We start from the raw sequence: 246977 nt of genomic DNA on the forward strand, positions 1-246977 counted from the left end.
CATAGATTACATAATGAAAACAAGAACTCAGTTGTAATACTTTTAGAAATAGTAAGAGAGTTTATTTTTTAATTCATTTACTTATTTTTTGAGCCAGTCCTAGGACTAGAATTCAGGGTCTGGGCACTGTTTCTTACTTAGTTTTGTTGACTGTGGCTGGTGCTCTATCACTTGGACCATAGCTCCACTTCCAGCTTTTTTTGGTGGTTAATTGGAGATACAAGTTTCAGGGACTTCTCTGACCGAGGTGGCTTTGAACCATGATCCTCAGATCTCAGCCTACTGAGCAGCTAGGAATATAGGCATGAGCTACCAGTGCCTGGCCCAATTTTGAAATTTTGAAAAAACTTCTTAATAAGAAGACAAATTGAAGGCTAAAATACATAGAACTCAATAGCCTTCTTATGCCAAATTTCCATGTAGAAAATATTAGGAGCCATGTCTATAATCCTAGCTTTTCAGGAGGCCTGAGGATCTGAGGATCTGAGGATCATGATGCAAAGCCAGCCAACACAGACAAATCCCTCCAGTTAACTACCAAAAAGCTGGAAGTGGAGCTCAAGTAATAGAGCGCTAACCAAATGGTTGAGTGAGAAAGCCACATGAGAGCTAGAGGCCCCGAGTTCAAGTCTCAGTACTGGCACAAAGAAAAAAAAAGGAAAGTATTAGGAAAGTGGAATTTCATTGTCAGTAGAACCTAGTGTCCAGTGAGTACTAGTGCTAAATTTATTTACTCTTTGTCTCAAGAGTTTCATGTGTTAAGGAGAAAAATGAAGCAAGGTATGGGTTGGAGAGTAACAGCATTAGGGATAGGAAGTAAGAATGTTCCGGAAGTTGTACTCTATTCATAATTTCAGTAAAGAACTTGAAGTAGGTGAGTCATGATATTTCAAGGATACTTAAAGTGATAGCAGTTAAACAAAAGAGATGGGAAAAAATAGAATAGAATATTGTATGCAGGAACTAGCCAACTGTGAATGAAGATTTAGCTTGTCATCAAGTGGCTGGGAAGATGGATTGTCTAAATGGTGGTGTGATGCTTTGTCACCATTTGGGAAAAGCAAGGTAAGCTGAGATCTCACCTAGGCAGACAGAAATTACAAATGAGGAAAAGATTTTCATCTTAATACAAAACATATATTAAACTGCTAGAAGATCATTAGAGTCACTTAAAAAAATCTCCGACTAGAGAATGCTTCTGAAAGTATGATAACAAAGCCAGAAAATGTACAAAGATGCCTACAGAATTGGGTACACTAAAATGTAAGATAAGGTAAGGCTCACATCTGTAATCCTAGTTACTCAGAAGGTTGAGATCTGAGGATCACAGTTTAATGCCATCCTGAGCAAGAAAGTCCATGAGACTCTTCTCTCTAATAAACCAGCAAAAGCCCAAAGCAGAGCTGTGGCTCAAGTGGTAGAACACTAGCCTTGAGTGAAAAAGCTAAGGGAGATCACCCAGGCCCTGAGTTCAAGCCCCAGTACTGGCACACACACACACTCACACACAAATTATGTTGGTGATCGAATCCTCCATGTATGTTTATTCACATATTTTCAAAGTATGCAAAATTCTCTGTTACTGAAGAAATTATTACAGAGAAACCTAAGGTTGAGGACATTCCTTTACAAAAATATTTATTGGTCATTAATGGGGTTTATAACAAGAAATGAATCTTGAGGCAAAGAGGAGAGTGAACCACGGAAAGGACGGGGGTAGAAGAGGAGGGGTTGAGTTCTTGGGAACTTGGGCGCTAGGGCTGCTGGAAGGAGGAAGCTTCCCGGAGGTTCTCTGAGCTTGTCAGGCTCTGTGCTAGTTAATCTGGATGCATTCATTCTTCTCATTATTCTCCCAACAAGCCTACGATGCGGCAGCTATTGTCATCTGTATTTTAAAAATGAAGAAACTGGATGAGAAAGGTGTGCATAAATAGCCTAAGATCACACCAGTAGTCAATACCAAAGTCAAGACTTGCAATCAGAAACTTTGGACCCCAGGCTTGCCGATTCTGGGGCTTATACTCAGGACTTGGGTCCTGTCCACTCAAGACCGGTGTTCTACCTTTTGGAGCCATAGCTCTACTTCCAGCTTTTTGATAGTTAACTGGAGATAAGAGTCTCATGGACTTTCTTACCCATGCTGGCTTTGAAGCATGCTATTCAGATCTCAGCTTCCTCAGTAGCTAGGATTACAAGCATGAGCCACTGGTGCCCAGTTCCAAGTTTGTGTTCTTTTACCATGATACCTATAACCTTTCAACTAAGGCTGACATTACAACAATTCTTCCATCCCCTAATCTGTTTTTGGTTAACTGCCCAGAACTTTTTTTTTTTTTAAAACATAAGTGCCACTTGCTCCAGTTTATTTTTGTTCAGAGATAAGAGTACATGGAGAGATGTGGGTTCTTTTATGGCTTATTAACATTTATTCTGTATTTACTATTTGATATGTATCAAAACTTCCTCCTTAGTTGAAAACAGAGGCATTAATTCCAGTGAAGGATCGGAATAATGTGTGCTGTGTAAATTTCTAGTTTTCCTTTTGGCGTGTGGCTATTTTCATTCAGCTCTTTCCCTGTGTCTTGAATAGTAGCTGTAACCTCCAATATTAAAGTTAATGAGCCATTGCATATGCTTTTCTATCCTGTAAAAGAGGAGATACACAAACCTGGGGGGGGCGGGGCGTTGCGGCAGATCCTCACAATCTGAGATTTCTGTTGTAGACTTGTGTCCCTGTGGGAGGTGGTCCCCAGTGTGGAAGTCTATCAGGAGGACTCTGAGCAGGGAACAGGAAGAATTCTATTGCAGGATTAAGTGGTAACTTAAAAACTTTTAAGAAGGTAACACCGTATCTAATAATCGTTTACTCATCACATATTTTCTGGGTAGTAAATGTGGGAAATATAATGATGTCTCAATCATCATTTCTTCTTAGAAGGAACCTATGAACAGAAGGGAAGACAGTGTATAAATAAGTTTCAGTGAGGAATATCAAGAGCCTTAGTCACAGGGCAATAGAAGAGCATGAATGAGAAGTGCCTGATGTCACCAGAAGTGTCAGGAGAGATGTTCCAGGCGGAGGAAACAGCTGTTCTGAGCCAGACTCACTATTTGATTTGTGGCATCTAGTAGAAAATATGGATTACTTGTTTAAAAAACTATTGTCCATCTGGGCACCAGTGGCTCATACCTGTAATCCTAGCTACTCAGGAAGGTGAGATCTGAGGATCAAGGTTCAAAGCCAGCTCAGACAAGAAAGTCCACAAGACTCTCATCTTCAATGAACTATCAAAAGCTGGAAGTGGAGCTGTAGCTCGAGTGGTAGAGCACTAGCCTGGAGTACAAAAAGGTCAGGTATAGTGCCCAGGCCTTAAGTTCAAGCCCTGGGATGATCACAAAAGGAAACAATAAACAAGATGTCCAAAATGGTGACAACAAGGCATTAGTTCAAGCATGAATTTCTTTGCAGTTAGACTGCAACACCTACAAGGGAAAAATTACAAATCGTTATTTAATAAATCCAACCCAGCCTGGGCAGTGATGCTATTTGTTTCTCTTGAAGTAGTATTATCTAATTAAAATCATGGGTCTAAGAGAATGTATATTTAAAACAATTATGCTACTATGCCCATTACAAGTTTGGGGGATCCATGGGATAGTAGGGTGGTGATGGGAATATTTACTACTTACTGGGTTTCCCCGAGAGTGACATTTTCTGGGAACTTCAGGGAAATATTTAGTACTTTCTCCAGCATCTAATGTCTCTGAAAATAATTGTGTAAATGACACAAAGTAACCATTAGTATATTTTTTGGAAATGAGAAGAGAAACCCCACCTGTGAATGATAAAAAGCAGAGAACAGGGATTTTTGTATTATTATTCACAACCACTCACTGCACACTGTAAGAGTGTTATACATGTTATCTGTAACAATGTGACTTAGGATACCTGTCCATGGAGTCTACTTACCCTTTCCAATCATATCAGGCTTGGTCATGTGGCTTGCTTTGACCAATGGAGTGACAAAAAACCATGTACAGCATGTCTGTGAAGTCGTTCTTAAAAGCTAATTTTAAGGGCATGACAGTTGGCCTCTCTGTCTCTCTGTCTCTGTCTGTCTCTCTCTGGCTTGAATTCAGAGGGCCTGGGTAGTATCCCTGAGCTCTTTTGCTCAAGGCTAGGCTAGCACTCTATCAATTGAGCCACAGCTCTACTTTCAGCTTTTTGGTGGATAATTGGAGATAAGAGTCAGCGAGGGGGGGAGGCATGCTGGGAGGGCAGGGATGGGAAGGGAAAACAAAGGAGAAGGCAACAATACTTGATAAGAAATGTACTCATTTCCTTGCTCATGTAATTGTAACCCCTCTGTATGGTATTTTCACAATAAAAAAAACTTATTAGGAAGAGTCTCATGGACTCTTATTAATGCTGGAGCTGGCTTCAAGATGTGATGGTCAGATCTTAGTCTCCTGAGTAGCTAAGATTACAGGCAGAAAAGCCATTGGCATCTGAAGGCAATGTTTCAGGTCTCCTGCCCCAAGTCTAACACATCCCTACAGAAGAGTGGTCTTTCAGCATGGATGATCCTAGGTGAAGAAGCCACATGTGGCTGCAGACAATGCATGCCTCAGTTGTGGAAAAGCCACTGAGATTTGGGGGTGATTAGTGACTGTAATCTGGTGAAAGCTGGCTAGCACAGTATCTCACTAGGTTTAATCTCTAGCAAATAAAAAGCAATAAAATATTTGCAGACTTGTGTTGAACATCTCATTGTTTTTCTCCAAATACTTATTCCCTTACCTTTCTCCAATGACAACCACAATCATAGATAGTATAACTTTCTTTTGGTATCTCAATATTGTTTATTAAATATTAATATATAATTATATTTGATTATATATTAATATGAAGCATATTAACACCAATTAATATAATTCTTAATCTATAAACAATATAGTTATTATATAACATAAGATGAATAATATAATGAATGCTAATTATAGTATATTATATATACATATGAATTATATTATACTAATATTAATATCCAATACACATGGTATTGGATAATATGCACATACATACATAAAATTTAAAAATTGCCATGTTCTTTTCATAGGCCAAATTTAGGATAAAAAATTAATAAGACATTGTATATTTATTTATATATAGTTATTTATTTTTTGGTGCCAGTTCTAGGGTTTGAACTCAGGGCCTGGGCACTATTCCTGAGCTTTTGTGCTCAAGGCTAGCACTCTACCACAGTTCCACTTCTGGCATTTTGGTAGTTAATTGGAGTTAAGAGTCTCAGGTACTTTCTTGCCCAGGCTGTCTTTGAATTGTGATCCTCAGATCCTATCTCCTGGGTAGTTAGAATTACAGGCATGTGCCATCAGTGCCTGGATAAGACATTGTATTTCTTAAAAAGATAATGATGGGGGGGAGTAATTTTATTTCTCCTTATGATGTTTTAAATTTCTTCATGTAATTTGCCAGTTTTCTTTCTAATTGTGACTATGGCCCATGCCCTGTACTAGGGATTGAGAATCAGGAAAGGGCCTGTCTTCTTTGAGCTTACTTTCTAGAAGGAAGAGGAAGACACTAAGCCAATAAGCACAACAGGCCACAAGAAGCATAAGGTAAGGCCCCTTCCTCACCTTCACCCATTGTGGTGAATGGTATTGGGGCTTGAACTCAAAGCCTCATGCTTTTTCTTAGCCTTTTTGCTCTACCACTTGAACTATAGTTCCACTTCTGATTGTTTTTGCTGCTTAATTGAAGATAGCATCTCGCTAGCATCTGCCAGGGCTGGCTTTGAAGCATGATTCTCAGATCTCAGCTTCCTGAATAGCTAGGCTTAAAGGTTTAAGTCACTGGCACCCAGCTAGGTGTTATTTTCTTGTCCGTTGGGGTCTGGCTAAGTGTAACTAGACAAAACAGAGGCAAAACCAATCTGGAAGAAGCCTTGAGAGTGATTCAGTTTCAAGTCACAAGATCAATTAGGCGAAGCTCTAGAATTATCGATATGATCACAGGAGATCCATGGCAGAAGTTCAGAAGGTGATTCACAATGTCTTTTTCCTTGGATATTAGTGCTCATTACCTGAAAATTACTCCGCCTTGGCCTTTAGGGAAATCTTAAGGGCCTAGCCCAAATGGCATAATACTATTTGAAATGCCAAGATTTCATGATAACCAACAACATTGAAAGAGAAAAGGCTCTTGTTGGGACCAGACTGCATCAATGCAATCATTTCTAGCAGAGAACACATCTCTAGATAATAACTCTGTGTCTGACCTATGAAGAATTGATGGACTTTTGGCTGTGTGGCTGGAATAAATTATCTCAAGAAAACTAGGCAGCAGGTAGAGAAAGGGAAACACATTCTCATGTTTTAATTTTCTGTGGTTCAGAATTGTGCTTGAATTTATGGCCTGGGTGTTGTCACTTAGCCTTTTCACTCAAGACTGGCACTCTACCACTTGAGCCACAGCACCACTGCTGGCTTTTTCTGTTTGTGTGGTACTGAGGAATCGAACCCAGGACTTCATGTATGCTAGGCAAGCACTCAACACTAAGCCACACTCCCAGTCCTACTTCTGGCTTTTTGCTGGTTAATTGGAAACAAGCATCTCACAGGCTTCCTTGCCTGGGATAACTTTGAACCCAAATCCTCTGATCTCAGTCTCCTGAGTAGCTAGGATTACAGGCATGAGCCAACAGTGCCCAGTTTCCCTTAGATTCCACTAGTCCTTTCTGTCAAAACTGAAATGAGATGCCCAAGTTGAGTAGATAAAGAAAAACAAAGTCATAGAAATGACCCTGAAGATATGTTTGCTGCTTCTATTTGATCCTATACATTTATGATCAAAGCTGATGTTTTGAAATATGAATTGGAGGACAGCAGGTTCAGGTGAAGAAGTTAGGCTGTAAATATTAGAGGACTAATGAAGACATGGTGAGCCAATGGGACTGCTTAGGGACCATGACATAATTGTGCTCATAATACCGGATGCTGAGGAAGAATTAGTTAATGTTATACATTTATACATGTTCTTGCCATTCATCATTCATTTGTTCATTCATTCAATTTCTTAGAATTTCTGAAGGAAACACATTAAAAGTAACAGAGGTAAGAAGAGAGTGATTACTCCATTTTCAAAATGTAGCAATGTCTGGAAATTACATAATTATTAATCATTTAGGAAATGGTGGGTAAATTATTGCCTAATGACTTCATTAATTAGAAACTGGTCATTAGAAAGCCTTCAGTAGGAATAGATAAAATGCTTAGGACAGACCAGGTACCAGTGGCTCACACTTGTAATCCCAGCTACTTGGGAGGCTGAAATCTGAAGATCGAGGTTCAAAGTCAGCCCATGCAGGCAAGTCTGCTGGAAGTGGTGCTGTGGCTCAAGTAGTAGAGAGGAAGCCTTGATTAAAAGAAGCTCAGGAACGGCAACCAAGCTCTTTAAGCTCCAGGACTGGCACACATACACAAAACTGCTTGTGTCCAAAAGTCAAATGAAGAAATATGTGTCAAGAAATGACATAAAGTTGTTCACTGATGCACCAAGGCAGCGTGAAGGACGGAGAGGCCTGTGATTGAAGTAGTAGAATTCTGGGTGTATTTTCCCTGTGGGTGTGGAGGATGGATATCTTTCTTTTTCACCGGCTTTCATCCAGTGTGGATCTGAGGGGACCAAAAAAAACCCCATTCACTTGTGCCCAGTGAGCTGGGATACTGTTCGTCTGTATTCATCTGATTGTCTGCCCTTTTCTCCTCTGCCCAAAGGGGGAAATTTGCCTTCAGTAGGGGATAATGAAACTAGAGAAGCCAGGAGATGATGGCTTAAGCCTGTGATCCTTGCTACTCAGAAGGCTGAGAGAGGAGAATTGTGGGTCAAAGCCAGCCTGGGAAGGATACTGCATGAGACTCATCTCTAATTAACCATCTCAAACAGAAAACAAAATGAACAAACAAAAAAATTTTAAGAAAAAACCCAAAGCACCCAAAGAACCCTCCCCAAACAAACAAACAAACCACAAAGAAACAGACTAGTACTGAAGAGAAATGGATGGATAGAGTGGAAAGGAGGTAGACTGTCAGGTTCATCTGAAAACAGTTTTGAAGTACCTGAGACAAACTTGTAAATTTGCCAATTACATGAACTCATAAAATTCCTCTTTATCTCAGTGCTGGTGACTCACACTCAGGAGACTGGGATCCAAGGACTCCAGTTCAAAGACAGTCTGGAAAGGAAAGTACATGAGACTCTTATCTCCAATTAAGCACTGTGGCTCAAGTGGTAGAGCACTAGCCTTGAGCAAAAGAGCTCAGACAGCCCTCAGGCCTGAGTTCAAGCCCTAGCAGCACTGGCATAAAAAAAGAAAAAGAATAAGTAGCCTGTTTTTATACTAGTTAGCCTGGTGCTACATACTCAGAACCGAAAGGATTTTGACAATTAAAAAATTATTTTGTGTTAGAACATGCCAAGGTGGTTATTTGTTTATTTGTTTTAAAAGCTACCTTCTTTACTTTCTGAAGTAGAACATTTTGTACTGTGTGTAGATCCTGCATTTTTGAATCATTTCCTATTAAATTACTGATAGAATTTGGTCCCTATTGAACTGTCATTTCCTTTTATGTCTCTTTTCTTGGCTTTTCCTGCAACATCAACCACATTAACTATTTTCCCACATCCTGCTTCTGGCAATAGCCAGCCTGAGAATGCTTTGAAAGGGCAGTCTGAACCACAATGTGAATTCCAATGTGCACAGGGCGGGAATAGATGGGGCATTCTGAATCAATCAACAGCATTAAGGGAGCACCTAGGATGTGCCCAACCCTGGAGCCATGCTGATAACAGAAGACAGAACCTAACACAATTTCATTAAAGATGCTCTTTAGTTCCTCAGCATGCTTCAATGTGTGTGTGTGTGTGTGTGTGTGTGTGTGCATTCACCACAGGCACAGGGACCTAAACCTAATCCACTCTGGGAGCTTATTTAATTAACCCTGATTACTTATTTACTTACTATCTCAGTACAAGAGAAACAAGACAACAGGCAATATTTCTTGAACTTTTACTGGGTACCACACTGATATGTGTGTGTGTGTGTGTGTGTGTGTGTGTATACACATTCTATTTTATTGGGTAAGGAAATGGAGGCACAATGAAAATATTTAATGCACCCAAGATTCCAGAGCCAATAGATATAAAGAAAGGTAGAGGTGTTTTTGTGGTGGGAAGGAGTCTGGTCCTGGGGCTTGAACACAGGTCCTGGGCATAGTACCTTAGCTTCTTTATTCAAGGCTAGTGCTCTGCTACTTGAATCACCGCTCTTCTTTTTGGTTTCTTGGTGTTTAATTGGAGACTTTCCTTACCCAAGTGGCTTTGAGGCATGATCCTTAGATCTCCACCTCCTGAGTAGCTAGGGTTACAGGCATGAGCCAGGGGTATAGGCTGCAGAGGTAGATTTAATCCAAGGCAGTTTGGTTCCTTGCTTTTGGATTCTGCTCTTTGTATAATCTGATAAGACATCTGCTCAGAATTGCCGAACAGAACTTCAATCACGTTTTAATTTTTTTTTTTTTTGCAAAATATATATTAAATGCAAAAAAAAAAATTTTTTTTTTCTCTGCCAGTCCTAGGGTTTGAACTCTGGGTCTGGGCACTATCCCTGAGCTCCTTTTGCTTAGGGCTAGCTCTCTATCAGTGGACCCACAGCTCCACTTGTGGCTTTTTTTTTCTTTTTTGCTGGTCCTGGGGCTTTAACTCAGAGCCTGGACACTGTCCCTCTTTGTGCTCAAGGCTAGCACTCTACCACTTGAGCTACAGCGCCACTTCTGGATTTTTCTGAGTAATTGTATTGGAGATGAGTCTCACAGACTTTCCTGCCAGGGCTGGTTTGGAACCTCCATCCTCAGATGTCAGCCTCCTGCATAACTAGGATTACAGGCATGAGCCACTGGCGCTTAGCTTTAAATATACCGATCCCTCACCAGCAGGAGAGGAATGAAGAGTCCTTTCTCAACTGGCCACATTTATGTTTAGCCGCTGAGAGAAATGTTTGGAAAGGAATAATTCAGCCATTTGTGCACCTGTTCAACAGAATTTTCAACAGACTATATGCTGCCAAGCAAATTTTTGTAGAAAACCCTCGGTTTAGTAACAGTAAATGGAAAAGAGATGTATCTTAAAACATAACACAGTGTAGTAAGTCCTGTAACAATAGAATTTCAGGAGGTGGAAGGAGAGAGAAGGAATGTTTGACAAATGAGTTCAGCATTGAAACTAAGTAAGGATTCTTCAGTGGACATGAGTCCTGGTGGTAGGCATGGGAAAAGAATTCAAGGGGAGACTGCTAAGCTCACTTAAGGGATTCTGGCTCCAAATGCAGGACTAGAAAGGTAGGCTGTGCTGACCAAAAGAAAATACAACTTAATGGGACTTATTTTCAAGAGTCATGTTCAAGGTCAAGGCTATTTAAACTACCTTCTATTCCTCTTCCTACTCCTATTCCTCCTTCCCCCTTCCCTCCTCCTTCTCCTTTTCCCCCTCCTCTTCTGTAGTAGTACTGTAATTTGAACTCAGGGGCCTCAAGCTCGCTAGGCAGAAAATATGACTGAGCCAGTCCTCTTAACTTTCTATTTTTCAATCTTTTTTTTTTTTTTGGTCAGTCATGAGGCCTGAACTCTGGACCTGGGTGCTGTCCCTCAGCTCTTCAGCTCAAGGCTAGTGCTCTTCCACTTGAGCCACAGTGCCTCTTCCAGCTTTTTCTGATTATGTGGTGCTGAGGAATCGAACCCAGGGCCTCATGCATGCGAGACAAGCACTCTACCACTGAGCCACCTTCCCAGCCCCCGTCTCTTTTTTTTTTGGTGCCTATACTAACTAGGGCTTGAACTCAGGGCCTAGACACTGTCCCTTAGCTTTGTCACTCGAGGCTGGTGCTCTATCACTTGAGTCACACCTCCATTTTCAGATTTTGGTGGTTAATTGGTGGTAAAACTCTCATAAACTTTCTTGCCTAGTAGCTTCAAACTGCCATCCTCAAATTTCAGCCTCCTGAAGAGCTAGGAATAAGGCATCAGGCCATTTGGAAGACATTTAAAAAGAAACATTTTTCAGCAATTGGTTCAAACCTATGAATAATCTGGAGTATTTTAAGATAAATTAGAAATTCTGCCTCTAATTTTTTTTGACATGCACATAGGACATTTTAAAAAAAGATTCATGGTATTTCCTGCCATCATTCCAATAAACATTTTACTAGTTGTATGAGTTATCACTAGCTGTGTAACGAATTATCCTAAAAATTAGACTCTCGAAACATCAGACATTTATTACTCATAGTTTCTGTGAGTCAGGATGCCAGGAATGGATTAGCTGTGTTCTTTTGTTGCAAAGTCTCTCATGAAGCTATAGATGGGAGTGTTGGCTAGGCTTCATTATTCAACTCAAGGTTAGGCTGGAGTAGGAACTATTCCCAAGTTTACACATACATGCTGGTTGACAAGCCTCAGGTTCCCTGTGAGCCATAGTGTAGACCTTTATGCCCGGTTTGGCTTCTAACCTCCACCCTCAAATCTCAGCCTACTGAGTGGCTAGGATTACAGGTGTGAGCTACTGGCGCCAAGCTCCCCACATACTTTCTTATTTTACGAGCTCCCTGGCCATAGTTTAGAATGTGTAGGTCAGCAGAAAAGATCATTTCCATGTCATCGTTGGCTGGGTGGGTTCTGGAGGATCTGGTTGTGGCTTTCTTGGGGTTCAGATAAGGAGAGGAGGGGGTTCAAGAGCAGTGGGTCTCACCCTTGGAGTGATATGGGGAAAGAGAAGCTGTAACTCTGTTTGAACAAGAGTGCCTTTCAGGTCTTGCCTGGCTTCATGTTTCTCCCTGAGGCCCAGACTTGCTCACCCTTCCAGAATCAACACTGTGAGCACATTGGCGTTGCCCTGTTGCTGCTGTGAGCTGATGTTATTATTCCTGTGGCCCAGCCAGAGCCCCATTCTGAGGAACATGGAGCCAAGGTGCTGTGAAAACTGGAGCTGGTGTTGAAGTTGGCTGCTTTCTCTCCAGCCACAGTGGTTCCCATTGGAGGTGAGCCAGGAAAAAGAGGGCGGGAGGGAGGAGCCTGTACCACATCCATCTTTCTGAATGACAGGTGTCCTAGCCAATGTGTTGTGGGAGTTGAAAAGCCCGTGTTGAAGTTGGCTAGTTTCTCTCAGGCCACCATGGTTCCCATTGGAGGCCAGTCAATGCAGGAGGGTGGGCAGGGAGAGCTTGTACCACATGCATCTTTCTGAGTGACAGATGTCTGTAGGACACTGTGGAATGTTCTCTGTGAGATAATCTTAATTAGTGCTATTTAATGTTATTATTTTTTTTTATTTGGGTAGTACTGACGCTTGAACTCAGTTCCTCATGCTTGCTCAGCTTGCTTGCTTGGCTTGTTGCTAACCTGGTGTTCTACTACTTGAGCCATACCTGTAGCCTTGATTTTGTTGCTTATTTCTTTTTTATATTTATTTATTTTTTTGGGTACATTATTAGGGCTTGTACTCAGGATGTGGGTACTTTCTTCAAGGGTTTTTGTTGTTGTTGTTTATTTTGTTTTTTCTTTTTGCAGCCCGCTACCACTTGAGCCACAGCTCCACTTATAGCTTTTTGGTGATTAACTGGAGATAAGAGTCTCATAGAGGTCTGGGAAGTTGGCTCAGTAGGTAGAGTGCTTGCCTCCCATGCATGAAGCCCTGGGTTCGATTCCTCAGTACCATATAAGCAGAAAAAAGCCAGAAGTAGTGCTGTGGCTCAAGTGGTAGAGCGCTCGCCTTGAGCTGAAGAGCTGAGGGACAGTGCCCAGGCCTTGAGTTCAAGCCCCACGACCAAAAAAAAAAAAAAAAAAAAAAGTCTCATGGACTCTCCTGCCTAAGCTGGCTTTGAACTGTGATTCTCAGATCTCAGCCACCTGAGTAGCCAGGATTATAGATGTGAGTTACTGGCACCCAGCTATTTGTTGCTTATTTTGGAGATGGAGTCTTGTGTACTATTTTTTGCCTAGGCTGGTTTTGAAGCATGATTCTCTGGATCTCTGTCTCCTGAGTAGCTAGGATTAGAGGCATTACTGGCACACAACCCAACTAGTATAATTCCTTTGGCTATGAATGATAATGCAATGATACCTCATGTTGTAATTATTTCCAACCTGGTTGCATCTAAATCTTCTGGTACATGGAGGGAGGTGTTTGGGGGAGCCCGAAAACCAACCTTCATTCAATCCTCAATCCTTGAGAAATGAAGAAAATAGGTAAGAAAAAAATGGGGTTTAGTTAGCTTAAAAGTCTAGTTCTAATCTTCTGAGGTGACCATTGGAGCTTAGGGGCTGGGGTGTTTGTTTTTTGCATTTGAAAAACTACAGAAATGGTCTATTTCTCTAAATTTGAGGTGTAGACCTAAGAGATTCTTTGTGTAGTTCCCTCTGCTTCTTAAGCAGGAGCTCATTACCTCAGCGTGGAGTTAGACAGAATTGGAGAACAGTCTCCTCTTAGTGATTTATTAATTGAGTGACTTGAGAAAATTGGGTCTCTAAGCTCTGCTTTCTCAATAGTACTGATGTTGGTTTTTATCATGCAGTGGGATCCATCAAGGGCTGGAAACAGCTAGCCCAATGCTAGAATAATACCTGTCACAATGAACAATCTTGCAGAAGAGAATGATTATTTTACTATATAAATTGTCACCTTTGTGGCCAACAGAGATTTTATAGAAGAATGAATCAAGTATTCTTGAAAGAGATACATGTTGAGTTGTATGACCTGGCCACCTTAGTCAACAAGTATTTATAAAAATATCTACTGTCTGTCCAGTGCTAGTTGGCTCATGCCCTGATCTTAGCTCCAGAGGATTATGGCTTGAAGTCAGCCCAGGCAGATAGACTGTGAGACTCTCATTTCAGTTAACTAGCTTAAAAATAAAGGAGTTGGACTGGAAGTATGACTCGAGTGGTAAAATGCCAGCTATGAGCAAAAACAGTGAAAATTGAAAACCTCAAGTTCAAGCTCTGGTATCAGCACATGCACACGCACACACACACAAATCCATTTCCAACATAGATGTGTTAGACCTCATTGTACATGAAAAAAAGATGTAAACTTTGACAAGTTGATGTTAGGTAAAATGAACCCCAAGATAAGGATTCAAATGTTTTTTTTCTTTCTTGCGATTGTTTCCAACATATTTATAAGATGATTTCTTTGTTACTTTGTATGTACCTCCCCCAGGGTTTAAGCCCTGCTTTCACTGTATTTGATGTTGATATAATTTGTGGAGGGGAAGGGAAAAAACAAACTGTTTAAATAGGGATACAGGTGGATCCATTGCAACAATGAGATATACAAGACATTATGTAGAAAAATGAACTTTACAACTTTGGCAGGGTGGGGAGTGGGGGTGGTGGTGGTGGTGGTGTTAGAGGGTGAAGGTGGTGGGGGTGGAGAGGGGAAGGGATGGGAAGGGGAAACAAAGGAGGAGGCAACAATGCTTGATAAGAAATGTACTCACTATCTTGCCCATGTAATTGTAACCCCTCTGTATGGTATTTTCACAATAATAATAAAAAAAGATGTAAACTTTCTAGTCATTACAAACTTGTTATCATTTGCAGCAAGATATGATAATGAAAACATAAGGAAAAAAATTAAACTTTAAGAATCTAGGTAACACTGGGCGCTGGTGGCTCATTCCCATAATCCTGGCCTCTCAGGAGGCTGAGATCTGAGGATCACAGTTCAAAGCTAGCCTGGGCAGGAAAGTCCATGAGACTCTTATTTCCAATTAACTACTAGGAAACCAGAAGTGGAGCTGTGGTTCAAAGCCCCACAACTCACCAAAATAATAATAATAATAATAATACAGGTAGCCTTATTGGTATCTGTCTATCTATCTATCTAATTCTGGGGCTTGAACTCAGGGCCAGGGCTTCTTTCCCTTACTTAGTTTTTCCCCCTCAAGACTGGTATTCTAGCACAGCCCCATTCCTGGCTTTTTGGTGGTTAATTGGAGATAGTTTCCTATCTGGGCTCTTCTTCCCAAGTAACTTAGGATTACAAGGATGAGCCACCCATGCCTGGAATAAAAATAGTCTTATCTATCATTACCCTTATATGTCTTCCCTTTCAGTTATCTATATGAGGACAAGAATTCACTTCTGGCCTTTGGGGGTCTACATTCCCAACTTCATTGGTGATAAATATGAGCAGGAAGCCCAATTCCATGCCTGATTAATACAGATAAACACCTATGCACATCTGCCTTCTACCCCCAATTTATGTTCTCTCTGTCTGTATAGGGACCATGCTATTTGGGAGAGATTTGCAGGTCTTTTACTTTTGCCCTTGGCTCCCACAAGGTCACTTTTTCTCTGACATCCTGGCAACTCCACTTAGCTTTCTCTTGTCAACTCTGAAATCATCTCTCTTTTCTGACACCCCACCGTCCTTCAGAAGTCTTTCCCCTGAAGCCTGTCCAAGAAGGTGCTGTCTGGTCTCGGTTCCACCTGTCATTCTGCTCACCCCATGTCTTGTAAAAATCCTTCCTCCCCATCACTGACGTGCTTGTCTTAATTTAGCCTTCATGTTTCCATGCATGTCACACGGTGTTTACCAGAATCTACCCTATTTTCCCCTGGGACAGCTTGGAGGAAAGAGAACCCAGGTTGCGTCATAGAATGCCTCATAGGATTATGGATGCAGCAAAGAAGTGACACTGGGGAAGGGGAACTTTGCAGGTGCATCTCCTTCCTTTTGTTTCTTCGTTTAGCTATTCTCATCTTAGTCCGATACTTACCATGAACTAACAATGTATTAGGCAAGAGTTCTGGACTGTATCTTACAAGAATGTGCACAGGTTTGGACTGGTGAATGACTCATTGAGTCTAAGGAATTTAAAAGTGTTGATGGTCTAGGAAAGTCAGCCTGAGAAAGGAGAGAGAGAGAGAGAGAGAGAGAGAGAGAGAGAGAGAGAGAGAGAGAGAGAGAGAGAGAGAGAGAGAGAGAGAGAGAGAGAGAGAGAGAGAGAGAGAGAGAGAGAGAGAGAGGAGAGAGAGAACAGAGAACAGAGAGGTTGGGAGGAGGGAGGGCAAGGGCAAGGGGGGAAAGGGAAAGTCAGAGAGAGACACACACAGACGGAAGTGGGTAAGAAGTCTTGTTACAGAAAAGACTAAGGGAGGCATTCCAAGGCCAGTTACTTTCCCTGATCATGGGGTACAGGTGTAAGAAAGTGAGTCCTTTGAGGCCATCTGATGGCAGAAAGAAGAAGAAAGGACCATCTCCTATGCCCAGCTTCAATTCAGTCCTCAGTAGTGGTAACTGTTCCCATTTATTCAGCCCTTTACTTTAGTCCATTATTATTGCCATTTACTCAGTAATGAATTTGAGCTCCTTATTGTATCTAGACACTCTTACTATTAAGACAGCCAAGCCCCAGTGGCTCATGCCTATAATCCTAGCTACTCAGGAGGCTGAGATCTGAGGATCATGGTTGGTAGCCAACCTGGTCATGAAAGTCTGTGACTCCAATGGTAGAGTGCTAGCTTTGAACACAAAAGCTCAGAGATAGCATCTAAGCCCCGAGTTCAAGACCCAGGACTGGCACAAAACAAACAAAACAATCCAGAATACCACTATTTTTAAATTTAAAATATATTTTATTTTATTGTAAATATGCTGTACAAAGGGGTTACAGTTACATGAGTAAGGTACATTTCTTGTTGAACATTGTTCTCCCACTATCCCCTCCCTCCCTCCACGACTCCCACCTCCTAAAATTGTGAAGTTCATTTCTGACATAGTGTCTTGTGAGTATCATTGTTGTAATGGGTCATCCTTTGTACTTCTTTCAGAATTTTGTTATTTCTCTTCCCTTCCCCAAATCAGATAAATGCATATACAAGATGGAGGGTACCAGAATCAAAGATTGCTAGGGATAAACCAATGGAAAAAGAAATATGAAATAAAATAAGAAGAAAGAACTAGAAAGAGTACATTGGGGACATCAAGGTTGGCAACTGAAAAAAATGGGCCTGTTGTTTCCCTGTCTTGGAGTTTATTTTAATCCACATCATTTTGTATGGTCATATGTATATAGCTCTTGAGCTCTCATGATTCTCTGCCAGGACTATCCTAACCATATACTAATTATTACAAACAAGGGAAACCATAGAGCCTATGAGAAAACCACTATTTTGTTGCGTCCTCACAACCAACTCCTCTTTGAGGATTTTCATGATTTTATACAACAGAATACAGAAGTGCAAGATCACACAGTGAATGGGTGGGTAGAGTTCAAGCAGTCTGTCCGTCTGGATCTGTCCAATCTGAATGACTGGGCTAAGGTTGACCTCACCTAGTTTACCTGTTCATTCTGACTCTTAATCCTTTTCCTTTCCTCTGGGAGGAAGGGTGGAGCCTCACCGTTCTTGGTCAAGAGACTTTGCCTTGTCCTCAGGGCTTAGTGAGCTGGGTAGGTTCTTCGTACATTTTTACTGAATGAATGAGCGAGTCCAGTCCAGTTGCTGCGTGATGGAACGTAGAACTGAGTACCACAGAGTGTGGGAAAAGCCATGTGGAGAAGGCCACGTGCAGGCTTAGGTCCTTGCTCTGTCTTCCTAACCTCGTGCTGTTGGGCTGTCGCTTGAATACTATGGGGCTCAGAGTGTTACTGGTAAAACATCAAGGGGCTGAGGAATGTGATCCAAATAGGTTTCTTTCAAGGCATGGGAAAAAGGCCACTAGATCCCTCTGTGTGTGTGTGTGTGTGTGTGTGTGTGTGTGTGTGTGTGTGTGTGTGTGTGTGTGTGTGTGGTGTATGTTACAACAAAAGAAAAGAGATTCCATGTCTGGAGTTCAGGAATTCTCTCTCTTTGTGTCTCAGATAACTATCTTTGTGATTTGTGATGAACCCTTTTTCTTTTTCCTATTCCATTTTTCTATTTCCTAAGGAGCTATATTGATACTACATCTTTTCTTGTTTTCTAGGAAACAAAAATTTAGTTAAAAAAATAATTATATATCAGTATTGAGGATAGAACCCAAGGCCTCTTGTGTGCTAGGGAAGCACTCTTCTACTTGAGCAATGCCCCCAGCCCTTTTGTGTTTATTTCTTTATTTTTGAGATAGGGTCTCACTAACTTTCTTTGTGGTGAACTTCAACTGATAGAGCCTAGCTCTATCTCCTTGGTAGCAGATTATAGACATGCACCACCATGCCTGGTTGCTTGATTATTAAAAAAATCATGAATATTATCTCATGAACATCCACTATCACATCTTTTTCACCCAAGGTGATATTGAATTGTGATGGCATTTAATGTTTTGCTTACTTACAAACGTCTTCATATCATGTCAACATCAGTGCTTGTAGCAGTTGAAGGAAGGACATAAGAAAATCACAGATTATTCAGACATAGGTTGATATACTACACTATTATCTCAAGCCTACATATAGCTGATTTACAATTTCCAAATTAAAATAATATTCACTGAGGAAATTGTTCTTGCCATATAAAATGAAATCTTCTAGTAAGAGATGAGAGAGAGAGGGAGGGAAGGAAAGAAGGAGGGAGGGAGAGAGAGAGAGAGAGAGAGAGAGAGAGAGAATATTAACATCATATAGGCATTTAAAAAGGTCTAACTTTGACCAAATTGACAATTAAACATAATGGTCTAGACCAACTGACCAACTCGTATGTTTTTGTTCTTCTTGTTGTGCTAGTACTGGGACTTGAACTCAGGGCCTGGGTGCTCTCCTTTAGCTTTTTTTTGCTCACAGCTGGACCCATAACTCCATTTCTGGCTTTTTGCTGGTTAATCAGATACTAACAAGTCTCATGGACTTTGTGCAGGCTGGCTTTGAAGATCATAGTTCACTATGATCCTCAGATCCTCAGATCTGCAAGCTAGGATTGCAGGTGTGAACCACTGGCTCCTTTGCTACAATGTAAATAGATAACTCACCATATGCTGGGCAACCCCAAGAAAGAGCCTTGGCCATCGATACCTATTGGCACAGCCTCTTTTGGCCTCACTGCTTTTATAACCCTTTTGTAGGCCGTCGGTTTTCTTGGGCTCTCCCACAATTCATATGGAAGCCTCTCAGCTGCCCCTGTCATTCAGCTCTCAAGGGTAACTTTTGTCATCCACCAAATATTGGAACAGGTGGAACCTGTTAGCAGTAATATGACCCAGGATGAAAGGACAGGGACTCAATCGCAGTGTCTCATGTCAGGTTTGACAGAGGTGACTGCAGAAATCAAAATTCTTCTTTGTGCTTTCATTTTTTGTTTGTCTGTTTCGAAATTTTCAGCAAAAGGCCTTTGAATGTTTTTATTCCTGAAGGTGTAATTCTAATGTCATAAGTATGACATGGGACATATACTCAAAGCCACTTGTCCCATGCCAGGGAATTCCAACATGTTCTCCTGGAGAAGAACTTTGCCTTCTAACATCCACAAGAACATTCTAGAATCTCAAGGGAGACCACAAGGGAAGTATCAGTCCCAACACTCAGGGCCAGGGAGAAAATCCAGTGAAGAAAGAGGTTTATCATAAAAAACACATGTTTCTCACTTTTTTTTTTAAATACAATTTTATTTGGCTGACCCATTATGGTAACTTACATTTCCACTCACAGAATGTCAAAAATCCTGTCTGCCCTTTCAGCCTGGCTTCTTTTTTTCTCTTCAGTCTCAGAGCTACTTTTGGGTCAGGTTAACATAACCTCAAAAAAGAAACGAGTCTTGGTTCGCCCAAATTGTCAGTCCTTTTACTCAGCTTTTCCACTCACGGTGACATCTTTAATGCACATGAAGGAAGATTAATCTAGTTGGAATGAAGTCTCCTGCATTAATTTAGAACATGCGTTCTAAAGGAGAGTATTATAAATTCACAAGTGGATGATTCCATCTCCTTTTTTAAAAGTCATAGATTATAGCCTCCAGTGCACGCTCTGGCTTTTAGCCCTGTATAGGGAGGGTGAAATGCTATGACATGAAGCAATGAATGCATGAAAAGCTTCAAGAACTCCCTGTAGTCAACAAATTGAGGTTTATTCTTCTAATGACGTAAGTGGATGTAAATGCTCACCAGGGTTTAACTATAATAAACTTAGGGAAGTGGAAGGGAGGTGCTTTTGTGCTAAAAAGAATACCCAGCCAGAAACCCCTCTCCCCTCTATTACCTCCCCCCCCCCATTTTCAGGGATGTGTATGCAATCATGTTTTTTAAGTTTTCAAGTTTTTCTTGTGAGAGTTTTGCTAAGACTTGTAAGTTTAGACTATCTAGAAGAAAATCATATCCTCTTGTTATTGATGTTTTTAAACATTTAAGTATTTTGACCTAAACGCTAAAGAACAAAGTCAATTGTTTAACTCAAAAGGGCAAAATGTAAATATTTAGGTTAGGTATGTGAAGCATCTATTTTCACAATGACAATGCTTCCTTGCAAGTGTTTGAGAAAGAGCTATAATACAGCTCTTTGAAAAGTGTGGGAAATTTAGGATGAAATAAAAACCCAATCATAAACTTCCTTCCTCAAATTTTGAATGCAGTTTCAATGAGATTCTCTTACACTGGATAAGGTCTTCATTAGCTTTTTAAGTGGCTTCATGCTGCATATTTGGGAACTATTAATTTCATTTCAATAAGAGACATGCTTTACAGTGAAATACTTAGATACAGTTATTGGAAAATAAAATTTAAAGAAAACACTATGTGCCTTTCATTTTCTTCCTTTCAGTTCTTTAATTCCCATGTTCTATAGATCAAATTCAACTTTATAATCTGGCTTCCTAGTCATTCACTTTCTTGTTTGAGCTTTTTGATCATTTATTCCTTTGTTTTGGTGCCCAGTCACATATTTATACATTAATCATCAAATATTTGCTCATTTAATAATACATGCCTGTCTCTGGGCTAGGTACAATTACATGGTTTTAAAAGGTAAGAGTTTTTATTTTGCCATATTTCTTTTCAGATTTGGCAAAACAGTTGCTTTCAAGCACGCCCTGAAAGTTATAAAGAAATTGCTGTGTTCTAGCATAGTAGAGAGTGAGTGTGTGCAACTTAGCATTGTGAACATGTTGAGAAAGCAGGTCAGGAGTGACAGCAGTGACAGTGGCATACCGCAACAGACTTCCCCTGTGCAAGGTACTGTTCCAGATGTTTTCCAGCCTTATAATGTAATTCTTGTAGTAACTATGTAACTAAGTAACTCTTCTTCCAATATAAGCCAGCTATACCACTCCTACCTGTATCCAAAGGAAGGGAAATCAGCACACAACAGACGCATCTGTATACTGTGGTTAGAATAGCACTATTCACAGCTTGGCTGTGACATCAGCCCCACAATGGATGAGTGAATGATGAAACTGTGGGTCAGTACCAGTGGCTGGTAGTTATTTGCCAATCCTAGCTACTTGCAAGAATGAAAGTGAAAAGATCAAAGTTTGAGGCAAGCCCAGACAGAAAGTTTATGAGATCCTACCTTGCAAATAACCAGCAAAAATTAGGGTTGGCTGGGCGCTGGTAGCTCACCCCTATAATCCTAGCTGTTCAGGAGACTGAGATCTGAGGACTGCAGTTTGAAGTCAGCCTAGGCAGGAAAGTCCATGAGACTCTTTTCTCCAATTTACCACCAAAAAGCTGGAAGTGGACCTGTAGCTAAAGCGGTAGAGTGCTAGCCTTGAGCAGAAGAGCTCAGGGATAGTGCCCAGGCCCTGAGTTTGAGCCTCAGGACTGACATCCAAAAAAGTAGGGCTTGAAAGTATGGCTCCAACAGTAGAACACCAGCCTAGCAAGCACAAGGTCCTGAGTTCAAACCCTAGTAACACACACACACACACACACACACACACACACACACATGCACACAAAATGAACAAGAGAAAACGTGATGATGTATGTGTAATGGGGTATCAGCCATAAAGAAATTATGTGGTTTGCAAGAAAATGGATGAAACTGGGGAATCTCCTGGTAAGAGAAATGAGCCAAACACAAATTCTGTCTGCTTTCTCTCATATGCAGATTCTAGACATACATATACATATACCCATACATGTTTATGTATATGTGTGTAAATACAGTCAAATATTGAATGTAAATATAAATGTAAATACATATTACATTGTCAACTGTTGTGGGGAGGAGACCAGTAGGAGAATGAGGGAAAAGAGAGGGTGATACAGTGAAGATGATGGAAGCACATCATATCTGTGTATGAAAATAGTATAAAAACATTAAAAACTGGAGCATATACAAAGGGAAGAGAGGAGCAATGGGGAATAAAAAAGGGTAATTGAGGCTATTGAATTTGATGAACATAATGTGTGTAGAGCCTTCTGGAAAGTTCCATGCAGATGATGAGACCACTTTGAGCTGCAGAAAAGTAAGAAGTGACTGAAGGGGTGGATGGGGGTGGAGGTGGGGGGGTAGGGGGGGTGGGAGGGGAAGGCATGCCGAAAGTCATTGGGAGCTGAGACTGTTTAGGAGCTACATTTCACACAGCAAGTCAAGATAGCTAGTTCAATTCTTTAATTTTTTGACTTAGGATTGTGTGTGTGTGTGTGTGTGTGTGTGTGTGTGTGTGTGTGTGTGTGCCCTACAATCTGGAGGTGATGTGTTCATATGTAGTGCTGCCCTTATATACATGAACATTTACTATATCTCATCTTTCCAGGCCTCAGTTTCCTTATCTGTCAAAGGAGTATTTCCCCTCTCTCCTTCCCTCCCTCCCTCCCTTCCTCCCTCCCTCCCTTCCTCCCTTCCTTCCTTCCTTCCTCCCTCCCTCGCTCCCTCCCTCCCTTCCTTCCTTCCTTCCTTCCTTCCTTCCTTCCTTCCTTCCTTCCCTCCTTTTTCTCCCCCCTCTCTCCTCTCTCTCCCTCCCCCAACTCTCTTTCTGCTCTTGTGCTGGTACAGAGCCTGGGCGATGCCCCTTAGCTTTTTTGCTCAATGCTCTTCCTCTTTAGCCACAGCTCCACTAGTAGCTTTTCTGGTGGTTAATTGGAGATAAAAGTTTGACAGACTTTCCTGCCTTGACTGGCTTCAAATGGTGATCTTCAGCCCCCTGAGTAGTTAGGACTATAGGCATGGGTCACTAGCCTGGCTTCAAAGGAGCATATTCTTTTTTTTTTTTTTTTAAATTTTTTTATTGTAAAGATACTATACAGAGGGTTACAGTTACATGAGTGAGGTAATGAGTATACTTCCTCTTGAACATTGTTACCCCCTCCATTGTTTTCCCCTACCATCCCCTCCCTCCCTCCCTTCCCCAAGCTTCTTTTTTTTTTTTATTGTGATTAAGTGATTACATAATTTCCGGAAATTCACAGTATTGTGGAATAATGATGCTCATTTAAAGTCACAAGTTCATTCTAACTTTCCTGGAGCAAATTGTCTATCACAGTCTGTAATATATAACGGTGCTCACATGTTCTATACCATATATGTGATCAGCAGCATGGGGATATTTGGTAGTGGTTCAACCAGATGAGTGGGAGTTCTTTGTTTCTTTTTTTTTTTTTTTGTCGGTCGTGGGGCTTGAACTCTGGGCCTGGGCGCTGTCCCTCAGCTCTTCAGCTCAAGGCTAGCGCTCTACCACTTAAGCTACAGCGCCACTTCCGGTTTTCTGGTGGTTTATTGGAGATAGGAGTCTCACGGTCTTTCCTGCCCGGGCTGGCTTTGAACTGCGATCCTCAGATCTCAGCCTCCTGAGTAGCTAGGATTACAGGCGTGAGCCACCGGCGCCCGGCTAGTTCTTTGTTTCTTAAGTCCTGTTAGTTTTGTCATATCACCTAACATTTTGGATTTAGCATCTACTTATCAGGGAGACCATGTACTGTTTGTCTCTTCGTTCTTGGCTTACCTTGCTCAACATGATTCCTTCTAGCTCCATCCATTTCCCTGCAAATGCCATTATTTTGTCATTTCTAATGGCTGCATAATATTCCATTGTGTATAGATACCACAATTTTTGTATCCATTCATCTGTGGTGGGGCATCTAGGTTGTTTCCATATCCTAGCTATTGCAAACAGTGCTGCAATAAACATGGAGGTGCACGTGTCCTTGTATATTGGTTCCTGTTGTTCAGGGTAGATGCAAAGGAGCATATTCTTGAGCCATCTAAGAAACTACAGTAACTCTGAGGGTCCATGGCATAGTCCCATAGCCCATGCAGAACTCTGAGTAGAGGGATTCTCTAACTGTGGTAGTGTTTATAGAATTTGACTGTAGCTTGTTCCCTTACATACAGCCAAGTAATTTGTATAGGAATCTTCCCCCCCACCCCTTCCCCTGGAGAGGTATTTTTTCTCTCTTTCCCAATAAACACTTCTGGGTTCTTGTTCCCCTTTCTTAGAATACTCTTGCAAGGCACTTCCTTTTGCTGAAATCTTGAATTAGTCTTGATCTGGGGAACTGGCTAGTAGGGGTGACAGTCAATACGTTTATTGAAATGATCTCCTGGTTTTAGGGGAATAATGATCTTTCTTTTTTTTTTTTTTCTTTAAGTTTTATTATCTGAAGTAGCTGTACACAGTAGTGGTCCAAAAAAAATTCAACATGCTAGTTTGAGTATAATGCATCTTGATCGCTGTCACTCTTTCCATTATTCTGCCCCATCTCTCCCGACTGGTGATCTCTTTGGATGCTTTGTCAGGGATTAAAATTCCCTCCTGCCACCCCTCCCCCCAACCCCCCAAACTCATCCTTAAATACTTTTAATTAACTGTGTCTCACTGTTCTGTAATTCTAGCTTGCAAAATAAGCCCTCCTAAATATATCATCTGATGACTACTTCAGCCAGCTATGCTTTCAATTTCTCACATCTTAGGTTATTTGAAGACGTTTATATTTACCTAATCCCCACTTACCCTGCCCCCAGCAGCCCCAGGGGGAAGCAGGAGGCCAGGGCCCCCTCCTCCCCTCCCTCCCCTCCCTCCCCGCCCCCTACATGTTTAGCCTTCATTGGCTGGAAGGGATGAGATTAATTTGCTTGTTTTGACACAACTACTACTTTTTTTTGAGTCAATCACCCATCCCTTCTTTTGATATGCTCTTACTTGAATCAATGCTATTGATAATTTAAGGCTGGTAGTTTTACTTGCCTCTGTTTTTTTCTTTTTCTTCTTCCTTGTCTGTTCCCCATACAGAGTAAAGTAACATAAGACAGATCCGTTAGTAATTGTAACTCCTCTGTATGGTATTTTCACAAAAAAAAAAAAAAAAAAAAAAAAAAAAGACTGATCTTTAGGTTTTGTGACTGTGGATTTCTATAATTAGTATTTCTTCTCATAGTTGGGGGTTAGAGGAAGGAGAAAAACTACTAGCAAACTGTAATATATGTTTCCAAATGCCACTATAATTTTCATTTTGTTTATTCCATTCTTGAAGTTCTATTGCTAGTATTTCAAGGCTGAAATGTACCTCCCTTCTTCTCCTAAAATTTTGGATACAATTCCTTAATGCATAGCTTCATTTAACTTTTCTAAGACATTACTAAACAAATATCAGAGGAGGCCATTGTTCTAGCGTAAGATCCTGCCCTGGGCCTCAACAGACCAAGCTAAACATCAAAATGGCCTTCTCCATGCTCAAGCTCCACATTGCCACACTGAAAATAAGTTATTATCTGACCTTCCTGAGATCAGGTGGGAGAGTTAACAGCTAAATTTCCCTAATAGGCTACTTTCAGTTGTACAATAATGAAGTTCCTCTCCCTTCATCCTTATACAATGTTAACCAGTTAATTGTTTTTCTGTTGGTCTCTCCCTGTCCTCACTTTGCAAGAAAGTTAACTGAAATAAATGACCAATATTTCTATTCCCCCGTCTCCCCAATCTCAGGTATTTGTTCTTGCTAAGAAGATACTTAGATCATGCTTCTAGTCCTTTCTGCTTTAGTTAATTTTTGGATAGAATCTTGAGTTTTTGCTGGGAACTAGCCTCTCATCACAGTTTTCCTACCTAAGCCTTTCTGTGCTAGGCTTACCTCACTGTATGTACCACCATGCTTGGTTTACTAATTGAAATAGGGGTTCTTATTAACTATTTTTCTGAACTGGCTTCAAATCACAATTCTTCCAATCGGCCCCAAGTAGTTGGGATTATAAGTATACACCATTTGTGTGTCACCCATTTTCTGTTTTCTTTGGCCTTCTTCTGTCTATCAAACCACCTTCTTCTACTCAGCACATTGGAATATGTGATAGAATGAAAGGTTCATATTTATTTAGTCCAACAGAAGCCCCAAAGGAATCTAGATTCTAGAATTGAGCCAATTAAGATCATTAAGCCAAATTGTTGCCCTTTTGTCTTGTATAAACACTTGCAGTGCAAAGCAGGCATTAGATGAACAAGAATGGATGAGGCCAAACTTATTGCTTGAAGAAGTTAGAAGGTTTATTTTATTATTTTGCTATTTTTATTATTTTCTTTTTGGGGTCATCCCTGGGGCTTGAACTCAGGGCCTTGGTGCTGTCTCTGAGCTTTTTTTTTTTTTTGCTCAAGGTTAGCTCTCTATCACTTGAGCCACAGTGCCACTTCCAGCATTTTTGGTGGTTAATTGGAGAAAAGAGTCTCATGGACTTTTCTGCCTGGGCTGGGTTTGAACCACAATCCTCAGATTTCTTATCTTGAGTAGTCAGGATTATAGGTGTCAGCCATTGGTTCCCAGCAACAGGATCTAGGTTTTAATCGTAGTGCCTTACCTGGCTCTTCTTCCCCATTTTAATTTGTGATGTTCTTCAAACAGCCTCTATCCAATGATCCCTCAGTCTCTAGGTTGAAAACTCCAATATGATGTCTTTATAGCTAGTAAGATCTTGTCAGCACTCAGATGACAAGATGGTACCTAGCTCTAGTACCTCTTTAGATGGTGTTGTCTGGATCTAGAGGACTTACTCAGAGCAATGGGGCTGGGAAGAACTCCATGTTTTAGTATGTTTGTACTAGCTTCCTGTTGTAGAGTTTGGGATATAAGTCTGGTAAATACAAGAATTGAACTACTTCCCCTTACTCTTGATGTGAGTGTGGAATATTCCAGAGGAAGTGGGACATAGGGTGCTTATCTGTAAGCTGGGAAACTGAGACAGGGCTCCAGAACTCAAACTGAACTAGACTGTCTGGGTGCAAATGTTTCTCTTAGCCAGGTAGGTGATAGTGGAGAGGTTGTATGAATTTAATAATAATAATAATAATCCACAGATCTGTGTAAAAGGCTAGGATAGCACCTTTCTAGAGAACCACTGCTGTTAGGATCTGGGACAACGTGAATACTCCCCAAATACAATATGCAGATAAGTGGACAGTAGAGCCCACAGGACTTCATGCAGAGACCTCAGCGAGAGCTCTACATACTGACAAGAGATAAAGAATTTTGCTCAGGGCTGGGAAGGTGGCTCAGTGGTAGAGCGCTTGCCTTGCATGCTGAGGCTCTGGGTTCGATTCTGCAGCACCACATAAGCAAAAAGAAAAGAGCCGGAAGTGGCGCTGTGGCTCAAGTGGTAGAGCGCTAGCCTTGAGCTGAAGAGCTGAGGGACAGCGCCCAGGCCCAGAGTTCAGGCCCCACGACTGAACCCCCCCCCCAAAGAAAAGAATTTTGCTCATCCCGAAGGGCCCTGGTGACTCACACCTATAATCCTAACTACTTAGGAGGCTAAGAATTGAGGATCAAGGTTCAAAGCCAGCCCAGGCAGGAAAGTCCATGAGACTCTTATCTCTAATTAACTACCAAAAAGCTAGAAGCAGAGCTGAGGCTCAAGTGGTAGAGTCCCAGACTTTGAGTGAAAAGGCCAAGAGAGAGAATGAGGCCCTGAGTTCAAATTCTAGTATTGCCAAGCACACACACACACACACACACACACACACACACACACACACACACACACACACACACACACACACACACAATGATAGAGTTTTAAGTGCAGTAGATTCTTGTTCATGGGGTGACATTCCTCTTTCCCCAGAGCCTCTATTTATGTTTCTACCAGGATCCTCAGCCTTCTCTCCCAGTTGGCACCCTTCAGAGTTCCTGTCCAGATTTATTCTGGCAGTCATTTCTGTGGGGACAGGACTATTTCCAACTTGTTAAATGCTGTATCTGGAACTCCTAACCTCTGGCAGAATAGATACTAAAAGCATGTTTAACAATGGTCTATGGAGCACTAGAAAGTGCTGTTGGACATAAGCAGTTTCTAAGAGATATTATTTTTGCACTTAGTAAGGTCAACCTGTTGGGCAAGTGTGTGTGTGTGTGTGTGTGTGTGTGTGTGTGTTTGTGTGTGTGTACAGGGTCACTAGAGCACACATCTTTAGTGGACACATACAGGAAAAGTTACAGCTGCAGGAAAATAAATGCATGGGCTTGTGATGCCTGATTTAGGAAATGGCCCTATTTGTAGAGTGTGATAACTCACAACCTTGCTGTTTAGTTTAGTCTAGAATTTAGGAAAAGAAATTGATGCAAAACTCAGCACCTTCAAATCACATGACAAAGACTAATTAAATATTGTGTGTATCTGTATGTGTGTGTGTGTGTGTGTGTGTGTATGTGTGTGTGTGTGTGTATGTGTGTGTATTTGCAAAGCAAACTATTATTCTGTTTCTTGTTTCTTGATGGGCTAGAGACTAAAGGAAACTTGGAAAGTCCTCTCCTGTATTTTTAGAAGTACGTGGGTGACCTGGAGCCACTCTGCTGACTCCTTGAGAGTGATGGCAACTTTCAGAACGTGTTGTATTTTTGTGGAGCCTGTGATATATTACTGCCTGCTTGGCCCACTGTCTAATAAGGAATTCAGCAGATCAAGTGTCAGGTCATGGCAGGAGACTTGTTCTAAAACAATCATCAGCCAAGTTGAAACAACATTAAACATCTTTCTAAGTTAGCGGAGAGCACTGTTCACAATGCCTCACTCACCCCAGAGTTCTTACACTTCTTGGAGATGTTTCCAGGGAGGTGAGCCCTCAATATTAGTCTGACACCTGACAGAGGATTTTATGTTAAGTTGAGTAACCTACCTGTCATCCTTTTTAACTTAGCAGTGTATTTGAAAAAGAAGAAGGGTGCTCGGTGGCTCCTGCCTGTAATCCTAGCTATTCAGGAGGCTGAGATCTGAAGATTCAGATACAAAGCCAGCCTGGGCAAGAAAGTCTGTGAGACTTTTATCTCCAATTAACCAATGGAAAAAAGAAAACCAGAAGCCGTAGTGGCTCAAGTGGTAGAGTACCAGCCTTGACTGAAAAAGTTAAGGGACAGTGCCCACTATTGGAAAAAAAGAAAAGAAAAAAGAAAAGAAAACAAATAAATAAAGAAAAAAGGAAAAAAAAAGAGGCAGGAAAATTCTTGTTGATCTTTGACCATATAACTCATAAAACCTTTTATTTTTTCCCCTATTGGATGTAGGGCTTGAACTCAGGGCCTGGGTGCTGTCTCTTCTTTTAAAATCTTTTAAACACTTCTTTTAAAATCCTTTTGTAATTGTCCAATGAGTAGCCTTTTTTTTGGGGGGGGAATTGGACTCAGGGCCTGGACTCTGTTCACTCAAGGGTAATGCTTTACCACTTTGAGCCACAGTGACACTTCTGGTTTTTGAGTGGTTAATTGGACATAAGAATCTCATGGAGACTCACTCACTGGGCTGGCTTCAAACTGTGATCCTCAGATCTCAGCCTCCTGCGTAATTAGGATTATAGGGTAGAGCCACCAGTGCCTGGCATGAGTTGCCATTTAATAAAGCAATCTATGAATACAAGGAATCTTCATCAATGTCTCCCTCTTCAACATTCTTACCCACTCCTCCCAACTTACTCTTTCTTTTGCTTTTCTTAATTTTGTAGTTTATACATTGAATTCTTAATTGCCTTCTTTTCCCCCTTTCCCTCTTCCTTTGTCTACCCCTCTCCCCTTGGCCTTACCCTCTTCCCTTACAAAAGAAATTCCTATCTTATAGATAAAATATGAAGCACTATACAAATGAAGCCATGTTTACCAAGTGTTAAAATCAACTGGGATTTTGAAGCCATTGTATGACTTTCTCCAAAATGTTGATTGTTTGATTTTTAACAACAACAACAAAAAAAACATGATATTTTGATCCCGATAAATGAAAACTCCCAATTCATGTTTTTCTTTCTCAAGTGGAGGAAACTGGAAAGACTATTTTTGGTTTGAGATTAGATTTACTTTAGGCATATTTGTTGATTTTTGGATGAGTTGCCAGCCCCTGGCGTGAGAGGGAAGTTCTAGAGTCCAGAGAATAGAGCTTTTGATCCTGTGTTTTGAGCCATCAAGGCCCACATCCTGGGGTGAGGCTCTGATCTTTTGGGTGGTAGGTTTTCTTACCTGAAAATCAGGGGTAATGTATCTGCCTCACACATGCTGAGCAACAAAAAGTTTAACAGCTGAGTTTGGCTTAATTTTATTGTTACTATTATTGGTCGTACTGGGGTTTGAACTCAGGGCCTCATGCTTGCTAGGTAGACACTCTATCACTTGAGCCACATCTCAGCCCTTTTTATTTTGGTAACTTTTCTAATAGATTTCATATTTATATGCAGGCCAGCCTAGACCACAATTCTTCTATTATGTTCCCTCAGAACTAGGATAGCAGGTGTATAGCACGGAGCTCGGCTCTTTTTGATTGAGATGGTCACATGACATTTTTGCCTGGGTTGGCCTCAAATCTCCATCCTCCTGATTAATCTGTTCCAGCTTGGTTAGGAACAGATTTTAAGTGTGAGCTTCTGCCCCCGCCTGAATTTCAATTGATTTTAACTTACATATCTATGCAAAGAAAACTAGGCTTGCATCACACAACAAGAATCTTGGACCTGCTGTGTGTGTGTGTGTGTGTGTGTGTGTGTGTGTGTGTGTGTGTGTGTGTGTGTGTGTGTGTGTGTGTGTGTGTGTGTGTGTGTGTGTGTGTGTGCGCGCGCGCGCGCACGCGTAACAGTTCTGGGGCTAGAACTCAGAGCCTCTCAGTTTCCTTTGGGTTTTATGCTCAAGGCTGGTGCTCTACCACTTAAGCCATAGCTGCACTTCTGGCCTTTGGTGGTTAATTGGTAATAAGAGTCCCATGGACTTTGCTGCCCAGGCTAGCTTGGAATCTCTATCCTAGATCTCAGCTTCCTGAGTAGTTGGGGTTACATGTGAGAGCCACTAGCACCTATGTCTTGCTTTCTACCACAAGTTGAAATCTCATGTCACTCTCATCAGACTTGGATGCTTAATCTTGGACTACAGTCTCCAGAATTATCTATCTTTATACATTGTCCAGTGTCTGGTATTCTGTAACAGTTCCCAAAATAGAATAAGACACTGCGTTTCTGCCTCATTACTGCTTTCTGTGTTTTCATGTCCCATTTGTGCTAGCCACCTTTTGAGACTCAATTTCCTTCTAGAACCTTTGCTGCAATGGAATATGGGAAATGTAGTTTTTGTTTTTGCAACATCTCCAATGAATAAGAATTAAATGAACCAGGAGCTGGGAAGGTGGCTCAGTGGTAGAGCGCTTGCCTTGCATGCATGAGGCCCTGGGTTCGATTCCTTAGCACCACATAAGCAAGAAGAACAAAAGCCGGAAGTGGCGCTGTGGCTCAAGTGGTAGAGCACTAGCTTTGAGCTGAAGAGCTGAGGGACAACGCCCAGGCCCAGAGTTCAGGCCCCATGACCGGCTCCCCCCACCCCAAAAAAAAAAGAATTAAATGAACCAATCTACAGTTCCAGGACTCATTTAGATTTTTGCTAAAATGGAGCATGTTGAGAGAATTAGATGGAAATTCATAGGTTTGAACTACATTTATGTTTGGCAGACTTTAAGATTTCAAGAATTATAGCCATTATTATGAAGTAGTTACTTAAAATATGCCATTTACCACAGTCTTATCTCTTTCACCAAAATAATTGGATGATAAGGATGGCCTTTTCTGGATAGTAATCTAGAAGCATCAATCATCTGTTATTACAAAACATACTTTTTCTTACTCTTAATTTATAATTATCTTTAAGTAGTTACATAAAAATAATTTCAATCAACATGACAGTTTGTGAGTACAATGTATCACCCCTTCCATCATTCTCTCCCATCTCTCCCAATGCCTCAAGTTACCTGGTTCCAGTTTTACATATGTGTATTGAATATTATGACTGTATTTACCCAGCCTTCCTCTCTTCACTCCTCTGTCCTTCCCCATGACCTCCCCGCTCCTGACCACACATTAGAACATACATTTGCTTGAGTGAATGTTTAAGCAAGTGATCATATAGAATAAGACACAAGGCAAGAGAACACATTAAGGATCCAAGATCTTTTAACCTCCTTTAAAAATCAGCATTCTATGTAAAAGTAGTGATAAGTCCATTGAAGGGTTGTAGATTGTGGACAGGCATGATGAGACTTTCTGTTTCTGAGTTGATGGAGTAAAGGGTAGTAGAGCAGTGTTACAGGCTAAATGTGTAGTTAGAGGCTAAGTGTGTAATTAATAATTTAGGCAAGCAATGGTAAAATCATATGCCACTGGGGTAGAAGCTCTAGAAAACAAGGCAAAATGTGGGAGGGTATCTTCAGAAAGACATGGGGGATACTACCCCAGAGTCCAGTCAGGAGAATTTTTTGAGTAATAAAATAGATGTATGAAGCCAGGAGCCAGTGGCTCACACCTGTAATCCTAGCTACTCAGGAGGCTGAGAGCTGAGGATCATGATTCAAAGCCAGCTCAGTCAAGAAAGTCCACGAGACTCCTATTTTCAACTAGCCACCAAAAAGTAAGACATGGAGGTTTGGCTTAAGAGGTAGAGTGCCAGACTTAAGCAAAAAGGCTCAGTGACAATGTCCAGGCCCTGAGTTCAATACCTAATACTTGTACAAAATAAATAAAAAATACATTTGTGATTCTCAGTTAACATGTACTTAGTGTCTTTAGATGCCTTGGATTGTTACCACCTGGTATGATTTAGAAGCCTGATTCTGAGTCATATAATTGAGAAGAAAGGAAGATGATGTCATATTTTGTTGGTTTACAATGATGAAGGAAGCAAATGTTATATAAGGTTGTGTATGAACTAGATCCAAAGGTATTCAACAGTGATTTAATAGATGAGTATAAAAGACTTTTCAACGTATAATTAGGCTGTTCTGTTATGTATTTGCAACCAAAATGTTAGTAAATTGCTTTGTGTTGCATGACTGGTCATTCTAATGCCTTACACATTTTACTTAGACTATCCTATGTAAGATTTATTGTACAGGGGCCATATGCCCACATGTAGAGCTAGCTGCATCTACAATCTAATTCTACAACCCCAAGGAGGCTGAGATCTGAGGATGGCAGTTCAAAGCTAGCCCAGGCAGGAAAGTCCATGTGACTCTTATCCTAAATTAAGCACATACACAAAAATAAGCCCAAGTAGAACTATGGATCAAGTGGTAGAGCAAAAAAGCACAAGGAGAGCAAGACAGCATCCAGGCCCTGAGTTCAAGTCCCAGACTGGTATCAAAAAAATAAATAATATTGCTATACTCTCATTTAATTCATCTGTATGGATTTTTACTAAAGGATAAGAACCTTATAATAGTATTCTTATGGCTTCTTTCTAGAGGAGTCAATTCTAAATATAACAGATGCTATGCCCTGTTTTATTTATTTATTTTTTAATTTTTTGGTCGGTTGTGGGGCCTGAACTCTGGGCTTGGGCGCTATCCCTCAGCTCTTCAGCTCAAGGCAAGCGCTCTACCACTTGAGCCACAGTGCCACTTCCAGTTTTCTAGTGGCTTTATTGGAGTTAAGAGTCTCATGGACTTTCCTGCCCTGGCTGGCTTTGAACCATGATCCTCAGATCTCAGCCTCCTGAGTAGCTAGGGTTACAGGCATGAGCTACTGGGGCCCGGCTTATGCCCTGTTTTAAAATAAATTACATTGGAAGTAAATTACAGGACACTACAAAACACCTGGCAAGACATCAAATGAAAAGAAGCTGCTCAGTTCTGTGGCAAAGAGCTATCAACTCTGTTATCCACTCACTGGAGACAAATGTTAACATGGTCAGCGTCATTACAGGTAAGAGGTCAGTCATGGTCCAACTTCTTTAGTCATTAGCATTTCCTGTGCAGGCTAAAATTATACCAGGAGAAAGTCAGCTGAGTTCAGAGGGTGGTAGAAGTCAATTTCATCCCTAGGAGGAGGGAAAAGACTTTGTTCATTCAGAGATTAATGGTGGAATATTAAAAAAGAAAAAAAATGAAAAAAGAAAGCATGAAAACAACTTGCTTGATCCAATTAAAAGGCAGCTAGAGATACCCCTCCTCCCCCAATCTCAATCTATTTTTTAAAAATGTAGGTATAGTGATTCATGCCTACCATCCTAGCTACGAGGGAGGCTTTAATAGGAAGAGCACAGGCCAGGCCAGCCTGGTATAAACGCAAATCTCTATTTGAAAAAGAATTAAATCTTAAGGCCTTGAGTTGAAACTTTAGTACCATTTCAACCTAATAGGATTTGATGTTATTAAGATGTTCTTGGTTCTTTTTCTTCTACCCTGGTCAATTAAGTTAATTTCTATCTTTTCAGTCTTTACTGAATCTAGTGAAAAAGCTAAATTCAGAACAATTATGTCTTCTCAAAGAGGATTATGTAATGGTTGTGATGTTCAGAAATGTAATTCCTAATATCGTGTGTCTGTGACTTTGGATAATAATAATTATTACTATTAATCATTCATGGGGTTTGAACTCAGGGCCTAGGTGCTGTCCTTGAGCTCTTTTGCTCCAGGCTAGCACTCTACTACTTTGAGCCACAGTGCTACTTTTGATTTTTCTGGTGGTTATTTTTTGGAGATAAGAGTCTCATGGACGTTGCTGCCTGATCTGGCTTTGAATTGTGATCCTTAGAGCTCAGCCTCCAGAGTAGCTAGGATTACAGGTGCCCGGCTCAATTCATTTTTTTTGTTGTTGTTATTTGGTCAACTCAGATACCCAAGACTGCTCTTCAGGTTGCAATTATGTTTCTTCAGATTTCCAACCCTAGTCTGGACTAAATAGTTTGCTCACAAGATAAATCCACGGAGCTTTGGAATCTCAGTGAAGATTTACCCACAAGCCCTAGCAGCAGAAAGAAAAGGACAGTGAACACAATGGACTCCACAGGAACCAGAAACCAGGCTTGGCAATTTAATGCTTCTGGGAAGTTTTGGAGCTTTGGCTCAGAGCCCATTACAAAGTTCTAGGAACTAGGCACTGGTGGCTTACACCTGTAATCCTAGCTACTCAGGATGCAGAGATCTGAGGATCATGGTTGGACAACAGCCTGGGCAGAAAAGTCCATGAGATGCTTATCTCCACATAACCACCAAAAAGCTGGAAAAGAAACTGTGGCTCAAGTAGTAGAGTGTTAGCCTTGAGCAAAAAAGTGAAGAGATGGTGCCCAGGCCCTGAGTTCAAACAGCACACACACACACACACACACACACACACACACACACACACACACACACACACACACACACACACACACACAACCACACTCCTTAGACCAATTAAATTTAGTAGAGTTTGTTTAAACAAATAAATATAAAACAACAAAAAAGAATTCAGAAACCAGAGAAGATTCTGAAAAATCCAGCCAATTACATGATCAGACAGCATATATAGAAAAATGGAAGTAAAGGATACCAAAAGGTCAGTTGACTGGAGCTTAGTCAGCCAGTCAGTTAATGACAGCTTAACTAGTTATTTGGTAAACTAATTGGCTATGGGACTTGCAGCAAACCAAGCGAAGCTCAGTTACTATGACTAAACTCTATAAATGATTTGATCTGTTGAGAGTGCTGAAGCATTGTCCAAATCAATGGCTCCTTACAATTTTATTTAATAGGAAGTAATCAGGGTGATAGGATTAGAGTCTAGCAATAGAAAGCTACTTCAGAAAAATGTATAAGATGCTTTGTGTGGAGGTTACCACCCAAAGTCATAGCCTAGAATGTGAAATGAGGACAGGAATAAGCAATAGGATGGGAAAGAGCTTGGACTTTTTCACTGGAGGTCAGTGGGTAGTGCTAGGAAATTTTGCTGGGTAGGAGATAGACAAAGCTTGACTGTGAAAGGCTGCATTGAGGAATTCTCTCAACTTCCTGGGAAAGCCATGGAACATTGAATTACAGAGAGATGTCTTAGCTGTTGCTAGAGTATGGCTATGGGGAGGGGCAGTAGAGAATTCCAGAATCAACAGATGCTCAAGTACTTGTATTAAATGCCATAGCTATTTGCATAGGACTCATATACCTCATCACATGTCCTATCTATCTATCTATCTATCTATCTATCTATCTATCTATCTATCTATCTATCTATATCTATCTATCTATCTATCTATCTATCTATCTATCTATCTATCTATCTATCTATCTATCTATCTATCTATCTATCTATCTATCTATCTGTCTGTCTGTCTGTCTGTCTTAGGGCTTGAACTCAGGGCTTGGACACTCTTCTTTAGCTTTTTTGCTCATGGCCAGCACTCTACCACTTGAACCACAGCTCCACTTCTGGCTTTTTGGTAGCTAATTGGAGATAAGAATCTCATGGATTTTCCTGCTTGGGCTGGCTACAAACTGTGATCCTTGTTCTCAGCCTCCTGAATACCTAGGATTACAGGTGTGAGTCACTGGTTTGTTGGTTAATTTCTTGCTTAATGTCCTAAATTGCAGAGTATATTACTTTTGTTCACATTCAGTTTTTCTCCTTAGTCTAATTTTTGTAAAAATTTGATGAAATACAAACATGGGAAACAGCAGAAACAATTATGAGAGTCTATGTAGTATTTATCTGGATTTAGGTTTTGTAGGACTCTACTTATTTATTTTGAAGGAAGCCATTATTTCTTATTTTTATAAACCCTGTTCAATTTCAGAGTCTCTTTGCATATAAATAGAGGCAATCAGATGTGAATGTGACAGACTCCAGGCTCTGGCTTCTCTTTCCTTCTCTTTCCTCCTCCTCCTCCTCCTCCTCCTCCTCCTCCTCATCCTCCTCCTCCTCCTCCTCCTCCTCCTTTCCCAAGTGCTAGGGCTTGAACTCAGGGCCTCACATTCTTGCTTGCTTGGTATTTTTACTCAGGCTGGTGCTTTACCACTCGAGCCATACCTCCACTTCTAGCCTTTTACGGTTAGAGATAAGAATTTCATGGGCATTTCCTTCAGCAGACAGGCTTTGAACCAAGAGCCTCAGATTTCAGCCTCCTGAGTAGCTAAGATTGTAGGGATGAACCACTGACACCTGGACTAGTTTTGCATTTTTAAAAATAAAATTATGGGGGCTGGGAAGGTGGCTCAGTGGTAGAGTGCTTGCCTTGCATGAATGAGGCCCTAGGTTCGATTCCTCAGCACCACATAAGCAGAAAAAGATGCAAGTGGTACTATGACTGAAGTGGTAGAGTGCTAGTCTTGAGCTGAAAAGCTTAGGGACAGCACCCAGGCCCACAGTTCAACCCCCATGACCAACAGAAATAAATAAATAAATAAATATTATGTATACATGATGAACAAGTATATTTTTTAAAAGATGAATGGTTGTTAGAGCCAGAAATGACTTTAAGGATTTTTGTATTTAGGGTTTCCTAACTTTGATATGTATCAGAATCTCTTGGAATTTGTAGAAACAACAACAAAACAGAACGAAACGAAAACCCATATTACATGCTCAGATTCTACTCTAATGATTGAGACAAAGTACATCAAGAGGGGCTGGGAAGGTGGCTCAGTGGTAGAGTTCTTACCTAACATGCATGAGGCCCTGAATTCGATTCCTCAGCACCACATAAGCAGAAAAGGCTGGAAGTGGCGCTGGAGCTCAAGTGTTAGCCTTGAGCTGAAGGACAGTGCCCAGGCCCAGAGTTCAGGCTCCACAACCGGACCCCCCCCCCCAAAAAAAATACACCAAGATCTGAGCACCACTGTTGTTCTAGCACTCTTATTTTACCGAGGAGAAATTAGGCCCTGAAGGGGTTAACACATTTGTCCAAGGTCATATTAATTCCCTCCCTAGTTTAATCTTTATTGGCTGTATGCCCAGGCAGGAAAAAAATGTCTCCACTTTGGAAAGTATCCAGTGATAACTTTTCTTCTTCTATTTTATGATAGAAAAGAAAGGAAATATAGAAGCTAATTAGGAAAAATGCTACATATGTCTTGATCTACATAGCTGGATATGCTTATAGTTATAAAATTTTGTGGTAGATGAAACTGTATACTTTCTCATTTTGCCTGTAATTTGGGGGGCAGGGAGGGGTAGTATTAAGCCTAGCTTTTGGGAAGGAAAGCACTTTAATGAAACCACAACTCTAGCCCTATTTTCTATTGGTAATGTGTGTGTGTGTGTGTGTGTGTGTGTGTGTGTGTGTGTGTGTGTGTGTGTGTGTGTGTACATGGGGGCTGGTATTAGGGCTTGAACTTCAGAGCTGGAGAGCATCCCTTAGCTCTTTTGCTCAAAGATATTGCTCTACTACCTGAGTCACAGCTCCACTTCTGTCTTTTTGCTGGTTAACTGGAGATAAGAGTCTGACAGATTTTTCTGCTCTGGTTGGATGGGAACCTCAATCCTCACATCTCAGTTTCCTGAGTAGCTAGGATTATAGGTGTGAGCCACCGGGACTATTAAATTTTGAGACAGTGTCTCACTTCCTGCCCATGTTCCCAGTGGGTACAATTCCCCTGTTCAGCTTCTTCATATCTGGGATAATAAATGCTTTCCACTTTATACAGCTCTACACTGAGAAGGGAGTTCTTGAACTTTTCTGCCCAAGACAGCCTTGAACCAATATCTCAACAATCTCTACCTTTAAAATAACTAAGATTATAAGTGTGAGCCATTGGCACCCTGCTTTATCTATGATTTTAAAAGCGTATTTATTATTAACTTTTCGTTCTAAGGTTTGTAAGGTGTTAGGCACAATGAAATGGATTTCATCATAATCCCAACAGGTACTTAAATGTTTATTTTTGGTTCTAGTACTTGGGCTTGAACTTTAGAAGCTTTTTTGCATAAGGCTGGTGCTCTACCATTAGAACCATACCTCTGCTTCTGGCTTTTTGGTGGTTAATTGGAGATAAGAGTCTCAGGGACTTTCTGGCCTGGGATGACTTGGAAGCATTATTTTCAGATCTCAGCTTCCTGAGTAGCTAGTTGCTTTTTATTTTTAAGTTGGGGGAGTAGTATCATATGTGGTACAATATGAAAAAATATTACAACTATAATGAAAAAGGAATGTTCTCGATTCTCGGTGTTGAGACTCACAGCCTCATTATTCATGCAGAATATAGGGTCTAAGGTCTCAAAATTTATGTAAGTAAATTTGGCTTTGAGTTCATCAATCCACTGTCTTTCTACTATCTTTCTGGTAATGATTAACCCTTGTGTTAAACGCCTGTTCTGAAGAATGTTCTTCAAACTCTTAGCAAACAGAACTTCCTTCTTTGGAATAAGTCAGCTATAGGTCTTTGTAGCCTGAGGAATGGCTTCTCCAGTGTGGGAGGCTTAGAGACCAGCTGCCAGGGTAAACAGCTACTTCCGAACACTCAGAAACACTGGAAGAGAAAAACCTAAGAAAAGAAATTGCTTCCTTGTCTTATAAACAGTCAACTTTGTTTTACAACTGTGTACCAGCACTCCAAATCATTCATCAATTTGAGTAACTATGGTTGGCTTACAGTGTTAGGTTTGCTTGCAAATCACATTAATCCTTTCTTTTCTATTCCCAGTTAGATTTCTTTGAGGATAAACAGTCTATAAAAGGCCTAGCTTCAGTCTGGGGAGTAAGATTTTGATTGCACTGAAACTCAACTCAGAGGCCATTTTAGTTCCCTCTTCTTGAGTGGAGCCAGAGAAATGCTTTTCTAGTTGGACACAGAAGAATTTAGCGACTTTTTTTTTTGGTGCCTGTATTGAGACTTGAACTCAGAGCCTGAACCACTATCTCTTAGCTTTTTTGTTCAAGACTGGTGTTCTACCATTAGAGCCAAGCTCTATTTCTGGAGTTTTGCTGGTTAATTGGACATAAGGATCTCTCATGCCCTTGCTGGCTTGAACCATGATCCTAAGATCTCAGTCTTTTGAGTAGCTAGGATTATAGGCATGAACTACCAATGCCTGGTCATTTTCTGTTCTTAGTTACTTATTTGTTTCATTCAAAAAGTACCTAAAGTAATTGTACTAAAGGGTTTCAATTCAACATGTGAGTTTATAGGTACAGTTTATAGAACGATGTTACTCCTTCCCATTTCCTTTTTTTTTTTTTTTTTTTTTTAAATCTTGATCCATGGAAGTTTCTGGTTGGTGTGATATGGGGGTAAGGACCTAACTTCCCCACCTAGAAAATTACAAAGGCTTTCCAAATACTGTGTTTTGGGCAGCCCTGGGATAAGCAAAGGGTGGTTGCAGAATGGAAGAAATGACCCTGGGCTCCTCTGGACTCTGGAGAGTATCAGGAGGTAGGGGTTTCAAGGTCAGCATGTCTGCACTAAAGGCAATGGAGGAGTAGGAAAATGCAGACTCGCTGGAGGGAAGTGAGAGTGAGTGGATGGAGGGTGGTGGCATAAATAAAGCAGGGAAGCATTTGAGTTAGAGAGGAACACCAAGCATTGTTTTCACTCTTGGCAATGGAATTCGCTGCAGTATTTTGCATCCCTCTTACATCACTGCACAATGATGGAGAGTATTTAAATGTCTGATGTAAGATAACGCCGAGCAGGTTTTGGAGGGTGTATGTTTATCTAACTGTAGATAAGATTCTTCCGCTGACATCATCTTAGACATCTGTAAATGCAGCACTGGGCACTTGCATCCAGTGCAAAAGTCTCAAAGGAGGGCATCAAAAGGGCAGAACTTTGCTATAAACCTTATGTCCTAGAGGGAGAAAGGGTGAAAAGGCACAGGAATGGAGCTCACTGGACATTGAGGAAAGGGAACTATACAACTGGGGGTACAGACGGGATGGGGAGGGACTGGAAGAGAGAGGGAAAAAATTAAAACAGCAACAACAATAACCCCTTTATGCCATCAAAGGTCTGACAAGACCTACTAAATGTTTTTTTTTTCTTTTTTCTTTCTTGTGCTGGTCCTGGGGATTGAACTCAGGGCCTGGGCACTGTACCTGAACTTTTGCTCAAGGTTAGTGCTCTACCACTTGAGTCACAGCTCCACTTCTGGCTTTAAAATAGTCTAGTGGAGATAAGAGTCTCACAGACTTTCTTGTGCAGGCTAGCTTCAAACTGTGATCTTCAGGTCTCAGTCCTGTGAGTAGCTAGAATTATAGGCATGAAACACAGATGTCCAGCCTTGCCCTAGTTTTATACCTAATATTCTACACTGTAATTGCTTATTCACAAATATGTTGACTGCATGATGTTTGTAACAAGAAGATGCTTGATTGATAATTGCTAAATGATAATTGCTAAATGAATTAAAAAGAAGTAATTGAGCCGGGTGCTGGTAGCTCACACCTGTAATCCTAGTTATTCAGGAGGCTGGGATCTGAGGATCATGGTTCAAAGCCAGGGCAGGAAAGTCTGTGAGACTCTTATCTCCGATTAACCAACAGAAAACTGGAAGTGACGCTGTGGCTCAAGTGATAGAGCACTAGCCTTGAGCTGAAGAGCTGAGGGACAGCGCCCAGGTCCAGAATTCAAGCCCCACAACCTACAAAAAAAAAAAAAAAGAAAAGAAATAACTTGGCTAGGTGCTAGTGGTTTATTCCTGTAATCCTACCTACTCAGGAGGCTGAGATCTGAGGATCACAGTTTGAAGTTAGTCTGGACAGAAAAATCCAGAGACTTTACCTCTAATTAACCAGCATAAAAAAAAAATGCTGAGCTGGAGGTACAGTTCAAGTGAAAGTTCCAACCATGAAGAAAAAACTTAGTATGATGCATAATACCCTGAGTTGAAACCTCTGTACTGCACAGAAAAACAAAACAAAACTTGGATTCATATATTATTAAAATTAATTGTGATTAGTTAGCTATTGATTCCTATTAATGGCTAGTATTCATTGAGGATGCCTAATTTTTACTCTATGTCTTTTATCCTTACCACAACCCTCTAAAAGTAGGTATCCTCATTTTACAAACTGCAATTTGAAGCCCTTTAGAGTTTAGAAGAAGTTGCTCAATGTTAAACAGTTGTCATATTTCACAAAGTTAAGATAACCTGGGCCTAAGTGGAAATCTCTTCATCCCTCCATAAGACATGAACTTTAATTAAAAAATAATAATTTTATTGTCTTTAAGTAGTTGTACGAAGCGTTTAAAATTCAAGATGGCAGTTGAAGAGTGCAATAATGAACTTTAACATTTAATTCTTACAACATAAGAACTATATAATACACACACTGAGGCATTACCATGTATTCATTCCATCAGCTTCCATTTGTTGGTTTGAAATGTGTCTCAAGACTAAGTGAGCCATTTTCTATAGTTTGTCCAAGTGAGGTTTGCTTGAGAGCAGGACTTCTCAAAGAAGGGAACTGAATGCCCCAGGAGTGTTTTTCTGTGTCCCAGAGGGATATTGCCTGATCATGTCTACTGAGAGAGGAAAGCCAGGAGCCTGGGGCTTGAGGTATCTCTTATTCTCTGGCAGAAGGCATGTTGCACCCTTTATGATTCATTCACTTGGCGAGTGGTCTTGTTACCCCCAGTGAACTGTGGACTCTGGGATTTGCATTCTCGTTATGTGTGGTGGAAATTCAGAGACCATTGTTCCAGGACTGCTTGGGGATTCTGGTGGTTCAATGTGGCTTTTGGGATTTTGATTATGCCATTTTGGCCAGTGTCTGTCATCTTTATGATGGGTAGAATTGTTCAATAGAACGTCTTCCTCTTGTGAAAACTCTAGGCCCTTGCCAGATTCCAGCCTACTTATTCTTTACTGCATCCTTTCAGCAAGAAGGTGGTAATTATTGGTTCCATTATGATGGGAAGGACAATGGAGGCCCGAGAGGTTAACTGACTTACCTCAACATAACATACAGGTTATAGTAGTTGTACATTCTGGGACAATGTTTCTGAGTCAGATTGTTTTATCTTACTGGGGAAAGAATGCACACTCTGTATTTAAGGATTCACAATACTTCAATGAATATCCATTCCTTTAATAACTCTTAGATGCCAGGTGGTAGGGAGCAAGATAAATATGTTGTCAAAAACTGGCATTGCAGCTGAAGAGGGAGAATGGATGAAATCACGGAAACAGATGCATGTTAAATATATTTCAAATAATAGTGTTCTTATGGGTAAAATAACAATAGAGTAACAGGATAGAGGATGCCTGTGTGGATGAAGAAAAAATCATCAAAGGCTTCCATAAATGGTGTTAAATGGAGCTAACAGCAGGATTAAAAAAGCCAGCCTTAGCTGGATGCCGGTGGCTCATGTCTGTAATTTTAGCTGCTCAGGAGAATGAGATCTGAGGATGATGGTTCAGAGCTAGCTTGGGCAGGAAACTCTGTGAGACTCTTTCACCCTAAAGTCAAAAGTAGAGCTGTGGTTCAAGATACAGAGTACTAGCCTTGATTGAAAAGGGGACAGTGGCCAGGCGCTGTGTTCAAGTCTCAGTACCGGCACACACACACACACACACACACACACACACACACCACACACACACACACACACACACACACACACACACCACACACACACACACACACACACACACACACACACACACACACACACACGAGGCCAACCTTGGAAAATCTGGGGAAGAGCTCTCCAGGCAGAGGGAACAGAAATAACTAAGGTCCTGTAGCTGAAAGGAGATGGACATGTTCATGGAAAAGGAATGCCAAGCATGGGAACATGGGGAACATGGCTTAGAGAATCTTGAGCAGCTGAGTGTTGGGCTCCCAGTATATCTTAATGATCTACTGTCTGTAGCCACTTTCAAACTGTTCTATTGCAAACCAAATGTATTATTGTCTCTTCCCAATACTAACTATTCCTCTAAGTTCTTCAGTTACACTACTGGATCCCTCAGACCAGTAATCTAGATGAGAAACTTCAGTGTCTTTATATTTTGTGTACAGCAATCTGCATTACATCTGTTACCTTGCTTTATTAATTTCTTTTATGTCTTCTATTTCTGTTCCTACCCTCATTGCCTTGATGCAAGTCAATTTGACTGTCCCAATAGCTTTTGGTTAGTTTCCCGATTCTAGCCAATCTTAACCCTTTACAATCTATATTTACCCAGATTCTAGTATTAGCATTTATTCTAAAACCAGGCTATATCATAACCATCCTTATGTGCATAATATACATTATAACTGTCATTACCATTGGTTCCCAATGCTCCCAGAATGATGTCCATTCATTTTAGTAGAGGAATCAAATTACCAGTAATTCATCATCCCTCAGGAGATTGCTTATTATTGTAGCTCTGGATGTCTTTGTTTTTGCAGCTGATAACCCTTACCAAGTATAACCAGTCACATGAAGAAGAAAGTTAGGAACACAACAACCAGTGGTTCCAGACTGAGCTCTTTAGGGGACTAGCACAAACAATGCTAACCATTGGATGAGACACAGCATTCGAAGGCCAATACAGTGTTTCCACAGCCTCCTTTGCTGACCTATCAGCTCTGGGAAGCCCTCAGCTGGATACATTTGTATTGGATTGAATTGGGAGAATGTACCACAAAGAATCTTGAGCTCTTAAGGCAGATAAAGTCCAAGTCAGCCACAGCCTATCTTAACCTTTTAATGACATACTAGATGGCAAAGGTAGTTACTCCTTGTTGATAAAAAATCATTTTATTTAAAAGGTGAATTTCTAGATGGAAGAAAATGCTCTTTCATGGAGGGGCAAAGGGTGAACTGCAAATGCAGCAATAGTACCCACTGGACACTATGTTGAAAATGAACTGTATAACTTATGAGTGGGGATGGGAGGGAAAAACGGAGAGAGTGAAGGAAGGGGTGATGTTGTCTAACAAGAAATGTACTATATTGGATGCTGGTGGCTCATGCCTGTAATCCTAACTACTCAGGAGGCTGAGATCTGAGGATCATGGTTCAAGCCAGCCCAGGCAGCAAAGTCCATGAAACTGTTATCTCCAATTAACCACTCAAAAACCAGAAGTGGCTCTGTGGTTCAAGTGGCAGAGTGCTATCCTTGAGCAAAAGAGCTCTGGGACAATGCCTAGGCCTTGAGTTCAAGCCCCATGACTGACAAGAAAGAAAGAAAGAAAGAAAGAAAGAAAGAAAGAAAGAAAGAAAGAAAGAAAGAAAGAAAGAAAGAAAGAAAGAAAGAAAGAAAAGAGAAATGTACTCATTACCTGACTTAGGAAGATAACCCCTGTGTACATTACCTTTGTAATATAAGTAAAAAATAAAAATATTAATAACAAAAACCCTCTTTAAGTGTAATATTTATTATAGCTCTTTATACAGTGTTGTTTCCTGGCAGTGGATCTCTAAGGGGCAAAAGGGGGAATGAAGCATTGAATAAACAGAGAACCAAGAAGCAGAACTGTCTGTTTATTTTCTGAGTTGAATTCGCAGACCTGCAATTTGGTGACTCAAATCTGGCTGTTCATACTCAGTCAGCATTCTGTCTTTCTGCACTTGTAGTCATGAACAAACGGGATGAAATATTTTCCAGCCTCTCTCCACTAAGGGTTTCTCAATGTATGGCGATTTTACCCAGGGTGGTTCTCTGATCTATTAGATAAGCAAAAAGGAAATGTAATAAAAATGATTTTAGTTTATCATCTTTCAACGGCTGATGTCAAAGAAGAGGAATGAAATTCATTTCTGCCTATTTAAAGAAGTACACTAGAAATGATTTCCTATTTCATTTTGTAGAGTAATCAGTAGTTTAAAAAGATTAGGTGAGAAAGGTGGTGAAACACCTTTGAAAAATGAACATGTACCTTAACAAAATCGAACATCAAGAAGTTGAAATGTCTTGTCTCGGGTGAGAACCAGATGAACATAGAGAGGGAGAGGGAGAGCGAATATGGTCAGAAAACACTAGGTACATGATTGAAAACAGAACAAGGACACTTGATGAGATTGGTTTGAGAAGGACAGAAGTTGACGGAGTGGGTCATAATCAAGATGCAATGTGTACAAAAAAACAGACATGTCAATATGAAACCCTCTGATACAGTAATTGAATTTAATAGAACATTTCTACTTGGGCACTGGTGGCTCATGCCTGTACACCTAGCTACTCAAGAGGCTGAGATGTGAGGACCAGGGTTCAAAACCAACTAGAGCCTGTAAGACTCTTATCTCCAATTAATACCCCCAAAGCCAGAAGAAGAACTATGACTCAAATGGTAGAGCTGTAACCTTGAGCTAAAAAGAGATTAGATACTGTGCCCAGGACCTGAGTGCAAACCCCAGAACCATAACACACACACACACACACACACACACACACACACACACACACACAAACACAAATACTAATAAAAATTTACTGGTGCCAGGTGCTGGTGGCTTATGCGTGTAATACTAGCCACTCAGGAGGCAGAGATTTAAGAATCATGGTTTGAAGCCAGCCTGGGCATGAAAGGCTGGGAGACTCTTCTCCAATATAAAACTACTCAGAAAAAGCCAGAAGTGGCTCTGTGGCTCAAGTGCTAGCCTTGAGCAAAAGCGGCTCAGGGACAGTGCTCAGCTCTGAGTTCAAGCTCCAGGACTGCCACGTATTTTTTTTTTTAACTAGTATATATATGATATAACCCACTGCTAATTGAGCCCCACTAAAGTAAGGATGAAATAGCCAAATGACAAAGAACTGGATTGTATCAGAGAGGACCCTTCCTTCTTTCCTTCCTTCCTTCCTTCCTCAAATATTGGTTGATTTAATGTCAACTCTGTTAGTCACAGGCACTGTGTCAGAGACTATGCTATCTCAATGTAACAAAGCAGAGTTCTACTCCCAAGAAGCCTTCAACCAGGCAGAGATGGCAGGTATAACCTAAGAGCCTTGTAAATAAATGCAAAATTAAATCTATGAGGTGTTCCACAAACCAGAGTGTAACCAGAAGTGGATGCAGACTAGGAATCTGGTCACGGAAGTGATGACTGGCCCATAGTTATGTAAGAGGTAACTTAGAAGATGCTTCTCTGCATCCTGTGAATTAACTAAAAGTCTCATGACTTTTAAAATATGCACCCTTTGGTCTCAGCTCTTCTCTGCTGTCAATTTTGTAATCATCAAGAAAGACCAGATTCAATGATAACCATCTTGTGTGCAAAACAAACTGTCCCTCAAACAAGCTCTGCCTTCTCATTATTTTTAAAGCAAACAGCCCCAAACTCAAGAGACCACCTTGATCCTGTTCTATTCCATGAATAAAATAATAGTTTCTTCCAGACGCCTCCAGAGGCAAAGACTGAGCTAATGACCAATCAGGCCCTACTTGTAACTTGGGTTGATTCAGCTATGCATACCTTCCTTATGCCTTTCTCCTAATTCACCCTGTTTAACATGAAGCCAATCTCTGTTCCTTTGAAGATGACTGAAGATGAACTGAAGTGCTGTCTTTCCATGGTCATTGTGTAATAAATCTCCTTTTTCTGCCCTTCATCATGTCTATTTATTTGGCATGTGGGGGCAAAAGGCTGGATCTAACTCAGGACTCCTAGACTTTGGGCCTGGGGTCTAAAAACCCAGTTCACTGAAAAAAAAATAACCCCAAATGGAAGATATTTACCATGTGGTTTTCCTGTGTCAAACCTAGATGTGTGCTTTATAGGAATGGTCTCTGTAATGCATGAACTTGAATTACCATATAAGGGAGAAACAGTCCAGCCTGGCACTAGTGACTCACACCTTTAATCCTACTACTCAGGAGGCTGAGGTCTGAAGATCACTGTTCAAAGCCCACCTGGCAGGGAAGTCTGTGAGGCTTGTACCTATAATAAACTACCAAAACAAAAGCCAGAAGGGAAGCTGTGGCTTAAGTGGTAGAATATTAGCTTTGAGCAAAAGAGGGAGAAAGGGGAGGGCAGGGAGGGGGGAGAGAGACAGAGAGAGAGAGAGAGAGAGAGAGAGAGAGAGAGAGAGAGAGAGAGAGAGAGAGAGAGAGAGAGAGAGAGAGAGAGAGAGAGAGAGAGAGAGAGAGAGAGAGAGAGAGAGAGAGAGAGAGAGAGAGAGAGAGAGAGAGAGAGAGAGAGAGAGAGAGAGAGAGAGACTTCTTAAGGAATATCTTCCTGGTAGTAAGAGGAGTGGGGATTGGCACTTCGTTGATTCCAAAGCCCGGGTGTTAAGCATTCATCTATCCTGTCTAGAGTAGAAGTTAACCAGGTGAAAAGATGATGATGGGAGGCAGGAAGAACATATGAAAGAGGAAAGCATGTGAAGAGCTCAGAGGTAGAAGAGAAATAAAAATGCATGAAGAGAAATAGGGAAGGCTTCCAGGGGCCTGAACAGTCATTTCAGACTGTGTCCTGCCCAAGAGGAAGCCACCCTACTCAAGGGTTTCCGGTAGGGGTGGACATGATTGAACCTGAAGTTGGAAAAGCTCACTCCAGCTGTAGAAGGAGGCAAAGGCATATTTTGGAAGAAAATAAAAATCCTTGGTACCATAGGTTATACGAAATAGAAAGGCAGAAGACTTTGACAGCCTGCTGGATGATACCACTGGGTAAGATGGAAAACGGTAAATGATGGTGTGTGTGGGCAAAGCCCATGGGTTTGAACTGGAAAGGCTGAACTTGAGGTATCTTTCAGATGTTCAGGTGATGTTACCTAGCAGGCCTTTGTGTATGCATGCGCGGTGTGTGTGTGTGTGTGTGTGTGTGTGTGTGTGTGTGTGTGTGTGTGTGTGTATGTGTGTGTGTGTGTGTGTGTGTGTGTGTGTGTGTGTGTGTGTGTGTGTGCTGGCCCTAGGACTTGAACTCGGGGCCTGGGCACTATCCCTGAGCACTTTTTTTGGCTCAAAGCTAGTGCTCTACCACTTAAACCATATTGTACTTCAAGCTTTTTGGTAGCTTTTTGGAGATATGAGTCTTTACTGACTTTCCTGCCCTGGCTGGTTTCAAACTGGCTCCTCATACCTCAGCCTCCTGCCTCCTTGGTATTACAGTTGTGAGCTACCTGCACTTGGTCTAGCAAGCAATTTTTGAAATCATAGCTCAGGACCTCTGGAAGAGGTCTAGATGGAAGATAGAAATTTGTGAGTCATCCTAGGAGAGGAGGTAATCGTGCCCAGAGGTGTAGGCCAAGGTCTTGGAAGATAAGTCTTTGTATTTTTGCTACTCTTCCTCTGCTTTCTTCTTTTAAATTTGTCTCTAGGCGGTAATTCTCCTTGCTGAGTTAACCCTTGGAACCGTAAGTTATTTCCCGTCACCTTTCCCACTAATATTCTGTATCTGTTGATTGCCTATTTCTTACTGAACCTTGGCTTTTCTATTCTCAGCCCCACTAAAGTTTCTTGTTCAAAGGCAGCCAGTGACCCCCCTAACTATTAGATTGAAAGGCTCATGTCATCTGTTTACATCTCCATTTCTGCCTTGTGTTGATTTGGCCTCCTTGAAGCCTTTCCTTCCTTCGGATTCCTTGACTTTCTTTCACATTTTTCCTGTCCATGCACACGTGTGTGCACACAGCAACCTCTACTTCTGACTATTTGTTGGTTAATTAGAGGTAAGAGTCTCATGGACTATCTTGACTGGGCTGGTTTTGAACGACAATTCTCAGATCTCCACCTCCCAAGTAGCTAGGATTATTGGCAGGAGCCCCTGGTGCCTGGCAAAACCTTTGAACCGGAACAGAAATGTGAAAAACTTGTTACCTTCCCTATCTTGGTCTCCCATGCTCAGATCCCAGCAATTATTCACTGGCTTGTATCTTAGGAACTAGGGCTGTATCTCCAAGACTCAGTGCCCCCAGAGTGCCTACCGGGAGAGATTTCCCAGTGTTTCAATAGTTTGTAGGCTTGACTTGAAAGAAACAACACCTTGCCTGCTATTATCTTCAATTCTAGATGAAAAAATAAATAATAAAAAATTCAGAGCAGTCAGTCATGCATCACTAGCTCGTGTCTGCAATCCCAGCTATTCAGGAAGTTGAGATCTGAGGATTGAGATTTGAAACCAGCCTAGGCAGGAAAATCTGTGAGATTCTTATCTCCAATTATCCACCACAAAACTGTAAGTGGAGCTGCGGTTCAAGTGGTAGCATGTTAGCCTTGAGCACAAAAGCTCAGGGACAGCACTCAGCCCTGAGTTCAAAGCCCAGGACTGACACAAAGAGAGAGAGAGAGAGAGAGAGAGAGAGAGAGAGAGAGAGAGAGAGAGAGAGAGAGAGAGAGAGAGAGAGAGAGAGAGAGAGAGAGAGAGAGAGAGAGAGAGAGAAAATGCGTCTAGGACCTTGTAGGGCTTTTTATTCCCCTTTTCCTCTAAGACATGATTTCCTCTCTCCTTTTTTTTTTTTTCCAAAATAAACCAAGTGATGACCAAATATTAGAATGAAATAAATAGCTGTGGTGAATGTGTTCTGGATAGATCCTCTAGAGCAGCCACTGAATTATGGGGAAAACATTTATGGTAAAAATAAAACCACAAGGCATGGAAAATAGAGCTAATTCAGTTATCAATAAATCCATTGTTTCTATCTGGGAACTATATTTTTCCATAAAACTCCTTTAAAAGGGCTGAAACTCTTCAGTGTTCTCTCTCTCTCTCTCTCTCTCTCTCTCTCTCTCTCTCTCTCTCTCTCTCTCTCTCTCTCTCTCTCTCCTCTCCCTCTTTCATGTGTATGTGCTGGTACTGGGACTTGAACTCGCTGCCTGAACACTAGCCCTTAGCTTTTTTTTACTCAAGACTGAGGTGTTCCCACTGGAACCAAGCTCCATTTCTGGCCTTTTTTAAGTTTAATTTTTAAAATTACAACGATAAAGGTGATGTACAGAGAGGTTACAGTTGCATAAGTCAGGCAAAGATTACATTTCCTTTTGGACAATGTCACTCCTTCCTTACTCTCTCCCAGTTTTTCCTTCCCATCCCTACCCACAAGATGCATAGTTCATCATTTTCCATATAGTGTCTAGTGAGTCCCTTATCCCTCCATTTCTATGCCTTCCTTTACCCTCCTAAAGACAGATAAATGAACAAACAGAAAAACAACAACAAAACCAAAAACAGATTCCCTCTCCCCCCGCCACTGTCCCCAAACCCTCTTGTTTTAATTTCCTGGAGTTTACTTCTGGCTTTTTGCTGGTTAGTTGGCGATAAGAGTCTCACTACTTTCCTGCCTAGGCTGGCTTTGAACCATGATCCTCAAATCTCAGCCTCTTGAGTAGCTAAGATTACAGACAGGAGCCATTGGCACCCAGTTTGTTTTTGACAGGGAGCCGAACCAGGTGTTGTGCAGGATTGGCCTGTCTTGCTGTGACATGACAAACAGGTGGACAAAGTGTATAGCACTTCAGTGCAGAGCTCACACGAAGATGGAGCCTTGGAGGTTACATTTGAGATCCTTGTATAAGGACCATCAAATCTAAGGAGAAACAATTCATTTCATTTCTTTGTACCCATTTTACAATCATTCCCAGGCCTGGCCTGTTTCACAAAGTTGTTCACCCTGATCAAATCAGAAATGAAGAAGGATGGCTGGGTAGGATGGCTCATGCTTGTAATTTCAACTACTTGAGAGGCAGAGATCAGAAGGATTATAGCTCTAAGCCAACCAGGGAGAAAGAGTAAGATGCCATCTCAACCAATAAACTAGGCCTGGTGGCTTATGCCTGTCATCTCAGCTGTAATGAAAAGCGTAAATCAGAGGATTGCTATCCAGGCTGGGCAGGGCAAAAATACATGACCTTATTTGAAAAATAACTAAAGCAGATGGGCACCAGTGTCTGTAATGTCTGGAATCCTAGCTACTCAGGGGGCAGAGATCTGAGGATCACAGTTTGAAGCCAGGAAAATCAGTGACAATGCTGAGTTCAAGTACCAGTACCAGTACACATGCACACACCCACACACGCACACATACACAAGCAAAAAACATTGAGGATGTGACTCAAGTGGCAGAGTGCCTATCTAAGTTTACATTGAGGCACTGAGGACAAACTACTATGCAAAAAGGAAAGCACTTTGAGAGGCTGAAGGAATTACAGAAATTTATATTTTATTCTATTTTGAAATGGAATACTTTGTTTTTTAGATGGTTGTGGGGCTTGAATGCAGGGCCTGGGTGCTGTCCCTGAATTCATTTGCTCAAGGCGAGCCCTCTACCATTTTGAACCACAGCGCCACTTCTGCTTTTCCAAAGGCTAATTGGAGGTAAGAGTCTCATGGACTTTTGTTTCCCGTCCTGACTTTCAACTGTGATCTTCAGATCTTAGCCTCCTGAGTAGCTACGATTTGAGTTGTGAGTCACTGGCACCTGGCTTGGCTTCTTTCCCTCCCCCAGCTCCTGGTGCTGATATGGGGGCTTGAACTCAAGGCTAACAGTCCACCACCTGAGCCCCAGTTCCATGGACTGGCTTTCTGGTGGTTAATTGGAGATAAGAGTCTTACGGACTTTCCTGTTTCAACCTGATCCTCAGATCTCAGCTCCTGAGTAGTTAGGATTATAGGCATGAGCCACCAGGATCCAGCAATGTTAAGTTCTTAGAACACATCAGGAATGGTTTGGTTTTCCCAGTGATTTCACATAAGAGAAGTTTTTTATAGTTTCATAATTGTTTGTGAGATTCTGTTCTTAGTATTTTATTGTTGTTATTAGTTTTTGTGGTGGTACTGGGGTTTGAATTCAAGGCCCTAATCTGGTGGGCAAGCCCACCACCATCACCCATCTGTGTGTTAGTTTACTTTTCAGATAGGGTCTTGTGATTTGTGCCTGGGTTGGTCTCTCAAGTAGCTGGGACTACAGGTATGCACCACCACCCATGGCTATGCCTTATACTTTTTTTTTTTTTTCGTCCGGTCGTGGGGCCTGAACTCTGGGCCTGGGCGCTGTCCCTCAGCTCTTCAGCTCAAGGCTAGAGCTCTACCACTTGAGCCACAGCGCCACTTCTGGGTTTTTTCTTTTTGCTTATGTGGTGCTGAGGAATCAAACCCAGGGCCTCATGCATGCAAGGCAAGCGCTCTACCACTGAGCCACCTTCCCAGCCCCTATGCCTTATACTTTTAAGGAATGTACAATGATAATGTACAATTATAAAAGAAAATGCTTTCAAGTAATTTTATTTTTATAGCAATTTAGGGGATGATTGTTAGATGTACCAGTATGGAAGTTATCCAATGAGATGGAAAAAGTGACTTGGTCAAGTTTTCTAAAAATTAAATTGGGACTCAATAAAGATTGGGTTTGCTATCTCCTTGGAACATTTTAGTGCAATATGAGAAATGGTACTTGAGTGTTTTTACAAATGAGTGACTGTTGCCATGGAGATGATTCTTTTCCCAGGTCCTCTTGTTTGTCTGTCTATAAGCCCGAGCTCAGCTCTGTCCCAGAGTACCCTTTACATGTGGGCATGCATGTCAGATGTGCCAGGTCACAGTGAATCGAGTTTTCCACCTCATCAGCAATGCCTCATTGGCGGATGAAGACCTCTCTGATTGTCAATAGTAGTGGCAGTAATACTAACACTATTAATAATAGTAAATGGCTGGTTTTTGTTCAACACTTGTTTCCAGGTTCTACATGCTTTGCTAGTATTAAGTGATTTGGTATGCCTAGCAAGTTGGTTACTATCCCATTTTACTCATGAGCATACTGAGGCCCTGAAACAATGTGCTTCAGGTAGCAGGTAGATGGCCAGTAAGTAATCTTTCCTTGTTTATTTTTTCTTATTAAAAATGTTTACAGGGCCAGGAAGGTGGCGCAGTGGTAAAGCGCTTGCCTTGCATGCATGAGGCCCTGGGTTCGATTCCTCAGCACCATATAAGCAAAAAGAAAAAAGCCGGAAGTGGCTCTGTGGCTCAAGTGGTAGAGTACTAGCCTTGAGCTGAAGAGCTGAGGGACAGCGCCCAGGCCCAGAGTTAAGGCCCCATGACCGGACCCAAAAAAAAAAAAATGTTTACAATGATAATTTTCCCCAAATGCCCCCTAGTTGTTCTGTTCTTTGTCTCGGGGCAAAGATCCTCCCCAGATTTGAACCTCAGTTTCTCCAATTCAAAACAAATTGACCCGAATCAATCGATCTTGAATTCTCACTCTAGTTTCTCATGTTTAGCAACCTACCAGGTCTTCCCACCTTATTTTATTGTGTGTGTGTGTGTGTGTGTGTGTGTGTGTGTGTGTGTGTGTGTGTGTGTGTGTGTGTGTGTGTGTGTGTGTGTGTGTGTGTGTGTGTGTGTGTGTGTGTGTGTGCCAGTACTGGGACTTGAACTCAGAGTATGTTCTGTTCGTCTGCTACTCTACGACTTGAACCATAGTGCCACTTCTGGTTTTTTGGTGGTTGATTGAAAATAAGAGTCTTGTGGACTTTGCTGCCTGGGATGGCTTTGAGCTTGGATCCTCAGATCTCAGTCTTCTGAGTAGCTACGATGGTAGGCTGGAGCCATAGGTGTCCAGCTATTAGGTCCCTTTTTCTGTTCCATGGGTCTAGCTGTTCTTTAACACTCTGTTCTACCCCTTCCTGCCACACCTTACTCCAGGAGTAAACAAATTTTTTTTTATTATACTCTGTCATCACTTTTATATGTAAACATAAGATGTGCTAACTCTCCCAAATATTTTAAGTTACTTAGGGGGAAAAAACAGAGACAGGGAATAACTATTCCTGCCTTCTTCTCTCCTCCCTCCCACTTTTAAAAATATTTGCTGTTACAAACCCTTCTGTCAAAGGCAAATACAAATTCCTACTCTCCTTTAACCAGATGAAAGCAGCTTAGAATGAACACGAGGGCAAACTTTGAATGTTGCAAAGGGGAGGGGCGGTCCACAGGGCCTGATTTCAGCACCTGCACAAGAGGCCAGCCTTCCCGTCCAGCTGACGTCATTGAAGTGTTCTGGGTGTGTGGTTTCTATTTGAATTTCAAGCCACTTTCAACATCAGTGATAGCAAGGCCATCTTTCTTACCAATCCAACCCCATCTACCATGCCAGAGGCCTAGCATGCTTTGGAACAATACAGAACAGTCTCACCATAGACCATCACTTCCTAGACTCAAACTCAAGGAGAGTGGCCCAAAACAAAGATGTTAAAATTTATATCTTTGTGTGTGTGTGTGTGTGTGTGTGTGTGCGCGCGCGTGCGCGCACATCCTGGACTTGAACTCAAGGCCTAGGTACTATCCCTGAACTTTTTTGCACAAGGATAGTATTCTGTCACTCAAGCCACAGCTTGTCTGGTTCTGTTTGTGTGTGTGTGTGATTAATTGAGATAAAAGTCTCACAGACTTTCCTGCCCAGGCTGGCTTTGAACTGTGATCCTTAGAACTCAGCCTCCTGAGTAGCTAGGATTATAGGCATGAACCGTCAGCACCTGGCTGAAATTTGTATCTTTATATTTGAAAAGCCTTTTAGGAAAGGCGTTTATTTATGAAGCTGAGATATAAACCCAAGTGTTAGAATGAAGGAAAAAAATCTATCTCTATGGAGTGGATCATACTGAAAAAAACTGCTGTAATTGTTTCTATCCACGTTTGACATCTCAGCCAGAAGGGGTTAAATTCTCTCTTGAGGAGGTATACTTTCCACCTTATGAATTAAGTTCTAAAGTATGTCCATTTCATCATTTTCCTCACACACCTAGCGCGCTCTCTCTGTCTGTCTGTCTCTCTCTGGCTTTGTTTCCACTTGCCTGCAAGATAGAACTCTCCATATTTTACTTCTGACTCTGAATAACTATAATCTCTCATGATGAGCCAGTATTGGCACAGGAGAAGGTAGGCAATGTGGGGAAACTTTTGTTTTGCTACTCAAGCCATGCCTGTCTGTTTTCTAATGTGACTTTTATCTTTGACTTGAGAACACTGATCGCACAACTTCTTTCTTTTATTAATTGTTCTATCTTGAGTTTTTTTTTTTTTTTGGCTCAAGGCTGGCACTCAATAAATTGAGCCACTGCTTCACTTTCAGCTTTTATTTTGATTTTCTAGTAGTTAATTGGAGATAAGAGTCTCTCAGATTTATCTGACTGGGCTGGCTTTGAACTGGGATCCTCAAATCTCAGCCTCCTGAGTTGCTAGGGTTATAGGCATGAGCCACAAGTATGCTTCTCCCCTATATTCATAGAGGGTGACTCAGAACTGGATTCTGCAGATATGAAGGTATGAGTGCCTCTGTGTGTGTGTATGTGTTGTGTGTGTTTTGTGTGTGGGGGGGGGGGGGAGAGAGAGAGAGAGAAAGAGAGAGAGAGAGAGAGTGCAACCTTGGTCTCTCTCCTTTCTGTTAGTGAAAGAAAAACCTGCCAAGTGAGGGTCATGATGACCTTAACCTGGTTCTCTTTTAATCAGTAACCCAGACACAAAGGTAATTATTTCCTGTAAAGAACCCCTTGAAGTTCTGCTCCACTGTATGTACAGTTAGTGGGAAACCCTGCAATAGGTCCTGCTTTCTATCAAGGAGGTAACACGAATGTCAACAAAGTGTCCTTCTAAGTCAATATTTGCTAGGAAAGGCACAGGGTGTTCTTGGGATTATTGTGGAACAGCTTCACAAACCAACAGACACATTGAATTTGTTACATATTTCTACATGAGAACTATGAAGCATAACTGGATTAAAAAACCCCAAACAAACAGATTGACATGTTAACCAAAATCCAATTCACACACGCTCTGATAGGCAAAACAGTTTTGTACTTACTCAGATCATGGCTGGAGTTTTCTGCCCAGTCTCTGGGGTGGGGGGAAAAAAAACCCAAAACAACAGCAGTTTTAAATATTTCATTGGAAGATAAAAGTGCTTCTTTATTGGATTCCCTGCAGATGGAACTGAAAAGATGAATAATGTATATGTCTTCTGCCAATTAAAAAAAAAGGAAAGTCCTGTGCTTTGTACAGTGGTGACTGAGAGGGCTCAGTTGATACTTGAAGGCCAAGAAGGCAGAAAGGGGAAGGATAAATGGGTGGAAAATTCCACAACTCAGAACCCTTAAGTCTCTCTCAAGGACAAGATTGTTACTTGAGAAGGCTCTGTTGAATTTTTGGCATTCTTGCATTATCTCACTGTGACAATGGAATGTAAGCTATGGTTTTTCAGCCAATATTACTGTTCCCCTAAGGAGACGCAATTGTGTTTGCACAAACTTTTTAGAAACACCAATTTCCCTTTCTTTATTGGATGGCGTGGGTTTTGAACTCTGGTCCTCAGATTTGCTAGGCAGGTGCTATACCATTTAAGCCAGGCCAACAGAATTTTTCTTTTGCTTTTATTTTTCAGGTAGATCCTCACTTTACATTTGTTTTCTCAAGTTGACTTCAGACTGTGATTCTCCTATGACTTGCTACTCACACAACACCACCGTGACCACCTGGTTTATTTTTTATTTATTTCTTTTTATTGTCATTTTTTATTGTGAAAATACTGTACAGAGGGGCAAGATAATGAGTACATTTCTTATCAAGCATTGTAGCCTCCTCCTTTGTTTCCCTTTCCCATCCCTTCCCATACCACATGGTTTATTGAGATTAACATGGAGTCTTTGCCAGGGCTAGCCTTGTACCATAATTCTTCTGATCTCCCCCAAAAACTGGGATTAAGAGCATGCACTACCACACCCAGCCTGATTTCTCTCTATTTAAGTGCAGAGTCAAGGTTTCAAGTGTTTTAGGCTCTCATGATTTCCTGTTGTAGAAAGAGCAGTCTAATGGCTGGGGAAGCTCAAGGGAATCCTCAGACTCTTAATCATTAATCTAGGGAGAGATTCACTCCACTGAAAAGGCTTTCATGAGAATTTGGGTGACTTGTAAGCCCCAATGCAAATTCTATGCAATATTGCTGACAGTTTTTGTTTTTGTTTTTGTTTTTTGTTATAGAAGGTCTACCAGCAGGTGGAGTAAGGGACGCTGGACAAGTGTTGGGTGCTGGTGACAGAGTTCTTTTGGTCCTTCACTGGGCAGAACAAATATCAAGTTTAAGTAGGGTGCCACCATGGGTATGAGATCTGAGAATTTGTACTTCCCAGCACAATTTGATAATTTTCTGATTGTGTGTGCACGTGTACCATTACCAAGGCTTGAACTCAGGGCCTGGGCACTGTCCCTTAGCAGTTTTGCTGGCTTTCTACCACTTTAACTATAGCTCTACTTCCAGTTTTTTGGTGGTGAATTGGAGATAACAACCTCATAGACTTTCCTGCCTGGGCTGGCTTTAAACTGTGAGCTTCAGATCTCAGCCTCCTGAGTAGCTAGGATTATAAATTTGACCGCCTGGAGAGTTATTTTTGAACAATACTCGAATTACCAAGCCTAATAGAAGCAAATCTCTTCTTATTTGCATATTTGTTAAAAAGAAATTGAGGGAATTTCTTTTGGGGGAGATTGAAGGCTCTATTTACAATAAAATATTTAAAAAATATTTAGACGTATTTAGATGTTCATCTATCTGGAATTCAAATTTATCTTCTTATGTTTGCATCAGTTCCTAAAGGTATGTAAAGTTATGCTTACACCCTGGCTGTTAGTCATCTCTTTTTAAACTTTTTGGTGGAATTTCTATTCTCTTCAGAGGTGTGCTGTTTCGCATTTCCATGGAATACACAGGGGTTCCAGTTCTTCCACATCCGTACCAGAACTTGCTGTCATGTGCTGCTGCTCTTCTCCCAGTGTCTAGGTGATGCCACACCCATGGGACATCCTCTCATGGCAAGATGGAAGGGGGAATTCCAACAGAGAAATTGGAGTGAGAGATGCAAACTGTTCTCTTCTCTTCCACAGGTGGAGCTATGGGGTCTTTTTCTGGTTGTAGGATGCTGGACTTGAGGCCAGGTCTGTGGCAACAGGGTATTTCAACTCTCTCAACAGCTCTGATCTGTCTAATTTTGTGTCCTCCCGAGAGGGCTGGAGATGTTCAATTCATTTCTGATTTCTCATAAAGACGACCTTTCTATGAATTGTTGCTTAACCATTTGGTGTTTGTTAAGTTGAAGGCCAGTCAAGGTGCTCATTCTTCCTCCTCCTCTTCTTCCTCTTCTTCCTCCTCTTCCTCCTTCTCTTTCTCCTCCTCCCCTTCTTCCTTCTCCTGTTCTGCATCCTCTTCTTCCCTCCCCCCCCTCCTCTTCTTCCTCCTTCTTTCTTTTTCTTCTTCGTGACAGAATCTTGCTTTGCAGCCCTGTAGTCCTGGCTACCCATAAGCTCATATTCTTCCTTCATCAGCCTCTGAGATTTCAGGTGGGTACTACCACACCTGGCTGACTTACCTTTCTTCCGATGTCCTTCTGTGTTAATCATCAGGAACTTAACAAGAAGGAACTCATGGTCTGTCTCTTAAAGCTGTATAGGGTCTACCAGGGGATTTGGCCTACATTCCAAAGCTGGCCTGGGCAAAGATGCAAGATTCTATCTGAAAAATAACTTAAAACAAAAAAATAGCTGCAAGCATGACTCCGCTGATAGAATGCCTGTTGAGCAAGTTGAAGTCTTGAGCTCTAACCCCAGTGTTGCCAAACTAAGTAAGTAAATAATGCTACAGGAGCTTCTTAGGTAAAAGGTATTGGGAAGTTCTGATACTTACAATCAGTGGGGAGACACACTCACATAAAGCACTCAGCGGAAAGCTCTTCTTCATGATGCCATTTCTGATGATGTGAAGGAAGAGAAGAAATTTCTTTTTCCCTTACGGAGTACTGTGTGTGGTCAAAAGAGATACTAAAAGTAAAAAGAGCCAGGTACACATACCTCACACCCATAATGCTAGCTACTCAGAAAGCTGATATCTGAGGATAGAGATTCAAAGCCAGCCTAGATAGGATGGCTGTGAGATTCTTATCTCCAATAAAGCACCAAGAAAACCAAAGTGGAGCTGTGGCTCAAGTGGTAGAACCCCAGCTTTGAATGACAAAGCCAAGGGACAATGCCTGGGCCTTGGGTCCCAGCCCCTAGTACTGGCACACACACACACACACACACACACACACACACACACACACACACACACACACACACACACATGCATGATTTAAAGAAATCTTTAGCATCTACATAACTAGGCACTTGATTTTGTGTAGACATCCTTCTTCTATTTATAACAGCTGGAGCTGCACAGTGCATAGCTGATCAAGTGGTCCATGTTAGGATGGTGTCTGGAGCTCACTCACTGAGTCAGAGTCATTCGTAAGAACCTGACAAATTGCAACTTTAAAAAAAAGTGCTGATCCCATGACTTGAATTCAAGGCCTTATGCTCATTTGGTTTCCTTGCTCATGGCTGATATGCTACCACTTGCGCCATGTCTCCAGTCTGGCTTTAGCTGCCTATTTTTGAGATGGAGTCTTGTGGACTTCTCTGTCTGGGCTGGTTTTGTTTGTTTGTTTGTTTTTTCCCCCAGATCTTCTGTTCTCAGCTTCCTGAGTAGCTAGGAATATAGGTGTCAGCCACCAATGCCCCATACAAATGGCAACTTTTCTGGTAGCCTTCATGGATCACAATGAGATCCTTTGACAGAATGAAAAAGAACCTCAATGATTATTTCTTGGGATAGAGTCAGAACACAGATTGGAAGCATGGTCCTGAAGCTCAGAATTTCTTTAATATGACATGTTTTGAAGTTCTCTGGTACTTGAGAACTAGACATGAGGAAAAGACCTCTGGAATTCTGTCAACCTCAATTTTTGTTTGATGTCTTTTCTTGTAATAACTGACTGTAGAAGTTATCAATTAAGAATTACAGACTGGAGAAAAAAACCCAACATTAATAGCTATATCAGTTAGGATTTCTCTGGATGCAAGCAATAGAATATCTTACTTAATCTACATTATGTAAAGTAAAAAATTGGATTTGATGCCTGATATATATGTATGCATACATATATTTATATATAATATATTTTGTGTAAAGTAAAAAATTGGGTTTTATGCCATGTGCTGGTCCTAAGGCTTGAATTCTGGGCCTGGGCAGTGTCCCTTAGTGGTAGAGCTGAGGTTCTACCACTTGAGTCACAGCTCCATTTCCAGCTTTATTTGTAGCTAACTGGTGATAACAGTCTCTTGGGCTTTCCTGTCCCAGCTAGCTGTGAAACATGATTCTCACCTCTCAGCTTCCTGAGTAGTTTAGGATTAGAGGCACCTAGCTATGCCTGATTTTAAGTAGGGCTAGATGTGACCTGTTACCTAAAAGAATTACTGTCATCAACTTTTGTTTCTCTTTCCTCTGGGTTGATTCAATTTCCAGGTAGAAAGATTTTTTTTTTAATGGTTACATGATCTTACAAACTGTACAATTTTCTGAGTTGAAATGTTGAAAAAAAAATTCAGTTGTCCTGTGACATCTGGACTAAAGTCTCACTGGTTTTGATCAAGTCATTTCATCATCATAAAGTTATGAAGAGAACTAAGAAATACTGATTAGATTAGACTTAATTTCTGCTCTACTCTGAGTTCAAAGTGCAGGGGCTGGCTTTGGAGGAAGTGGGCACTTCTCCCGCTGGAAATCTAGATTCAGTTATCGGGAGAAAGAGAAATGAATGCCACGTGGCAAAACCAAAAGCAATGATGAAACAAACAAACAAAATTAACAGAAGAATAGATGGTATAGGATTTGTTTCCCCTTTGCATTCATGGGGGATATTATTAACCAGCTGTGGTGCTTTTTTGTCATGTACTTGAACAGCAATATAGGTACAGAGAGCTGGCCAGTGTCTAAGAGGCTACCAGGATTGGTCAGCCAGATGAACTTTATTTTTGGTCTGTCATGGGGCTTGAACTCAGGGCCTGGGCACTGTCCCTAAGATCTTTTGCTTCAAGGTTAGCATGCTACCACAGTGCTACTTCCTGTTTTCTGGTGATTGATTGGTGATAAGAGTCTCAAAGACTTTCCTGTCAGGCTGGCTTTGAAATGTGATCCTCAGCTCTCAGCCCCCTAAGTAGCCAGGATTACAGGCAAGAGCCACCAGTGCCTGGCCAAGAAGAACATTTTATACCTTCCCTGACCTTGAAGCTGGAAATCCTTAAATACAGGCATGCTTTTCTTCATCAGTAAATCAACGCAAAAGCAGATGACAAGAATTTTCCAGTGAGGCCCAAAGCTGGTGAACGTCTTGAGTGACTGGCCTTTTTGTATAAGTGTGTTAGTTTATTTAGAAGAAGTATTTTGTTTATAGGTTTTGAGAAACCCGCTGGAGTTGTGGAACAGTAGGAACTTTGTTCTCTTCAGGGTGACCATTCAAAGTCTTGGGAAACTTTCGATGATTTTAGGGGGCACAATGTGGCCGAAATGACTTTTCACTTTCTTACAAGAAAAACGCAAAGCATAAACAAATGAAACCAGACTTTAGGCACATTGGCTTTCTGCAGGGGCTCATGGGTGACGAATTCAGGAATTCTGAGTCTAAGTCCAATGCTTCCTGCACAGGCTCCCAAGACAAGCCCAGAATAACACATCTGCCACTACAGGGGACCCAGCCTTGTCTTCTGATGCCACCCCAATACTTCTAGCACTAGCTCACTTAGGCCAGAAATTCCAGGACTAAATACTCCTTTTATTGGTTTCAAAGTTTAGCCTCTTTAGTCTCCTCTTCAAAGACCCTTGGAAGCACATTGTGAAGAACAGGCCATTAAGTTCTGCTGACCCTTTACGACTGCAAGCAGGAGTGTTAAGCTATCTTTTGAAAGCAAGTTTTATGAGACAGGAAGTGGGAAAATACTGGGGATGGGGTGCCACAAAGGGATAAAAGTGTCTAGAAAGAGGCTGAGAAAGCCAAAGATAAACGTTTCTTCCCACTTTGTTAGGAGGCTTTTGTTGTAGCCTGGGGGTAGCAATTATAGAACCTCTAAGCCTCCTGAGTTTATTTGGATCATCCATCCTACTTTCAGTCCATAGGGATTTATTGGTATTTACAATGTCCAGGGTACTTTGGGGGATACATAGACACAATTTCTGTCTGAGGAATCTCAGTTATCTGATTGCATGGAATGCAAACAAAAGAAATGTCAGCCTATTTTTTTTTTTTGCAGTTCAAGAGTTTTACGAGTTCAAGCCTCCCTCAGTGCTGGCACACAAAAAAGAAAATGTTCTTTAAAATGAATCCATGATTACTTGTTACCTCCTGTCAAGAGAAATGTTTCATTTTCTCAGGCACAAAGTTCTGTATTTTCTCAATATTCTTGTGAGGTTTGGCAAGTAAGTTAACCATGTAAAGGGAAATTGTTTCACTTGGTCAATTCTATTCTATAGGTATACAGTTGTTCTGAGTAATCACAACTCTTCTACTCTCTTTTCCTTTCTCTCCCCAACCCCCTTTCTGCTCTGCTCTCTATTTTTCCTTTCCTCTTTTTTAATCTTATTGATTTATTTATTTTTAGCAAGACATTTTAGGTTACTGACCAAATACCTCATGAGGTTTTGGGTCTTTTTTGAAAAAATTTTTAATTCTTATTTTAAAGGTGATATACAGAGGGGTTACAGTTACATAAGTCAGGTAAAGGGCACATTTCTTTCTTCACCCTTTCCTTTGCTCTCTCCCAGTTTTCCCTTCCTGTTCCATTCACAAGTTGTATAGTTCATTTTCCACACAGTGTCTAGTGAGCACCATTGTCTTCTTTCATCTTTGTTACTCTTTTTTGGCTTCTTTATTTATCTTTATAGTACAATCTCAGGAGGCTGAGATCCGAAGATCTTAATTTTCCCAGGCAAGAAAGTCCGTGAGATTATTTCCACTTAGCCACCAAAAAGCCTGAAATGGAGCTGTGGCTCCAGTCTTGAGCTAAAAAGCTAAGGGACAGCAATCAGGCTATGAAGTCAATCCCTACTACTGGCTCTCTCTCTCTCTTTCTCTCTCTCTCTCTGCCTTCCTTTCTGCCTCTTTTCATGTTTTGGAATTTGATCTCCTTTGATCCCCATTGCCAAGAGACTTCCATGTGAGAACAGGGGATAGCTATAAGGTTCTACAGGCTCTCCGTTGGTCCTGCAGAGGATGAAGAGAGCTCTACTCTTTGAGTATACATCTATACATTTCTCCAGTTGGCTGGCTTGGAGGATGTCTCCATGACTGTCATCTGAGCGGGAGGAATGAGCTCCAGGATGGAGCCCACCTGGGGTATGCCCCTCCCTGAGGCCAGGCCATAATTCCTTCCCCTGGCAGTTCTAGCAGAGATAACTGGAGAGAGGGATGATAGTCTCTCTCCTCCCAAGGGGGAGTGTTAACATCAGAAGAAACTGGGAGAAGGGACACAAGCAGAGGAAAACAAAGCGAAAGGAAACAAAACAAACACAGAAAGGCAGTATCTATCTTCTCCTTCCCAGTGTCTAGAAGACAATTATTTTCAAGACCATGTATCATTAGAACCATTTTAGGATTCCCCCCTCCCCACTTTGTGTAAATTTTATTGCATTTGTTAACAAATTGTCTTTAAGTAATTGGACTAAGGGTTTCAATTCAACATGTCGATTTACTTTAGTTTTGAGGAACTTTTTTTCTTGATAAAACTCACCGAACACAAGCTGATGCCCATCAATGTTTATTTTCATGTTGCCCTAAGTCATTATCTCCCATTAAATGTGTGTCTTTGTATAACTACTTTAATATAATAAAAATATATTTTAAAAAACGGGATAGACTTACAGGAGAAAGAGCAACTTGTGTGTGTGTGTGTGTGTGTGTGTGTGTGTGTGTGTGTGTGTGTGTGTGTGTGTGTGTGTGTGTATACTGGTCCTGGGGCTTGGACACAGGGCCTGGGCACTGTCTCTGAGCTTTTTGGCTCAAGGCTGGTACTCTTCTACTTGACCCATAGTTCTACTTCCAGCATTTTTAGTGATTAATTGGAAATAAGTATCTCACAGATTGGGCTGGCTTTAAACTATGATCTTCAGATCTCAGCCTTCTGAGTATCTGGGATTACAGACAGGAGCTAGAGACAGCTAGGTGCCAGTGAGTCATGAATGTATTATTAGCTAATCAGCAGGCTGAGATTTGAGGTTCAAAACCAGCCATGGCATGAAATTCTGTGAGACTCTTATCTCCCATTAATCACCAAAATTCCAGAAGTAAAGCTGTGGCTTATGTGGTAGAACACCAGCCTTGAGCCAAAAAGCTCAGGGACAGTGCTGAGGTCCTGAATTCAAACCTCAAGATTAGTAAAAAAAAAAAAAAAAAAAAAAAAAAAAAAAAAAAAAACAAAAGAAAAGAAAAAAGAAAAAAAGAAAAAAAGAAAAAGAAAAAAGAAAAAAAAGATAAAGGAAAGAAAAAAAAAAGATATTGTGTCTTTCATTCATTATTACCAAGTTCTCTTTCTCAAAAGAAAGATGTTGGAGAGCCATGTCTCTATTTCCAGTGTAATTCTTTTCCGTGGCTTCCGTGGGACTGGTATTCTTTGGTCTCTCCTTCAATGGTCTCTGATCACCTCTGGCTTTCTAAGCATAAGTCTCATTGAAGATTCATTAACCACCCCAAGTTTGTCCCAGACGTGCTCAACTTCAAGTTTTGGGTCCAACCCTATTTTGACTTCCCATGATATTTTGATGGTGTTGCAGGCTAGGTTCTGAAGCTGGATGCCTATGGCTCATGGCTATAATCCTAATCTGAGGATTGAGGTTCAAAGCCAGCCTAGGCAGGAAAGTCTGTGAGACTCTTATCGCCAATTAACCACCCCAAAAGCTAGAAGTAGAGCTGTGGTTCCAGAAGTAGAGCACTAGTCTTGAACAAAGAAAGCTCAAGGTCATCACCCAGGCTGAGTGCAAACCCCAGGACTAGCATACACACACACACACACACACACACACACACACACACACACACACACACACACACACACACACGTGTGCACTTGTGCGGGGGGGGGAATAGAAAAAGAAAGCAGGCTTGGAGACATAATTAGAATTGCAAAAGGCTTGTTTGGGAGTGGCCATGGTGAAAAGAAAAATAAAAGGACTGAGTTCATGAAGATAGCAAACTACTTATAGATGTATAGAAAGCCTCTGTTAGCTTAATGGAGAATTCTGGAACACAGAAGGCCAGCCAGTGGGACATTCATTGGGTGGACTTGGCCAGCCTGCATTTCCTCTTTGGCCAGTTATTGTCTGGAAGTCTCTTGAGATGGACATGGCTATGGCCTGGAAACTGAGCAGGCAAACAACTAGAGGTTGTCAAGTGACCACAGCCTTCCTTGTAGGCAGGTGTGACCTGCACAGACATCTTTCAGTATGTGGAGTTGAGTTAGTTATTCTATCATTTCATGCTTTTAGGTCTTACCTCAGTAATAAGAACATAACCTTATTTAGAGTTGGGGATCTTTTACGGGTTCTTAAAAAAAGTCTTTCTTCAAAGCAGCCAGGTAGATTCCTATGAGATCACTGCTTGAATTGGGGAACAAAATAACTGGGTGCCTCTGGAATCAAAAGGATGAAATCTTCAAAACATTCATAGGAGAAAGATAACTACGACATCTCTTGGGAGAAACTTGACAAGTTGGGACAAAGAAGAAATGATAAACATGGGTTTTGTTTAAGACTCAATTACACTTCAAACTTTTTGGTCCGTTAAACTGTACATCTTAATGTACCGGTGGAAACAAAATTTCTTCAGTTTGTACATTGAAAGATGAATAACTGTAGGCTGAAGGCTTGGGTTTTGATTTGACTGACTTAATTAAGAGTTACAGCCTCATGAAGGAAGCTGGCTCTCTATCCTGGGGTGAAGAGCTGGACACAATGTATTCACTGGTTCTCAGCCATCTCTGTTTCCATTAAGGCCATCCCCGAACTGCACTCGGGTATTTTCATGAATATATGGACTGCTGAGGGTCATCCGGCATTCGTTGCTGAAGGGGATGCAGGGAGGAATAGTTATAAACTCAGCCAGCTATTTCAACTCATTCCTCAGCAACATTTCCACATGTTAAATCTTCCTCCTTGTTTAGAAGCAACAGCCGAAGCAATCCTTCCTACTCACTTCATTTTGATGGTGCAAAAAGCTTGAAAGTATGTTTCCCCAGTGGCAAAATATGCTTGATAAACTGAGAACTCTTTTTAAAAAAGGAGTTTTAGTGCATCCAAACAGCTGTCTTCCATTTTTGGCATGGAAAGAGAACAAATAAAATGACTAATTTCATTAAGTATTACAATAAAAGTGCTGACGAAACTTTAATTATATGTTTCACATCTTTAGTGACCCTGTAATTACAGCTTTAAGGCATACACATGCACAAATGTGTGTGCACATGTGTGCATGCACACACACACACACACACACACACACACACACACACCCTTATTAGAACATAGTTGATTTCTATCTGCCTTTATCAATGCTTTTCTTCTTATTTCATGTTACTCCTCAGTATCAGGTTTGTTTTTTTGTTTTGTTTTGTTTTGTTTTTGCCGGTCCTGGGGCTTGAACTCACGGCCTAGGTGCTGTCCCTGAGCTTCTTCTGCTCAAGGCTAGTACTCTACCATTTGACCCACAACACCATCTCCGGCCTTTTCTGAGTAGTTAATTGGAGATGAGAGGTTCAAGGCCTTTCTTGCCCAAGCTAGCTTCAAACCACGTTCTTCAGATCTCAACCTCTTGAGTAGCGAGGATTAAAGGTATGAGCCACCAGCGCTGGTTCCAATAGCAGTTATTTAACTGTACTGAAAAGCTAAATGTCTTCTTGAATGAAGTGTCTTTATTTAGTGTCATTTCTATAATAATGAATGGTATTTTGGAACAATGATCACTGATAGAGATTGATCAGAATGGGGACCTGATCATATTATTAAATATATGGTCTATCTGTACTTTTCAAAAGTATCAACCCACATTGAAAAAATCTTTTCCTACATAGGCAAATTTTGTGGGTTTATATCAATGGAACAGGAAGCCAAATAATGAAAACCACCTTCAGAAAATTATTGTAGAAAATGCTCGATTATCCAGGCACTGGTGGCTCATGCCTGTAATCCTAGCTACTTGAGAGGCTGATATCTGAGAATTGCAGTTTTATGCTAGCCTGGCAGAAAAGCCTATAACCAACCAGAGGGGGGGAAAAAAACCAGAAATGAAGCTGTGGCTCAAGTGGTAGAGTGCTAGCCTTGAGCACAAAAGCTCAGGGACAGGGCTCAAGCTCTGAGTTTGAGTTCCAGGACTGCCCACCCCTCAAACAAAGACAAAAGAAAAGAAGGAAGGAAGGAAGGAAGGAAGGAAGGAAGGAAGGAAGGAAGGAAGGAAGGAAGGAAGGAAAGGTAAAGAAAAGTGAAGAAAAGAAATGAAAACGTCCATTTAAAAAGATGTTCATGGTTATAAAGAAGTAAATTAAGGATAACTCTGTGTGTGTGTGTGTGTGTGTGTGTGTGTGTGTGTATGTATGTGTGTGTATGTGTAGGTATGTGTGTGTTGGTACTGGGGTTTGAACTCAGAGCCTGGGCACTGTTCCTTAGCTTTTTCACTCAAAACTGGTGCTCTATCAGTCAAGCCACAGCTTCACTTTCAGCTTGGAGATGAGAGTCTCACAGACTTTCCTGCCCAGGCTGGCTTTGAATCTCAATCCTCAGATCTCAGCCTCCTAAGTAGCTAGGATTACAGGTGTGAACTACTGGTACCCAGCTTCTACTACTCTTAGTCTCCAAGTGATCTTTCCGACCTTTTCTCTTTTTTTCTTTTTATTCTAAACATGATGTACAGAAGGGTTACAGTTACATAAGTCAGATATTGAGTACATTTCTTTTTGAATAGTTTCACCCCTTCCCTCATTTTCCTGTCTATACTTCTGCTGCTTCTTCCTCTGCCCTGACCAAATTCCTTTACTTACTCCTCTTGCGTGGCACTCTATTGGCCTGCAGACACCATGACAGCAACTGGCTGTGTATCTCTTGGATACACAATTTGTGAACCAAAGTCTTACGTGTTTAAACCAGCCACTTGAGTCATTAGCCATTGGTTGACCAATGGATTGTCTCCTTTTTGGTCTGCTGTTGACCATGATCCAATAATCAGGATGTATACACTTAGGGTCACGTGGGAGGTCAAGGTTCTTGTATTTTTGTGTTGGTGCTAGTCCTGGGGTTGGACCCAGAGCCTGGGCACTGTTCCTGTACTTTTTGCTTAAGGCTAACACTCCACCACTTGAGCCATAGTTCCATTTCTAGCTTATTTTGGTGATTAATTGGAGATAAGAGTCTCACGGACTTTCTTGCCCAGGCTGGCTATAATTGTGATCCTCAGATCTCAACCTCCTCTCCTCTCCTCTCCTCTCCTCTCCTCTCCTCTCCTCTCCTCTCCTCTCCTCTCCTCTCCTCTCCTCTCCTCTCCTCTCCTCTCCTCTCCTCTCCTCTCCTCTCCTCTCCTCTCCTCTCCTCTCCTCTCCTCTCCTCTCCTCTCCTCTCCTCTCCTCTCCTCTCCTCTCCTCTCCTCTCCTCTCCTCTCCTCTCCTCTCCTCTCCTCTCCTCTCCTCTCCTCTCCTCTCCTCTCTCCTCTCCTCTCCTCTCCTCTCCTCTCCTCTCCTCTCCTCTCCCCTCCTCCCCTCTCCTCTCCTCCCCTCTCCTCTCCCCTCCTCCCATCTTGTCCCCTCCCCTCTCTTCCCCTCCCCTCCCATCCCCTCCCCTCTTCTCTCTTCTTTTCTTCTTTTCTTTTCTTTTTGTTGGCCTGGACTCTGGGCCTGGGCATTGTCTCTCAGCTCTTCAGCTCAAGGCTAGCACCCTACCATTTGAGCCACAGCACCACTTCCAGCTTTTTCTGCTTATGTGGTGCTGAGGAATGGAACCCAGGGCATCATGCATGTGAGGCAAGCACTCTACCACTGAGCCACCTTCCCAGACCATCTTTCTTTCTTTCTTTTTTTTAATGTTCCACTTCTGGGGGTTGAACTCAGGGCCTAGGTGTTGTCCTGGAGCTGTTGCGCTCAAGACTAGCACTTTACAGCTTTGAGTCACAGCTCCATTTCAGGCTCTTTGGTAGTTAATTGGAGATAAGAGTCTCATTGACTTTCTTGCCAAGGATGGCTTTGAACTACAACCCTCAAATCTCAGCCTTCTGAGTAGCTAGGATTACAGGTGTGTTTCCTATAAAAGAGCAAGACTATCTAGTACAATCTTCCTCAGAGATTTGACAACTATTTTGTCAGCATCTGTGCTGAGTCTTTGTGCAAAAAATCTAGCTACAGAGAAATAAGAATGACCGCCCCCAAACAGCTGGGGTCAGATTATGCTGGATTTTTCCATGTAGAGGGAAAAGAGCAAGTGAAGCTATTAGAGATGGAATAATAAGAATGCTGTTAAGGAAACATGACTTCTCAGGGATCAGAGGAAGGGAGGAAAGAAGGTCCTCTGGGCTCAGGAAAATGGCTGACTCATCAGAGAGCAGGCTTTCTGCATTTCTTGGGCTCAAGGCCATTGGAGCTTGTGTATTCCATCTGTTCTGCAACAGGATATAGTTATTTGTCTAAGTTGTTGCTCAGGTCAGGCTGCAGCTGCGCCTCATCCGTGAATTCTCTAGAGAATGGGACCATGGCTACAGGTTGATAAGGATAACGGATGTGCTGGTGAGCCTGACTAGGAGTTCTTTACATTCTCCCCAAGGGGAAGGTGGGTGGGTCTGGAGTCAGAAGCCATAGTTAAATGTCTGCAATAAGGTCTAGCACTCACATAAATAGATGAACTATCACAAGTCTTCCCCTCCTACTTTGGGCAAAAGTCTCATTGTATTTTGGCAAAACAAACATTTTATTTTGGTCATGAAAAAGAGTACCTTGATTACGTTCAAGCCTTCTGGGCTCATTTTCGTTGTAAATGCCTGTTGGTAAATAATGTGAGCCCTTGGATCAAGTGGACGAGAAGAGAGCTTCTCTTCTTCCCTGGGCAGTAACCACAGGGTCTTGGCCAAGAGCAATAGCATTTTAGGTTATGGCTCAATGTCTTTCAGCCTGGAGCACAGAAAGAAGAGAGTGATGGTCAAGGTCATGGGGAGAAGAAGTGGAAGGTTTGGGGGTTTCCACTAGATAGACATAATAATGATTCAGGTGATAACAATAAAAGACACCTTTCATTTAGTGCTTACTAAGCATCAGGCACTCTGCATTGTAGTTTCCCTCAAATTAGGCAAAGTAGCTATTGAAGTATTCATTGTAGAGATGAAGGGATCACAGCTTAGACAGGTTAAGTCATTTATCCAAATCCATACAGTGGCTGGGTTGGTGCTTGAGTCCAGATCTGTGTGATGTCACAATGCCTTGCCATTGGTCAATTCCCCAAGATGAGATCCTAAAGATACTAGTGGAGACAAACAATAAGAAAGGGAAGAGGCTGGGGCCAGTGGCTCAAGCCTGTAATCCTAGCTATTCAGGAAGGTGAGGTCTGAGGATTATGATTAGAAGCTAGTCTGGGCAAGGAAGTCTGTGAGACTCTTAATCTCCAATTAACCAACCAAAAACAAGAAGTGAAGCTGTGGCTCCAGTGGTAGAGTGCTAGTCCTGAGCAAAAAAGCTAAGGGACAGCACCTAGGCCCTGAGTTCAAGCCCAAAGACTGGCACAACATAAGAAAGAAGGAAAGAAGGAAGGGATAGAGGGAGGGAGGGAAAAAGAAAGGTAATGAAAGAAAGAAAAAAGAAAGATATGAAGTAAGACTTAGAGGTCTGAATGGAGAAAAACAAGAAAGAGACCTAAGTCAGGCAGAATAGGAAGAGAAATGCATAATAGATAGCCATGGTCAAGGATTTGGGCATAACCAATTCATTGAATGAAAAGTTCAGGTTGGAAAGAAGGAAGGGAAGAAGAAGCTTAGTGCTTCTCTGCTGAGGAAAAATATATAGCTTGATTGGAAGGTGCCAAGAAAGGAAGGAGAAAATCCATCTAGTTTTTGGTGTTCATGTTTAAAGGATGATCACAGCTGTCCCTTCTAGAGAGCACAAGAAGAGAAACGAGGATCCTGTGGACATTTTGCTCTTCAGGCTAAGAAGCAATGTACGTGTCTTCACCAACTTTGAAGTAAGTAAAAGTATTCTGAATAGGACTAAGTTTCCCAAGGCTGTGAGCCAGCACACAGGTGCAGCAGCAGGACCGCTGACAGGCCACCTCCCTAAACTGCCTAGGCCCCGCTCCCTGCTGGGACCTTCTTCAAGCAGCAATGCTAACAGCTGACCTACCGAGCGAGACAGGCAAATCTCATGTGACATGCCAGGCATGAATCCTTGTGTGGATGCCTGAAAAGTGGATGCTTCTCTTTATGATATTGTACTAAGAAGAGAAGTCTAGAGAGATCTGTGGGTTCTGATGATTAAGGGGGTAAAATCCCCCTCAATTTCCTATGTCTTCTGTGAGGCTTTCCCCAAGATAGGTGTTTCCTACTAGAAATGCCAGTAAGGCAGAGAAAAGTGTAGGCTGACGTTTTCATCATAAAGAATGATGCTTTAGAAATGCAGTGGGCTCACATTTGTAATCCTAGCTACTCAGGAGGCTGAGATCCGAGTATCATGGTTTGAAACCAGCCCTGGCAGGAAAGTTCGTGAGACTCTTACCTCCAATAAACTACTGCTACAACAACAACAATAACAACAACAGCAGCAGCAGCAGCAGCAGCAAAGAAGCTGGAAGTGAAGTTGTAGCCCAAATGGTAGAGTACTAGACTTGAACAAAAAAGCTCAGGGACAGTGCCCGGGTCCTGGGTTTTAAGCCCCAGGACTGACATACATACAAAAAACAAAAAAAGATTGATGCGTTACCTCAAAGACTACCTGCAAATCCTAAACATTTAAGAATATTTTTAATTTGTTAGTTAATTAATAATTAAATATTATATAGAGTACATAACAAAATATATCATGTATTACATAGCATGTTATATATAATTACATGTAATTATGCAATAGTTCTAGTTATATAATATAGAATGTATAATGATATGTAATATATTATATTATATAGTAAATATAATGATTATATATCATTATATATAATTATATAATCATAATTTTATATATTATTATATATTATTTATATATTGTATATATTATTTATATTATTTATATATTGTAATAGCCACATATATACATATACAAATACACACATACTTGTACATATATTTATACATATATACACATTATATATGTGTATATGTATATATGCATATACACAAATGTGCCAGCCTTTTACATGTGGTGTGTTCCTGAAATCTCCACCTCGCTTCATCATTCCAATAGCTTATTCCTGTGTGACTGTAACAGTGTCTTACTATGGTTTTGCTACAAAAACTCCTCATATTTGGTAGGAAGAGTTCCCTTCTGCTCTAATTTCTTTCTTTAGAACTTTTGACCCATTATTAATCTTCTGCTTTAGCATTGGCCTGTCAAAACTCTACTCACCGTGTACAGTGATTTTAGGGGAAAGTCACATATTCACAATGAACATACGGTGAGTGGTTAGTAAGGGGAAGGAATCTAGCTGCAAACCTCTACATGTTGGGCTCTCATACCAGTTCATTTCCCTCTGCTGAACTTTGTGGAATTGTTCTCCTGACACCGGAGTTCACTCTGCTCGGGGACACCATCTCACATAATACTGGCTGATGACCCCCTACACCCCCTCCATCATCCTCCATCATCTTCCTGCCAAGGGTGGTCAGTCCTGCATTGTCTCAACCTTGTGTGATAACCACTGTTGGTGTAGTCGCCCTGGGGGGAGGGTTTTAACTCACTGTCAGTTACCTTGAGAATAGAGGTGAAAGTTTAAAAGAAGTTCATCACATATGTTCTTTGTTAGCCTAATTTCTCACAAAAGAGGCAAATTTGTGAAAGAAACAGCTTCAAGGAGGAAGGGTTTATTTTGCCTAATGGTTTCAGAGGTTTGATCCATGATGGGTTGGCTCTATTGCTTTGGGCTTACGTCACTGATCGAGCAGAGCTGCTCAGCTCATGGCATCTAGGATGCAAAGAGGAGAATGTTTATTTCTGCATTTTTTTGTTGGTTGTGGGAGAATTTTTGCTTAAGGCAAATTAATGAACATGTGATTTTTTTTCTTTTACTCCACCATGTTTAACCATGGACAGTGTGTGTGTGTGTGCATGCGTGTGTGTGTGTGTGTGTGTGTGTGTGTGTGTGTGTGTGTGTATGTGTGTGTGTGTGTGCTGGTCCTAGGGTTTGAACTTAGGGTCTAGGTGCTGTTCCTGAGCTTTTGTAATCTAGGCTAGCACTCTATCAGCTGAGTCATATAGTATCTCCACTTCTGGCTCTTTGGTGGTTAATTAGAGATAAGAGTCTCAGGACTTTGCTGCCTGAGCTAGCTTTGAATTGCAATCCTCAAATCTCAGTCTCCTGAGCAACTAGGATTACAGATGTGAGCCACTGGCATCCAGCAATATCTGGAATTTTACATGAAGTTCTTTATTCACAATATCATTTGCTTTCTAGTTCTCATTAGCATATCATATTGTTTCAAGTCTGGAAGGCAAGAACATGGAGTCTTACCATTTTTTGTCCATTTAAGAGTAGGCTGTGCCACCAGGCAGTGAATTCAGGGAGGGAAGGGAAGATAACTCACCATCCATCTGTTGTCTTCCTGTAAAGGTCTCTCCCACATCCACTCACAGGGAGGGAGCTTTGAAAAATTCTGGGAAACTAGCATTGAATGTTTCTTGTACTCTGCTCCCTTCTGAGGTCATCTGTCTTACCATTTACTGTCTGGCTTGTTATCTGCTGTGAGATGACTGAGGAAGATTTCGCTACTGAGTTTTGGCGAAGGTTTTAATGAGTCTATTCTCCCTTCCCCCATTAGGAAGTAAAATTACACATTAAGTAGTTCATCAAATGAGGAAGATGAAAGTCATAATTGTTGAAATCAGATCTTCTGAGTTTAAATATTTTTAATAAATGTCTTCCTTTATTTTTTCTTTTTGTTCTGGTTCTGGGACTTGAACTCTCGGCCCTGTCCCTTTACTGAAGGTTGGTGTTCTACCACTTGAGCTATACTTTCATTTCTGGCTTTTTGCTAGTTAATTGGAGATAAGAGTCTCACAGACTTTGTTGCCCAGGATGGTTTTGAGCATCAATACTCAGATTCTCAGCCTGAGTAGCTAGGATACAGGCATGAGCCATAGGTGCCTGCCCTTCATTGGTTGGTTTTTAAGCTATAACACAAAGCCAGGAAGACCTATCAACCTGAAAAAAATGCAACTATCCAAATGTCAAAACAGCAAAAAATTTAATTTTTTTATAAGCACAAGTGCTAATATTTGCATATTCACACCAAAAATTTTCAGGTTATTATTAACTCCCTTGAATTGTCCACTACACAGGGTTAACAATTAGAGTAAAATTGAATCAAACCCAACCCAAATGTCAAAATTCTCCTAATAGTAAGACAAAATGCTGGTAACTAAAAGACATTTTGAATAGGGCTAAAGGAAAGACTAACTTCACTAAAGAACCTATTTTCAACTTAACACATTCTTTTTAGCATGGTGCTGGTAGCTACTTAGGAGGGTGAGATCTGAGAAGTATAGTTCAAAGCCAGCCCAGGCAGGAAATTTCGAGAGACTCTTATCTTCAATTAACCCCTCTCCCCCCACCCCCCAAAAAATCCAGAATTGGAGCAGTGTCTCAAGTGGTAGAGTGCTAGCCTTGAGCAAAAAAACTCAGAGACTCAAGGACTCAGACTGACATAAACAAACCAAAAATCCTCATGCTTTTAGATGCAGTTTCACACAAGTGCATTTATGTCTGAACCCAAAAGACAACATATTTTGATCTGAAGTCCTTTTGTCCACAGGAAGAAAACTTCTATTAAGCCCAGGAACTCTTTCTTTCCTTTCTTGGTCTCACTTGGACTCTTTCTGTGACTCACATTCCGTGAGCCATGAACTTTCAGGCCACAGTGTCTGCATTGGTTGCACAAGGTCAAGAGTAAGAGACTGGTAATGAGAAAAATAAATATTTAGAGGGAACCACCTTGCAAAAATGAAGACAGTGGGGGTGGGGGTGGGAGAGGAAGTAAGCCAGATTTTCGTGCAAGGATAATTTCCAACAGGTGCTTGGGCTTAGGTCAAAATTATTAATAGAATGGAAATTGTAATAAGAGCAGCAGAGTAACACTGGGAGCTGAGTGCTAAGACTTAGTGATGGAGGTCTTCAAATGTCACCTTCTTCACAGGGCCTTACTAGATTCCCAAGGGTGCCTTTCTTTCCAGCTTCATTTATTCTTCACTTCAATCAACAATTTAGTCTGCTTTACATAACATTTATGTATTTGCTTTAGCCTGATGAATCTACCCATGTATTTACTTCTTTCTTCTCTTGTGCAAGTGGGGTTCAAGCTGGTGCTACCTGAAGGGACGCTTTAGGTTGGGGAGGTGTGTACTAATCTTGTTTTCCAGTAGTCTAAGCCTTGCTTGTAGTAGGTGCTTGGCAGAATGGCTGAAGAGTTCTTTTTTATTTTTTTTATTTATTTTATTTTTTTTTAGGTTGAAGAGTTCTTAACCTCTGTCCACGGCAAAGGGTTTAACCCTGACAACCTCAGACTTCCATTAAATGAAGTAATATAAAAACCACTAGTACCTAGTACACAGTATGATTTCTACTATTTACCTTGAATAATTTCCCACTTAGTATTGTAACTGCCCACAGCTTCAAAATGCCAAAACCTGTACATGTTTTATTATTCCACCTGCAAATGAGTTACTTGATTCTTACAAAATAGGATTAAAAAAAAAACTTACAACATGAGCATGAGCAGTTATGCTTATACTCCTAGCTACCGAGGAGGTTGAACCTCTGTTCACATTTTCCTGTGAATCAGTAGCACAAACCAGCAGAAGACTGTACACTGATAGATATGCATCTAACATCTGGCCCAATGCACCACACAGAAATGGTGCCCAGTGAATGTTGAGTAAATCGCAGCAAGGCACACAGTTCCTCACCGCAAGAAACTCAATTCTGAACAGGAGACAGGCAAGCAAACAAAATCGTGTCAGGCAGGAACTTGGGAGCCAGGAATCTTTCTTAGAAATGAACTCCGGGAGCTGAGTCTTCCAGAACACTGGAAAGTCAGTCATGTGAAGGAAACAGAAAAATGAGAGGTGGGGGAAAATAGCAGGTGCAAAGGCACCTTGGCTGTTTGAAGAGGCACAGATGATTCTGGAAGGAAGGAGTGCGTGGAAGTGGGGAGACATGATCCTAGGCCTCAAATGTTACATTGAGGAATGAGTATTACATTCAGAAAGTAATGGTGGAGTCCCTGGAAGATCTTACTCAGATCTGATCCTGAGTTTGTCAAGGGTGTATTTCTATTTTGGAAATTTTTACACTGGTGAGAAATGTGTGGGATGGTTGAGACAGAACGAGGCAGGTATACAGTAGAGTTAGTAAGTTATAATGGCAGTTTAGGGAGGAAAAGATTGAGCCCTGAGCTATTATTAGAGCAGAGATGCGGGAAATGGACTTTGGCTATGTTGAGGGGGTAGAATTCATTGGAGTTAAGATGAAGTTGATCAGAGGGGGGGAAAACAGAATTGAGGGCTGAGGTTCTTGGCTCCTTTGAGCAATGACGTACTTGGCGGCTTCATTAATATTACCTATCATGTACTGAGGTTACATTCTGTTCCTGGCATACCGCTAAGTGTTGTGTGATACCAGTCAGAGAGATGGTGTGATCTCCATTCTTTTTTCTTTATGAGAAAGGTGAGGCTCAGAGCAATCAGGAAGTGTGTCCCATCCTTCATATGGAGCAAGTGGTAAACTTAGGGTTTGGAATCAGGCTCCTGTTGTCAATCACCGCGGCACATCCAGGCATTTTCTGGCCTGAGGGATTGATTACCAGATGTGTACGTTTGGAGGGGAAATGGAAGAGATGGCACTCACACTTGGCGTCCTTGTGTAACTACAATGATTTCAGGTTTTGCGTGTGTGGAAGGGCATGGAAACAATAGTGCTCTTATAGGAGGAAAGGGGTGCTCGAGGGTGATGAATGAAAGAAGGAGTCAAGTTGCCAACTGACATCAGGATTTTTCTCTCCTGCCTCCTGCAAAGTAGCTTGGAAACAGGAGAGATTAAGGAACAACGTTTCTTCAGGCTTTCGTGAGGACGGCCAGATCCAGTCTCTCCGGCCACAGGCAAGGAAGTCCAGGACACCAGGGAGAGAGATGGTGAACTTAAATCACATGATTGAGCACATTACTCCTCTAAGTGTCCAGAAAATCTTTTAACTCAGAGCAAGAAAACATACTTACATAATAACCAATAAATAAACCTTAGCGCCTGGGCACTGTCCCTGAGCTAGAGTTCTACTACTTGAGCCATAGCTCCACTCCTGGCTTTTATTTATTTATTTTTTTTTGAATGGTTATTTGGAAGAGGCTCATGGACTTTCCTGCCTAGGCTGGATTTGAACCATAATTCTCATCTCTCAGCCTTCCGACTAGCTAACATTACAAGTGTGAGCCACCAAAGTCCGGCTTGTGTTGACTTTCATCTATATAGACATACATATATACACACACACATACACGTATCTATACACACACACATGTAGCTACATGTTTGCAGCCTAAAGTTCTGCGATCACAAATTCACTCCTTTCTTTTAAATCTCTAGGTCCTTGTGTTGTGAACTCGTTTTAGTGTAGGTCAGGAAATGAATGAAATGGCTGTCATTAGGCAGAACAAGGAAGTCTGTCTTAGAAATTCAGGAAAAGACAAACTAATTCAGCTTAACCATTAGGCCATTTTTCCTGCAAGTCAGTTCAGGTTGCTTAGTAAATTATTGACAAATAGAAATTTGATTCATAAATGTGTTCATCATTCTTTGTTATACTTTAGGTCAGCCAGAGAAAGACAGAAAAATCTAGATCCAGCAGGGCACTGGTGGCTCACACTTGCAATCTTAGCTTCTCAGAAGTCTTGACATCTGAAGATTACAGTTCGAAGCCAGACAAGTCCCATGAGACTCTTAGACAGTAAGCCAGAAGTGGAGCTGAAGCTCAAATTTAGAGTGCTAGCCTTGAATGAAAGTGCTAAGAGACAGTGTCCAGGCCCTGAGTTCAAGTCCCAGTACACTCTCTCTCTGTTTCTGTCTCTCTCTCTGTCTCTGTCTCTCTGTCTCTCTGTCTGTCTGTCTCTCTTTCTCACATACACACACACACACACACACACGTACAAACAAACAACAAACAAAACCCCTAGAACCAGAGCTGTGTGTCTCCTGTGTCCTTTGGCCTTTGACACACAACACAGTTGCTTTGTTGGGAGATTATTGGTAATTTATACATTGACTATTGGAACTTCAATATGTCTGCAGCCAGGCTAGTGCTAAATCGATGTGTTATTCTTCTCCTGTCTGACTGTTGGCACATTAGCTTGCGCTTGCCTGTGTTGGGCAGAGTAGGAAAAGGAAGAATCTCAAGAATGAAGGGACATGGCCCCCACAAGATAAATTGGACTACTTAACGTACCTGAAAAGTGACATAAACCATGGAGCAGAGAGTGTTCCTTTCACGTATATGGTAATGACACGGTGGGAGGCAGGAAATGGCAGCCGTGCATGTGATCACGTGATACCCACTGAACTATCCTGCCTTCCCTATCCTCCCCAGGAGCCCTTAGAAGCCTTATTCTCTTTGCTTACAAGAGTGCCAATGGTTTCTGCTTCCAGAGTGTTTAGGGGTTCTTGTACCTTTTTGTTTTGCAAATCATCTGCCTCATGTGCCCAATTCAACATCACCATTCTTGCTTTGGTTCTAGGAGAAAGGGGAAAAGTCTCTTGTTAATATTTCCAGGAATAAGAGCATCTGATTATCAATATCAAGTCCAAATCTGTCCGTTCTCCTTCATCCCAAATCCTTTTCAGTTGGGGAACATGCTTATTTATTTTTATTTAATTAATTATTTTGCTGGTTCTGGGGCTTGAACTCAGGGCCTACGTGCTATCCCTTAGCTTTTTCACTAAAGGCTATTGCTTTACTACTTGAGATACCCTTTACTTTCAGCTTTTTGCTGGTTGATTGGAGATAAGAATCTCATGGATTTTCTTGCTTGGACTGTCTTCAACCCATGTCCCTCAGAGCTCAGCTTCCTGAGTAGCTAGGATTACAGGGGTGAGCCACTGGTGCCTAGTATATTATTTTAAAATACAGCAAATATTGCACAATTTAGACATGTAACAGCTTATACTTTCTAAAGGAACCATTAAAACAATCAGTGTCGCTGTTCAGAGTTTACAAATAATAAATGGGACATCTCTTTTTAATAGTCTTTTTTTTCTCCATTAAACCAGGCTGTGGTGTTCTGGGACAAAGCAACAACTGCAGCGGTGACATTAAGTGTTAAGCAACCTTCCCTTGGCCTTGTTTATGTTTTTGTATCCATCAGTGGAGCTTTCCATTTCTTCAAAGGCCTGCAGAAGCGTCTGGCAATTTTCAATCATCAAATCAAAGCCCTTTGTTGGAATTGTTTCTTTGGTGTAATGTAAGATACACTACAAGTAATTTGATCAGTTCAGTCATTTCCATAATTAGAACAAGACCATGTCTTCCTGATATGTGTTTGTGTGTGTGTGTGTGTGTGTGTGTGTGTGTGTGTGTTCATTCCATAATCTGAAGTCACATACATGTGAGAATGCACACTGTTCTTTGGTGGCATGCTCCTGTAAAAAGCAGCTGCTTAAAAAATAGGTAGAGACAAATATCTATGTAGTCAGGACACTTATCTCTCGCAGTCCATTCACCATTCCGACAGCCCTGTGTCTGTTGATGACTAATGAAATACAAGCCAGAACATTTCACTTTAGTTTATTGGTTTTCTGTTTAATGGGTGTGATGTGGATAGCCATTTGCAAGAGACATTGGACACCTTTCTAGATTCCTCAAGGGCAAGAAAAGCCATGTGGGAATATACTGAATATTCTCTATTTGTGTTCTTTATCCATCTGGTGACCTTTATGCCTATGGTGTTATGGCCAGGATTGGAAATACCCTATCTTTGCTTTAAGAAAAGGAAAACATGTACAGTGAGTGCATTCACTAGAGGTGTGTGTGTGTGTGTGTGTGTGTGTGTGTGTGTGTGTGTGTTAGCTTAGATGATAGTGCTCCTTATGTTTGGGGAAGGATGAACACTTACCCCACATCTATATTTTATTGTTTGATACCAGTTCTAGGGCTTGAAACTCAGGGCCTCTTGCTCTCACTTGGCTATTTCACTCAGGCCTGGTGCTCCACCACTTGGGACACACTTCCACTTCCAGCTTTATGCTGATTGTTTCGATACAAGAGTGTCATAGGCTTTTCTACAATGGATGGCTGTGAACAATGATCTTCAGAACTCAGACTCCTGAGTAGCTAGGATTGTAGGCATAAGCGATGGACACTCAGCAGCCCACTGCCACTAGTGATTTTCCTACTCTGTTCTCTTTCTTCTCAGCCATACTCAATGCAGTGTTTACAGTTCCTTGTACATACATTTTCATTATGCCACTTTTAAAAAAAATTTAAGTTTTATTGTACAGGTGATGTATAAAGGGATTACAGTTACATAAGTAAGGTAATGAGTACATTTCTTTTTGAACAGTGTTACCCTCAATCTCATTTTTTCCCACTTGCCCTTCCTACTCCACTCCCCCCTAAGTTATAAGTTTATTTCCAGTATAGTGTCTCATGAGTATCACTGTTGAATTGGTTTGCCGTTTGTCCCACTGTTTCAGTGATTTCCTTGAACTCAGGGCCTTGGTGCTGTCCCTGAGCTCTTTTACTCAAGGCTGGTGCTCTACTACTTGAGCCAGATATCCACTTCTGGCTTTTGGTTGGTTAATTGGAAATAGAAGTCCCATGGATTTTTCTGCCAGGTTCCTGAGTAGCTAGGATTATAGATGTGAGCCACTAGCTCACAACAATATTGAACAGGCTCATTATGCTGCTTCTTATTGTGTAGCTTATAAAATCTAGATATCTTGCTGGGTACCTGTAATCATAGGTACTCAAGGGGTTGAGATCTGAGGATCATGGTTTAAAGCCAGCTTGGGCAGGAAAGTCCATGAGACTCTTATCTCCAATTAACCAGCACAAAGCCAGAAAAGGAGGTGTGATTCAAGTAGTAGAGTACTAGACTTGAGCAAAAGAGCTCCAGGCCTTGAGATCAAGCCCCAGAACTAGCACACAAAAAACTACCCCTCCACCCCCAAACCATTGTTCTTAATATTGTCATCACAATAGCTCTCTTGAAATTATTCCTCTTGTCTAATTGAAATTTCATAATCTTTGACCAACATCTCCTGCACCTCGCCCAACTCCTACCTCATCATGGAACACAGATTCTGTTCTTCACCTCTAAAAGCTGGCCTGTTTTAGATTCCATATATAAGTGAGATCATGAGGCATTTGTCTTTCTGTGTGTGACTTGTGTCATTTAACATAATGCCCTCCAGGTTTCAAGGAGAATCTTCGTACTAGACTGAACACTTTTTATTTTATTATTATTGTTAAGTAGTTATACCAAAATAGACTTTTTTGGTAAACCTATCTCCAAAGTCTTTCCAAAGAAAGTTCTTTTGGGGCTTGCCTTCCTAACTGTGGTTTAAATGTATACCAACAGCTCTTCTGTTTCATCAAATGGAGACTCAGTCTCATCTAGAAATCTTAATCCTAGTCATTATCCAAACAGCCTTAACTGACAAATAACATGTTATGTTCAGAAAGTGTTTGTTTTAAGAAGTACTCATTGATTAAAATGAACTGATATACAAATTACAGAATAAAAAAGAACATTCAATAGAGAAAGCATAGTATTTTCTTAATCATGATAATTATGTGTGATAATTCTAGGTATTACCACTTTGTAATTTTGTGTGATTATTTGACCGGTCCTTGTCTTTATTGTTAGACTTTAAATTATACGATGATAAGGGACTATGTTTTTGTTATAATTAAATTTAATGTCCAGTATCTGACACATAGTATGCATTCAAATGTAGTTGTCATTCATTCATTTGATAATACAAATGATTCTCTGGAAGTCATTGTGTTTATATACCTTTCTGAAGTTTATATGGGCTAGAAGCCAGTGGATCACACCTGTAACCATAGCTACTCAGGAGCCTAAGATCTGAGGCTCAAGGTTTGAAGCCAGCTTGGACAAGAAAGTCTGTGATGCTCCTATCTCCAATTAACTAGCAAAAGGCTGGCAGTGGATCTTTCCTCAAGGAGAAAGCTAGGGACAACTTAGCTTTGAACCTGAGTTCAACACACCAAAAAAGTTCACATGTAGTCAGGGTGTTTTACACCTTTCATATGTCTATTAAGGGTGTAGAAGGCTGACAGAGAAACTGAGGCATAGAGAGGTTCAGTATGATGAATAAGAATCTTCTCCCCTGCGTTTCAGTCCTAGAGATGCAGAACAAAGAAGAGAGAGAGACTCTTTGGCAGTGGGTTGGTGCTGCTCTTCCAGCAGGAAAGCTATTATCACTCATGGGGTTGCTATACACCCATGGCAGAGCCCCCCTTCTTTGTGCTGACAGTACCTGGAGTTCTGAGAAAAGTAGGGTGTGTGGCTAGCCCCGCAGCAGTTGGTGTCTCAAACATCCAAGGGTTAATATCAACAACAATTTGACATGAATGTGACCTCTTGCTGAGAATTTACCATGTAGGCAAAATGAATGGTCTTAAGCACCCGAACCATACCTAAGAAAACAGTCGTTACCATCTGGAAACTATTTTCGGGAAATTGAAGTTTTGAATCTCAATCCTGTCAATAATTTCCTCTTTTTAGTTATTGTTTATTATTACTATTATTAATTATTATTATTGACTCCACTGTTGTCTTGGCTTCAAACCAGATTTTGTAGCTCATTTCCTTTAAAAGAGCCCTCAATAAATTCATACGTCAGACTTCTCGCTCTATGTCCTCTTTAACCTTCAGATATATATACCTCTCGGACTTTTTTCTTTTTCTGAATTATATGGACATCTCACAGGCCTGAAAGTTCTTGATTGTTTTTGCGACTCTCAGAACATGTGGATATGATTTAGTTCCCTAGAGAGGATTCCTCAGATACCTACTTTTCCTTAAAAAACAAAAACAAAAACAAAAACAAAAGCCCCACCCAAATTTCATATAATCAGAAGTCTTTCTGTCTCTGTAAAATCTAGGCCAAGAATATAATCAAGTCAAAGTAAATTTATGAACCAACGTTTCAGTCATTAGAATCAGTTCTCTATCCCTGAGCTGAGAGCTTTATGTTGTAGTGTTTAGAGTCGTTGTTATTATGACCAATGTACCCCGCTGGTTACGTCAAGGTGGAGGTATGTCTGTGGAAGGCATTGTTCTCCAGGTTGTATGAAAGTCCCGTTAGATCTTGAAATGCTTCAGCAATAAGGATTTGCCTTTTATTTAATTTTTTTCTTGTTAGCTGAAGTTTAACCAGAAAATGATTGGCTTTAGTCCTTGATGGAAAACTTTCTTAAAACATTTTATTTTCTTGAATCTAAAGGATAGCACAGTGGAAAAGTTGGTCTTCAGTAGTAAAGAACATTTACAAGGCCTTGGGATAATTTTCTGACTATTATAAAAGGTTACAAGGATTGCAGGGTTGACATGGATAAGGAAACTAGTCAAAAACTAGATTGTTAGGTGAAATAGTCATCTCTGACTCTGTGTGTGTGTGTGTGTGTGTGTGTGTGTGTGTGTGTGTGTGTGTGTGTGTGTGTGTGTGTGTGTGTGTGTGTGTGCTGGTTCTGGGGCTCAAAGTTAGGCACTATCCTTGAGCTTTTCTTGCTTAAGAATAATGCTCTACCACTTGAGCCACAGCTCCACTTCCAGCTTTTTAGTGGTTAATTGGAGATCAGAGTCTTACAGACTTTCTTGCCCAGATCTCAGCCTCCCGAGTAGCTAGGATTACAGGCGTGAGTCACTGGCACCTGGCTTACCTCTTGACTTTAAAAGGTAGGCCATAAATTGTAGTTACACAGTACCTATAACTTTCTAGGACATTCGTAGATGCTTCCCTTAAGGAGCTTATATTCTGGTAGGAGAGAGGAATATGTTTATAAATTAGTACTACACCATATATGAAGCACACAAAAAGGAAGGCAGCAAGTGCTGCTGTGGCTCAGAGCATGACCTGAGGAAGACCAAGGACCATTCATCAGGGAAAAAGATGGCCTGGCTCTTGACACAGGCTTCAGAGTTAAGTGGAGGACCAAAGTGATGAAGGCACCAACTTTGACAGCACACAGGAACCAGTTTGTATGTGTAAGCAGAGGTCCCGGGAATGCTGGAGTTGAATGAGATTAGAACCCACAGGCCTGGGCACCATAAAGAACCATCACACAGAGCCCAAGCCCAAGTGCTACTTCCTAAGTAACATTTAACAATGGAGTTAAGCAAGCTGACTCATGTTTCAGAAATTTTACGGAAAGGAAGCACTGAAGAAGGAACCTTTTTTTTTTTTTTTGTTGGCCCTGGGACTTGAACTAGGGGCCTAGGTACTATACCTGAGCTTTTTCCTCAAAGCTAGCACTTTTTTTTTTTTTTATACCACTTTGAGCTACAGAGCCACTTCTGGTTTTCTGGTGGTTAATTGGAGGTAAGAGTTTCATAGGCTTTCCTGCCCAGGTTGGCTTTGAACCATGATCCTCAGAACTCAGCCTCCTGTGTAGCTGGTATTGCAGGTGTGAGTCACTGGCGCCCAGCTTGGAAGAGACAATTTTGATGAACTATCCAGTTAACATTTCAAAGCAAACTTTTAGTGTTTTATGTATTGACCTGAATTATAGTCATACAATATGTATGATTATATATAGAAATATACTTTATCTGTTAAATAGGAGAGAATTCTTAGTAACTTTATTTGGAGATTATCTTAAAGTGGTTGCACAAAAGGGTTTCAAACCAACATGTCAGCTTATGAATATAATGCATCTTGATCCATGTGACCCCTTCCATGGTTCTCCCATCTTTCCTATCTTCACCCATCCCCTCAAGTTACCGGTTCCATTTTCACATATGTTCATTGAGTATTATGACAATGTATGCACCCACCCTTTCTCTTATCTGCCCTCTTATCTGCCCTCTCTCCCATTGACCTTCAGTTCTCTCCTCCCATTCAGGTGCTGTGTTCTGTTCACTTTAAATATCGAGAATCAGAGGCCCAGTGAGCATGTGACTTCCTAAAGCTTCCAAATCAATCCATTGAGAAATTGACTCAAAGCCAGGTCTTGAAGTTTCTTCCAACCACTGCTAGACCATACCCCCCACTATCCCAGCATATTTATGATATAATTAACTTTCAGAAAACCATATGGCTTTTGTTACAAAGACTAAAGGAATGTGCTTTTCATAACGAATGGCATATGGCCTCCAATAGCTCTTGGCTTGCATGTTTTAACAAAATGAACATGTACGTAAATTAGATGCCTCAGGTCAACTAGCACACTGAAGTTGATTTTCTTTTGCTCTTTCTAATTACAACTGCATTTCTGACAGATATCAGGGATTTTTTTTTTTTTTTGGCAGTCTACAGGTACAAAGATACAGAGTATGGCTCGTAAGATCCTTTTCTCATGGGCCTGGCCACAGAGTTTAAGCTGGGAGCTGGGGGCTCACACCTGTAATCCTACCTTCTCAAGCGGTTGAGACCTCAAAGCCAGCTCAGGCGAAGTTCATGAGACTCTTACCTCCAACTAAACACCAAAAGCCAAAAGTGGAGCTGCAGTTGAAGTGGTAGAGTGCCAGCCTAAAAATAACCCAAACCAAACTCTCCCCCGTCCCCCAAAACTCAGAAAGAGCACCTATGTGCTGAATTCAAGCCCTAAGATCAGCACACACACACACACACACACACACACACACACACACACACACACACACACACACACACACCAGGATTTGTTATTTGCAGTGGTGTCACTTGCACAACTGAGTGTTTGAAAGGGGATTGTGGACTTGTAGGAAGTTGACAATAAGAAAAAAAGAACAAAGTAAAAACAGACGAGCTGAGAGCTGCCATTTGTCTCCAGTCATTTAAATGGTATAAGGCAGGGAGACATGGTAGTTGCTCCTGTGTTGACCTAATTTAACGGCAATTAAGTGAGAGTACTCACACTTAAGCTCTCAGAGTTATTTCGAAGCCTGTCTATTTTAGGTTACAAGCCTTGTGCCCTCATCCTATTGTTGATTTAGGAGGTTTTCTGACAGAGTCTGAGAATGAGCTCTTTGCAGCTTTCACATTATCCTATTACACTATCCACCAATGGTTATTTGTACTCAAGGTCAATGACATGATCGCATTGGAATTCTCTGGACTCGGAGTTCATAAGAGAGTCCAAACTATTTTTTTTTTTTTTTGTCTATGATGGAAAAATACAGCCCAATTACTGTAAGTCAGTTGGTTTATAAAGTGTTTGAGTTTCAAATTTAGCTACTCATCCCATTGGCAGAATGCCTGCTTTAAAAAAATAATTTTAAATGCTTATATTTAAACTACTAATAATTTTCTTTTTGATTCAATTAAGTTGAAATGTAAGAACGGGAAATTTAAAACAGACACGTTTCTGAAGTAAATAAATTTTAAAAAAAGAACATTTAATTAATATTAAAATACCTAAAACCCTTTCTATTCCAAAGCCTAATTTCCTAAGAATAAAAACATATAATTTAGAATAATGTATTCATTAAGAATAAACCAAATGTTTTAAATAATAAACTTTTAGGCTTTTTTTTTCTCCAACCGAGATGACTCACTCAGAGCCTGTTCACACACACACAAAAGCAAGTATTTTGTTAACTTGTACTCTAATTCATCTTGTATTTACTATATTCCTTTTTTTGAACAAGTCATAGCTTCTCCCTTTATAAAAGCCTATCTTCTATTAGCCTATAATTACAAACTTTGGTCCTATAGGATTGGTGAATCATAGGGCTGGTTAGAATAAATTTTCAGTAATCACATTTGACTCCAGGGTATCTGTAAACCATGACTTGAACAAAAGGAGTATAGCATATGCCTTTAGCTAGAGACAAAGTTTTGGCAGTATGGAAAAAGAGATCAACCTGGAAACTCTTCAGAAAAATACTTCTTTCTTCCTTTTTTTTTCTTTTCCCAAATGAATATATTATCAGAATAAAAACCTCATCACAAAACCTGTGTATGATATCAGTTATACTTACTTCATTGCTGAGAATCAGATGCTAATGCCTACCATACATGATATTTGAAAACAGGAGATTCAACTCCCCTTGTATATGAACATAATTTATTATATGACTGCAAAATGTAATACCAGTAGGTAAGAATAAAATTTATAAACAAATTGATGATATATACCTCTGTACAAAGTCAACCAACAATCTGGAAGACAAATGCTGTGTTCTTAACTGTTACTGCTCACTCGTGATAAGATGACTCCCACTTTGCTCACATGCTTTATGGCACACAAAGATGGTTCAGTTTGAAGGGTATGTTTCAAGAAACTGAGCTATTTTGGTGTAGGCCATGGAGAAGCCAGGTCAAAATTTCAAATAATACAAGCCCTTGGCTGTTTAGATGCTAGTACTTTCAGAACCGAACATCAACAGCCACACAGAAAAGAGACTTCACTCACTAAATTACTGAAGTATATGAACTTTATATTCTTAAAACTTTATAAGGCATTTTTAAGTGATGTGTGTTTCTGTATCAAATTGTTGTGAACATACCGATATACTTCCAATTAAATGGGAGAATGGCCTGAGCCAGTCACCAATGGCTTGAAAGAGAGGTGAATCCTATTCATAGAAGTATTTTGTTCTGCTGAGTACCATGTTGGATTTAGTTATCCTGCATTGGTTTTAGAATGGCTTGTGGAGGTTTTACCTGCTAAGAGCCAAACTAGAATGGGGAAGATACAGGGAAGGAAGGATAATGGAAAAGGTAATTATCTTGGAAGGGGAAAGGAGATTAGTCACAGAGGTAAGGCGATGTTTGAGAAAGCACAGAGACAGTGGGTGAAAATTCCAAATATTGGGTGGCTGAAAGATTCTTATGGCAAGAATGTGTACTATTTAATGGAAATGTTTCTGTTTCTGCCAATTGTCAATAATCCCAACATCATCAGTTAGTGAAATCTGTTATGAGCATTCATTCTTTGAAAACTTCCTCTGTGTGTGTGTGTGTGTGTGTGTGTGTGTGTGTGTTGGTATTGGGGCTTAGCTATTTCACTCAAGGCTAGAACTCTACCACACTAGCCACAGTTCCACTTCCAGCTTTCTGGTGGTTAATTGGAAATAAGTCTCACAGACTTTTCTGCCCAGATTGGTTTTACATCATGATCCTCAGATCTCAGCCTCCTGAGTAGCTAGGATGACAAGATGAGCTACAAAAATCCTGGGACAGGCTTATTCTATGCAGGAATTGCATTGAGCACAGAGGAAGAGAATAAGCAAAATAAACAGGCAGAGGCCGACACTGAGAGCCACACATGTAGTTTAGAACACGTAATTCCCTCCTTCTACTAGCTTCCCCTTTCCCTTCTGAAGCATTCACCCATTCTGGTAAAGAGTTGTTTTTTTTTCACAACCCACTGACAGAATGTTTGAATGAACAAAGCAGTGTTTGAATGGAGGAATGTTTGAATGACCCCTGCTGATATCAGCATTATATTTATACAGTCTGAAAAATGTACTGATTTATTAAGGAAAGGATGGAAGGGTAGAAAACGTTGATCTCTAGAGCTCCACTTTCTATCATTATGTTAATTATCTGCAACACATGTTGCTGTTGGCATTTTATAATACAAACATACCAGATGTCTAGCATTTATTTTGAGTTTTTTTTTTTTTTAAATCAAGTCTGAGCTAGTCAATTATGTGTCTGGTAAACCAAAAGATATTGCTGAAATTTGTTGGCAATAGTTTTGAAACTGTTTTATGCATTTGTGTTTATTGGAAACATAATTGTTCGTTGCCTTTCTCCCTAACATTCCCCATGGCACCCAAGAATTTGTGTGCAGAAATCTTTATAGGAGGTAATGTTGTTGCATGAGACTTGGAGACTGGTACCTACATGTTTAAAAATGCCCAGAAGTTTTGGCTTATCATTGCTAATGAATAAAGGCAATGGTATATTGTGAAAGACCTATCAATGACTGATTGCTTGAGCTTCTTTTAAAAGTTCAACATATAAACCAGGTGCCAGTGGCTCATGCCTGTAAGCCTAGCTACTCATGAGGCTGAGAGCTGAGGGTCATAGTTCAAAGCCAGCCCAGGAAGCAACGTAATCTCCAAAATAATCTCCAACAAACCACCCAAAAGGCTAGAAGTAGAGGTATGGTTTGAGTGGTAGAGTATCGGCCTTGAGTAGAAGAAAGCTAAGGAACAGCACTCAGGCTCTGAATTCAAGTCCCAGTAGAGGCACAAAAAATAAATACAAAAACAAAAGTTCCACAAATGTTTGAAATGAAAATGAACCTGAGGCTTAATTTATTCCCATGGCCAACTATCAATCGCTGTCTTGATAGTGGTGAAGTATAAAAAAAAAAGGAAAGGGGAAAAATTGAGGCAGAGACAAAGAGAATTATTTTAAGGTATGGCAGAGGTAGTCTTCATGGTTCCTTTATTTGCAATGTCTTTCTACTGTTTTTATTCTTTAAACCTTACATTTTTGCTGGTGCTCTTTTTTTTATAATTTTATTTGATTATCACTATTTTTTCTTTAAGTAGTTATATTTCAATTCAATTCAATTACAATTCAACAAATCACTTTGTAAGTGCAACGCATCTTGATCAACATCACCTTTTATTATTCTCCCCCATTTTCCCCAACCCCACCCTTCCCCTTGAGCTACTCAGTTCTATTTTCACATAGGTACATTGGATATTATGACTCCCCCCACCCCACCTTCTTCTCTCCATTTATCTACTCTCCTCCCCTTGGCCTCCCCCTCCCAACAACACATGTTTTAGCTTCCTAGTATTCGTTTTGTTAAACTATGAGTTATTTGTTCAGAGGAGTTTTGCATACTTCAATATATCATACTTTAATCAATATGTTTGTTTATATATCTTTACTGTCTTGTACATGTTTCATACATATTTATAATTTAGGTTCTCTATTTTTTTTAACAGATAGGTTTTGCACAGACACAGGTAGATATTCTGAAAGGCCCTTAAGGAAAACTTATTTGGTGGAGCAACTTCTATATGGTATATTTTGACATAGAACCTTCCAGAAAACATTGAAGTGTGTAAATAGAACAAATGCTTTGACTACTTATCTACATTTAGCCACAACTATGCATTCTCACAGTTATGGGAAAGGCTGAAGGCCAAGTTCTTGTCTGGTTTTGAATCTAGTCAAGTCCTTACATGCTTCTGTGAATCTCAGGGCAAGGTTTAATTTTCTCATGACTCAACAGAGCCGATTGTTTGGTGGCATAAAATTACATATTTTTTTTTGTGTAAGAAAAGATGACAGAGTCTAACTGATGTCAGGGAAATCTATAATGGAAGTAAAACATAAAACGATGTAAATCCAAATAACATATAACTCATACAACTGGAAGATTGTTATTAAAATTTGTAAGCATTATCACTTTGTGTTGCTTTTGAAGATGAATCTAGGACCCTAAATCATCTAGGTCTCAGGTTTGGAGGTTGCTGTCCTCTGTGGATCCCAAGGGCTTAAGTTTGTTCCCCAAAGTCTAGCCTTAAGTAAGTTTGTCCCCAAAGTAAAGGTTGTATTCTCCAACCTTCATTGATATAATAGAGGTGTGTGTGTGTGTGTGTGTGTGTGTGTGTGTGTGTGTGTGTGTGTGTGTGTGTGTGTGTATGCACATGTGTACTATTTCAATATTTGTGTACTGAATTTTGCCTTCTTATATCAGGTCTATTTTTTTTTTTTTACAGCTTTTTAGAATTTGAGAGCATGCTCATTTTTGCCATTTGGAAAAGAGCATGTGGACTATGAACAAGTTCATTGAGTCACTGGTGAAATGGAGAGAAGTGTGGAGCATGGAGTTATATGGCTGCCACCCTTCTAGCACCTTCCTTCTGTGGGTAGGGTTGTTCAACCAGCTTAAAAATTATTTATTTAGGAGCCACTTACTGAGTGCTGCCTGAGTCAGGCCTTGTGCTGGGCAATGGGAATAGTCATGTCTCTGAATCTGAGGGGCTCAGAGGAAGAAAGGCATAAAACTCCAGAGTTGCTATAAAGTAGGATAACACAGAGATATAGACTGAGGCTTAACAGCCTGCCTAAGGTTGGGTAGAAGGTGTACTATTAAGCAATAAAAGCTTGTTCATTTGATTGAATTTTTTTTTTCCACTTAAGCTGTAACAACAGCAACAAAAAGAAATAAAAATGTATATAGATTATCTTTAAATTTAATGACCTGTGTGGGGCTCACATGTGAAAAATTACATTTTATCGGCTAAATAAGTAAAACTTGGTAGTCAGACCTTAATATGTTTGTAAAGTTTTTACAAAGGAAGAGATAAACTCCACTGTATTTGGAAAGTAGTAATAAAATATAATTGAAGATGAGTCAGGATAAATTGTAAGGTGTGACAAGTTACAGACCTAGCTAAGTTTTTATTTTGATTTCACAATTTTGGGGGCCCATGTCAGAAGTTAAAATGAACGTTAATTTGGGATAAAATATATGCTTTTGTTTTGGTTTGGTAAAATGTATTTAATTCCATCTTCCAGATAAATTTGGAACAATTCATTATTTTTTAAAAATATCTTGTTTGAATTTTTTAAATTATCCATAAGTACTTGTACAAAGGGATTTCAATTCGACGTGTCTGTGGAGTACAATGCATCTCAATCAATGTCATCCCTTCCATCATTCTCTCCCATCTCTCTGAACCCCCACCCAACCCCTCAATTTACCTAGTTTCATTTCCACATGTTATTAGACTTTTGATTACAATTACATTAAATCTTTAATTTTTGTGATTCAATATTCTTCTCGCATACCATGATATAAATTTTATTTGATTCAAATGTATTTTGGGGGTACTTTTTGGTCAGTCCTGGGGCTTGAATTCAGGGCTTGGGCACTGTCCCTGAGCTTCTTTTGCTCAAGGATAGCACTCTACTACTTGAGCCACAGTGTCCCTTCTGGCTTTTTCTGTTTATGTGGTTCTGAGGAATTGAACCCAGGGCTTCATGCATGGTAGGCAAGTACTCTACCACTAAGCCACATACCCAGCTCCTGAAATGTATTTTTTAAAAGTTATGTTTAAGCTGTGTGCCAGTGGCTCACACCTGTAATCCTGGCTACTCAGGAGGCTGTGATCTGAGGATCATGGTTCAAAGCCAACTTGGGCATGAAGGTCCGTGAGACTCTTATCTCCAATTAGCCACCAGAAAACTGGAAGTGGTTCTGTGGCTCAAGTGGTAGAGCACTAACCTTGAGCTGAAGAGCTCAGGGACAGTGCCCAGGCCCAGAGTTCAAGACCCAGGACCAAAAGTGATGTTTAAGATCTATTTTTAGTATTAGCATTAGTATTTGGTGGTATTGGGGATTGAACCTAGAGCCTTGCGCTTGCTAGGCAGGTCCTCTTACCATTTGAGTCATACCTTGAGCTCTTTTTACGTCAGGTATTTTGGAGATAGAGTCTCATGTCTATTCCCAGCCCAGCACAATTTTTTCCTATTTATGCTTCCAATATTATCAAGGTATAGGTTGAGATGGGGTCTTGGGGACTTTTTACCCGGACTAGTCTCAAATCATGATCTATTCTTGACCTCAGCATCCTAAATAGCTAGGAGTTTAAGTGTGAGCCACAGGGCTCTACGGTTTCTAAGAAGTATATGGATTTATTTTTATGCTTATCTCATGTCCAGCTATTTTTTGACTCATTGTTTCTAATGCTTTTTTGAGTGGACTCATTGAGTCAAGATGAAATAATAGAAAAATAAATAATTATGGGCATTGTTTATTTAATACTCTCTTTTTTTTTAGATCTCCTCTTTGGTTGAGGAGTCATCATAGTTTAGCTCTCTGGGAAGATTGTTTAGGAAAACATTTGGCTTTAGTCACATACTCTTGCATTTGAAACTCATGGTTTGCCATGCCAGCACACCACCAAGTCAGTCACCAGCAGAATTCATGTCAGCAGCTCTGGAAGTATTATTTTTGCTCTTGCTCCAGCAAAGTGAGATGCCTCTTCTTCCAAGCTGCACTCATTGTTTGCTGACAACGTGGATGATGTTTTACTCGTAGCTTGTGAATATGACTGTTTTTCAGTACCTAAAAAACATAGTTGGGAAATTTTAAAAATGCTGAAATGAAGGATGATACGAATGGGGAGAAATGGAATGCACAAACTTGGAGGAACTCTTCTATGACAGAAGTGATTTATTGATGAATGATTTACCAGCAGTATACATCAGAATTACATGGTAATCTTGGTCAACAGGTACAACACGTGGTTCAGTGCCTGGTTTACATTCTTTCCCATCTGTGGCTTTGTTTTCTAGGCTAAGAGTTGCTATAATGGAGTAAGCAGGCATTCTTATTTTCCTCTCTCTGACATGGGAAGAACATACAAGTATTTATGTTCTAAACAAGTCACTCTGATAACATAATGTAGGATGAATGAGAAAAAGACCAAACCAGCATCAAAGACTAGATAAAGGCACCAGCAGGGAACTGGCAAAAATGGAGAGAGGTGCATCTGTGATGAATTAGACAGAGGAGCAAAGGAGAAACCAAGGATAGCTGCCAGGCTTTTGGATTGAATGAATGATGTTGTGATGCTGTCATCTACATAGGGATTAGGAGAGGGAAGAGAGGCTTGAGAGAGAACCACTTGTTGGCAGTTGTGCATACAATTGGCTTTGAGGGGACATGGTAGCTGATACAGAGATTTGGCACCCATGAAAGACCGATCTACCAGACTTTCCATCCAGTCATTATTTTTCCCCCCCCACTCTGGGGCCCAAGGAAATAAAAAGGATTGAGCTCATAATAAAAACACAGAATACAATAAATGACTCAAGGGACTCCATTTTCATTTAAAAGTCTTCTGAAGTAGTCTTGTGTTATGTTGTGCTGTGGTGGTAGTAAAACACACATTAAACTTATCATTGTAAACACATCTAAGGTAGGTGGCATCAGTCCATTCACACAGTTGTATAGCCATGGCTGACTTCTATTTCCTCACAGTTGATTGGTGATGTTGAGTATCTTCTCGTGCTCATTGGCCATTTGTATCTTTTCCTTGGAGAAACTTCTGTCCAAGTCCTCTGCCTATTTTTCCCTCATTGGGTTGTTTGCTTTTTCATTGTTGAGTTGCAACTATTTTTAATCCCTAGAGAGAGGAGTCAAATTCTGATCACTTACCAACTTCTGATTTCCATTATTATTTACAACTAATGATTTTATTGTTTAAGAAAACAGTATGTGGATGGGGGTCAGGTGGCTCATGCCTGTCATCCTAGCTACTCAGGAGGCTGAGATCTGAGGATGACAGTTCAAAGCCAACCAGCCAGCTAGCAAGGTCTGTGAGACTTTTTTCTCCAATTAATCAGCAAAAAGCCAGAAGTGGAGCTGTGGCTCAAGTGGTAGTACACTAGCTTTGAGCAAAAAAGCTCAGGGATAGCACTGAGGTCCTGATTTCAAGCCCCAGAACCTGCACAAAAGAAAAAAGAAATGAAAAGAAAGAAAAGAAAAGAAAAGAAAAGAGCATGTGGCCGAAACATTCATGGTTCACACTTATAATCCTAGCTCCTTATGAACTCACAAGACTGAGATCTGAGGATCACAGTTTGAAGCCAGCCAGTCAGGAAAGTCTATGAAATTCTTATTTCCAATTAATCAGCAAAAAGCTGAAAGTAGAAGTTGGGTCAAGTGGTAGAGGCTAACCTTGAGTGAAAAAGCTAAAGGACAGTACCCAGTCCCTGAATTCAAGCCCTAGCACTGGTGTAAACAATGACAACAAGAACAATACAGTACCTGAAGCACTGAATTCCAACATGATTGAGTGAAAATAATTTCACATACCTTTGACACAGATCTAATATTTCTAGCTCTTTGCTTAGCTGGATGCTGGAGATAACTTGTCCTCATAATGAATCAGTGCACATCTGTTTTTTCTACATTAACAGCTATTTCTATACTTGGTTGGAAGTTTGAAGAACTACAGTCAGACTCCTGTCTTGCTCACAAAAATACCAGATAAATATATACAAATGACGGTGCTTGTCTTTTTAAGGATATATTTGGCCTTAAACGGAGGACAAAAGAAGATACAAACTTTAGCCTGTGGTTTGGTTACCTCAACTCTCACAGTGGTGTGGGCTTTCACCTACAACCTCACAAAGGGACCATTGCTGCATGCACATGGGACTCTGTTTATAATTTGAGAACAGAGGTGAGAAAGAATGTAGACTTTCTATTTTGTGACATTTTTGTGGTGACATGGATATTTTTATGAAATCTAGCCATGAAATTACCCTTCACTGAAAAAGATAACACATGAGGAACTATTTTGAAAGAGTAAACTATTTAACTAGTCTTGTGTGCCCCAAATAAAAGCATACTCAGTTGTTTGTTACTGGCTTAGTTGGCTGATTTGGGGGGCAATAAATTTTAATAGATTTCTGATACCCAAACTATTTCTATATCAACAAAGGAAACTATATTCTTTTAAAATGCCCCAGAGTCAAAAGTTGTGCTTATAGAAACACCCAGTAAAATGAGGCTTGCTTTGTAAATGTCCTAAAATCATTTCCATATGCTTTCATTTATTTACTTCCAAACAGATTGCAAGTAACTGAAAAGGAGCTGTTTCTAATCCCCTTTTATTGCATAATATGATGTTTTATGTCCAGTGTGAGCTACATAAATGGTGCTGACTGATTGATCTGGCACTTGATGGAACTTTTTTATTTGCAAATTCAAGAGTTGTTTTAAATTTGGGGTGGAAGGGAAAAGAGTCTTTAAAATTTATAGTATTTCTGTTAGATAAGCACTTTTAATACATTCCAAAGATTTTAAATGTAGTGGATGAGTATTCCAAAGAGCTCTGAGTTCTAATCATTCATAGTTGCCCGGTGCATATTCTGTTTAATTTGACTTACCACTCAATTAATGACATCAACATCCATCAGTCTATGGTGTTTGTCATCCCCCAAACTTCTTCAATTTTGTCCTGGCCATCAAATTTGTTTAGAAACAAGAACAATTTTAATAGAAGCTTGAAAAATCACTTCTCTGATACCTTATAACTTGGAGATAAGAGTCTCTTTTTGTTTTTGTGCTGGTACTGGGGCTTGAATTCAGGACATAGGTGCTGTTTCTGATTCCAAGAGTAGTACACTACCTCTTTGAGCCATAGACCTACTTCTGCTCATCTGTCTGTCTGCCTGCCTGCCTGCCTGCCTGCCTGCCGTCTGTCTGTCTGTCTGTCTCCCTTTCCCTCTCTCTTTCCCTCTTTTCCCACTCTCTGGTTAACTGAAGATAAAAGTGTTAAAGACTCCTGCCCTGGTTGGCTTTGAACCACAATCCTTCTATCTCAGCCTCTTGAGTAACTAGGATTACAGTTATGAGCTATGAGCACCTGGCAATAAGTGACCCTTTTGATAACAAAATGAAATTCTTCTGTGGTGGTACTAAAGTTTGAGCTGAAGATCTCATATTTGCTCGGCAGGCACTATATCACTCAAACCACAACCTCAGCTCTTTTCTCTTTAGTTATTTTCTTTTAGATGTTTTTGCCTAGTGCTAGATCTCAGACTAACATCCTTCTACCCGTCCCTTTTAGTAGCTGGGATCCAAGATGTGCACAATTGTGCCTTGTTAATTGAAATGGGATCTCCATAACTTTTTATATGGGCCAGCTTTGACCTGTCTCTACCTCCAGAGTAACAAGATTATAGGTGTGAGTCTGAAATATACATTTTTAGTGTTCTAGAATTTCACTTTCTAAAATGGTAGCTACTAACCACATGTGATGATTTAGTACTTGCATGTGGCTAATTCAAACTGACATGTGCCTCATCTAGAAAATAAACAATAGTTTTGCTGACTTCTAGGAAGCAAAGAATGCCTTGATTATTATTATTATTATTATTTTGGTTGGTCGTGGGGCTTGAACTCTGGGCCTTGGCGCTTTCCCTGTGCTCTTCAGCTCAACGCGAGTGCTCTACCACTTGAGCCACAGCGCCACTTCCAGTTTTCTAGTGGTTTATTGGAGATAAGAGTCTCACGGACTTTCCTGCCTGGGCTGGCTTTGAACCATGATCCTCAGATCTCAGCCTCCTGAGTAGCTAGGATTACAGGAGTGAACCACCGGCACCCGGCTGCCATGGTTATTTTTAAATATTGGTTCTATGTTAAAAATATAATATTTTAGAGATCTTAGGTTAAAATAAAATGAATTATTAAACGAACTTCTGATTTCTTTTTCCTTCCTGCTAACATGGCTATTAAAAACTTTAGAATGAGGTTGGACACTGGTAGCTTACACCTGTAATTCTAATTACTCAGGAGGCTGTGATCTGAGGATCACAGTTCAAAGCTAGCCCAGGCAGGAAAGTCCACAAGACTCTTATCTTCAATTAACCATCAAAAAGCTGGAAGTGGAGCTGTGGCTCAAGTTGTAGAGTGCTAGCCTTGAGCCAAAAAGTTAAGGGACAAAGCACAGACCATGAGTGCAAGCCCCAGTACTGGCACACACAAAACAAACAACTTTAGAATAACATGTGTGACCGTTATACTTTGATTACACAGAGCTCTGCTTTTCAACCTCAGCAGTATGTGCATTTGAGACCAAGTCATTAGGCCCTGAGTTCAAGTGCCAGGACTGGAACATATATACAAAAGATTATTTTGCCAGTAGATCAGAGGTAATTTATAGAACCCACTTTTAACTTCACTAAGGTGCATATTGTACTGTGTTCCCTGTTCAGGTGGGAAATAAATAATTGCTGTTTATTCTTTCACCTCTTTTAGCCTGAGTTTTCACCACCTTCACACTTGGTAGGTAGTTAGCTCATAAGGGAGAAAGGTCAAATATTGATCTATTCAAATTGTGTCATGTGACCATCATTGCAAATGGCATTGTTTTCTATATTGGAGGAGGGCTGAATCAATTAATCATAGCAGATTGGTTGCTATCGGACTGTCAGTGAGCTACCTAAATGTCCAGGGAAATACCAAAGAACAGCCGGGACCCTCCCCATGCCAGAGGCCAAAGGCACTAGAAGAGAAGCTCACTCATTTTAGAAGAAATGGTTTTCATTTGGGTCACAGCTGTTGGCATTCCAAGGGCTCTCATTTCTATCCGTGGAACTGAAGAGTTTCTGTTAGAGGTTTAGTCCTATCCAAGGGCTTGGTGACATCATTAAAAAAATTACTGGGTGGTTAGGGAAGATGTTTGATGTATAGTGGATAATTGTTTAAAAATGGTTTGTAGCCGCTGGTGGCTCACGCCTGTAATCCTAGCTACTCAGGAGGCTGAGATCTGAGGATCGCGGTTCAAAGCCAGCCCGGGCAGGAGAGACCATGAGACTCCTATCTCCAATAAACCACCAGAAAACCGGAAGTGGCGCTGTAGCTCAAGTGGTAGAGCGCTCGCCTTGAGCTGAAGAGCTGAGGGACAGCGCCCAGGCCTGGAGTTCAAGCCCCATGACCGACAAAAAAAAAAAAAAAAAAAAAAAGGTTTGTATGGTGGCCAGGCACTGTGATGCATGTCTATAACCCAAGCTACTGGGGAAATATAGATAGGAAGATTAAGGTCTGAGGCTGGCCCTGGGCAAAAATATGATTCTGTCTTAAAAAATAACTGAATAAAAGAAAATAAAAATAAATAACTATATCACAAAGGGCTGAGGGTATGGCTTAAGTGGTAGTTTGTCTAGCAAGCGTACAGCCCTGAAGTTAAAAAACAACCAGTACCAGAAAAATGATTTGTACAGAAAAGGATAGATTTTTAAAAGCTAAACATGGAGTGACTTCTTAGAGAAAAATGCTTTATTCATGGGAACACATTCTTCTTTGTAAAGCATCCACTCTTGCTGGCCACCCATAAACAGGGGTGTACTGAAACCATGGACAATTTGATGACCCTGTGGATATCTTCTCCCTTCTCCTTTCCTCTTCAAATTTCAAGTGCTTGAATAATGTAGCCAATGATTTATATAGCTAATTGTGTTGTCTTTTGAATACCACTGTTGTGATACAGTTGTGATTTAAGAACTGTGCCATGTCAGGCCACAAACCACGCAGACCTCACGTGACTTTGCTTGAAGGTCTTAGCAGTACTGTCTTATGTTGATGTATGGGTCACTTTTTGCCTGGTTTTCTGGCTTACTCCAGATAGATATGTTCAGAAACGACTTTCTCTAATGGAAGTTGAAATCCTTGCCTATTTGTTTATATATCATTGTTTCTATGGGTAACCATGGTGAAACAGTGAAATTGAACCCCTTTTTCTTCCTAGAAAGAGCAATTTGCAGATCCCTCAAAGGCAAAATTCTTTGGCATACTAGGCCATTTATTTTATTTATTTATTTTATCGTGTGTGTGTGTGTGTGTGTGTGTGTGTGTGTGTGTGTGTGTGTGTGTGTGTGTGCTGAATGAGACTTGCACCCTGAGTGTTTTTGCTCAAGGACAGTGTTCTACCACTTGAGCCCCAGCTCCATTTTTCACCTTTTGCTGGTTAATTGTAAATAAAACTCTTGGATTTGTCTGCCTGGGTTGGCTTTGAACCATCATTCTCAGATCTCAACCTCTTGAGTAGTTAGACATGACTACTAGTGCCCAGTCTAGACCTTGCTTTGAAAGGTATTCTAGTTCTCAATGCTTAGTTTGGAAGCTGGGGTTTTAAGGCCAATATTTATTACCAAGGCTTTACGTATAGCTATTTCACGATAGATCGCTGATGTACATTTTATTACCTTGTGGAGAAAATTGTTTAAGAATAGCTCTGCACAGAGTACAACATTTTGGCGTTGAACTTATACATTGGAGAGAGTATCTGACTAAGATCATACCTAATAGTTATTGCTTTGGCTATGATTTTGGATTATTACTATATCTGATTCTATACTATAAGGGAAGGAAATGTGTTCAGGGATGTCCACATACCAAAAAGTATTGAAAAAATATGTATCATAGTTTTTTATGATGTTGGAAAGAGGAAAAATGGATGGAAAGAAGCCAAGCACAGTATAGATTAAAAGATGTTCCATCTCCTATCCTTGTTGCTAACATTCTACAGTTGCCATCATCACTCCTGGCTTTTAAGGACAGAAAGTTACAGTAACAAACCCTCTGTCAAAAGAGATACTTGAAGCTGAGGCTAGTGGCTCATACCTATAATCCTAGCTACTCAGGAGGCTGAGATCTGAAGATCATGGTTGGAAGCCAGCCCAGGCAGGAAAGTCTATAAGACTATTATCTCCAAATAACCACTAGAAAATGGGAGGTTGGGCTATGGCTCAAGGTGGTAGAGTGCTAGCTTTGTGTGAAAAAGCTTAGTGACAAAGCCTAGGTCCTGAGTTCAAGCACTATGACTGATAAAAAAAAATCTTGGAAATGGTGTTTTTTTTCTTAAAAACAATACAGCTCACACCCTTCAAAGAACTCTGTCCTTAATTGCCTCTTGAGCCACATGTGAATATTTTACAAAACCTCATTGAGAAACAGTGCAATTTGAAAATTTAATCAAATAAGTTTAGTGTCAGGCAGACTGCAAATTGGCTATGGTCTAAACTTGGCTGTATATCCAACACATTTAGAAGCCACTTAACTACTTGGCTATCTAAAATACAATTTTGTGCAATTTGAATGTTTTGGCCAATATTAATCTATAACTGCCAAAATGAGTTTAAATGATAGGGTTATACCAAAGTTTCAGGAGCCACAAAGAGCCTATTTTACTCTCATATTTGGTAAATTACAGAGTGTTCTTCTTTAAGCAAGCATATAAGATAAGCAATAGAAATAGCCCATTCTATTATGATTGGGTGGATTAGACCAGGTTTTTTTCTTGGTTCTTCTTAAGTCCCACATAATTATCTATGAAAACCTTTGCTTAATTCAAATAAGAATTTATTTATCAAACATGCATAGTTGGTGCAAAGTATTTTCAGGTTTTGAACTGATTGCCTGAACTACATGTTTGGCTTTGAATTTTGTTTTGCATTGCAACAAGCAAGTCTTATTTTCACTTTGCCTCCATGGCTGAGCTTATAACAACACACCAGGAGATCAATGCCAGTAGCACTTAGGTAGTTCATATTCCTGATGGGGCTGAAAAGGTCATTTTAAGCACAGAGTCTTCCTATGATGCTGAATTGCCAATATTAATTTAATAAAGATAAAAATGGTTGGTTTTGTTCCCTGTTATATAATAGTACCTGGCATACATGTTCAGTAAATATTTTTTAAATAAATAAATGTATTAACCCACAGTGGTAATTTATACTCATTAGATGTTTCTTAAAAACAAAGAAGAGGGTTGATTTTGGCACTATTGTAGAATTTTAGGAATGCTAGAGTTTAGGGAATTATTCACAATAATATGGAGAGGCTTTTAGTCCAATATTTTATAAATCACTTAAGAGACCTTCATGTTTATTTCTGTATCAGTATGGACTTAGTCTTTGAATCATCACCCAGAAAAACATTAAAATGAGGGAAAGAACAAGAAAACACCCACCACAGGAAGCTGTGAGACTGCTCTTCCCCAGGAAAGGAGCTGGGAAAAGAAAGCACCAAAGAAAGCAAAAGGAACCTTGCAAGGGATAATCTATCCTGAGTTCTGTAGGGTGAAGAAAGATGATTTGTATTATCTGTCTGTCTGTCTGTCTGTCTGTCTGTCTGTCTGTCTGTCTGTCTATCTATCTATCTATCTATCTATCTATCTATCTATCTATCTATCTATCCATCTATCACCTTATCTATGTACCTATCATCTATCACATATCATATCTGTCGATCTACATATCATCTGTATATATCTGTCATCTTATTATCTATCTATCACTTCTATCAATCATCTGTATCTATCTACCATTTATCTAGATATTTACTATCTGCCCATCTATTCACCAATCTATTTTCTTTCTATCTATCCTATCTATCTGTCATCTATCATCTATATCTATCATCTATCATTTATATATTTATTATTTACCCACTTATCCATCTACCAATCTATCTTCTGTCTGACCATCCATCCATCCATCTCAATTTTGGTAAATTTCAGAGTATTCCTCTTTAAGGAAGCATTTAAGATAAACAAAAGAAATAACTATGCACTATCTATCTATCTATCTATCTATCTATCTATCTATCTATCTATCTATCTATCTATCTATCTATATTATCTTCCTCTTTCTTTATGTCTCTCTATTTCAGTCTACCACCATCATTATCTAGCTATCATCATTTATCTACAACAGAGCCAAAGATAGGACTGATTCACTGATTGCAGGGCTGCCAAAAGGCAGTTAGTTACTTGATGTCTATGTATGTGTAGGTTATATGTATCAGGTAGGTTTATATACTATATAATTATAGCTAGATGTATTACTATGGTACAAGACATTTTGACATGGAGAAAATTTCATTTAACTCTTGAAATAATTCACAATATTACTACTATCTTTTTTGGGGGGGGGTCCAGTCCTGGGGCCTGAACTCTGGGCCTGGGCGCTGTCCCTCAGCTCTTCAGCTCAAGGCTAGCGCTCTACCACTTGAGCCACAGCACCACTTCTGGCTTTTTTTCTTTTTGCTGAGGAATTGAACCCAGGGCCTCATGCATGCAAGGCAAGCGCTCTACCACTGAGCCTCCTTCCCAGCCCTACTACTATCTTTAATCACCATTATTTACAAAAGAAGAAAGTGGGCTTGACACATTCAATATATTTACCCAAATCTGTAAGTTAATAGATAACAAATGAGGGATTTAAACCTGGGAGACAAGACTCCATCCACATCAGGCAGAAGAAGAGCCTTACTAATTTTCATGTTGTACTGTGTTTGTTGTCTTTGTCTTTCTTACTTGACTGAGATTCCTGAGGTTGTGAGCTGGGTATTGTGTGTTTGTTTCCCATAAATCTCTCACAGATGATAACCTTGAACATCTTGAGTGCCCAGTAAATGATCAGATGGAAGGCAGAGCTTATACAGGTAAAATTTGGAAGCCTATGGGCCATAGTTGCTAGCAAATTATCCCAATGTCCTTTTGGATTTCCGTGGCTTAGATGCACGTGTGTGTGTGTGTGTGTGTGTGTGTGTGTGTGTGTGTGTGTGTGTGTGTGTGTGTGTGTGTGTTGTATTTGCAAAATTTAAAAACCAAAGAAAGTTAATAATAATAATTGGCATGCTCAAAAAAAAACTCATGTTAACCTTCCCTCCCTCCTTCCCTCCCTCCTTCCCTCCCTCCTTCCCTCCCTTCTTCCCTTTCTTCCCTCCTTCCTTCCTTCCTTCCTTCCTTCCTTCCTTCCTTCCTTTCTTTCTTTTCTTTCTTTCTTTCTTTCTTTCTTTCTTTCTTTCTTTCTTTCTTTCTTTCTTTCTTTCTTTCTTTCTTTCTTTCTTTCTTTCTCTCTCTCTCTCTCTCTTTCCTTCCTTCCTTTCTTCCCTTGTAACCCTCCCTCTTCTTTCCTTGTTCTGTTAAAATGTAAAAGACACAGTAAGAAAACTAAGACTCTTATGACTGGAGACAGTACTAGTCTCCACTTTCATGGATGTCAGTTCTCATTTTCTTCCCCTGATGGCTACCAGGACAGTGTCATGGGCTTGTTTATCTTGTCAATCTACTTCTAGTGTTAGGGTCTCCCAAAAAGAAGAGTTAGCAACAACCACCACCACCACAACAACAAAACCAACCTAATTTAAGGTAAAAAAATCCTAGTTTGTTGTCAACAATTTGTCAAACATCTCAGTGTGTTAGGTCTGACCTTGCCTGGTGACAGCACTGAGGACCTGCTTCCCAGGTTCTTGGTGTTGCTTTTAATGACAACATGGACCAAAAATGGTACTTTGTGCTCCATAGGATACCATCCATCCATCGGTGTAGAGGGAAGAGCACATGGCCAACACTAGCTAGGCAAGTGCCTCTGGGGTCAGTGGAAATCTTGGACGCATTGAGAGAAAGCTCTGGACTCTTGACTCCTTCTTTCTCATTTTGTGAGTTAAAACAGCCTGGAGCCTGGACTGTGGTGTCAAGGCCGTCCTCATTTGTCCTTTCTCTCGTCCTATGAGCTTGCTCTGTATAATTTTTATTTTGAGCAGAAAATATTTTATAAACCGGGTACCAAATGAAATTTTATTTTTAAAACACAGCCTGACTATATAGGACTCTGTAACCGCATTCCAATCTGCCCCAGCTGGCTCTCCTCCCTCACCCCCCCCCCCCATGTCAGCAGAGGGGACAACTCACCTTTTGCTAGGTCAGGGGGAAGAATTTCCCAGCATCCTTTCTGGCAGCCGATATACCCACAGATGGTTAACATCTCCAGTGTTGGCCAAGTTGGAACTTCTGCTTTATTTCTTAATTAGAAACAAGCTAATAGCTCAAAACACACATTTCTTGGGTTTGTTTTTGTTTTCTGCATAAGGCAGTGTTGAAAAGAGAGGATCTGTCTTGATTCAATTTTGAAATTGAAGACCTGGTTTCATCCTTATTAGATTTTAACTTCTGCAGAGAAAGCAGGCCTGTGTTTCCCCTTAGTTGAATAGATTGTCAATGGCCAGTGGATAACTCTCAGTCAAGAATGATGTTTTGCTGGGGCCAGTGACTCACTTCACACCTGTAATCCTAGCTACCTCAGGAGGCTGAGATCAGAAGATCATGGTTCAAATCCAGTGAGGACAGGAAAGTCCGTGAGACTCTTATGTCCAAGTAACTACTAAAAAGCCAGAAGTGGAACTGTCGCTCTAGAGGTAGATAGAGCACTAGCCTTGAGCAAAACAGATAACATACAGAACTCAGGCCCTGAGTTCAAGACCCAGGACGGGCACAAAACAAAAACAAACACCAAAAAGAAAATGATATTCTTTACCTGGAGACACAGCAAGTCATCCTGAATAACTCCAGCTTAATGAGTGCGAGTCACATGGAAACACAAGAAAGCAACGGCAAAACCACAATCAACAGTATGCGGAAGGATGAAGAAAGCTAAGATCTAGGTTGAGCTACATTTATCATGTTTCTTTCATGATGCCCCCTGGACTTTACATTGCAAACAACTCAGGTCAGATTTGCTTTTACCTGAGCAAGGGGAGCATTTTTCCTGGTGAGGATCTGTACTTCAGGGAGGGTTTACTGAGCTACCCAACACTGTACGCAGAGCAACAGCAAAGAAGTGTGGAGAGAGCAGGTGCTGGTGGCTCATGCCTGTAGTCCTAGCCACCCAGGGAAGTGAGATCTGAGGATCACATTTCGAAGCCATGCGGGACAGGAAGTTTATGAAACTATTATCTCTAACTGACCACCAGAAAAGCAGAAGTGGAGTTCAAAGTGATAGAGTGCTAGCCTTGAGCAAAAGAGTTCAGAAAAAAAAAAAAGGGAACGTACAAAATTAAATTAATTTTGAGTGTAGATAACTCTCAGTAACCTAACATCTTCACAAGATGTCACACATAGAAAATAATAGAGAATAGAAAATATTTGGGTACATTTTAACATACCTGACAGCCAGGATTTGGTGAAACCAAATAGATATTTTTCTTTTTGTTTTTCTTTCTTTTTTGTGATTGGAACTTAGGGCCTTATGCTTATAGTGCTTGAGTCATGTGTCCAGTACTTTCTGCCTTAGTTACTTTCACATAGGAGCTCACATTTTTGCCTTGAACTGTGATTATCTTATATAAACCTCCCATGTAAGCTGAAATTACAGATATCTATCATTACACCTAACAGGTGCTTTGAGATGGGGGTCTTGCTAACTTTTTTTTGCTGAGAATGATGTTAAACTGCCATCTTCTTACTTCTTCCTTCAGAGCAGCTAAAATTACAGGCATGATCCAGTGTGCCCAGCTCAAATGCACATTTTAATACTGTATAATTTGATAAGAAAAAAGAGTAACAGAGAATATTAGAGGATATAACAAATATTGGCTTTATGGAAAAGTTCCCAAACAAATCTTCTCACATATTTTAAGGAGAAGTTTTCATGAACATAATTTTGTTACATGTGTTTCAAATGATTACATACAATTTCTAATCAAGACAATGTAATAATAACTTTAATGACCAACAACTTGCTATGAATGAGAAATGGTCAAACATGTGTGATATAAAATGTAAAACAAATGTTAACAGGACCAAAACTTTCATAGCTGTAGAAATTATTTAAAAAGGCTCAAACAGCTACTTCCCTTTCCTGGTAAAAGTGACGTCATCTTGCAACTTTGTCAAAAAACAATGTAGCTTGAACTTGTGGTATTTATTTTTCTTCCCAGGTGAAATTCCTGTAATACACAGTCACTGGTTTAAAGTGCACAACTTTGTGGCTGTTACTGCATTCATAACATTGTGTAACTGCTACCTGTCTTTGGCCTCAAAACTTCATCATCTCAGAATAACAGTTTGTACCCATTAGGCAATCATTGTCCTTTCCTATGTCCTCCTGCCCTGTGGTAACAACTAATCTGCTCTCGAATGCCCTATGGATTTGCCTAATCTACGTATTTTATCTATGAGAAAACACATACTTCATGCCCTGTAGTGTCTTGATTCTTTTCTTCAAATATAAATTTTAAGGTCTACCTGAGTTGCAGGATCTATCAACCTTTTCATGGGCAAATAGTACTCCATTGTATGTGTATGGCACATTTTCTCTATTATTGGGCAACAACATTATTTCCACCTTTAGGCTCCAGTGAACATTATGAACACTTATTAATAATCATTGATTAGTTCTCATGTGTGATTTTCAATTCTTTTGGATATAAACATTGGGGCAGAATTTTTGGGTCATATGGCAATTCTATATTGACCTTTAGGAAGGAATTGCCAAACCACATCCCTCAGTTGCTCCACAACTCTCTGTCCCCACCAACAATGGGCATGATTTCTTATTTCCCCACATCTTTACCAACACTTACTTTCTGATTATTTGTTTATTTACTTTATAAATAGCTGTCCTCATGTAGTTTTGATTTGTATTTCCTTAATGACATATGAAGTTGGACAACTTTTCTGTCCTCAAAGTTTCTTATAGTAATTTATTCTAAAAGTTTATTCATCTGGCATTTTTATAGTCACCCAGAGAAATAATAGCAGAAAAATCATCAAATTTCATAGAAAGCATAACTCTATATGCTCTCAAGAAGTTCAATGGGTTGCACACAGGTTGAACTCAAAGAGATGCACATTGAGACATGTTATAATCAAATTGTTAATAAACAAAGGGGAAATCTTGAAAGCAGCCAAAGGAAAAAATACTTTGTCATGTATAAGAGGTCCTCAGTATGATTAACAATGGAATTCTTATCAGAAACAAGAGTGCTTAGAAGGTAGGAAATACTATAATTAAAGCACTGAAATAACAGAAGAACTGTCAATGGTCAAGAATTCTATACCCAGCAAAATTATCCTTCAAAAAGTCAAGAGAGGCTGGGTGCTGGTGACTCACTCATATCTCATTCCAGCCCCTCAAGAGGCTAATAACTGAGGATCACCATTCAAAGTCAGTCTAGGCAGAAAAATCTTCAAGACTCAATTTCCATTTACTGGCTAAGCAAAATGCCTGACTGGAGGCACAGATCTAATGGTAGAGTGCTATGAGCAAAGATGGCAAGGCTCTGAGTTTAAAGTAATTGTACATTAAAAAAGAAGGTTAAGTGAAGACTTTTACAGATAAACAAAGTTTAAGACAATTGTGCTTGCTAGATATTCTCTATATGAAGTGCTACAGAGAGCCTTCAGGTTGAAATGACAGGGCACTAGACAGTAAATTGAAGCCATGCAAAGAAGTCTCACTAAGTACAATTACATAGATAAAAATCTATGCTTTCTTGTTTATTTGGATTCTTAGTAGTTTTTCTTTAGTAAGAACTGAGTGTTCTGATTTGTTATAACATGGTAACTCTAGAAGTTCAATTTTCTTCTTTTTCCAAGGATTGCTGTCATTACTGTGGAGAGATAGTATTGGAATGATATCATTTCCCCCTCCCGACCTACACACATTGTATTATCATCAATCATTAGTAACAATAAAGGGATTGTGTGTGTTCATTTTGACAACTTCCTGTATGCATTTGATGTGCCTCAATCAGATTCACCTTCTCTGTTTTCCAAACTTTTTTCCCTTGGAAACTATATTCCTTATAATGAGTCATCCCTAAATTCTTTGCTCCAATAACTGACAGAAATTTCCTTCAGTGATTAGATCTAATTAAAAAGGGAAAGACTTTTAATTGTCCAAAGTCTTTCTGACAAGCTGTAGACTTTTAAGGTCTTTTGATAGGTGCCCCTAGGGAAGTTGGTGTCAGACCAAGAGGATTGAAATGATGGACATGTTTTATTCTAGTTACTTAGTAAACACTGGGTAGATCAAAACACATAAGCTGCTGATATTTGGAGCTACCACAGATTACACAGCCATATTCTCCATGGCTTCTTCTTATATGGAGATGGTGATAATACCAAAATACACCAGGATTTATTAGCGTCTTCTTTAACCAAAGCCTCTCTTGGCTGCTGTAATGCCTTCCTACCTCTCTGGTTTCTCATGAGAAACCAGGTGTTCATCTCAGTGTTTGACTGAGTCGATTCTGATGGTGCTGTACAGGTAGTAGTTGCTCTGAAGGAAATACTGATTCCTGCAGTTTCCTGTCAATCTTCACATGATGTTTTAAAACACCTGCAGCTAGATTAGACATTATTAAAATGGTAATATTGCCAGGAGCCAGTGGCTTGTGCCTGTCAACTTAGCTACTCGAGTGACTGAGATCTAAGGATCATCTCTGGAAGCCAGCCTGAGCAGGAAACTCAGTGAGACTCTTATCTCCAATTAACCACCAGAAAACTAGAAGTGGAACAGTGGCTCAAGTGGTAGAGCACTAACCTTGAGTGAAAAAGCCCAGGACCTGCCCTCACCTCCAAAAAAAGCAGATTTAAGGAGACAAAAGTATCTAAAATAGATGTAGATGGGAATTAAAATCTGCTACTTGGAGTTGAGCCTGCCACAAGTTCCTGTTTAGCCTGTCCAGATTCCTATCTCCACCCCTTCCACTGATCAACTTGGAATTACTCTTGGCAACTTCAGGCTCCAGGTCTCATCTGTGATGAATGATGGCTTACCTAAAGCTGGCTGCTGACAAAGATGACTTGGCAGTAGAAAGCCTCTTCACTGAGCTCAGCTTGTTGGATTAGACCGAGAGGGCTAGGCTCATTATACCAACACTTGTGGGAACCAAGGAGTCTGAATGGGACATCTCATGGGCAGACAAACTGATAGATTCTGACCACCCCAACTGCCTCAAACTCCTCCAAATGTCAAGAGATTATGACCAATAGGATCCATTATTAAGCCATCAGTGTGTTTGGAAAACTCTCAATTAGACAACAAATGCTATACAAGTTTTGTTTTGGCGAGCTTTACAACGTCAGTGGGGGGGGCGGGGGGGAAGGAGAAGGATTGGGATTGGGGGGGAGGGGGGAGGCTGGAAAGGGATGTGAAGGGTAAACCAAAGGAGGAGGCTGCAATGCTTGGTAAGAAATGTACGCATTATCCTGCCCATGTAATTGTAACCCCTCTGTACAGTATGTTCACAAATAAAATAAAATAAAATTTAAAAAAAACAAAAAACAAAAAACAAGTTTTGTTTTGGTTATATTTATAGATTATAGGAGCACTGTACATATGATCTTCCCTGATGAATAAGTAACAGGCAAAGCCTGAATAGTTCATAAAGGGGAAATTCTGGATCCAAATCCAGATTTGTCTCACTTTATGAAAACCCTCATTTGTTAACTCTTTGTAGTGCTGCCTCTGTTTTGGGTGAAATATATTGAAGAACAGGGTGATGAAGGAAAGCTCTATTGATTTTTGAAAATGAAGTAGAATTTAGAGAGGCAGGGAGAGTTGGCTCGTGCCTATAATCTTAGCTACCCAGAAGGCTGAGATCTGATGATCATGATTCAAAGAAAACATGGGCAGAAAAGTAGATGAGACTTTCAGGGTGCCCAGGCCCTGAGTTCTAGCCCCAGTACCAGCACAGACACACAGACACAGATACACCAACACAAACACCCGCCCCCCACACTAATGCTGTAGAGATTTCCAAAAGTATTACAGTGGTGTTTAAAAATAAAGCTTGAGAAGAGTAGGAAAGATGAAATATTTATCATGTTTAATCCCCAGTTCCCACACCAAAAAGATTTTTATTTTATTTTAAGAGTCTGGCCTGTTAAGTTGTCTCTTCCTCACCAAGAGTGGGGATTCTTTTTGGATGGGGTGGCTTGAAAAATGGTTATTCTGACAATGATTGTTCTGCCCATTCCCCCCCCCTCCCTTTTTTCCCCTGTCATTTTTGCTCTTTATCTCTAAGGACTGCAACCCCGCCTACCCAGGACCAATGTTAAAGGTGATGGCTGAGAGGCCCTAAGCTTTAGAAAAGTTCCTTGCTACAGAAGGAAGTTTAGCTCCTTGTATTGCTTTTTTAAAAAAAAAATTGAAATATGCTTTTGCTTTTTAATTTTTAACTTGTTTTTATTGTTATAATAAAGGTGATGTACGGAGGGTTTACAGTCACATAAGTCAGGTAAAGAGTACATTTCATTTTGGACAATGTCACCCCTTCCCTCATTCTCTTCCAGTTGTATTGCTTGTTTTAAGTGAGTGGTTGTGCTCAGGCAATGAATAGTTTTGGTTGGAGGAGGAAGCCTGTTAGTGTGTTTGAATGAAAATTGTATGACTAACGGCAAGTAAGTACACATTTTTCCCCACCCACTTTCTTTATTGAAGCACAGAGTAGATTATACACATGGAACTACAAACAATTTTAGAAGCTGGATGCTAGTGGCTCATGCCTATAATCCTAGGTACCGGAGACTGAGAGCTGAAGATCACGATTTGAAACCAGCTAGGGTAGGAAAAATCTGTGAGACTGTTACCTCCAACTAACCACCAAAAAGCCAGAAGCAGAGCTGTGACTCAAATAGTATAGTGCCAGCCTTGAACAGCATCAACAATTAAAGCTAAGTGCCCAAGCCCTGATTTCAAACCAGTACTAGCATACAAAAAATATTTATTTGTTTTTTTTAGAAATGGACCAAAGCTCAGTATTTGGGCAGAATCATACAAAAGTTGCTACTCAGAGTGGAAGGCTGTTGCAGTGAATGCTGATACCCTCAGAAGTGAAGAGCTACTTTTCTGGTTTCTGCAGATTACTTTTGCTTCCTTGCCACACACCCTAGAGCAAATGTTGAACTCTTTACCTGTGTTATTACCTTCTGTACCAATGAGGATTGGCAACCAAGTCTGGGGAGGGCCTCTTGGAGTTTTATATCTCACTTTTCAGGCCTGGCAAAGGGTTTGCGGTAAATGAGATGATGCTTATTAACCATCAAATGTGGTTTGGAGGTTACCCATAGGCTTAACTTGTCCAGGTTGCCTTCCTTTCTCCTTCCTCTTGCCATATGCAGTCAGGAATTGGCTGTCCAGCTCCTCTCCTAGGCTCTGGTGGTCCTCTGAGGACCGGTGGGGAGGGAGAGGAGGACCAGTGCCCACTCTGTGGGCCTTATTATTTCAGATGTGTTGAGTTGTCCTCAGAGAGTGAGCACTTTTCCTGTCACAACTACAGTGGAAACAGATGCAGGGAAAACAGATTGTAATTTGGGTAGAGAACTGCTAGTGTTCAGTTGTAAAACGATAGCTGTTTGAGGAGTTAAAGATACTGTTTCTAATATTGCTCAACTTAGACTTCTGGGTTATGAGATGTCTTTGTCCCCGACCAAAGTTGTTTTTTAGCCTCATTTCTGTCTACAGGAACTTTAAAAATAGAACAAGCTGCTGAGCACCAGAGGCTCACGCCTGTAATTCTAGCTACTCAAGAGGCTGAGATCTGAGGATCACTGTTCAAAGCCATCCTGGGCAGGATAGTCTGTGAGACTCTTATCTCCAATGAACCACCAGAAAACTGGAAGTGGCACTGTGGCTCAAGTGGTAGAGCACTCACCTTGAGCTGAAGAGCACAAGGACAGCACCCAAGCCCAGAGTTCAAGCCCCATGACCAACCAAAAAAAAAAAAGAACAAATATTCCTATCTCCCTCTTCTCCCCCTCCACCTCCCCCCGTATCAATGGCTGTTGCCTTAGTTTCTCATTGTCCTGACAAAATTCCTGACATAAACAACTTAAAGGAAGAAAAGATTTATTTTTGCCTCGTGGCTTCAGAAGTTTCAATCTATGAGTCAGCCAACTTGGTTTTTGGGGGGGATATCACCAGGCTCAGCATCATGGTAGATGGGCATGGCAGAAGCACACAAGCAGAGCAAAGCTACGACCTTGTGGTGACCTCTAATTAGACCTCACCTCCCACAGGTCCATCACCTCTCAATATTCTACTCAAATTTGAATCCACCAACTTGGACAAATTCTATCCATGGATGAATTCACCAATAGATGAATTCATTAATGGCTCACGAATTGAATCCATTAATGAATGAATCTTCTAATGGGTGAATCCATTGATGGCAAGGACCTCCTCATGATCCAATAACTCTCCCAAAGTCCCACTTCTGAGCTCTGCAAACTTTCAATAGATGAGCCTTTTTTTTTTTTCTTGTCGGTTGTAGGGGCTGAACTCTGGGCCTGGGCACTGTGCCTCAGCTCTTCAGCTCAAGGCTAGTGCTCTACCACTTGAGCGACAGTGCTACTTACAGCTTTTTCTGCTTATGTGGTGCTAAGGAATTGAGCCCAGGGCCTTGTGCATGCAAGGCAAGCACTCTACCACTGAGCCACCTTCCCAGCCCCGTATATGAGCTTTTTTTGACGTGTTGGGGAGGGACACCCTCCATATCTAAACAATTTCATTTATATCCAGGTAATTTGGGAGCTGTGGGTAGCTTGGTGATCTAGTCACAACTTTGCAGATTATCTTTAAATGGAATAATGATGGTGATCACAATGACTATGACTGCAGAGTTAAACAGTTCAAACTCACCTGTCCTGAGAGTCTCCCATTTAGCTATTGGGTCAAAGGTTGGGGAGGAGGGAGAAATGGTTGGGGAGGGATACAGACAGAGCATGCTCAGAACAGTTAGAGAGCAGGGAAAAGCACAGCTATGGCTGCTCCCTGTTTCTGTAGAACCACAGGACAGAGTGGCCATTGTGTGCTCTAGTCAGGGAAGGTCATGATGAAAGGTGAGAATGGAAGTTGATGATGGACTTTTACTGTTGGGATAAGGTAAGGGCTTATTTTTTTTTAAATATACACTTCATGGTAGAGTAAAGCCAAAGTTAGACATTTACTTGTGGTTTACATGTTTGTTTTTGAGAGGGCATTGGGGTAGAACTCTTAAAAATACTGCAGAAATTATAGGATATGAATTATGATGCTTAAATTAAAAGAATTGAAATCCCTGTTGCAAACTCTTACAGGGTTCTCCTGCTGGTTATTTGTCCTAACAACCTTGTGAATTTGTGCCACATTTCTAGTTTGTTGCAAATAACCTATCATTTAGTGTTTTTGTGCTAGTGTTGGGGCTTGAACTCAAGGCCTCCTACCTCACTTGGCTTTTTCTGCTCAAGGTTCACTTGAGCCATACCTTCAATTATAGCTTTTGTTGCTATTTAATAGGGGATAAGGATATCTCAGAGTTGTCTTCTAGGGCGGACTCTGAATGGAGATCCTCAGATATCAGCCTAATGAGTAGGTAGGATTACAGGAATGAGCCATCAGTGTCTCGTTTCATTTAGTATTTTGTTTGTTTTGTTTTTATAGAATATGTGTCTGTATATATAATAATGATGAGGGGGAAAGCAGGGTAGATTCAGCTGATTTCTATTTGATTAGAAATATTGCTTGGAACCAGTGGTTCATGTCTGTAATTCTAACTAATCAGGAAGCTGATATCTGAGGGCTGATGTTCAAAGCTAGCCTAGGCAGGAAAGTCTGTGAAACTCTTCTTCCTTTTTTTAGGTTCAAGACCAGGACTCCAACTTGGTACCTGATGCTTTTGCTCATTGGCTACGACTCCACCAACTGAATCCTGCCAACAACCCCAAAGAGACTCTTTTATCCAATAAACCAACAAAAAGCCTGAAGTAGGGGTGTGGCTCAAGTAGTAGAACAATAGCCTTGAGCGAAAAAGCTAAGGGACAGCACCTGAGCTCTTAGTTCAATTCCCAGTACTGGCACAGAAAGAAAAGTAAAGAAGGGAGGGAGGAAAGAAGGAAGGAAGGAAGGAAGGAAGGAAGGAAGGAAGGAAGGAAGGAAGGAAGGAAGGAGGGAGGGAGGGAAGGAGGGAGGGAGAGGAAGGAGGGAGGGAGGGAGGGAGGGAAGGAGGGAGGAAGAGAGAGAGAGAGATGGAAGGAGAAAGGAAGGGAGGAAGAGAGGGAGTAAGGAAAGGAGAGTGAGAGGCAGGGAGGGAGAGAGGGAAGAAGAAAAAGAAAAAAAATCCCTCAACAATAACAACAAAAAAACCAATGTATCAAAAGTCAAGTTAAGCTGGGCACCAGAAGCTCAGTGTATAATACTAGCTACTCAGGAGGCTGAGATCTGAGGATCCAGATTTGAAGTTAGCCTGGGCAGGAAAGTCCATGAGAGTTTATCTCTAAATTAACTCTCAGAAAAACAGAAGTGGTGCTGTGGTTTAAAGTGGTATAGCACTAGCCTTGAGTGGAAAAGCAGCTCAGGAGCAGCACCCAGGCCCTGAATTCAAGCACCATAACTGACAAAAAAAATGGAAGAATACTGTTTATTTTGTGTTTAAAGTGTTGTGTATCATATACTGCATATGGTTGTAATTGCTTCTTCCCATTTACCTTGCTTTCTCTTCTCCATTCAAAGATGCTTTAATCTATGAGCATAAGAGAGTTTCTTCTCAGATGGGCCGCTGTGTTGTTTCAGTGATGGTTGTGAAAGGAACCTCCTGGATTTCTGACAGCTGCCTGGCCTAAAGACTGATCCCAGGCTGCAGAGATATGAACTGGTTGTGAAGGTGCTCCCCAAACCTGACATTTCCTCTTGGAGTTGATGGAGGTGGTGACAGATGTTCTGGTTTTAAATCCAGATAATCCCACATCTAGAATTCTTCTCAGGGGAAAATAGTGACATAATTCTAACCTGTCAAAGATGAAGAAAGTTGTTTTGTTCTTACTAGCCAAAGAAGACCATGAGAAGGGGAATCTGAAGCTTGAATCCTCCAGTCTGGCAGAGAGTGCTAAGATCACACCTTGATATTGTACCTGCTTTTGTTGTTTCAGGATGTAATTATTTTCTTCTCTTCCTCCTTTCCTTTCTCTCCGTCTTAATTACTTTTACCTCTAAGAATCTCCTGAATTGGAAACCATACCTAGTTATAAAATAGTTTGTTAATTCTGAACTTTTCAGCAGTATTTCACACTGTCTTTCCATCAGGCCTTCTTTACATATTCTTTTTTGTTTTGGTGGTGGTGGTTATATTGGGCTTGAACTCAGGACCTGAGCACTGTCCCTGAGCTTTTACACCCAAAGCTAGCACTCTACCAACTTGAGCCACAGCTCCACTTCCAGTTTTCTGGTAGTTTACTGGAGATAAGAGTCTCACAGGAAGTGACGCTGTAGCTCAAGTGGTAGAGCGCTCGCCTTGAGTTGAAGAGCTGAGGGACAACGCCCAGGCCCAGAGTTCAAGCCCCACGACCGACAAAAACAAAAACAAAAACAAAAACAAAAACAACTATATAGAGCACTCAGAACCTCGGCGATTTAAAAACATTGGGGCTGAGAAGGTGGCTCAGTGGTAGAGCGCTTGCCTTGCATGCCTGAGGCCCTGGGTTCGATTCCTCAGCACCACATAAGCAAAAAGAAAAAAGCCGGAAGTGGCGCTGTGGCTCAAGTGGTAGCGCGCTAGCCTTGAGCTGAAGAGCTGAGGGACAGCGCCCAGGCCCAGAGTTCAGGCCCCATGACGACCCTCCAAAAAAAAAAAAAAAGAGTCTCACAGACATTCCTGCCTGGGCTGGCTTTGAACCTTGATCCTCAGATCTCAGCCTCCTGAGTAGCTAGGATTACAGGTCTGAACCACCAGCCTACATATTCTTTTTTTAAAATATGTTTTTTATTTTAAAAATAGTGTACAGAGGGGTTACAGTTACATGAGTAAGGTAATGAGTGCATTCCTGTCAAGCATTGTTACCTCCTCCTTTTCCCCCTACCATCCCTTCCCTCTCCATCTCCCCAACTCCTCCCCCCCACAAGTTGTAAAGTTCCTTTTCAACATAGTGTCTTATACATCTCATTTTTACCTGTATCCTTATTTAAGCATTTTGTTTTTTCCCTTCCCCTCCCCAAATTAGAAAAATGTATATACAAGATGTAGGCCGACATCCAATACAGTGAAAACAGGGGTTATACCATGGGGGAGGAACATACCAAAGAAACAAAAAAAAATCACATAGTACAGTATAAGTACATTAAAAACAAAAGTAAGAAGAAAAAAAACCACTTGTGTCCCTGTCTTGGAGCTCATTTCCCTTAACACCATCTTATATGGTCATATGTACATAGCTTTTGACCTTTTCTGCTTGTCCTAGATAGAAACTAGTTATTGCAAATAAAGGAAACCGAGGGACCTATGTTTCTTTGGGCCTGGCTTACTTCACTTAATATAATTTTTTCCAAGTCTTTCCATTTCTTAACAAATGGGGCAATGTCATTCTTTCTGATGGAGGCATAGAATGCCATTGTGTATATATACCACATTTTCTTGATCCATTCATCTACTGAGGGGCATCTGGGATGGTTCCATATCTTAGCTATGATAAATAATACTGTGATAAACATAATTGTGCTGGTAGCTTTAGTGTGGGCTTGTTTGTGATCCTTTAGGTAAATGGCCTAAAATGGGATTGCTGGGTCATAAGGGAGCTCATGTGGAGTCTTTTGAGGAACCTCTATACTGCTTTCCAAAGTGGTTGAACTAGTTTACACTCCCACCAACAATGCAGTAGGGTTCCCTTTTGTCCACATCCCTTCCAGCATCTATTGTTACTAGATTTCTTGATTATCCAGCTTACATATTCTTTTGGCTTCTACTCTCTGCTGGTTTTCCAGCTAACTTTTTCTCTGTACTTCCTTAGTTTTGTATTTCCTTAATTCTCTTCTAGGCATCCATGCTTCTTGCTTTTCTTTTTCTTTGGCAGTAGTAGGTTTGAATTCAGGGTTATGTATTTGCTTGGCAGGCACTGTACCACTTGATCTACTCCTTAGTCCTTTTTACTTGGCTATGTTTGAGATATGGTCTTGCTCTTTGCCTCCTATTTATGCTTCCTGCCATAGCCAGGATGATTAATACATACCACTACACCCAGGTTTCTCTATCAAGATGAGGTTCTCATGAACATTTAGTCTTGACTGGTCTGGAACCTCTCATTCTCCCAATCGGACTCCAAGGTAGCTAGGATTACAGGCATGAGCCACCATACCTAGCTATGCTTCTATGTTAAATAATACAATTCTTAAGGGTCCTGGATCGTATCCTCTTCTCACCAACTCTACATTTCTTCCTTAGGCAAGATTCTGGAACTAAGCTTGAATTCTTATTCACATGACTGTTGATTTAGAAATTTATTTCCTAGCCTGAGTTTTTCCTTTGAATGTTAAGGATGTCCTCCAATTCGTGATCTCAAAACATCTGAAATTCTTTTTTTTTTTTTAATTATTATTTTTCTGGGGTCTGGTCGTGGGGCCTGAACTCTGGGCCTGGGCATTGTCCCTCAGCTCTTCAGCTCAAGGCTAGCGATCTACCACTTGAGCCACAACGCCACTTCCGGCTTTTTCTTTTTGCTTATGTGGTGCTGAGGAATCGAACCCAGGGCCTCAGGCATGCAAGGCAAGCGCTCCACCACTGAGCCACCTACCTTCCCAGCCCCGTCAAAACATCTGAAATTCAACGTAAGAGAAATCTATCATGTTCTCTCCAACAGTCCTAAAATCATTCACTATTTATAAATCTCCCTGAATGCAGCAGCATCCAGTAATCTGGGCAGCATTCTTTCAAACCCCATATCATAATCACATCCTTCATACTCATTATTCTCTCTCCATTTCTAATGCCATTACCAGCCCTGACTTTGTTGCTTTCCATCTGTATAATTCCATCTTACAGAAGCCCCCTCCAGCTCTGTCTATAGTCTTTCAGCTTTCTTCTGTAAACAGGACAGTTGACATGGTGATGATGTTGACAGAAAGAGCTCCCAAGACACAAGGGTCCAGGCACAAAGTAATCACTTAGTTAATCCTTATTGGCTGCTGTTTGCTGCAGAAGGTAGGATGCTGGAAGATTTGACTGATACAGGGTAACCTCAGTCTCCATGTTCTCTGTCTTCAAACTTGGGGCAAAGTCTAGAGAAATCATGCATTTGTAACAGTATCAGGAACCAATTACATTGAAAGAAAAAAACTTTAAAAAAAATTTGGTGCCAGTCCTGAGGCTTGAATGTAGGGTCTGGGGACTATCGCTTAGATTTTTCTTTCAAGGCTAGTGCTCTACTACTTGAGCCACAGCTCCACTTCTGGCTTTCTGCTGCTTAGTTGGAGGCAAATATCTCATGGACTTTCCTGCTACTTAAACTGCTGCTCCCCCTCCCTACTTGGGTAGGCAGAGTTCTTAGCTATTCTTAGGCAAAAAGGTCATGATCATTTTAAGAAGTAACTTTATCAAAATGAAAAAAAAAAAATGGGATGCGTTTTTTTTTTCCTGGATCTCTAGTCAAAGGGAAGAACAAAATACAAAGACCACAAGGTGTCTTTTGGGTCTGGTGGAAACCTTCTGTATCTTGGTTGTGGCAGTAGTTTCAGGAGTGAATACATCTGTTAAAACTCATTAATATCTGTACCTTAAATGGATGATATTATGAACACGAGTAACATCACCATAAAACAGACTTTAAACATGAGTGTAGAAGGTACTAAAAGTCAACCATTTTGTGCTCACAGAGCTCCTGAATGTCCCATCTTTATGTATGTTACCTTGTGGTCTAGTAGAGCGTTGAGGCAATCAGATTTCCAGTGTTCTGGTCTACGGAAATGTGTATATTTTGCAGAGTCACCAAAAGGGAGGAGGAAGATGGAGGATTTACTGTGTTGAATTAGCTGATCTCTGCAATGCCTTCCAGTTGTTGCATAATCCTGTCTCCTGTCTCTGTGTGGACAAGAGCCTAGGCCTCAAAATTCAACTGACTCAGTCTCCATTCTAGCTCTTCTATTGGTAGCAGAATGATCCTGGGCCAGTTTCCCTAGAGATAAAATACAACTAATACACCAACATCAAAATTTGTTTACATAGGATTACAGGCATGAGCCACCATACCTAGCTTCTATGCTTCTATGTTAAATTACAATTCTTAAAGGCTGGATCGTATTCTCTTCTTACTGACTATATTTTTTTCCTTGGAAGGAGTCTGTGACTAGGCTTGAATTTACTCAACACACAATGAAGATATTAGATAAATGTTTATTAATTTCTCTTGCCCCTTCCAGAGAAGTTTTAAACTATCAGTTAATGAGGTCTGGGAAGGTGGCTCAGTGGTAGAGCGCTTGCCTTGCATGCATGAGACCCTGGGTTCAATTCCTCAGCACCACATAAGCAAGAAGAAAAAACCGGAAGTGGCGTTATGGCTCAAGTGGTAGAGTGCTAGCCTTGAGCTGAAGAGCTGAGGGACAGCACTCAGGCTCAGAGTTCAGGCCCCACAGCCAGACCCCCCCAAAAAAATCATTAATGATTTTCAAAAACATGAAAATGCCTACAGAATTTGTATCTTTAGGCAGCTTAGATGGCAAACTGATTAGTAAATAAGAAGAAATGTGAAATCAGTTAAATTTTTCCTTTGTTTTAAACAAATACATCAAATTCCAACAAGACACAAGTCACTTTTCAAAATGCATGATACTTTTTACATATAAAGTAATATAATATATACATATACAATATATACATATAATAAATATATAAATGTAAGAATAATATATACACACATGTATTATTATACATACATATATTACACATACCTAGAATATATAATATATTTTATGTATACAATGTATATTGCATATATATATACAAATGTATACATATATATTATGCAAACATATATATAATCACATTATTGACAAACAAAATGGAAGCTACAGAATAGTTGTTGCTTAGCTACTTGAACCACGAAACTGCATAAAACTCAGAGTACACACCTTTTGCTAGGCTCAATGTAAAACAAACTCTAAGACAGTTAGCTAGTCCATTTTATCTCCATTATTATTTCAAGTTTTGTCCCCTATTTTTTGTGTGACTGGTAAATATTATGTCTTTCCTTTTGTAAAAAAAAGTATGAGCTGTATAATTTTTGTATTAGAAAGGCTAGAATTGCATATAAAGTAAAAATTCATGAGAGTTTTTTTTTTAATTTTATTTTTTGCAGTACTGGGGATTGGGCTCAGAGTCTATGCACTTGCTAGGCAGGTGTTCTAGCATTGAGTCATACCTCCAGCCCCTGTTGGTGTGTGTGTGTGTATGTGTGTGTGTCAGTGTGTGTGTGCATGCTAGCACTCACACAAGTGCGTGTGTACCAATTCTAGGGTTTGAATTCAGGGCCCAAGTGTTGTCCCTGAGCTTTTGTGCTCAAGGTTAGTGTTCTACCACTTGAGCTGCAGCTCCACTTGCATCTTTTTTTGGTGGTTAATTGGAGACAAGTCTCATGGACTTTTCTGCCTGGGTGAGTTTCCAACCATGTTCCTTAGATTTCAGCCTCAAGTAGCAAGGATTACAGGCATGAGCCACCAGTGACTAACTTTGCCTGAGCCCTGTCTCTGGCTTTTTTTCTTCAAGGCTAGTGCACTACCACCTCGAGTCATAGCTCCTCTTCCAGTTTTTGAGTGGCTAATTGGCGCTGAGTCTCATGGGGACTGGCTTCAAATTGTAATCCCCATATCTCAGCCTCCTGAATAGCTAGGATTATAGGTGTGATTCACTGGTACCCAGCTGCCTTAGTTATTTTTGAGACAGGGTTTTGTTTTATGTCCAGGCTGGCCTGGTTTATGAGTCTCCTACTGTGCTTCTCTGTGTCACTGAAAATGACACATCCATTTTACTTTTCCTGTAGCTGAGATGACAGTAGTACTTCACCTGTAGTCATTGACTGAGGTGGAGTTTTGTGAGCTTTTTTGTCCAGGCTGGCTTGAACTGTGATCCTCATTCTCTTTTTCCCAAGTAGTTAGTATTACAGGCTTGAACCACTATGCCCAATAAGAAAAATAATTTTAAATCAAGAAAGTCTTTAAAAAATCTTTATTTATCAGGGAGCTAAAAAAGAAGATATTTTGCTTGAACTTGTTTTCAACTATTTTTCTGTTTTTATATCACAGTGTGTTGACTATTTCACCGGAGAATTTCAAATGCTAATTAAAGAATATTTTTTCATGTCATCAATCAAATTGTACAGGCAGGAGTTTGTTTTTGTCAGTTGGAGCAATAATTTTATTGCCAGTGATATTAGGACATATTTGAACCAACTAATGAGGAGTAAATATTCCTTCCACACAAATTAAACTTTCAGCAAATAATTCCATTCAGGAAGCGGATGGTGAATGGCTAACTTGTCAAACTTGTGGATCATTTGTTGCCCTCCCAGTTTCTTCTTCATCTACCACTTCTTTCTCATGTGATTTTCTCTTGTCCTAGCTTCTATTTTACTTTATTTTTAGATTATAGGTCCTGCTGGTAAGACTTGGGTCTCATGTCTTGCTCATCTCCTTCTCATGTGCAAGCCTGAGGTGCTGGCAATGGATGCAAAGAAGAGTTTTAGGGGTACTGTCTAGGACAACATGGGACTGTGCTCCCAAGCTTCCTAGATGTTTTTGAGGGGCGTGGCAGCGCTGATCTGGGACTTGAACTCAGCATCTAGATGCTGTAACTGAGCTCTTGTGCTCAAGGCTGGCATTCTACCACTTCCCAGCCACCATTCCACGTCCAGCTTTTGAGTGGTTCCTTGGAGATGTTTGCCCAGGCTGGGTTTGAACCATATCCAAAGATCTCAGTGTCCTCAGTAATTAGGATTGTAGGCGTGAGCCACTAGTGCCCCGCTCCAGCTTTTCCGACACAATGAATGGAAGTTGTACACAGAGAGATTGAACGGCTCAGCCCTGCAACGATGTGTGTTTTCCTGTCTCAGGTTGAACATGGAGTTCCTAGTTTTAGCAGCATCAACGTCATGATGTGTGTTCCAGCGTCTAAGGAACATGCATTGAGGTTTTGGTAAGCAGAAGCTGGGGGCTACTTCTGTGTGGGATGGTGTGGGAGTGAGGCTGACCAGACAACCTCTCCTTGGTGGGACATTCCACATTCTCCCTAAATTGTCCCCAAATGATCTTCCCAAATATATAAACCTCCCAACCCATATGAGATTTGTAGTTTTGCCTGAAGCTGATATCTGAGGATCCCAGTTTAAAGCCAGCCCAGGCAGGAAAGTCTGTGAGGCTTTAATCTCTAATTAACTACCAAAGAGCTGAATGTGGAGCTGTGGCTCACGTGGCAGAGAGCTAGCCTTGAGCAAAAAGCTAAGGGACATTGCATAGACACTGAATTCAGGCTTTAGTACTGGCAAACACACACACACACATTTCTATTTTCATCACTTTCACTTTTTAATAATAGATCATTCCTTAAGCCTATTGTAATCCATACAATTTATTTACTCAACCAATATTGACTGAAGACTTTTCCTGTGCATGGCATTGCTCTAGGTCTTGGGAATTCAGTAGAAAACAAAATCCTTCTTGCTTTATGGAGTTGGCATTCTAGTAGAAGACACACACACAAAAAGTATACAATTAAAACCAAGTATATCAGATGATGATAACTGCTGGAGAGACAATCTAAAACATAGTACATAAGCATTTTTTGGGTGGGGATATGGCAGTTGTTTGTGGCTGAATTAAGATGTCAGTCTCTTAAAGAAGTGGGAGGGGAGGACAAAGAAACAAGTTAGTGGAATTGAGGTTTTGGAGACACCTGCTCGGGGTGGGAATGAGTGGAGGATCTGGCTCTCAAACCTGGGGTAGTGGTCAGGGGAGAGAAGGTCTGCTGGGTTCAGACTCCCACATTCTGGTCTTTTATGGGCCTGGGGGGAGGGATGGTGGAGGTCTGGAAACTGACGTCAGGGGAGAAGGCCTGAGCTACCCAATGAGTCCAGGGTCATCGCCCACCGCATTTTGCGCAAATACTGCATTTGTGCCATGAGATTTGAGACCACCTGGGAACTCTCCGACCATCCTGAGGAATGCCTTCACTTCCCCAAACTTCCCTCTGCTCACAAAGCATCCATCACCCCAGAGGCCTGCTGAATAAGTGGCCACAGCCTGGATAACATTTTAAGTAAGGTAGCCTAGTAGTTTTCCAAACCGACCTGAAGAAAGTGACAGGTGGGTCAGATGTGAATCTATAGAGGAGTGTTTCAGGCAGAGGCATGCCATGAGTGGTCTCTGGGGGGTGAGCACATAGGGTTTTGTGTCTGACTTTGCCCTTTCCATATTACCACAGCGTTCTCCTGTCCTGCTTTTATCTCTCCCAAGTTGCTGCAAGTGTTTTCTCTCGGTCTCTTTCTGTCTCTGTCTCTGTGTCTTCCTTTTCCCCCTTTCTCTCTCTCTTTCCTTCCCTCCTTCCCTCCCTCACTCCCTTCTTTCCTTCCTTCCTAGCTTCCTTCCTTCCTTCCTTTCTTCCATCCTTCCTTCCTTCCTTCCTTCCTTCCTTCCTTCCTCCCTCCCTCCCTTCCTTCCTTCCTCCCTCCCTCCCTTCTTTCCTTCCTTCCTTCCTTTGCTCCCTCTTTCTCTCTCCCTCTCCCTCTCTTTCTCCCCTTCTCCTATAGGTCTATTCCATTCTCTACCTCTTCTTTCTCCACATTCTCGAGGACTTTTTGTTTTGTTTTGTACTAGTTCTGGACTGCTTTGGTTGACTCTTTTCTTCCTTCGTTCCTATGTCTGCCTGTATGCAGCCTTGCACATGTCTAAGAAAAGTCTAGTCCCATGAGGGCTGTGGCCGTGTCCCAAAGAGAATGGAGAGCAAAGATTCAATATGTTTCTAGATACTGTCACTGTGTTTAATCTGCAAAGATATAGGGTTTCACCTTACATTTAGAGTTAGGATTGTGCTTCATTTTAATATAGTCTTGGGCTATACAATAACATGTCAGCAACAACACACATGCACATATATATATATATGTATATATATAGTGGTATTAGAATATTTCAATACCTAGTGATGTGGCCATTTGTTTTGTAAGCATGCTTCATGGTGTTTGCACAATGATAGAATTACCTAATGTTGCATCACTCAGAGAGTGTCTCTGTCACTAAGTGACATATGTCTGTAATTAGCCTCTTAGAGTTTCAGGAATGCATCCAAAGGGCCTAGGTCATTCATTCCCTTGGCCATGTTTTTCTTGATTATTACTGGGTGAACAATTATTGGAAGCTAAAAATCTAGAGAATTCCACCCCAGAAACTATTTTGAACTGGCTGTACTTTCCAGAGTGAGCTTTTTGAAAGAATTTGTGAAGTATTTTAATATGGGAAGTTTCTTTAAGACAGTATGCTGTTAGACTTTGGTTCTTATAGTCTAAATGCCATTTTACTTTCCCCTGATATATTGATATCTCTCTCTTTCTCTGTATTTTATATATATACAGGTTAATATATGTATACATTTACATTTACTTGTATAACATGCATTATATGTCATAACAACATATGTTGTTTTCCTAAACAACAAATTTATAACAGTTTAATTATTTGCTTTGATTCTAGACTTAGGCATCATTCATTCGGTGGAAGAGGGAATATGTTCTGGGGAACTGAGCAGAAGTGGCTGATTTTGTAGACAGCGAGAGGCTGACAGAGCAGCGAAGATTACTCATTTCAAAGTTACTTTCCTTGTAAGGTAGAGAGAGAAGAACAGAAAGAGAATTAACACCTGGTCCCTTGAGGTGATCTCATCTGGGCAAGGAATAAATTAATGGAACTGCATTACCACGAGGACTGAGACTGGCCTGTTAGAGAAATTTGGCTGATGTCTCTTTAATCCTGATTTCTTGGAAGGCTGGATGACAGCTTCATTTCAGTGTGAGTGATTTCATTATGACTTCCAGATTGGCCTGTTAAGAGTCTAGTGCAGGAGCTTAGTCCAAAACAATGGTCTTTTAGTATTTTAAAAAATTTAATAATATGATAAGTTAGTTTGGAATATGCAATGATTAGTGGCACACTAATATATAAAAAGCAATGATAGGCGTGGTGCTGGTGGCTCATGCCAGTAATCCTAGCTACTAAGGAGGCTGAAATCTGAGGATCATGGTTTAAAGTCAGGTTGGGTAGGAAAGTTCCTCAGATATTATCTTCAATTAACCACCAAAAAGCTGTAAGTGGAGTTGTGGTTCAAGTGGCAGAGCATACCCTTTGAGGGAAAAAACTAAGGGAAAGTGCCAAGGCCCTGAGTTCAAGACTCAGTATTGCATGAGCAAGTGCACATATGCACTCTTTGTGTCTCTCTGTCTCTCTGTCTCTGTCTCTCTCTCACACACACACACACAATCAATGCCATTGAATTGAATCCAACCATCAGTCAAGTACAGTGCACTATTAAACTATATAAGGTAGCATAATAGAACTTCAAATATGTTTTGGGTAGTTATATTTCATTCTAGGGTAAAAGAATTCTGTCTTTTACTTTGTTAGGACACGGGTGTTGCCAGGTGCCATTGGCTCATGCCTGTAATCCTAGCTACTCAGGAGGCTGAGATCTGATGATAGCAGTTCAAGGCCAGCCCAAGCAGGAAAGTCCATGAGAATCTTATCTCCAATTAACCACCAGAAAACTGGAAGTGGCACTTGACTCAAGCGGTAGAACACTCACTTTGAGCTGAAAAGCTCAGGGACAGAGCCCAGGCCCAGAGTTCAAGACCCATGACTGACAAAAAAAGAGAAAAAAAAAAAAGACAGTGTTTTGATTATTGTATTTTTAAGTTTGGGCCTTTCCGTTTTTGTTTGTTTGTTTTATGCCAGTCCAGGGGCTTGAACTCAGAGCCTGGGTGGTTTCCCTAAGCCACACCTCAACTTCTAGACTTTTGCTGATTAATTGGAGAGAAGAGTCTCACAGACTTTCCTGCTCAGGCTGTCTTTGAACTGTGATCCTCAGATCTCAGAGTAGCTGGGACTACAGGTGTGAACCACCAGTGCCAGGCTGGCTTTTCAGATGTTTTCATCAGTATCAGACCTTTGTTTTCATTCTATCCATCAGCACTTCATCCTCCCTCGATGTGGCTCTTGGGAATGGTCTTCCTCCAGCTGGGTCCTTGTACCCTGCAGCTGTGAGCTTTATCTCTATTAGGAGGATCCCTTCCAACAGCCTTCAGGAGACTAATCTCTTGGGACTTTGAAAAGATCATGTCATAGAGAGTGCTAGAAAGGCTGGAGACATGGTTCAAAAGCAGTCAAGAACCTGCCTATCAAGTGAAAGCCCTGAGAACTGAGTTCAAACCCCCAGTATCACCATAAACAACAATAACAACAACAAAAACAAATTGCAAGAAAATCCTTTCTGATCATGTGACTCCCAGCATCGGATGGCCTCTTGAATGGTGTCATGTCAAGAAATGCAAATTAAGTTCAACCTTGTGCTTCTGTTTCTCTTTCCATTCATGTCTTCACCTCCTCTCACTTTCAAGACACATTTCGGCTTCCTGATCATTCTATTGGACTGTCTGTGAATTGTTCCAAGGAATTACAGCATGTGCTCTCACTCCTGCATGTATAATACTTGAGTCAGTTTGATTGTGTATATATGCATATAGTCTTGTGTGCATTATCATATGTGCTTATATTTTAAGTCTAAATTGTACATGTTAGAAAAAAATGTGTCCTTTGTCTTTCTAAGCCTTCCTTACTTCACTCAATATGATTTTTTCCCATTCATATGAGATAAGATGATAATAATGCAAATGAGACAATAATAATTGCTAGTAGATGAGTAAAATTCCATTATATATTGACCCATCCATCCATTGTAGGCATCGGGGCTGTTTCTATAACTTAGCTATGGTGAATACTGCAGCATGAAACATGGATGTTCAAGCAACCTTGTTAGTTCCTGATTTGTAATCTTTTGGATAAATGCCCAAGACTGATAACACTGGAATATAGGGTAGTTCTATTTTTAAATTTTTAAGGTATTTCTGAATTGCCTTCTGTAGTGTTTACATTAGATTACACTCCTACCAACAGTGTATTAGAGTTCCTTTTTCCTACACATTCTTACCAACATTTGTATTCTTGATGATTGCCTTCCTTATTGGGGTCAAATGAACTCTCAATGTTGTTGATTTTTTAAATTTGCATTTCCTTTATGGCCAGTGATGTTGAGCACTTCTCTTTTTTTTTTTTTTTTTTTTTTGTCGGTCGTGGGGCTTGAACTCTGGGCCTGGGCACTGTCCCTGAGCTCTTCAGCTCAAGGCAAGCACTCTACCACTTGAGCCACAGCACCATTTCTGGCTTTCTGGTGATTTCTAGAAGAGTCTCACAGACTTTTCTGCCCAGGCTGTCTTTGAACCATGATCCTCAGATCTCAGCCTCCTGAGTAGCTTGGATTACAGGTGTGAACCTGGCTGAGCACTTCTTCATATATTTATTGACCATTTGTACTGAGAAGTGTCTGTTTAGTTCCTTTGCCCACTTATTAATTGGGTTATTGATTCTTTTGGGGTTTCACTTTGGAAGTCCTTGTATATTCTGATTCTTAGACCCTTATCTGATGTATAACTGGCAACTGTCTTCTCCTGTTCTGTAGGCTTGTTAGTTTAGTGACCATGTCCTTCACTGTGCAGAAGCTCTTTGGCTTGATGCAATCCTACTTGTCAATTTTCTCTCCTATTTGCTGAGCCACTGGAGTTCTGTTCAGGAAGCTCTTACCTATTCAATAAGTGCTAGCACTTTCTTTACTCTATCCTTTAGTAGTTTTTTTTCTTTTTTTAAAAAAAATTATTTTTACATGAGCAAGGTAATGAGTTCATTTCTTATCAAGCATTATTGTTGCCTCCTCCTTTGTTTCCCCTTCCCATCCCTTCCCATCTCCCCCTTCTCCCTCCCTGCCACCCCCAGCGCCAAAGTTGTAAAGTTCATTTTTCCACATAAAGTCTTGTACATCTCATTGTTGCAATGGGTCCACCTGTATCCCTATTTAAACAATAGGTTTTTTCCCTTCCCCTCCACAAATTATACAACATCAAATACAGTGAAAACAGGGGTTTAACATGGGGGAGGGGCATACAAAGCAACAAAGACATCATCTTATAAATATGTTAGAAACAATAGCAAGAAAGAAAAACCATTTGAGTCCTTATCTGGGTTTCATTTCGCCTAACACCATCTTATCTGACCTTTTCTGCTCATCTCAGACATATACTAGTTATTGCAAATAAGGAAAACCATGGGACCTATGTTTCTTTGGGCCTGGCTTACTTCGCTTAATATAATTTTTTCCAAGCCTTTCCATTTCCTAACAAATGGGGCAATGTCATTCTTTCTGATGGAGGCATAGAATTCCATTGTGTATATATACTGCATTTTCTTGATCCATTCATCTACTGAGGGGCATCTGGGTTGGTTCCATATCTTAGCTATGGTAAACAATGCTGCAATAAACATAGTTGTGCTGGTAGCTTTAGTATGGTCTTGTTTGTGATCATTCGGGTAGATGCCCAAAAATGGGATTGCTGTGTCATAGGAGAGCTCTATGTGGAATCTTTTGAGGAACCTCCATACTGCTTTCCAAAGTGGTTGAACATGTTTACACTCCCACCAACAATGCAGTAAGGTTCCCTCCAGCATCTGTTGTTATTTGATTATTGCCATTCTAACTGGGGTGAGGAGGTATCTCAATGTTGTTTTGATTTGCATTTCTTTTATGGCTAAGGAGGTTGAGAATTTCTTCATGTGTCTATTGGCTATCCTTCTTTCCTTTTCAGAGAAGTTTCTCTTTAAGTCTTAAAATTGCAGAGCTTCTGCATGGCAAAGGACATAACTAGCAAGATCAACAGAAAGCCCACAGATTGGGCGATCTTCCTTTAGTAGTTTTAAGGTTGCAGGTCTTATACCGAGGTCTTCGGTCCACTTTAATTTGATCTTATATAAAGTAAGAAACAGGGATCCCAATTCAGTCTCTGCATAGAGATGTCCAGCATCATTTGTGAAAGAGGTTATCTTTCTCCAACAAAAAATTTTCAGTTCTAAGCCAAAATTAGATGGCTGTAGGTATGTGAGATCACTTCTAAGTCTTCTAGGCTATTGCATTGGTCTTCAGGTCTCTATCTCTGTGAACAATGACACTGGATTTTTAAGAAGTATTGCCTTGGATTTATAGATCACTTTCAACAGTATGACCGTTTTCATGAAATTAATTCTGCGAAACTGGGAACATGGAAGGACATTCTACCTTCTGGTGTTTTCTTCCATTTCTTTTTTTTTTTTTTTAATTCTTTTTTTTTTTAACGGTCATGGGGCCTGAACTCTGGGCCTGGGTGCTGTCCCTCAGCTCTTCAGCTCAAGGCTAGCCCTCTTCCACTTGAGCCACAGTGCCACTTCCAGCTTTTTTCTTTTTGCTTATGTGGTGCTGAGGAATCGAACCCAGGGCCTCAGGCATGCAAGGCAAGCGCTCTACCACTGAGCCACCTTCCCAGCCCCTTCCATTTCTTTCTTCAGAGTTTTACCATTTTCATTGTAGAGTTCCTTCACCTTGTTGTTTGGACTTATGTTGTTCTCAGGGCTGTGAAGATGAAATGATGCTTTCTTCTTTGAAATATGCATAAGTTACAGGAGAGACAGACAGGTGTTCCAACATAGTCTAATAGCTGCTCTAATGGAGCTGTGGCCAATGGAAACAGAAAGATAAGGATGTTTTCTGGAACAGTGGCAGACTTCCTCACAGGAAGGAGTACTTGACCTGGAAACAAAAGTAAAACAGGAATTTTCCAAAGGAGAAGATGGCTGAAGGTAAGGGGTTCTCATCAAGGATTGGCTCCCACAAAGAGTGGAAAAGCTGTTTGGGGATGGCTGGGGTTAGCATACTGGAAGATGAAGTGGGATGGGCAGGAGTTACCCACTACCTTGGCTGCCTCTCTTGCCTCAGATTTTACCAGGGAGTCTACCTGGGTTTAGCACCTAGCACTGACTCTTAGAAGTGGTGTGATTATTGGAAGATCATTTGGTTTTTCTTTGCTTCCATTTTCTCACCTGTAAAATAGGGGAAATACAAATAATAGTACCAACCTTAGGATGTGTGTATTGTGCAAAGATTAAGTGGATTGATATCTACAAAGTTTGAATAGCGGTGCTTGGCATACGTTAAAGCTGTAGGCAAAGATCGGTAGTGAAGATGATGGTGGCGGTGAGGATAGTGGTGTATAAAACTCTATCCTGCCAGGTTTTTGTGTCTCGGACTCTTGTGCCTGCTAGCTAGTCAGGAGGCTGAGATGTGAAGATCACACTCTGTAGCTACCCTGGGCAGGCAAGTCTATGAGATTCTTATCTCCAATAAACTTCCAAAAAGTTGGAAGTGGAGCTGTGACATAGAGTGCTAGTCTTGAGCCAAAAAGCTCAGGGACAGTTGCCAGTCCCTGAGTTCAAGACTCAGGACTTGCATACACCCCCCCACAGACTCCCCCTCCCCCACAAAACCTATATCCTGTAGCTCATCCCAAAGGAGGCAGCCCAGCTGGGGTTGACGCTGCATTGTCCGTTTCTAGAACTTGCTGGAACTGATGAGTTAGTCTGCATAGGAAAGTAGAATCATTCCTCAGGTTCTCTTCAGTATGACCTTGACAGTTTATTGGCAGAGAGGGTTTTATTTTTTGAGTTCCCAGAATGTGAGGAAGCATATCCAGAAACAAGTCAAACGTTCCCAAAAAGCATCGCAAATGGTGACCAGATCATCCCACAACTCCAGCTTCTCTGATGTCATCGGGCATCAGACACACGTCCCACGGGAACCTACAAGGTTTCCTAGAACACACATTGTTGGGCTCTACCTCTGGAATTTGTAATACATTGAATCTGGGATAAGATCCCTTGGGGGAAGAGGGGATGTGGTACTTCTGGGTACCCTGGGGTCCACCTTTGGAAATCCCTCTCCTCCTGCACGCTCTGTTGCCCTGGTTGGAGATAGCAAATGACACAGTGTTCATGGCTTCCACAGTGTTCATGTTGCCTTACAGGTCCTCTGCTGTGCAGCCTGGTGGCTCTCTGTTTCAGAGGTGCTGGCTCTGCAGGCTTGCTGGGTGTGTGTGCTGCCCAGTCCTCTTTTGTTTATCTGTGTAAACAAGAGACTGGACCAGATCTCCAGGCATCCCGCGTCAAGATTTAGAATCACCTTCCTGGCAGGAGAGAAGCGAGGCACCCTGCCATTCACTTCTCTCTGGAGTCCTTTGCTGTGGGGAATATCCTCTACTCTTGTGCTTGAGGGAGAGGGAGGGAGAGAGAGAGAGAGAGAGAGAGAGAGAGAGAGAGAGAGAGAGAGAGAGAGAGAGAGAGGAGGCACCTCCTCCTGACCATTTTCAGTCATGATTTTGATTTTCCATTTCACAGTTAACTAGGCTAAAGGATCACAAGCTACAGGGTGTCACCATCACGAGTCAACCTGGATCATGACCGGGGAATACACTGTTTTTGGCAACTCCAGAGAACTGCAGTCAGCCTGGGATTGTCATGGGGTTGTGTGTCACCATCTAACTTTAATTTCCAAGATCTGGCCCCAGGTCACTTGGTGTGCTTGCTGGCTACACCTATTCCTAACCCCGGGTTAGAATGAACCCCAAGATAAGGACACAAGTGGTTTTTTTTTCTTTCTTGCTATTGTTTTTAACATACTTATAATGTACTATGTGATTTTTTTTGTTTCTTATATATGTTCTTTCCCCATGGGATAACTCCTGTTTTTAACTGTATTTGATTCCCGTGCCCTGCATCTTGTATATACACTTTTCTAATTTGGGGAGGGAAAGGGAAAAAACCAAAATGCTTAAATAGGGATACAGGTTGACCCATTCTGACAATGAGATGTACAAGATACTATGTTAAAAAGGAACTTTACAACTTGTGGGGGTGGGGAGGGAGAGAGGAGTTGGGGAGGTGGGAGGGAAGGGATGGTAGGGGAAAAACAAAGGAGGGGACAACAATGCTTGATAGGAAATGTACTCATTACCTTATTCATGTAACTGTAACCCCTCTGTACAGTATTTTTACAAAAAACATATTTTAAAAAAGGTGAAGGCTTGGTGGAAATGACCATGGGTTAGCAGGAGAAACCCAAGACGCTGGGTGTGGGGCAGCAGCCTCCATACCCTGTAGGTGATGGGGCAGGTAGCATTTCAGTGGCATATTACATAACCTCCCTCCAAGGGACAGCATGTACACTTCAGTGGCAGAAAGAAGGAAAGCACTCTGTTCTATTACAGTTAATTGTTATTAATAATTTAAGTGCTGCTTTATCATATTACACATTTCTGCTTACTTCCAATGACTTACATAAGGAAATCTTTAAGCCCTAGGTTTATGAACTAAATAATCTTTTTTTCTTCCTGAAGTATAAAAAGCCAGGCACTCTAGCTCACACCTATAATCCTAGCTACTCAGGAGATCTCAGGATCACAGTTCAAAATGAGCCCAGCCAGGAAAGTCTATGAGATTCTTATCTCCAATTAACTAGCAAAGGAGCCAGAAATAGAGCTATAATTGAAGTGGGAGAATGCTAGCCTGCAGCACAAAGAGCTCAGGGACAGCACCTAAGCCCTGAGTTCAAGCCCCAGCACTGGCACTGGTACTGGCACACACACACACACACACACACACACACACACACACACACACACACACACACACTGCTAGAAGATGTGTTTTTGAGGCTTTCAAATATTTTAGAAAATTTTAAAAGAAATATTAGCCTTAATAGCATTCAGATGCTGGAGGCAGAGGGTATCTAAATCACTGTGACACTATTCCTGTACTAGTAAGAGGGCAGCTTGACATGCTATAGAAGTAAAAGCAACACCTTTTTCCCTTTACCATTCACAAGGGGACTTAAGGAATTGCACATGTATAATGCAGGTTGAATTATTTTCTTTTGTCGGTGGTAGGGCTTGAACTCAGGACCTGGGTGCTGTCCCTGAGCCTCTTTGTGCTCAAGGCTAGCACTCTACTACTTGAGCCACATCACCATTTCTGGTTTTTGAGTAGTTAATTGGAGAAAAGAGTCTTAAAGGGACTTTTCTGCCCAGGCTGGCTTCTAACCATGATCCTTAGATCTTGCCTCTGAGTAGCTAGGATTACAGATGTAAGCCACTGGCGCCTGGCTCAGGTTGAATAAGAAGGACAAAATACTGTGGAGGCTGAGCACAGGGTTTTCACTGGCTGTGGGGCTTTGGAGGGGCCCAAGAGAAGGAAGGGAGAGCCATGTAAACAGGTGTGGTTTGTGGGGAGGGGGCCTTTTGTTCTGGAGTCAGGGAGCATGGTGCTTGGGCTGTGGGCAAAGTCATTGCAGGACAGTTAGATCAAGTCTTGTTCTTTATTTTTAAATTTTTGGATTGGTTATTTCTGTGTGGCTGGCTTTGAACCGTGATCCTCATATCTCAGTCTCTGTGAGCAAGGATTATAGGCATAAGCCACTAGCATCTGGGGGAAGGGGGGGTGCTATCTTCAAGGTAGCCTCTTGCTCTATGTCTGGGCCATCTTGGGCTGCAATCCTTCTGCTCCTGTTACCTTAGCACATCTTGTTATGAACATCCCCATCGTAACCATATGGACAGATGCTTATACCACTAATGCACCTGCACCATTGGCACTTAGCATCCACAGTTCATGTTTGAGAGCTCCCCTTGCTCTTCTTTTTTCTCTGAATTTGGACATGTGGGTGATGATGTGGACTTGCCATTATGTCATCATGCAGAGTCGTTCACTAACTTAAAATCCTCTGTGCTCCAGCTGTGACTAGTTTCACCTTTCCCTAAAAGTCCATACAGGGGAAAACATCTAGCACATAACCTTCAAATGGGTTTCCTACACTTAGTCACATACATGCCATTGTAATACGTTCCTTCACTGATTAATGTACTTTCAACACACAAGTAATTGTCCATGTCATTTTTGTGGCTTGGCCATGGCTCAGCCCACTTCTGTGCTTCCATACCGAACAATATCACATTATTTGGATGTACCCATTTATTTATTCATGGACCTACTGAAAGATATCTTGGTTGTTTCCAAGTTTGGGTGATTATAAACGAAGCTGCTATATGCCTCCATGTGCAGTTTTTGTGTGAATGTGTTTTCACCTTCTTTGAGCCAATGATCCAAAGACTCATTGGTGGGATTATATGGTGAGTATGCTTAGTTTTGTAAGAAACTAAGAAATAGATCACTGTTGTCTTCATTGGTGATTCTATGACTACCGCTGATGTGGAGTAATTTTTCCTTCCTTTCTGCCTTCCCACCTTCCTGTCTTCCTTCCTTCCTCCATTCCTTTCTTCATTTCTTCCTTTCTTCATTTCTTCCTTTCTTTTTTGTTTGGCCATATGCAGGGTTGAATTCAGCTTCTTGCACTTGTTAGACTGGTTTTCTGTCACTTGAGTCATATTCAATACTATTTTTCAGATAAGGTCTCATTTTGTACTCAAGGCTGGCCTTGGGCCATTATTCTCCTTACTTATGCCTCCCCAGTAGCTGGTGCCTGACAGTAGCTGTGATTACATTCATGGATCACCATTGGCTTATTTGTTGAGATAAAGGTCTTGCTAACTTTTTGCCAGGACTGACCTTGAATCATGATCCTTCTGATCTCTGCCTCCTGAGCAGATGAAATTATAGGAGTGAGCCATTACATCTGACCATGATGTGTAGCATCTTTGCTCTACCATTTGAGCCACAGTTCCACTTCTAGCTGGCTTTTTGGTGGTTAATTTGAGATAAAGAGTCTCATGGACTTTCCTATCCAGGCTAGCTTTGAACTTCCTGAGTAGCTAGGATTACAGGCATGAGCCTCCGGTGCCCAGCCTGAATCATGCGTTTGACACTGAGATATAGTGATGTTTAGACAAAAAAGTAATTTCCAAATACAAGGTCATCTGGATCTGTATTTTTTGTGTCTGACATTAACTTGAAAAAGGTTTTAGTTATGTTGCTTCAAATATTTCTTCTTTTCCTTTGTCTCCTTTGCTTTGCTTCCATTATTTTTGTTATAAGAATAATATACTTTTTCTACTTGTCCCACAGCTCTTGGATATTCTGTTCTGTTTTTCCTGTGCTTAGCAGTTTTGTGGGCTTCAATGGAGATATTGTAAAGCTCAGAGATTTTCCTCAGCTGTATTTGGTTTACTAAATCCATCAAAGGCATTCTTCATTTTTGTCATAGTGTTTTTGATCTGTAGCTTTATATATTTTATTTCTCTCTTTTTTTGGTTCTTTATTAGAACCCCTAACTTTTTCTTACATTTTCCATCTGTTCTTGCACACAAAAATACCATTAGAACCTTTAGCATTTTAACCATAGTTATTTTTTAATTCACATTCCAATAATTCCAACATCTCCACTATACCTAAGTCTGGTTCTGATTCTGGCTTCTCCTGAGGATGGACCTTGTTGAGAAGAATAGAATGCTCTGGAAAGCCTAAAAGTTTTTTCCTTTTATCCTACCCACTCTCCATCATCAGTACGTCAACATTTACATTGAGAATCAGTTGAGCTCCAGCAACTAAAATTCATAAAAGGAAGATCCCTCACTGAATGTGCCCTCTTGAATATTTAACTCTCAGACTTGTTCACATTGAGCTTCCAGAAATTTCACAATTGTGGTTTAAGATTTCCAAGGCCTGATTCCCTCATGAATGTCTATTTTGCTATTCAACTGTCTATCTCCTTTTTTTAAAATTGCTGGTCTTGGGGCTCAAAGTCAGGGTCTGGGTGCTGTGTCCGTTAGCTTTTTCACTCAAAGATGGTGCTCTATCATTTGGACCACATTTCCATTTGGGGCTTTTGGGTGGTTAATTGGAGAGAAAAGTCTCATGGACTTTCCTGTCTGGAATGTCTTTGGACCATGATTCTCAGATCTCAGCCTCCTGAGAGTGAGAATTTCTACTTTTTTTTTGCATTGTGAGCATTCATTCTTCTTACAGATACAATTGATATCTGATTGACATGGGAACTTCTGATCTCTTATATGCTCAACCTTAACCTGGAAGTCATGATTCCATTTTGAAAATTACTTTTATTTCCAAAGAAAGGTAATTTCATGCAAATATTTTGAATGAAACATGTAATTCTCTGACATTTTTCAAGTATGATTTAGACTGCCACTCCATGGTTATCTAGTTCAAATATTCCGAAACCAAATTTTATCAGCAGCACTAGTTAAGCTGATTAATGGATTCAAAACTAAAAACAGTGAAATTACAAAAATTGTTTAATGACCAAGAGAAAGTTAATAGGGACTCTTTAGTTAACCAGAAATGCTAAATCCTTTTTTACAAGTAGAATTATTCTTTCACTAACTCGCACTGGATCTTATATCAGTCCCTTTGTTGTATCCTGATGACAAAAATGTATCTGGGTTCTGTAGTTTACTCCAGAAAAAAATAATTATCTCCCCATTTCCAGGAAAATCAGAATGCATGTCTCTCCTTGAATTTACCTGGCTTGTGAAATTTCACAATTTCATGGACTACCACAAATGGCCTTCTCTTATTTATTATCTTATTGAAAGGTGAGAAGAGAAACAGCTTTACTTTAGAGATTATCTCGGGTCCACACCTGGCTTGACCCCAGAGTGTGTGTAGGTGTTTGTGTTTTGTTTTGTTTTTGTTTTTGTTAGAATCAGGTGGAGACAGCTATCATTGCCACCGTGCCTGATTTAACCTGGCCTTGGAACATAGTACCCACAGGATTGGAAACTTTCAGAGTAGATTACATCAATGTGACCATTATTTCAAGATCATATCGTGTTGTTTGCACAATTCCACTCCAGAGATAACAGGGCAGATCCATGCCCTTTCTAAACAAATGCTCCTGTCAACTGGCCCTAGTCTCAAGTCTCTCCCCTAGACAATGAGACAATGACTTTTAGTGAATCACTCTGAGCCTGGTCTTTCCTAATCTTCACTGGGTTATTTGTGAGAGATCTGGAGCTGAGAGTAATGTCTTTTGATTCTTCACTACTGATTTTATCTGGGCAAAGCAAACCAGAACAGACAGTGATGGAGCTGTTGACAAGACTGCTTTACTCGCCGGCTGGGGAGCCCAGGCTTAGGCTGTATTAGGACGATGAATGTACAAGGACAGGGGCTTTTGTTGGTCTCTTGGTTGCACAGTTGGCATCAGCATTGTTCAGCTAGGATAAAATCTGTAAAGTCATGTCTGTGGAAGTAAATAGCTGATTGATTAAAACAAAACAAAACAAAAAACAAAAACAACTCTTGGGTGGGTCCTTTCAATCTGATCTCTACATAACCTCTAGTGGTCAGGTTGTGTTAGGCTAACAATTTCTCATTCCTGAGATTGTACCCATCCCTAGTTTCTTATTTGGCAATGGAAGGCAATCCTCCCTGGGTCAATGGAGACAAAGCAATTTAAAAGGTTATAACTGAAATCTCTTTGGAGCCATTTTAGATAATGTAAGCATGAAGATTATTTTCTTTGAGTTTCAATTGTCTATCCAAGAAGACTAAAATTCTGTGTGTGGCTTTGCTACGGTGTTTTGGCTGGCTGGAATTCCTCTCTCTCCCCCCGCCCTCCCACTGTTCTCCAAAGTAAAATATTGACATGAATGAATCCAATGTGTGGGGATGCTATCTAAAAGATTCTTCAAACATCCTGCTGGTTTGGCAGGCCTTGGTATGAGCTGATGTCTTCTCACAGGAAAGTGAAGCATTCTGGGAAGCCAGTAGCACTCTCTTGTTTTGTTCTGCTCCATCCCTCCTCTCTTCCTCTGAGATTTGAGGGCCTCTGTCATCCAGGTATGTGTGCTCAGGCCCCCAACAGCAAGGTGTATTGGGTCTTAGTACTGTCCTTCAGAGTCAGCTAGACATCAATACACCATGTTGTTCTGGCCTCCAACCACACTAGTTCAACTGTCTGTGAATACCTAAATAAGCCTGGCACTGGTAGCTCACACTTACAAGCCTACCTATTCAGGAGGCTGAAATCTGAGGATTGTGGTTCAAAACCATCCTGAGCAGGAAAGTTTGTAAGACTTAAGAGATACCATAGTAACTGGGCCAGTCTGAGAACTGATGAAGTTGTTTGTATATCTTGTTTAACTAAAAGATGTCACACATAGGCTACATGTAAACTTCCCATTCTCCAATGTTTTCTAGTTGGGGGTTTTCAGCTGCATGTATTTTTGGATGATGATGATGATGATGATGATGATGATGATGATGATGATGATGATGATGATGATGATGATAATGATGTGTATCAATCTATTTGTCTATCTGTGGACACAAGGCTTTATGCACAACTGTTTGGGGGAAAAGCCATAGAGGTTTTGGGGAACATTTTCAGCTAAACATGACTTTTAATGTGTGCTAGTTCCTGAGCCTTCAGCTCTTTTCATAATTCACCTTGCAAAAAAAAAAAAAGAGGGGGTGGGTAAAATATAAAATAGCCATTGAAATGTCACAACCTTTCCAGTTTATATAACAGTGGATTATATAATGCCTAGGGCTAGTGCAGGAGCGGGGATATTACTCATGAATTTCTAGCCATTTGAAGACATTCAAAAACATTGGTGTCCCCAGGCATTATTGCATTTGTCCCAAACTTTCAGTAGGACTATTGTGAGGGGGTGTTAGCTCTTCTCAATCTGGGCAGTCAACCGGAGCCCAGGGGTGGGTCTCTGGCTCTGAATCTCTCACCTCTGCCCTATTCTTGTGCTGCTTTTTCTCGCCCCTAGATGGGTGCTTGGGATTGGCTGATGTTTTCACCCGCCCCTTGGAACAGCCGCCTGGAGTCGGCCTGGTTGAACAGGGCCCACCCTGCTCGTTTATTTTTCCGGCTTGGTGTTTGAATTTCTCTAGCTTCGGACATTTGGTGGAAGGGGTATAATATGTCAGAAAACGAAGTAGTTTGATTTGCTTTCTTTAGAGAGATACTCCCTGTATGCTAGTTATAACACAGGCTTTATGTAAGGTTGTCTTACGTTAGAATATTTGTGAGGAGGAGAAGTAGGTGCCTACTGATACTTCATTAATGAAGTGCTGATGGAAATAACGACTGTATGGTGTGATGGGAAGAGTTCTGGACTAGAAGGCAGGAGAGACTGGGGGTTGGTACTGTCTAGGATCATTGGCACCAAGTCTTTAGTCTCTGGCACATAGCATGCCCTGACTTGGCCTTAGTTTCTCCACGAGACTAGACAGTATTTCATTTTTGCACCAATACTGGAGCTTGAACTCAGGGCTTGAGCACTGTCCCTTAATTTTTTTCACTCCAGGCTGGTGCTCTACCACTTGAGCCACACCTCCATTTCTGGTTTGGGGTCATTAATTGGAGATAAGAGTTTCGCAGACTTTCCTCACAAGGCTAGTTTTACACCACAATCTTCAGATCTCAGCCACCTAAGTAGCTAGGATTGCAAGCATGAGCCACTGGCACTGAGCTGAAGACTAGATGATCTTTAAGGAGCCTTCTAATTTTTTAAGCAAAATTCTAGGTCTCTATAGATGAAAGCTCTTGGCAAATCAGTAAGGATGTATGCTTTCATTCAGGTATTTTAAATTCATTTCCTAGAACTTTGGGTCAAATTCAGACCTATGAAAAATGAAACCAAATAGTGGAGGCTCCAGCTTATCACACGACCTAACTTCATTTTGATCAAATGTTGTTTCTTTATGACATAGATTACTAAGATAACAATATGCTTGCGTGAAAGGTATTTCTCTAGATAAAGGGATCATTTTTCAACTCTGTCAGTTTTTATAGGGGAAAGCTGATATTATCATGAGAACTGGGGTGTAGTCTCCCTAGGAAAAGCTCAAGGCCGTACCAGCCAAAACATATATTGCCTTTGGGCTTAAAAGGAATTCTATACAGGAGGTGGAGACGAGAGGATCATGGTACAAGGTCAGCCTAGGCAAAAAATGTGAGACCCCTATCTGAAAAACAAACTAAAAGCAAAAGGATGGGAGGGGGAGGGTGCTCAAATATAACAGCACTTGGCAAAAGGCCCTGAGTTCAATCCCCAGTACTTGAAAAAAGAAAGAAAAGGAGTTCAATATTGCAAAACTCAACAACTTTGAACAGTTGTCTTTTCGAATTGTTTTCTTTTATTTTGTTTATTCTTTATTGTTCTTGTAAAGGTGATCATGTTCCTTTTTTGTGGGGGGAAACACAGACAATCCTGCATGAGGATAAAAGACTGGATAAAGGTGTTCTGTTTTGCTTCGGTAGAGAAGATCCTGCTTTTGAGGCACAGTTGTCATAAATCTCATTGCTATTATGGTTCATCCTATGTACACAACTCCATTTCTTTGCAGAGAGATGTTAAATGACAATCAGTAGGGCTGACTTAACATCTCACAGCAGTGAGCAACAGCCATTAGGATTGCTAGCTGTTACACAAAGCAGAATAAACAGACACAAAAACCAGTAAAGCTGGGCTTCGGTAGCTCCCACTTGCAATCCTAGCTATTCAGGAGGCTGAGATCTGAGGAGCCTAGTTCAAGGCCAACCTGGCAAGAAAATCTATGAGGCTCTTATCTCTAATTAACCACCAAAAGGTGGAAGTAGATGTATGGTTCTAGTGGCAGTATGCCAGCCTGGAGCAAAAAAAAGCTACAGGACAATGCTCAGGCCCAGTTCAAGTACTAGTACCTGCACGAAACCAAACCAAACAAAAACTGGTGAAAGAAGTCTTGTAGAATTCTCATGTTTTTGGTCTTGCAGAGCTTTTTGAAGGGAAGTTGGACAGTATTGAGTCTTAGCATGAGATGGTTTTTAAAAAAAGAATTATTATTATTCAGCAATGCCTCTAGACTCTGTTTTTTAAATTATATTTTTAGCTGGTGGTTCACCCTGTAAGCCTAGCTACTCGGGAGGCTGAGATTTGAGGTTCACGATTCAAAGCCAGCCTGAGCAGGAAGGTCCATGAGACTCTTCTCTCCAATGAACTACTAGAAAACCAGAACTGAAGCTGTGGCTCAAAGTGGTAGAGCACTAGCCTTGAGCAGAAAAGCTCTGGGACAGCACCCAAGGCCCTGAGTTCAAGCCCCATGATGGGCAAAATAAACAAATCACTAAATTATATATTTTTAAAAATTATTTTTAGTTATACAAAGGGTTTACCATTCAACATGTCAATTTGAGTACAGTGCATCTTGATCAATGTCTTTCCTTTTATGATTCTCTCCCATCCCTCCTAACTCCATCCATTCTCTCAATTTCCCTAGTTTAATCTCTAGAACCTCAAATCCCTCTTACTCTATGGCTTGGACATTCCTGCTTGAGTGAGCAGGGCTCCACTGGTCTGTCCTGTGGCTATTTTCATTGGATGGTATAAACCAGACAAAAAAACATTTCACACAATTTCCCATTGGTTTGTTTCTGCAATCTTATTAAGTTGATGAGAAGACTAAATTAGTCTTAATGACTATGGTTTATTTAATAGTGACCAGTGAGCTGTAGCTACCCTTTTGGCTCTGTTGATGGTGATGGAGGTAGTTTCTGCATGGTGAGACAACATGGCACACTAAGGGTTAATGCAGAAGTGAATGATTTTCTCTCACCTCATAGGAAGGAAAAGACTCAGACTTGGTTTTGACTTTCCTCCTCAATTTATTAGATTTTTTTTTTTTTACGGGAAATTTAATGTGGTGTCTTTTGTGTTGGAACATTGAATGAGTGCATTTTACTTTGAGGAAATCCTATATACTAAAAGAGGAATTCCACAATTAGGGTAACATTCACATGAGCAAAAAGTTTCATTACTTTATAAAAGGCTCTTTTAGGAAGCCAATTCTAGGGCATTAAAAAAAAAAGACTATATTAAGTGAAGAACCTAATAAGTAATGACTTCAGGTAAATTGACGTAAACGCAGCCAAATGTTCTTGGTGTTGGAAAGGATCTGGGAGAAATCAGCTAATTTATAATTATAATGTCCATGTGCTCTCTCAGAAAACTTTCCATCCTTCTTGGATGAAAAATTAAACTTTAATGCTCAGGAACGTCCCCTCCCCTCCCCACCCCCTCGATCCCCTCTGTGTCTCTAGCGCAGAGGCTTTTTGGATCACACTTCCTTATCTATGAGTGAAACATTTATAATCTTTTAGGGATTTTTTTTTGTGGGGGTTGCTGTTTGTTTAACTTAGCTCTGACCAGAAAATAAGGGGCCACGTAGAGTATATTCACCGAGACTCAATTAACTAATAGGGTTTCACTGTGGGCTGAGTGTTCAGAGGAAATGTTTGGAAACTGAAACTGTACACAGAAGGTCAGTGTGCAGGGTCCCTAGAGACATAATGGCGGCTCCCGCTCATGCAGCTCGACATGCCAAAGGCATTAGAGGAGAGGGAGAGGAAAGCCACAGTGAATGTGTTTAAGTTGGGCTGAGGGGGTAGACCAGTTGAACTATGCGATATTTATTACTTTTTTAAAAAAAGTAACAATGGTATGTGCAAGTTGGTATTCAAGACAACGGATGAAATCATCTAATAAAGATACCGCCTGATGATTGGGATGAGTTATTCAGGGAAATCAAGGGCTTATTTTCGAATAGCCTCACAGACCTCTGGGCTCTGTCTGGAATGCAGGTTACAAATTCATGATGAAACTTCTTGTCATTAGAGGTCTTTTTTCTTTTCTTTTTTCTAACACTGTGGTTGTTAGAACTTTCTAGTTTGAACAAACAGGCTAGTTAAAAAAAAAGTAAAAGTTCTCTGTTGTTCAAGAAAAAAATAAGATATTACTTAGAAAATCTGACTACTATTTTGTCGTTATTGTTTTGTTGTTGTTGGTTTTTGCTTTGGTGCTAGTTTCAGAGATTGAGCCTAGGACCTGGACACTGTCCCTTAGCTTTGTTGCTTAAAACTGGAGCTCTACCATTTGGGGCACAGCTATGTTTCTGGCTTGTGGCTGGTTAATTGGAGATGAGACTCTCACTGGCTTTCCTTCCCCTGGCTGGTTTTGAACTACTATTCTCAGATCTCAGCTTCTTGAGTAGCTAGGTATAAGCCACAAATGTCTGCTTTGCATACATATTTATTTTAATTCAAGATGCTTTTATATGGTGCTTTTATGTTTTGTCTTGTATACTCACATACATGTTTGTATGTGTTATTATGTGCATGTATGTGTGTGTATGTGTGCATTTGCCCTGCCTTTTTCTTGAACTGATCAAGAAGTAGTTTAAAAAAATCAAGGTTGGCTGGGCCCTCATAAGTTTCATGCTTGTAATCCTAGCTACTCAGGTGTCAGTGATCTGTGGATCATAGTTTGGAGCCAGCTATGAGAAAGAAAGCCCGTGAGATTCTTATCTCCAATTAACTACCAAAAAGGCAAAAGTAGAGCTGTGGCTCTAGTTCTAGCTCTGAGAAACAAATATTCAGGGATGGTGCCCCATACCTGAATTCAAGAGCCAGGACCAACACACACACACACACACACACACACACACACACACACACACACACACACACACACACAAAATCAAGGTAATTTTTTGTGTGCATGTGGTGGTATTGGAGCTTGAACTCAGGGCTTCGCATTCTCACGTGGCTTTTTTTGCTCTAGGCTGACACTCTACCATTTGAGCCATACCTCCACTTCCAGCTCTTTTTGCTGGTTAACTGAAATAAGTCATAGATTTTCTTGCTCGGGTCAGCTTTAAACACCAATCCTTAGATCTCAGCCTCTTAAGTTGCTAAAATTACAGATATAAGCCGTCAGTGCCAGCCAAGAAAATATTTTTTATATAGCAAACATTCTAACTTTAGTTCATTGTGTGACTAGGAAATAAAATAGCGTCTTTTATCTTCACAGGCTCCTCTTCCTTTCCTTCCCTCTTTCTTCCTTTTTTCCCCTTCCTTCCTTTTGCCCTATGGATTTATTTTGCATCTTACTATTTAATCTTCAAGAGTGTTCATGAAGCTCATTTCCTTCCTGTGAGATTTGTTCATTGGAAATAACTCAGTTGGTGGCACACACCTGGATAGCTCTATAGATAGCCTGGCATTGGTGTCTTGCCAACCTGATCTACCTACTCAGAGGACCACTGCTCTTTCCTTCTCTCCATTTCAGTATTCAGGTTAAACAATCAGAAGTAAAGTTTTACCTTTGGGGGGGGACATGAATGGAATAATTGGTATGCAATTTTAATTCTTGCATAAATGGGCTGTAACTTTTGTTTAGAGCAAACCTGTTAAGAATATTTTTAAATGACAACATGGAAACAGGGAGAAAAGATAAGCAGAGTTTGTTCATTGTCCAGAGTTTGTCTAGGAGGTAGAGATCGGTGAAGAATGTCTTTTTGAAGAATTATAGCTACCAGAGACACTTCAAAAAAGAAAGAGTTCATGAGGGCTTATAGATGTGTATGTGTGTGTGTGTGTGTGTGTGTGTGTGTGTGTGTGTGTGTGTATGTGAGAGAGAGAGAGAGAGACAGAGAGACAGAGAGACAGAGAGACAGAGAGACAGAGAGACAGAGAGAGACAGAGACAGAGATAGAGACAGAAACAGAGAGACAGAGACAGAGACAGAGAGACAGAGAGACAGAGACAGAGAGACAGAAAGAGACAGAAGGGAAGAGAAAGAGAAAAGAAAGAGAAAAGGGAAGGGAGGAAGAAGGAAGGAAAAAAGAAAGGCAGAGATAGAAGAGAGAGGGGGAGAGAACAAGAGGAAAAGAGACAGAAAGAGAAATTCCACCCATCTTCAAGAAGGTAGGTAGAAATTTCTTTTAAAAAAATCAAAATAAGTACAAATACTTTTCATGCAAAGAGAATTTTTGAAAGGAGGACATTTTCTTAGTAATTTGTTAAGATAGTAGTTATCTCCATGGTTTCCAAACAGTGAAGCACCAAGCATCTACAAACTCAGCCTGCTGTCTGTGAGAACGATAAGACTACCAACTTTCCCTCTCACTAATGGCTCAGTTTGCATAATAAATTATACAGGCATTCAAATCAGGATTAGCTTTTAAAAACTGGAGCCCTCAAGGAGTTAAGCATTATGCAATAGATCCTATCTTTGCTGCTATCATCATCATCATCATCATCATCATCATCATCATCATCATCATCATCATCATCATCATCATCATCATGACAACATGGAAACAGGGAGAAAAGATAAGCAGAGTGGGTGCTGGTGGCTCATGCTTGTCATTCTAGCTACTCAGGAATTTGAAATCTAAAGATTGTGGTTCAAAGCCAGCCAGGGCAGGAAAAGACTCTTATCTCCAATTAGCCAACAAAAAGCTAGGATCGGTGGCGTGGCTCAAAGGTAGAGAGCTAGCCTTGAATGAGGTACAGCATCCAGGCCCTGAATTCAAGCCTTAGTACAGACAGAAGCAAACAAATGTAAGAAAATCCAAGGGCTGATTGCTCTCTGTTGCCATGACAGGGGGACATATATGTCAATGATAATGCTGCCACTAACCTCAGTGTGGACACCAGCTCTTTCCTCAAGCCCTTGGTTGCTTCATGCTCAGATGCCCAGCTCAACTAGGAGAGGCCCTGAAAACCACAAGTGTAGTTTATCAATCGTCCAGCAGGGGGAAATCAGTAGTTCAAAGACGGCTGTTGGGAGTTACTTGTTAGTTCAGTGTCCCCTAGTGGCCATTTATCTCATAAATGAACAAGCTGTCCTCTGTGAGAATTACAAGGATCAAGGCCTCTTAATAATGCATGCACAATCTGAAGACCTACTTAGTGACAATAGTTTGTCCTTCCATTAGCAGATAAGGGAAGGGAAGGACAGGGAGCCTAGTGGCATAACCAAAGCTTGGTCTGTTTCCAAAGCACAGATAGGAAATAAAACTAGGATTTCTGAGTTTTGTCCCAGTGCTTTCTCTTTTTCTTTTCTTTTTGCCCGTGCTGGACTTGAACCAAGTGTCCTGGGCACTGTCCTTGACCTTTTTTCCCTCCCTCAAAGCTAAGTCTCTACCACTTTTGGCTAGTTAATTGGAGATAAGAATCTCAAGGACCTTTCTGCTTGGATTGGCTGTGAACTGTGATCCTTAGATCTCAGCCTCTTTAGAAGCTAGGATTACAGGCCTCAGCCATTAGCAACTGGATATCCTAGTTAATAACTTACAAACTCTCATTTGTGTCTATCCCTTTTAAAAAAAGGACACCAAGAACTGGGAGATTTCTTGTTGGGATCAGGCTATACATGTCTGCATTTGAGTATCATATCATGTTGGGTTTCTTTGTTGATCATGGGACTTAAACTCAGGGCCTAGGTGCTGTCTTTGAGTTCCACTTCTGGTTTTCAGATGGCTAATTGGAGATAAGGGTTTCACAGATTTCTCTGTCTGGGCTGGCTTTGACCTGCAATACTCAGATCTCAACCTCCTGACGAGGTAGGATTTCAGGCCACCAGTGCCCGGCTCACATCATGTTAGTGTTGATACATGGGGAGGTTTCCACTGACTCCAGTTCTAAGCGTCTTTTCTCCTCACCCTTCTGCTAAGGTATATCTTTCTTCCTCCTCCTGTCCCAGTAGTTTCCTACATGTCAGCATTAGTCTTTATTAAGTTTCTTTTTAAAATTATTCAAGGATTATCTTTAAAGACACTTTGAATATTCAGCCGGGCACTGGTGGCTCACACCTGTAATCCTAGTTACTCAGGAGGTAAAGATCTGAGGACTGAGGTCCAAAGCAGTTGAGGCAGATAAAGCCGAGATACTCTTATCTTCAATTAAGCAGCAAAAAGCTGAAAGTGGAGGTGTGGTTCAAGGGGTAGAGTATCAGACTTGAGCAGAAAAAAGCCAGGTAAAAGTTTGAGGACCTGAGGCCAAGACCTGGTACTAAAGAATTCATTAATCAGAAATAACGAAAAACAAAAATTCAGTTCATTGGCTCAAGATTTTCAAAATGTGTTGAATTCTAACTTTGAGACAAACAGCTTCATGAACAAATTTTTGTTTCCTTTGCACGGTATCATTTACTTCCACTGAGCAGATGATGTTTTATATAGCACAGATAGACATGGGTATCCATGTTGTGTTTCACGTTGTAGAAATGCTTGTGCCCCCTCACAGTGGAGAGGGTGTACCCCGAGGCTCAGGGATGCTGCGATTCCTAGCAGATCAGTTGGCATCAGCTCGTTACCCTGGGCCTTTGGCTTGCAGGGAAATGTTGCATGTGGAAAATTTCTTGAAATTTCGAAGCAGATGTCAAATTCTTCAACGTTGTGCCAACGCGCCATCACAGTGTGAATTTTTCTAATTTTCATGCATTTGGCACAAGGATGGGAAAGGAGCTTTGAGCAAAATGGGGACAAGAAATCAAGAGAAAAACCCTGGAAAGAATACACCGAGGAGAAAGGCGACATAAGCAATGACAAACGGAGTTGAACCACTGGGGAATGGAGCCATGACTGAGGCCCAGAGCAGGCCATGCCATGACCTCACCTCCAGATGTTCATGGAGATTGCTGCACTACTCACCATAGCCAAGTTCTGGAAGCAGCCCAAATGTCTGACAATGGACAAATGGATCAAGAAAATGTGGCATAACATTTACAACGGAACTTCATTCATCCATCAGGAAGGGTGATATTAAGTCATTTGCAGGAAAATGGATGGGCCTGGAAAAAATTATATTAAGTGATATAAGTCAGGCTCAGAGAGTCAAAGGATGTATGTTTCCTCCTATATATGGAAGTTAGATGGAAATCACAAACCTATGGGAAAACATGTACAGAATTATTTGCATATATACTCAAACATCTTGACTAAAGTATGTATATGCAGGGGAGGATTCCAATGGTGTAACTCCTTTGAACCACTAAGTTACAGTTTAACAAAATGAATTCCAGGAAGCTGGAACATGTGCTGTCAGGAGAGGAAGTCACCAGGAGAGAGAGCAAACAAATGGAGAGAGGAAGGGTGAGCAAATATTCAGGAACAAAGCAAAATGAAACAAAACAAAAAGAATTGCACGTTGAAGATGAATTATTCAATGTTTTTCCAGAGCAGCAGAAGAAATGAGAACATCAAAACAATCCTCACAGGCAAGTTATAGTTGAAAGCAAAGGGAAAATATTTGGAATTCACAAAATAATTTATAGAATTCCAGCAAGGAGAGGGTTTTTTTTCAATGTATTTTTTCAAAGTCTCAGTAGTTTCCAGTAGAGGGAGACAGAGTGTCAACTGATATGACTTGGAAGCTTTGTTAGGACATGAAATTGAACAAGAGCAGAAATCCCACAGGAAAAGAAGGCTATAATTAATCATTTCACAAAATGAAAACCCAGAGTAGTTAATCATCACGCTTATTGAGAGATGAGCAATCTTATTGATGACCAGAGAAATGTGAATCAAAACAAAAAATCATTTAATATTTTTTAAAAGCCTCTCTTTGTAGATTTACCACACCAAACTCTTGCTTACTTTGTCAAGTTGGTGGTTTTGACAGATTGGTTGACATCATTTTCTGTGGTAATGCAGCCCACAGAAACATAGGGTGACCAGTCCCCCTGCTAGTCCACTGAACAGTATCACATGTATGTCATCTCATGTACATTGCTCTGTGGACACTGACTCCTTCTAAGCCTTTTATTATTATTGTTTTATTATAATTATTATTATAACATATATTTTTATTGTAAAGATATTGTACAGAGGGGTTACAGTTACATGAGTAAGGTAATGAGTACATTTCTTTTCAAACATTGTTAACCTCCTTTGTTTTCCCCCTATCATTCCTTTCCTCCCCATCTCCCCAACTTCTCCCTCCCCCTACAAGCTGTAAAGTTCATTTTCAACATAGTATCTTGTACATCACATTGTTACAATGGGTTAACCTGCATCCCTATTTAAGCATTTTGTTTTTTCCCTTCCCCTCCCCAAATTAGAAAAATGTATGAGCAAGAAGGGCACCAGAATCAAATACAGTGAAAACAGAGGAACATACAAAAGAAACAAAAAAATTACACAGTACATTAAAAACAACAGCAAGAAAGATAAAACCTCTTGTGTCCCTATCTGGGGGTTCATTTCGCTTAGCACCATCTTATTTGGTCATATGTACATAGCTTTTGACCTTTCTGCTTGTCCTAGACATATACTAGTTAATGCAAAGAAGGGAAACCATGGGACCTATGTTTCTTTGAGCCTGGCTTACTTCACTTAATATAATTTTTTCCAAGTCTTTCCATTTCCTAACAAATGGGGTGGTGTCATTCTTTCTGATGGAGGAATAGAATTCACATATATATATATATATGCATAGTGCATATATATGTACACATATATCTCTATATATGTACACACTGCATTTTCTTGATACATTCGTCTACTGAGGGGCATCTGGGTTGGTTCCATATCTTAGCTGTGGTAAATAATGCTGCAATAAACCTAGCTGTGCGGTAGCTTTAGTATGGCCTTGTTTGTGATCATTTGGGTAAATGCCCAAAAGTAGGATTGCTGGGTCATAGGGGAGCTCTATGTGGAGTCTTTTGAGGAACCTCCATACTGCTTTCCAAAGTGGTTGAACAACTTTACACTCCCACCAACAATGCAGTAGGGTTCCCTTTTGGCCACATCTCCTTCAGCATCTGTTTTTAGATTTCTTGATTATAGCCATTCTAACTGGTGTAAGGTGGGAATCTCAATGTTGTTTTGATTTGCATTTCTTTTAAGTAAGCCTTTTATTATTTTAACAGGGAGATTTTTTCTTTTCCTTTTTGCCGATCCTAAGGCTTGAACTCAGGGCCTGGGTGCTCTCCCTGAGTCTCTTTGTGCTCAAGGCTAGTGCTCTACTACTTGAGCCACAGCACCACGTCTGGCTTTTTCTGAGTAGTTTATTAGAGATAAGAGTCTTACACAGACTTTCCTGTCCAGGTTAGCTTCAAACTGTGATCCTCAGATCTCAGCCTTTGAGCAGCTAGGATTACAGGCATGTACCACTCTTATTCATCAAACTCATCATACACAGCTGGGATAGGAAAGTTTGTGAGAGTCTTATCTCCAATTAGTCACCAAAAAGTCAGAAGTAGAGCTGCGGCTCAAGTGGTAGAGTGTTAGCCTGGAGGAAATAAGCTCAAGGACAGTGAACAGACGCTGAGTTCAAACCCCAGGACTAGCACCCCCATACACACACACACACAAAGAAAAGAATTAAAAGGAAATGATTAAAATAAACAGAATAAATCTATTTGAAAATGAAAAGAAAACCTTGCAAGTTGAGCTCCCCATCAGAAGACAGTCCAAAGAGGAGTCCAGTGGAATCCCCTTGGAGGGTGGGTGTTTTCTTTTGTTTAATGTAATGTTGTTATTATTAAGATGTGTACAGAGGGTGACCATTTTATGATTCAGGTAGCAAAGGGTGTTTTTATAATGTGGGGCTCCTTCCCCTTTCCCCCCTGGGCTTTGATTGATCGAGGATTTCTTCAAGCACAGTCCTGCTTCTTTTTGTTTGTGGAGCGGACACCCAGGGAATTATGGGAAGAAGAAGCTCTTGAACAGGAAGAAGCACTTGAGCAGGAGCCCGAGGCACTATGGGAACAAGAAACTGCATGAATGGACACATGTTATCAGCCACATGTCATGTCCACTAGCTTCTATCCCTATGTACCTCACAGTTCCCCTTTCTCTCTCTCCATGCCTCAATTTAAAAACTGCTTTTAGCTTCCAAAGGAAATTAGATGGAACCATTTGAAAACCACATAAATGCTATTGTTTCATGCAATGCATGTCTAAATCACAAAGGATTGTCCAAAGCCAGAATAAATTACCTTACCTGAAAAATATACCTTGCCCAAACCTTTATTAACACAGCATGATCATCTTTTGAGTAGCAGATAAACGGCTCTCTTTGTTATCACTTTTCTCCCACTAGTGACACGTTGACTTTTTTAGTGCATTTCTAACACAAAATGATGTCTTGGGTAGGGAAATCGGCTTGTTGAAATAATTAATGCCTGCTCTTCTGCCTTGTCTTTGACTGAGGCGGGATCGCAGACTTTGAGCAAACTCTGAGCAAACTCTCCTGACTCCTGAACTCGGTCATGTCAGGACCTGCCACCCTGCTGTGTGAGGGCTTGGGGAAGCCTGGGTGTGTAGGGCTGAGTGGACTAATGAGATAGTCAAGCAGAGAAAAAAGATCCAGCAATAAATGGCATATTAGTCTGGTAAAGATTAACTTGGAAAAAAAAAAAAACTCTTTTAAAGTTGTACAAAGGGCTTCAATTCATCATGCCAGTGATGGGAATCTACAGTCCCCCCAAATGTGAAAGTCCACGCCCCTTTTCCCCCCTTTCCAGGCAACAAGCACCTCAATTCCCTAAGCAGGCCACACCTGGCTTAACAGGGCCTGCTCTATGGAACCAGGCCTGTGTAAATTAATTCCTCCAGGCTGAAACCACACACTTGCAAAGCCCATCCTGAAACATTCTTTTTTTTTGGGGGGGGGGTCCGGTTGTGGGGCCTGAACTCAGGGCCTGGGCGCTGTCCCTCAGCTCTTCAGCTCAAGGCTAGCGCTCTACCCCTTGCGCCACATCACCACTTCCGGCTTTTTTCTTTTTGCTTATGTGGTGCTGAGGAATCGAACCCAGGGCCTCAGGCATGCAAGGCAAGCGCTCTACCACTGAGCCACCTCCCCAGCCCCATCCTGAAACATTCTGTACCCTCCAGCCACCTCCAGCCAAGACCATACTTAAGTCCCTCCACCTCTGGCCCCCAATGAACCACACCTGAGGTCTCCTGACTCTCCTCAGTTCACCATGGTGTCCCTCTTCAACTCTCCATGAAAGTCGATCCGGTCTGGGGAGATCGTTTTCTGCTCTTTCTTTAATACCCTCCTGATTCAGTTTCCTGACAAGTACAATGAATCTTGATCAATGTTACCCCTTCCATGTTTTCTCCCACATTCCCCCAAACCCATCCAAATCAACTTCTTGATTTATGCAGAAATAACTAGTAGGAAGTCCAATGAACAGGCTCTTCCACAGAAAGCATAGACTTAGATGATAAAGTCAAGTGAATTGGAGGTTTTTGCCTTTTGAATGGTTTAATAAATACCAGCCCATACCTGATGCCTCCAGATCTTCAGGAAAATGACACCACGTCCTCTCTGTTCAGGGTGTGTGTGTGTGTGTGTGTGTGTGTGTGTGTGTGTGTGTGTGTGTGTGTGTGTGTGTGTGTGTGTGTGTGTGTGTGTGTGTGTGTGTGTGTGTGTGTGTGTGTGTGTGTGTGTGTGTGTGTCTTAAGCTAGAGTAGCCAGGGATACATAGGCCTTGAAATATAAACAGACAAAAAAAGAAAAAGCAGTCATTTTCATATTCAAACACAATATCCAAATTGAAGTTGCTGGTTTAAAACCAACAGCTCCATCTAACTTTATATTTAAAGGTCATTGGTACAACTCATTTAGATGACACTAAAAAAAAGAATCTTGATTATAAAAATCCAAAGGGATCTGTCTCAGAGACCCAATAGAGACAAAGTGGAGGCAATGTTCATTATACTGCTGAGTGTATTGTTGGGATTTATATCTTTAAATTGGCCCTTTATAGACTGCTTCCCTAAATGTTTCTGAGAGAAGAGAACAGAATACGGACTAGAAGATTCATTTTCTCTAAATCCTGTCATTAGTGTGGCACTGTTGCTTGTGTGGTTGCAGTGGTTTTGTAGTGTATGAACTCTAACAGAACCTTAACCCCAGCCACATTGTCTAAACTGGAAAGATAAGGTTCGTCTATGTTTTGATAGGAAGGGGAGTCAGTGAATTTGAGCTGAAATTAAAAGTTTTTATTTTGGGTATCTCTGCTACTGATACTGGGACTTGAACTCAGAGCTTGGACACTGCCCTTTAGCTTTTTTTTTTTTTTTTTTCTCAAAGCTGGTGCTCTATCACTTGAGCCATACCTCTACTTCCGGCCTGTTGGAGATCATCAGATCTCAGCCTCCTGAATAGCTAGGATTACAGATGTGAGCCACTGGCACCAGCTTACAATTTGAATGCCCCGCAAGGCTTATTTATTAAAGGTGGGGCCCATTGGAGGGTGGTGGAACATTTAAAAGGTAGGACCTAGCCCATTGGGACATGCCCTCACAGAGGCTTTTATAGACTCCAACCTCTTTCTTTCTCTCTTTTGCTCCCTGCCTCATGTGATGAGATTTGGTCCCATCATACACTCTAGCCATAATGTGCCTCAGAGCCACAGGTCCAGAGCAATGGGGCCAAGCCATCACAGATGGGAACATCTAAAACCAAGAACCAAAATAACCCGTTCTCCATTATAAGTCAATTACTTCTGGTGCCAGGAAGACGAATAACACAGAGACTCTTTCTTCCTGCACACAGAGTGGGGACTCAAATGTACCATTAAGGGCTATGCATGCTGAGATGACTTCTACAACCATTCCTGCATTGGACTATGATGTAGCACCCACACCCATCTGTGAACTGGGCAAAGGAAACTTCCACCAGGTCACAGATAGGAGCCAAGAGAGAAGTCTTGATACCATAGTGGTGGCTGATAGGTGGTCATGTAAAGAGATGGGAAGCCATCTCTTTATAGTCCAGATTTACGCCCCAGATTCCAAACACACCTCTCTCATCACACAAATGGCTTTTGCTGGGGCCTGTGTAAGGTTGTGATATTCTGCATGTAAACTTGCACAGACCCTAATGGAGAGCTCGTGTTTCCTGGTTGCTTGAAGGATCCATGATCAGATGGTGTTCCGAGCAGCACGCCCAAAGCTGGGTTTGAATGGGAAATGATCACCCACGGCAGGGAAGAGTGGAACTTGCCTGTGCTGAGATGCTTCCACTGGGCTTTGGCAGCGACTCTGCACAGCACCCTCACTCCTGACCCACCACTACAGACAGCCAGCTACCTGTACCATGGGATGTGGCAGACTGAACGTTTGTAAAGGCTGTTATTGCTCGGAGCATTACTCAAAATGGACAGCTTCTGTAATTACCTACAGGAAGGACTGGAGCTACATTTCCTAGTGTGCTTTCTTCAAAATCTTGAAGGGCCTACTGAATTCTGGGCCACTTTGTTTCTTTCTTTGCTTGCTCAATCCCTCCCTCCCTCCCTCCCTTCTTTCCTTCCCTCCTTCCTTCCTTCTTTCCTTTTTTCCTTCCCTCCTTCCCTCCCTCCCTCCTTCCCTGCTTCCCTTCCTTCTCTCTCTCCTTCTCATTCCTTCTCTTTCTTCTTCCCCCTCCTCTTCCTTCTTCCTATTGTTCTTCATATCTTCTTGGTCTTGTTTTCCATTTGGTGGCAGTCCTGAAGCCTCATTCAGGATTTGAGCTTTGCCCTTGAGCTTTCTTTGCTTAAGTCTAGCACTCTACCACTTGAGTGACAGTTCTGCTTCTGGCTTTTTGTGGATAATTGGAGATAAGAGTCTCATAGACTTTCCTACATGGACTAGCTTCAGACCACGACCCTCAGATATCAGCCTCCTGAGAAACTAGGATTACAAAATTGAACCACCAGCACCTGGATCTGTGCCTTCTTTCTTCGTGGCAGGAAAGTCTAGTACTTAACCTTTTTATCTTTGAGATTTCCCAAACAGGTTTCCAAGCAATGAGACCTCTTGAAGTTACACTGATTTGACTTTCTTTTTTGGAAGGCTATTTCTCCACCCTATGAAATGAGTGTTAACTTTCCAAGATGTAAAGAATATTGCTATTGCCTGCTCACCAGGTCTCTTTAACATGTTATTGTTATCATAGAGGGTTCAGCATGGTAGCCATATTGTTAATGTATTCAGGCATCAGGAAAAAGACCACAAGATAAGTGTGTGAGTTCATTGGATCCACCATCTGAAGGACTTAGGCTAACATTCTACTTAACACCTGGCCTCCATATGTCTTGCTCTTAACAGGGAGACCACCATGGTGTTTCAGCCAATGTTATTAGTGGCAATTCACTTCCTCCATCCAATAGTCCTTGAAAGATCTGGTTATTCCCTTCTTTAAGTCTTTTTTGGGGAAATATAGATTGTATGTATCGTGTGTGTGTGTATGTGTGCGCACGCGCGTGCGTGTGTGCATGCACCAGTCCTGGGGCTTGAACTCAGAACCTTTGTTCAAAGCTGGTTCTCTGCCACTTGAGCCTCTTCTGCCCTTTCAGTGGCTAATTGGATATAAGAGTCTCACAGACTTTCATGGCTTTGACTCATGATCCTCAGATCTCAGTCTCTTGAGTAGCTAGGGTTACTGACATAAGCCACCAGTGCCTAGCTTAGATTGTATGTACTTAGTGGTGTCCTTTCAGTGATTTTGCTCACAGACTTCCCCCACCCATTTTGGTTAGCTGATTCTCAACCTGAGAATGAACTCAGATCTTTAAATGGATGAGGATTCATAGTTTGACCAAATTCCAATTTGCATCATCTTTCTATGACTTTTTGGTTATGTAAGTCAAAGAATACTAGGCTAGGCAGGTGGCTAGCCTGCCTATAATGGCCTTCTTGGCCATCATTATAGATCTCTGCATGTCAAGATTTAATAGACATTATGCCCAAAGCCCATCTTGCTTCTGATAATTATATTCATCTACCAGGCCTCTGATATTCCAGAATCTTCTCACCTCACTGCCACTAGCGAGCTCAGTACCATAGCTACTGTCTTCCAGGGCATCTAGGTGTCCTGAGTCTCTCAGCAATGGAAATGTCCCCTCACTCTCAGAGTCTACATTGTTTCACTAAAAGAAATGTCTTGGGGCTTTCCCAAGACCTAAAAATAAGTTGTGGAGTTTTCTACTGTTCTCTCATACTCCATTTTACCAGGCCAGCCTCCGGAGTCTCTCAACACTTCCTCTGATTCAGAAAGGGAAGTTCTGGCATCTTCATCTCCTTTTCCTGGTAAGACATTCCAACAGTGTGACACTGCTGGTCTGCTATAAACCCAGGGTTCCGGTTTATCCTGCTTAAGGCAGTTAGCCTTGTCTAACTCAGAGTAGCTTTGTGTTTATCTAAGAATCTGCCATGAAACCAAGAAGAGAACATAGTATTTTGGTGTTCTTTGGGTTTCTGTAAACTGTTTAAAGAAGGCAAGACAGCTTGTTCCATGTTCTTTTTCATCCTGGGAATTTTCTTCTCAAGGAGTACCTTCATGACCTTGATAATCTGGGTACTTTGAGCTCGTGTGAGATTTTTATTTTACATACTTTGTTTCTTTCCCCTTCTAAATTAGTTATAGAACAATGAGGGGTTGGGAAGGTGGCTCAGTGGTAGAGCGCTTGCCTTGCATGCATGAGGCCCTGGGTTTCGATTCCTCAGCACCACATAAGCAAAAAGAAAAAAGCTGGAAGTGGCACTGTGGCTCAAGTGGTAGAGCGCTAGCCTTGAGCTGAAGAGCTGAGGGACAGTGCCCACGCCCAGAGTTCAGGCCCCACGACCGGAACCCCCCCCCCAAAAATAAATAAAACAATGAAAACTAGATCGATAATGTTCAGTCTCCAGGCAACCAAGAAAACACCAGTCGATTTCAGCTAAGGCAGACCCTGTTGTGAACTCAATTCTTTAGCACCCCTAGACTTAAAAATAAAAAAAAGATAAATGTAACTGGCTTTTAAATGTTTGTTAGCTATTGCTCTATATTGTACATATGAGATCTTGGAGACATAAAACAATAAACAAGTTGAATTGATCAGTGTTAAAAATTGATTGAGTATAACTACACACTTTCATCTTTCTTATCTCTTAAAATAAAAGCCTAGAAGCAAGAATATTGTGAAAGACCAAGAAAGGTTATGAATCCATCCCATGTTAAAGAAGGGCTGCTTTTTGTTTCTCATCTCTAGGTTCTCAAAACACTGTGTTAATGTCTCACAACTTTAAATTTTACTTCCAGTGTCTCTGTCTCTCTGTCTGTCTCTCTGTCTCTGTCTCTGTCTCTCTCTCTCTCTGTGTGCATGCTGGTACTAAGGCTTAAAGTCAGGGCCTGGGCACTGTCCTTTGATATGTGCTCCAGGCTGGTGCTCTGATACCTGAGTTACAGCTTCACTTCCAGCTTTTTGGTGATAAATTGGAGATAAGAATCTCATGGATTTTTCTGCCTAGAATGGCTTTGAACAGAGATTCTCAGATCTCAGCCTCCTAAGAAGCGAGGATTATAGGCATGACCCACTAGCATTTGACTTTTTCCTGTTCTTTCTTCCCAAAGACAAGTCAGGGAATCTTCCTGGAATCAGCCCTACCACCTTCCTTTGTAAAACCTGGCCAAAGAGAAATTCTCTACTCTACCTTGTTTGGTAGTACATCATGGAACCTTCATTCTGAAAGAAGCCCTGCCTGGAACCTGGGAAGAAAGGAACACAGCAGAGACCAGAAGGATTGGAACAGACAGGACTTGCTGGGTATATCTGCTCTCTATCTGTTACCACTGGTTATGTCCTTTGTGCCAGTCACACAAATTTCCCTAGGTCTTCCTTTTTTTGTTTTTTGTCTCTCATAGGGCTTGAACACAGGACCTGGGTGCTGTCCCTGAGCTTTTCTGTTCAAGGCTAGTGCTCTACCACTTTGAACTACAGTGCCACTTCTGTTTTCTGGTAGTTAATTGGAGACGATAGTCTCATAGACTTTCCTGCCTGGTCTGGGTTCAAACCATGATCCTCCGCTCTCAGCCTCCTAAATAGCTAAGATTACAGGTGTGAGCCACCAGTGCCCACCTTGTGTCTTCCTTTCTTAAAGTACTTTTGTTGCACTAAAGCCTTACTTCAATTTGTTATGCTTTTTTCCTGTTAACCCTGTCCTTCATAGGAGTTCGCAGTGAGGAGCCATGTTTGGAGAAGAGATCTTACATGTTTCCATCCCTTTCACCCCCCTCCCCCCAGGCCTACTCCTTTACCTCTCACCTGCAACTACTACTTCTCCTCTTTTTCAGTCTCCTTGAAATTGCTGTGTCAGAATTTTCTAAGATAATTTTTTTTGTTTCTGTAACTTCACTAAATAGTTACAATACACACTGCAGTTTACATTATAAGAAATAATTTATCACCAGGCCCTAGTGGCTCACGAATGTAATCACAGTTCAAAGCCAACCCAGGCAGAAAAGTCTGTGAGATTCTTACCTGCACTAAAACCACCAAAAAATTAAACTGAGAGCAGGGCTGTGGCTCAAGTGTAGAGCTTTAGCCTTGAGCAAAAGAAGTTCAGAGACAGTGCCCGGGCCCTGAGTTCAACCCCCTGGATTGACACCCCAAAGAATTAAATAAATAAAGATAAAAATAAATTTGTTATGTGCGAAACTTTTTCATCTATAAAGCCCAACTGTTATGAATCGATTCTCAGTGATTACTTATGAATCATAGTTGCTTATATTTTTCCACAGACTGCCCCTTTGGATATTCTGGAAAATCTAGGTAGTGCAGATGTGACTATTAAAACTTCAGTCATTACTGGGACTTTCTTTCACACTACATGTCTTGATGTACATCTGGAGACGATCGTGCTTATATCATAACTCCATGTTAGGTCGCCTCAAGAGCTGGAAAAAGCAAAGAGACTGATTCTTCCTTAAAATTTCCAGAAGGGAATCAGCCATACTATCTTGATTTTAGAACTCCTGCAGACCTCCAGAATGGTAGGATAAAAAATTACTTATATCATTTATTTTACTTTTTTTTTGGGGGGGATGGAGGGGCACATGGAGTCTCACTATGAAGACCAGGCTACCCTTGATCACATAACCAGCTTGCTTTTCCCTCTCCTGTACAGGTATGTACCACCACACCTGGCTTTAATTTGTTTATATTCTTTTACACCATTACGTGTGTGCAGCAATAAGGAGATAATGCGGATTGTAGAGGTCACTGTAGTGTTTGTGTGAACATAAATCATTCTTTTGTGCATGTATACAATGAAAAGGACACATGTATTTATGAGATTTAGGTTTTAAATTTTGTTCCATATACAAGTAACGCATAAACTTCTTTGCTGAAGGAAGGAAAAACACATTATGTTCATTTGCAAAGTTCATTTATTATATACCAATAAACACTTTCTGTAATAAAAAAAGCCTCCTAATACACCAAAACCATCTTATAAATGAAATACGAAAATAAAAACTTTTATCTGTTTACAAGTGGGGTTAAATTAACCAGCACAAGATACCCAATATATGTCTGTCCTGCAGTGTGTATGAACTCCAGTCCTGAAAACAGCCAGGACCCCCCACCCCCCAAAAAAAAGACAATTAAAAAAGATGTTTTATTACTTGGCGCTGTATTATTGCTCTTGAATATTTATATAATTAAATATATGGATGCTTTCAAGTTACATTTAATTGTAAAGCATTCAAAGTATGTACAGATTTTACAGTTTTCCAAGATTCTTGGATCTTTGATATTTACATCTAAATATGTTCAGATTCAACCTTTTTTTTTAAACATTCAACAGATACTGTTTTCCATTTTCTGTTCTTTGCTGTTTGGCCATTCCACCCCCACCCTCACATAATAGTAATTTAAAAGTTATGATAGTTTCTAATAATGCTCAATTTCCATAACAAGAGTATACCTTTTTTACAGACTTTAGAAACTAATGCATAACACAAATATGCTTTCATAAACATATATTCCAAAATGAATCTGAAGTAGGATTTAGTATGATTATATTCATATGATACTTATATTTCATATTTGGCTTTACAAAGCGTAAAATATACAAATCTTCTTGGTATTGATTTCAAAAACATCCTAGTGAGCTTTTGAAATTCTAGGTACTGAATAGAGATGTGTGTGTGTGTGTGTGTGTATGTGTGCACACATGCTGGTATTGGAGCTTGAACTCAGGATCTTGTGCTCTCTTGATTTTTTCACTCAAGGCTGGTGCTCTACTATTTGAGCCACACCTCACCTTCTGGCTTTTATGTTAAATGGAGATAAGAGTTTCTAAGATTTGCCTGCTGAGACTGGTTTTGAACATCAAACCTCATGGCTCAGCCTTTTGAATAGCTAGAATTACAAGCATGAGCCACCTGCACATGGTTGAGTAGTAACTGTTAACTCCAGATAAGAAGATTTGGAAGTGAGTAAAAACAATGGTAGTTTGCATTTGCTTTCAGTGTTAACACTTTTCTTTCTATGGAGAATCACTCAATGTTGCGTTAAAGGACAAATGAAAAATCAGGAGATACAAATACAATCTAAAATGAATGAAATCCTAGTTCAGTCATGCTAAATTAAAAGAACAACATTGACAATGACAATCATTCACAAAGAACCAACCTTCCTTCCTTCCTTCCTTCCTTCCTTCCCTTCCTCCTTTCTTTCTTTCTTTCTTTTTTCTTTCTTTCTTTCTTTCTTTCTTTCTTTCTTTCTTTCTTTCTTTCTTTCTTTCTTTCTTTCTTTCTTTCTTTCTTTTTCTTTCCTTCTTTCTTTCTTTCTTTCTTTTTCTTTCCTTCTTTCTTTCTTTTTATATGATAAGTGTAAACAATGAAGAAGAGCATTACCAAACTCTATATATAACTTGGATTTCAAATTTAAAATGTCCCCAATAAACAAATACAATGCAAATGGTTTGGAGCCCTCCAGTTGACTTCCTTGTCCCACTGTGAAGAAAACTACACCCATAAAAAAGAAAAATCCAATGTATGACACATTAACATTCTGACTACAGAACAAGATTATATACATACATATATAGCAAATCACAGTTTCCTGCACTGAAGGTTTTCTTTATCAAATAAAAATTTATCCAACAATACTGGGTAATGTGTCTCCACCATGCACTGTGATCTTCTGAAGATTCTGAATGAAAATGGAAGACTAGAGAGGCAGAACCTTGTTCAGGACAAAAGCAGGACAAAGGCCATTAAAAGAGATGCACACACACACACACACACACACTCACACACATGCACACACACACACAGAGGCTTTCTCAGTGGGCAGGTCAGCTATAAACATTCTTTTTAGTTGTTTCTCTCTAATTGAAACAGAGCCTCTCTCATCCTAATATCCATCAATGAGGTCATTCATTCACTCTCAGAAGTAGGATGGGCAAACTGCTCATTAGGGCTGGTATGAAGCACGCTAGACTGGTATGGGATTCTGGATGTGACCTCACAGCAACTATTCACTAGGTGGGCCTGGCACCTTTTGACCCTGTTAGTCCTCAGACCCAGAGTATTTGCTGCATGATAGGGTAAGGCATGATTAAGTGGTGATAGCTTTGCTACCAGGGCATTTGGGTTTGATGTTCTGAGAGTGCAACTTTGTACTACTCTGCAGGGGTGAAGGGTGGGGAGTGGGTAGGGGAAAGGCTGGTATCTGCTGACCATCACACGAAGTTGCCTTTATTCTGCTTGTGCATCGACAAAAGGACACCCTGATCACCTCCCTGTGCTCAAGTCCAACCTGGGGAGAAATGTGCACTGCAGGCTTGACACATAGCTTCAGCCATTGTTGACCAAAGCGGGGAAAAACAAACAATGGAACCCCAAAACAACAATAACAAAAACAACAACAACCACAAAAACCACCTTAATTTTATCTTTTGCAGGTGTCTGGTGACACTCCTAAGCGAACATCTCTGGAATCTTCTGGCTAGTTCCTATGAAATATCGGCCCAATCACGGTAGGTCAAAGTGTCTTTTGGGGAGTATAACTCGCCAACATTTGCAACAGAAAAAAAAAAAAGGACACGTATTTTTTTCCTTGGATTAGTGGTGTTTGGAATTTGGAGGGTTGTAGATCCAGTCAATTATAATGAGGGCCATGCTTCCCATCATGAAGATAATTCCAGTCACAAGGAAGATCAATGCCTGTAATGCACAGAGAACTTGTGAGGGAAAACGCACCATTCCTGACCAATTTGTTGTGGGAGGGCAATCTGATTTGCATGTTGTTTGCTGAGCAAGGGCTCTACTGCTGAGCCATGCCTCCAGTCCTGTTTTTTTTGGCTGCTAAGTTTGAAGGTAGGATCTTACTTCCTGCCCAGGCATGCACTGACACCTCCATACACCTATGTTAAGTTCTCAGTAGGTTTTGTTTTTGTGTTTGTTTGTTTATTTATTTATTTATTGCAGGGACTGGATTGAACTGCAAACCATGGTTCTCTCATTTTTCATGTCCCAAGTAGGCTAAGATTACAGTCAAGCCATAGCTGGCTTGAATAATAATATTCTGTGTGTGTGTGTGTGTGTGTGTGTGTGTGTGTGTGTGTGTGTGTGTGTGTGCCCGCACGCGCGCATGCCAGTCTTGGGCTTGAACTCAAGGTCTGGGCACGCTCCCTAAACTTTTGTACTCGAAGCTAGTACTGGCTTTTTGGTAGTTAATTGGAGATGAGAATCTCATGAACTTTCCTGCCCAGGCTGCTTGGAACCATGACTCTCAGATCTAAGCCTTCTAAGTAACTAGGATTACAGGTATCACCAGTACCTGGTAGATCAATATTTTTTTATTTGCCAGTCTTGGGCCAGGGCACTGTCCCTGAGCTTCTTTGTGTTCAAGGCTAGCATGCTACCACTTGAGCCATGATGCCTGTTCCAGCTTTTCCTGAGTTATTTATTGGAGATAAGAGTCTCACAGACTTTTCTGCCCGGGCTGACTTCAAACCACGATCCTCAGATTGCAGCCTCCAGAGACGCTATTACAGATGTGAGCCACAGGCACCAGGCTAATTTTGCTCATTTTACATCTGGTCATTCTGCATGTGAGTCATAAATAAAATAAGCAAGGTGCCCAGGCCACATTGCTGCAACAAGCTAGACATAACAAGGTTCAAAGAGTCAAAATCCAGTGGCAAAATAGTGCAAGGAGCTTATAACACCAAACAATCCTGAGAGGGGTGTGACCTCCAGTCATGAATGCATAGTAAATCAGTAAGAAGCGTGCAAAACCCTCATGCAAGGCCTTCTTAAGTAGTCACTGATACTATCTAGTAGAGAAGCAATCATTTCTAGTATATTTTTCTGTAGGACCATTGTGGAAAAGGCTTGTACACTCCTGAATTTAATAAAGTGATACTTTATACCTAAAAAGATTAATTGGCAACAAACAGTATGTTTCCCACCTCAGTTCAAACCAGGGGAAAAGTAAGAGTATGATAAAAGAGAAATGTAAACAAGGATTAGCTCTGGCAAACCTCACAGATCACACATGTGTGCATGATTCTCTAACACTGGTGGGGAGTCTTATTCCTTCCTGATATATATATATATATATATATATGTATATATATATATATTTTTTTACATGTTATAGAGACAGTGCAGCTCCAACCTGGCATCAAAACCTGGTAAGCAATACAGAAATCCTGCAAGCCCATGCAAGAGGCATGGAAGAAACGTAGCCTCTGCCACATCTAGCTAGAAAACCATCTTTTTTTCCACCATGAGGTTTCAGCTCATCTTGGGTTCCTTTTCTTTTCTTTTTGTGAGCTTTGACTATTTTCTGGTGTATTCCATCCAAGTCGAGAGCAACTTGGAATGGGGGGAGGGGAATTGCAAATGTTACTTACCCCAACCTTTTGGGGTGATCGAAGAGGTTCTTTCTTGACAAGTTTGAGATAAAAAACTGCTGGAAGAATAAAAATCAGCATCGTGGCCGAAGAAGCCCCTGAGGAGAGAGACACAGGGTAGGTCAATGATGTACGAGGTAGTCATTTCTGCAAAGCATATACCTGAGACCATATATGTTAGAGAAACCAAATAGAACTCTGGTTCTTTTTAGCACCCAAAACGCACACCTAACCACATATGCTCATATTTATTGCCTATTCCTAAGAGCCATGTTTATAAAGCAAGTGAAAATATACCTGACCTCATAGTTGCAAAGGCATATATTGTAAATGTAGGACTAAACAATACAAATTTACAAAAGATTAGTACGACAAGGATATATTAAGAAGGCTATACATTCTCCTTGCCTCCCCCCCCATAAATTCTTTAAACATGCTTCTTATTCACCTCTTTCATTTTCAGTTGCCTCTATCTGCTCAGCCCAGTGGTTCCAGTCTGTGAGCTTAATGACTTAAGAGGATCAAAGTTTGAGGCCAGGCCAGGCAAAAAGTTTCTGAGATTCCATCTCAGAAAACAAGCCAGAGTCAGTTACTGGTGGCTCACACCTGGAATCCTAACTGATCAGGAAACTGGGATTTGGAAGATTATAGTTCAAGGGCAGTTCAGTAGAAAAAGTCTGTAATACAGAGCCCATCTCCAAAAATAACCAGAGAAAGCGAGGGCTGGAGGTGTGGCTCAAGTGGTAGAGCACCTGCCTAGCAAGCATAAGGCTCTGAGTTCCAATCATGATCCAACCATAACATTTTAATTTTATTTTTTATTGTGTTATAAAGGTGATGCACAGAGGGGTTACTATTATGTAAGTCAGGTAATAAGTATATTTCCTTTTGGACAAGGTCACCCCTTCCCTTACTTTCCTAGTTTTTCCCTCATGTTCCCACATTCATTTTTTTTAAGTAGTCTAATCTCAGACTCTTATGCTTATACACAGTCCTGGATTCAATTTCCAGCAAACCACCCCCCATGCAAAATTTGAGTAAAATTTCTACTTGTAGAATGAAAAGTTAAATATATTAATAGATCATAGAGTTAACAGAAATAACATGCTTAAAAAAATCAAATTCCTAGTTCTCTAAGGATGTCATTTAACCCTCAGCTGATTCTCCTAGACGTCAGAGGGCTTCCATTGTGTGACTGTCTTTCCCTGTCCTTGATGACGGAGTTGTGACCCATGTCCAAATCTTGGGTCCACCCCAAGGTATAGGACTTGAGTCCTGTGAGGCCTAGTTTCCTCATCTGTCAGAAAAGGCAACTGGATGAAATCAGAGAGTAAGCTCCCCATGTCACTTGGAAGAAAGGAGGAAGTTACCAGAGTCCGAAACTTACCTATGAATCCAAAAATGTATTTTATCGTTGGCACAAGGATGACCAGGACATTATTAAGTGCGATAATTATGACTGCAATCAGGAAATGTCTTATCCAGCTGAAAGGTCTTTTGGGAAATAGCAGAGTGGTCACGGATGTACGAATCTGTAACAAGATATTTAACAGGAAGATCATGGCAAGGATTCACATTGTTCTAAAGCATTTTGGTTCTTTCCCATACAAAACAGAACATTTACTGTCTCATCTAGTGTTTTTTCTTTTTCTTGGCAAGGAGGGGAGGACATTGAGGCTTGAACTCAGGGCCTGTTGCTGGCTCTGAGTTTTGTCTCTCAAGACTGGCACTCTATCACTTGAGCTACTCTATCTACTTCTGGCTTTTTGCTATTTAATTGGAAATTATGAGACTCACAGACTTTCTTCCCTGGGGTGACTTGGACCTATGATCCTTAGATCTCAGCCTCCTGAGTAGCAAGGTGTGAGCCACCAGTGCCCAGCAATTGATGTACCTGTTTTTTAAATGCAGTTCACTGGTATTAAACACGTTTTCCTCCCTTTTTTTTTTTTTAAATCACTACTGGGGTTTGAACTCAGAGCCTTGTGCTTCCTAGGCATAAGCTTTACCACTAATCCAAGACAAATCTGAGCTAATTTATGTGAGATTGTGAAAAGAAATTCTACAATTTTGGTTTCTTTCTTTCTTTTCTTTTTCTTTTTTTTTTTTTTTTTTTGGGGGGGGGGTCGGATCGTGGGACCTGAACTCTGGGCCTGGGCGCTGTCCCTTAGCTCTTCAGCTCAAGGCTAGCATTCTACCACTTGGGCCACAGTGCCACTTCCAGCTTTTTTCTTTTTGCTTATGTGGTGCTGAGGAATCAAACCCAAGGCCTCATGCATGCAAGGCAAGCACTCTACCACTGAGCCACCTTCCTAGCCCTCTTTTCTTCTTCTTGCTCTCTTTCCCCTACCAACAGATTATAAATCTATAAAAAAGATAGGATTTAATCATCTCAACATTCCTCAAAGTTTCTAGCTTAGTGTTTTGCACTGAGTTAATGCTGAATGAAAGGAAGAAATATTTTTCTTCCCATCAAGCTCCTAGAGAGATGCAGCCTATTTTAGCCACAGAAAAAAGTAGGCAAAGGGTCAAGAGAGGCTCCTTTTTCATGGGTGTTCAAATTACAGAGGCCTGACAGGGTTGAGATCCCCGCGGGCAGAAGTAGGGGTTGAAAACATGCCAATCTTTGGAATCTGTGAGAGAGCACTTTCCTTTTTGGCTTTACTTAGTGAAATAACTCCTGGCTTTTCACTAAGGGAGCATTTCATTTAAGCCAGGACTTCACTTTTTTAGAAAGGCTGGGATTGTGTTTTTCTTTTTAAAACTTGTGTTCTAAAGTCTTTTGTTGGTATGGAAATGGAGATGGATTTAAAGGAGAGAAAAAAAACGTTAAGTACATTTGGAAACATGTATGAACAGCAGAAAAAATGCAAGCTTAGTTGCTTGCCAAGCCTCTGGTCACATTCCTTTCCTACCACAGCACCAAAAATTAAAGCCATTGTTTAGGTTGAAGAAGGAATTTCATTATGACAATGGCAAGCCAGAGAGCCCTGCAAATGATTTAAGAATGACTTTGTAATGGATTTTTCATTATGTATGTGTATGTGTGTGTGTGTGTGTGTGTGTGTGTGTGTGTGTGTGTGTGTGTGTGTGTGTGTGTGTGTGTGTGTGTGTGTGTGTGTGTGTGTGTGTGTGTGTGTGTGTACATGCATTCCAGTCCTGAGTCTTGAACCCAGGGCCTGAGCACTGTCCCTGAGCTTTTTCTTCTCCAAGCTGGCACTCTACCACTTAAGCCACTTCTGACTCAACTTCCATTTGGTGGTTATTTGCAGGTAAGTGTTTCATAGACTTTCCTGCCTGGTCTGGCTTTGAATGGCAATCCTTGGATCTCAACCTCCTGAGAGGCTCCAGATGACAAGCATGAGCCTCAGGCACCTAACTCTTGGTAACAGATTTTAAAAAATTGGATTAGTGGAAATTATGAAACATGTGAAAAAGCATCATCACCACTACCACAAAGCATGTGGTTGAACTGTTTTCCCCAGCTATCTATAAATTGTATACTGTGACCTATAATTAGTGCTTACTCAATGTCCAAAGTGATCTAATGAATAGAATTAACGTAAGTTCTTAGGATACATAACAGAGTGCTTCTGGACTTGCCTGGCAGTCATACATGTATAGAATAAAGCAAGACATTATATTTGCATGCTTTATAGTCCTTTATTTAAAATGGTGCCTTTGCCAGGCATCAGTGGCTTGCATCTATAATCCTAGCTATTTGGGAGGCTGAGATCTGAGGATCTTGTCTCCAATTAACCAGCCAAAAGCTATAAGTGGAACTGTGGCTCAAGTGGGTAGAGTGACAAAGCTAAGGGATAGTGCCCAGGCCCTGAATATAAGTCCCAGTTACCCCACCCCCCTACACACATACACACACACACACACACACACACACACACACACACACACACACACACACACACAAATGTTGCCTGAAGGCATGAGCAGGGATCTAAAGCCCCCCCCCCCAGTCCCCTCTCCAGTAGTTGTACTGACCCACATCAGGGCAAAGGCAGCCCTGCCTCATTATTCACTTATCTTAGCCCTTTTCTCTACTGACACAAACTGATAAGAGTCTGGAAATGTGGGTCAGAGGCTGTGGGTGGGTCTCGTCTCTAGCAATAGCCAAAGTTCCTCACCCAGAATGATTCTAGAAAGTTCCAGTGCAGCTCTAGAGAAAATATCACTTGTTTTCAGAGACGATATCCCTCTGGAGACAGCCTGTTTAAAGATGTTATGGGTGGATGTGCTGATTAGAGACACAGAAGCTGACTAGAAAGTGAGAGGCTTAACTCTGTGTTCTGAATAAAAAAAATATAGAAAATCCTCCATTGTATAGAAATGGCTCCTTCTTGGGCTGGGAATGTGGCTCAGTGGTAGAGTGTATGCATGAGGCCCTGGGGTCAATTCCTCAGCACCACATAAGCAGAAAAATCTGGGAGTGGAACTATGGCTCAAGTGGTAGAGCTGAAGAGCTGAGGGACAATGCCCAGGCCCAGACCCCATGACGAAGAAGAAGAAGAAGAAGAAGAAGAAGAAGAAGAAGAAGAAGAAGAAGAAGAAGAAGAAGAAGAAGAAGAAGAAGAGGAGGAGGAGGAGGAGGAGGAGGAGGAGGAGGAGGAGGAGGAGGAGGAGGAGGAGGAGGGAGGGAGGAGGGAGGGAGGAGGGAGGAGGGAGGAGGGAGGAGGGAGGAGGGAGGAGAGGAGGAGGGAGGAGGAGGAGGAGGAGGAGGAGGAGGAGGAGGAGGAGGAGGAGGAAGAAATGGCTCCTTCTTTTACATTGCAGGATTGTGGGCAAGAAAATCCATAAGACTTTTATTTCCAGTTAACCACCAAAAAGCTGGAAATGGAGCCATGGCTCCAGTGGTAGAGCACCAGCCTTAAGTGAAAAAGCTAAGGGACAGGGCCTAGAACTTGAGTTCAAGTCCCAAGACTGGCACCAAAAAGAAAAAGAAAAGAAATACAGAATAATAATTAAAGTTGATAGATTTTCCCAGCCTGTTTCTTTCTTTGATTATTTGTTTGTGGTGATATCAACACAAGTGAATAAATGCCCCAGTGTCCAGTGTTCATTAGTTAAGAGAAGCTGAATGAACAAGAAGACACCAAAGAAACAGCTCTCAGTTCTAAGAACCAAACCAAACAGCACTGACTATTTGTATCACTCTCACCAAAGGGTTGGGATTGAGCCTGGTAAGACTTGATAGAGAGAAAGGAGACTAAACCAGAGGCTGCCTCTGTCTCTTTCACAGTTGATTCATGCAAGGTGAGGTAACCCTTGGTACATGACAGCCAGGGATAGCCTTCGGGGGAAGGCAAGATTCACTTAAAGACTATTTCCAAAGCCAACATTGCTGGGGACTAGAAAACTATTGGGGGACCCCTGCCAAAGAATGAAGACAGTATTACCTACAGAGTAGTTCATGAGAAAGTTCAGTGAAAATACTTGGTATGGATAGCTGTTAGTTATTGTTCTGCATTTTGATTTCCATAGCCAATGTTGTCTTGAAATAGCATCTCATGTATACACACTATTGTTCCTGATGATCAGATGTATTCTAGCACTTTCTGTCCCAATTCCCAAGGAGACTTGTATTGAGATGAAATGTTCATCAGCGAACAATTTCCTACTGCAAAGATGGCAGCCATGGGTCCTGTTACACAGGGAAGAGCTCTGTGCTTGCCATCCATTCAACTGTTGCCTTCTGGCTTTGTGACCCGGCTACATCCATCCATCCCTTGAGACCAGTGCTTGAAAACACTCTATTTACAGCTTACGAATAAAGTGATACAAAAGCACCTAACGGATTTCTTGTATAAAATGCATTGGTTGAACATTGAGGGGACCACCCTTGATGTGTGAAAATGTAGTGACATCTTGACAAACAAACAAACCAAAAAGGCCTTCAGATACTGTTTTCCCAGTAAAACTACTTGCTTGGAAACTTGATCCTATAGTCCACCTGACTGACAGTTGTCTTCTGCTTGGTACCCAAGTAGGATTTGAGGACCAGGCCCATGAAATCCTTTCAGACACCTTCAAGGCAGGACATTATTTAAAGACATTATTAGCCCCTGTAGTGGTAATAAGCATCTGATCGCATGCACTCATGGCCAAGGAATGCGCCAAAATACATTTCAGCACACAGTCTGCATTTAAAGCGACCACAGCGTCATTACATAAATGGTCCTGAAATGCTTGGCCCTTTGCGAGACAGTCTGTACACAACAGTGTTGATTTCTATGTCACTGGTTTATTTATTATTATTTTTTGTGCCCCTAAAATGAATGAGTAAATTCAGTCTTCATGAAAGGAACGGAGTTGGCAGGAAGGTAAAGACTTGCGTGTGTTTATCCATAGGTTGTGGTTTTTAATTCTGGCTGCCTAGATCCTCAGAGCCAGTCTTGGTCTGTGAGCCCAGGACCAACTGGTGCATAGAAAACTCTAAAGAAGGATCCAAGTCTCAGTCTGCTAGGGGCAGCCATCAGTTTTAGTGGTGAAGAGACATATAATGGATAAATACAGCATTTTGTGGGTTTTTTTTTGTTTTTTGGGGGTTTTTTTGGTGCTGGTTCTGGGGTTTGAACTCAGAGCCTGAGCTCTGTCCTTGAATATTTTGTGCCTACTGTGAGCACACTCTACCACTTGAACCACAACTCAGCTTCTGGCATTTTTGGTGATCAATTGGAGATAATACTCTCACAGACTTTCTTGCCCAGGTTGACTTTGAACCCTATCCTTAGATCTCAGCCTTCTGAGTAGCTAGGGTTACAGACATGAGCCACTAGCACCCAGCTAGTACAATAATTTTTTTAAGAAACTTTGTTCTAGTGATTTACTTGACAGGAATCTCCTTCCAGCTTTTTGTTTTTGTTTTTTTTTTTTGGCTGGTCCTGGGGCTTGAACTCTGGACTTAGAAGCTATCCCTGAGCTTCTTTTGCTCAAGGCAAGTGCTCTACCACTTGAGCTCCACTTCCAACTTTTTTGAGTAGTTTGTTAGAGATAAGAGTCTCAAGGAGGGCTGGGAAGGTGATGCAGTGGTAGAGCGCTTGCCTTGCATGCCTGAGGCCTGGGTTAGATTCCTCAGCACCACATAAGCAAAAAGATAAAAGCCGAAAGTGGCGCTGTGGCTCAAGTGGTAGAACGCTAGCCTTGAGCTGAAGAGCTGAGGGACAGCACCTAGGCCCAGAGTTCAGGCCCCACGACTGGACCCCCCAAAAAAATAAAAAAATAAAAAAAAGAGTCTCAGGGAGTTTCCTGCTTGGGCTGACTTTGAACCATGATCTCAGATCTCAGCCTCCTGAGTAGCTAGGACTATAGGCGTGGCCAAGCATCTGGCTAGAAGTCACTTTCTTTTTTTCACTTTTTATTTGCATTAATTGGCAGTTTAATTTTCATTATCTTCAAATAGTTGTTCAAAGGGGTTTCCCTTGAACATATCGGCTTTTTGTACCATGCATTTGGTCAGATTTTGTTTCGACACATCCAGATGCAGATCACTCAGCCTGGTCACTCCCCTGAAATCTGGCCGCCTCCCCCCTTCCTTTCCCCCCCCTTCCCCCTCCACCCTGGACTTCCCAAACCCTCATTCTTTTTCCAGCTTTCCCCCCTCCCCCCACAGCCCTAGGACTTGAACTCAGGGCCTGGGTGCTGTCCCTGAGCTTTTTGCTCAGCCTCCTGAGTAGGTAGGATTACAGGTGTGATTCACCAACACCCAACTAACATCAGCTTTTTGACTTTGAATTTGAGAACAAATGTCACAATGTCCTCCCTCAAGTAAAAAATAAAATAAAAACCTACCTAACAACGATGGCTACATGGACCTATGAAGTGGTCAGTTTTAAGAGACTCCAAAACGGTATGCGAAAACGATCATGCCCTTGGCTGCAACCGCAGACTCACACAGCAATTAAATCCACATGAGGTCAGCGCAGAGGGCTACCTGATGGACCCAATGTGCTTCCCTCCCAGCACTCTCTGTACTTACTGGGAACAGGACGATGGGCACCGTGAGCGTCACTGCCACCAGCACTGCCAGGCGGACCATGAGAAGAGGCGTGTCAAAGGTGTAGACTTTGCTGTATGCATGCAGTAACTCATCTTCCACTTCTCCTACATGAGGAAGAAAGGCAAGAGTCCGTCAGGAGGGCACACAGGCCTGGAAGAAACCCAGGGCCGGGAATCCAGACACCTCGCTTTTCCTCGGGCCTCTGAGCTAGGGGACTTTGGTTCAAATGCAGAAAGGAATCCTGAAGTTAAGAAAGACTCAGGAAGCGGATAGAAAATAATTGCTCAAGGATTGCTCAAGGACTGCTTGGGCTCAATGGCATCACTGGAGATCTCTCCCTCCTATAAAGAAACATCACAAACCAAGGGAGAAGGGGATGAATGGTCCAAACTCTATCAGCCTGTCCCTGCCAACCTCCCACCTCCCTCTGTACCCTTTGGCTCAGTTGTCCTAGACATAGCTTCTTTAAACACATTATGTACATGAGAACTAATGATTCCTAATATTTTTGAGGGGTGGGTGGGGGTATCTTGAACTCAGGGCATCATGTTCTCACTTGCTATTTTTGTTCAAGGCTGGAGCTCTACTACTTGAGCCATCCCCCACCCCCTACTTCTGGCTTTTGCTGGTTAATTGGAGAATGTCATGGACTTTCCACTTAGGCTGACTTTGAACTCTGATCCTGAGAAGTTATGATTATTATAGGTGTGAGGGATTGTCTGTCATGGGGCTTGAACTCTGGGCCTGGGCACTGTCCCTAGCTCTTCAGCTCAAGGTTAGTGCTTTACCACTTGAGCCACAGCACTACTTCTGGTTTTCTGGTGGTTAATCGGAGATAAGAGTTTCACGGACTTTCCTGCCCCGGCTGGCTTTGAACCGAGATCTTCAGATCTCAGTCTGGGATTACAGGTGTAGCTAGGATTATAGGTGTTAGCCACTTTTTTTTTTTTTTGAGCTCAACAATTATGATTTCGTCTTAATACTGAGCCACATACTTGGGTGTTGCTTCTCTCTCAAATTTTCATTTGTCTTATGAAATTCATTAGACAAACATGCCTGGGTCTCCAAGTGAATATTCTAAGATGAAGATGATTCACTCCTTGAAATCATATTCATTCATATTTCCACACACAATGAGCAGGAGGGATTAATACAGTCATGTAGCTTGAATTTCCCCACTATTGTTCTCAAGATCAGACAACAAGGGATAAAATTACATTCAGTTGTATTGACTCTGAATTAATGAATTCACAACCAACAAGAAGTTAATGCTTATTCTAGGGCAAATGTTTGGTTAATAGTTATATCTTAGAAACAAATTTAAGGGCTAGGTGCTAGTGGTTTATGCCTGTAATTCTAGCTCCACAGTAGGTTGAGATCTGAGGATTGTGGTTTGAAGCCAGCCCAGGCAGGAAAGTCTGAGAGACTCTTTACTCCAATTAACCACCAAAAACCCAAAAAGCCAAAAGTGGAGCTGTGGCTCAAGTAGTAGAGCACTATCCTTCATGAAAGGGTCAGAGCCCAGGCCCTGAATTCAAGCCCTAAGACTGGTACACACAAGAAAGAGAAAGAAAGAAGAAAGAGGGAGACAGGGGGAGGGGGAAGGAGGGAGGAAGGAAGGACTCAAATCCTCCCCAACCTGTCATGCAACCTATTGATCTATTTAACAAATCTATAGATGAAGAAAATCCCCCCCAAAATGTTAAAGTTTTATACGAGAATATATTTATGCTGATAATTAATTTGTGTAACCAAATGTTATCAGGTCTCTATTTGATTCCGTGAAATTTGTCTTACTGGGCTACACTTCATGGAAGGAATACAATATTTATAAAACTAATTTTTTAAAAAAGAATACTACTACTCCCTTTTGGTACTATAAAGTTTACAGAGAAGAAATATTGAATGCAAACTTTAATGAGGCTCTTGTCAACGTCTTTGTTGCTGGCTTTTTAAAAAATAGAACATTACCAGATTGAAAGGAAATTTTATTATAATCTCCTCTTTCATAAGAAACCACTTCCTATTGGGCTGAGAAGATGGCTCAGTGGTAGAGCGCTTGCCTTGCATGCATGAGGCCCTGGGTTCGATTCCTCAGCACCACATAAGAAAAAAGAAAAAAGCCGGAAGTGGCACTGTGGCTCAAGTGGTAGAGTGCTAGCCTTGAGCTGAAGAGCTGAGGGACAGCGTTCAGGCCCCACAACCAGACTCCCCCCCTTCCACACACACCCCCCCCCTCGCCAAAAAAAAAAAAAAAAGAAGAAAAAGAAACCACTTACTATAATAGAAGCAAATAAGATAAACAGAACTTTTACTTATTGTTCCAAGTCCCTAGATTTAACTTAACTGGTAAAATAAGAAGCAAGCTAAACCTTACTATGTGACTTTCTCCCCCTACTTTGGCTTGTGAGATACATATGTTATGTGTATATATATATATATATATATATATATATATATATATATATGTGTGTGTGTGTGTGTGTGTGTGTGTGTGTGTGTGTGTGTGTGTGTGTATACATATATACACACACATAAATAGAATTTTAGTCATCAATCAGAAAGAATGATATTACGTAATATGCAGGGAAATGAATGAATCTGGAAAGTGTTAAGAGAAGTCAGGCTGAAAGACACAAATGATGCATATTTTCCTTCATATGTGGAAATTAGATACAAATTATAAATATGTATATAAATATATACAAAGTCATATGCATATATGCAAGGGAGGATTCCAATGGTGTCCTTTCTTTGAACAACTAACTTAAGTTGAGCAAATTGAATACCAGGAAGTTAGAACATGTGTTGGGGAGGTAACAAAGTATGTGTGTGTGTGGGGGGGACAGATAACTAGAGATAGGGAGAGGAAGAACAAGTAAATGCAGTCATAATATTCCATGTACATATGTGAAAATGGATCCAGGCAACTTGAGGGAGGGGTGAGGTTAGGAGAGATGGGGAGAAGTAAGGGGAGACACTGATCACACACATTCTAATCATAAGCTGACAGGTTGAATTGAAACCCCTTTGTAGGGCTGGGAACGTGGCTCAGTGGTAGAGCGCTTGCCTTGCATACCTGAGGCCCTGGGTTCGATTCCTCAGCACCACATAAACAAAAAGAAAAAAAAGCCGGAAGTGGCGCTGTGGCTCAAGTGGTAGAGTACTAGCCTTGAGCTGAAGAGCTGAGGGATAGCGCCCAAGCCCAGAGTTCAGGCCTCACGACCAGACCTCAAAAATAAAATAAAATAAACCCCTTTGTATAACTACTTAAGGTTAAAAAAATAAATATCAGAAAGAAGTCTTGTCAACCAATCGCGAATAAACAAAATAAAATACATGTGAAAGTTTTGTTACAAAGTTTTGTAACCTGTGAACTAAGTGGTCTAAGACTCATTTCCTTAAGTCAGTGACAAAGCTAAGTAACTGTCCTTCCTAGATCCATCATTGGTCCAAGTGAGATTGTCACAGACAGAATGACCTTGACAATGACCTACCATAGAAAGTGAGGTAACCAAACAGGGCAGCCAGCATGTACATGACAAGCATCCCCGTGATGGAAATATTGGACACCGTTTGCATCTTCCTTCGGGATCGGCTAAAAGAAAGAGAAAGGAGCACTGAGCTTCATTTCTTACACTTGCCCAAATATCCCTTTTTTACAAATTAAAATAAGAAAGTAATCAAATTAAAAGAAAAAGTAATGTCCGAGTTGCTCCTTATGAAACCACATTTCTAGCACCTAAACTTACAACTGATTTAAATGGACTTAGAGCATGCTGGAGGATTTGTGTCACGACCATTTCCCTACAAGAACAGTCTTTCATGACTGTAAGTGAGTTTATCTATTCAATAACTAAGACTATAATTAACATAAAGTCAAAGGCTTCTAACATAAAGAACCCACTATCCGCAAAGCACATCTCCTTCAGTGTTCAGACTCTGAGGAGGACTTACACAGTGATTGCTTCTATAGAAGAAGCATCTGGAAACCATTCCAGATAGCACCTGTCTTCCTATAGTCAATTGTCAGACGTTAGGGAGTAACTGCTCCATATGATTTTCCAAGCACATCAAAGACACCAACATTGAAATGGTTCTGAAAGTTTTTTTTTTTTAAATGAGGTTAAATAAGAATTTGTGGGAGAATTATTCTTGTCTAGTACAGATTGAAGAGTGACGTTACGGAAGTTTGGGTTAAAGAAGTGGGGAAGTATTACATGTCAGTCTTCTGTCAGAGGTGAAGGGAAGGGAAGAGGAAGCTGAATGAAAGTGAAGGAAGGGATGACATGGTCCAAAAAAAGAAGAAATGTATTCATTACCTGCCTTAGGAAATGGTAATCCTTCTGTATAACACCTTAATCATAACAGGAAGAAATAAGATTTCCTTGTCACATCTGCCATGTACAGATGAGACAATGCATCCGGACATTGGCTCATTTGTTAGGGTGAACATCTTCCAGACAAGGCTTATGAATTGACCACAAGTGATATCCATGCTTTACCAAGGCCACCCTAACCATACATTGTAGTCTTCATTCTGTCTGCCATTTCCCATTAAAACTCCAATTTAAATTCCTCAAACCTGTCCAGATCATTATAACCACTAGCTTTTCCCTCCCTCCCCATCTGCCCCGAGCCCTCCTCAAACCATTCTAGTAGAAGAACAGGAGAGAAAGCAGACAAGGCAAGACTGCCGTATAGGCCAATTTATACTTTGTGGGTTAAAACATGTCACGGATAAATGACTATAGCCCATACTTTTTCTGAAGAGAAAGCTACAAAGTAGCATGTGTCCTCAGCAAGGAGCAAATTAGAATGCTAAAATGATGGCTGTCTTACTCTTTAAGTTCACTGTAGATGGGAAGGACCTCAGGGTGGCATACAAAAGCAAACGCTAGGATAGGAATTGCATAGGCCGTCTGCAAAACAAAGACAATACCCCATGTTTAGCATTCCAACACAGATGGCAACTTCCGTGCCATCTCAGTCAATGAAATAAATACTGGGAGTCCACATTAACTGGGCTTAGGAAAGACCCGGTCTCTTACTTACCCGGGAGTTGAATACGAAATATTTGGGTTGACATTTGTCATCACTGTGGGCTTCATACTCGACACCACTGCCGAGGAGAGAGTTCTTGGCCTTGTTCTCGTCCAGCCCTGCGGGGCTGCGGTGCGTGTAATCCATCATGAAGTTCACGCCACTGCTCTCAGAGTTATTGGGGAGCATTATCACATGTACTGGGACGGTGTTGTTGAACGTCACATTTCCATCATGGTGATCCAGAACAGACAGAGGGCAGGGTATTTGAAATTTTTTGTAAATCACCTAGACACAATCATTAAAATAATAATAATAATAATAAAGGTCAAAAACCCAGAGGAAAAATGAAAACCCAGAGGAGTGAGGACTCTAGACCACAGAAACTCCTTCGAATCTCAGCTCTAAGGAAAAAGTTGGGGCTAAGCCACAGGGACTCAACAGGGCAGTATTTTACACAAGGCCACCCTGACCCCTGCTGCGACACATTTCCTTGCTACCTTTCAAACGTTTCTGTCTTTAAACTAAAGATAACATGGTTCATCAAGAAATCCTTTCCTTAGCCAGGCAACAGTGGCTCAGACCTAGGTTGAGACCTGAGAATTATGGTTCAAGGCCAGCCAGGACAGGAAAGCCTGTGAGACTCTTATTTCCAATGAAGCACCAAAAAGTCACAAGTGGAGCTATGGCTCAAGTGGTAGAGCTCAGGGACAGTGCCCAGACCCTGAACTCAAGCCCCAAGACAGAGAGACACAGACAGACAGACAGACAGATACACACACACACACACACACACACACACACACACACACACACAGCCCCTCCCTTTTCATTGCTTCTTCAGGAGAAACATTTTATAAATTTGTATCCATTTTTATATTGCAAAAGAATTATCTTTTTCTTAGGGATTGAATTTCTTCTTTAATTTCATTGTGGTTGTCCTCTCTTACGGGGTAGATGTGGAAGAGAGATGGTTAGCTTATGTAGAGACAGCTATAGGCGTCCCTCCCTTCCTCTGCGTTCCTAAATGGGATTCCTGACTTTTTCCTTTGTCCACACATTCATTCCGTGTGCCTAGAACATACTATTTGTAATGACCTTGCCATTCTAACTCAACTATTTTTAAGCTCAGGACTGCTTTTTTCCTCATTCCAATTTAGAACTCAACAAAACTGCTTGTGGTACAAGAATTATTTCATGCTTGTGAAGTGCTTGAACAAAAATGAAGACATTCAGCCAGCTGCAGGTGGCTCCTGCTGTAATCTTAGCTACTCGGGAGGCTGAGATCTGAGGATTCCAGTTCAAAGCCAGCCAGAGCAAAAGAGTCCAGGAGATGATTATCTCTAATTAACAACAAAAAAGCTGGAAGTAGAAGTATGGATGAAGTGGTGGAATGCCTTCTTTGAGTGAAAAAGGTCAGGGCCAGCACTGGACTAGTGGGTACAAGTGTGCATGCACACACACACACCAAGAAGACACTAATTTAGTCACTAATAGCTTCTCACATTCACCATACTACAAGGAATATATTACAAATCACTTACCACGCTAACAAAAAACACCATGCAGGTGAGGGAAAATCCACTGGTATAGCCAAGGTAACCTAAGAGTTAACAGAAATATTTTGGAAGGTGAATCTAGCATCTCCAGGGATCTTGCTTATTAGAATACAAAAATGTATATCTTCCGTTAGAAAAGGGATTTACCTAGATTTTTCAGAAGAGAGAGTGGCAGAATAATTCCCACAGACACAAATATGATGAGGTAGTTGCCGTTGAGGTACCATTCCCTATGAGAGAAACAGCGACATGGATGTCAGGACCAGAAAGGGGGAAAGACAGGGAGCTACTGGACGCCACGGAGGACACGTGAGACATACCCAGTATTTTCTTCAAGTCCCATGAATGCTCTGATAACTTCAGGAAGTTCGTATTTAATGATAAAGAGGTAGCTGGACATTGCTAAAATGGAAAACGTGACAGCTTAGTGGTGTGTATTGACTGTTGTGAAGACATTTGGGATAATCTGTTCTTCTTGGTCTAAGATGAGCATCTAACCCCCCACACAGTGAGACGCTAATGTGTATTTTACAATGCTTCTAAGCCTTTTCTCAAAAGTAAACATTTGGACAGATCATTCTGTGTGTGTGTGTGTGTGTGTGTGTGTGTGTGTGTGTGTGTATGCATGTGCTAGTACTAGGATCTGAACTTTAGTGCCTGGGCATTGTCCCTTAGCTTTTTCACTCCAAACTCTACCATTTGAGCCACAGCTCCACTTCTGGCTTTTCAGTGGTTAATCAGAAATAAGAGTCTCAAAGACTTTCCTGTTTGGGCTGGCTTAGAAGTATGATCCTCAGATCTCAGTCTCCTGAGGAGCCAGGATTACAGGTGTGAGCCACTGGTGCTCCATTGGCCTCCTCATTTATATACATGGATGGTTGCTAACCATATCTATGTTGATTTTGTGTTAAATCCAATTTGTGGGTTTCCAAGGGAAGCTGCAGGTTTTGAGCCTTTACCCTCATTAGTGATCGATCGTCATGGCCTGTATTGAATGTGCTTGTTTTAGTGTCTAGGGACAAGAATCTCACAACAAAAGTCATGGGCCACAGAAAAAGGGTGGAATTGCAGGGTGACCTGCATGTGCTCTGGGCCACTCTGGCCTTTCCCAGGTAGGCTTCTGGTCAGGTTCTCTGTGATCTCTCTGTGGGGCATACCAAGCAAGTCTTAGACTCCTGATAATTGAAACTGATAGCTGTCTGGACTGATCAAAGAATACAAGAGATGATAGCTTCTGTTCCTCTTCATTAATTAAGGGATTTGATGTTATTCCTCAATATTCTAGTCACCTGTTGGTCAAATAAGAAAGTACCCAAAATGGCAAATCTTTAATGAGCATCTTGACAGGTGACTGATAAATGATTGGTACTATTGAAAAAGATGAATACCCTCTAAATACCCACCTTGGAAAAGTGAATGTGTTCAAATATGCATAACATTACAGTTTTTCTATAGTTGTAGGGATGTATCTAACATTCCTTCCTCCAAGTCCATCCACTCAGTGAAGTGTAACACTGATTGGTTATCTGACACATGATTGGGACACTCGAATAAAAATAAAACTGACACATTTGATAAGGAAGCTTTAAATATGGACTCCATCTTTATGCTGAAGTTTTGCTAATAGGCATTTACAAGTGGGCACTGGTGGCTTCAGGTCTGTAGCTCATGGTTCAAAGCCAGCCTAGGCAGGAACATCAATAAACTGCTATCTCAAGGAAGCAACAAAAAGCCAGAAGTGGAGCTGTTGATCAAATGGTAGCACATCAACTAAAAAAAAACACCCAGGCCCTGAGTTCAAGCCCCAGTTCTAGGACAAAAGTGATAAACATACTAAATAAATAAATATTAAAAAAAAACCAAACCATACCTATCTAAGTTGTAAACTGGACTATTAATAGTTCAAAAGCAGTTCCTTAACATCAAACAAAAGAAATAACAGTGGTAATAGTTCCCCACTTCATACAGCTCCACACTTGATTATCTAAAAAGTCTGATGATGTGGGAGGTATGATTCTGTGAAGTTAAATTACATGGCCAAGATCACACAGTGTGGAAAGAGTGAATCACATCTACAGATGTCTCCTAACGTATGAGCTGATGCTACTTATCTATCAGCCAAGTGAAATGATTCCTGTGATAGTTGATGTATCTTCCATCCTTGGGATTTGGTTAATGTTTACAAGACCTTGCCAAAGGCAGACTCTTACAGAGCGTAACCAGGAGATATTTCTGACTCACTAGCTCTGTGAGGCACCACTCAATTTCAGAGATACAAACTGCCAACTTTCAGTGATGTCACCACTGTTAATTTGTTTGGCCTTTGAAAATTCAGTATGAACCCAAACCTGTTTGGGTAATGTCAGCATTATTCTGCTAACATTCAAACATCCGTGGTGAATATTAAGTTGATTTTGTTTATTTTTTAGGGGATTAGGAAATCAAGAGTTCTAAAAATGGAGTGACTAATTCAAGAAAGACAAGAGGCTTTCTTCAGCTACATGTCCAATGAATCCCATAAAAATAACAAAAAACAAAAAAAAGAAGGATTTTCCGCAGTGGTGTTATGAAACTCTATTTCACCCCCTTAGAAACCACTTCTTGGGTGTGGTTGGATGCAGAGCCTACATTATAGTTTATTCCAGGATTAGAAGCATAACAGTAGCCTTGCTTTGAACTTTGGGTATAGCTGTCACTTTGCTTGATGAGTTCAAGGCTAACCATACTTATAGCTGTTTATTCCAGCTGTCAAAAACAAGTAAGTTAGATCAACCATAAATTGATCAAGATTTTAGATTTGATAGGGCTAGAAATTGAACCAAATATAAAGCAGCCCCTTTGGTGGGACTCCCGGGTTCTCAGATGCATAGGATCCACACCCAGTAGAATGAATGAGATAATCCTGGTGTTAGGGCCAATTTCTATCAAGGATTATGTCACTAATGTATAAAAATGTGAAGAGAAATGAATATTAGCAAGTGCGAGGCCCTGGGTTTAAGTCCTAGCAACAAAAAAGAGCTAGGTTTTATTTTCCTGCTTACCAACTACCCATTATTAGGGCAGGACATAGTTGGATAAAAAAATATTAAAGGAACCAAGTGTTGGTGGCTCACGCCTATAATCTTTGCTACTCAGGAGGCTGAGATTTAAGGACCATGGTTCAAAGCCAGCCAGGCTGAAAAGTCCCCATGAGACTCTTGTCTCTAATTAACCACTCAAAAACTGGAACTGGAGCTATGGCTCAAAGTGGTAGAGCGTTAGCCTTGAGCAAAAGAGCTCAGGGACACTGCTCAGGCCCTGAGTTCAAATGCTACAACCAGCCAAAAATTTTATATATATGGAATTGCATGTTAGAAATCTTAGGTAATGCCACAAAGTTTAGTGATCTAAGGAGTTGCCTTTTTTTTTTTTGCAAAGCTTTTGTACAAGCTTAGTACAGCATTCCTTATAATAGTGAAAAATTGGAAGCAGTTCAACTATTCACCAATAAGGATTTGGTAGCCAATTACAGTACGTATGAATAAAGGAAAAGTTCAAAAGCCATTAAAAACAACATACATCTAAGACACATGGTAAAATTAAAAAGCATCTACAAGTCAGTTATCATCAGGTGATTAAATCCTAACAGTGATAATATAATTATTAAACTTGTCACAGAGGAAAATGTGAAGCAATTATTTTTGAGGGTGACTCAGGATAGAGTCATTTAACGTTTCCGTTATTTACAACGAGCGTATATTTGTTTCATAATTATGAAAACACGTATTTAAAAGGAATCAGAGGGCCTCCAGAGAGAGACATGTTGAGAAGTCTGCAAGTGGGAAGCAGTTCAGAGCCCTTGTCATGGCCCATGTGCTACCCTCCTTCATCCTCACAATGACCTGGGGATGTCAGAAGATTACTCTCATTTTCACTCAAGGAAAAAGTTAACTCAAAGCTGTAAAATGATTTCCCCCAGGTCACTGACAGTGATAGAAACAGACTCACATTCAGGTGCAAAAAACTCCAAAAGCTTATCCTCTACTTAGAGATTTCAAAATACCTTTTTTAAAAAACAAAACAAAACAAAATCCATGAACATACATTCACACAAACCAAGACAGCCCAGAGGAATCCCACTGACAGCCAAGAGAAATGATGGACCAGGAGGAGAGATGAAGAGAAAAAATGGAGAGGGAGGTGGGGAAGGGAGACACACAGACTGAATGTATGCTAGAGTTAGAGGCCTTCAAGACACAGTAACAAAAGGGAAAATGATATATGTGAAGAAGGCATGGAGGATTTTTAAAAATAGTTAATACTAACACTATTAGAAGGTAAAATACAATTGCTATGGTTTGACACAGAATATATATGGGATAGATGATGGATACATAGATATGAAATATTACCAAAAAGATAGAAGATAGATAGATAGATAGATAGATAGATAGATAGATAGATAGATAGATAGATAGATAGATAGATAGAGAAAATAGAAGATGGATGGGCAGTTTGTAGAAGACAGAAGATAGATAAATGGATGGATGGATGGATGGATGAACAGATATGGAAGATAGGTAGACATGGAAGAGAGAAGATGGATGGATAGACATGTGGAAAATAGAAGATAGATAAATGGATGGATGGACAGATATGGAAGATAGAAGGCAGATAAATATAGATGATAGATGTGGATGAACAGATACAGAAAATACAAGACAAATAAATAAATGGGATGGATAGATGAATATATATGAAAGATAGATAAATGGATGGAGGCATGGACAGAAATGGAAGATAGAAGACAGATTATATAAATAAAATAGGTAGGTAGGTAGATAGATAGAGATAGATAGATAGATAGAGAGAGAGATAAAAGCTATGAAAGATTGCTAATAGGGATAGAAGATAAATATGCATGGATGGACCACAGGTCAGGTGATCACTATTTTGGTTTAAACTATTTCTACAATGGAAAATAGGAGATAGATAAATGGATGGATGGATGGTGGGAGAGATATGGAACATAAAAGATTGATAAGTGGTTGAATAAATGGGCAGATATGGAAGATAGAAGACAGACAGACAGATATGGAGTTGGTAGAAAATATCTAGAAAACTAGGTAGAGGAATATGATGGATCCTACTTTCAGACCACTGAATTTACCTTGACAATAACAAGATGTACTGAAAAAAAAATTTCAGTAGGAGAAGCAGGAATAGACCTGAATCTGAGAAAATTTGTGTGGAGGAAGAGTTAGAGAACAATAGCAGAGGAATCTCAGGGCAGAGTGAGTGATTGGTCAGAAACTGCAGAAAGAGTCGGGGCTGGAATGGTGATCACCTGGTCTGTGGCCCTGAAGAGGAAGGTGAACAGAGATTCAAGAGACATGTGAGAGGTAGGCTGGATGGAATTTGGTATTTCAATGGATGGGTGGGGTTAGGGAGAGAGGGAGAAATTTAGGTTGACAGCAGATTCTCTACTTTAAAATATGCTGGCTGCTGGTGAAAGTCATAGGTCCTAGGCTTAGAACAGAGGCTGGAGGTCTGGATAGAAGGGGAGGAAAGAAGTACTATGATGTAGCAATAAAGATGGCACAGGAGGAAGCAACAGCTAGCAGGAGACTTGAATGAAATGAGGTTCTGGATACCTCCTGAGCACCAAGACACAACAGACCCAGTGTGAGACTAGAACCTTGCTAAAAAACATCTATCATCCTAAGCTATTAAGAAAGCTGAGATCCAAAGGATGGAGGTTCAAAGCTAGCCCAGGCAGAAAAGTCCCTAAGATTCTGTATCTAATTCATCAGAACAAAGAAAGCAGAGCTGGAGGTTCATTCAAGTGGTAGAACTCCAGCAGTACAAGTGTGAAGTCCTGAGTTCAAAACTCCTGGTACTGAGGGGGAGAAAGTACATTTCTAGGCTCTCCCCTGGAAATTATAATTCAGTAGGAATTACAAGGATCTGTGAAACCAAAGAACCTGAGGTCACTGTGATCCTCATGTTTCCTTGCTAAACTTCTAGAAACTTTTTCTGGTCTTTACTTGATGCACACATTTGTGCATCTGCCCGTGACACATTTGGCTCTGCCCATCCTACCCCAGCACCCTCTAATCCTACAATGTGACCTCAGTCATGCATACGAGACGCCCATAGTTCTGACAGTGATAGAAATGAGCACTAGTGTTTTAATTTCTAAAAGCAATCGTCAGTTCCAGAACAGCATTAGAAAGCAACAAAGAGCCAGGTGTTGGTGGCTCACTTCTTTAATCCTAGCTACTCAGCTGAGATCTGAGGACTGAGGTTCAAAGCCAGCCAGGACAGAAAAGCCCATGAGAATCTTATCTCCAACTAACTACCAGCAACAACAACAACAAAGCCAGAAGTGGAGGTGTGGCTCAAGTGGTAGAGCATTAGCCTTGAGCAAAATAAAGCTTAGGGACAGCAGGTATGCCTTGAATCCAAGCCCCAGGACCACCACACACACACACACACACACACACACACACACACACACATACACACACATACACACACACACACACAATCAAAAATTAGTGGGATTTTATATATGATAGTATTCCAGATACTGTTTTTAATTAAAATCCAACAGCAAATCTATTAAGAAATTTTGTTTTCTGAAACTTAAGAACAATAAAGCAGCTGCTTTTCTGTATCCCAAGTGCTTCTTTGTTGCCATAAGACTTATGTGTAGAATATTCAAGAAAGTTCCCCTGAAAACGATGTCCCCTTACCTCCAATATTCTGCATGGTAATGGAGGTAAAGGCTCCGATTTTACCAGGCCATCCAAATGCCTTTTCACCTAATTTTTCATAAATTAAAGACCCTACAATGAAAGAGAAAATGACCTTGTTAGAGGATAGTTTCAATGACTAACAGTTCTCTACTATAATTCTATACTGAGGTCTCAAACATATAGACATAGAGAAATTATAAACCCAAAAGACACCACTTCAAAAGCCAATATTCAATGCATTAAATTGTTCTCCGTACAAATGGTTCCATTTAGAGTTGTACCTACAGAAGCAGAACAGTTATTTCTAGCATCTCCTAGTTTTTTTCTCCCTCTTTTATGTATTTATTTATATTCTTCTATTTGGCTTGAACCTGAGCCAGTCAACTCCTACCCTTGTCTTTCACTTGTCAAAATAACTCAACAATCTTGGGGGATTAAAAAAAATGTGAAATTGACTAAAATGATCCTTAAGTTAGGAAACAACATAGGCTGAAAGTCTCACAACTTGAGGGGATAGGTAAGGCTAGGGAAAATGGGGGAGAGTGATAGAAAGGGTGACATTCATCAAGCTCCATTGTTCTCATGAACCAGCATGTTGAATTGAAACCCCTTTATACAACTACCTAAAGATAATGTTAAAAAAGTTATATAAATAAACAAATAGTAAGACTTTAGAAAACAAATAGGAAAGCTTTCTAATATTCTAAGATATAGGCTTAAGGGGTCGCATACCTCCTTCCTTGGCTGTCTTTAGTAAAAGATGAACTGAATACAGTGATAATATTGCCACTGCAAGAAGCAAGATTCTGTAAACAAATAGAGAATAGAAAATAAGGTTTCTATAACAAATAAGACAGAGTGTTATTTGACATTACAATAAAGGATCCGCCTTCTCAATTATTGACTTTCCAAAAGGATCTGGATATAAAAGGTGCTGGGAAAGCCTTTTCAGAATGATACACATTTTTTTTTTCTGGTTGTACGATTTGAACTCAGGGCCTTGCTATTGCCTTTAGCCTTTTCACTCAAGTCTGGCGCTCAACCATTTGACCCACAGCTCTACTTCTAGCTTTTTGGATGTAAGAGTCTCATGGATGAACTTATATACGAGACAAAGGGTACAGAAATAAGAAACAGCAGCAGAAAGGAATAAACCAGAGGAAAAAAAGGAAAGAAGAACTGGAAACAGTATAGTGAGAAACCTCTTACTTCCATTTCTTGGGGTTCATTTTGATAAGCATCATTTTAAATGATTATATGCACATAGCTATTGAGCCCTTGTGATCCTCTTCTGAGAATATCCTCATTTGTTCTCACTGTGTGGATGTTTAGATTTGCTGTTTAATTAATCACGTCCAGGTGTAATTATTCGTCTTTTACTGTCCCTTGGGTTTACTTGTAGATTTCTAGGCACATTCTAGTTACTACCAATGAGAGAAACCATGCAGCCTATGTTTCTCTGGGTCTGGCTTACTTTGCTTACTATAAGTTTATCTGATTTGGGAGGGAAACAGGGTAGCACAGAAAGGATGAGCCAATTCAGCAGTGTACCGCACTAGATACTATGTTGGAAATGAACTATACAACTTTTGGGAAGAGGGAAGTTGGGAGGGGAAGAACTAGGAGAGAATGAGGGAGGACGGGGGTAACACTGTTCAAAAGGAAATGTACTCATTACCTGAATCATGTAACTGTAACCCCTGTGTACATCACCTTTACAATGAATTGAAGAGTTTCATAGACCTTCCTGCCTGGACTGACTTCATACTTTGATCCTCAGATTTCAGCCTCCTGAGTGGCTAGGATGACAATCATAAGCTACTGGCTCCAAGCTCATCAGACGTATTCCTTAATGGAACTTAATAGGGAATTTTCTGTATTTTATAGTTCCAAGCCTACTACCTGAAGTTCCTAGTCTATAGTTATGTTAAAGTTACACAGTTGCAGACTCAATTTCATTACTTAGATGCTAGGTCTACAACAGAAGTAGGAGACACCACATCGAATGACTCTGGATACAAGTGTATGTATGTATGTATGTATGTATATATATATGTATATATATGTATATATATATAATATCTACATCAACATGTTAAATTGAAGCATCACTCAAGAAACTGACTAATGAAAACTTAATTTAAAGTCTAGAAAGCAAATCAGACAGCCTGAGCTGTGACTGATCCTGTCCATTAGAGAAGTCATTTGTCAACCATAGGGTCAGACAACTGTATGCATAATAGAGATGGCAGGGAAAGGTAAGTAGAAGTATTCCTTTTTTTTATTTTTACTTTTTTGTGTTCATAATGAATCACTTAGGTTATCAGGGTCCTTTATATATCCACATATGTGCATAGCCCCTTTATGTTGATGCCAATCAGCATTTATACAGAATAATATTTAGAGCCCAAAAATAAATGTGGCTAGAGTGGATAGAAGTGGGCATGATGGCACATGCCTGTAATCCACCATTTGGGATGCTGAAACAGGAGGATCATGAGTTAGGCAACCTAGTGTCTCAAAAAAGAAACAGCACACCAATTAAAAAGTGTGATTAAAAGCATCTATATAATAAATGAAGTGACATTACTGCCTTTGCCTGACGTTTAAAAAATGTATACATGTATATATTTCCTTCCTTTGCTCATTTTTCATGATGACATTCCCCCATATTTAGATAACTCTCTGGTACAATGCTGTAAATGTACATTTAGACCGTGAATGGTGCATTTTATAACTACTCTAGCTATATTATATTCTTCTCATCCAAAAAATATGCCTGCCCAAATTGTCTGATCATCTAGTCCTGATCATACATGGCTAATATATATTTTTCCATATCTTTATGAAATTATGTAACTCTGATTGCATGATTTTGTTCTGTAGAAATGCAATAAGCATTCCCTCTATGCTAAACATATACTTGTTTGGGGATAAAATCCTAGGATTGAAAGCAATAAACACAGCATCATTTTCTATGAGATAAAGGAGGCGGCTGAGCCCCATCCTTAGCTACTTACTCATACAAAGACCATCCTAGTGTGTTTAGTGATTTAATTGCTCCAGCTAAATTAATCTGCTAAATGTTTACAGGCCTGAAATGAGACCCTTGTTTTAAAAATGGAATATTCCCTTGCCATGAAAATGATCTATGCCCTAGGGTTAGGAAAAGTGTTTCTCATTTCTATTCATCAGTGATCTATGATAGCTTGCTAATTAATTGTAATGGTATGCATAATTAATTAAGGAGAAGACAGTCTTTGTGTCTCCGAGGTAATGCACATTATGAAGGCATGCAAATATATAAATACATTTCTAGCATAAAACTCTGATAATTAAAAAAAACTAGTTTATTTAAACATGGTCTATAACAATTAAGTTGATATAAAAACCCATTCACTGCCGGACACCAGTGGCTCATGCCTGTAATCCTAGCTGCTCCAGAGGTTGAGATCTAAGGATCACAGTTCAAAGCCAGCTTAGTCAGGCAAGTTCTTGAGAAGCGTGTCTCTAATGAACCACCAAAACACCAGAACTGGAGTTGTGGCTCAAGTGGTAGCCTTGAGCAAAAAAAAAAAAATCTAAGGGACACACATACACACACACACACACACACACACACACACACACACACACACACACACACACACACACACACACAATTATGCTGCCAAGACTTCAATCAAGGCACTAAAACTAGATAAATATTTATAGTCCTGACCCTTATCCTTCAGATCACTGTGTGATTAGCTAATCACATGTGGCATTCAGAACCCAAATAGGATCTATGTGTAATATGAACGTTGCATTCTTAGACGGTTGTCTAACTCTCTAGCATTGCATTAGATGTCATTCTTGAGAAGAATTCCACAGTGGCCAGCTGTGGCTCACGTGCCATGTGTAACGCACATCCAGACCTGCAGATGTCACCATGGCCCAGGCCTAGGTGGTCTCTACTTTGAGGGTCCCCTGGGAGATGGTCTTCTGCAGCCTTTGACTGACCAAGTCTGGTGAAGATACACAGGCTGAGCAATAATGTTCAGTCTCACAGGAAATATTCCCTGTGGCGGGCTCTGTGAGAAGTGTTAGAGATGAGGCATAGCATGGCATGTAGGTTCAAGTCTCTTGAGTGCCTGGTTTATCCAAATGATGCAGGTGAACACACTCAGGATGTTGAAACTTCAGTGACTGGGTGGACAATAGATATGCACCAGTCATAGAGGTCACTGGAAGAGAGCTAACAAAGGAGAAAGAAAAGGTTCCAAGACCATGTACAAAGGCCCGGGGGGTGAGTGGAAACGTGGCATCTTTATGGGATGAAGGATGCCAGTGTGGCTGTAGGTCTTGTGCTCAGGGAACAAGATCAGGGCACGCTGGACTCAATGTCCAGTGTGTTTTTTGGCATGCATTTTCCTTTTTTACAATTTTTTGAAAAATTTAAGTAGTTCTATAATGGGGCTTCAATGGAACAAGTCATAAGAGTATAATACATCAGTGTCACAACTTCCATTGTTCTCCTCCCAGCCCCATCCCAATCCTCAGTTTTCCTACTTCCATTTTCACATACGTACATGCAATATTATGACTGCATTTGTCTCCCCTTCTCCCTCCATTTCTATCCTTGCCCCTTCTGTGAGGAGGGTTGCTTTTCAGATTAGCTTCCTGACTATGAAACACTAACTTTATTATTATTATTTGTGTGTGTGTGTGTGTGTGTGTGTGTGTGTGTGTGTGTGTTGGTCTTGGTGCTTGAACCGAGGGCCTGGGCACTGGTTTTTTGCTAAGTTTTTTTTGCTCAAGGCTAGTGCTTTACCACTTGAGCCACAGCTTACAGCTGGCTTTTTGGTACTTGATTAGATATAAGAGTCTCACAGAGTTTCCTGCCTAGGCTAAGCTTTGAACGATAGTCCTCAAATCTCAGCATCCCGAGTCGTTAGCATTATAGGCATGAGCCACCAGCACCCAGCTAATATTGACTTATTGTAAGCATTTATTTAGCAAGGAGGTGCGTTGTAAATTAGCTTCTTTCTGTAGAAGAGAGGAGCTGCTCCAGCTAGCACTTGGGATGGTTGAACACATAGACTTTCTAGTTTTTGCCTAGAGCTAGATATATGAGCAAGTACCATGATTCCTCAGGTTGGAAGTTGTATCTAAAAGCAAGAAGTACTTGCCAATATTTCCTCCAATTCTTTCTCAGTTTCTCCATAAAGATCATACTTCAGATTGTTCATTGGAACAGTACCAGGTTCTGGCAAGGACTTTGTCAATGAATATAGACACGTAGGTTCACTTACATAAAAAGGATGATGCCTGTGTTGGCCATGGCATAGGACAAGCCCAAAATACCACTGCCCATAATGGCGTTACTCAAGTTGAATGAAGACATTCCAAAGGAAGTGGTTCCAGGATGCTAGAAGAAAAGGGGGGCACTTTATAAGCAAATACTTGTTATGGGATCAATCTGGTTTTGTATTATTCTTTTTATTCTTCTGCTTATTGTTGTGCGTGTCAATCCAGTACTGGGGCTTGAACTCAGGACCTAAGCACTGTCCCTTAGTTTTTTCACTTACTTAAAATCTAAAGACTAAGGTAACATGGGCTGGGAAGGTGGCTCAGTGGTAGAGCACTTGCCTTCCATGCTTGAGGCCCTGGGTTTGATTCCTCAGCACCACATAAGCATTAAAAAAAAAAAAAAAAAGCCGGAAGTGGTGCTGTGGCTCAAGTGGTGGAGTGCTAGCCTTGAGCTGAAGAGCTGAGGGACAGCGCCCAGGCCCAGAGTTCAGGTCCCACGACCGCCCCCCCCCAAAAAAGACTAAGATAACATGGGGGAAGAACTGTATTTGCTTTCGGTGTTCTGTATCTTGTATATATTTCTAATTTGGGGAGGGGAAGGGAAATAACAAAATGCTGAAATAAGGATACAGGATGACCCATTGTAACAATGAGATGTACAAGACACTATGTTGAAAATGAACTTTACAACTTTGCAGGGGGGTGGAGGTGGTGGTGGTGGTGGAGAAGTTGGGGAGGTGGGGAGGAAAGGGATGGTAGGGGAAAAACACAGTAGGGGGTAACAATGCTCGATAGGAAATGGACTCATTACTTTGTCAGGTAACTGTAACCCCTCTGTACAATAAAAAGAATACATATATACTTTAATATATATATATTTTAAAAGACTAAGGTAAAATAAAGCCACGACTTTAAGAAAAGTATGTCATTTTTCATTGAGATATAGTGCTTGCTCTCAGCAAGTAAAAATTAACGTGTGTGTGTGTGTGTGTGTGTGTGTGTGTGTGTGTGTGTGTGTGTGTGTGTGTGTGTGTAGGGTATAAAAAGAAGGGAAAAACAAGTATGATTGCAGATTGTATTTGGGTTTGAATGACTTCTCAAAAATAAATAAATTTCATAAATGATTTATGCAGCCATATGGCGAACAGGAAAAACAAGCCCTTATTCCAGTAAGGGCCTGAATAAACAGAGAATGTGCTGATCAAGGCCTGGAAAATTTCATTCACATTGTTTTGCCACAGAGATTGAGGCAGATGAGACACCCTCAGACCTGTTCTTGCCTCAACAAAGAGATTCCACTTACATGCTCATCATCGTAATCGGCCAGCTTCTTTTTCCCCAAAAATCCATTTGTCAGGAACTTCTGGCTTTCTGTATCTTCATTAGCAAATTGACTAAACACCCACATACACATACAAGGAAAACAGGAAAGCAAACACATCAAAATAAATACCCTCAGTTATATTGACATTTCAGGTGATCTAAGGCTTTGAACTAGGAGAACAAAAACTAAGGGCAGGAGGGAAAGCTACTTCCATTTTTCTTTTTCATACCAATGTTCCTTTTCTGGTCCTCAAACTGAACCTCATTTGTGAGTAGATGTTGGAAAAGAAGAAAAGATGAGTTACAAAGGAAATAGTTTTAACTGAAAAATGGTTTATGCTGTATTTATTATTTTATCTAAAGAAAAGATTAATGGGACCTAATCTTGTTCTCACTTAGAAGATTCCAGAAAACAGATACAAAATGATTACTCTTTAAGTTTTCTAAACTACTACCATATCAACCAGGTGATTAAGTTATTATTATTATTATTATTATTTGTGTGTGTGTGTGTGTGAGCGCATATGCCAGTAACAGGACTTGAAACCAGGGCCTTAAGTCTGACCTCCTATTCCCAACTTTTTAGTGGCTAATTAGAGATCAATGCTCATGTGTTCATGGATTTTCCTGCCAGGGCTGGCTTCGAACAATGATTGTCAGACTTCAGCCTCCTAAGTAGCAAGGATTATAGCTGTGAGTCACCAGCACCCCACTTATTAATACATTATTTTTATTTATTTGTTTATTCTTGTGGCACTGAAGATTAAACCCAGGTCCTAAATGAATGCTAAGTGAACACTCTATATAAGTCACTCTCTGGGCCTGGGTGCTATCCCTTAGCTTTTTCACTCAAGACTGGCACTGAGCCATAGCTCCACTTCTGGCTTTCTGGTGGATCATTGGTGATAAGCTTCTCCTGTACTTTTCTGCTCAGGCTGGATTTGAGCCATGATCCTCAGACCTCAGGCTCCTGATAAGGATTACAGGTGTGAGCCACTGGTACCAGCTTTGAATTTGTTAGCTTAATAAAGATGTGTTAAATGCTTAGATATTGGGATCTTCAACTCATTGGATGCCCAAAATATCCCTGAGAAGAACGCGGACAGTCCTATTCATCAGATGAAGCAACTAGGGCTCTAAAAAATGAAGGAGCCCATGTTCACCTGCCAGACTCCAACTCTAGGACCTTTTCCAATAGTAGGTATTCCTTATTTTAGGGCATGTGCATGCATATATTGCTTATCAGAAAATAGTAGCTCTGTGTTCTGAGTGTGTGTGTATATGTGTGTATGTTTGTATGTGTGTGTTTTGATTGCTCTGAAAACGCACCTGGATTATTATTAGATCACAGATGACATGAAAATTGTTAAAGAAATCTAACCAATTGGAGGAGGAGTGGAAAGGGCAATAGGACTCAGCCACAGTGCTGTGTGCAGCACATTGTGTTTCTGGTCTGCTTGAGCACAGTTGGAAATGGCACACATTAATTCTCGTGGCTGGTCAGCTGCTGCAGCATCTCTGCCTGAGCTTTGAAGCAACGGACTAGAGGCCAGCCATACTTCCAAAAAGCTTCACTAATGAAGCCAGCTGCTACGATGGCTTGTTTACCCACCAAATTACCATACAGGCTTTTCTCATTGCTGTTACTTAAAATGCTCAACTCTGGTTACTTCTGAAAAATGGTTCTTTATAAGTTAGGTGTAAGCTGTTGGTTTTGTTTTTGTTTTTACTTGCTGGTCCTAGGGCTTTTTGAACTCAAAGCCTGGTCACCGTCCCTGAGCTTTTATGCTCAAAGGCTAGTGCTCTTCCAATTGAAGCACAGCTCCATTTCTGATTTTTTGGTGGTTAACTGGAAATAAGAGTCTCATGGACTTTCCTGCCTGGAGCTGGCTTTGAACCATGATACTCAGATCCCAGCCTCCTGAGTAGCTAGGATTACAAGTGTGAGCTACTGACACCAAATAGATAGATGCAACTTTAAAGGCATTTCTTGCATTAAATGACAAGATAAAAGAAATTGAACATAGTGGTTCATGCCTGTAATCTTAGACACCCAGGAGGCTGAGCTCTGAGGATCGTAGTTCAAAGTCAACCTGGGCAGACAAACCTGAGTCTTTTACCCAATTAACCAGCACAAAAGCTAAAAGTGCTGTGGGTCAAGTGGCAGAGCATCAGCCTTGATCAAAAAAGCCAAGGAAAAGCCAAAGGTCCTGAGTTCACAACCTAGTGCCATTGTGCACGCACACATGCACACACACACCACAGAATAACTGAAGAAAGTTTTCTCCTAGAAATAGATTAGAAAGTGATTATGATATGAGATCTGTAAATATTACAGAGGAGCTAATCCTGAAAATTAATCTGATGAGAAAGTGAGAATGGTGTAAGATCTGAGGATCACAGTTCAAACCCAGCTTATCTCTACTAAACTACAAAAAAGTGGGAAGTAGCTGGCACCGGTGGCTCACGCCTGTAATCCTAGCTACTCAGGAGGCTGAAATCTGAAGATCTCGGTTTGAAGTCAGCTAGGGCAGAAAAGTCCCTGTGAAACTCTTTATCTCCAATTCACCACTCAAAAACTGGAAGTGACACTGTGGCTCTAAGTGGTAGAAAGCTAGCCTTGAGCAAAAGAGCTCAGGGACAAAATCAGGCCCTGAGTTCAAGCCCCAAAAACATCAGAGAAAAAAAAAGAAAAGAATGGTGAGCAATACCAGGTGTGGACAGCAGAGTACAGAACTCAGGAGTAACTAGCTCCAAGCATGCAAGTTAACAGTATTCCCTGACATTCTCCTTTACTCCTCGTAGAAAAATATCATGCCCTCCATTGTTGTCTTCTTCCATTTGCACACTCTCTCAAACACCTTTTTTATAATTGTGTGTGTGTGTGACTTATTGCAATAGTCTGTGGTTAAACTATCCTTGCTGTACAAGGACTGACTCACATTGTTCTTAGCAAGACTCTGAGATAAGAAAATAAAATGAGACTAAAGACTACAAAAACAATATCACTTAAAAGAAAAATTGAGGGGCTGGGAAGGTGGCTCAGTGGTAGAGTGCTTGTCTTGCATGCCTGAGGCCCTGGGTTCGATTCCTCAGCACCACATAAGCAAAAAGAAAAAAGCCAGAAGTGGCGCTGTGGCTCAAGTGGTAGAGGGCTAGCCTTCAACTGAAGAGCTGAGGGACAGCGCCCAGGCCCAGAGTTCAGGCCCACGATCGGACCCAAAAAAAAAAAAAAAAAGAAAGAAAAGAAAAATTGAAACAAAGGAATGTCTGACACTATTTTTTTTACTTTAATTGAGAAATTAAAATCTCTGTTCCATGCATCATTAAAACAGAATTTGAAAACAAGATGTATTGTAAGCATAAACTGACATATTGAATTGAAACCCTGTTTTAATGTGGTGTGTGTATGTGTGTGTATGTGAGAAAGAAACTCAATTTTCATTTTTTACATGTTCTTATTTTGTCAAAGATGAGTTGTAGCACTAAAGCATGCCAAGATTGTACAAAATGTATGAGAAATGTCCCTAGTGTATCATATGTTATGATACCAAAACGGAGTATGTATTGAAAACATAAGTGAAATGATCCTAAATCAATACAGTATGTGGAATTTCCCCAAAAGTTACATTTGAAAGTTCCATCTAAATCTAACACAAATAAAACCCATCTTTTAAAAGTGATTCTAGCTGGGCGCTGGTGGCTTATGCCTGTAAACCTACCTACTCAAGAGACTGAGACCTGAGGACTGCAATTCAAAGTCAGCTCCAGCAGAAAAGACTGTGAGACTCTTAATTCCGATTAACCAGCAAAAGGCAGAAGTAGAGGCATAATCCCAGTGGTAGAGTGCTAGCCTCAAGCAAAAAAGCTAAGGCCTAGGCCCTGAGTTCAAGCCCCAGTACTAGCACATAACACACACAGACACACACAGACACACACACACAAAGTGATTCTAAAATTACATGATGGCTTATGATTGAGCTAGGAGTTGTGAAGTATGTCATTGTGAGTGGTTCAGTAGATGTTTTATGATGTTTAACCAAAGCACTATTGCCCTTTCTGTTATAACTTTTTGAAGGCCAAATGGTATCAATCGCTCCCAGTCTATTCTTGCAAAGATGCCCCATTGAGCTCAGCCAACCTCTGCAAAGCTCATAACAGTGTACAATTCTTTCAGACTCAGAAAGTCTTAGGATTTGGATCATTTCCTTAGGGTGATGATGTAGAACAGAAAGAACAAAAATGTATTAAGTATCATCCATAGTTCAATGCATTCCTTTAATGATTAGAGAAAAGTACTTGAGGCTGGCCACTCTCCATCTTCCACTGAAATTCAGAGGTGATAAATCTTTTCCAAAGTTAAACAAATACCCTCCAGACTCCAAGCCCTGTTCTACTTACTACACTGTATCCTCAAGAATCACCCCACTTATGGCTGGGCATGTGGCTTAGTGGTAGAGTGCTTATCTAGCATTCATGAAGCCCTGGGTTTGATTCCTCAGTACCACATAACCAGAAAAAGTCAGAAGTGGTACTGTGGTTCAAGTGGTAGAGTGCTAGCCTTGAGCAAAAGAAACTCAGGGGGTAGTTCCCAGGTCCTGAGTTCAAGCCCCAGGACTGGCAAAAAAACAAAAAAAAAAACAAAAACCCATCCCACTTAGAAAGTGCCATGGTTTATCCCACCTTCCTGCAAGAATAGTACTTTCACCTGAAGAACTTACTGGGACATGTGAATCAAATGAGAAGTCCTTTTGTTGTATGCCAGGACTAGCTTGAACTCAGAGCCTGGACGCTATCCTTTAGTTTTTTTCATTCAAGGCTGATGATCTCCCATTTGAGCCATAGCTCCATTTCTGGCTTTTTGGTGGTTAATTGGAGCAAAGAGTCTCACAGACTTTCCTACCAGAGCTGGCTTTGAACCATGATCCTCAGATCTAAGCCTCTTGAGTAGCTAAGATTATTGTTTTGAGAATAATTCTCCCTAATTCAAGCCCAGATTTGGTTAAAAAGATTCCTTACTGAGGATCTTTAATCATGTACCATCTATATTATATAACATTTTGTGGAAAATTAAATTTCTTATTGAATACCTCCTTGCACGTACTTACTATTCACTAGGCAGTGTGAATGGGTGGGGGGGAAGGGGGAGGGAAGAGGCCATTAACCTGTGTTTAAGGTGTGACTATCACCTGAACAGGAAGAGAGAACAAGGAAGGAAGATCACCTCCCCGGGGGAGGGCTAGGAAGCAGGGCATTTGGAGATTTCATAGGAAATCTGATGTTCAATTGACTCTTGAGGAGTGAGGTATTAATAGGGATGGGTGATTTCAGGCAGAGAAGGCAGAACAGTGAAGGCAAGAGGATCCAGAAAAGGATCAGGAAAAGACACCGGGCAGGAGACGTAGGCCAGGAAGAGTCAACAAAAGGACTTACATGCCAAGCAATGCACAGTCCAATATTCATTTCATAGCTAATGCACAGTCTTGCAACAGTTTTATCCCATGGTGGGGACATGATTCAACTTGTAAAATATAAAAGACTACTGTTGCTGGGTGCCGCTGGTTCATACCTATAATCCTAGATACTCAGGAGCCTGAGATCTGAGGATCGCAATACGAAGCCAGCCCAGGAATGAAAGTCTGTGAGACTCTCTTATCTCCAATTAACTGCCAGAAAGCTAGAAGTGGAGCTGTGGCTCAAGTGCTAAGATGCTAGCCTTGAGCACAAAAGTTCAGGAACAATGTTCAGGCCTCAAGTTCAAGCCTCCTAATTGGCACCAAGAAAGAAAGAAAGAAAGAAAGAAAGAAAGAAAGAAAGAAAGAAAGAAAGAAAGAAAGAAAGAAAGAAAGAAAGAAAGAAAGAAAGAAAGAAAGAAAGAAAGAAAGAGAAGAAAGAAAGAGAGAAAGAAAGAGAGAGAAAGAAAGAGAGAAAGAAAGAGAGAGAGAGAGAAAGAAAGAAAGAAAGAAAGAAAGAAGAAAGAAAGAAAGAAAGAGAGAAAGAAAGAGAGAGAGAGAAAGAAAGAGAGAGAAAGAAAGAGACAAAGAAAGAAAGAGAGAAAGAAAGAAAGAAAGAGAGAGAAAGAAAGAAAGAGAGAAAGAAAGAAAGAGAGAAAGAAAGAAAGAAAGAGAGAGAGAAAGAAAGAGAGAGAGAAAGAAAGAGAGAGAGAAAGAAAGAGAGAGAGAGAGAGAGAGAAAGAGAGAGAGAGAGAAAGGAAGGAAGGAAAAGAGAAAGAAAGGAAGGAAGGAAGAAAGAAGGAAGGAAAGAAAGAAAGAAAGAAAGGAAGAAAAGAGAAAAAGAAAAAAGACTACTCTTGTAAAATATGTGGAGGGCTGGAAAGAAGAAAATAAAATAAAAGATAGTCAGACAAATGAGGACTGACCTAGTAGAAAAGAGGATGAATGTCTGAAGTAAGCTGGCCATAAAACAGATAAAGAGAAAAAGGTGGTTTTGAAACATTAATAAGGAACAGTCAACTGGATAGAGATAATAACAGATATAGATTAGGTGAATATAGATTAGGTGTAAGGGTTGGGTGAAGGAATGAGTTCAAGTTGAAGCTCACGGAATTTGGACCCAGTTGTTAAAGACACAGGTGAAGCCAGGTGTCAGTGACTCACACTTGTAATTCCAGCTACTCAGGAGGCTGAGATCTGAGGATGACAGTTCAAAGCCAGCCCAGAACAGGAAAGTCCATGAGATTCATCTCCAATTAACAACCAAAACGCTGGAAATGGAGCTGTGGCCCAAGTGGTAGAGCACTAACTAGTCTTGAGTGAAAAAGCTCAGGGACAGTGACCAGGCCCTGAATTCAATCCCTAGGACTGGCATAAGGGGGGGGGGGGAAGATAGTGGTGTTTTCAGCAAGATGGGAATTATGAGGGAATGACAGCTTTGGGTTTTTTTTTTTTTTTATTTTTCAATTTCTTTTTGTTGTTATTGTGCCAGTCCTGAGGCTTGAGATTTGGGCCTGGATGCGGTCCCTTAGGTTTCTCATTCAAAGCTGGCTCTCATAGACTTTTCTGCCTGGGGACTTGACACTTTGATCCTCAGTTCTCAGCCTCCCGAGTAGCTAAAACTGTAGGTGAGAGCCACCAGCACCCAGTGGACCGTTATCTGTCTGATCTGAAACTCAGTGGAGGGTGTGGCATGTGTTCCATGTCATGGATGATGGCTGAGCTTAGTCAGTGGACTCTTTTAGTGTGAAAAGAACCCTGGAGATGTAGCAACAGTTCCAGTGCAGTAAGAAGGAACAGACTAAGAAGACGTCAATGTAAATAAAATACCGACGCCATCATTAACAGACACACAGATATTGTAACCTCAGTTCTACATCAGTCACACAAAGGTGGGCAGTATTACTATACTTCTGCTTCTGGATAAGGGAATTGGTGTGTTAACACAAATGTTGGTATCTCAAATGTATTTATAAACCAACCCACGTCTTCCCAACGAGATTTTTGTTTTCTACACCCAGGAGCCTGGGTTCATCCATCAGACACGGTAATTTTTAACGTCCTACCTGCTCATGGCTGCCTTCTCCGACTTTCCCATCGCCGTGTAGCTGTCCTGAACACTTTCTCCACTGCTACTCTCATCATCGGGTTCGATGTTGACATTTCTCAGTTCCATGGGATCCATTTGACCTGTCAGCGCTTTCTTGTCCACACAAGAGCTCCTTCAGTGTAAATAATATACTGTACCTGTGGCTTAAGGCCCTTTCTCTTTGTGATGATGTTCAGAACACTCTGTTCTGCAAACAGAATACAAAATAAAAACCATCATTTTCTTTAAATTACATTCATTTGAACCACCTATTGGTTTGTACATGTTCTGTAAAATCATGAAAGGTAAAATCCTGGAAGTTTCACAAGGATAGGTTGTGAAAGTTTCCTTTAACCCCTCCTCCGTACCCCTCCCCCCATAAAAAAGGGGGAGAAAGTAAATATGTGAGAGTTGAAGCAAAAAAAAAAAAAGACTAATTATTGTTAAACAAACCAGTAGAAACTTGAAGTGTCTGTGCATAATGAACCCAACAGGTGTCCTGATAGTTACAAAAAAAAAAAAAAAGAAAGAAAGAAAGAAAGAAAGAAAGAAAGAAAGAAAGAAAGAAAGAAAGAAAGAAAGAAAGAAAACAGTCAACATGAAAAATTAGGTATTTGTACACAGGCTGTATGATTTACAAGGGGACAAAGTAAATGTTTGATCAAGGAAAATCTGTGAAGTGTCTCTACTAACAGTACCTAGAAAGAAAACAAATGCTTTCATTTAATTGGGCACGAAAGAACCATGAAAAAACATGATAATATGCCACCCATGTTAGGATCAAGGTTAGAAGACCATTTTTGAGCCAAGTGCTGGTGGCTGACACCTGTAATCCCAGCTACTCAGGAGGCTGAGCGGTGCTGAGGTTTGCAGTTCAAAGCTATCCCTGTTAGAAAGTCTGTGAGACTCTTACCTCCAAGTAACCACCAAAAAGCCCGAAGTGAAGCTGTGGCTTAAGTGGTAGAGCATCAGTCTTGCGCCAAAGCTCAAAGACAATGCTCAGGCCCTGAATTCGAGCTCTAAGATGGGGGGGGGCAGGCGGGCAATGCGTTTGCACGTTGTATGCGTGCACACACACACGCACACGCGTGCACACACATACACACACACACACACACACCAAGAAAGCAAATTTCATCTGGATTTTGAATCAACAGTTAAGAATAGTAAAAAAAGAAATCTGATAAAGCTTAGAATTGTCATCACCATCAATACCTTAGAATCATTATCACCATCTAGGTCAAATTCAATTATTTGATTCATTTCATATTATCCAATTCTATTTTAACAACAGAGATGCAGGTTTTAATGGTGGCTCTGTCTTTAACTCATTGGGTCTCAGTACAAGCCATTGATCTTTTCCAAAGGACCTCAGTTTCCCCAGTTATAAAGTGAAAAAAGAGACCAGTGTTATGTGTATATATGTGTTTAAAGGTCACAGATCCCTCATACGTTGTCAATAGAACTTCTGAAATTTCTCCAGTGAGGCTTGTTCAATTATTTCTAAAGTATATGCTGAGAGAGACATGAAAGAAATGGCTTTAAAATAGACATTAGTTTTTTGATAGAGAAATCTTAAGCCAGGCACTGGTGACTCACACCTATAATCCTAGCTACTCAGGAGGCTGAGATCTGAGAATACTGGTTCAAAGCCAGCCCAGGCAGAAAAGTCCATGAACCTCCTATCTCCAATTAAGCAGCAATAAGCTAGAAGTGGAACTGTGGCTCAATGGAAGTGCATTAGCCTTTAGCAAAAAGCTAAGGGACAGAGCCCTGAGTTCAGGCCCGATACTGGCAAAAACAAACAAAAGAACTGAACAAAAACAAAACAAACCAAAACATAAAAAGAATAAAAAGAAATCCTAAGCACTGCCACTAATGTAAAAATTGCTCCAGAACTCACAAAACCCATATATTCCCAGGCAAACCTGAAACTCCCATGGAGGAATGCCACTGTGGTCTGGTGCCCCAGCCTGCACCCATGGAAGCAATGTAACTTGAGATGAGTTCCCAACTCCAAAGTCAAGTGTTGTCAAACGTACTTGGAAACTCACTAGTGCGAATGTCAGTTGGCACAAGAAATGGTAAGGTACACAAATAATGAAGCCATGAGTCTCTTGGATTCATATGATAAAACACAATCAAAGCTCAGAAGAAGAAAATTGTAGACTGGGTATGGTGGTACACAATCTAATGTCAGCACCTAGGAGTTGAAGCCAGGAGGACTAGCAGTTCTAGGCCCTCCTCAGCTACATTGTGAGACCCTCCTCAAAAACTAATAGCAAGTAACAAGAAGAAGGGATCTGGGAGGAAGGAAGGAAGGAAGGAAGGAAGGAAGGAAGGAAGGAAGGAAGGAAGGAAGGAAGGAAGGAAGGAAGGAAGGAAGGAAAAAAAGAGAGGAGGAGGGAGGGAAGGAGGAAGGAAATACCATCCATAGTATAAGTACAACAAAAGGAAGAAACGTTGTGTTTGTAAAAGAGTCCCAAAAGGAAATTCTTTTAAAAATATAGCTACTGACATTGTTCAAGATTCATTGTATTCATAGACTGCTTTGTTAAAGGGAAACTCCTTTGTACAACTTGTAAGCTCAATGAGCTTCCTCCCATAGCTTAGCCATCTTCTTCCCCTTTCCACAACCTAGCATGCTCCCTTCCTAGGCAACACTAGGCCCATTTAGTAAAGACAGTAATCAGCCTCCACCTGCCCCTTTTACCTTGGGATGGCACTCCTCTGGGGCAGCCACCACCATAAAAGGCAGCAAGAGCCCCTGAGAGTGACCTTCAGGTCTGGACAACTTCAAGGCCCCTTGTCTACTACTTGGGCAGCAATCATAAATCCTAGTCCACCATGATGAAGCCCTGGTCCTCCCATCCACACCTCCACACCAGGGTCTCTGCCTCCTAGCCCCACCCAGCACCTCCTAGCCTCAGTAGTTACATAGGTCACCTCAACCAATAACTGGTGCTTCTTCTCATTCCTCTCTTGTGAGAAGGGGTCTTGCCGGCCCCTTTACCAGCAATAAACCTTCCATTTGATTTTTGTACCTGGATGTCTTCGTGGTTTTCTGGCAAAGTCTAATATACTCTAACACAACTACTTAAAGATAACAAAATACGGGGCTGGGAAGGTGGCTCAGTGGTAGAGTGCTTGCCTTGCATGCCTGAGGCCCTGGGTTCGATTCCTCAGCACCACATAAGCAAAAAGAAAAAAGCCGGAAGTGGTGCTGTGGCTCAAGTGGTAGAGCACTAGCCTTGAGCTGAAGAGCTGAGGGACAGTGCCCAGGCCCAGAGTTCAGGCCCCACGACCAGACCCAAAAAAAAAAAAAAAAAAAAAAATACAGAGTGGTGATGAGAATCATAACATTTTTTGTTTCATTCTGCAAAACAAATAAATTTGTTGTAACTTTTTGTAGGCCGCTTCTAAACACAGAAAACCAACCACCAACATTAATATTATGTTATGATTGTGTAAATAAAATGACTTGTCCCCCAAAGCCAAATAGTGTATTGATTACATAAGAAATGAAAGATAATCCTAGATAACCAGAATTCTAGAAGCAAGTTTTCCATGCTTTTTTACTTTTTGATTGGTTATGTCTCTTGCTCAGCTAAGGGTGTTTCTGGCATATTTGTTCATCCTTCATCTTCAATTCATTCCGTGTTGTGTTAAAACACTACCTCAGATGACTTCTTTACACAATGTTCCTGTGTTTGTAAAGAAAATTTCTGAGTTGTTTCATGTTGGAAAATGTCTTTACTTTGCCTTCAAATGTCACTGACTGAGTTCTAGGTTCAGAATCATTTTTCCCTTGCTTAATTTAGGTGTGCTTAATTTATGTGTGTGCATGCAAGTACTGGGATTTGAACTCAGGACATAGGCACTGGTTCCTTAGCTTTTTTGCTCAAGCCTGGTGCTCTACCACTTGAGCCACAGCTCCACTTCTAGCTTTTTGGTGCCTAATTGGAGGTAAAAGTCTCATGGATTTTCCTGCCTGGGCTGGCTTCAAATTGTGATGCTCAGATCTCAGCCTGCTGAGTAACTAGCATTGCAGGCATGAGCCACCAGCACCTTCTGTCACTTGTTTTCCAGCTTTAGCTTATGAATCTGGTTCTCATATCTTTGTAGATAACATCATTTCCTAAAGGGTTGTATGGTTTTCTTCTTATCTGAAATGTGAGTAGCTTTTGAAAGTTATCTGATTCAGCATATGGAAGGCCAATTCCGTGAAAAGCCTTGTGCCTTTCTTAAGAGTCGAAAAAAAGAGGGCTTTACCAGAACTCTAGCTCAAGTGGTAGAGTGATAGCTTTGAGTGAAAAAGCTCAGGTACAACACTTGGGCTGTTCAAGCCTTGTGACTTGGCAACAACAACAACAACAACAACAACAACACACACACACACACACACACTTGTGCTTGAGGAAAGTACACGGGGAGACTTTTTAATAAAGACAATAGAACATAATTAACATACTTGCTTTGGTCTATGCATGAATACTGAATTCATCTATGAATCACTGTATGAGTAGAAAGGGAAGTCTATGATTAGGAAACATAAATTTGGCAGGCAGAAATTCTTCTCCTTCCCAGGTACATGGGACTTCATCCATTTGGTCACTCACTGGAGGAATCTGGTTGTCAACCTTGATACCTCTCAGCCTCTGTCCTTCTTGGGTCTGACCTACTCATAAGACCTTTCAGTCTTCCTTTCAGCGTTTATCCAACATTCATCTACTCAACCTCCATGACCATCGTTGTTATTCCAAGTGACTCGCTTTCCAGCCTCAAAGAGGATTTTGTTCTTGCCTCAAGTTGAGCTTCCTCACATGCTAAGAGGTGCTACATCCTCAGACATAGCACTTGAGTCTCATATTGAATCCCAATCCCCATTCGCTGAAGCACCTGGGCTTCTTTCATTTTACCACTGCATAGAATGCTCCATCCATCTATTCATTTATCTATCTATATACTTATATATTATCTATCTATCTAGCTATCTATCTATCTATCTATCTATCTATCTATCTATCTATCTATCTATCTATCTATCTGTCTGTCTGTCTGTCTGTCTGTCTGTCTGTCTGTCTGTCTATCTATCTATCTATCTATCTGTCAGTGCTGAGGCTGAAACTCAGGACCTGTGCTCTATCCCTTAGTTTTTCCACCTAAGCTGTGGTGACCACTTGAGCCACAGGTCCATTTCCTTCTTTTGGGTGGTTAATTGGAGATAAAAGTCTCACAGACTTTTCTACCCAGGCTGGCTTGGAAAAACAATCGTCAGATCTTAGCCTCATGAATAGCCAGGATTACAGACTTGAGCCACTTGCACCAGGCATTGGCCCACATTGTTTTTTGCTTTTAGGGGTTGTTTTTGGCCAGTTGTGGGCTTGGGCGCTATCCCTGAGCTCTTCAGGCAAGCGCTCTACCACTTGAGCCACAGTGCCACTTCCGGTTTTCTGGTGGTCTATTGGAGATAGGAGTCTCACAAACTTTCTTGCCCAGGCTGGCTTTGAACTGTGATCCTCAGATCTCAGCCTCCTGAGTAGCTAAGATTACAGGCGTGAGCTCCTGGTGTCCAGTTGGCCCACATTCTTGATGAAGGTGTCTTTCACTTTTAACTAAGACAACCTGAAAAATTTTTTAAAGGCTGATGAGCAGCCAGAGAAGCCCTTCCCTGACCCCCACATTTAAACTAGATCTCCTGTTCTATACTATTATAGTGTGGTCTCAATTCCTTCAGAGTTTTCATACTTTGTGCTTACATTTTCTCTTGTGGGATCATTTGGCAAATAAATAGGAATACCATGGGCTGGGAAGGTGGCTCAGTGGTAGAGCGCTTGCCTTGAGCTGAAGAGCTGAGGGACAGTACCCAGGCCCAGAGTTCAGGCCCCACGACTAGACCCTCCCCCCCAAAAATAGGAATACCATGAGAAAAGGAACAGCACTGACTGTGTAGACTCTACATATTCTCAGCCTAGGGTCTAGTCTACCAACACCAAAACAATGTAAAACCATCTCCAAGATAGATACAAGCATGCATTTCTGCTTAGTGTTTGAAGTTAATATTTCAAAACGAAATGGAAGTGTTTCCTCTGGTTACCAAGAAAAAGCACAGCTCTGTTGACCAAACAATGCTCAAAATATTTCCAAACGAAGAATCAGATCTATTGGGCAGAATTTTTCTGGATCAGTCTTCCTCCTCTTTGAAGTCAAGTTTCTCTTGGATCCAAAGAGGTCTTACAATCAGACAGCCTACATCACCCAGTGCAGATGTCAACAGCAGCGCTAATTCAATCATTCATTCATTCATTGAGATTCAAACGTCAAAACTTGAAACAACAGTACCAAGAAGGCTCCATCATGTCAGGTACAGTGACTCATGCCTATAATGCCAGTAACTTGAGAGGTGGAGGGTGGGAAGTTTGAGGTGGGCCTGAGGCAAAATTGTGAAACTCTATCTGAAAACAATGGAAGCAAAAAGAAAGAAAAAGTCTGGAGCATGGGTCAGATGGTAGAGCTCCTACCTAGCAAGCATGAAGCTCCAAGTTAAAAACCCTTAACACAAAAAACAATATACTATCATATTAGAAGTCTTCCAGCTTCATTAAGACCTAAGTATCCAAACTAGCAGATTCCCCACATCTAAATCCTAGTTATTAAAATTTCATCATGTTCTTTGAATGGCTACTTGACAGGCTCAGGAGAAAAGACTCTCAAAGCAGCTTTCTCAAATTTCATCCACGTGGCTCAGCTTCAAAGGAAGACACTAAAGTTGGTAAGCAAAATTGCCCTCAAGTCAAAAGGCAGAAGTTCTGACCTTCTGAAGGTACGGCAAACATTTGTTTTACCTGATAACAGAAAGTGGAAAGAGAGCTGATGTCACCAGAGTAGATTTCCCATCATGCTCTGGTCCTTCACACCAACCCAGAGTTTACAAGTTCACTGTGAACTCTGTCTGGGCTTAGCCAGCAGCCAGTCTCCTGGGGCAGTTATTCTTAGGTTCACTGCAGACACTGGTTGTGCAACGTCAGAAAGCCAAACTGTCTTATATCCAAGGAAATTTGTTTAAAGCCACATCTAAAATATACCATTGGGGTTGGGAATGTGGCTCAGTGACAGAGTGCTTGCCTAGCATGCATGAAACCCTGTGTTCGAGTCCTCAGTACCTCATAAACAGAAAAAGCTGGAAATGGTGCTGTGGCTCAAGTGGTAGAATGCTAGCCTTGAGCAAAAGAAGCACGAGACAGAACCCAGGCCCGGAGTTCAAGCGCTAGGACTGGCAATAAACAAACAAACAAATAAACTATACCTCCAAGGAGCCAGACACTGGTGGCTCACACTTGTCATTAAGCTATCCAGGAAGCTGAGATCTGAGAATCATGGTTCAAAGCCGGCCTGGACAGGCAAGTTCATGAGACTCTTATCTCCAATTAACCAGCAAAAATCCAGAAGTGGAACCATGGCTCAAGTGGTAAGAGTGCCAGTCTTGAGGGGAAAAGTTCAGGGACAGTGCCGAGGCCCCGAGTTCAAGCTCCAGTCAGTATTGACACGCGACTGCACGTACGTGCGCATGCATACACACACACACACACACACACACACACACACACACACACACACACACACACACACACACACCTCAGATAAATGAGCCTGGCTTTGACAAAACCAACCTAATATTACCTTTCTATTATATTGTCTCACATTTCCTTAATGATAGCATTCCAGTCACATTTGGAGAGACTATTACCTCCTGCATGATTGTGCACAAAAATTAGGTTTCATGAAGACATTTGGTCTGAGGGCCTTCTTAGAAAAGAAATCAGGGGCTGGGAAGGTAGTTCAGGGGTAGAGTGCTTGCCTTGTATGCATGAGACCCTGGGTTCGATTCCTCAGCACCACATAAGCAGAAAAAGCCAGAAGTGAGGCTGAGGCTCAAATGGTAGAGCACTAGCCTTGAGCTGAAGAGCTGAGGAACAGTGCCCAGGCCCAGAGTCCAGGTCCCACGACCAGCAATAAATAAATAAATAAATGAAAAAGAAATTGTACTCAACAACAAACCCATAATTCCTGGAGTACTCCTTATTGGGAGTGTCAATATTTGAGCATTTCCATTTTTTTCCTCTACTCAAGTATAGTGAGAATTCATGTGTAGGAAGAACTAGAAGTTACAATAAATAACCTCATGCTGAAGTCTTTTCCTTTGGCTCAAAGCATTCTAGCACTGCTAGTATAAAAATGAAAGCAGTCAGTTCATGCTTGTAATCCTAACTACTCAGGAGACAGAGATCTAAAGATCGAGGTTCAAGTCCAAAACGAGCTTTACAACGTCGGTGGGGGGGGAGGAGGAGAAGGATTGGGATTGGGGGGAGGGGGGAGGCTGGGAAGGGATGTGAAGGGTAAACAAAGGAGGAGGCTGCAATGCTTGGTAAGAAATGTACGCATTATCCTGCCCACGTAATTGTAACTCCTCTGTACAGTATGTTCACAAATAAAATAAAATAAAATTTAAAATTTAAAAAAAAAAAAAAACCAGCCAAGGCAGGAAAGCCCATGAAATTCTTATCTCTAATGAACCACCAAAAAAGTTGGAAATGGAGCTGTGGCTCGAGTGGTTGAGTACTAACTGTGAGTAAAGCTCAGGATCTGAGTTCAAGCCCCAGGAAAGGAAGAAAGAAGAAAGGAAGGAGGGAGGGAGGGATGGAGGGAAGGAGGAAAGGAAGGAAGGAAGGAAGGAAGGAAGGAAGGAAGGAAGGAAGGAAGGAAGAAAGGAAGGAAGGAAGGAAGGAAGGAAGGAAGGAAGGAAGGAAGGAAGGAGGGAGGGAGAGATGGGGAGAGAGAGAAAAGGATGGAAGAAAAGAAAAAAGAATGAAAGACAGACAGAAAGAAAGAAAGAAAAAGAAAGAAAGAAAGAAAGGAGGAAAGAAAGAAAGCAAGCAGTTATGATGAAGTATAGAAGACTACTTACAAATTTTGAATAGGCTCTTTTACCACACTCTTTAGCTTTATCCTTAGAAGACATAGATTCGCTATCATTCAGTTTTAATTGGTTGCATAACGACATTTTCATACATGTGATAAGTTTGATTACATTCATCTCCTACCTTATCCTCTCTTGTTCCCTGTTCTTCCTCCAAGTCCCTCTTCTGCCCCCACATAGTCCCTCTTTTTTTTTTTTTTTTGCCAGCCATGGGGCCTGAACTCTGGGCTTGGGCGCTGTCCCTCAGCTCTTCAGCTCAAGGCTAGCGCTCTACCACTGGAGCCAAGCACCACTTCCAGCTTTTTCTGCTTATGTGGTGCTGAGGAATCGAACCCGGGGCCTCATGCATGCAAGGCAAGCACTCTACCACTGAGCCACCTTCCCAGCCCCATAGTCCCTCTTTTACTCTCCTTCCTCTTTCTTTTTATCCCTTCTCTCATTCTTGTTTTCTAAAGTTTTATTATCTTTTAAGTAGTACAAAGGAATTGCTATTCAACAACGCAATTTATGAACACAATACATCTTGATCAATGTTACCTCTTTCAATATTCTCACCTATCCCTCCCAACCCACCCCTTCCTCACTTTTCTTAATTTTGTAGGATAAATGTTGAGTTTTTTATTGCATTCTCCCCCTACTTCTCTTCAGGTCTACTGCTCTTGTTCTTCTTTGTCCCCTCATTCCTTTCCTCCCTCCCTCCCTTCCTTCTTTCCTTCCCTCCCTCCCTCCCTCCCTCCCTCCTTCCTTTCTTTCTTCCTTCCTTCCTCCCTTCCTTCCTCCTTTTCTTCCTCCCTTCCTTCCTCTCTTCCTACTTCCCTCCCTTCCTTTCTCTTCCCTCCACTTTCTCTCTCTCTCTCTCTCTCTCTCTCTCTCTCTCTCTCTCTCTCTCTCTCTCTCTCTCTCTCTCTCTTCCCCCTCCCTTCCTCCCTCCCTCCTTCTTTTCCTCCTTCCCTTTTGTAGCCTTTGGTATTAAACCTAGGGCCTAACACTTGCTATAAAAGTGCTCTACCATTTGAGCTACACTCCAGGCTATTGTTGTTGTTGCTGTTTTCTTTTGTTTTCAAGCAAGATTTCATATATGAAAGAGAACATTTGATACCTGCACACTCATGTTTATTGCAGCCACTATTCACAATAGTCATGATAAACAATCAGCAGTACCCAACAATAGATTAATGGATAAAGAAAATGTGGCATAATAAACAATGAACTATTCCCCAGTTATGAAGAAGAATGAAAATATGTCACTTGCAAGAAAGAGATCATCATGTTAAGCAAAATAAGCCAGGCTTGCAATAAATTTCCTGTTTTGTCTAGTCATCTTAAATATTATTTCCCAAATAAGCTTGAGTTCATATTTTCCCACACAATAGTTAGCCTGCAGAATAATCAGGGGTTGGTAGCGTCATAGTGAATGCTTTGTATTCTACATTTAATAAATGATGTCGAACCTCCTCCAAAATGTACATTTTATATAATGTAGCTGACAGTTGGGCTTGGCTTTGAACCATGTTCCTCAGATCTCCACCTCCTGAGTAGCTAGGCTACCCCAAGACACATTTTCCTTCTTTTGGGAAAATAACTTGTTTTCTTTAACTAACTCATATATTTTACAACAGCCACTAACTACATGTAAGTACAAATACTACCAACATAATCCCAGGACATAACTTAACTATAAACTAAGGGATCTTGAATTATAAAACAAGTGGCCATCTTTTTAGAAAATGCAGACATGCAGAAAATTTAGAAACTAGGATTTCTCATTTGTCAAGATAGAACTTCTTTGTAGCCCACTATCAATGATCATGAAATATTTCTTCAGTTCAAATAGTTTTCCACTGAGTTATAAAATGCTCTTAGTTGTGTTGAATCTGAATTTTAGCTTTTAAAAAAAAAAGAAAAAAGTTACTGCATTTTCTGTAAGATTGCTTAAATCCACCAGCAATTCTTCCCATCTGATCAATATATTTGAAGAGAATGGCTATACTCTTGAGTCTAGTCTTTCAAAATGTAAACCTCTGTTTACAGTTTACCCAATTCCCTAGGTTGGTCTAAAAACTGACTCTATAAATTCACTTTAAAGTGGTCAAATTAAGAAGACAAGGTAATCCATTATTCTTTTTCTTTTTCCTTATTTAACAGTAAAGCACAGCCCCTTAGCAACATATATCTGTCTTAGTTACTTGATGTTCCTTTTGAATTAAATTTTGTGATTTTTTTTTGTTTTCAAGAACTAATAATGGGATAACATTGAGACTGTACTCTTAGAACTTTCTATAGTTTTTAATTGTGTGTGTGTGTGTGTGTGTGTGTGTGTGTGTGTGTGTGTGTGTGTGTGTGTGTGTGTGTGCTGGTCTTGGGCTTGAACTCTGGGTCTGGGCACTGTTCCTTTTGCTCAAGGCTGGATCTCTACTACTTGAGCCAGAACTCCATTTCTGCCTTTTATTGAGATTGTGTATTGGAGCTAAAAGTCTTATGGACGTTTCTGCCTGGGCTTGGCTTTATACCATGATCCTCAGCCTCCTGAGCAGCCAGGATTACAGGTGTGAGCCACTGGTGCTGGGCTCTATTTTTCCTTAAGACAAATGATGTTAACTCTTTATTACATCCAGTGATTTACCAGAAGACATAAGTAACTAAATACCTGTTACCTGTTTTTGCCGTGTTTCCTTTTCCTACGATCCACTGTCCTAATTTTAAGCTCAAACCTCAAATAATCTGCAAAAGAAAACTGCTATCAGGATCTGGATAAATAATTTCTATGTTTGACAATCTATCTCATTGATTTTTTTTCCAAAATAACAACAACAAAAAAGCTCCCCAAGGAATATTTTCAAAATTTTAATTTGTAATGAGTAAACTATCAACAGAATAAAAAGAAGAAAGAAAGCACTATTGTAACTGGGAACATTTATGCAAAAACAGATGTACCTTAATTATTTATCCAGTCCTGTGCAGTCTTTCATGAATAGTTTGGAATGGCAGACCCAGAGTTGACTTAGCTGAACCTTGGAGATCTAGACAATGATTTAAAAACCAGTGGGAGTGAACGAGACAAGCCAATCAGCACTATCACCTTGTCCCAACCAAACACCTCCCTCTTTCCAACTTGCGTCATCTTTGAAAAGAGAAAGGAAAGAGAGATAGAGAAACTCACTCAGTTTACTGTAGTACATCTGGATTAAACATCAGTTACAGCAGTTTTTGTTTGCTTTTAGAATTCTAACTTTTCTACAGCAACATACTCCCTGAAAGCTTTACTTCAATGCCATTATACTCCCAGAAGTGGTCTGACTGATAAATCTAGAAATGTGAATTTTACCAGTTTTGTTACTTGCAGTCAAAGAGCAGCGGATAATAATAGGTATTGGGTCAGATTCGTTAATGAAATGGGATTACTAGGACATATAGAAAATGTTGGAAGTTTAATTTTTTAAAAAGTTGACCTGTTCATGGAAAATTATATAGATACTTCCAAATGGTACCAAGTTACTCAAAGTACCTAAAGGCTGGAAGCTATATCTATGTATGTATGTATACACACACACACACACACACACACACACACACACACACACACACACACACATATCATCATCATCATCAATCACTGCTGTCACTCCAATTCCAAGTCTGTTTGATATTTTCAAATTATTAATGGCATTTCCCCCTTTTTTTTAATTAAAAAATTGAGCCAGGCGTCGGTGGCTCATGCCTGTAATCCTAGCTACTCAGGAGGCTGATATCTGAGGGTCACAGTTCAAGGCCAGCTCAGGCAGTAAAGTCCCTGAGACTCTTACCTCCAATTAACCACCAAAAAACCAGAAGTGGCACTGTGGCTCAAGTGGTAAAGTGTTCAGCCTTGAACTGAAGAGCACAGAGACAGTACCCAAGACCAGAGTTCAAGCCCCACAACTGACAAAAAAATAAAATAAAATAAAAATTGAAAGCCTATTTAGCGCTCCATATATCAAAGGTAGAGTTAAAAATACATTAGTAAATAAGTTATTCGGTTAAAAAATTTATCAACTACACATTATTCAGAGATTGAGGTAAAAAAAAAGATTTTATAAATCAATCCAGATTAAGGGTTCTTTGCCTTTTAAATATTTGGGACACAGACAGATGATCTGATAACCAATCAGAAGCAATGCTAGATTATAACAGTTGTGTCAGTTCCCGTTTCTATTAAAAAAGAAAAACTCTCACTAAACATTGTTCTTTGCTTAAGAAACCCTTAACCAGGCCCAGAGTTCAAGCCCCACGACCGACAAAAAAAAAAAAAAGAAAAAGAAACCCTTAAGTTGATGCAATACATTAAACATTAAGCAAAATGTCTTGTTCCGTTTCTCTCTTTCTTTTTGAATGTGCCCATTTGGTCTGTTCACTTTTTTTTTTTTTTTTTTTTTGGAGCGGGGGTCCGGTCGTGGGCCCCGAACTCTGGGCCTGGGCACTGTCCCTCAGCTCAAGGCTAGTGCTCTACCACTTGAGCCACAGCGCCACTTCCAGCTTTTTTCTTTTTGCTTATGTGGTACTGAGGAATCAAACCCAGGGCCTCATGCATGCAAGACAAGCACTCTACCACTGAGCCATGTTCCTAGCCCGAGGTCTGTTCACTTTTAATATGGTGTGTCTTACAGTTGTTTCTTAGTCTGGTCTCCATTTAAAAAAACAAACAAACTCAGATAAGAATTATGCTCTAGAGGGAAAAATAATAACTGATATACTAGTTTTAATTTTCTGGAAATCTAAAGAATATTCATGTTCAAATTATGGTTTCTGTCAATCATATAACTGCGATCATCAAACATAAGATTTCACTTTGTTTATAAGATTAACCAGATGAAAATAAGATGAAACAAACAAAGATTGCAGTGATTGTTAGAAAATTGAACTTTTCTAGCCTAGGCAAATTCAATTCAGTGATGGGCCAACAGTACAAGAATGTCTACACTCCATTCTACATACTTTATTCCAGAATATCTTCATGTTAAATAGGGAGAGAAGAGATGTGTAAATATTTTAAAGGTTTTACCTCTCTTAAGACTTTAAGCTTCCACTTCCTTGCAATTCTGATCTTCAAGTAAAATAACTGTAACAAGTTAGTTTGTTAAGTTTAACTTAAAAACATACATGAGATGTATATGAAGGGTTCATTAGACCCTACTCCTCATAGCAAAATCCTTACCACAAAACTTTAATAATCCTGACTTACAAGTCAAATATAGAGCGGGTGTTGCTGTGGCTCACACCTATAATCCTAGCTGAGATCTAAGGATGGCAGTTTGAAGCCAGCCCAGGCAGAAAAGTCTGTGAGACTCTTATCCCCCTCCAATTCACCAGCAAAGAGGCAGAAGTAGAGCATGTGGTAGAGAGCCAACCTTGAGTGAATAAAGCTAAAGGACAGTGTCCAGACCTTGAGTACCAGTGCCAGCCCAAAATTTAGAAAAAGAGAGAAGTTGAATTCAAATAACTAAGGTACTAGTTTGTTGTTAGACTATTTTTTTCATAGACCATTTGACATGTTGTCAAAATTAATGTTTACTTTGATTCATAGTAACTTTTCTTTTGTATATAGAGACTTAAACATGACAATTCAATGTCCTATTTCTTAAAAATCATCCCATAATATAATTTTATATACATATAGTAACATATTGGGACCTTCTTAATCTTTAAAAACATAGTTAATGTTATATCTTCAGAAAGGCTCTATTTAAAGTCAAGTATTATTCTAGAAAGAAGACAAGGAACACAATATGTACAATACTTTTAAATGAATCCTAGTCACTCAGAAAGCTGATATCTGAGAATCATGGTTCAAAGCCTGTCTGGATAGGAAAATCCATGAGACTCTTTATCTCTTATTAACCAGCAAAAAGCCAGAATTCGAGATGTGGCTCAAGTGATAGAGCATCAGACTTGAATGGAAAATGCTAAGGAACAACACCCAGGATCTAAATTCAAGCACCAGTACTGGCATTTAAAAAAAAAAAAGAATAGGCTGGGAATGTGGCTTAGTGGTAGAGTGCTTGCTTAACGTGCATGGAGCCCTGGGTTCAATTCCTCAGTACCACTAAACGGAAAAACCCAGACATGGCACTGTGGTTCAAGTGGCAGAGCACTATCCTTGAGCACAGAGAGGGTCAGGGACAGTGCCCAGGCCCTGAGTTCAAGCCCCAGGACTGGCAAAAAAAAAACCCCTAATATAGTGATAAGTACAGTATCTAGTTAGTGGGATAATGATGCAAGTTTGGATAATGAGATGAACCACCAGAATCCAGTGTGTGCAGTTTAGTCTGTGGGGCCATGGGCTGGAGCTAAATAAGACACATCCATCTGAACACATACTCAACTTCCCTGGTCTACCTTAGACCAAGGGCAGCATCACAGAGTGTGTTTCAGGACTAAAGTGAATGCAGAGCTAAAAACATCCAGAAAGTGTCCAAAAGTTCTGGAGTCTTTAGCAGGGCTTTACAAGTCCATATGAGATTCCAGTAGGCAGAGAGGAAAGGGAAATGCATCCAGGCGTTTAAAAATGCTGAATTTCTAAAAGTATATTCTAGCAACAGCGAGAACTACCCTAAATGTAATGGAGACTTTCTGAATAGAAATAGGAAAGCACATGGAACAATCCAGACTGATAAAGGCATTAGGTCTAGCAACTCCAATGTTTAATGATGAAGATCTTTTCTTGAGTTTCTGAGGAAAAGAACAAAGCCAGCAGAGTAGGGATGCAGAGAGAGGACATGGGAGGAAGTAGAAAGAGGTAGGGCTAAGAAGGACCACAAGGAGGTTGGTTTCCAGTTGGGAACTGATGGTTTTGGCCTAAGAGAACTAGGAAGGATGAAAATAAGATTGAGGATCAAGCAGAAATTTGGTTCTTTTTTATTAATATTTTAAAAATCTCTTTCACCAGCTCACAATCCAAGTTATGAATTTTATGTGATCACTCCATGAGAAGTAAGAAAGTTGCCATGAAATCATTTCTTCTCCTAGAGAATGCGAGACTATAGCTACTGAATATACAAAACTGTTAGCTCTAAAGAAAGTTATCTAGGTTACCCTTTTGTGTTGAACTAGAATTTTTCTCAACCATATTTAAAATCTCTGATCATCCTCTTTGACATGCTCACTTTCAATGAGGTCCACAAAGATAAAGCTTTGGCTAAATCAAGTTAAAATTAGTGTTTAAAGCTGGGCACCAGCGGCTCACACCTGTAATCCTAGCTACTCAGGAGGCTGACATCTGAGGATCACAGTTCAAAGCCAGCCCAGGCAGAAAAGTCCGTGAGACTCTTATTTCCAATAAATCACCAGAAAACTGGAAGTGGCGCTGTGGCTCAGGTGGTAGAGTTCTAGCCTAGTGGAAGAGCTGAAGGACAGTGCCCAGGCCCAGAGTTCAAGCCCCACAACTGACAAAAAAAAAAAACTGTTTAAAAAATACAAAGCAAGCAAGGAAGTAAAAAAAAGAAGGAAGGAAGGGGGGAAGAGAGAGGAGAGAGGAAGGGAGAATTTTAGCTAGTTAGCATAGGCAGGCTCTCATGGCATTTTGCAATGCTAAGGAAGATAACCTCTTGTTCCCACCTTGACTGTTCTCAGATTTCTAATTTCAGTTGTGGGGCAAAATCATACTTGGAAACAATCTGGTTGTAGCCAAATTGGAAGAGAAAAAAAAGGCAGAAACAGTAATGATTAAGAAACCACTTACCTAATTTTTAATAATTCTGTAGCATGCATTCTCTTTCTTTTACTTGCTTTTTTTGCTTCACTCGAATTTCTTTTTAGGTGATCCAATTTTTTTTTCTTGTTTCTGTTTTTGTTTGTGCTGTTCTAAATTTTCATTTTTCTATTTGACAATGCATTTTTTTTACTACATTCATGCATTTGTTTACCTTTTGTTTTGAGATAGGGTCTTGCTATGTCACCTGGACTGGCCTCAAATTCATGACCCAGCTTCCCAAGCACTAAAATCAAAGCGTGTGCCAGTATGCCTGGCTTAACTGTTCTTCATGAAACTGGCTTTATAACATCTTATTCTACAAGAAGAGATACCATACGCCAATTTCAGAACTTAGATTCATATGTTTAAATTTTTAACAAGTAGATCTAGCTCCCAAATCTTGTGTATGTATTTTCATCCTAAAATGAATGTGTGTACTTCCAAATAGGGACAGAACTCAAAACTTACATTATTCTATTATACATTATAGCATTGTAGGTTGATGTCTATCTAGCCTACCAAATCTTTCCAAAAACTTGGAAGATATTGGCAGAAATGTTGTTAGAAACAGTATTGTGACTACTTCTTTTTAACACTGAAATTACCCTGTGCATAGGCATAGAGCCTATAGGTTTTACTGACTTTATGTAACCCTTCTCCTCTGTAATGTACTGCTGAGGTGGAAGGCTGTAATGAACTTGGAATACTTTCACCTGCTTCATCTCATCATTATTTTTTTTTTTTGAGTGCCAGTTCTAGGGCTTGAACACAGGGCTTGGGCTCCGTCCTTTAAGCTAGTGCTCTACCACTTGAGCCATGCTCTGCTTCCAGCTTTTTGCTGGTTAATTAGAGACAAAGAGTCTCAGAGACTTTTCTGCCTGGGCTGGATTACAGGCATGAGCCACCAGTGCCCAGCATTTCATCATGATTTTAAAATCACGGCTTAATACACATGTACTACAAATGACTCTAGTAATAACCTTAGGTGATGGTATCTTCAGGGAGTCTAAACTTCAAGCCCTCTCAAATAAGTGGCCCACTGGACTTCTCTGCTCCATGGCTTCCCATTCTCTAAGGCTCTTTGTCCAAGAGAAAGTCAATGACCCTTGAGTCTGAGGTAACTGCTCAGCTGATGATGTTCCTCTCCCTTCATACCAACTCAACCCAACACCTCTACTGTTATATAAAGGAGTGTTTTGGAAATGTTTGAATAGCCAACCACTGGCTTGCAAAATTAGCAAACAAGTCTGATGCAGGCTGACAAATTTATTGACTCCACCACAGACCTAAATAGAAGCCTTTAGGTTTAACCTATCCCCCTCATCCAAAAAATAAATAAATAAAAGACAGCCCATGACATTGATTTTTTTCCCCCTCTGCCTTTCTTTTCTCTTTGAAACAGAACCTTGTGGTCTATTTCATTTCTTAAAATTCACATTGAAATGAAGCAGAGAAATGAATTGTGAATTCACTCCAAGCTTACACTTAAGCAGATAGATGATAGATTAGATAGATAGATAGATAGATAGATAGATAGATAGATAGATAGATAGATAGATAGATAGATAGATAGATAGATAGGCAGGCAGGCAGGCAGACAGACAGACAGACAGACAGACAGACAGACAGACAGACAGACAGACAGACAGACAGATAGACAGACAGATAGACAGATAGACAGACAGATAGATAGATAGATAGATAGATAGATAGATAGATAGATAGATAGATAGATAGATAGATAGATAGATAGATAGATAGATAGAGATAGATAGAGATAGATAGAGATAGATAGATAGAGGGTTTGCTTTTTTAAGTGCATCACTGAAGGATAGTACTCTACCACTTGAGCGACAGCTCCACTTCTGGCTTTTTGCTGGTTAATTGGAGATAAGTATTTCATGGACTTCCCTGCCCAGGCTGGCTTTGAACCTTGATCCTTGCTACTCAGAAGGCTGAGATCTGAGGATTGAGGTTTGAAGCCATCCCAGACAGAAAATCAAAGAGACTCTTTTTTCCAATTATCTAGTAAAAAGCTGAACAAGATAGATGTAGCTAAAGTGGTAGAGTGCCAGCTTTGAGTGAAAAAGCTGAGCAAGAATGTAGAGCTCTGGGTGGTCTAGGACTTACTACCAACACACACACACACACACACACACACACACACACACACACACACACACACATACACACCAAATTACATTTTCCTTTATTGGTCAAATACAATTATAATTTTCAGTGTATATATGTGAAAATAGAATTAGGTAACTTTAGGGTATACATGGAGTAGAGAAATATAGTGGGAAGAATGATGGAAGATAGAATACTGATCAAGGGGCATTGTCCACATAAGTCCAGATTTTGAATTAAAAACGTCTTGTACAGCTATTTAAACATAATATTTTTTAAATTACATTCCTCCAAGATCTCAATATATTAACTCATATTGTTTTCTTTCATGTCTCAATTCATCTCTTTCTTTAACAAACAAAGCAAAACAAATTTCCTACTAGAAAAAATTGGTTTTGTAATTTCATCAGTGATTTTTGCAGACATAGTGTCATCTCCCTTGAGTTTGGACTTTTCATAGTTTCCTGACCTGTCAACCAACAGATTATTATTGAGTGGCTGGAGTGGGAGCACTCAGGGAATGTTTAAAATAAATACATTATTAGCATAAATTAATTGTCTAAAGGAGCTTCATTATGGTTTTTAACATAAGCATATAGGGTTCATTGATTAATTTCACCTGATCTTTATTTCCTAAACCTTTCCCTTTCCCCTTTCATTTTAAACCATTTTTGGTGGGTTTCAGTATACCATTTTCATAGATAGATAGATAGATAGATAGATAGATAGATAGATAGACAGACAGACAGACATAGATGGATGGATGGATGGATGGATGGATGGATGGATGGATAGATGGTAGACAGTACTTTTTAATATTTACCAATGTCACCCTCTCCTTTTCCCCTCCTCCCATCCACTAGCCCCTTCAAAAAAATCTCTCTTTCATAATCATGTCATATTGCTGCATTTTTAAAGGTCTAGACTGCACCTATGAATGAAAACATATGATATTTGTCTTTCTGAGTTTGGCTTATCTTGCTTAACATGATCTCCAGTTTCATCCATTTTCCTGCACACAAGGTAATTTCATGCTTCTATAGATTCACAGGACTTTTGCAGGGAAAGGCCTGTCCTAAATGGGGAAAACAAACCTGTGCTATCTGATCAAGGTAAGCTCTAACTGGCCTTGTTAGTACCCATCTAGAATGCTGTGGGTCAATATGAAATGTCCCATGAAAGCATATCTGTTTAAGGCTTGGTCACCAAAGCAACATTCAGCTGAAGGACTTTGGGGACATGAGCAGTCCATTGATGGATTCATAACTGAATGGACTCCAGGGGAGTGGTGGAACTGTGAAAGATGAGGTCTGATTGGAGGAGATAGGTCCTTGGAGGTGTGTCTTTGAAGGGTATATCTTATCTTGGGCTTCTTCCTTTCCATTTCTCAGCTTCCTGTCCATCATGAGGTGAGCCACTCATCACCAAGCTCCCCACCATGATGCTCTGCTTCACAATGTTCAGGACTAGAAACAACAGAGCCAAATGACCATGGACTAAAAACCTCTGAAATCATAAGCCAAAATAAGTCTTCCCTTCTGTAAAATGACTTTCACTGGTAATTTTGGTCACAGTGACCGTAAGGAGACTGAGCAGAGAGAGAGAAATGCTGCTAACATGTCCTAATTCTCTTTTCAATGAACTGGGTATGCTTTCCTGAGTTAGGTCTCCTTGGTGGAGGAGAGAGCACAAAGCTCATTACCAGAGTTAGACTCCAGGCAACTCCAAGGCAGGGTCCTGGTGCACCAGGGCCTTTCACTGGTATGCTAGATGCTGGATGTGCTTGTCTTTGCCACAAGAGCTGGCAGTGCTTAGTCTAGCACCATAACATTTTGTGCCTGATGGTTGCTTTACTTAGGAATGATCATTTCTGGAGGATTAGTTATCAAATTGGTACCACCCATCTTTCTCTAAATATAACAAAGCTGACCCAGAGAAAGTAACACCTGATCCAATTTAAACAGTGGCAGAGGGAGATCTTCAGGCAGATGGTATGTTTAAGTTTGAGATGGGATTCAGGTATGTCTAGACAGCCAATTTAAATTGGTTATAAACAATCCACTTGTTTACCTTCAGTAATATTAGACTGTGTCTGGCTGGTAGTAGGGACCCTATAAATATTGCATGAATGAGCCTTTACTAAAAGTGCTGGTTCAAGCTGTACAGCCAGAGCTGTACAGCTGTACAGAATTTATTTATGAAGTTGCAAAAAGACTCCCTAAGAATCATTCTAATTGATGAGTCCCACCAAAAATTAAAATGCAGTAATTCCTTTTTATTATCAGAGCCAGTTGTGAAAGGCGCCTGCTTTTTTTGAGGACACTTGGAGACAGTGGTCTTCCAGAATTATTAAGCAATCATTAAAAATGATGCATTCTAAGGATAATAAGGATCTAGGGAGATTATAAATTGTAAAAAGCAGGAGTCCAAATCTACTAATAATATGATCCTGTAGTCTTACCTCCTAGGAGGTAAGAGGTGTTTTTATTTGCTGCCAGTTCTTCCTGGAATGAAGAGACACACAAATGGTGAGGTTACTGGAGGAATAATGGCTGGACACAGGAATTGAACACAAAATCTTCTCTTTGTTTAAGTAAATGAAGAAGAAAGGAAGAAAGGAAGGGAGAGAAGGAGGGAGGGAGGAAGAAAGGAAGGAAGGAAAGGAACAAAGGAGAAAAGTGTCCAGCCTAGCAATATCATACACATTCAAGGCTTCAGATACATAAAAACAATATGGTTTGAAAACTGGGTGTTAGTGGTTCATTCCTATAATCCTAGCTACTCAGGAGGCTAAGATCCGAGGATCATGGCTCAAAGCAAGACAGCCCAGGCAGGAAAGTTCATGACACTCTTATCCCAATTAACCAGCAAAAAGCTGGAAGTGGAGTTGTGGCTCAAGTGGTAGAGCACTAGCCTTGAGTAAAAAAAAAAAAATCTAATGAACAGCATCTAGACCCCAAGTCTAAGCCCCAAGTATCGGCACAAAAGGAGAAACACATAACAAAACAAAAACCTCTATGGTGACATAACAGTGATACAACATTTGCAAAAATATAAATAAATCTGTGACATTCAATTTGTCTCAATACCTTTTGCTTTGCAAGTGTTTTGTTACTGCTATTGATTTGTGCTGCTGCACAGGTGGAAAAGGGCAAGTATTGCCCTTGCCCCATGGAATCTCAGAAAACAACCTTGAATAAGACACAGTTTGCCATGTGTTTGTTTAATATTAACCAACCTGTAAGGGTAAAGCGCACCATGGCAGCATTGACCCCCTCACACCTGTCTTTTAGCCAGTTTAAACATGTAAATGTACTGGCAGATTGCAGTGGGAGTGCAGAGCGGGGGACAGGGGTAGGGGAGGGAGATTGGCCATGTTTTGGGTTATCATCCTTTTCAGTGATACTGATTGCAGAGATCCAAAGATAAACCAAGACACATTTCCCAAAGGCCAAGGTAAGCAACCCGCGTTCTGCTTACACTCTGAGCTCAGAGGCTCCTGAGCATTTCTGTAATCATTTCTTAACAGGTGGGCCCATCACACAGTGGTGATGCTGAATCAATGCAAGAAAGACCCTTTGAACCCACAGTAGCTGCACAGGTTCACCAGCAACTGTATAGAAATAACAGAACAACAGGGTAGAAATAACAGAAGCATAAAATGGGGACACATTTAGGAATAGGAGCCAGAAGTAGTGTGAATCTACTGGAAATACTTCATACGCATGAGTAGTCTTAAAAGCAGAGCAAAAGGAGAGATGAGAGGTTAATTTGGGGTTAATTTTGATCAAAGTAGGTATGTATGGAAAAATAGTACCATGAAACCCCTCTGTATAATTAATATATACCAATAAAAAATAAAATACAGAAATAAGCAAAACTCTTGTCACTGAAAAAAGAAAAAGTAAAAAAAATGTTCAAAAGACAAGCCACCTCCCCCGGCCAAATAAAATCTCTGATTTTAAAGGACAAAAATAGAACATTTCTTCCATCTTATTGTGAGGAAGTTATTTGTGCACTAGTCAGGATTGGCTTCTCTAAGCTCCAACTGCTGTTAAGTATGGGGGGGCGGGGGGGAAGGGCGCAAATCCCATGTTGTTTGTGAAACTTAACACACTCCATGATATATTTACTTTGCTGGAGAATAGAACAGTACTAAAATGTGAAAGCTGGTACCAATGGCTAGTGCCTGCAATCCTAGCTACTCAGGAGGCTGAGACATGAGGATAGCGGTACAAAGGCAGCCCAGATAAGAAAGTCCATGAGACCATATCTCCAATTAACCAGCAAAGCTGCAAGTGAAGGTATAGTTCAAGTAGTTTAGTACTGCCTTGAGCAAAAACACCAAGCAAGGGCGTAAGGTCCTGAGTTCAAACCCCAGTACCAACACCTAAAAACATATATTCACATGAGATTTGAACTCTTTTTCTAATTTTCATAACAAAACATTGACGAAACTAGAAACTCTAAATTGTGGTGTATGTGTACTTGTGTGTAAGTGTGGGCACATGCATAATACTTTATTATCACTTTAGTCACATTTTTGCTCAAGTGACTCAGTAGGAAATAATAGTTCAGAAGAATTAGAAACTATTAGTATGAAATTATCTCTCTCGAGTGCAGGTATTCAAATTCTTGAAATATTTGTGACAGAATTCAAGGTTGATTTTTATTCACATCTTTTTTGTATGTGGATGCCAGTCCTGGGGATTGAGCTCAAGGCACTGTCGACAGCTTTTTTACTCAAGGATAGAGCTTGATCACTTAAACCACAGCTCTAATTCCAACTTTTTTGGTAGTTAATTGGAGATAAGGATCTTACTGACTTTCCTGCTCAGGCTGGCTTTGAACAGTGACCTTCAGATCTCAGTCTCCTGAGTAGCTAGGATTGCAGGCATGAGCCAGCAGCACCTGGCTATTTACATCGTTTTCAATAGTAATAATAAATAAAATTTAATTCAATTTCTCATATTTTTTGCTCAACAGAAAGTTTCAAATCATTCTTGCCTAAATCTCCAGAAATTTCAAACTCATTCTAAAGTTTTGGTGGTAGCCTTTTTACATAGAAATCTCCAACACTTTTCTCCTTCCTCTTCCTCCTTCTCCTTCTCCTCCTCCTCTTCCTCCTCTTCCTCCTTCTCCTTCTCCTCCTCTCCCTCTTTTTCCCCCTCCTCCACCTTCTTCTTTTTGTGGTGCTAGGTATGGAACCCAGAGCCTTGGGCATGCCAGGCAAGAACTCTACCACTCCACATCTGCAGACCCCAGTGATTTTCAGATCTTATGGAATAGGTTGTTTCCTGCATGCTTCTCTCTCTCAGGATAAGAATGAATGTGGATGCTCAATATGGAGAAACTTTAATAACCAAATAAGTGTAGATGAGTTGATTTTTCTCAAGCCTGTGTCTTTGACACTCAAAGCAAATGGCCAATCTTATCACATCTCCCAAAGGAAATTCCAGATATATATCTTCCATAACAAGTATTTCCCTGCATATCAATAATATAAAGGACTTTAAATAAAACACAGTCATGTGGCTTGATCAAATCAAAACAACAAAACAGTTTACTGGTTATATCTTGCAATCTTAGTTGAGCAATCACCTCTGGGGAGTGTAATAGGGCAAGTTTTGAACTCTGGTTTGAAAGAGCCCTCCAGGTTGACCAAGTCCTTTCAGGAAAATGTATTACAGCAAAGCCGAGGTTTAAAGTGGAAGAAAGTCAGGTGCTGGTGGCTCATGCCTGTAATTCTAGCTACTCAGGAGGCTGTGATCTAAGGACTGTGGTTCGAAGCCAGTCAGAGAAGGAAACTCCATGAGACTCTTATCTCCAATTAGCCAGCAAAAAGCCAGAAATGGACCTGGGACTCAAGTAGTAGAGTACCAGCCTTGTATATAAAAACTAAGGGACAGTGGCTAAGCCTGAGTTCTAGCCCCAACACTGGTACAAAAAAATAATTAATAAAGTAGAAGAAAATTAGCAAAATTAGAAAAATGTAAGTTGAAGTATTTTTATTTATTTTTGTTTGTTTGTTTTTTGGGTCCAGTCGTGGGGCCTGAACTCTGGGCCTGGGCGCTGTCCTTTAGCTCTTCAGCTCAAGGCTAGCACTCTACTACTTGAGCCACAGCGCCACTTCCAGCTTTTTTCTTTTTGCTTATGTGGTGTTGAGGAATCAAACCCAGGCCTCATGCATGCAAAGCAAGTGCTCTACCACTGAGCCACCTTGCCAGCCCCAAGTTGAAGTATTTTTAAAGCAAAAGGCAAAACACGCTTTAGTTTCCCTTTAAGTGACAAATAATATGAGAATTAAAAAGGAAGGCAAGCATTGCAATTTGAAGCTACTTTGAAAATCATGTAAATGAACAAAACTCAAACAAGCAATTCCATGTGGCAAGGCTCTGCAATCTAATTAATAAATTGCAAACGAGGAAAAAAAGAGTTGAAAGATTATTTGAATGTATGGATTAGAAGGGAGGAGTAGATGGGATAGAGAGCTAAATTCTTAGGAATATGTGAATGCTGCTTGGTGTTTGATAATATTTGTGTGTGTGTGTGTGTGTGTGTGTGTGTACATGCACACACCTGTGTGCATGCGTGCCAGTCTGGGGCTTGAACTCAGTGCTTGAGTGCTGTCCCTGAGCTTTTTTGCTCAATGCCAGTACTCTACCATTTGAACCATGACTCCATTTCTGTGTTCTTTGGTAATTAATTGGAGGCAAGAGTCTCACTGTCTTTCACGCCTGGGCTCCCTCTGAACCACAATCCTCAGATCTCAGCCTCCTGAGTAGCCAGGCTTACAAGTGTCAACCACTGGTACCCAGCCTGGATGTTGATAATATTTGTTCTGTTCAAGGCGTGACCATATTTTAGTTATTCTTTTCTTGTTGAGGTATACACTGAATCATGCAAGGAGCAAAACCTAGGATGACTTGGATTTTGGTTAGAGAATGTCTAGTCTTGATGAAGGTAGAGTAGCAGCTAAGAAGGAGAGCTGTGGTTCTAGATGAAGTACAGCAGACAAGAGTTGATTATTGTTGGAATTGAGTGACAATGGAAGTTGGCTATACTGCACTGTCCCCTTGAGACTATACTACAAAACTTCCATATTTGAAAGGAACCACATGTGTGTTTCCTGCTATTCATGACAACATTTTGAAAGCAGAAGGAAGATACTTGAAAATTCCTTCAGCCAAGCAGAAATTCCTACCAGCTAGCACTTTGCAGTTTTGCCATTACAGCCGAAACTTAACATGATGACATGGCAATTCTCTGAAACACTGATGGACCAATAGACTCAACGAAAATTTGATTTGACAGTGCAGCTCACTGAATAATGTTAATAGTTTTAAACAGGTATAACTATTTTTAAAAAACACTCTATTTTCTCTCTTTAAAGAAGTGATTTACATGAGAAACAACCAATGCTTGGAATGTGAGGAGCCACAAACATATATTAGCCATTTCTTATCACAGCTTCCTGATGACTGGCACCATCAGTCACATAAGTAAACAGTCTAGAGAAAACAGAGCTCAGTGGAACCTTTGTTCTGTCCCCCGACTTAGAACAAATAAAATGTCCACTCCCTCAAGATTACAGAGCTAACTTAGCCCAGGGCAGGTTTGTCTTCTGTACATGGGTAAGGGTGAGGTTTTATACAGCAAGCACACAACCTCCCTGATTTTAAGAAGGCCCTTGTCAGGATCTGTGTCAGCCCTTAATTCTGTTGAAGTATCTTTCCTTCTTCCTCTGGAAAGATAAGTCTCCAAACAGAGCTTATTGTATCTTTCATCACTAAAGCTTCTTCCTATTTCCCAATGGGCAGTTCACACAAGACCAAAATATAAAGTAGTTAGTTTCACTGTGTCATATTAGTTTGCTATACAGTATATCAAACTAATTCTTACAAGTGTTCATCATCAATTAATAATTTGCCTGTTTATTTATGACCTAATTGTGGTTCTTTTACTAAATAAAAACTAATGAGTCTGATTATATAAAGTAATACTTCTTGAAATTAACTGTAGGAAACGGAAACAAGATGTTTTATTTTTGTTGCTGTTTTGTTTTCTTTTTGTCTTGTTTGGGAGGGTAGGGAGAACACAGAAATGGAGGGACAGAAGGTGAACAAATGCAGCAGTGGCACTCACAGGACACTATGTTGAAAATGAACTATACAACTTGTGGGTGGGGATGGGAGGGAAAAACTGGGAGAGAGCAAGAGAAGGGGTGATGGCTGGGAAGGGATGTGAAGGGTAAACAAAGGAGGAGGCTGCAATGCTTGGTAAGAAATGTACGCATTATCCTGCCTATGTAATTGTAACTCCTCTGTACAGTATGTCCACAAATAAAATTAAATTAAATTAAAAAAAAAGAGAAGGGGTGACAATGTCCAAAAAGAAATGTATTTATTACCTAATTTATGTAACTGTAACTGTACATCTGTACAACTGTACATCACTGATGTAGCTAGGATTACAGGAGTGAGCCACTGGCACCTGGCTTGCAATTTTTTTTGATGACATTAAAATAGTTTAGGTAGGAAAATCCTCTCCCCTGGATGATGGATCTTGGGTTTATGCTTTGACAGCTATATTATCAGACATTTTTAACCTGTATGGAACTAAAAGTTAGGCACAAACCCATTTCCTTACATTAAAGAAAAGATCATAGAAGCCGGGCGCTGGTGGCTCAAGCCTGTAATCCTAGCTACTCAGGAGGCTGAGATCTGAGGATGGCGGTTCAAAGCCAGCCCGGGCAGGAGAGACCGTGAGACTCTTATCTCCAATAAACCACCAGAAAACCGGAAGTGGCACTGTAGCTCAAGTGGTAGAGCACTCGCCTTGAGCTGAAGAGCTGAGGGACAGCGCCCAGGCCCAGAGTTCAAGCCCCACGACTGACCAAAAAAAAAAAAAGAAAAGAAAAGATCATAGGACTAAGTTAACTTCCCTTCTATAAGCTGAGAGATGTCATGATGCACACACACTCACACACACATGACTACCCACACTCACACATGCATATATTCACACACTCACAAACATACACATGTATATACACATGTAGACACATACTCACACATGTATATTCACCAAGATGAGTGAACACACAACCCTCTCACACATATTCACTCACATACACACACATAGACATAGCACCTATAACACAGAAGAAAAGCACCCAATATCTAATATTCACTCAATATAAATCATACAAACAGGATGATGGGTGAGGGAGAATGATGTGAGGGATGACATTGATCAAAATGCATTGTCCTTACAAATTGACATGCACACTTGAAAGCTCTTTGTACGGCTACTTCAGGATAATAAAAATAAATGCAAGAGGCAACATTCCAATGGAAATAAGCCAGAAAAATAATGATAAAATAATAAAATATATATCAAAAAATGTGAGGATGGATGATTCTATTCCATTTTGAAAGACTCATAAAAGCTGAAGTAGGTGATTTTCGTTGTGAACGTCCTTCACGCTTAGACTCTGGAGTCTCACCCATCCTTCCTCCTCTCACAGAAGAGTGGGATAAGGAATTATTATTCTGGTAAGAGAAATCAGTACAAAAGAAGCTTGGGGTATGGTGTTCAGTTAATCAAGATTAGCGAAGGCTGGATAGTTGGCTTTGATCTCTGAATTGACAATAGGTATATCAAAGTCCAGAATGTAAACCCCTACAAAGTGAAAGAGTGATTTATTGATCGTCTTGAATGGAAGGAGTATTTTGTTCTCTCCTCTGACTATGGAGATGGAGGTGGGGATAGGGGTTTCTGTGGGTTCTGGCTGAAGGAAGGGACGCACCTAACTCATCTGGGTGGAAAGAAGCCTCCCCTCCTCTGGAAATCTAAGCCAAAGAGAACCTTGGACAGCCCCACCTCAGGGTGAAGGGCCAGAGGGAGTACTAAGACAAGTCTCCAGACTTGAGCTTGAACATCACCTTTGGTTGCCCTTGGACTAATGCTACTGTTTTTGGTTCTCAGCGACCCCCTATCAACCCAAACTGCTACTGACTATTATTTCCAGCCATGCCTCTGTCCTTCACCTGTCAGCTCAGGAAACTTCTTTTTATAAAGAGGCTTTGTTTTTGTTTTTTTGGTTGGTCGTGGGGCTTGAACTCTGGGCCTGGGCACTGTCCCTGCGCTCTTCAGCTCAAGGCAAGCGCTCTACTGCTTGACCCACAGCGCCACTTCTGGTTTTCTAGTGGTTTATTGGAGATAAGAGTCTCTTTCTAGTGGTTTATTGGAGATAAGAGTCTCATGGACTTTCCTGCCCTGGCTGGCTTTGAACCTCGATCCTCAGATCTCAGCCTCCTAAGTAGCTAGGATTACAGGAATGAGCCACCAACGCCCAGCTAAAGGTTTTGGTTTTGCTGAATCTCAAAATACCAGAATTGACTTAACTAAAGTTTAAAAAAAAATCACAGAATAGATAGATTAGAAGTAGAAAATTGTCAAAAGGAAGCAGGTTTCATACCTTATTTTCTCTCTGTCTCTGTCTGTCTCTGTCTGTCTGTCTGTCTCTCTCTCTCTCTCTCTCACTCTCTCTCTCTATCTCTCTTCCTCTTGCCTTGTACCTTTTCTCCTTTCCAATCCTCTGTAATCTCTGAGTTTCAGTTTTTATGGTCCTGAAGTCTGAACCCAGGGTTTTGTGCTTGCTAGGCAGGTATTCTACCTGAGCCAGGCCTTCAGAGTTGCTTTACAGATCTCATACAAACTTTATCCTGACTGGTCTCAAACCACAATCCTCCTAATTCCACCTTCTGAGTAGCTGGGACCACAGGCATGTGCTACCGTGCCTGGTTGATTTTTGTCTTAAATAAAGATACAGTCTACATTCTTTTGTCCTATCATACCCAAGTTGAAAAGAAAAACTTACTCAATTTTTTTCTTTTTTTCACCTCACCAAGTACTCTCAGCAACTTTTCAGTCCCTCTAACTTACCAAATCATCATCCCATAGCTTTAAAAATAAATAAATACATACATACATAAAATTATTGATAGGTTGATCAATAGATAGATATCACTAGAAGCAAGCATCTGGAATATTACTTGGCAACAAACAGGACAAAACTACAGATTTATACCATATGAGAAGATTGTGAGATCACTCTGCAGAGTGACAAGAAACTCATTCTCAAAAAGATCATACAGTGTGATTCCACTGGGTGACATTCTCGTGTGTGTGTGTGTGTGTGTGTGTGTGTGTGTGTGTGTGTGTGTGTGTTTGCACCAGTACAAGGGCTTAAACTCAGGGCCTAAGCCCTGTCCCTTAGCTTTTCCCTTCAGCCATTGCTCCACTTTCAACCTTTTACTGGTTAAGTGAAGAGAACAGTCTCACAGATTTGTCTGCCTGGGCTGGCTTTAAACTGTGGTCCTCAGATTTCAGCCTCCTGAGTAGCCAGGATAACAGGTGTGAACCACCAGTGCCTGGCTATTGGATGACATTCTCAAAATGACCAGAGTATACAGATAGAAATATCTGGTTGCCAGGAGTAGGGAGACAGAAGAGTATGTGGTAATAAAGGTGTAGCATAACAGAGACCTTCGTTACAAAGAAAGTTCTGCATCTTGTCTGGTGGCTATTGTGCAAAAATATGCATGTGATAAAATGACATAAACTTACATACACACCTTATACTAGTGTCAGTTTCTTTGTTTTGAAGTTGTACTGAAAGTATATCCAATGCAATCACTCAGGAAAACATGTCTATAGGTAACTCAGTGGTAGAGCATTTACCTAGTATGCACAGGGCCCTGAGTTCAATCCCAACACCAAAAAGAAGGAGGGAAGGAAGGAAGGAAGGAAGGAAGGAAGGAAGGAAGGAAGGAAGGAAGGGAGGGAGGGAGGGAGAGAGGGAGGGAGGGAGGGAAGGAGGGAGGGAAGGAGGGAAATCATTATTCTTTTTTTTTTTTTTTTTTTAATTGTATTTTATTTTATTTGAGAACATACTGTACAGAGGGGCTACAATTACATGGGCAGGATAATGCATACATTTCTTACCAAGCATTGCAGCCTCCTCCTTTGTTTACCCTTCAGGAAATCATTATTCTTGAGTAAACAGAATAGAATGTATAGGAGTCCTCCCTGCCAACCTTAGCAATTTTCTGAAAATCTGTTATGGTTTCAAACTAAAGAAGTGTCAATGTATATAAGCCAACCAATCATGTGGACTACTCTGTACAGAAAGAATAATAAACTCTAGTATAGCAATGCAGTATAAAGGCAGCTCACACCTATAATCCTAGCTACTCAGAAAGCTGAGGCTAACACAGACAGAAAAGTCCTTGAGACTCCATCTTCAATTAACCAACAAAAAGCTGGGCTGGAGGCATGGCTCAAGTCATACAGCACCAGCCATGAGCAAGCAAGCTGAAAAAAACCTTGAGTTCAAACTACACACATTCTCTCTCTCTCTTCATATACATCCTAATTGATATAGATCCTACTTCATACTTCAGATATACCTGTCATACACACACACACAGGAGCAACACATGCCAAAAGAGAGGTCAGACTTTATTTTCAAGTGCACTCCCACTACACAATCACTTTGAAAGACCAAAAAATAAAAGTGTTCTCGGACATCATAAAGGAACTCCATTTCAACATTTGATTGTTTTTCCAGCAGTCACAAAGTCAGCTTGCAAACACCAACCCTTTCACAACCTCTTCCCCGCTGAAGGTCGCACAGTTTCTAAGCATATTCTGCATTATCCCCATGGATACACACCTCCCTGCTGGGTGGGAAGACCAAGCCCATCGCACGGGTAGCACCACCTAGCGTGTGGCGGATGTTTCTTTAAGCAAAGAGCCTCTGCATCCTCTACCCTGAAGAGTCCCTGTCCCGTCCCTCCCTTATTCGTTCTTTTGTTTTCCTTCTTACTTCCCTTTCCAAGCTAATCTCACTCACTCCCTAGGCTGGTCCCTGTCTATCCCCTCACGGCGGCTCTGCTAAAGCAACAGACGCACCTGCAGGAGGGCAACGTCCGGTCCCCTCCCGAGGTCTTCACTGGACATGGCCTCCAGGCTCAAGCTTCTCACAGTGCTCAGTGCCAAGCGCGCGCACCCCAGCCTGCTATGCAGATTCCCCGTGGTGCTAACAGCAAGTCTGCACTGACTTCTACCACTGTACATACAGCCAAGGCCAGCTGGTGGCCCAGGGTGACGCTTTTTCATTCTTTTCTTCTTTAACATTTTTATACTACTGGGAGTGTACCCGGTATTATAAAATTATGCCAAAGCAAAGAGCAAAGTCCTCCTTGTGAAGAAGGAGCAAATGACGCAAAGAGGGGGTGTCAGCACAAACACAGGAGAAAGGGAAGGGAGAATGGACCCAAATATATATATATATATATATATATATATATATATATATATATGGGCAGGCAAGCTGGCTGCTCACACCTGTCATCCTAGCAACTCAGGAGGTTGAGGATCTGAGAATCACAGTTCAAAGCAAGCCTGGGCAGGAAAGCCCATGAGATTCTTCTCTCCAATGAACCATCAAAAAGCCAGAAGTGGAGCTGTGGCTCAAGTGGTAAAGTATTGCCCTTGAGCAAAAAAAAAAAAAAAAAAAGATCAGGGACAGGGCCCAGGGTGTAGATGCAAGTTCCAGTACTGGCACCAAAACAAGCAAGCAAAAAAAAAAAACAAAAAACAAAAAAAAAACCATATCAACTGTTAATAGCACACAGGTCTTGAGTAGATAAATGAAAAGCTTATTAGAAACATAAATACTATTCCAAAAAGGAGGAAGAAGCTACTTTTCCTTCATTTGTTCAATTGGGGTGGCTGCAGGAAGGAGAGAGAAATGTAAGAAGACGCAGGACCTGGAGAAGAGGCCTGTTTTCCTGATCAATATACACTAGACAGATTGGGAGCAATTGCCAACAGGAAATAAGGGAAGGTTTCATTCCTGTCCTGTGGGAATGACATCAACCTCTGTCTGGACTGACCTGAATGAGAATTGTCAAGTCCTGTTTCATGTCCCCTCAAATTTCCATCTTTTCCTCTATGACAGGAAAATGTGCTAGAGGGAAATAATACCATGAAACAAACAAACAAACAAACATTTAAGTGGCTCATATCTGTAATCCTAGCTATTCAGGAGGCTGAGATCTAAGGATCATGGTTCAAAGTCAGACCTTGGCATGTGGGGAGGGAGGTGCAGACACTTTGATTTGTGAAATTTTGAATCTCCAATTAACCACCCAAAAAGCAAGAAGTGGATCTGTGGTTCAAGTGGTAGAGTACAAGCCCTGAGCTCAAGCCCCAGAACCATCATGAATAGAAATTTAAAAAACAAAAAAACACAAGGTGGTGTGGTACAGGGCTGTACACCAAAACACTCTATAGAGTGCTGAAGCCCACACCACACACACACACACACACACACACACACACACACACACACACACATACACACACACACACACATTCACACACACCACACACACACACACATTCACACACCACACACACACATTATTATGAACATGGTTAGCATTTCAAATAACACTTTGGATGTAGAAGTACTTAACAATAATAGCTATGACATTTTAAATGCTTACTAAGCATCAGTCAAAGGAGGGGCAGAGCTAGGGGACACCTGGAGAGAGACTATGCAAGGATTTCCATGGCCACACCTCCCTCCCCAGCCCCACCTCTAACCCCGGTGATCTCGGCCCAGCATTCTCCTCCCTGAGTAGTAAACCCTAAATTCCTAAACTAGCCCCTTCCTATCTTCTCTTTTCATCTGAGCTGCTCTGTCCATTGCAAACCCTCTCCTGGCTACTTCCAGTTCTTTGCCTGGCTTTTACTTGTGCTTCAAAAACCTAGCTCAAATACCACCAAGACTTAAAATAGTCCCTGACCTCTTTCTACAGCCAGTGTTCATGTCTGCCTCCTCCTTGCCCTCCCCTCTGTTTTTTTTTTTTTTTTTTGCTGCAGAATACAACTGTTTAATCCATCCCCCCCCCCCATGAATCTATTGTTCAGCCAATATTTCCTAAGCACCTTGTATTTACCTGACCCTGGTTCTTGATGTTAGAGAGTCAGGAATGAGAGAAAGTCTTCAGGAGAGTTTCTGGAAGATAATGGCACTCCGGCTGCTTGTGGAATGAGTGAGTGGTGTCAGGTTCTTGTGTGGAGTGGGAAGAAGACCAAGGAAGGTCAGCCGTCACAGGAAGGTGATTCTGATTTTCCATTTCCCCATGGCTTCCTCCTCTGTGTCACATAGCACATCTCCATTGCTTGTTGACTTCCATTACGTTTCTGTTCTCTCCCTTCACAGCTGTCTTTTGTGTATATTGGGGAGGGCAGTCCTGGGGTATGAATTCAAGGTTTGAGTGTTGTCCCTTAGCTTTCTCTCTCAAGGCTGGTGCTCTACCACTTCAACCACACCTCCACTGCTAGTGGAGATCAGTGCCTGATCTGGCTGAGCTGGCTTTGTAAGGCAATCCTCAGATCTCAGCCTCCTGAGTAGCTAGGATTAGAGGTGTGAGCCACCAGTACCTGATAGCAATGATATATATAAAAATAGATAGAGATAGATAGTTTTTTTAAAACAAAAGTTGAAGCCAGGCACCTGTGGTTCACACCTCTAATCCTTGCTACTCGGAGGCTGAGATCTGAACATCATGGTTCAAAACTTGCCAGGGCAGAAAAGTCCATGAGACTCCTATAAAAACCTGGTATGGAGCTGTGGCTCAAGTGGTACAGTGTCAGCCTTGAGCAGACAAAGCTAAAGGACAATGAATGGGCCCTGAGATCAAGTTCCAGAGAGAAAGAAGAGAGGAAGGAGGAGAGAGGAGCAAGGGATAGGGACAGGGTGAGAGAAAGGGAAAGGAAGAGGGAGAAGAGAAAGAGGAAGAAGAGGGAGAAGAGGGAGGAGAAGGAGAAAGAGAAGGAGAAGAGGAGGAGGACAAGAACAAGGAGGAAAGGAAGGAAGAAAGGAAGGTGCATGCCTATGTTGTATGTATCATGTCCACGATTCTATTCAAGATAAAGTACAAAGTGAGAGAGAATTGTCCATTCATATTGAAGAACAATTCATGTTCAAACAGAATTTCTAGAAATGTTTCCCCATGGTACGTGAGATTGGCATAATAGTAGAACCTGTCTCATAAGGGTGTTTAGTAGCATAAATGAAAGGAAGGCTACTAAAGCAATAAAGACTGTAATTGTTACCTAAGTGTTAGCCCTTACTATCACTAATCTAGTGGAGCCCAGCCCAGGCTTCCCTCCCATCTCCTTATCCCTTTATACAGGTCATCCAGCTTTGTGTTGCTTTGTGATAGATTAGCCTAATCCATGTTTCCCATCTGTGTATACATATGGCACTTCATTCATTACCCACTCCCATTACAGCAAGATTTTCTGTAAGTTTACTAGTTAGAATTTGACTCTCTCTCTCTGTCTCTGTCTCTGTCTCTGTCTGTCTGTCTATCTCTCTCTCTCTCTCCTCTCTCTCTCTCTCTCTCTCTCTCTCTCACACACACACACACACACACACGCGCGCGCGCGCGCGCGGGCACACACACCTGTGTTGCATTAGAGACTCTACCAATTTCTTTTGGAACCTTGTTTGCTGTATGATAAAAACAACAAAATTTCTGGCCATGGGTTGCTTACCTACACCTACAATCCTCACTGCTCTGGAGGCTGAGATCTAAGGATTGCAGTTCCAAATCAATCTATGCAGGAAAGTCCATGAGACTTATCTCCAACTAATCACCCAAAAATCTGGGAGTGGTGGTGTGGCTCAAGTGGTAGAATGCCAGCCTCGAGTGAAAAGCTAAGGGACAGTGCTTAGGCTCTGAGTTCAAGCCTCAGGACTGGCGCACAAGCGCGCACCCACACACGCACACGCACAAATCATGGGTTCATCTTCTCAACCACCCTCCAAAAAAAAGGTCCACAAAAAGCAGTTATAGCCAAACCTCACTAATGTCCCTAGCTACCAAGCCCTGCCAAGTGTGATCAAGGTGTGAGATGGTCTGTCTTTGCAGTGCCAACCTAAGCCCATCTAGTCCTGACCGTTACGTGCCAGCTGCCCCTAACGCAAATAAAGACGGTGGCAAGAAAGCAGCGAATCAGCAAATTGGGAGGCCTGCCCATCCAAGGTAAAGCCCTGGCTTTCTCTCTTCTGTCTCTAAGGGACCCACGCTGCTATTCCCCAGCGACAATCAAGACGGGGAAGAGGGGGAGGTGTCACACGGGTGGGCCCCCACTCCTCGGGTGGCAGCTGGGGACGGCCTGGCCCTAGCTTGGTGTCTCCAGTCCCCAGCAGATGTCCAGGCACGGTGGCCCCCTCAAATGCCTACACTGCGTTCCCTCCCAGCTCGGTTCACCCCTTTTCCTCCAGCCTTCAGCTTCTGATCTCGGGGTGCACTCTCTCCAGCCTCTCCATGAGAAGCTGGGGGAATCTCCAACTGACACAAGGCTATCCAGGGCGCAGCACGGGCCCATGCCATCCCTGGCTCATGCCATCCTCTTCCTCCTTCGCCCCCAGAGCAGTGTCAGTGCCCAGAGCCCTTTCCCGCTCTCCACGACCTCTCCACAACCTGGAGGTTCCCATCGGGAGGAGGTGGGGTTCCTGCGATCACCCTCCATCTCCCATTTCCCCTTCCTCCCTCCCTTCTCTCCCTTCCCCTCTGCTTCTGCAGCCTCATCCTCTCCTCGGGAGGGCTCCCCCCACGCAGCCTCCAGCATCATCCTTCCTCCTTCTGCTCTTTGCACCCCACTTTCCTCACACACACACACACACACACACACACTCGCCTTTCTCATCGACCCTCCCTTTGCACGCGCGCGCGCGCGCGCTCCCCTGTCAATCCGAAGATACTTGCGCAACCTCCAAAGCCACCCACCGGCCCGGGACGCAAGCCCTGCCCTGTGCCCGCGTGGCCTCTGAAAGGGTACCCCCTTTTTAGAAGTTCCCCTAAGTGGAGCCCTCCTCCCCCACCCGCCTACTCGAGGAATCACACTGCCTGTCTGGGGGGTGGAGGGGTGGCTGTCCAGCTGTCAAAAAGAAGGGGTCTATTTTAATCCTTGCACCCAGCCTCCCCACCCTAATGACGCCGGGCAGGGGTCCGCCCGGCGACTCGGGTAACACCTTGGCTGCACCATCTCCAGCCGAAGGTCGAGCTTCCCCGCCACCAGCACGCGGGGGTCCGACCCCCTCCGCAGTGGAAGGAAGGAGGGCCCAGGGAATCCCTGCCCCTCCCACCAGCCCCAAGTGGGGATCCCCTCGCCCCCCCCAACTCCCCAAGCCCGCAGGCGGGGATCACCACCACCATCACCACCACCACCACCTTCGCCAGCCTGCTGCCCGGCTTTATCTTCTTCAAACCGAGCCAGGCATTCGCAAGCAATAACACACCCAAAGTGAACCATCCCGAGTAAAAGAAGCATTCAGGACTCGCCACAATGTAGAAAAACCCGCACAATCTCACGTCTTCCTCCCCAGACCCCTAAAAAAAAGTGAAACCCACCCTAATGGCTGAGAGAACCGGGTGCACACGTGTGCGCGCACAAACCCATCAGAGCAGAGTCGGCCCCAAAGTTTGCACGCTGACAAGTCTCTAAAATGGAACAGAAATCATCCTCCTCATCATCACTCACCCGCCTCTTTTTTTTTTTTTTTCCAAGCCCTGGTTTGAGATGGAAAAGTGTCCAGAAAGGGGGTAGATGGAGACACCCCTTCCTTCTTTTCTTTCCCCCTTTCTAAAAAGAGTGGAAATTTCCATGCTGAGCTAGGGGGCAGCGTCCCCCAGTGTCGCGTTTCCTGCGGACCCTCCCTCCCAGCACAACCACCAATCGTGGGCGGGCAACCTGAGATGCCCTGGGAGGCAATCTCCCCAGGTGGGGCCCAGCGGCCCGCCTCCCTCTCCACCCTCCCCCCCACCTCCCCGGGAAAGCCTGAGCAGGCTCCCCAGGCTCTTACTGCTGTATCTAGAATAAGGGAGACCTGGGGGGTGATGTGGGTTTTGTTGTTGTTATTGTTATTTTGTTTTTTTTTTTTTTCCAATGGTTAAAGTTTCTTCACCAGCTAAGTTGTCCTTGTTGGGTCTTTCCTAGGTGCAGGGATACAGGTTGAATACCTGTTTGAAGTCTATAAAAGAGATATCTGGGAATAGGTGACTTGGTAACTTACAGTTTCAGAGGTGGCAAAGATTACATATAAATAATAATTTTTTTTTGGGGTCCGGTTGTGGGGCTTGAACTCTGGGCCTGGGCACTGTCCCTCAGCTCTTCAGCTCAAGGCTAGCACTCTACCACTTGCGCCACAGCGCCACTTCCGGCTTTTTTTTTTTTCTTATGTGGTGCTGAGGAATCGAACCCAGGGCCTTGAGCATGCAAGGCAAGTGCTCTACCACTGAGCCACCTTCCCAGCCCATAAATAATAATTTTTAAAAAACGGTCATGTGCAGTAAAAGTCCCTTAATACAAGATCAAGACCAGCCTCTGCCCAAGAATCCTTTTTGTTGTTGTTGCTTTGTGGTATTCTAATTTTAGCACTATCTTCAGCTTATGTTGAGAAGAAACTAGACCATAATAAACAGCACTGTAACTTTATTTCTACTTGTTAAATAGTCTTACCTACATCCTCAGGAAGCTATTTATAGAAAATCATTTTCCCACCTTAGGCAAAATTTTCATTTCAAAGAAAGCCCAAGTCATAAACTAAAAATAATCTTTTTTTTTATTAGTGCTAAGACTTGAACTCAGGGCCTGGGCACTGTCCCTTAGCTTTTTTTTTTTTTTCCCAAATCAATCACTCTACCACTTGAGCCACAGCTTCATTTCTGGCTTTATCCTGTTTATCAGAGATAAAAATCCTCATGGATTTATCTGCGGAGGCTGGTTTTGAGCAGTGATCTTCAGATCTCAGCCTCCTGATTAGCTAGGATAATAGGTAAGAGTCTCCTGTGTCCAGCTCCTGACTCAGTTTCTGTCTGAAAAATGGAAGACATTTCTTTCTTTCTTTTTTTTTGTCGGTCATGAGGCTTGAATTCTGGGTTTGGGCGCTGTCCCTGCGCTCTTCAGCTTAAGGCAAGCGCTCTACCACTTGAGCCACAGTGCCACTTCCAGTTTTCTAGTGATTTATGGGAGTCTCACAGACTTTCCTGCCTGGGCTATCTTTGAACCATGATCCTCAGATCTCAGCCTCCTGAGTAGCTAGGATTACAGGCGTGAGCCACAGACGCCCAGCAGAAGGCACTTCTTGATACGCTGCTTCGCTGTTATTTTTGGGTGGTACGATACACTCACCTATCGATAGAGGAAAATTAAATGTTTGTCATGCAGAAAAAAGCTTATAGAGCACCAGGAATCTTCTCAGTGTGTTGAGCCTGCTACTAGGCTCTTATTATGGCAGTTTTGTATGAGTGTGTGCCAGTTGGTACTGGAGCTCAAGCTCAAACCTCACACTCTCACTTTGCTCTTTCACTTAAGGCGGGCCCTAAACCACTTGAGCCACACCTCCATTTCCAGCTATTTGCTGGTTCATTGGAGATACAAATCTTTGAATTTATCTGCCCAGGCTAGCTTGGAACCTTCATCCTCAGATCTCAGCCTCCTGAGTAGCTAGGATTACAACCATGAGCCACCAGGGTCCAGAATTGTGGCTGCTTTTTGTTGTAGGGAGGGGGGGGGGCAATGGCAATATATATATGTCTTTTAAAACTAAAGCTGACACTAGACACTGGTGGCTCATGCCTATAATCTTAGCTACTCAGGAGGCTGAGATCTGAGGATCAGGGTCCTAAGAGATTTAATCACTCAAAAGCTTTGGGACTGAGCTGGGATGGAGTTGGCAGTATTCCTCTATGACCATGCATTCTTTTGGGGGAGAATATATCTCAGTTCTAATGATTCTGAAACTAGTCAGTAATAGATTGCAATCTAAATAAATGCCTAGGAAAAAAATTAGACCAACCTTCTTATTCAAATACCCTATGACAGTGTTATAAAGTCCCTTGGTGTATGGATTATCATGGTGAACTTGGATAGTAGTGATTTTAGTCGACTTTGTGTGTGTGTGCATGTGCACGTACGCACGCTTGCTCCAGTAATATGGCTTTAACTCAATGGCCTGGGTGCTGTCCCTTAACTTTTTTGCTCAAGTCTAGCATTCTACCACTTTAGTTACAACTCTAGTTCTAGCGTTTTGGTAGTTAAGGCCAGATAAGATTCTCACAGACTTTCTACCCTTCTCAGATCTCAGCCTCCTGAGTAGCTAGCATTACAAGCACAATTCACCAGTGCCCAGCTCTTCAGTAGATTTTTGTACAAATACTATTTTTTTGATAATAGAATTTTTTGGTGGTGGTGGTAGTGGTGATAAGACTTGAACTCAGGTCTTGGCCGCTGTCCCGAAGCTCTTTTTGCTTAAGGCTCATACTCTAACCCTTTGAACCACAGCTTCACTTCTGGTTTTCCGGTGGTTACTTGGATATAAGAATCTCATGGACTTTCTTGCCCAGGCTGCTTTGAACCATGATCCTTAGATCTCTGCCTCTTGAGTAGCTAGGATTATAGGATGAGCCACCAGCACCTGGCTGACAATAGAATTTTAACTCGGATTATTTATCAATCAGGTATTATCATAAGTAGTAAAGTGGCTTTTGGTTACAAAGCACTTTCACATACATTGTACCAATTTGTGCTAAAACAAGCTAGATGTGTAATTATTATTTTCTCCATTTCAAAGGAGAGGAAAATGAGGTGACCAGAAATTAAGTGGCTTACTCAAAACCATAAATCCAAAAAATGACAAAAGTAGAGTCTAGGACAGATTGTGTGTGTGTGTGTGTGTGTGTGTGTGTGTGTGTGTGTGTGTGTGTGTGTGTGTGTGTGTCTGTGTCTGTGTGTCTGTGTGTCCTGCGGCTTGAACTCAGGGTCTGGGTACTGTTCCTGAGCATTTTTAGCTTGCTCTACCACTTGAGCCATAGCTTTTTGCTTTTAATTGGAAATACAAGTCTCATGGACTTTCCTGAAAAGGCTGGCTTCAAAACACAATTCTCAGATCTCAGACTCCTGAGGAGCTAGGGTTACTATCATGAGCCACTGCTGTCCAACTGGATTTTGAGGATGTATGGTGTATGAAGTACAGACAGGTGCCTTAAACTCTAAACAAACAAGAAAAAAACAACCCTGATAAAGTCCATTGAAACAGATTTACAGTCAGTCCCCATTTATTCTCAACTCTGTGCTAAAGTATTGCAGCACAGAGAGGGTTAGGAAAGCTGTGTTGCAAGACTTTGCAATATTTAATGGGTAAAGGACAAAGTCACACTTCCATCCTAGGGTTGGCTTGTTTTTTTTTTTTTTTAAAGCAACCAATTTATAGCACAAAATAAAAATCTCACCAGGAAAACATGACTATCTCTATTCAAAGGTGTGAGCTTGTATATGAGTTTGTCTATTTGATCTTGGCATTTGGTTTCTGAAAATGTATTCCAAAAATCCTTATTGATTGGGTCTCCTGCTCATTAACCCAATTATTCTGTCACCTTTGCTCACACTTTAAAAAACTGTCCCACTGAAGCCAGGCGTAGGTGGCTCATGCCTATAATCTTAGCAACTCAGGAAGCTGAGATCTGAAGATCACAGTTCAAAGCCAGCCTGGGCAGGAAAGTCTGTGAGACTCTTATCCCCAATGAACTACTAAAAAGCAGGAAGTGGAGCTGTGGCTTAAGTGGTAGAGAGTTAACTCAGAAAAAAAAATATCAGGAACAGTGCCCAAGTCTTGAGTTCAAACCCCAGAACTGGCACACACACAAAAATCATTCTGTTATAGAGGATCCCACACCCTTCTTTGGGTTGGTGTTAGGAAAGCAGCTTGCATGGCACGTGATGTTGGCGTACTGTCTTTCCTTCTTGGCTAAGTGTCCTTCTCTTTACATGCCTGTTTGCTGTCCCATTTCCTGCTTCACATGGATGAGAGAGAGAGGATTTTGCCTAAACTGAAACGCAAAGTCCCATGTATGGATATCTCTGGATATCTCATGAGCATTTTAATGACTACTTTCTCATTATATCAAAAGCCAGCTTTTTAGTTAAACATCAGCAGGCTGGATATTTATAGGTAGGCAAACCTGTTAGGCACCAACTAAATGGGACGCTCACCAACAGTTCCTTCTCCTGCCTGAGCACAGAACTACACGGTGGCAGTCCAAGTGCTCTCCTGAAATGCAAATGACATCACCCTGTCCAGGGCTGGCCTCAACAAGCAAGATGGGCAGTCTGGTGTGTGTGTGTGTGTGTGTGTGTGTGTGTGTGTGTGTGTGTGTGTGTGTGTGTGTGTAAGCTTTCCCTTACCCAAGTGGTGGAATCCCAAGGGAGGGAGGGCTTCCCATTCTCATTGATCTCCATAGCAAAAGCTGCAGGAAGGTACAGCCTAAGAAACCCACTGGCATTCAGGGGTGAGGCTTAAGGGGCCCTCTGTTGTTGATAAAACTGTAATCAAGCATTTATGTATTGGGTAGTAGATGCAGGTGCATCTACAGATGCAGGTGCACCTACAGACACTCTGCGTGCTTAAGAGTTTGCAGTCTTGTAGAGGGGTGTACACATACACACACAAAAAAAGAAGTATGAAAAATCAAAGTGATCATTGGATGTTTGTGGGGAGAAATGCAGAACAAAACCTCAGTGTTCCAGTGGAGACTTGGTGTGTGTGTGTGTGTGTGTGTGTGTGTGTGTGTGTGTGTGTGCTGGTGCTAAAGTTTGAACTCAGGCCTCACACTCTCATTGGGCTTTTTCACTCAAGGTTGGTGCTCTACCATTTGAGCTACATCTCTATTTTATATATTTATATGTAAATATATATTTACCTACATTTATGTTAAATATATTTTATATGTTTATATATAAAACAATATTTATATGTAAATATTAATTTTATAAATATATAAACTTGCTAGGTTATACATTACTATGTCATCCTATATCAAATCATGTTACATTATCCTGTATGAAATTTAAGTTTAAGCAGAGGTGAAACTTTGTAATGTCAGTATAGGGAGACAATAAACATTTCTGAATGGAAGAACAGAGTATAAATAAAACCTTTTCAGCTTGGGGGTGATTTGCATTTCCAAACAATGACTGTGTCTATTCTTTTACATTAAAAAATCTAGCTATCCAGGCACCAGTGGCTCACACCTATAACCCTAGCTACTCAGGAGGCTGAGATCTGTGGATCATGATTCAGAGCCAGCCTGGGCAAGAAAGTTTGTGAGTCTCTTATCTCCAATTAACCACCAGAAAACCAGAAGTGGTACTGTAGCTCAAAGTGGTAGAATAATAGCCTTGAGCAAAAGAGCTTAGTGCCTAGGCCTTGAGTTCAAACCTCAGGACTAACAAAAAATATTAAATTATTCCAGTTCATATATGAATCATTCCAATTCATATAAGAAGTTGCTGATAAAATAGTGATTTTTTTAAATAAAGCATCTCCAGCATGAGCTTGCTTTTTTATTTTGTTTTGTTATATTTTTGGTGCTGTTGGCTTGAAAACAGGGTCTGGGCCCGGTCCCTTAGCATTTCTGCTATGGCTAGTGCTCTACCACTTGAGCCACAGCTCTATTTCTAGCTTTTTGGTAGTTAATTGGACATAAGAATCTCATGGACTTTCCCACCTGAGCTGGCTTTGTACCTCAATCCTCAGAGCTCAGCCTGCTGAGTAGTTAGGATTGCAGGCATGAGCCACTGGTGCCTGGCCATTAGCTTTTTTTTTTTCTTATTAGTTTTTTAAAAATCATCTTTAGTTGTACAAAAAGGGTTTCATTTGAACATGAAGCTATTTTAGCTGAAGTTTACTAATGCACTTCTCTAAGTTTTACATGATCATTTGTTCATATGATCCTTCTTTCATTTTGCAGCTTCCTTTTGTTATTAAAACAGGCAAAACAAAGTTATGCAAATCAATTCTACTGGCTATGTAAAACAGCTGCTTTTCATAAATGAAAATTAAAACAAGGCTTTTTTGGTTTTCCCTCCTAACAAATCAGGGTTCTCATTTCTTCATAACCATTTACCTGTAGGGCTGGGGTCCTAGGAGAAAAATCTTGCAGTGGGACTTTCACAACTATCAGCTGAGATGTGGTGCCAGCCTCTCCAAGCCAGGCCATTGCCCTTCCTGACCCCTCTGCTCCTGCCTGCCCCCCTTCCCCCTGCAGAACCAGTTTCAAGGCAGTCTTGAGGAGTCACACATCCCAGGATTCCTCTTTGAGTCGTTTGATGGTGGCTGTCTACAGAGTTTCTCCTACTTAAATTATTCCTTGGTATTTTACCTTGGCTCCCAGAATGCTTGGAAGAACTGCTATTCTGCCATGATCAGAGAGTTCTATGACCCAAATATCCTCTCCACGTTCCTATGTCAGGGTTTCATCTCTACCCTTCCTACTCTGCCCTCCAGAATTTTCTAATTCCTTGAATTACTACTGCACCTTTGGCTCCAATGGCCTGCGTCTGCGTATTGTGGACTAATTGTCACCAGACTCTAAAGGCTCTGTATTTTTGTTTTTGTTGTTTTGTTTGTTTGTTTGTTTTGGGCCTACTGAACTTGCTAACCTCCTTCTCAAATCTATCTCCTTCAGGAATAAGCCTGTCTAGACAGGCTCAGTCTTAATGGGATGAGAGCCCCTTAGGGAACAGGTTAAAAGTATTGATTCCCAGGGCTCCTCCCAGAGATTCTGACTCTGGTGGGACTTAAGGAATCTCTTACGTTAGCATTCGTGTAGCTATCCAAGAGCCTGATTTCACAAAACACAGATCTGGGCCCAGGCTTCATGCCACTTGTCCCGTCTTCTCCAGTTCAAACATGAGCAAAGGTATACTGCTCAAGGTCATGACCTGGTCTCAGGAGTAAGCAGTGTTCAGATAACTGGAATGGACCTTGAAACGCAAAGAACTCAGTGTTGTTTGGGCCCAACTTTGCTGATCCTTGGAAAGGTGAGAGTCTTTCAAATAGACCTGATCTCCCCTCATCCCCATCCTCTACCTTGAACTTCAGGCATTTTAAGAGGTAGAGATGTGGTTTCCAAACTTGGTCACACATTAGAAGAATGTGGAGTATGTGATTTAAGATACAGGTTCACGCGTCACAGCCCACAGCATTAGCAAATCATCTTCTTCAGAATGGAGTCTGGTAGCTACTGTTTTACCTCCTCATCCAGATGACTGGGAGGCACATTTGTGGTTTTCACAGCAGCCTTTAAAGACTGCAAAGAGCCAGGTGCTAGGGGCTCACACCTGCCATCCCAACTACTCAAGAGGCTGAGATCTGAGGATCGTGGTTTGAAGCCAACCCAGGCAGGAAAGTCTGTGAGGCTCCTATCTCCAATTAACTATCAAAAAGCTGGAAGTGGAGCTGTGGCTCAAGTGGTAGGGTGCTCGCTTTGAACAAAATTGATAAGAAGCAGCATTCATTCTCTGAGTTCAAGTCCCAGGGCCAACACACACACACACACACACACACACACACACACACACACACCACACCACACCACACACTGTAAGGATATGCACATTTCTGATATATGAAATTACATAGTTAAGACTTACCACTTTGGCTTGAAGATTCTTTTATTGTTCATTATTTATTATTTATTATAGGCATCATTTAGAAAGAAATTCCCTCAAAATACCAGAGTAGGAAAAATCGACACTAAATAAAACCATGATGCTTTGGGGAATGTATTTAGGTATGCTTCAACAAAGTCTCCTCTGAGCCAAGTGTTGTAGGCTCACACCTGTAATCCTAGCTACTCAAGAAGCTGAGATCTGAGGATTGAGGTTTGAAGCCAGCCCAGGCAGAAAAGTCTATGAGATTCTTATCTCCAGTTAACTACAAAAAAGCTGGGAGAGGGGCTGGGAAGGTGGCTCAGTGGTAGAGCACTTGCCTTGCATGCATGAGGCCCTGGGTTCAATTCCTCAGCACCACATAAGCAAAAAGAAAAAAGCCGGAAGTGGCGCTGTGGCTCAAGTGGTAGAGCTCTAGCCTTGAGCTGAAGAACTGAGGGACAGAGCCCAGGTCCAGAGTTCAGGCCCACGACTGGACCTCCCCCCCCAAAAAAAAAATGCTGGGAGAGGAGGTATGGCTCAAGTGGTAGAGTGACAGACTTGAGTGAAAAAACTAGGGGAAAGCACCCAGGCCCTGAGTTCAAGGCTTAGGACTGGCATCAAAACAAACAAACAAAAAGGCCTTTCATGGCTGTCACTCCATAAAGTACTCGGACCTCCTGTGATCCAGGAGTTCAGTGAGAATCTTCCATCACTGGTTGATCTCTTCCTAAGGAACTTTCTTTTCCCCTTCAGGTAGTTCCTGAAATCAAGTCATCATTAGTTATTTGGTTAAGTCTGAGTCATTTACATTATATGACAGAGTAACTCGAGGTGGGCTCCGGACCTCCAACCCACTAGAATCATTTGAACCAGGTGCCGTAGCTCACAATTCCCTTAAAATCACCCCACCATTGTGAATTGTGGCTGAGCTCCTTTTTATTTTCTAATAGTCTACATTTTTCTCATTGTTTTACTTCTCAAAACATCGGAGCTATACTCCCTGACTGGGAGAACACATCCAGTACTGAGTCATACTGCCCTGACACTAAGCAATAAAAGTCTTAGGAGAAGCACTCTTCTAAAATTATCTGTTGGGGACACTGAAGGAAAGGAAGGTGGTAGTAAGCGGTATATGGTCTGGGGAAAAGAAGGAGAATGGTTTCATTATGAGGTTATA

At 41.0% G+C, this 246977-nt stretch overlaps 1 protein-coding gene and 2 long non-coding RNA genes across 7 annotated transcripts; 1 reads left to right on the forward strand and 2 right to left on the reverse strand.

Annotated features, from left to right (window-relative positions):
* Positions 1–1537: 1537 nt before the first annotated feature.
* LOC138836352 (uncharacterized) lies at positions 1538–57034 on the reverse strand. Its single transcript, XR_011374943.1, has 4 exons — positions 56830–57034; positions 3691–3764; positions 2669–2942; positions 1538–1885 (listed from the first exon to the last, which is right to left on the reverse strand). It is a non-coding gene; the product is annotated as an uncharacterized lncRNA (long non-coding RNA).
* A 14315-nt stretch (positions 57035–71349) lies between these two features.
* On the forward strand, positions 71350–158759 carry LOC138836356 (uncharacterized). Its single transcript, XR_011374944.1, has 3 exons — positions 71350–71435; positions 71964–72072; positions 158573–158759. It is a non-coding gene; the product is annotated as an uncharacterized lncRNA (long non-coding RNA).
* Positions 158760–160373: 1614 nt separating this feature from the next.
* Slc38a4 (solute carrier family 38 member 4) lies at positions 160374–237937 on the reverse strand. 5 transcript variants are annotated; one of them, XM_070039409.1, is made up of 17 exons: positions 212293–212374; positions 212013–212079; positions 200359–200589; positions 192820–192910; positions 191519–191634; positions 186957–187030; positions 186222–186314; positions 179805–179886; positions 179632–179714; positions 179470–179528; positions 177938–178213; positions 177725–177804; positions 176380–176480; positions 172862–172986; positions 166259–166403; positions 164872–164969; positions 160374–163174 (listed from the first exon to the last, which is right to left on the reverse strand). In XM_070039409.1, the coding sequence occupies exons 3-17, from the start codon at positions 200475–200477 to the stop codon at positions 163073–163075; spliced, it is 1644 nt and encodes a 547-aa protein (XP_069895510.1). In that variant the 5' UTR covers positions 200478–200589; positions 212013–212079; positions 212293–212374; the 3' UTR covers positions 160374–163072. The 5 variants fall into 5 exon arrangements, with proteins under 5 accessions (XP_069895510.1, XP_069895522.1, XP_069895531.1 ...); XM_070039421.1 differs by having other exon boundaries at positions 212006–212079; XM_070039430.1 differs by lacking the exons at positions 212013–212079; positions 212293–212374 and adding an exon at positions 237851–237937.
* Between the last annotated feature and the right edge of the window lie 9040 nt (positions 237938–246977).

The sequence above is a fragment of the Dipodomys merriami genome, unplaced genomic scaffold (genome assembly GCF_024711535.1).
Source record: "Dipodomys merriami isolate MVZ:Mamm:240054 unplaced genomic scaffold, mDipMer1.0.p SCAF_10, whole genome shotgun sequence".
Lineage (NCBI taxonomy): Eukaryota > Metazoa > Chordata > Mammalia > Rodentia > Heteromyidae > Dipodomys > Dipodomys merriami.

What these genes read in the sequence shown, in the direction of transcription:
- Slc38a4 (XM_070039430.1), bottom strand. Translation starts at nt 200,477, where the DNA reads ATGGATCCCATGGAACTGAGAAATGTCAACATCGAACCCGATGATGAG. An exon ending in AAAGACAGCCAAGGAAGGAG is followed by an intron (nt 186,315 to 186,956) that starts GTATGCGACCCC and finishes CTTTCATTGTAG; the next exon opens with GGTCTTTAATTTATGAAAAA. An exon ending in TGGTTACCTCACTTTCTATG is followed by an intron (nt 172,987 to 176,379) that starts GTAGGTCATTGT and finishes TTCCTCATGTAG; the next exon opens with GAGAAGTGGAAGATGAGTTA.